This window comes from Anolis carolinensis, chromosome 5 (assembly GCF_035594765.1).
Source record: "Anolis carolinensis isolate JA03-04 chromosome 5, rAnoCar3.1.pri, whole genome shotgun sequence".
In the NCBI taxonomy this organism is placed as follows: Eukaryota; Metazoa; Chordata; class Lepidosauria; order Squamata; family Dactyloidae; genus Anolis; species Anolis carolinensis.
In genome coordinates, this window is record NC_085845.1 from 101199008 (window position 1) to 101487365 (window position 288358).

Below are 288358 nucleotides of genomic sequence, written 5' to 3' on the forward strand. Positions count from 1 at the left end.
TCTTGCTCCCGAGTTGACCTCTTAGTTGCTCTACTCTATGTCAACTCATCATCCTCTAGCATCTCCTCTTCCTCACTAGAGAATCCCTCAAACGTTTCATCCTCAGAAGGAGCCTTAAGTATTTCACAAATCCGTTTTACCTGCTGTTCCTCATCAGACACCTGTTCCCTATTGCCCCTTTTCCTCCTACTAGCAGTAGTACCGAACTGCCTTTTGGTCCAACTACAACACTGACACTGTCAGAGTAATTTACGCAGCGCAGCAGTAGTTGGATGGAGTCAGTGGAATGGAGAACAACGAGACATCAGAGACAATGGTAAAACTGAGTTGTTGTATGTCTTTCGGGCTGTGTGGCCATGTTCCAGAAGTATTCTCTCCTGACGTTTCACCCACATCTATGGCAGGCATCCTCAGAGGTTGTGAGGTATGGATAAATTAAGTAAGGAAAGCAAAGAATATATATCTGTGTATAGTCCAAGGTGTGGCAAGAGTTCTTTGTCACTGGGAGCCAGCATTAATGGTAAAACTATATACAAGTTTTACTGAAAGCGGTAATAAAGACAAACAGACTTGAAGACAATGGACACAGGACTTGACTTCTCAACAGACAGCAGAACAGAACAGAACTGATGCAATCAGTAATGCATACACACTTGTGTCTGGACACTCCCCAGCTCCAGCCACACATCAAAGTCATCACAGCTTCTTAGCAATTAACTCTTTCCAGACTATAGTACACTCTGGATGATGCAATCAGTATGCAATACATGCAAGACACAAATTCCATTTAAACACTACCAATACACAAATCCCACATTAACAGACACTCCATCAGTTCTGGACAGATGTTGTTTTTTCCTTAACGAAAGGAACCACATTATCTGCTTTGAATTGTATTAGATGAGTCTACTCTACCATATGATCCAGTTCAAAGCAGTTGATCGGAATTTTATATGGCAGTGTAGAAAGGACCTCAATTTTTGGACATTGCAAAATACAGTATTTCTGAGATATAACTTTGCAAAATAGCTGTACAGTTCTGGCACGTGTTTGTAATACATCGGACAATGGTCAATTTGTGGGATTTAGTAGGAACTCTGATTTGAGGCACATGATTTAGTTACAAGGGCATTGCATAATATTAACTTTTGTTGTGAAATGGATTACTCTGGCACAGGTTTGGAGCAAATCAGGCAGTGTTGAGTGTGGGAAGTCCCTTCCACACAGCTGAATAAAATCCCACATTAACTGCTTTGAACTGGAATATATGTCAGTGATGACTCAGTGCTCTTCTACAAAGCCCTATATCCCAGAATATCAAGGCAGAAAATCTCACAATATCTGCTTTGAACTGGGTTATCTGAGTCCACATTCAGTCCACCCGTGATATTCTGGGATATATGTCAGTGTAGAAGGGCCCTCTATCTCAGCAGCTCACCTTGTAAGTAGGAAGAAGCAGGAGGGAAGAGGAAATGATATGAGAGAGAGGAAGGCAGCTGGAATAGATGGGTCAGTTGATAGGACTGCAACAGTGAAGTCCGATCTTACAAATATTGATCAAGAAAAATCATATAATATTTAATTGGATAAATGCAAGAATAACGAGAAATTCCTTTGTCCTCTTATATCTGCCATGATGCAGGCCCAAATGAATTCTGTTGTTTAGTTACCTTTTGCATGCAACAAACACATCCATCATTGTAAGCTGCTGCTAAGTCTCTTTATAGTTACACCTGCTTCTCCCCTCCCCAGTTGCTATAGTGACTTCACACTGGAAGCTCTTGAGACAAGATCCCAAATGATGAAGAGCATACGATCTTCCTCAACATCTCGTCTTGTCAGACCCATTTTGCTCAGCTTCTTGTAGATTGTGTGTGGACTCTTTTTTTCTTTTTACTTACACAAAAGATCACCTAAAAGTTGGGAATAGTCTTCTATAGGATTTTCATAGCTAATAGGTTTTCCTGGATTCCTGGCTGGATCAGCAACTAGAAACTAGGCGACATTGGTCTCTGTGTACTGCGTATTTGTTATTTTGCAAGGACAGATTGGAAACCCGAACCTAAATATTTTTATATTGTCAGAGATGGATGCAGAGAATTTGCATAGACTGCCTGTGAGTATATCATGAAAATGATAAAATGAGGACATGCTGCAGTATATCCAAGACTTATAGATAAATTGTATAGTTCTGTACTTATAGAATAACAATTCTGCTATAGACAGATATATAATAACATTTAAGGAGATGTTTATGAATTTCCTTGATTTATATAAATAATTTTGCATTCCTAGTCATGGTAAGGGATAGTAATTATTATAGAGCCCTGATGGTCTACACTACCATATAAAATCCAGATTATCTGCTTTGAACTTGATCATATGACAGTGTAGACCAGGGGTCCCCAAACTAAGGCCCAGGGGCTGGATGCGGCCCTCCAAGGTCATTTACCTGGCCCCCGCCCTCAGTTTTATAATATAATATGTTTGTATTAGTTTTAATAATGTATTGTATATACATATAATATTGATAATATTATGTTATACAATATAATACTAATAATAATACCATATAATAATATTAATTATATGTTATATATTACAAAACATATAATAGTATAGTGGTATAGTTCAATATAGAATTATATAATGCTAATATTGTGCTATGCTAATAATATAATATATTGTATTTACATATAGCTGCTCTGAGTCCCCTTCAGGGTGAGAAGGGTAGGATATAAATGTAGTAAATAAATGCAGTAAATAAATAATTAATTTTAGACTTAGGCTCGGCAAAAGTCTGAAATGACTTGAAGTCACACAACAACAACAACAATCCTAATTAACCTGACTATTTCATTGGCCAGTAGCAGGCCCACACTTTCCATTGAAATCCTGATAGGTTTATGTTGGTTAAAATTGTTTTCATTTTTAAATATTGTATTGTTCTTTCGTTGTTGTTGTTTCACTACAAATAAGACATGTGCAGTATGCATAGGAATTTGTATTTTTTTTTTCAAATGATAATTGGGCCCCTCAACAGTCTGAAGGATTGTGGACTGGCCCTCTGCTTCAAAAGTTTAAGGACCCCAGGTGTAGACTCATATAATCATGTTCAAAACAGATAATGTGATTATCTGCTTTTATATGGCCCCTTATACACTGCCATATAATCCACATTATGAAAGTGGATAATCCACATTTTCTGCTTTGAACTGGATTATATGAGTCTGCACTGTCATATAATCCAGTTCAAAGCAGATATGGATTTTATATGGCAGTGTAGAAGGGGCCTTAGACTGGATCTACAGTGCCCTATATTCCAGGATGTGATCCCAGATTATCTGGCAGTGTAGACTCATATAATCCAGTTCAAAGCAGATAATCTGGGATCACATCCTGGAATATAGGGCAACGTATATCCAGCCTTAATTTGCAGCCATAAGGGTTATCATGAGGAAATTTCTTGCTTTCTATAACAAATGGCTATTATGCATCAAGGCAGAGTAAGATGTGAATGATATGTAATCATCATTGCGTATCACTACAATAGATGTTGCACATTTAAATAAGTTTCATTTTAGTGCTAATAATCTAGCATAATAATAGCTGTTCAAACATAGAGATAGATTCCTGCTCCTGTTGGGTCTATGGATCGTAATAAAATTGTTGTTGTTGATTCCTGCCCCAAAAAATTGCAATGGGTTGCAACAAAGGAATCTTAAAAACACATAGCAATCCTATTGACACTTAATTGAGAGAAAGCCATATTAAATACATTAGGAATTATTTTGAGTAAATGTGGACAAAAGACAGCTGTATCACCTGCATGTTCTTTGAAGGAATCGTTTTACCATACATATGTTTATATTGTGACACATTAAGGCCTGGAAATATTTTAGCCAAAATATCAAAGCTAAAACTGTGTAATGTACAGGCGATCTTTTCATCCCTTTTCCCTGTTGTAGGACACGGCTCTACAAGGGCCAGAAAAATAGTACAGGTCAATAACTGGCTCAGAAAATGGTGTCAGGAGGAGCATTTTGGCTTCCTCAACCATGGCCTACTCTTCCAGAAGGATGACATACTGGCAAGTGATGGGATACATCTCACACAAGTAGGAAAACACTTTTTTGCACACAGACTCACAAACTCATCAGGCGCACTTTAAACTAGATCCACTGGGGGAGGGGAACAACAGCCTTGCGAACAGTATTTTACCCATGACCACAGGGAACCACCAAAAGGCTAAACAGAGGGCTGCACGAACACAGCAAGGACCAGGTACTGAGAGGACAACAATCCCAAATAAACAGCTCAGAGGAAGATCACAGGGGCTTACATGTCTTTACACTAATGCACAGAGCATGGAGAATAAGTAAGACGAACTCCAACTTTTAGCACAACATCACACTTATGATGTCATAGGCATCACTGAAACCTGGTGGGATGACTCCTATCACTGGAATGTAGCCATTGAGGGCTATAACCTCTTTCACAGAAATAGAACAAAGGGCAGAGGAGGGGGAGTAGCTTTATATGTCAAAAGCAGAAGAAATGCAAGACTGCAATCCGGGAAACCAGCTTGAAAACATCTGGATAAGAATCAAGGGAACTGGGACTCAAAAAGATCTTCTTGTGGATGTCTACTACAGACCTCAGAACCAGGATGAAGGACTTGATGAAGCCTTCTGTTAACAGTTGACCAAAGAGGCACAAAGAAGAGATATAGTAGTCATGGGCGATTTCAACTATTTCAATATCTGTGGAACACCAACTCAGCCAAGAGTACAAAGTCCAACAAATTCCTCACTTGCCTTGCAGACAATTTTATGATCCAGAAGGTAGAAGAGGCAACGAGGGGATAGGCTATTCTTGATCTCATTTTAACAAATGTGGAAGACCTGATCAATGCAGTCAAAGTGGTCAGATCCTTAGGGGCAAGTCACCATGTGCTCCTGCAGTTTGTCATACAAAGGAAGGCTGAAACTAAGACAAGTCAAACACGCATTCTGGACTTTAAGAGAGCTGACTTCCAAAAAATGAAGTTAAATATTAAAATACATTCAAAACTACACTTAAAAACTACATCCCTCTAAAGTTTATTGTAATTATGCCTTGTACCAAAAATGTCTACTTTCTCTGTCTTAATGTGTTACCCTGTATACGACTTATAGCTTGTCAACAAATTCTTGTAGCTTTTATTTTTATAAATGTAAAAAAATATGAAAGTATATCACTTTCATTCCATGGTACTCAATGTCAGTGGCCCATAAGTCTGGGTCTAATTTAATGTGGCCCATACATACTGTCAAAAGATCTGATTATTTCAGACGTCTGATAGCTTTGTTAAGAACCTGGAGTATAACTGTTAGGGGTATATTATGATCTTCCATTTCAAATTCTTATTTATACCACTGTTTCCCAAAGGCTTTATGGGAAAAGCAAAAGGGTGGAAATGACTTGAATGCCTGCTTGTGAGTGCTTGGAAACATTTGATAGCATTGACTAGACATTGACTTGATCTAGTAAAAGTTCTTATGTGGGACAGTAGGAGTTGCTTTCTTTTTCAGCACAAGGCTTCATTCTGTATCATCTTAGAATATTTGCCTAAGTTGCTTTCATTACTACACTTGTTCTGTGCTTATAGAATTGCCCTGTACAATACTACTTAATCTTAACCTCATTTGCCACATTCAGGCATTTACAACATGCATACGTTGTACATGCCATCTCTCTCCTTTGACTTATGGGGACAGGAAATTACTGAGCCCTTCTGTTCACTTTGTCTCAGGATATTTTTTCTAATATGTATCTCCCAACATTCTTCCAGGTTATCAACAATTATATGGATGGAGCGCAAGTTGGAGCCACTGAAAGAACTGTACCAGGAATGATGCATTTCCGAGACAGCAAAAGAAAAGTGGATTACGTTTTAGCTTACCACTACCGAAAACGAATCTCACACGTTGGGGATGGTTCCCCAGGCCTCTTACACAGACCTCCGTCTTTGGCTATCATTTCTAATGGGGAAACAGCCAAAACACAACCTGAACAACAACAGCAACGTAACCCAAATGTCCCCTGTCCAGATAGTGAAATTGTTGATTTGGGTCCACTGGATGTATTGGAGGAAACAAAGTGGGAACAAAGGAACCAGTTTGAGTCTAACCTGGTGGAAGCTGGACTGGAGATAGAAAAAGATGTGGAGGTAAGAGATCAAGGCATCTCTATAGGTCATGTTGGGTTCTGTCTAATAAGCAATGATCTCATTTAATAATGAGGGAAAGTGCATACATTCAAAGATTCTTGCATGATGTGCCACCATTGAAGTAACTACTTAAGTACTCCATAGCCATGCAAAATCACCCCCCGCCCCAAAAAAAAGTGTTGGTATCCTTTTGTCCCATATGGCATTCACACAGAGCACAATGCTCATCGTCTGTTAGGTACACTCACTCAATAACAATAATGTAGGGAGAAACAAGGTGTGGGTTATCTCAACTGTACAGTTTTAGTAACAAGAGAGGACAGCCTGAAGATTGGGGGAGAAGGATCGGGGAGGTTACATATATTGTTTTCCTCCCATCCTTATGCCAGGAGGACAACCTGAGGATGACCCGGGCCCTGCCCCACTCCCTCCTGGCCCTGCCCTCTCACAGGCCCTCTCCCTTCCAGGCCCATTGCACCCAGTGCATGTTCAGCCATCCTCCCTCCCAGCCCAACCCTCTTGTTCAGGCCCCCAATGCATCCCCAAGGCAAAAGTGTTTCTCCATGCCTGTACCAGAGCATAAGAGCAGTCAAAGAGTACTGTCCTTCACTAGAGGTCTTTAAACAGATGTTGGATGGTCATCTTTCAGGGCTATTTTTATTATGTACTAGCTTGGAGACCTGTCAGTGCCCAGGTCATTTGAGAATGGTATTATTTGTCTTTCAATGTTATGTATTCTGTTTGGAGTGGGTGAACTACAATTCCCAGAATTGTGGGTCAATCCTCCCCAAACCCAGTATGAAAAGTTGGCAATTTTGAGGCCTGTGTACCAAGTGTAGTCCAGATCTGTCATTGGCTGGTCATCGCCTGGGTGGAGTACTCTCTGGATGGGGGTGAATGACTACAACTCCCAGAGTCCCGGGATAATTGCCCCAAAACATCTGTCAGTATCCACAGCAGGCAATGTTCCATCTGTGTGCCAAGTTTGGTCCAGATCCGTCATTGGCTGGGTTCAGTGGTCTTTGGATGCAGGTGAACTTCAACTCCCAAAATAAAGGCCCATTCCCAAAAACACCTGCAGTATGTTCAGTTGGTCATGAGGATTCTCTGTGCGAAGTGTGGTCCTGGTCCATTGTCGGTGGGGTTCACTGTTTCTCTGGATGTAGGTGAACTATAACTCCCTTTCCCCCAAACTTGTCCAATATGTTCTATTGGTTATGGGGGCTCTGTGTGCCAAGTTTGTTCCTGGTATATCATCGGTGGGGTTCAGAATGCTCATTCATTGCAGGTGAACTATAAATCCCAGTAGTTACGACTTCCAAATGTCCAGGGTAATTGTCCTCCAAACCCCCCAGTATTGAAATTGGGCATATCAGATATGCATGGCAAGTTTAGTCCAGACCCATCATTGTTTGGGTTCATAGTGTTCTGGGTGTAGGTGAACTATAACTCCTCTAAATTCCCCAATAGGAGTCACAGTGCTCTGACTTGGTTCAGGGTGAACTACAACTTCCACCATGTGGCGTCAATCCCCCAAACTCCTCCAGTAAATGTAGTTGGAGCTTAGTGTTGCTCTGTTTGTTATGCAGAGAGATTTGAAAGGAAAGGGCAGTAGGCGGGGTCATGCAAACTCCACAGAAATTGAGAACCCTAGGATGCCTGTCTGTGAGGAAGGGCAGTAGGCGGGGTCATGCAAATTTCACAGCAATGGAGAACCCTGGGGTGCCTGCCTGTGGTGGAAAAAAAAGCAAAATCTAGGATGAAATGGTCCCCAAATGAAAGCATTCCTTGGGTGGTAGGCCATAGTACTTGGGAAGGACATTGGCAGGGTTTGGCCTACATGTTCATGGTGCTCGCTGTAACCGCAATGTCAGTGCAAAGGAGTGACTTGCTGGTTTCTCTCGAGTGGGAAATGTAGCCTGTTTGTGGAGGCCGGAGGCTGTCTGTGTGAGCGGATAGCTGTGCCACATACACACATATGGGTTTTCACTTTTATTATGGATTTAGATTTAGATTTAGATAGATTAGATACTTGCATGCCAGAAGTTTGAATCCAATAGCCCTTGTGGTCCCTTCCAACTCTGATTCCAGATGAGAAAATATCTGGAAATTAAATATGAAGAGACTTAGGCAGGTGGGTAAGTTTAGCTTGGAAAATATATGTAACCCATATTTATGCTGCTCAGAGACTAGAAGACAAACCAATGTATCCATATTAGAAGAAAATATTAGAAAAAAAGACATTTCACTCAAACATAGGAAAGGTCTTTGCTGTAAGAAGTGTTTAAACGTGGGGACAATGGTGCTGTCCATCTCTGTGGGGACAAGGGTGCTGTCCATCTCTGGAAGTCGTTGTCACCATAAGCTCCCAGGTACTGACACAGAGCACATGGCCAAAAGGGAGGACAAGATGCTGGAAGGGCATATGAACCGGCCATAAAGATCAATTGCGCTGATGTGTGGCAATGGGGACTCTGGTATCAGAGGTTTTGAGTGATTTATGACCATGTAGGTAAAGCCCTATATATATGGACTGTACTATGAGTCTCCTGTATTCTGGACAATAAAGATGTATTGCATCTTCAGGCCCTGTATGTATCCTTTCAAGAGAAGACTAAATCCATAGCAACACACCTGAAGCAAAGGACCCTTACAGTCTTTAAACATAGTTTGCATGGTCATATTTTATGGAGACTTTGTGTATTTCTGCATGGCCTGGAGTGGACTTGATGGTCCCTATGGTCCCTTCCACCTCTACAATTTCATGAAATGGAATAGGGATGGTTGAGTAGCATACCCTATGAAGATGTTAAAATGTGTGGAAGAGATGAACTGCAGGAAAATGAATACTATACACCTTCCTTACATGACACTGATTTGTTTCATAATAATTAGAAAAAAATAGGACTTTAACCCCCTTTCAACTGAATATTGCTACCTTACATTTTTCAGAAAAAAAGCCAAGGACTGAGTTTTGTCCGGATACATGCACCATGGAATGTACTTAGCCGGGAAGCAGAGTTTCTTAAAATAAAAATGCCCACTAAAAAGGTAAGAAAGACTAAAATCCACCCCCACCCCCCACCCCCAAAAAACTTGTTAAATTTTTTGATTTGGAAGGTGATTGTTTCTGATCTCTGTATCTATCTGGGAGAACTGTAATTGGAAAGAAGCAGCTTGGGAGCCAGAGAGATAGATTGAGAAAGGTTCCCATACCCCTTCTCTGTGCTTTAGATATATTCTTTTTTATTTGGGAGTTGGCAAAACCAATGTTTTCACAGAACAGGTTACTATTATGCTGATTTGACCATTCTCCTTTCTTGTGATTCTCATTTCAATTAATGTGTCCTTATCAGGAATTTGAAAAATTGAAAGTGTTATTTCCTGTTTAATTGTGCGGTACGGTAGAGTCTCACTTATCCAACATTCTGGATTATCCAACGCATTTTTGTAGTCAATGTTTTCAATACATTGTGATATTTTGGTGCTAAATTCGTAAATACAGTAATTACTACATAGTATTACTGCGTACTGAACTACTTTTTCTGTCAAATTTGTTGTTGAACATGATGTTTTGGTGCTTAATTTGTAAAATCATAACCTAATTTGATGTTTAATAGGCTTTTCCTTAATCCCTCCTTATTATCCAACATATTCACTTATCCAACGTTCTGCCGGCCCGTTTATGTTGGATAAGTGAGACTCTACTGTACTTACTTTGAAATTAATTGTTAAACTTCATTTTTGTGGCTGCCGCAAACTATGTTGAATTGGTTGAGACTCTGTGAGATATTCATTGAAAAACTACAGCACAATGTGCTGTAGGATGTCCCGCAAAAACAAAGGTTTTGCAGTTTAATTAATCTTTTCCATGTTTTTATAGTAGAACCAATTAGGAAATGACATGTATAACCCAGGAACAAAAAATCGTGTTACATAGTGTAATCAATGTTCTTTGTGGTTTGGTTTCAAGCAATGTTGGGCCACTCAGAGCTGTAAACCTAGTAGAAATAAATGACAATGGGCCCCTGGTATCCACTGGTATTTCATTCCAGGAAACACCTCCTTCCCTGTGGAGACCTAAATGATCAAATTCCACTATATATAGTTGTGGATATGGAAGTCCAACTGTATTTGGAATTAGAATTTTATCCTAGGTTTGGAGACCTGGGGCTGAAAATATGAAAATAAGTAAAATTCAGCGTATGAACTCTTTATTGGATTTTTGGTTGTATGTATATGAAATGTAAATCAAGTGTTTCTGCTGTTTTGCAAGTGTGTGTTTCAGCAATGAAACAGTTAACAGCAGGCCAGTTTGACTGACAGCCTGCTGTGACCTATGAGACATGATTTCCGGCCTTGGAAGTCTGATCTCTGTATCAGACTTCCTTCGGACTAAGGAATGTGTTTTCTTATCTCTGTTGAGCTGTGTGTGCAGAGCCAAGAGGCAAAGGGAAAATGCCAGCTTCTAGCAATGGACTTTGCTATTATGTAAATATATCTTTGTAAATATTAAATAAGTATTTGAACTTCAGACTGCAGATGTCTGTGAGTCTGTACTGCTACTCAGAACGAGAGCAGCAGTCTGACATTGAAGAGGAATTGGTGAAGGGCAGAAGTTCACCAATTCATCAGGGTGCTGGTCCGGAGCATGATTGATCGATGGTGTTTGAAGAAACCCACCCATCACGCACCCTGACCCCTAGCTCATCTTGACACTCTTCCCATTTCATCCAATTTATGCTAGAACTTAGGAAACAGAATTGGAAACGCAAATGCATAAAGGGCGAATGCTGGTAGAGTCTGGGAGTGCATCTATACAGGGCATTTACCATGGAGCTGGGCTCGAGTGGTGGCATGCTGAATTGGTCCCAAGGGTGGCTACTAGGCTTGCTCAAATAATTCGTTTTCCCCGTTAACCGTTATTAATTCGTTATTTTCGTTTGTTTTGAAGCAATTTTGAAGCATTGGTTGTCCACACGTCTGGATATCGCGATTTCGAATCGCGAGAGGCCGTTTTTCGTTATGTCGTCGTTTTTTTCGTTAGGAAAAAAAAGCTTTTGCAAATCACCCAAACTCCCACCATTCAGGCCCTTTCCTTTTGCCCCTCAGCAAAAGGGGCATCACGGGCTCAGCCAATGGGAGGGGGCGAGGGGGAAGGAGGCCGAGGAGGAGGAGGAAGACAGAGGGGGGAAATGGCCGCCGCCGCCGCCTCGCCTCAGCTCAGGCCTGGTGTCTCTCTGTGAGGCGGGAAGGCGGCGGATGGAGCCGGGAATGGAGAGACCGAGAGAGACAGAGAGGGGCCCGGCGGTGAGGTTTTGACGTCTGTGTGAAGCTAGGCAAGTGGGGTTTATATATCTGTGGAAGGTCCAGGGTGGGAGAAAGAACTCTTGTCTGTGGGAGGCAAGTGTGAATGTTGCAATTGGTCACCTTGATTAGCATTGAATAGCCTTGCAGCTTCAAAGCCTGGCTGCTTCCTACCTGGGGGAATCCTTTGTTGGGAGGTATTAGCTGGCCCTGATTGTTTCCTGTCTGGAATTCCCATTTTCTGGGTGTTGTTCTTTTACTGTCCTGATTTTAGCTTTTCTGTAGCTAAAAATGCATATAAAATTGATTCTATAGGGAGGATAAATGATTGGATTTCAACTCCTACAGCTTAGCTTTCTCTGCCAATAATGGTACCATATCAAACTAAACCTCCCAAGATTCTGTAGCAGTGAGCCATCTTGGATATTGTAAGGGATTTATTATTATGATTATGATTATTATTATTATTATTATTATTATTAGACCTTGCTCCCAGGAAGGTGCCTTCGCTGTGGCTCCCAACTTATCTATCTATCTACCTTTCCACATATTCTCCACATTGTGTGTATGTGTATGTATATTATATATACATGAGCCCCGATGGCGAAGTGTGTTAAAGCACTGAGCTGCTGAACTTGCAGACCGAAAGGTCCCAGGTTCAAATCCCGGGAGCAGAGTGAGTGCCCGCTGTTAGCTCCAGCTTCTGCCAACCTAGCAGCTTGAAAACATGCCAATGTGAGTAGACCAATAGGTACCGCTCTGGCGGGAAGGTAATGGCACTCCATGTAGTCATGCCGGCCACATGACCTTGGAGGTGTCTATGGACAACACTGGCTCTTGGGCTTAGAAATGGAGATGAGCACCAACCCCCAGAGTCAGACATGACTGAACTTAACGTCAAGGGATACCTTTACCTTTACCTATATATACACACACACACACACACACACACACATTATGCAGGGACTATATACACAGTATATATCACACACACACCAATTTAACAAAGTTTCAGCCACAAAAACAAAGTTTCTGAAGTAGAACAATGACTTTCACAGTAAAGACAACCCAATTTAACAGGAAATAAGACTTTCAAACCAGGAACAGATTTCTGCAATTATTAAAAAATGGTTTATTTTAAAAGCTATGAAAATTCGCCAAAAATCAGAGGATAAGGGAAACGTTCCAAATTTTGGTGAGCTATCAGTGTTAAATGTGTTCTACCACTGTACCAAGTTGGAAGAAGATCACTCAAAAAATGAGGGTGGGAGAGTCCTGTAAAGTCCTCTCCCTCTGTGCTGTTTTTGGGAATTGCGCATGCGCGTCCGCCATTAACGAATTAATTTAGAAAATAATGAATTTTCGTTAATTTTGAATTTTTTGGGGGGCCAAATTCGGAAATACCATCAGAAACGAAAAGCTGCCCCCCTCTAGTTTTGAAACGAGTTTAGAATCAAATTTTTCGTGGATCGATCAAGCCTAGTGGCTACACTGCCCACCTCTATCCAACTGTAGTGGGTTCAGCTCTGCTGGATGGCCACCTTTACCAGTATGATGTTGTCATCATTGTAGCTGAGGCAGGAGCGGCCCTAGGTTTTTTTTAGTATGTAAGCAAACCAAGGGCCGTGCCCCCCCCCCAACTTACCGGCGGCGGCGGTGACCATTGGGTCGCTCGCCGCGGAACAAGGAAGTACTTGGTATTCTCGTGATATTTCGTGAGATCTTGCAAAATCTTGCGAGAATACCAAGTACTTCCTTGTTACGTGGCGAGCGACCCAATGGTTGCCGCCGCCGCTGCCACTGCTGCTGCCGCCTCCACTTCGAGTGCACCCAGCAAGGGCTGCGCCCGAAGCGGTGGTTTCATGGGCCTCTATAAAGAACCGGGCCAGAACTGAGGCCACAAGGCTCCAACAGCCTCTTGCCATTCCTGGGTGCTGTTACTGATGTAAGCAACTGTGCCCACACAACTTGGAAAAGGCACATTCCCTCCAAGTTGTGTTGGTGCCTTTGCTATAGCAATGATGACATTATACAGATAAGTGCCACTGTGTTTTCTCTGTGCCACAAAGCATGGGGAAAGTGGGGTGATGGCACTGGCCCATGTGAACATAGGGACCAGCCTCAAATCATAGCCTCCCCACACTGTTCACACTATTCTGGAGATTTGGGGCACAACCATGTTAAGTGCCAATGCCTCACGTTGATGGTGAGATGGCCCTTACATCATATAAATCTCACAAAGCTGATGCTCACCCACTTGGAGGGTATAGTGCCTTTTGTTGCCTTTGGTTGCATTTTGTGATGCATATGCACGTCGGAAAGTTGGATAATAATTTGCTCTTGCTTTGATCTGAGGATGGAGTCTATGTAGTGTGATCATATTACTAGTTTGCTTCTTTTTACCCAGATTCTAGAAATTCTACCTGGCCTTGATCTGAAACATTAATTGGGAAACAAAGTAAATGTTAGCCTTTCTGGAAGCAAAACACAAAGATGTAATGTTTTCAGAGAAACAAGCCTGTTATGATTCTACTGCTAATGTTTAGCCAGTTAGTGAAGACTCCCAGAGAGGGTTTTAAGTCAGCCCAGAAAGATATGAATCTCACTTCACTGGACTACAGTAGACCCTTCAATTAAAATTGTACCAAATTTCAATTTGTTTGTCTATACTCAAGTTGGGGGCCCCTGGTGGCAGAGTGTGTTAAAGCGCTGAGCTGCTGAACTTGCGGACCAAAAGGTCCCAGGTTCAAATCCTGGAAGCAGAATGAGCGCCCGTTGTTAGCCCCAGCTCCTGCCTACCTAGCAGTTCGAAAACATGCAAATGTGGGTAGATCAATAGGTACCACTCCAGCAGGAATGTAACAGCGCTTCATGCAGTCATGACCTTGGGGGGTCTACGGACAACGCCAGCTCTTCGGCTTAGAAATGAAGATGAGCACCAACCCCCGGAGTCGGTCACGACTGGACTTAACGTCAGGGGAAACCTTTACCTTTACCTTTTATACTCAAGTTGAAGAAGAGTCTTCTTTTTGTGGACTATTGAGACCTTTGACATTCCAAGTGATACACTTTAGTTCCATATTTATTTATTTATTAAAAAAAGGCCTGCACCCTTATTGGCAGCAATAAGGGTTCAAAATTAAAATAGGCGAAACTTCTTCAGGCCGTAGATGGGTTTTTTGCACTTCATTTTCCAAAAAATGATATAATTAATGAATAAACTATTGTGCAAATAAACCATATTATAAAAAGGGGACATTTCATTAATATTAATTAATTAGACTTATTATGTAAAATTTTTATTTATTATGAAATCACATTAGTATAGACTAAAACTTTGCTAATTAACTACATAAAACAGTAAGAAAACTTGAAAATACATTTAAGCTTGTATCGCTGATAATGCTATCAATTTCTATTTTTAATAATCACCATTAGAAAATACATACCCGGACAATGTTGTGTATAAAAGATAGTTATTAATAAATGGTTGCTTTGAGTAAGTTACACTCTGTCAGCCTTGAGTCACATACTCTGCCTTAAAGAAAGGTGCAGATAATTTTTTTCTTTTGTCAGAACTATTGGCTGACATAGCAATAAAACCATTTCTATTCAATTGTCTTTTATACATGTTTCAATCAGCAAGCCTGTAAGGCACAGGCTTAATCTGATAGTCCCTCTACATATACAGGAAAGCATCATGCTATTTGAGTCACATTTTCAAGCACTCATTCACAGTCTTTATGAATAAACATAACTGCAAGTGAGATGTAACTGTGAAGACCATTTGACCAGATTAATATCTGCATATGTGGAAGTGAAATAAAGTTGTGTTCTTGCCCCCATTCTGTACGACATGGTGAAGTCAATTTCAGAAAGCAATTCTCATTGGCAGGGAGAACAATATCTGATTTACTGTATCATTATCATGTGTAATTCTAAGATGGTTTCTAAGAGCCCTGGATGGTCATTGTAACACTGAACAGCTTGCAGTTAATTATGACAAGTAATGTAAACATCACAGGCAGATCAATGGATACCAACTGAACACATTAAACTTTATAAATATTTAGGTGTTATTTTCCAGTCCACTGGTTCCTGGAAAGCCCAAATGTCTTATGTCAAAGCAAATGCACAGCAGAGTTACAATTCACGTATCTCATTTTTTATGGTAAAGGAGGCCAGCATGTATCCTCAGCAGCCAAAGTTTTTAATGCTAAGATTTTTCCACAAATGTTATATGGCACATAAGTGTGTGCATTTAGCAGCAGGTGGGTTGTGTTGTCAAAGGCTTTCATGGCCGGGATCACGGGGTTGTTGTATGTCTTTCGGGCTGTGTGGCCATGTTCCAGAAGTATTCTCTCCTGACGTTTCACCCACATCTATGGCAGGCATCCTCTGAGGTTGTGAGGCATGGAAAGGAAAAAATATATATCTGTGGAGAGTCCAGGGTCTGACAAGAGTCTTTTGTCAGTTGGAAGCTAGCATTAATGTTTCAGTTAATCACCCTAATTAGCATTGGAAAGGTTTGTCTCTTGCCTGGAAGGCATCCTTTGTTCAATCATTAGCCGTCCTTGGGGCTCCTCTGTCCTCAGAGTGTTGCTTCCCATCTACTGTTTTGATTTTAGAGTTTTTTTAATACTACTAGCCAGATTTTGTTCATTTTAATGGTTTCCTCCTTTCTGTTGAAGTTGTCCACATGCTTGTGGATTTCAATGGCTTCTCTGTGTAGTCTGACATGATAGTTGTTGGAGTGGTCCAGCATTTCTGTGTTCTCAAATAATATACTGTGTCCAGGTTGGTTCATCAAGTGCTCTGCTATGGCTGATTTCTCTGGTTGAATTAGTTTGCAGTGCCTTTCATGTTCTTTGACTCATGTTTGGGCGCTGCGTTTGGTGGTCCCTATGTAGACTTGTCCACAGCTGCATGGTATCCGGTAGACTCCTGCAGAGGAGAGAGGATCCCTCTTGTCCTTCGCTGACCGTAGCATTTGTTGGATTTTCTTTGTGGGTCTGTAGATAGTTTGTAGGTTGTACTTCTTCATCAGTTTACCTATGCGGTCAGTGGTTCCCTTGATGTATGGTAAGAACACCCTTCCTCTGGGTGGATCTTTGTCTTGACTCTCATGGCTTGTTCTTGGCCTCACAGCTCTTCTGATGTCTGTGGTGGAGTCTCCATTGGCCTGTAGAGCCCAGTTTAGGTGGTTTAGTTCACCTTGGAGGAGGTGAGGTTCGCAGATTCTTTGTGCACCGTCTGTCAGGGCTTTGATTGTGCTTCTTTTTTGACTTGGGTGATGGTTGGAGTTTTTATGAAGGTATCTATCTGTGTGTGTAGGTTTTCTGTAAACTGTGTGGCCCAATTGTTGATTGGGTTTGCAGATGACCAGAACATCTAGAAATGGCAGTTTTCCTTCCTTTTCTTTTTCCATGGTGAATCGGATGTTTGGATGGATGCTGTTAAGGTGGCCCAGGAACTTGCTGAGTTCTTCCTCTCCATAGCTCCAAATTGTGAAGGTGTCATCTACGTATCTGAACCAAACAGTTGGCTTTTTTGGTGCTGTTTCTAGGGCTTGTTTTTCAAAGTGTTCCATATAGAAATTTGCTACTACTGGGCTGAGAGGGCTCCCCATGGCCACACCATCTTTCTGTTCATAGAATCCATTGTCCCACTGAAAGTAGCTAGTGGTGAGGCAATGGTGAAACAGGGCTGTGATGTCTTCTGGGAAGTTTTGTTTGATTAGCAGGTGGGTTCTTCTTCCTGCAGAGTCCCTAAGTAATGTAATCATCCCAAAATACAGGAAAGTGTTCGCCCTTAGCTAAATTCAACGTGCTCACTTGTGAAATACTGGAGGAAATATATAACAGACCATCTAGTGAATGCCCGTGTCCTTGTGTGGCTGAGGTGATAGAAACTATGGGACCTGTTTTATTGTACTGCTCTTTCTATTGAGTTCTTCGGCAACACTTTATTAACTCAATTTTATGAAGTATACCAGAGAGAGCTGATAGGTTTTATATTGATTATCTTTTGGCTGAACAGTGTCTTAAAATTAAAAGTGGCTAGTTTTTGTGTTGCAGAAATAGCTTGCCAGCGCACCATGTCATCACAATCTTAAAAGATTATCAGCTTTCCTCGCTGCTATTCAGTTGTACAATTGCTTAATTCTGTGTTTTGACTCTCACACTCATTTTTGTTTCCTGGCTTTTTTGAAGGTTGTATTTTGATGTCTCAACTTGTGTTTCACTTATCTTTTGCTGGCTGTTTGTTTTGATGCTGGTCATTGATCACAATACAATTTGCTTTTGGATACAGTATATACTCGAGTATAAGCCAACCCGAATATAAGCCGAGGCACCTAATTTTACCACAAAAAAACTGGAAAAACATTGACTCCAGTATAAGCCGAGGGTGGTGAATTTCAGAAATAAAAATAGATACCAATAAAATTACATTAATGGAGGCACCAGTAGGTTAAATGTTTTTGAATATTTACATAAAGCTCAAATTTAAAATAAGACTGTCCAACTCTGATCCAATCATTATTCTCATCTTCTTCAATGTAAATGCCTTTATGTATCCTTTTAATAATAATAGAGTAAAATAATACATGTAATAATAATAATAATAATAATAATAATAATAATAATAATAATAATAATAAAGGAAAATAATGCATGTAAGAATAAATAGAGTAAAATAATAAATGCAATAATAATAATAATAATAAGATCAGAGTGAAATAATAAATGTAATAGTAGCAACAATAATAGAGAAAAATAATTAATGTAATAATACCAATATAATAGAGAAAAATAATAAATGTACCATATATTCTCGAGTATAAGCTGACCCAAATATAAGCCAACCAGGACCCTCACCCGAGTATAAGCTGAGGGGGGCTTTTTCAGTCTTAAAAAAAATGGCTGAAAAACAAGGCTTATACTCGGGTATATACAGTATTTACTGCCATGCAGAGAGAAGGCATTAGAGCGAGAACCTTGGATGCTGTTTTTCTTTTGGTTTATCTATGCAAGAAAGTTGTGCTTTTGAGAGGTCACCTTAATGTATGCTCATTTTAATTCTCCAGACATATAAAATAAAAGAAGATGGAGGAATTCTCAAGAAGATGTCTGAAATCTGGGACCAATTTACAAAACCTTTACAGCCCAAAGTGCCACGGAGAAACAATACAAGGATGAAGAATTTATCCTACCCCTTTTCCAGAGAAAAAATGTATTTGTAAGTACCTAACAAAGTTTGCCATGTTTCTATTGGGACATGTCTATTCAATACAGTTAGAAGATAGCTTTTCAGTGCAGTGTTTATATGATGCACACTGTGAATGTGTGCAGCAACGCACATTGAGGACTTTAAATCAGGATAAGTTAAGCTGGGGGATACTCTGGAATAGAGCCCATAATGTGTATCAGCATGCCTAAGGACCTCATCACATTAGTAATATTTAGCATCCTATAATGCTTGCAGCTCTCTGGGAGGACGTAGCCCTGCCGGATGTTCTCATTGAAAAGAATCAGGCTAGTTGGGGGGAAGCCGGGCTACAACACTTCCCACCATGGGATGAGTAAATGGAAGATGCGGGTGATGTGGGGCGTGGAATGATGGGTTCCCCCACTCCACACCAGATTTGCCATGATGTATCCTGATCCCCCCCCCCCCCCCTGCTATCGCCTGTAAATTGGGCTTCAATGTGATGAGGTCCTAAGTATAACCCACATTGCAGGGCAAAACCAATTATGGAATGGGAGCTCTGGTAATCCACACATGTGCATTGCAGTGAGGGAGTGGGGGAGGTGAAATAAAAAACTTCCATGTCCATGAAGCTGCAGATACAGCAGATCCTGAAATGAGTTTGAGACCAACCTTTGTGGTATAAATAATAATAATAATAATAATAATAATAATAATAATAATAAGAAGAAGAAGAAGAAGACCTGGCTCTGGCTCACAAATGGGACACTGAAGAAAGAGACAGAAGGCCTGATCCTTGCAGCCCAGGAGCAAGTCATCAGAACAATGCAATTAAGGTCAAGGTCGATAAATCAGTTGATGACCCAAAATGCAGACTCTGCAAGGAAACCGACGAAACCATTGATCATATACTCAGCTGCTGTAAGAAAATCGCACAGACAGACTACAAACAGAGGCACAACTATGTGGCCCAAATGATTCATTGGAACTTATGCCTCAAGTACCACCTCCCTGCAGTAAAGAACTGGTGGGATCACAAACCTGCAAAAGTATTGGAAAATGAGCACGCAAAGATACTGTGGGACTTCCGAATCCAGACTGACAAAGTTCTGGAACACAACACACCAGACATCACAGTTGTGGAAAAGAAAAAGGTTTGGATCATTGATGTCGCCATCCTAGGTGACCGTCGCATTGACGAAAAACAACAGGAAAAACTCAGCCTCTATCAGGACCTCAAGAGTGAACTTCAAAGACTCTGGCAGAAACCAGTGCAGGTGGTCCCGGTGGTGATGGGCACATTGGGTGCCATGCCAAAAGATCTCAGCTGGCATTTGGAAACAATAGGCATTGACAAAATTACGATCTGCCAACTGCATAAGGCCACCCTACTGGGATCAGCGCGCATCATCCGAAAATACATCACACAGCCCTAGACACTTGGGAAGTGTTCGACTTGTGATTTTGTGATACGAAATCCAGCATATCTATCTTGTTTGCTGTGTCATAACAACAACAACAAAAACTTTACTTGTATTCTGCCCTATCTCCCAGAGGGGACCCAGGGTGGATTCCAACATACAATGGCAAACATTCAATGTCTCCATAAAACAAACAAATACTGACATAAAGTCCCAGAGAAACCCCACGTATGCAAATAACATTAAAAACCTAACATCAAATTAAAACCTAACATCAGTAAATTAAATCTAACATCAATAAATTAAACTGGACCTAGTCAAACAAAATAATATGATAGCATAAAATCTAAGTAAACATCCACATTAATTTACAACAGCCAACTAGAGTTCACAAAACAGTGTGGGTTGATTGTGTAGTCAAACGATATAAACACCATCCAGGCCTTGAAACGGTTCCTTCTTGACTAGTTCCACAGAAAACTAAATGATCAATGTAAATATTCCCCAGAAATATAAATTAATGAGGAATGCTGTGATGGTTTAGCAACATGAATGCCAAGCCACCAAGACCTGTTTCTCAAATAGCAGTGATAGATCCAACAGCTCTCTCAACCTACAAATCTGTATTTTAGGAGTGGAATCTGCTGGGAGAAACTGAACAGCATTTAACTGAGCAGATGAAATATAAAGACTGGACTGAGACTCAGTTTATGAGCAATTTTCCTGATCATTATCCTAGCCAAGCACTGATTTACAACCTCAACTGTCTTACCTGTATTAGATTTTAAAAAGAAGACAGTCATCTGTGTATTGTGATATCATCATCCACATATGCAGATAGCCCCAATGATTTCGTGTAGATGTTAAAAGCATAAACTCACTATAAAATATTCCAAGAGAAATTACAAAACACAATTGCAAAAAGCAGAGAATTAATTCCATAACACCACATTCTGGAACTAGTCATGTACATAGGAGCAGAACCAGTGCAGTACAATGCCCACCAAATTCTAAATTAAGTTTGTCTTTCCAACGGAATACTATGGCTTTGGTGTTCATAAAAACCACTGGATGATCCAGTAGAAAGAAGCACACTTTGCACAGGCAGGCCACCATAAGTCAGGAATTACTTGAAGGAAAACAACAACAGCAACAACAACAGCAGCAGCAATAACACTCCAAGAGGCTACAAATCTGATTGGATTAATGGGGGGATAAGAAGACCATTTAAGCCTTTCTTCTGCAGTTGCTGACATATCTAAAATTGCCTTCCTCTAATGTGGAGGATGTGTATCTTTTCAGCTGCAAGCAGAAGAGCAGCTGGAGAAGATTTTTATTTTGCAGAGATTGGGAAGGAGAAACCAGAGGAGAAAGAATCAAGCCTTCTCTCTTCCTAAACTGTTCTTCCTATCAAACCTGCAGTCTCTTTTGTAAATACTGGGAGACTGTTAACACATATCTGTCTGTCCTTCAGTCTTTAGAGGGGAAAAAACACAAAGGTTAATAGGCCCACTTGGAGTAGTCCTGGCCAGTTGACTATCAAGGAAGTCCTATTAAAATATCTGCAGGGGAAAAGCCTAGCACAGCTTTAATGCTTGATGCAATCAGCCCAGTTAACTCCTTAGCCCTGGTGTTTTCATCCTAATGAAGTTTCAAAAATAATCCATGTAAAGTACATTGTGGTGGCCTGATTGCTAAATATTGCTTGAGTATTTATAACTCTGGTCCGCTTATCTTAGTCCATGAGTGGTCTTAACTGGTCCAGCATCTTTCACTAATGAAAAGATCACTCAGGGTCTTTTCCAAGGTCAGACAAGAAACAAGATTAAGATGGATCAAGAAATTCTGTTTAATTCAAGAGTGCCTAGGACTCTTCAAGGGAAACTAGGAAGAAAATGTTATTAATTTGCCTGTGTGATTATGCCTGCATCTATACCAGGCAAAATAATCTGGGTAAAGTCCAGAGTTGTATGCTCTGGATATTCCTGAGCTATATCATGGAAACATCACACGTACTAGCAAAGAAATGCCCTGAAAGTGTTTTGCAGTTCAGATGGTGTTATGATTGAGCCTCATGGCTCTGTTACTGACAGACGTGGGCGTAAGACTCCTCGAGAGTCAGATACTCTCGAGGAGCGAGAAAGAAAAAGACTGCGAGACATTTTTGCAGCACCGTCTGACGAAGAGTCTTTTGAGGGGTTTACGGAGAGAATGGAAGAGGGGCTGGTTACCTCGGAGGAGGATGAGATGGATTGGACTCGGGTAAGGGAGGAATTGGGTGCCACTGGTCATGATGGGATAGAAGATGAATGGGGACTTTCAGGATTAGACCCATGGCTTAGCTGGAGGGATGGGACGGGATCCACAGCTGGAGATGCTGTGGGGCGTAGTCAGAGGTGTTCCAGCTCTGATGAGGAAAGTGATGAGGAAACGCCCGGGTTAAGGAGGACAGCTGACAGTGATGAGGATTTGTAACTGGCATAAAATGGGGCTTGGGAGCAATTGCAAATTGCGTTGGGCAAGGTAATCTGGACAAACGCTTGGGATCTGTGTGGGACGCTTTCCTGAAGACTGGTGTGTTTTCCTGTGCTGAGACCTTGACCTTCCGTCGTCTTCTTGACTGACGCCATCTCCTGCTTTGAAAACTCGGATTGAACTGACCACGGCTTGCCTTCCCCCTTCTGGACTTGGAAACTACAAACGTCTACTTCTGGCTTTGAACCACGGAAAGGAACTGGGTCTACTCTTCTGCTACAATCCTTGGCTGATCTGTTCGTGTTGGAAATCCTGTCTGCTGTGTGTGTGGGAGCGACGCAAGTTCCTCTAAGCACAGTGTTGGCAGCAGAGAGGAATCTGCTGCCAATTAGTTGCATTCTTTTGTATCTTTTGTTCCTCGGCTTTTGTTTTGTTTACCCTCAGGCTGAAGCAAGCAGTTTGTTTTTACCCGGATTAAACTTCAGTTTAATCCGGTTTATCTTTTGTACGTTTTTCCCTTGTCCTTTTTTTGCTCCTAAAGGCTAAAATTGCCTGGCCCTTGTGTTTTACGGGCATTTTTTGAGTTCTGTAATTAAATAAACTCTGTTATCTTGAACTTTGTGGCGTTCTGTCCTTGACAGATTGCCCAACGCCATTAAAAAGTTTATTGCAGCAATAAACCCGTCAGGAAGACGATGGATGAGTTAAGAGCCAAATTTGACCAATTACAAACGGCTTTTACCGTTAGCCAAGCTGCTCATGCTGTGAAAGGACATGTTTTGACTCCTGAACGCTTTGATGGGACCAGGTGCAAGCTGCTAACCTTTTTGGCACAAGTGGAGCTTTATTTTTCCCAGCTCAGTGCTCATGCTTTTCCTACAGACACTAGCAAGGTGGCATTTATTTTGAGTTTGTTGACCGGTCCCGCAGGACAATGGGCCACTAATTTAATTTTGGGAAATGACCCAGTCAAAGACAATTTGGATAATTTCAAAAAGTTATTAATTGACACTTTTGGGGATCCTCTCCGCACGGAGAATGCTGGGTGGGCTCTGTATCGGTTGAAACAGGGAAAGGGGACTGTTTTGGATTACTTAAATAAGTTTAACTTGTATCGCCACCAGCTGGATTGGGGGGAAAATGCATTCATGCTTTTATTTACTGCCGGGTTAAGTGATATGCTCCAGGATGAATTAGCACGCTTGGAGCCGGCTGAAAATTGGGATGCCTTAGTAGCTAAGGTGCTGCGTTTAGACGCAAGGTTCGAGGCTCGTAGACACTCGAAAGCAATGTGTGCGCCACCCATGCATATTACCAGGGCACCTGTGGTGATGGGGGAAGAGCCTATGGAGCTTGGGGTCTTTAAAAAGCTGTCTACAGAGGAAAAGAGCCGTAGGAGGCAGCTGGGTTTGTGTTTGTACTGTGGGAATGTGGGGCATTTTGCCAAAACCTGTAATGTGAAACCTTCCCAGCTTTCGGGAAAAGGCCAGCCCTAGTGCGACGTGAGTCCAACGCACTAGGGCTCCTCAAGCAGTCAACTGAGGGGAGGAAGCATGTTTTCATACCCATTACATTATCTGTTGGGGGAAGGGAACTTGTTTCTACTTTGGCACTGCTGGACTCAGGGGCTACGGTCTCTTATGTAGATATTGAGTTTGCTAGGAAGCATGGCATTCCTAGAGTGCGCAAAGCATGCGACGTGTGGGTGGAAGGAGCAGATGGGAGACTGCTGGAGACTGGGGTGGTTAACCATGAAACCTCAGCAGTAATGTGGGAGGTGCAGGGAGTAACGGGAACGTTTGTGTGGGATATTACGAGCTTGCCTAGATATGACGTGATCCTGGGGATGGATTGGCTAGCTGTAGTAAATCCACAAGTAGATTGGGCGACACGTAAAGTAACCTTAAAGAGGCAGGACGGTTGCATTCTGAATGTTACTCAATCTGATATGGAGGGAGTGCCTGCTGAGTATGGGGAGTTCTCTGATGTGTTTTGTAAAAGAGAAGCGGACAAATTACCACCGCACAGGCCATATGATTGCGCCATCAAGTTAGCAGAAGGTGCGAAATTGCCAGCAGGAAGGCTGTATGCCTTGACTGTACCGGAAAGGCAAGCTTTGCGGGAGTTTCTAGATGAAAATTTAGCCAAGGGGTTTATTCGCCCATCTAGTTCACCAACTGCGGCACCAGTATTTTTTGTAGCCAAAAAGACTGGGGAACTTAGGCTGGTCTGCGACTATCGGATCCTAAACAAATACACCATTCGGGATAGGTACCCGCTACCTTTAATCTCGGAATTATTATCAAGGGTGCAAGGGGCTAAGGTCTTTACCAAGCTTGACCTGCGGGGGGCATATAACTTAATCCGTATACGGGAAGGGGATGAATGGAAGACGGCATTTAACACGTGTTTCGGATGCCACGAGTTCCGAGTCATGCCTTTCGGACTTTGCAATGCTCCTGCGGTCTTCCAGAGGTTCATGAACGATGTGTTCAGGGACCTAATTGACCAATTTTTAGTGATTTATTTGGATGATATCTTGATTTTTTCTAAGGACGAGAAAGAACATCGTCAACATGTCAAGCAGGTTCTGCACCGTCTGCGGGCTAATGGGCTTTTCGCCAAGGCTTCCAAGTGCGTCTTTCATGTGCCTGAAGTGGAGTTCCTAGGTCATGTAGTGTCAGGTAGGGAACTTAAAATGGACCCACATAAGGTTGACGCCGTCAACTCATGGCAGGAGCTTAAGACTAAGAAGGATGTACAAAGGTTCTTAGGTTTCGCTAACTACTACCGGGAGTTTATTCCGAACTTTGCAAAGCTCACGGTACCTTTGACGCAGCTCCTGCGTAAGAAACAGCCATTTGTGTGGGGGCGGGAAGCTCACGATGCGTTTCTACAACTTAAGTCTAGTTTTCAATCGGATAACATACTAACACATCCTGATGTTGACAAACCGTTCGTGGTAGAAGCGGACGCTTCTAGCTACGCGTTGGGGGCTGTATTGTCTCAGAAGGATTCCTCAGGGACCTTGCGTCCCTGTGGATTTTACTCGCAGCAACTAACACCCTTCGAGCAGAACTATACCATATGGGAGAAGGAGTTGTTGGCGATTAAGGTGGCGTTTGAGGTGTGGCGGCACTGGCTTGAAGGGGCACGGCACCAGATCGTGGTCAGATCTGATCACAAGAACTTAGAGCACTTGCAAACAGCAAAGAAGTTAAACCAGCGTCAAATCCGATGGGCTTTGTTTTTCTCCAGGTTTAACTTCAAGGTGCAGTCCGTGGAGGGGAAGGCAAACTTGCGGGCCGATGCTTTATCCCGCAAGCCGGAGTTTAAGACCAATGAGCAGGTAGTATGTCAGACCATCTTGCCTACTGCCTCTCTATGTGTTGTAGATAATGAGCTCGGGTTACATGACCAGATCCTTGAGGCTCAGAGGGATGATGTGTGGACTCAGGAACAACTGATGTTGCTATCAGCAGGTAACCGTACAATACTGCCGCATCTACAGGATCAAGACGGAGTATTGGTACGCAGGGGGCAGGTTTACGTACCAGTGGGGGCCCTCAGGTTGGAGGTGATTAGAGCCCACCATGACGAACCCATGGCTGGGCACTTTGGCAGGTTCAAGACCGTACAGCTTATCACCAGGAGCTACTGGTGGCCAAAGATGCGGCAAGACATTTTGCGCTTTTGTGACAGCTGCGCTGTTTGCCAGCAGAGTAAGACGCCTGTTGGGCGCCCTAGAGGGTTTGTGATGAACCATGGGCCTTGTAGTCCTGCTCAGGACATTGTAATCCCTGATGAAGATGAAAACTTGGGTTTTTTACCTTCCCAGTCTGAACTGGATTCCTCTCAGCCAGATCTTTCCCAGGCAGATCTGGAAACCTTGCACCTGCAAGAAAGTTGTGCCCCAGAAGTATGTCAAACAACCCCAGAGCCTACTTCTCCCGTGTTCTTGCGCCGGGAGTTTTGTAAACAACAGAGAAGTTTGGATTCAGCTTCGCGCAGGAGTGCGAGGATAGCAGCTAAGAATGTTGCCAATTAACATTGGTTCTCGTGAGAATCTTTAAGGAGTTTAACATCTGGTCTCAGAGTTTAGCTTTCGTTTCTGATTCCCAGAGAACCGCTTTGGTGAGAAAGTTGGACTCTATATAGGTGTTTTGCCCGCGTAGCAACTTCGCGGAGTCAATTCGTCAGCCTACGGAGCGAGTTGTGTCTGGACAGCGCGCTCCGATTCAAGCCTCGCTTCAGCTCAAGCCTTGCCTTGCTATCCAGCCTTCGCCTTGCTTCCCAGCCTTTGTTTACCTACGGACTTTGCCTTGTTTCCCAGGACTAATCCTTGCCTTGTTTCACGGATTTTACCAAGTTATTCCACGGACCTTGTTCTTGTTCTTAGTTACCTTGTTCCACGTTCAAGCCTTGTTTCAAGTATCAAGTTATTTCCTAGCCACGCTCAAGTTTTATGGACTAAGGACCTTGTCATCTCCCCTCACTTTGCTTGGCAAAGTGAGTGTTTCGGTTATTGGATTACAACTTTGGACCTTAATATTTCTTATTGGACATTGCTTTTTTGGACTAATTCTGACCTTTCCTGAAGGGTCTAATTCTGGACTATTTTCTATACTTGTTTTTATTAACTTTATATATTCCTTCAATAAAGATATTAGTTAGATTCTGGCCTCTGTGTATGGTTATTGGTGCCTCTGCCGCCTGGGTCGTGACAGTTTGACTCCGCCACCCATAAGCACCAACTAACCGAGGCCAGGATGTCTACCGGAGCCGCGCCGGCTGGACAGCCGCTCAGCTACACCATCAGCAAGGACGAAGTGGACCGCATCCGTGACAGACTCAACGCGCAGGATGGAGAAATAAAAGGGTTGAGGGAGCGCGGAGTTCGCCTCCCGGCCATGGCGTTGCCTACCAAGTTTTCTGGAGAAGCTGCTAAGGTTCATGTTTTCCGCCGCCAATGTCAAGCTTATCTAGAGGCCCGTGATGCCGAGTTTCCCCAAGAAGACATCAAGGTGGCGTGGGTCTACAGTCTTCTAGACGGACCAGCGGCTAGCTGGGCGACGGCCCTGTTTGATCAAGCCTCCCCCCACCTAAGTTCAGCACAACGCTTCTTGGATCACCTTAAGGAGACCTGGGGAATCGAGGACAATTTGGAGGCAGCCGGTCACAAACTCCGGCGCCTCCTTCAAGGAGACAGACCCATGTCTCAGTACATAGCCGAGTTCCGCGTGCTGGCCCACAACACCGGCTGGAACGATGTAGCCCTCAGAGGACAATTTCGGGAGGGTCTCAACATTGAAATGCTGGAAGAAATCTCCAAGGTGGATCCTCCCCAGACCCTCGAGGCACTCATTGATCAATGTTTACGGGCTGAAGTCATGATTGCCAACAGGAAACAATGGGTTCGAGGCCAGGGCGGTAGAGCCGGGGCAAAACCCCCCGCTCCCGCCAGTGTTCAGCCACGTCCGGTGTGGAGACCCCCGCCGCCAACCCCATACCCCAGAGGAGGCGAGGAGGTGCCGATGCAGTTGGGCAATGTGCGTCCCAGACTAGATGCCGCCGAGAAGGCCCGTCGTCAACGCTTGAACCTCTGCTGGTACTGCGGGAACGGGGGCCACTTCGCCAGAGAGTGCCCAGCCAAAGGGAAGCCTGCCGCCCGTCTTGCGGCGGCGTCCTCCACGGAGTCGAAGGCGTCTGAGCCGACTGGCACACAGCCGGCGGGGGAAGCCAACGACCGGGTGTAGAGAGGCTCGCCAACCCGGTCAAAAAATCCATCCAAGAGCCGCCAACCGGGGTCCTGTTCCTTCTCGTGGTCACATTATGGTCAGCAAAAAGGGGACCCGTCATGATCCACGCCATGATAGACTCTGGAGCTACCAACAATTTCATCGATAGAGAGTATGCCGACTCTCTGGGATTACAATATCATGATTTCAAGAATGCCCGTGTGGTGCAAGCCATAGACGGCCGTCCCCTCAAGACGGGCCCCGTAAGCCAGTGGTCGGAACCCACCAGGATGTGGATAAGGGAACATATGGAAGAGATTTCCTTCTTTGTTACCGAGGTTCCCCATTTCCCTGTGATTTTGGGAATTCCATGGCTGACACTCCACGACCCTAACATCTCCTGGTCCAACAGAGAACTGCAGTTTGCTTCACCGTACTGCCAAAACCATTGCCTCGTAGCCAAGGTATGCCATGCCACAGACTCCGAGCCCATCATCACCTTGCCAAAGAAGTACTCCGAGTATTGGGATGTATTCAATGAGAAAGAAGCCGAAAAATTACCCCCACATAGACCTTATGACTGTGCCATTGACTTGGTGGAGGGGGCCCCGATCCCGCGAGGGCATCTCTACTCCCTGACTGAACCAGAGCAAGAAGCTCTCAGGGAATTCTTAGAGACAAACCTTCGCAAGGGGTTCATCAGACCCTCTCAATCCCCAGCCGCCTCCCCAGTGATGTTTGTAAAGAAGAAGTCAGGGGAATTACGCTTGGTGGTGGACTACAGAGCATTGAACAATATCACCAAGCGGAACAGCTATCCCCTGCCCTTAATCTCGGATCTACTGGACCGACTTCGAGGAGCCAAGGTCTACACCAAGCTGGATCTTCGGGGGGCTTATAATCTAGTTCGCATCAGAGAAGGGGACGAGTGGAAGACCGCCTTCCAGACCAAATTCGGATTATTCGAGTCCCGAGTTATGAATTTCGGTTTATGCGGAGCTCCCGCAACGTTCCAGCATTTTGTCAACGATATTTTTCAGGACTATCTAGACAGATTCTTGATAATCTACCTGGACGATTTTTTGGTGTTTTCCAGATCACAATCAGAACATGAGAACCACGTCAAAATGGTGTTGCAACGACTGCGGGATCATGGACTTTATGCCAAGCTAGAAAAATGCGCTTTTGATCTACAAGAGGTAGATTTCCTTGGCTACCGCATCTCGCCTCTAGGGCTTTCCATGGATCCAGCCAAAGTTTCAGCAGTATTGGAATGGCGGGCGCCAACTAACAAGAAAGAGGTGCAGCGTTTCTTGGGGTTCGCGAACTACTACCGCAAGTTCATTCCAGATTTTGCCCGCTGGTCCGACCCCATCACTAGCTGCATCCGTGGAAAGCAGCCTTTCCGCTGGACTGATCAAGCAGAGAAAGGGTTCCAGCAACTGAAGAAACTATTCACCTCCCAGCCAATTCTACAGCACCCAAATCCTGGAACCCCTTTTGTGGTGCAAGCGGACGCCTCTGATGTGGCAATTGGGGCTGTACTCTTACAACCGGTGGGAGATCACCTCCACCCCTGTGCCTTTTATTCTCGTCAACTAACCACACCAGAGAGGAATTACACCATTTGGGAAAAAGAACTACTGGCCATAAAGGCAGCCTTTGAAACTTGGAGACATTGGCTAGAAGGGGCCAAATTCCCCATTGAAGTCCACACTGATCATCGTAATCTAGAACATCTAAGAACTGCCCGCAAACTAAATCAGAGGCAGCAACGTTGGGCTTTATTCTTTGAACGTTTCAACTTCCAGATTCATTATGTGACCCCAGCTCAAACCAAGCAAGCAGACGCCCTGTCACGTAAACCGGAATACGCTGCAGGACGCAAGGAGACCTTTGAATCCCAACTGCTACAACCTGAGAACTTTGCCACGCTCACAGTGGGGAACACCAAATCCAGTCCCATTGGTTCAACTTCCCCTACTCCAGGACCCATCTGTGCTCAAGAAATCAGGGCTAGTCAGCAAGCAGATGCCTGGGCGCAGGACCAACTTCGCCAAGGTCTGCATTTTCCCTTTTCGCTTAAAGATGGGCTGCTCTGCTATAGAAATCATGTTTATATCCCACCCGGACCGGGCAGGGAAAAAGCGCTTCGTCTGTGTCATGACTGCAAACCAGCAGGACACTTCGGACTATTTAAAACCATGCATTTGATCCTAAGAGATTTTTGGTGGCCCAAGATCCGCAAGGATGTGGAAAAATATGTCAACACCTGCCCAGTATGCCAGCGCTCCAAGATACGAAGGGAGAAGCCCTCAGGGCTTTTGCACCCCCTTCCTACCCCATCTCGCCCATGGGAAATAATTTCCGCGGATTTCATCACTGACCTACCACCTTCCTGTGGATTCACCACGATCTTAGTGGTGGTGGACCTATTCACCAAGTTAGCCCATTTCATTCCCTGCGAAGGCCTCCCCACGGCCAAAGAAACTGCGGATCTATTTCTTCAGCATGTTTTCAGACTACATGGATTGCCCAAGAGTTTAGTCACAGACCGTGGATCTCAATTCACCTCTCGTTTTTGGAAGGCACTACAAAAACTACTGGGCATAGACTCTCGCTTATCTTCAGCTCATCATCCCCAAACAGATGGGCAAACGGAGCGCACCAATGCCACTTTGGAGCAGTATCTTCGCTGTTATGTAAACTACCAACAGGACAATTGGGCTTCTCTGTTACCACTGTCTGAGTTTGCCTACAATAATGGAGTTCAAGCTTCTACAAAAGAAACGCCGTTCTTTGCAAACTACGGTTTCCATCCACGTTTCTTTCCCCCTGTCATTGAAACTTCAGAAGTTCCCGCAGCAGAGGATTGGCTGCAGGAACTCACAGCGGTGCAACAACTTTTGCTCCAGCAACTGGACCAAGCCAAGGAGGATTATAAACGCCACGCTGACAAACACCGCCAGCCGGGCCCCGAAATCAAGGTAGGAGATCGGGTTTTCCTGTCCACTCGCTTTCTGCCCTCCCACCGCCCATGCCGGAAGTTAGATGCCCGCTTCATTGGCCCCTATCCAGTGGTGGCGCAATTAAACCCCGTGACTTTCAAACTCCAACTTCCGCGTTCAATGCGCATTCACCCAGTGTTTCACCGTTCCCTGCTCCTTCCGGCGGATGGTGTGCGTCCTGATACAGACCAACCGGCCCCCCCTCCTGTTTTGATGAATGGGGAGGAGGAGTTCGAGGTTGAGGACATTTTGGATTCTCGCTTTCATCGCCGCCGCCTACAATATCTCATTGACTGGGTGGGTTTTGGGCCTGAGGAACGCTCTTGGGAAGACGCCTCCACAGTCCATGCTCCTGATCTAACCCGTCGCTTCCATCTGACCTATCCCACCAAACCGCGACCTCGCGCCTCGGGGAGAGGACCCCAGTTTGGGAGGGGCCCTGAGGAGGGGGATAGTGTGATGAACCATGGGCCTTGTAGTCCTGCTCAGGACATTGTAATCCCTGATGAAGATGAAAACTTGGGTTTTTTACCTTCCCAGTCTGAACTGGATTCCTCTCAGCCAGATCTTTCCCAGGCAGATCTGGAAACCTTGCACCTGCAAGAAAGTTGTGCCCCAGAAGTATGTCAAACAACCCCAGAGCCTACTTCTCCCGTGTTCTTGCGCCGGGAGTTTTGTAAACAACAGAGAAGTTTGGATTCAGCTTCGCGCAGGAGTGCGAGGATAGCAGCTAAGAATGTTGCCAATTAACATTGGTTCTCGTGAGAATCTTTAAGGAGTTTAACATCTGGTCTCAGAGTTTAGCTTTCGTTTCTGATTCCCAGAGAACCGCTTTGGTGAGAAAGTTGGACTCTATATAGGTGTTTTGCCCGCGTAGCAACTTCGCGGAGTCAATTCGTCAGCCTACGGAGCGAGTTGTGTCTGGACAGCGCGCTCCGATTCAAGCCTCGCTTCAGCTCAAGCCTTGCCTTGCTATCCAGCCTTCGCCTTGCTTCCCAGCCTTTGTTTACCTACGGACTTTGCCTTGTTTCCCAGGACTAATCCTTGCCTTGTTTCACGGATTTTACCAAGTTATTCCACGGACCTTGTTCTTGTTCTTAGTTACCTTGTTCCACGTTCAAGCCTTGTTTCAAGTATCAAGTTATTTCCTAGCCACGCTCAAGTTTTATGGACTAAGGACCTTGTCATCTCCCCTCACTTTGCTTGGCAAAGTGAGTGTTTCGGTTATTGGATTACAACTTTGGACCTTAATATTTCTTATTGGACATTGCTTTTTTGGACTAATTCTGACCTTTCCTGAAGGGTCTAATTCTGGACTATTTTCTATACTTGTTTTTATTAACTTTATATATTCCTTCAATAAAGATATTAGTTAGATTCTGGCCTCTGTGTATGGTTATTGGTGCCTCTGCCGCCTGGGTCGTGACAGGGTTGTTGTCGTCTCTACCTGTTCCAGAGAGGCCATGGCAAATCATTTCTATGGATTTTATTTCGGATTTACCTAAGTCTGGGGGTTATACTTGTATTTGGGTGGTGGTGGATTTATTTAGCAAACTGGCTCATTTTATTCCTTGTTCAACCATTCCGGCGGTCCCTACGTTGGCCTTACTATTTACTAAGCACATCTATCGTTTGCACGGAGCACCTGAGGTGATTATTTCAGATAGAGCTCCGCAATTTGTGTCACGCTTTTGGAAATACTTCCATGAGTGCTTAGGGACTAAGTTAAACGTTTCTTCAGCTTTTCATCCACAAACGGATGGACAGTCTGAACGGGTTAATGGGCTCTTAGAGCAGTACTTGCGTTGTTTTTGCTTGGATCAACCCACGGCTTGGGTGAAGTGGTTACCGGTGGCTGAGTTCGCTTACAACAATGCGGTGCACGCGTCTAGTCAGCATACGCCATTTGAGCTAACTTATGGTTTTCACCCACGGGGAGGTGTGGCGCCGTCGACCAATGTGGTCTCTTCGGACCCTGTGTACCGCTCTTCGGAAATGGCTGCATTGCATGATGTTGCCCGTCGCTTACTGTTGGAAGCTAAGGCAACGCAAAAGACTCAGGCTGACCGCCACAGGCAGGCAGGGGAGGAGTTGGAAGAAGGGGATTTGGTGTGGTTATCTTCCAAACATATTAAACAGGCTGGGGGAAAGTTTGCGCCTAGGTATTTGGGTCCCTTTCCTATCGTTAAAAAGATTTCTTCCGTTGCGTTTCGTTTGCGTTTACCGTCTAGTTTAAAGGTCCATCCAGTCTTCCATCGTTCGCTGTTGAAACTAGATACCTCTAGTCGTCGTGGTGCTATAGCGGAGGGTATTACTGCCACTTCTCCGCCATCGGGGGAGGAGGCCTTTGTGAGAGGGGATAGTGTTATGATTGAGCCTCATGGCTCTGTTACTGACAGACGTGGGCGTAAGACTCCTCGAGAGTCAGATACTCTCGAGGAGCGAGAAAGAAAAAGACTGCGAGACATTTTTGCAGCACCGTCTGACGAAGAGTCTTTTGAGGGGTTTACGGAGAGAATGGAAGAGGGGCTGGTTACCTCGGAGGAGGATGAGATGGATTGGACTCGGGTAAGGGAGGAATTGGGTGCCACTGGTCATGATGGGATAGAAGATGAATGGGGACTTTCAGGATTAGACCCATGGCTTAGCTGGAGGGATGGGACGGGATCCACAGCTGGAGATGCTGTGGGGCGTAGTCAGAGGTGTTCCAGCTCTGATGAGGAAAGTGATGAGGAAACGCCCGGGTTAAGGAGGACAGCTGACAGTGATGAGGATTTGTAACTGGCATAAAATGGGGCTTGGGAGCAATTGCAAATTGCGTTGGGCAAGGTAATCTGGACAAACGCTTGGGATCTGTGTGGGACGCTTTCCTGAAGACTGGTGTGTTTTCCTGTGCTGAGACCTTGACCTTCCGTCGTCTTCTTGACGGACGCCATCTCCTGCTTTGAAAACTCGGATTGAACTGACCACGGCTTGCCTTCCCCCTTCTGGACTTGGAAACTACAAACGTCTACTTCTGGCTTTGAACCACGGAAAGGAACTGGGTCTACTCTTCTGCTACAATCCTTGGCTGATCTGTTCGTGTTGGAAATCCTGTCTGCTGTGTGTGTGGGAGTGACGCAAGTTCCTCTAAGCACAGTGTTGGCAGCAGAGAGGAATCTGCTGCCAATTAGTTGCATTCTTTTGTATCTTTTGTTCCTCGGCTTTTGTTTTGTTTACCCTCAGGCTGAAGCAAGCAGTTTGTTTTTACCCGGATTAAACTTCAGTTTAATCCGGTTTATCTTTTGTACGTTTTTCCCTTGTCCCTTTTTTGCTCCTAAAGGCTAAAATTGCCTGGCCCTTGTGTTTTACGGGCATTTTTTGAGTTCTGTAATTAAATAAACTCTGTTATCTTGAACTTTGTGGCGTTCTGTCCTTGACAGATGGTCAGCCGGGGCAACAGCACATCAACATTGTGCCCTGTTCTACTGGGGACTACCACCACCATGGTTTCACAGACCAGAAGCAATTCCCTGGCAATGCTGCTTCTGGTAATGTCACGATGGTGTGCTCAGCCATTTGATCCATGAGAAGCATAGTCCTTCCTCCTTGATCAAATGGCCAAGCACCTCATTGGGACCTCATTAGAATTCACCAGCAAGTCTCTGCTTTAAGCTGGCAAATTAATAGTGGGTTTTTGATGTATTGCCACTCAATTGCCCTCATACCAACCTGATCCAGCTGTCCGTCATCGTCTTCTCACCCGTTCAGTCATTTTCGACTCTTCGTGACCTCATGGACCAGTCCACACCAGAGCTCCCTGTTGGCCGTCCCCGCCCCCAGTTCCATCAAGGTCAACCCAGTCACTTCAAGGATACCGTCCATCCATCTCGCCCTTAGCCGTCCTCTCTTCCTTTTTCCTTCCATTTTCCCCAGCATCATGATCTTCTCCAAGCTTTTCTGTCTTCTCATGATGTGGCCAAAATACTTCAACTTTGCCTCTAATATCCTTCCCTCCAGTGAGCAGCCTGGCATTATTTCCTGGAGGATGGACTGGTTGGATCTTCTTGTGGTCCAAGGCACTCTCAGGATTTTCCTCCAGAACCAGAGTTCAAAAGCGTCTATCTTCCTTCTCTCAGCCTTCCTTATGCTCCAGCTCTCGCATCCATAGGTTACTATGGGGAATACCATTGTTTTGACTATGCAGACCTTCGTTGTCAGTGTGATGCCTCTGCTTTTCAGTATTTTTTCGAGTTTGGCCATTGCTCTCCTCCCAAGAAGTAAACGTCTTCTGATTTCCTGGCTGCAGTCTGCATCTGCAGTGATCTTTGCACCTAGAAATATAAAGTCTGTCACTGCCTCCACGTTTTCTCCCGCTATTTGCCAGTTGTCAATCGGTCTGGTTGCCATGATTTTGGATTTCTTGACGTTTAACTGCAGCCCAGCTTTTGCACTTTCTTCTTTCACCTTGGTGATAAGGCTCCTCAGCTCTTCCTCACTTTCAGCCATCAGAGTGGTATCATCTGCATACCTAAGGTTGTTAATGTTTCTTCCAGAAATTTTAACTCCAGCCTTGGATTCGTCAAGACCCGCATGTCGCATGATGTGCTCTGCGTACAAGTTGAATAGGGAGGACGATAGTATACAGCCCTGCCGCACTCCTTTTCCAATCTTGAACCAGTCTGTTGTTCCGTGGTCTGTTCTTACTGTGGCTACTTGGTCTTTATACAGATTTCTCAGGAGACAGACAAGGTGACTTAGTATCCCCATACCACCAAGTACATGCCACAGTTTGTTATGGTCCACATAGTCGAAGGCTTTAGAGTAGTCAATAAAGCAGAAGTAGACCAGCTGTCCACACATCAAAATTGCTTTGGGTCACTGTAATTTCCTGGAAGCCCTGAGTCCCTTCGGGTGAGAAGGGTGGGATATAAATGTGAGAAATAAATAAATAAGTAAATATCACAAATCTTCTTACCTCTGAATAAAGGCTAGAATAGACAACAATTGTGCTTTGGGACTGATCACCTGAATTGATCACAGTGGGCTTGAGGTGGACACAGGTTTGTTTCCTTGTTGCAAACAAAAAATAAGTTACATTTCTGGAGCTATGTTTGCTTTCTTCAATAGCCAAGTCCGTATGTGTAAATTTTTCTTCTTCCTTGCCTCCACAGGCTTAGTCAGAGGATCCCTAGAGGGCCAAGTATATCTCTCTATGTGTATTTTGGGGACATTTGAAAAAGGATATGCATTTTTGAATGCTTCTCCTCATTGAGTAAAGTATTATCAAAGCTATAATTTGCACACATTTGAAATGTGGACATTTTTCTACACACAATTATTTTTGAAGTAACTTGTGTTAGGATTCTAGAGAGCAACTTGGGTTTTTTTTTTTCCATCTATAACAAACCAGAGGCACAGTGAGGGAAAGAACAAGAGCATTTCAGTTCATATCCAAGTCTCATACATTGATACATTTTTCTGGGAAAATTTTCAGACAAAAAAATTATAATAAAAAGAACAGACCAGACATAAAGATTTGGTTTAATAAAATTCTGGAGATCATGAACACAGACAAACTTACATATTTATTATCAAACACTCAAGGTAAACCCAAAAAACAAACAGATTGGGAATTAGTTAAAATGATCTAATAACAGAATTGTAAACTAATAATATAGGGACATACTAGACAAAGAAATGCGATCAAATAACTGTCCTAGATTAAGCACCAAATGAAAAGGAAACTCTATAGCAGATAAAAAGGAGAGGAAATTTAAAGGTTATTGCAGATACCAAAGGAATATTATACATAACAACACATGTTAGATGGAAGTCAATTTTATTTATATGTGACAAATGTAAGTAACTATGTGATGTTCAGTTCCTTTTTTTTCTTTTTGTTCTGTTTTTTTTTTTCTTGGTTCGTTGTTGCTGTTGCAGGTATAGGTTTCGGGGCCCTTCCTATTGTTACCTTTTAAAAAAAAGTTTGATGTATGCTTCCTCCTCCCTATATTTAAAGTTTGTGTCTGGGTCAATGGTCACCTTTACCTTACCCTTCTTTCTTTTTCCCCTCACTATGAATAAATGATGTTGTGCTTCACATTCTGTGATAAAAGTTTTCAATAAAAAAATATTTTAAAAAATTATAAGATACAAGCTACTAGTTTTACTTAGGAACATTTCTCTGAACATCCATTATTTTATTTATACAAGGTGTCTTTTGTCAGAATTTTTAAAGCAGGTTTATTGGTTGTTGATTCAAGAGGATTCTGAAGCAAAGTAGTCAGATAATTCTGTTAATTACGTTTGATCTTGTCTCAATGGTTTTCAAGGTACAACATTTCGGACAAAGACACCTTTTTTGACAATGCAACCCGCAGTCGAATAGTAAGTACATATTGATGGTCTGACTGTTTAAAGACTTCACTGTGTTTAATTTCCATCTCCATGACAAAGATCATGAAATTTTACAAGGTAACATGAGCAAAAGAACCCTTATTTTCAATCTACATTTCATGTGATCTTAAATGAATCTATTGCACTTTATCTATTTAAAATGTGTAACTCATAATGTGCACCTTGCTTATCCGCTATGCAACCTCATTATTTTTAATTCGCTATTTTAATACCGTGTTGTGTTTTTTTGGCTGCTGTGTATATATTATTATTGGTTTTTATTATTGTTCTTTGATGTTTCATATTATATTTTTTCATTGTTTTGTATCTGATTTTGCTGTGAGCCGCCCCGAGTCCCCTTCGGGGGAGATGGAGGCGGGATATAAATAAACTTATTATTATTATTATTATTATTATTATTATTATTATTATTATTATTATTATATGTAAAGATTTATATGGAATTTAATTTATATAAGGGAAATATTTATATGGAATCTGAATGCACCCATGTAAATTTTCTGTTCAAGAGTTTTAGCACTAGAAGACCCATCTCTGAAGGGATATTCTTCAGAGAAGAGGAAGGCACCAGCGCTGTTCAGGGAGTCAGTTGCCCTGTCTACCACCACCATTTCCCTTCCTAGTCAGTCAAAAAGGCATTTCACCACCCCACTCAAAGATGGGAATGGTTCCTTGTTTGATGTTTCATGCACTAGAACTTCACACTCGTTTTGTTTGCTTTTCTGTATTGTTGCATTGGAATGCTTGTTTAAATTGGAGTTTTACTGTGGGTCCCATTCTGTCCCTAAACATCTCCTGTAGAATTCCCACCAATATTTTTAGGGCTTTCATTTTTGCTATCGCTGAGGTGTCATCTCTAACCACCAGAGGATTTAGTTTAAAACTCTCTTGATCAGACATGCCATGCTACTACCAAAGACATTCTTCCTAAACTTCATGAGGTGCAGTCTATCTGTAGCCAGAAGTCCCCATGACATTGGTTCCAGAAGCCAAACTTCTGTTGAGGCCTGTGAAGCCTCGGCCTCTGAGGATAAGGTTGAGGAATTTTTTGTGTGAGCCTGTTACTTCTGCAGGGGAAAGTGTTTTTTGAGATATTTTGGATAGATCAGTTCTCAAGGAAACAGACCATGTTTCTCATGAGAATCTCCCAGGGAGTGACTGTGAAAGGACTGTGATGGAGACCAGAGGGTATTGCATAGATGGGAGGGTGTGAAGCAGAGACAGTTTTGTTGTTCTCAGAGACTGAAAGATAAACAAAAGGAGCCCAGGTGTAGGCATAAATTACTGGAGTGGTCCAAAGAAGAGGAAACAGTAAAAAATTGTATGATTAAGTGGGCAGAAAATCTACGAAGACCAATAACTCTAGCAGAATGGGAATCTATTTGGACTAAAAAAACTAAAATACACATATGCAATGGACCTGAAGGAGAATTGGCTAAAAATGTTCCACCGCTGGTACATTACACCAAAGAAATTAAACCAAATGTATACGAATACTCAAAAAAAATTGTTGGAAATGTTAAGAACAGGAGGGAAGTTATTTCCATATGTGGTGGACATGCAAAGAAACTAAAAAATATTGGGAGAAGGTCCATAAAATTTGTCAACAAATACTTAAAACAAATTTCCCTAGAAAAGCGGAGTATTATTTATTGGGTATAACGGACCGGGATATTCATTTAGATTCCAATGATGATATCCTATTTACATACTTAACTACAGCCGCTAGAATAAGTTTTGCCAAAAGATGGAAGCAAAAGGAAATACCGAATTTGGAAGAATGGCTACAGAAAGTGAGAGAGATAAAGGATATGGATAAACTAACTTTTTATTAAAGAAAAATACGGGGACTCCGATAAGATATACAGACTGGACCAAAGTAGAAGAATTCGAAAGAAAAAGAAGCTGAAGGATACTAGTTAAAGAATAGAAGGACGAATTTTTTTTGTACCTCCCTTCGTAAGTTTTTTTGTAAAATAAAGAATCAATGGCTAAGCCAATATAAAGGACAACATTCTTTTTTAGTGTTTGTCCTTACTACTACAGAAAAATAGGCTGATTCAATACCTTTTTTTTGTATCACCCTCTTTCGTTTATATAGAATGGGAAATACAAAGGCAAAGATGGAAGTAATTTTTATCATTTTTATTTATTTTTGCTTTTTTTCTTGCTTTTTTTCTCTTTTTTCTTCTCTCCTTCCTTTTCTTCACTTTCTGTCAAAAATCATTGGTCTCACTCTTTCGTTGTTACTTAATTATTAGATATACCAATAAAAATTTATTTTTTAAAAAAGGAGCCCAGGTGTAGGAAAGAATTATGTTTAAGTAAGAGAGAGATCTCTTAAAAAATCTGAGGCTTTGTTCGGTGTGGAGATCAATGTTGGAATTTCATTTATCAAATTGCCTGTCTATGAAGCTCTGAGTCAGGAGTTTTGGTCCTTAGTTTTTGGATCTTGTTTTCCTGCTAAAGTACATGTCTCCTGTTTGGATTAGAAATCATGTTTCAAGTTTTCAAGTCTTTGGATTATAGTCACATTAAGTTTTCAAGTCTTTGGAATTATAGTCATGTATTGAATGCCACCACTTTGAGATTACAATTTCTTGTTCTACCTTCTGTTATTTTTGGATTCATATCTAGAGTTTTTATTTGCCTTTTGTCAAGCTTTTGATATATAGCTCATGGATATATGTAGATACTGTTTTTGCAATCTGGCCTTTGATGTTACTTTCTTGCATGCTTAGTTTGCTTATTTTAAATGACTTTTAGAAAATTGATCGCACTATTTGAAAGCTGTTACTTTTTATATACTCACCATGTGCCAAAAGGTGGATTCGATGGGAGGAGGTTCCAGTTTGGAGGTGTTTTTACTCATTTGTTTGCATCTTTTCAACATTTTCCTGTCCTATAATACGTAGCATATAAAGGTACTGAAGGCAGAGGACATGCTAGGGCTATCCTCCTCTTTGTTGAATCAATGTGTGGTTGTCAGAGCTGACTTGATGGTAAGGCAGAACAAGTTGCCTAACAACTATCTTGCTCTGAAGAACAAAACAGACATAAGGAGGGGCTGCTCCAATTTAACATGCTCCAAGAAGATCTCTATCTAAGGACTGAGAGGAGAAGCACTTCAAATTTTTAGAAGACATCAAATTAGCCAGGATGCCTAATGTCCTTGAGAGTAAGGCAAGGGTTTAAAATGACTGTGGCAAATAGGTGACGTGGACCAAAACTAATAAATTAATTTCACTGAGGATAAATTACTGCTTAAGAGGTTGGTGGATCTCTATTACTTATGTTAATTTTATCACCTTTCTTTTAAATGTAGGTACATGACATTTTGAAGCGCACGTATAGTACGAAAGCAAAAAACAGCATGGGTAAGAATAAATTTGCTTTTTAAATAGACACTTTGTTTGAGAGATTTTGGTATACATACATTTAAGTTAAATATATCAGATGTATCTAAAAGCACAGATTTATCCAGCTAAGTGTTTTCAAACCACCCTATATATATATAAGGGTAATGAAATTTCGGCCTAGGACAAAACAACAAAACTACACATCCCAGAAACACTAAACTTGGCAGCACAACCCCTCATCCATGCCTCTACGTTTATACAACAAAAAGAAAAGAAAAATAAAGTCCTAATTAGAGGGAGAGGAATAATTGTTTTTATCCAATTGCTACCAGTTAGAAGGCTAAGCTCCGCCCACTTGGTCTCCTAGCAATCCACTCAGCCCAGGGGACAGGCAGAGTTAGGCCTCACTTAGGCCTCTTCCACACTGAGAAGGAAGTGAAGCAGTGTGTATTACCAAAGTCATTATTATTACTATCATTACTAAAAGGTCGCAGGTTTGAATTGAGGGAGCGGAGAGAGCTCCCACTGTTAGCCCCAGCTTCTGCCAACCCTAAAGTTCAAAAACATGCAAATAAGAGTAGATGAATAGGTACTGCTCTGGCGTAAAGGTAACGGCGCTCCATGTGGTCATGCCACATGACCTTGGAGGAGTCTAAGGACAACGCCAGCTCTTTGGCTTAGAAATGGAGATGAGCACCAACCCCCAGAGTCAGACATGACTGGACTTAATGTAAGGGGAAAACCTTTACCCTTTTCCTTAACTACCACCAATTCCTCAATACTTTATTTCCCATACCACCATACTTCGCCACAGCAACGTGTGGCCGGGCACAGCTAGTATTATACTATATGCCTCCGTCAGACAAATGAATGCATTTTCTGGTTTTATTATTTTTATTTAATTTTGTTTTCAGGTAGATTATTGGTAATTGCTATCACTATTGAAGCAGAACGAGATACACATTGTTTTATTAATGGGACCTGTATATATAAAATTCCAAAATATATTAATATTTCCTTACGTTACACAGTAAGTTAGTGTACAACCTTGGGTAATATGAAATGTACTGGAGAACATTTACTTAGTAACTTGCAAACAATATTAACAATAAAAAGTCAAACTTGACCTTCTTAGTTCTGTCACTAAATAAGCAGAATCCAAACGAAGATTCTGTAGTTCCCAGGAAAGAAGAAAAAAGTCCAAACTATACATGAAAACCCCCATAATTATGGTAATCTGAAAGAATAAATTCAGTAATAAGAAAAATATAGGGACTGCAACGTTATATATGCTCATTTGATTAGCCTGAAATATAAACCTGTCTGATGAGTATGATTTTTCATTCTGAATCTAAATATTGAAATGTCAGATTGAGGGAAATGAAAGCAATCTGAATCCATTGCTCCATGTTTTAGTCTCTAGAGCAGCAGAAAACAAGCTTCATGCTCTTCAACATGACATCTTTTAAAATATTTAAATATGGATATCATGTGTCCTCTTAACATAAGATTTCTAAAAGCTAAACATACACCTAAGTTGTTCCGCATAGGGCTTGGCTTCCAGAACTAATTAGAAAAAATATCCAGAAAGAACTTGAGTGTTGATCTTGTCTTTCTTCCAGCGGCACATACAAAGAAATGGACTAAAACAGTACTATCCCAGTCCTATTTATCAGAACAATTTAGTTCAGATTGGAATGAGTGGTCTAGAGGGTAGCTATACTATTATCAAAATTTTGTAATATTCCAATAATTGAATATTTGAAAGACACAGAAGGATGACATATATCTGCAAAGGGTAAAATAAAAAGATGAATTGTCACACTAGGATTGTACTTCTTAGGAGATGAAAACCAAGGCAATTTTATGGAAGAAATGTTCAGAAGATTTCACCTCTCTTTCTGTCCCTGTGATATTTTGAAAAATGTGGCTTCTTATGGAAACAAGGATTGGTGATAAAACTTCAGTAGAGATACCTTTTCCCCCATGATAATAACTCTTCAGGAGTGAATTTCCCTTCAGAGGAGTAGATTTCTCTTACTTCATATTGTCTCACCTCCTTTCTTAACTATGAGTTGTAACTTTAGACTGCCTGTAATTATATCTTTAAAATATATTATGTATTAGAGGGCAGAATTAGAGGCGAGTGGGTTTATTTGAAGCAGAGGGAGAAACTTGTCGCATTAGAGATATTAAATTACTATACACTGTGAATAAAATCAATTAGAAAATAGTTTAAAAAAATATTTGTTTGTTTCTCCTTAGGTATTAACACACTAATAGCAAACAATGTATATGAAGCTGCCTATCCGCTTCATGATGTAAGTCTCTGTTTTTTAGTCTTCGTTCATGTAAAAAATTAAAACATCTAGTTGTCATATCTATATATCTATATCGTCCTGTTTTGTCTTTCAAGAACAGCCTTAAGACACTGTGGTAAGTAAATGAAACCTGCTTTACTTCAGCAAAACATAAAGTACAGTACACTCGGTTAAATAATGCAAAAGAAAACCAGGAAGTCTTACTTCAGACAAAGAAACAGGCATAAATCCAGATGCAGACTTGGAGCAGGCACACAGAGAGTGAAAGTATTAGAGTCAGTTTGTTACCAGCAAGAGCTGGCTGTACCTGCTTCAGCTTTTATTTATTTATTTATTTACAGTATTTATATTCCGCCCTTCTCACCCTGAAGGGGACTCAGGGAGGATCACATTACACATATAAGGCAAACATTCAATGCCTTTAACATAGAACAAAGACAAGACAAACATAGGCTGGCCTCGAACCCATGACCTTTTTGTCAGAGTAATTTGTTACAGCAGGCTGCAGCTGGCTGGCTGCTCACCAGCCTGCCCCACAGCCCTGGGTCCCCACACAGCTGCTAGGGCAGTTCCTAATTACTCAGCTGCATTTCTGGCAGCTAATCTAGCTGAACGACATCTCTGCTCTGTTTCCCTTCGCCTCTCCTAGAATGAGGGTACTAGCAAAGTCTCCTCCTCAAATCCCAACTCGCCATCAGATTCATGAACACTTTCCTGCTCCCCTTCCTCTTCTGAAGAAGAGGAATCCCTAACATATATCTTTATCTATATCTATATCTATCTATATCCATAATAAAAATGAAAACCCGTATCTCAAGGTGATGCTACAGGCTCATCCAGACAGGCCCATATCCTAGCACCTGTCTGAGTTTTTACCAGAGGCATCCAAATGATGCCTCTGGTAAAAACAAATTAATTCAGAATAAACCAGGGTTTTCCTGGTTTGTTCCAAATTAAATACCTGATTTGATCCAGATTAAGGTCTTACCATGTGTAGGCCTTGTGTGGATTGAGCCTCGGAATTGCATCATTATATTCCACCCAAAGATGGCTGGATTCAGCCCTGAAACTGGAATCTGTATTTTGATGGAAGCCAGGAATTCATTTGCAATGTTGGAGCTAGGTGCCAATGGCACCCATTCGTAGAGGAGTCTGATTTTGCTGTGTAACAAACAGTACTGGTTACATCCTGTTTGGATTACTATAATGTACTGCTTAGGGGACTGCTTTTGAAAAGTGCTCAGAAGTTTCAGTTGGTGCAGAGAGCTGTAGCCAATTTGATAGCTAGGGCTGGCAACAGGGAACACACAATTCCCTTGCTGCTGCTGCTCCCCGATTGCTAGTCTGTTTCCAGGCACATTTTAAATTGCTGTTTATGATTTATACAGCTCTATACAACTTGGATCCAAACTATCTAAATGACCCTTGTTTGAGCTCTGAAATGTTCAGGAACCATGTGAAATATTTATTACTGACTATTTAATTAAAATAATGTATTTTGATACTTAATATACTAGAAATATATCTTATCATTCATTAGGGGTTCTTCACCTGTTTTTTCTACAATATTTTTCACCTTTTCTTGCCATCTTTTTAGGGTGAATATGAAGATGAAAACAAAGAAATGAATGATAGAAAGGTAAGTAATTTAAAATCTGCTTTGCTGGGGGCTAGGTTTATATACCTTGACCTGTTCATTGCAGATGGCTCTTTACAACACTTTCTTTATATTTCCTTCAATATCTGCTAATCTGAGGGATATTATGAGGGTTGAATGAAAAGTAATGCATCCACCTTCGTAATTCCTGAACAGATGGCAGTACTGATATGCGGCAGGTACTGGCTTGTTCAGTAGACTCTCCTCTACAGTTCCATTTGGCAGGAAGCCTTAGCATTGAATGGTTGTGTTGTTAAACTGTGAAGTATGGAACCCTGTGCAGACGGTCGGTCAATGTGACTTAAGCAACGTGCAGTCATTGAATTCTTGACAGCAGAAGGTGTCACCCAAAAGGAGATTCATCAGAGAATGCAAGCTGTTTATGGTGACTGTGCTGATATGAGTACTGTGCGTCATTGGGCGAGTAGGTTTAAAGATGTTGAACATCTGATTCGCATGACAAAGAGTTGGACATCCTATGACAGCAACCACTGAGTTTCACAAGCAAAAGGTTGACAGATTAATTCAGGACGATCATCGTATCAGAGAGAAATTTTAAGCATAATCGGCATTTCACAAGAACGTGTGGGTCACATTATTGCTTTGCTTGGCTATTGGAAGATCTGTGCATGATGGGCACCCAGGATGCTGACCCCTAAAATGAAAGCGCCTGAGACTTCACTTCACTTTATTTCTTAATTAGTCGCTCTCCACCAGAGTGCTCAGAGCGACTTACAATTTAAAATATCATTCCACAATATAAAAACATTCAACAGTGACTATTTGGCAAATTAGATCTGATTTACTTAAATGCACAACCAAACAGCCAAGTCTTGAGCGCTTTTACAAAAGGTCGCAGCTCCGACATTGCTCTAATAAATGGAGGCAATGAGTTCCACAGAATTGGAGCATAGGTCGAAAAGGCTCTACGCCTTGTAGCTTCCAGGTGTACCTCCCTAGGGCCCAGTACATATAGGAGATTTTCCTGGGAGGATCGAGGTGACCACTGATGGAAAAAAGGAATGAGGCAGTCCCTAAGATATAATGGTCCTTGGCCATTTCGAGCTCTAAATGTCAGGATCAGTATCTTGTAAGAAATCCGATGTTCTATTGGTAGCCAATGCAATTGTTTCAGAATCGGTGTAATATGGGATCTTACAGATGATCCCGCTAGCAGCCTGGCTGCCGCATTTTGGACCATTCAGATCTTCTGGGTTTTTATCTTCGGAAGGCCAGCGTATAAAGCATTACAATAATCCAACCTAGTGGTGACTGTTGCATGGATTACCGTTGCCAATGCATCGTTGTCGAGTCAGGTGGCACTCATCCTATATCTGTGCATTTCATTTTTTTCTACCTAAGTGTAGTCTCCAACATTTCTCCTTGTTGAAATTCATTTTGTTAGTTTTGGCCCAGCTCTCAAAATCTGTTAAAGTCATTTTGAATTCTGATCCTGTCTTCTGGAATATTAGCTATCCTTCCCAAATTGGGGCACACCCAGGCAGTCCCTTAAAAGTGGGAGGTCGTGTTTTTTCACATGGGGCATCCAAACGACGGCCCATGTAAATGCGACTGCATTCGGCACAAAGCAGGAAAACCCTGTTTTGCGACAAGGTAGTTTGTTAGCAGGAAAAACGTGGGTCTTCTTGAGGGGGCTGTTCGCACAGCCCTCTCATGTGAGAGAGATCTAACGCCCTCCCCAAACTCCCTAGAAAACCATTTAAAAAATAAAATAACTTCCCCTGCCTCTATTAAAATGTTGCTGTAACACTCCTGGGCAGTGCGAACACTGGGAACCAACACAGAAGCCAATAACAATATAATATCTTTATTAAAGCAAATAAAGTTCCAAGCAAAAATAAGCAGAAAATATAGGCAAGCTTTTGACCTTCCAGTAAAGATCAAATTTAGTCCAATAATTGAAAGTCTTATGTCCAGTATTAGAGTCCAAAATCCAATAACCGAAACACACTCTAACTCTGCCGGAGTATAGAGTGGGGAAAAGGAGCAAGGTTCCACTGAAAAGCTTTCCGAAGCAAGTCCAACACAAGCATTCAGGGCAAGGCTACGACTGGTCGTAATGGAATGAAACGCAATCCAAACTAGGCAAGAAAGGGGTGCAACGCCCGGTCTACTCGAGGGTAAGTGCACCGTCAGGCCGCTTGGAGCTCAGGAACAAGAGACGATGATGCTTCCCAGTCAGAAGTTAAGTTGACACCGCGCAGAAGGTTTTCAGCGCAAAACTTTTATTGAAGTTCATAAGCTCCCCCAGAGCAGGTGCTCGACTCCCCAATTCTTCCCAAGAGAACTAGGCTTAGCCACCATTGCTTCGCTCCGCTAATCTGGCGCTTCTTTCCAAACTTTGCTTCTGAGAATGGTCTGTTTTTAGAAAAGCCCTTCGATCAAACAGTAAACCATCCGGAGAACCCGGGAGAGCTGGCACTGTCTCAAGGGCATCTGTAATTGGCCCTGGCATGGAAATGTCAACAGGAGACATCTGGAAAGGAATTGAATCTTGCTGACTTGGGAAAAAACCCAAGTCTTCTTCAGTTTGTTCAGCAATGGCTGCGGGGTCAGGGGCCAAAGGTGCCTGAGACATCACAGTTGCCAGAGCCCTCCTGGCTCATAGGAATGATGAACCAGGAAAGGGGGGGGGAGATTGCTCCTGCCCCCTTCTCCTGGTGCATCATTTCTCCGTGTCAGAAGAGCTCCAGTAGCACTTTAATGGCGGCTGGGTAAGATACTTTGTTTTTTAAATGCTTTTTAAAGGGGTTTTGAGAAGGGTGGGGGCTGTCTCCCTGTTCCCCTGAAAAGTTCTGGGAGATCCCAGCAGCAACCGTGTTTTTAAAATGATTGCTCTTGGGTTAAAGGGCTGTGTAGAACTGCCCTTGATGCCATACGAAAACTTAAGTATGTCCTCTAAAGATTCATCCAACTCATTAATAAAGATGTTAAATAGCACAGGGCCCAGGATAGAACCTTCTTTATGGTACCCAACTAGTTCACTTCTTTCCAAGATGAAGAAGAACCATTGATGAGCACCCTTTGTGTTTGGTTACTCAGCCAATTACAAATCCACCTAACAGTAGTCTTGTCTAGCCCACATTTTACTAGTTTGTTTGCAAGACGACTATGTGGGACCTTATTAAAGCTTTACTGAAATCAAGATACTCTGCATTCATTGCATCTCCCAAGCTTGTAACTCAATTGAAAAAAAAAAGAGGTTTCCATGGCCACATAAGGATTTGAACCTTGGTCTCCTAGTGCTCCAGCCTAACACTGTACTACAGCACACTGCTTCATACTAACTAATTATGTACAACGATTGGCACAGTCTGAAAGAAGTCGGGATTTTGTAAAATCCCAATCCCTTTGAAATGGCTGTTTCCTTTCTTTTTCTTTTAAAGAAAGATTTCATATTTGTTTTTGTTACAAGCAAACTAATCTAAAACAGAATAAGCAACATTCAAATAAAAAGAGAGAGAAAGAAGAGAAAAATAACTATGCATGTTGTGTAATATAAATGTATAACAAACTTAACTGGACCAAAACTATAGCACATTGTTACTAGATTATTACAATATACTTAACCTAACAGATTGCTAAGATACAAAAGGCTTCTGACCCCCCCCCCCCCCAAACTATAATGAAAAAAGAAAAACCAATTACAGTAGAGTCTCACTTATCCAAGCTAAACGGGCTGGCAGAACCTTGGATAAGCAAATATCTTGGATAATAAGGAGGGATTAAGGAAAAGCCCATTAAATATCAAATTAGCTTATGATTTTACAAATTAAGCACCAAAACATCATGTTATACAACAACTTTGACAGAAAAAGTAGTTCAATGGGCAGTAATGTTATGTTGTAATTACTGTATTTACGAATTTAGCACCAAAATATCATGATATATTGAAAACATGACTACAAAAATGCCTTGGATAATCCAGAACCTAGGATAAGCGAGTCTTGGATAAGTGAGACACTACTGTAATAGAAAATGCATTAATTATCTTTAACAATCTAGCAAAATTCAACCACTATTTCTAGTTAACCATAACCATAGATGGTTCCCAGTCATACAGAAGGTTTTCAGTTGGTTTGTCTCTTAAAATCCTTATCAACTCGAGAAAATTGGCCCCTTAACAAGCCATTCTTCTATTTTTGGTACTTCAGTTCATTACCAGGTTTGGGCAAACAATATTCTTGTGACAGTTTTTATATATCAAAATTTCTAGGGTCAGAGGAATTACATCTGTTATCATATCATTTTATTTTAGAATTGTATCATTGATTGTCAGAAAGATTGAAGCAATCGGCCTGTTTTTGGAAGCTAATAATAATAATAATAATAATAATTTTATTTTTATATCCCGCCCCATCTCCCCAAGGGGACTCGGGGCGGCTTACATGGGGCTCTCTTAATGCTCACAAATGTGGAAGCCTGCAAGTCATTCAAGAACAGATTTTTGGATGTTGACTTTCATAATCTAACTCTAGTAGCAAAAACAACTTGTTCCCCTACTACATCATTGATTCCATGCGATTGTGGAGTCATGGCAGCATATCTTTACATTTTGATTAATCCCACCCAGAGGAGAGCCTTGCCTATTGCAAGATTTAATGAGTTGCCATCACTCTTTTGGATGAAATATATAGAACCAAGAGCACCTTGCTTAAGTGTGTACGTATTGTATGTTTTACATGTTTTGATATGGTCAAAGTGACTAATCAATAAAGAATTGTTGTTGTTATATATATATATATCTAAAGTTGAACACTCCAAAAGGGTTTGTTCTTGTGACTTGATCTCTGTTGAAACACATCATCATCTTTTGTTTGTTTGTCCCAAATATGATAATATACAGATGAAATACAGGAATTCCATTTTAGAGTGTTCTCAGTGGCAAGGGTGTTATGAAATTCCATATCTTCTGACCATCCAAAATAAGTAACCTCATTGGCCATAATCTTGGAAGATGTCTGGAGAACAAGGGAAGTTTCATCAGACTAGAGAAGGGAAAATGTTGTCCCTAACTCTTTTTTTTTTTAAAGGGGAAAAGAGGACCCAAACAGTCAGCCTGACATAAATACCAGGAAATGTTTTAGAGTAGAGCACGGAATACACAGTCTGTAAACATTTAGAAAGGAATGCTATGATCACTAAATGTCAACATGGGTTTCTCAAAAACAAGTCATGCCAGACTAATTTTAACTTTATATCTCTCTTTTATAGAGCTACAAACTTGGTAGATGAGGGGAGTGCTGGGGATGTTAATCTTAGCCTAATAGCTTCCACTTCCTTGGAAATCCACCAAGATCCTTTCTCATCTTGACAACCCCAACATTGAATTGAAACAGGATTTGAATTACATGATCATCATTCTTATATAACGCTAAGTTTAAAAGTCATTTTCTCCAGCCTCTTTGTCTATATCTCTCTTATCATGTTTAAATAGCTCTCTGAGCTGTACATAAGCAAATCAGTTAATATCTCTGTCACCTTAAAAAGCATCTCTATTCATTTAAGCTCCTAACTATCTTGTTCCAAATACAGAAAATCCTTGTAATATCGCGATTTCTGAGTTTTGACCAGAATTCAACTCTTGTTCCACTGTTTTGAGGACAGACTGCTGGGTGGAAAACGTTACCACTGCTCCTGCTCCTGCTCCTGCTCCTGCTCCTTTACATGTCCTGCTTGCAGTGATGTATACCTTCTGACATTAAATATCACTTTATTATTGTGTTGAGAAGTCCAGGTGATAGGTCACTGATCTTTTCTGCTCAGATCCACCACCACTGCTGCTTTCTTGGATAAATGGCTTCCTGGCACAGCTATACTAGGAAAGTCACTTGCTAAGAGCAGGGTACCCAATCTGGATATCACCAGGGCTATCTTCTCATTATTGATTACATGCTTGGGCACATCATTCTGATATCAAAGGAAATGACTTCCCCAGTGAGGCTTTGCTGCCAAGCAATTTAGGGGAGAAGGAGAAATTAAAATGGTGCTTACCTGAATGTATGATGTGGACAACAATACAATTTTAATGTGGTATATCACAGGAAGGTGTGGTTCTAACAGGATGCAGTCAGGGCATCCCATTTGCCACCGAAATCGCCACACATCATGGTAAATCCAATGGTGTCCGGCCCGGGGGGGGGGGGGGCACAAAGAATCTGTCGCCCATGCCCCGCATTGCCCGGCTTCCTCCTTACCTTATCCTTATACAAGGGGAAGCATTTGTTGCCCGGCTTCCCACCAGTGATCTTATTTATTTATTTATTTACAGCATTTATATTCCGCCCTTCTCACCCCGAAGGGGACTCAGGGCGGATCACATTACACATATAGGCAAACATTCAATGCCTTTTAACATAGAACAAAGACAAACAAACATAGGCTCTGAGCGGCCTTGAACTCATGACCTCCTGGTCAGAGTGATTCATTGCAGTTAATTGCAGCTGGCTTGCTCTCCCACCTGCGCCACAGCCCGAGCCCAATACAATCTTTGTGCAATACAGAAAGTCTCCGTGTTGCTGCTCTTCGTATAGTTTGGTTTACCGAACCTTGATTATCTTGTCCGCTTCCGGATATGTTCCACTTCTTAGTATCTTTTTGGAACTGTATTGACCCTTTTACCATAGAGCCCCACCAGAAGTAGCTGTGCATCATGGGATGGGAGCCAGTGGGTTCCGTAGCAAAAGAGAAGGGGAATCAGCATATGCCACCAAATTCAACCCTGTCTGTCAAGGTCTTAAGTCTTCTCTTCTCCAGCCATAATATATCCATCTCACAATACGGCAACCTCTCTGTATAGTTTGGTTTCCCGAACCTTGTCCGCTTCCGGATATGTTCCACTTCTTAGTATCTTTTTTGAACTGTTATTGAGCAGAATTAGCAGTATTCCACCTGACAAAACCAGACCATTCTGACCAAAGCAGAATGGAGTGTGTGTGTTACTTCATTTGACTTCACCGTGCTTCACGCAATCGAAAATTCCATTGACTTTTTTGGCCACTCATCACACTGGTGATTCATGTTTAGTTTGTGATCTACTAACATATGTGGGACCTTTTTAACTTTTTAAAGCAAAATGTCTCCTGTCTTATAGTTATGTATTTCAATTTTTCAACCTTACATTTATTCCTACTGAAATTTATTTTGTTAGTTTTGGCCTAGCATGTGAATGTCTGTTTTTCTATTCATATTTGCTGAGCTCAAAAGACTGAGACATCAGCTATATTGAAAGTTAATAGCTTCAGCCCCAACCAATTTGGTGACTCTGTAGAAGTAGATCTTGTGCTCAAGGAGAGCACAAAGCCAAAAACAGACAACAAATAGCCCTCGAGATTCCAAACTGTACAGAGCCAGTCAATGCTGACCCTCAAAATGCAAGTTGATCTTTTTCTCTCTCCACATGGTGTCATGAGTAGGAAGTAGACCTTGGATTGGGATTACCCAAAACCTGAAGCAAAAGTACCAACCACCATACTGGCTCTCTGCAGATGTCTAACTGCCTTGAATCAGGCCACTATTACATGTAGCCAGATTATTATTTTTTTTACATATCCAGGTTGCTCTATGATGTGGAGACTATCAAGTACTCTTTTCCTTATACAACCATAAAATAGGAAATTACCACAATTAACACCCTGTCCATCCCTCTACCATGTAGGGCTATATAGCCAAACCAATCCTGCCAGATGATTATCCAGCTGTTACTCCTAAAATACTGTTTCCAGTTCTGGGTACCAAAATTGAAGAATGATGTTGACAAGTTGGAATGTGTCCAGAGGAGGGTGACCAAAATGATCAAGGATCTGGAAGCCATGCCCTGTGAAGAGTTGTTTAAAGAAGCTGGGGAAGAGGAGGTTATGAGGGGACATGATAGCTATGCTTAAATATCGTATCGAGGGGGGAGCACACTTATTTTCTGTTGCTGTGGGGACAATCATGTGGAGCAATGGATTCAAACTCTAGGAAATGATATTCCATCTGAATATTAGGAAGACATTCCTGGCTGTAAGAGCTGTTTGGCAATGGAATATGCTGGAGTCTTTTTATTTATTTATTTACTTACTTACTTACTACATTTATATGCTGCTCTTCTCACCCCGAAGGGGACTCAAAGCGGATTACAAATCTAATGTACATACAATATATTATTAGCATAGCACAATATAAGCATTAAATTACTATATTGTACTATATAATTTTATGGTAATATTATTAGTAATATTACATTTAATATATAATATACTAGCTTTGCCCGGCCACCCGTTGCTGTGGCTTATGGGAATCCTTTATTGGCCAGGTGGAATAGCAGTGAATAGCCTTGCAGTCTCAAAGCCTGGCTGTTTTCTGGAGTAGCTGGAGCTTTTTGTTGTATGAACGTAGAGGCATGGATGAGGTGTTGTGCTGCCAAGTTTAGTGTTTCTGGGATGTGTAGTTTTGTTGTTTTGTCCTAGGCCAAAATTGCATTACCCTTTTATATAGAGAGATAATTAATATTATATTGTATTATTAATTAGTATAATATTGTATTACATTATAATATTATTATCAATATTATAAGTACATACAATATATTGTATATTTATAAATTATTGTATATTATATATATGTATATAAAATTAGCATAGCATGTTGCTATGGCACAGGAGACAAGATGGAACTATTTTCCTGGCTCTCTTGAGATGTTTATACATAGAAAATGGAGTGCCTTCTGTTGGGAGTTCCTTGATTGTGTATGGCAGAATGGGCTTGGACTGGATGGTCCTTGTGGTCTCTTCCAACTCTATGATTCTGCAATTCTATAGATAATGATACATGAAATTGAGTACATTCATGATTGCAGTTCTGTGCTCAAAGCAGTAGCACACACGTGGGCTCCTCTTGAAACTCTGTTGGACCTGTCAGCAAACATTTCTTCATTGTCAATATCTAGTAGGATGAAAGTATTTTTTTAGTATAAAATAGTAAAGTACTTTGCAGACCTCAGGATGGGAGTGAGTAGACTGTACAGCTTGGGGACAGTGGGATGTATAGTCACAGAGCTCACAGCCTTTAGATTTTTAACAAAGTGATAGTCATTCAATGTTAGTTTTTGGACAGGGAGTATAGGCGAATTAGAAGCTGATTCTCGCTCTCTCAGCAGCCCATATTTCAAAAACTTCTCAATCAGCACCTTTAGCATGCTTTCGGCCTCTAGCTGCAATGGATACTATGGACCTATTCACACGGCCCTTTGCCACAAAGCAGAGCAGCAAAACAGGGCAAAAATGCCCCATGTGAAGAGGTGGTAAGTCACACTATGTGGTGTACTTCCAGGTTTGAGATGTACTTTGCTCTTCCTGGCATCTCCCTAATCCATACTCATGACACAACTCCAAGGAATCTGCCTGGTTCTGGTAGAGCCATCATCATATAGTCTACATATTCTGGTAGGAGGGTCATTCCAATTCTAGATGGGCCGAAATTCTAGATGGGCATGTAGTTTACATGATAGATCTCTTCCTAGAAAGGAAGTGGCCATTTTGACATATACAGAAAGCAGCCCACTCCTCCTTCCTTTCATTCTATTTTTGCTACATCTTTATTGGTATATGCTATATAAGAGATTTCAATTAAATCCGAAATCATGGCATCAGCCCCATCAACCTTTTGTAGTTTCCTGAGAATGTCTGATGCCATCTGTCCAAAAAAACCAAATTCAGCAGTTTCATGTTTTTAAGGCTCTCTGCATTCAGGTCAGTAAACCATCGGAAAGTTATATTATTGTTCCAAAAATGAAGTTGGGACCTCATTGGTCCCTTGTCAGATTTCATACATCTTATTTGAATTACGCTATTTGGACACCCCGGTTCTTTGTTCGTCTAGCACAATGGTTCTCAACCTGTGGGCCCCCAGATGTTTTGGCCTTCATTTTATTTTCCTCCTTCCCTTTCTTTTCTTCCTTCTTTTACGTTCCTTCATTCCCTCTTCACTTCCTTCCCTTTCCCTGCCTTCTTTCTTTCCTCCTTTCCTCTCTCCTTTTCTTCTTTCTCTTCCTTCCCATCAACTTTTCTTCATTTCTTAATCCCTCTTTCTTTCTTTCACTCTAGTTTCTTCCTTCCATTTTTCCGTCTATCTTTTCCTCCTCTTTCCTCCCTTATTCCTCCTTCTGTCTTTCTTTTCCTCCTTCCTTTCCTTCCTTCTTTTACTTTCCTACCTTCCCTCCCTCCTTCCTTCCTCGCCTTTCCATTCCTTTCCTTCCTTTTATTTTTTATCATCTTCCTTCCTTATTCCTCTCTCTTTCCTTCCTCTTCCCCTTCCTTCCTTCCCTCTTAATAATATAATAATTTTATTTTTGTATCCCACCTCCGGGGCCCCTGGTGGCACAGTGTGTTAAAGCGCTGAGCTGCTGAACTTGCGGACCAAAAGGTCCCAGGTTCAAATCCCGGGAGCAGAATGAGCGCCCGCTGTTAGCCCCAGCTCCTGCCAACCTAGCAGTTCGAAAACATGCAAATGTGAGTAGATCAATAGGTACCACTCCGGCAGGTATGTAACGGCACTCCATGCAGTCATGCCGGCCACATGACCTTGGAGGTGTCTACGGACAATGCCGGCTCTTCGGCTTAGAAATGGAGATGAGCACCAATCCCCAGAGTCGGTCATGACTGGACTTAACGTCAGGGGAAAACCTTGGCCTTCAACTCCCAGAAATTCTAACAGCTGGTAAACTAGCTGGGATTTCTGGGAGTTGTAGACCAAAACCTGGGGGCCCACAGGATGAAAACCACTGTTCTAGAGACAGTGGGATGTTCTGGAGATCCCAAGGATCCCCGGGTCTCCAGAGTGAAGGAGGCAGTGGAGGATAAGTGGGATAAGAGGAGGAGGAGGCAGCCACCAACCCTCTTTTATATCTTACAACATCTTACCCTGTTTTTACATTTGTTATTCTCCACATTTGGCACTTTCACATGTGGCAAACCCACAGGAGAATAGGAGTGTTTTGCCACAAACATATAAATGCACCACATAATACATTTCCAGAATACTTTCCAGTTCAGCAACAAAGCAATTAGTTGTACAATCATGTTGCAATCAAGAGAACCATTTAGAGGCCAAACAAACCCATGTTCCAAACTGTATAACAGGCAAGCAACATTACATAAGTGTACCATTTGTTCCTTTGTCCATTACATCACCTACATATAGCCCAAAGGTATGTATTTCAACACCTTGCTCTGCCTTTCTTCCAGTGTGCACCCTTTCTTCGTTTTTTGGAAATTAACTGAAATTACACAACGCATTTTTGTAGTCAATGTTTTCAATACATCGTGATATTTTGGTGCTAAATTCGTAAATACAGTAATTACTACATAGCATTACTGTGTATTGAACTACTTTTTCTGTCAAATTTGTTGTATAACATGATGCTTTGGAGCTTAATTTGTAAAATCGTAACCTAATTTGATGTTTAATAGGCTTTTCCTTAATCCCTCCTTATTATCCAACATATTCGCTTATCCAACATTCTGCCGGCCCATTTATGTTGGATAAGTGAGACTCTACTGTATTTCTAAATACATTACAACTGTACCCCCCGGTTTCACTTCTGATACGATAAATATTACCTATTCTTAGCTGCATTTCCCTTACTGTATCCTCTGTTCCATCATCCTGAAGTTGAGCACTCTTAAGCAAAGAAGGTGTTGAATACCGTGTTTCCCCGAAAATAAGACAGTGAATTATACAGTAGAGTCTCACTAATCCAAGCCTCGCTTATCCAAGCCTCTGGATAATCCAAGCCATTTTTGTAGTCAATGTTTCCAATATATCGTGATATTTTGGTGCTAAATTCATAAATACAGTAATTACAACATAACATTACTACGCATTGAACTACTTTTTCTGTCAAATTTGTTGTATAACATGAAGTTTTGGTGCTTAATTTGTAAAATCATAACCTAATTTGATGTTTAATAGGCTTTTCCTTGATCAGTCTTTATAATCCTAGATATTCGCTTATCCAAGCTTCTGCCAGCCCGTTTAGCTTGGATTAGTGACACTCTACTGTATTAATTTTTGCTCCCAAAGATGCTCTAGGTCTTATTTTCAGGGGATGTCTTATTTTTCCATGAAGAAGAATTCACATTTATTGTTGAAAAAAAATGAACATTTATTATATACTGCACAGTAGTTGTCATCACAAACCAGCATAACCAGACAAACTGTGAATCCTATCAAGAATTTCTTATTACTACCATTATTTCAATGTACAACAATCTATGGCACGTACATTTACCAATCCTGCATGCTCTGGTGTTCTGTTCAGCGAACATGCTTCCAAACAAAAACTTTGCTAGGTCTTACTTTTGGGGGAGGCCTTATATTTAGTAATTCAGCAAAACCTCTACTAGGTCTTATTTTCTGGGGATGTCTTATTTTAAGGGAAACAGGGTAGTTCTGCCTTTTCTCTGTCCCCTGTCAGAATTTAACCATGTAGCGGCCCTAAAATGTTCTTGTTTTTCCCTTTGTTACAGACTTAGCAAAAAAAAAGCTCTTTTAATTGCATTTAACCTATCTAGCAAGCCTGAGTTCATTCTGTGCTTTGGCTTTTTCTCTCTCCCTACATATGCCTCCTATATGAAGCTGTGCCTCTAATATCTAGCTTTTCAAAACCTCCCATCCATCATGAACACATTTCTTTTTTTAGTATTTCTGACGAAGGGATTTCCCCACCCACATGTTTACTGAAATCAGTCATCTTGAAGTCTAAATCTGACTTTGCTTAACATTCTCTTTCTGCTGTGTAACAAACATCACAGCTACATCACTGATATTAGAGCACACATCTGGGCATATGTGCACACGGCAAGCTATTTAGGTACATCTCATAATACTTCTTTATTGAATTATTATTTTTTAATTAGCATAGTAACCCTGTATTTGAAGGTGTGTGTTTTACTAGGGTAATAAGCATAAATATACCAAAGTTCAGACACTTTTCAGTGGCCTTGTTGTATCAGCTCTCAATTCAGAGTAAAGCTGGTGTTATCATTCTGCCACATTCCATCCCTGTCAGACTAGACACAATCCAGGGACACAGAGCAAATTCCTTTTATGTGGGGTATATAAGAGGCCAAATTGGGGAGGGGGGCAGTCCTTTTGCTTAAGTTAGCATTCCTAATCAAGAACACACATTCCAGTTCCTCCCAGTTTGCCCTCTCACACCCTTTGTTTAAAACCCCCCCCCCCCAAAGAAATTGACTTCTCCAAACACTCTGTGGCAGCTGTTGAACAGCTTTACCCATTAGGATTTTTTTCCTAATGCATAGGTGCAATTTCTTTTCCTGATATTTGAATCCTGAATCATTATTTCTAACTGACTCAGGTAGGTTGGTGAAAGTCTGTAAGGTTCCTTAAAATAATAAGTGTTCAAATATCTTCTATATATATAAAAGAGTGATGGCATCAGGGCAGTGGACAAAACAACAAAACTACAGTCCCCCCAACCTCGAAATTTGACAACACAACCCATCATCCACAGCCCTAGGTTGATACAACAAAAAGAAAAGAAAAATAAAGTCCTAATTAGAGGGAAAGGAATAATTGTTTTTATCCAACTGCTGCCAGTTAGAGGGCTAATCTCTACCCACTTGGTCTCCTAGCAACCGACTCAACCCAGGGGACAGGCAGAGTTAGGCCTCACTTAGGCCTCTTCCACATATTATCTAATTTGCACTGGATTATATGGCAGTGTAGACTCAAGGCCCTTCCACACAGCTATATAACCCATTTATAATCTTATATTATCTGCTTTACACTGGATTATCTTGACTCCACACTACCATATAATCCACTTCAGTGTGCATTTTATACAGCTGTGAAGAAGGGGCCTCATATAATCCAGCAAGGCCATTACATCCTAATCATTTTTCCTATTTGCAGCATTCATACTTGCCTCCAACAGACAAAAAAAACCAATCAGAAATATTGTATATTCACAACCTTTAGGAAATAATATCTCCTGATGGCGCAGCGTCTTAAAGCGCTGAACTGCTGAACTTCTGGACTGAAAGGTTTGAATTGGGGGAGCGGAGAGAGCCCCCACTGTTAGCCCCAGCTTCTGCCAACCCAGAAGTTCAAAAACATGCAAATGTGAGTGCATCAATAGGTACTGCTCGCTGGCTCTTCGGCTTAGAAATGGAGATGAGCACCAACCCTTAGAGTCAGACATGACTGGACTTAATGTCAGGGGAAAACGTTTACCCTTTACCTTAACTACCACCAATTCCTCAATACTTTATTTCCCATACCACCATACTTCACCACAGCAACACGTGGCCGGTCACAGCTAGTGTAAATATATTTGAAATACATTAACTCTGATTAAACACATGGCACGCAATCCAGCGAGTTCCCCAACATGATTCATGACAGCTAAAAAAATTGTGGCTGACTGTTTTCCTAAAATGAGTTTAACACAGAGCTTGGCCACTAAGTGGTGCTAAAAATCTATGAATGAATAAAATGTAGTCGAAGATGCAGAAGGCATAGCTTGAATAAATGGGCATCCTTATTATCGGCAAAGAGTGGCATAGTGTATGTTTAACTAAAGGTAGCTAAAACTTTCTTTTGGCAGAAAGACATACTACTTAAGAAGACTGAATGCCTGGAAAAATATTCATCTACAAGTTGGGCTGCCCTTCTTTTTATCCTGCCCATTTAGGTCCTCTTATGAAGTGTTAAGTATTAAAAACATAAAAGGGTCTTTCCAGAAATACTGCACTGATTGGTCACATATGTTTCTGTTGCACAGCCGTAAGACATGACTGTAGGATTTCTCCGTCTAAGATCATCTGTTTTCTATCTGAAGCTGAATAGTTTCAGTGTTTAATTTCCTGAAATGCCCTCATCAGATTTAAAGGAAAGGGAGACATTTTTAAAGCTGTTTTCTTCTTCCAGTCCTTTTGATGGTATCGCCTTTACGTATGCAGCTTTCATTCCCTTGCTAGCAATGTGTGGCCTCCAGACAAAGGTGGATTGAGACTGTCTGGATTGTATTTCCTAATAAGGAAGTTCTATTGATTAAGATTTATGTACCAGCTCATAAAGCCAAAGGTAATCCCAATTAACCCTCTTCAGGCTTTTGTTGCACAAAAGGATCCCATTAAACAAATAATTTGTGGTATGCCTGAAAAGTAGCATCCTGTATAGCACAAATGCTCTTAAAGTCTGTTACAAGCAATGGAATCTAACTGCTCCAAATTACAATGTTATATTTACTTACCTGAAAGAAAACCATTGAATTCAGTGTGATTTACTTCAGACCCAAATGCCCTAAAAACTATGCATGATTAGCATGGGGTACTTGGGTGGAGATCACCAATGAATACCAGGTGCTGCGGACTGTATTTCAGAGTAAGGAACTGCTAAAACCATCTCTAAGGATTTCTTAAGAAAACTATACAATTCATACTTAAGAAAACTATAAAATTTGTTATAAATTGACAAGTGACTTGAAGGCATATACATACATTGTCATACTCTGGCAAAACAAAATGAGAAGATGATAAATGTTAGAATTATGTGCAGATGTATTTTGCTCTGGCAACTATACTGACATAGGTATCTTTCCTCCCTTTTGTGTTCATTAAACTCTTTGGTCAGGTGATAGTTTTCAGTCCTTGCACACATACGTACACAAAACTGCCCCTACCCACAACCAACCAACCAACCAACCAAGAAAGAAAGAAAGAAAGACCACTTCTGAATCTCTCTCTCCATTCCTCCCATCACCCATTGGAACCCGTTGGAAGCATAGTGGTACCTGCTGGTCTGGCTGGGGGAAACCAAACCTACTCTGCTTTCAAGAAGGTCTGGAGCACAAAACTTAGCATTCAAAAAGAGAAAAACATATGGATGGGAAATTGTGTCATAAATCACCCCCTGGACAACTTAAAGGAAGAGATTGCTAAGAAGCTTCAGCTCTTGATAGTCAAACTCTCTCTGAATCTGGGGAAATAGGGGCTGAGACAGTGGGGGAGCCTGCCCTCTAGCTGGAGTTTCCAGAGGCTGAAGACCACATAACCCCACCCTTTGTTGAGTGAGGGAGAATGAAACATCAAGCCCAACATACCGACTAAGTAATGAATGCTGAAATAAGTACCTGTGGCCTTTAAGGAGCTGGCTATAAATATTCTGGTTGATCTCTATCAGGCGTCTTCTACACTGCCATATATCACAGGATCTAATTCCAGATTATATGATTTAAACTGGATTATATGAGTCTTTACTGCCAGATAACCTGGGATAAGCAGATAATATGGGATCAGATCCTGGGATATAGAGACAGTGTGGAAGAGGCCTTTGTCTTAGTGCTGGCAACTGTTTCATCTGTTTGCCTGACCATACTCTCTCACATTCCTGTTTTGTCTTGATCTTGGATTGCTTAATTTTGGACTACTATGCTTACTTCCTAATGGCTGATATCCCTGGATATCAGACCCAGTGATATGACTTCTGGATCAGTTCTCGGCTACCCTTGTGCTTCTCCCTGCATCTTGCCCAGATAACTCATGATTGACCCATAATAGATTGACCCGTTGACAGTTCCTTTACACCAACTACCTGCTTCCTTGCACATTTGTTGACTCATATTTAGGACAGATTGGCAAAGTATGTTTTTAGGTTTCTGTGAGGGCTTTTGTTTGTTTTTGCTCTCTCTGATCATTATAGTATAGGAGAGCGAAACTGCTGATGAATCACTGACTTTCATGTGGAGATAGCCAATAGTTCTATATACAGTAGAGTCTCACTTATCCAAGCTAAACGGGCTGACAGAAGCTTGGATAAGCGAATATCTTGAATAATAAGGAGGGATTAAGGAAAAGCCTATTAAACGTCAAATTAGGTTATGATTTTACAAATTAAGCATCAAAACATCATGTTATACAACAAATTTGACAGAAAAAGTAGTTCAATACGCAGTAATGCTATGTAGTAATTACTGTATTTACGAACTTAGCACCAAAATATCATGATATATTGAAAACATTGACTGCAAAAATGGCTTGGATTATCCAGAGGCTTGGATAAGTGAGGCTTGGATAAGTGAGACTCTACTGTAACTGCTTGCTCAATCTTTATAGCTTAGTCTCTGAGGAGACACTGTGTTCGGAAGGATATCCAAATTGTTGTTTTGACTTGTTGGCTTGCATGAGAGCTTTTATTTGTTTTTGTCCATATGCTGTGTTTGAACACATGATGTACTGTGGTGGGGATTCGGTCAGCTTGGGTTTGGATCAACAATCACACAATCACAACAACCCCTCTAAGTAGGCACATAATTTACAACTTCTAGTTACTGTATCTGCAATGCTGTTCATGGGTGGAATGTTCCAAGGCAAGCAGATCAACACAGCCAAACATCAGCAGAGTCTTTTAACAGCAACTTGGCAATTAGCAGAATGAAATATGGTGCAACTCTTGAACCTGATCTCTTAATGAAACACTGGAACATCCAGTTTCATCCAAAAATACTTTGAAGGCTTTATTTCAGCTTGTTGCATTTTATAGCTATTTACAGACTTCATCAGGATACTCACAAACATGGCAAAGGATCACCATAACACATAGCTCAAGATGGCATGAGCTTGTCCGTCTTAGAGGTCAACATGGTGACAGGTCCTTCTTCTTGAAGGCATCATGGTGAGAGAGGAGAAGAAGAGAAGGGGTCGAGCACTTGTCATCCACTCTCTATATACACACACTGGCTTCCCATCATGCCCAGGGGAGCCTCCGGTGGCCTAGGGGATAAAAGCCTCATGACATGAAGGTTGGATTGCTGACCTGAAAGCTGCCAGGTTAAAATCCCACCCGGGGAGAGTGCGGATGAGCTCCCTCTATCAGCTCCAGCTCCATGTGATGGAGCCTCCGGTGGCCAAGGGGATAAAAGCCTCTTGACTTGAAGGTTGGATTGCTGACCTGAAAGCTGCCAGGTTAAAATCCCACCCGGGGAGAGTGCGGATGAGCTCCCTCTATCAGCTCCAGCTCCATGCGGGGACATGAGAGAAGCCTCCCACAAGGATGGTAAAACATCAAAAACATCCGGGCGTCCCCTGGGCAACATCCTTGCAGGCGGCCAATTCTCTCACTCCAGAAGCAACTCCGGTTGCTCCTAACACGGGAAAAAAAAATCATGCCCAGGGACAAAAGCAAATGATGCAAACCTTGTCATTCCTGTCACATGGCCATGACTCAGCTTCTTTAGTGAATCCCATTTGTTACACATTACCACTTACTTAATCCACTTACAGTGGATTTCATTGACCACATGTTCAGGAGAAGAATTTTTCACACACACAGTAAAACACATGGAGTTGCATACAATGCATTTCTAACTAACACAATATGATCTGACTGACAGGTTTTACTATGTTAGGAGAGGAGCTAATATCCACTAGCTCTGACTGCTGCCTCAGTCTTTGAAACTGAGAACCAGTAGTGCATGCCCATTCTGAAAGTGAAAAAAATAACTGTAGGGATGGATGCAGAAGAATATGTCATCTGCTGCAATGTGTGTGCAATGTTTGTTTACTTCAAAGAAAACATCAGTGGTTACACTGCGACAAACATGAACTGGTGGCTCTCTTGGAAGAGGTTAACACATTGTATCAATTTTTAGTGCATAAGAAAACAGAAGGACCTCCTGGAAGAACAGAGGGAACAAACAAGAAGAAAATGCTAATGAAAAAGAAGAAGGCACTACCACTGAGAGAACTCCCTAGAGAAGTCACTGTTGGAAGCAGATCATGCTCAATGGATTTGGGACCATTCCAACCAAGCAATCACTTCTCACATCTTATTGAGGACAACAGTGGCAAATAGATGCAAACAGGAAAACAGCTACAACACATATTGTTTGGCAAGGGAGCAGCTGACCAACATCAGCAAGAAGAACAATTCTGATGATCAGGGAGGCATTGTTCAGGAGTACAGAGGAACTTGTGTGCTAGTCAGACAACATGAACATGAAAATGATTGTCTTGTTACTGAGAACAGTTTGGCAATAGAAACAATTGTCCAACAAGGTGATGGGATCTCCTTCTATAGATGTCTTCAAAAAGAGGCTGGACAACTATCTGCTGAGAATGCTGTAGCTGAAGGTCATTGAGCAGGGGGTTAGACCTAATAGTCCATAGGTGTTAGCTGGCCCTGGTTATTTCTTTTCTGGAATTTCCCTGTTTTCAAAGTGTTGCTCTTTATTTACTGGCTTGTTGTGTGTTTTCCGGGCTGTATGGTCATGTTCCAGAAGTATTCACTCCTGACGTTTTGCCCACATCTATGACAGGCATCCTCAGAAGTTTTGTTGCTCTTTATTTACTATCCTGAGTTCAGAGATTATATTGTTCTGTATTATTATACCACAGCAAACATTATATATTATACTAGCTGTGCCCAGCAACGCGTTGCTGTGGCAAAGTATGGTGGTATGGGAAATAAAGTATTGAGGAATTGGTGGTAGTTAAGGTAAAGGGTAAAGGGTTATATAGCTGTGTGGAAGGGCCTTGAGTCTACACTGCCATATAATCCAGTTAAAATCAGATAATCTGTATTTTATAGGCAGTGTGGAAGAGGCCTAAGTGAGGCCTAACTCTGCCTATCCCCTGGGCTGAGTGGGTTGCTAGGAGACCAAGTGGGTGGAGCTTATTTTATTTATTTATTTATTTACAGCATTTATATTCCGCCCTTCTCACCCTGAAGGGGACTCAGGGCGGATCACATTACATATATAGGCAAACATTCAATGCCTTTTAACATGGAACAAAGACAAGACAAACATAGGCTCCGAGTGGGCCTCGAACTCATGACCTCCTGGTCAGAGTGATTCATTGCAGCTGGTTGCAGCTGGCTGCAGCTGGCTTGCTCTCCAGCTTGCGCCACAGCCCAGGCCTACTAACCTTAATAAAAACCTTTCATTTTGTTTCATTATTGTACTTACATTCTTACATATTTGTACATCTAGAATTATTTCTAGCACAGTAAACTAGCAATCTGTTGGATTATGGCTGTATGTGTATGAAATGTAAATCAAGTGTTTTCTGCTGTTGTGCAAGAGTGTGTGTTTCAGCAATGAAACAGTTAACAGTAGGCTAGTTTTGACTGACAGCCTGTTGTGACTTCTGTTGACCTATCAGGCATGATTTCCGGTTTTGGAGGTCGGAACTTCCTTCGGACTGAGGAATGTGTTTTCTTATCTCTGTGTGTGTTGAGCTGTGCTTGCCGAGGCAAGAGGCTACAGAAGAATGCCAGCTCAAAGCGATGGCTTTTTCTATGCTTTGTAAATATGTTTGTAGATATTGAAATAAATGTTTGGACTTCAGACTACAGATGTGTTTGAGTCTGACATTTGAACAGAGGAATTGGTGTGGCAGCCGATTCATCAATTCATCAGGGTGCTGGAGAAGATGATCGATGGTGTTTGAAGAAACCCACCCAGCACGCACCCTGACCTCCCCAGCTGACACAATCAAACCCAGCGAAAAACATTCTGGAAGACAAAACTTAGCGGGGGAGGGGGGGGGAATCTAGATCATGCTTCATCTGAATGCAGACCCCATCTTAGTTTGAAAGGAAGGAATTGGCTCATTTTTCTTTCTGGGACAGGTATCTTCTTTCCAAAACTTGCTGCATCTTTATTCCAGATATTTGAGACATGCTGCGCTTATTTGTCTTGGTAACCTTTTGTGTTTTACACCGTACTTTGGAGTTAAGGGTTGTCATTTGGTGGGAAAGCTGGGCACTTGAGCAAATGTGATGAACCTCAATTCTGGCTCCAATTAATTCCTGATAACTTGCTGACTTCATTTAGTCATCACGTCTACATTATTATTTGTTTTTTCCTCAGTTGCTGTATCAAGAATGGGCAAGATATGGAGTGTTTTACAAGTTTCAGCCTGTTGACCTCATAAGGTAACAAACAAATTATTAAAGCTCTGTTGAAAATTCCGGGCTGATTTGGAGGTGGGAAAAGTTTTCCATCACAGAGAGCCATGAAAATCAATGTTATGCATCCATTCTGTTTTCAAAACTATTGCTTACTTTTCTCCAAAATCTTATTTAATAGTGTTTGAGATTTTGGTTACATACTTTATATAAATATTTAAGTGGGAGTCAAAGGGAGTAATTGAGGCTAAAGGCCTATGCAGCATGGTGCTGCGCCATTTAATATTGCACCTCTTTTTTCTATTTATTTATTTATTTATTTATTTCCATCATTTCTATCCCACCCTTCTCACCCGAGGAGACTCAGGGTGGCTTACAGATCTGGCAGAATTCAATGCCAATACACCACAGTACAATAAAATAAAACAATAAAACAGTTAAAAGCAGTTAAGCAAAATAACAATATACAAAATACAAAATTTAAAACAATATAAAGTTCTTGAACCATTCATCCACAAAACCTTGTACATAAACCTTAATCCAGACCAAGTCGAAGCCAGCAGAACTTATTCTTGCTCACACAGCCAGGTCTTCCTTTCTGAAACCCAAAAGAGATGGGTCCCTAGGGAGGAAATTCCACAGCCGAGGAGCTACCACTGAGAAAGCCCTATCTCTCATCCCCACCAGCCACGCTTGCATTAGCAAGAATTTTTCATCTTTGCTTGGCTTTGAGTCCCTTCAGAGATATAGAGCAATCTACAAATAAATAATATCTGTCCCTTGAACACAGATTAGATCACATTTAAGAAAATGGAAAGACATCTTTCTTTTCTTAGGTGAATTTATTCCTCTTACATTTCAATGTCAAAAATATATAATCCATGTTGTGCCCAGAGGCCACCATGACATGAAGAATGGGAGAAAATGCTAAGTATCATTTCATGTCCCTGAGCCGCCCAAGTCTGGGAAACATGGAATGGCAATGTAAACAGTTACAGCTAGTTCATATCTCAAAACTGGCCAACTGTATGCATGGGACCAAAGTTGAGGGATTCTATGGAATTTGTAGTATTCTGCAACTTTGGTTAACACAGATCAAGATTACATTAAGATGGCCTTGTCCTGTGTTTCCCTGTATCAGCTCCATGTAGCATTTGTCTGCTGTGGAGTTGATTTAGGACTCTTAGTGGTAAGTAGATGTGTTCTTGGTTCTTTACTTATCTTTTCCTGGGCAAATTTATTTGCTTTACTACTCTAAAATCAAACCTGTATAATGTATCCAGTTTCTATGCAAGAGGTCAGCTAGGGCTTCAGCAGCTGTATTATACATGCCTTCATTCTGCTTCTCTGCTTTCTTTCAAATCAAAGGCATCTGTCTTTCTCTCCATGAACACTAGCAAACCCATGGTACCCAAATATTTTTGTAAACCCCTGAACAACTTTATTTTGTGTGTTTGTGTGTGTGTTGCACCCCAAGGCAGAGTGAGCACTGGAAACCACACAGAGACCAATAATCATACAATATCTTTATTAAAACAATAATAAATTCAGGAATGAATAAGTGGAAAGGATGAGAGAGGAATAGTCCTTTATAAAAAGGTATGAATTAGTCCAAAGAATTGAAGAGAAATGTCCAATATTATTGTCCAAAGTCCAGAAACCGAAACACACTCAAAACTGTTGGAAAGTTCTTGAGCAGGGAAAACAACAAGGAAGCAAGAGTGAATAACAAGGTCCAAAGTCACTAGGAAGTCTTTGATATCAAGGCAGGAACGAGACGAAGCTAAAACCAATCTTGATTCAGGAACAAGGCAAGGAAGTGAATGTACTCCGGTTCTAATCAGGAGTCGCGGCTTGGCTTGGCTTGGCCGTCAGGAGCAAGAAACTTGGCTTGGTGAAATCAGGAGACTAGAGTTGGTGAACTGTTCTCAGGAAATCGCTACGTTGACACCGCAAAGTGTTTGCAGTGCAAGACACTTTTATGGAACGAAGATCAGATCCCAACCAAGGGAAACCAAACTCCCCAAAGGTTCCCAAGGGAATCTTCTTATCCACAATCCCCTCGCAATGCCAAGCGGTTACTCCTTCGAAGTCCTTGTTTTTCTGATCTCTGGCGATGCAGAAACTCCCTTCGGTTGAAGGGCACGTTCTCTGGGGAACACTGGACATCTGGTTCAGCCATGGGAGTAACATCTCCAGTATCTCGCCCAATTAAGGAAGCATCTGAACTATCAACAGCCGGCAGCTGTAACTGAAAGGAGCTCTGCGGACTAGGCAAAAGGTCAGAATAAGCTTCATCCTGGTCAAAGTTCATTTCTGAATCAGGCTCAGAAACCAAAGGTGGCTGGGGTATGACAGTGTGTGTGTGTGCATGTGTTTTAAATTTGCATATTCAGGCATCCAAATCTTTTTCATTGCCAATTTCTCTGTGGATTTTTTCTGATTTCTGATTTTTGCTCTACTGTCTCTAATTCTGCATTCATCTCTATAGACATTTAACTCAACAATTGCTTGATGTCCTTGAGTTCATCTTTAAAATCCTATCAAATTTTAATTATTAATTCCTTCTTCAGATTAGGTCTTGTTTGGTTAATTGCCAAACTCCTAGAATTCATATATTATATTTGTTTCAGCTGTTCTTTTTTTAATCATGTTAGAAGTGAATTGAGAATATACTGCAAGTCGCTTCTGGTGTGAGAGAATTGGCTATCTACAGAGATGTTGCCCAGGGGATGCTCAGATGTGTTACCATCCTGTGGGAGGCTTCTCTCATGTCCTCGCATGGGAAGCTGTGGCTGACAGACGGGAGCTCACCCCATCTATCGGATTTGAACTGTTGACCTTCAGGTCTTCAGGTCAGCAGTTCAGCCAATGCAAGGGTTTAACAACTGTGCCACTGCGGCTCCTTCAGCAGTTCTAAAATCATTTGATTTGAACCAATTCCCTTAGAAGCCTGGACAACTGATGCTCTTTTACACAGCAATAAAAAAATCAGTGTAATTGGCACATGATGCTACTGTTCTCCTCAGTATTCCACTCACTATTCTGTGAACCAGAATATTTTTCTCAGTTCACTTGGTGTGATAGTTTATATACAGTTCAAGCAGAGTGTTACTTCGTCTTTCCCACACTTCTGCATGTGACCTTCATCTTAAGTAAGCTAAAAAACCTTTAAATGTATTTAAGTAGTTCAAAATTATTTTCCATTTTTAATAAGTCTTCAAAGGAAATGTTTCTGTGTTCTGCAGCACTCCCACTTGTATTTTAAAAAGGCCTTTTCAAAGTATTATTACCTTAAGCACTGCCCCTTACTCTTAAAGGACATTTGAAATGATTCACCCTCTTTTTACTATAGAAGTCTAGATGTCAAAGCTAATTACTCTACTTGCTGGATAGCTTCTTAAACTCATTTTTTTCTTATTTTGCAGAGTTAAATAGCTCTGTCCTTATAATATTGTCTTCAATGGCTGTGACATTGTAGAGCTTGATGTTGCTTGCACAGTTTCTTCCGCTCAACTCACAGTCTAGCAATTTATATCACTCAGCTGCTAGGAGCAGAATCCAGACACTTGAGCTCAATTGTCTCAGCCTCCCATACAAGGGAAGCAATATTTGCCAGTCAGATGATCCCTTGACTTAGTTAATGCTATGGTCAGTGCCTGTCCTTTAACAGAGCGATTAAAATGTGACCCATGCTGCTACGACAATCAAGCAGTACCATTTAATGTTGCATCTTGACATTTCTTTCTTCCTCCAATGACTCACCTGACATTTTTTTAAATCTGAAGAAATGCATCAGATTTTTGTTCATTTGCCTTGTTTGTGAAGTGGGTTGTAATCTTATACTTGGGTATATCTAAGCCCCTTTCACCCTTCCTAGTCTTGATTTGAGATGGACTTCCAGCTGTGCATCCTCATGTGCATAGTTCTGTTCTGCCAAATGTTGTTCTGCTTTACAATTTTTCTTCCTTACTTTCTCACAAACAAATCTTTTTAAAAAAAAACCTTTAGTGTTTTAGCATTACTGCTATAAACTACTGTGTGGTATTTTCTGTGGTGCCAAATAATATGTCTATAATAATTTATAGCAGTAGTGCTGTAGTGCTGAAATACTAGAGGTTTTTAAAATAATTGTCTGCAAAATGATGACCTGTTTCCCATATCGTGAAAGAAGAAAAGTGAAGCGGACAGTAGATTCCAAAAGCATGAAAAAATGAACATCTCCAAGCCAAGTCATAAGGCATTACTCCAAACTGAAATTATTAATATGTCCACATGTAGATTTTGGAATTTAGAATGTATCAAAATGAATCCAGACAATGAACATGCTACATTCACTTAAGGAGTAAAAAGGTACTTGTAGATGGGAACTATTAGGAAATATATATATAAAAAATTAAAATGTCATTAAATCTAAAAATAATTATGGTAAGAAATGAAAGTTGCTACATCCCAATACATTTAGGTAGTCTGGATGAGTCCAGAGTTTGGAAACTACAGTAGAGTCTCACTTATCCAAGCTAAACGGGCAGGCAGAATGTTGGATAAGCGAATATGTTGGATAATAAAGAGGGATTAAGGAAAAGCCTATTAAACATCAAATTAGGTTATGATTTTACAAATTAAGCACCAAAACATCGTGTTAGACAACAAATTTGGCAGAAAAAGTAGTTCAATACGCAGTAATGCTATGTCATAATTACAGTATTTACGAATTTAGCACTAAAATATCACGATGTATTGAAAACATTGACTACAAAAATGCATTGGATAATCCAGAATGTTGGATAAGCGAGTGTTGGATAAGTGAGACTCTACTGTATTAAAAGGATTATTGAAAAAATTAGAAGTTTTCCTGATTATAAAAATGCTTGCTTGTTCATTAAAGATGGTTGGGAGGTTTTCAAAAGAGAAATACTCAAGGTGCAAATGTAAACAATGCCAACAAAGGAAAAAAAAACAGGACAAGTGCGAAGAAGCCAGAATGGATGTCCAAAGAACTTCTAACCAGGCTAAGACTCAAAAAAGACATGCACAAGAAGTGGAAAAGTGGAGAAATCACCAAAGAAGAATTCAAATGAATAGCCAACTCCTGTAGGTTGCTTATGTCGGTAGAAAAAGGAAGAACAAGGAGGTGATAGAGCCTCTGTGAGGAGAAGATGGGGTAGTGCTGACAGGGGACAGGGAAAAAGCAGAACTACTTAATGCCTCCTTTGCCTCGGTCTTCTCACAAAAAGAAAGCTGTCTTGAACCTCAGCAACATGGAATGGATGAAGGATTAGGGGAAATCCAACCCCAAATAGAGAAACAAATTGTCCAGGAATACCTGGCCACTCTAAATAAATTCAAGTCCCCAGGGCCAGATCAGCTACACCCAAGAGTATTGAAGAAACTAGCGGAAGTTATTTCAGAACCACTGGCAATCATCTTTGAGAGCTCTTGGAGAACGGGAGAAGTCCCAGCAGATTGGAGGAGGGCGAATGTGGTCCCTATCTTCAAGAAGGGAAAAAAGGATGACCCAAACAATTACCATCTGGTCAACCTCACGTCAATACCAGGCAAGATTATGAAAAGATCATTAAGGAAGTGGTCTGTGAACATTTAGGAACAAATGTGGTCATCACTAATAGTCAACACGGATTTACCAAAAACAAGTCATGCCAAACTAATCTGATCTCTTTTTTTGATAGAGTTACAAATTGGGTTGATACAGGGAATGCCGTGAATGTAGCATACCTGGATTTCAGTAAGGCCTTTGACAAAGTCCCCAACGACCTAGCAAACAAACTAGTAAAATGTGGGCTAGACAAAACTACAGTTAGGTGGATCTGTAATTGGCTAAGCGAACAATCCCAAAGGGTGCTCACCAATGCGTTGTCTTCATCTTGGAACGAAGTGACAAATGGAGTGCTGCAGGGTTCTGTCCTGGGCCCGGTTCTGTTCAACATCTTTATTAATGACTTTTAAAAAAGGTTAGAAGGCACGATCATCAAGTTTGCAGATGACACCAAACTGGGAGGGACAGCTAACACTCCAGAAGACAGAAGCAGAATTCGAAACGATCTTAACAGAATAGAGAAATGGGCCGAAACTAACAAAATGAAGTTCAACAGGGACAAATGCAAGATACTTCACTTCGGCAGAAAAAATGGAATGCAAAGATACAGAATGGGGGATGCAACAGATCCATGAAAATAGCACAGAAACCATTGAGAGGGATTGCCATCTGATTATTATTATTATTATTATTATTATTATTATTATTATTATTATGTTCATGCTTATTTATATCCCGCTTTTTCTCTCCACAAGGAGACTTTATCCTGATTGATAAGATAAAATACAGAAGAAAACAAGGACACACTGGTCTTATTTTCTTCAGAGATGTGAAATCAATATATTATTATAATGATAAAACCATCTCCCTCATCTATCTTTCACCTAATTCACTTTTTATTAAAATGTACATGCTAAGAAGCTTGTGTTTGCTAAGATGTCTATTCTTCCACTCAGTTTTTGTTCTTTAATGCTGGTTCAGTTAATTATAAATATTTGTACTTTTTTACATTTCTATTCCCTTTTATTTCCCTGACTACATCCTTCCACTCCAAATGTGTATATAAATAACTGCCAAGGCAAATTCTCCATGCATCAAATGAAGCAGGATACATTTTGCAAAAACTTGTCAAATGAAATGAGCTACTGTATAAATTTGTGTATAAGTAAAAACAAATTGACAAAAATGAATCCAGACGATATAAGCTGACTGTCATGTGTCTGCATGACAATGTGATAATAGAGGCAGGTTTCTTTCCTTGTTCTCCCCTACTTTTTCTTCAGACCTTTTTCTTTTTCTTCTTCACATGATTTTTCTTCATTTATATTCCTTTCCCTAGCCATATTTGTATACATGTAGCCATTTTAAGATCAGCCATGCAGTCTACTCCCCATCCCATTGCAACCCCTCCAATAAAGAGATTATTTCCTTCACTTTAGCTCTTCTTAAATATATTTCATTTATGCATTTTAAAAGGAGAGGGAAATAATCAGCTGGTATAATAAAATACTGGAGATAATGATTATGGACACACTGACATATTTACTAGCAAATAATAATGGCAGACCAAAAAAAGCAAACAAATTGGGAACAAATTAAAAGTTACTTTAAAAAAGATAATGTCAAGATATTGATCTAAATCCCTGGAGAATCATATAAATATTTTAATGGGGGGGGGGGGGGAGAGAGAGAAAATGGTAACTGGGCTACCAGTACATGATAACCCTAGGAAGCTTAAATATGTAAAGACGGTCAACTTTTATGTTCACACAAGGGGTTTGGGGTTATGTTTGTGTTACTGTTTACAATGTGATATATATACATATATATAACCATGTTTATATATAGACACATATATATATATTAACATCCTTGTGTATCCATTCATAGGACATCTTAGGCAATCCGTTATTTTTTTTAATACATATATCTATCTATATACACATATATCTATATATATAAAAGGGTAATGAAATTTCAGCCTAGGACAAAATAACAAAACTACACATCTCAGAAACACTAAACTTGGCAGCACAACCCCTCATCCATGCCTCTACGTTCATACAAAAAAAGCTCCAGCTACTCCAGAAAACGGACAGGCTTTGAGACTGCAAGGCTATCCACTGCTATTCCATCTGGCCAACAAAGGATTCCCATAAGCCACAGCAATGCGTGGCCGGGCAAAGCTAGTAGATATATATTATCCTTCCTTTCTCTCTCTCTCTCTCTCTCTCTTTCTGATTATTATTATTATTATTATTATTATTATATCTTTATAATAATACTATCTGCTCCCCTCTCCTTTCCCCTCTCCTTTTTTTTTATGTCATGTGGGTTGGCACCACTTCTGTTTGGTCGTCATACAATATGTAGTCTTGTCTGTCTCATTGTCACTATATCTGTGTGTCACAATGGTAGAAAAGCACTAATAAAGACATTAACAATATATTTGTTTGTTACATGTCTTAACTTTGATCCTGATGTATCTGTGGGTCAAACCAAAATTTACAATTTGGACCCAAATACTACCCTCAATTTATACCTGAGGTCAAGCATATGCCAGCTTACTTGTCCGAACATATCTCCCTCTATGAACTATCTCGGAGTGTAAGATCATCTGGAGAGGCCCTGCTCTCGGCTCCGCCTTCTTCACAGGCGTTATTGGCAGAGACGAGAAACAGAGCCTTCTCGGTGGTGGCCCCTCAGCTATGGAACTCCCTCCCCAAAGAGATTAGATCAGCTCCCTCCTTCCTGAGATTCCGCAAAAAAGTGAAGATGTGGCTCTTTGGCCAAGCCTTCGAAAATCTAGTGCAATAATTAGATACGAAAGATGTGTAATTTGACCTATGGAATGGCCCCGGACTACGACTATGGATCATGTTATTTTAACTTGTTGTATGGATTCAAATGCTTTAATTGTTTTAATGGTGCAGTTTATTTTTATTGTACTATGTTTTTAAAGGCATTGCCTATGTTGTGAAGCCGCCTTGAGTCCCCTCCAGGGTTGAGAAAGGCAGGATAAAAGAACCGTAAATAAATGAATATGTGGTAATATTAAGAGACCTTATCTACTTTGGGACAGATAATAAATCTTGTAGTTTTTGCTGCAAGCGGTTAAAACAGTCACCTCCTTGAAAGGTATTTGAAATACATACTGAGTGTGTCAGATGTGTTTCCCACTCATACCTTCCTTTTACTTCTCTTCAACATAAGTCCTATTGGCATCTTCATCCATGTAGCTGCTGCTTTATTTCTTTGATAGAATTTATACTGTAAAGATAAATGGTGTTCCTCTCTTATACATATTAAATTTAGTATAATGGGACATATGTATGAGCAACCAGTTCAAACGACTATATCATGTGCCCAAAACAAATAGAGAGATTGGCCGAAACTAACAAAATGAAGTTCAACAGGGACAAATGCAAGATAGGCAACTCCAGGCATTCTTGGTAGATACAGATTTTCTAGATCCGGCACAGTCTGGCTTCAGGCCGGGGCATGGTACTGAGACAGCCTTGGTCACCTTAGTCGATGATCTACGCTGGGAACTGGACAGGGGGAGTGTGTCCTTGCTGGTTCTGCTGGACCTCTCAGTGACCTTCGATATCGTTGACCACGGTGTCCTTCTGGGATGCCTTGCTGGAATGGGGCTTGGAGGTACTGTCTTGCAGTGGCTCCGGTCCTTTCTGGAGGGTCGTTCCCAGATGGTGTCACTGGGGGACACCTGCTCAGCCCCACAACCATTGTTTTGTGGGGTCCCACAGGGTTCAATACTGTCCCTCATGTTGTTTAACATCTACATGAAGCCGCTGGGAGAGATCATCCGGAGTTTCGGGATACACAGATGATGTCCAGCTCTGTCACTCCTTCCCACCTGTCACCAAGGAGGCTGTTCAGGTCCTGAACCGGTGTCTGGCCGCTGTGTCGGACTGGATGAGGGCGAACAAATTGAAATTGAATCCAGACAAGATGGAGGTCGTCCTAGTCAGTCGTAGGGCCAAACAGGGTATAGGGTTACAGCCTGTGTTGGACGGGGTCGCACTCCCCCTGAAGACACAGGTTCGCAGTCTGGGTGTTCTCCTGGACTCATTGCTGACCCTGTAACCCCAGGTCTCAGTGGTGGCCAGAGGAGCATTTGCACAACTAAGACTGCGCCCGTACCTTGGGAAGTCTGACTGGCCACGGTGGTCCACGCTCTGGTTACATCCCGCTTGGATTACTGTAATGTGCTCTACATGGGGCTGCCTTTGAAGACAGCCCGGAAGCTTCCATTAGTACAATGAGCGGCAGCCAGGCTAATAACTGGAGCGGCATACAGGGAGCACACCACTCCTCTGCTATGTCAGCTCCACTGGCTGCCAATATGCTACCGAGCCCAATTCAAAGTGCAGGTCTTGGCCTCCAAAGCCCTAAACGGTTCTGGTCCAACTTACCTGTCCTAACGTATCTCCTCCTCTGAACCTATGAGAACCTTAAGATCATCTGGGGAGGCCCTGCTCTCGGTCCCACCTGTCTCACAAGTGTGGCTGGTGGGGACGAGAGACAGGGCCTTCTCAGTGGTGGCTCCTCGGCTGTGGAATTCCCTCCCTAGTGATATCGGCAGGATCCATCCCTTTTGAGTTTTTAGGAAAAATGTGAAGACCTGGCTTTGTGAGCAAGCGTTTAATGAGTTGAGTTCTGTTGGCTTCAACACGGTCTGGATTAGGGTTTACGTACAAGGTTTTGTGGATGAATGGTTTAAGTAATTTGCATTGCATTGTTTTAAATTTATTTATTGTATAATGCTAATCTGTTTAACTGTTTTAATTGTCCATGTTTTAATCCTTTGTATTGTATATTGACATCAAATTCTGCTGGATTGTGAGCCGCCCTGAGTCCCTTCGGGTGAGAAAGGCGGGATAGAAATGATGCAAATAAATAAATACTTCTCTTCGGCAGAAAAAAATGGAATGCAAAGATACAGAATGTGGGATGCCTGGCTCAACAGCAGTATGTGTGAAAAAGATCTTGGAGTCCTTGTGGACAACAAGTTAAACATGAGCCAACAATGTGATGCGGCAGCTAAAAAAGCCAATGGGATTTTGGGCTGCATCAAAAGGAGTATAGCGTCTAGATCCAGGGAAATCATGCTCCCCCTCTATTCTGTGTTAGTCAGGCTACACCTGGAATACTGTGTCCAATTCTGGGCACCGCAGTTGAAGAGAAATGTTGACAAGCTGGAACATGTCCAGAGGAGGGTGACTAAAATTATCAAGGGTCTGGAGAACAAGCCCTATGAGGAGCAGCTTAAAGAGCTGGGCATGTTTAGCCTGCAGAAGAGAAGGCTGAGAGGAGACATGATAGCCATGTATAAATATGTGAGGGGAAGTCATAGGGAGGAGGGAGCAAGCTTGTTTTCTGCTACCCTGGAGACTAGGATGCAGAACAATGGCTTTAATCTACAGGAAAGGAGATTCCACCTGAACATCAGGAAGAACTTCCTCACTGTGAGGGCTGTTCGGTAGTGGAACTTTCTGCCCCGGAGTGTGGCAGAAGCTCCTTCTTTGGAGGCTTTTAAGCAGAGGCTGGATGGCCATCTGTCAGGGGTGCTTTGAATGCGATTTCCTGCTTCTTGGCAGGGGGTTGGACTGGATGGCCCATCAGGTCTCTTCCAACTCTATTATTATTTGATTCTATGATTCTATGTGGAGTCTATAAAAAGCCTTCTTCAATTATCTTCTAAATATTGTTCCTTCTTCAAGAATCTTCTATGTATCTCACATAGCTTTTAACTTCTATATTGCTCTTTTTAAACTGTTTAGTTTGGATGATGTTAGCCACCTTAAGTCCCCATGGGGAGAAAGGCAGGGTATAAGTAATGATAATAATAATAACAATAATAACAATAATAATAATAGCTTATTGCTATAATGAGAACCTATCCTCTTCCAAATAAGTAATAATTTTTGCCACTTTATGAAACCATGATTGAAAATAACAGAATAAAAGAAAATGAATGATAGCATATAGATGGACATAATATAGAAAGCAAAATAATATTTTCTTGCTAAGTGATGCAGGCCACTTTAAATGGCACAGTATCACAATCATGGGAGTCCCCTCTGTGAAATGGCATTCATTTCAAAATCACTTCTATGTGCAGATGACATTAAAATGTGCCAGCCTCTGTCAGTTAAGACAAAATTCAGACAAACAAATAAAGAATTGAGGATTGCACCCTGGGTCACTCCAATTCGTACACTTTCTCGTCTTCTGCTCTTGGGGTGGGAAGCAATGTTTCCTAAGGGATCAGTAGACGAGGCTACTCCAGGCAAGTGAGAAAAGAGGACATAGGAAAGAATGAGTCTTATGATGGTGGCGACAGCACTTTCTTTTCTGACCCTGCATCCTGGCTAATTGCCAGAAAACTTTTATCTACTCAGTAGGGCTGTGCAAAATTATTGGTAGTCCTCGTAAGTCAGATCAAATTAGTTCAATTCGTACTTATGATGTGATATCCGACACATGGACATGGCGCGTGCCAAGAACCTAAGAATCAAAACTTATCCAATACTTTTCATTTGAATTTTGCAAACCTCGGAAGATTCCCAAAGTCAGTTTCATTTTCAGTGCAAGCAAGCAAAGCAAAGCCAAAAAGACTGCTATTCCTCTTTAAATTAATGGCCTCTTACAATTAGGAAAAGGAAGCAGCAGGGAGAAAGCACAGATTTCTGGGAAATGTAGTTTGGGAAGGCAAGGAGCCCTATGCCAGAGAATTCAAAAGGCCCATCCTAAACTACAATTCCCAGAATTCTGCTCAGCATCAGAGAACGAGAAAGCACAGATTTCTGGGAAATGTAGTTTGGGAAGGCAAGGAGACCTATTCCAGAGAATTCAAAAGGCCCACCCTAAACTACAATTCCCAGAATTCGGCTCAGCATCAGAAAGCCCCAACAAGGATAAGGGAGAGATTTGTCCCTCCGTAGCAGCAGCAAGCTAGAGTTCCAATAAATTGTTGAATCTACAAAGAGGACTGACTGATACTTTTAGTAAATAAATCTCTGTGCTGGGCTGGGAAGAAATCTCTAAATGGAAGTTCTATTGGTTAATATGAGAGATATTCAGTGAGATAACTGTTGTGGCTTTTTAAAAATAGTTTTTGTCAAAACTTTAAAAAAAATCCTCAAATCAGTAGATGTATGAATATTTCTGAAAGTTGGGTTGTTGTATAGAAAATTCAAGGATATAGCCCTTGTAGTTGTTATTTTAAAAAAATGTTTATAAAAACCTTAAAAATTTCCCAAAACTCTGTGGATAAGTGAAATGTTCTGAAACTTGATGGGCTAACAATGGTAAATGTGTTCTACTATGGTAATAAATTTCACCCCAGCTGTAAAAATGAGGGAGAAAGGAACCCCTGAATCACTTGCACAATTACTGTAACGAAAAAAATAACAAAATTTTGTTACTCTCGTTATAGTAATGAAATCTTCGCTAACGATACTCTAGAAACTTTAGAAATGAAATGCTAGTGCCCCCTAATTTTGTAAAGAGTTTTGAAATATATTTTTCATCGATCGACCAGTAAAAATGGCATGGACCGGACAATGTTCTTTGTAAATTACTTGATACTTGATGAAAATAGTGTATAGCAATCCTATGACTAATTTTTTGGATTTTATTTTATGTTTTCTTTAGGAAGTATTTCGGAGAAAAAATTGGAATGTATTTTGCCTGGCTGGGCCTGTATACAGAGTTTCTCATTCCATCTTCTATAGTTGGAATCATAGTGTTCTTATACGGATGTGTAACCATTGAAAGTGACATTCCTAGGTAAGATGGATATATATATATAGATATATAATATATATACACACACACACACACGCACACACATACATACATACTATGATATCCAAAATTAGGATATATTGTATTTGTGTCTCTAAGCATTGTGAACATATGGATTTGCAGACATAGAAGCTTTACAGAATCTATACATAATTTTAAAAAACACCAGTTGAAAGGTAATGATTTTTTTTTTTACTTTTCTGGTTCCCTTACCCTTTGATGGTGCATTTCCTTCATTCCTATTTCCTCCTCATTAAGTGCTTCTCCTAAAAAGAGACAGGCTAGGCCCTTACATTTGCCACTCCACTTAAAGGGAATGGTTTCTTTTTAAATAAAAATTAAGGTTACTTACTTTGACCCTGAACAAGCTGACCCAGGTTTCTTGGGTTGATTTTTTTGGTTAAAATTTCTAGACTTATAAGAATATATTAGGTCGGCAGTTCAAATCCGGGGAGCAGGGTGAGCTCCTGCTGTTCAAAATCCAAATTTATTTAATGCTTAGACCATAGGTCTTTCGCATGCAAGACAAACAAACAAATACACAAAAGCCAGACCATCAAATACAATATAAAACATGCCATTAAAACCCTATATAAATCATTAAAACATTAAAATGCTGCAAATATCAATCTCAGGATATGCTCTTCAAATACTACATATGTCATGGATTAGCACCAACATAATTAAAAAGCCCCAGCTTATGCCAACCTAGCTGTTCAAAAACATGCAAATGTGAGTAGATCAATAAGTACTGCTCCGGTGGGGAGGTAACGGTGCTCTATGCAGTCATGCCAGCCACATGATCTTGGAGGTGTCTACGGAGAACGCCGGCTCTTTGGTTTAGAAATGGAGATGAGCACTAACCCCCAGAGTTGGACACAACTAGACTTAATGTCAGTGGAAACCCTTTACCTTTACTTATCAAATTTCTATGAATAGCACTGTTACTGTGTATTGTTTTAAACAACTTAAGGATGATCTACAAAGATCAATGGTAGAGCACATGTTTTGCTTTTGCCTTCTACCTGTCTGGGTCCTGATTTGGCCTTCTGGAGGAGCTGGAGCACTTCGGGCGTTCGAACCCACAATTTAATGGAGCCGAAATCACACAACAGAGTTGTTTGAGCATTAAACTATAACTCTACAGACCAGGGTTCCAATCCCCATTTGGCCATGAAAACCCACTTGGGCAAGTCATACTTTCTCAGCGTCAAAAGAGGGCAAAGGCAAACCACCTCTGATCAAGTGTTCTAAAGAAAACCCCGTGATAGGATCAATTTAGGATCACCATAAGTCTGAAACAACTTGAAGGCACACAACTGCTGCTACTACTACTACTACTACTACTACTACTACTACATTTTTAGCATATCAAACACTTCAAATATTTGATCCACTGAAGAAGGGAGAAAAGCACAATAGAAAGGGAGGATGAGAGAGAAAGAGAGAAAATGAAGAAAACTGGGGGAGTGCAAAAAGTTTTCCACTTATATATCTGAGACCTAGCACTGTGTGAGAATAAATATGCTAAAGGATTACAAAACAATTCAGTAGGCTTTATTTCTGTGTAAATCTAATTGGAGTGGCATCAGTTAGGGTTTTTGTCTTGGAAGTAATTTCTCTAATTTTCACACTTACACACACACACCCAAAGTATGTGACTCAGTACTTCAGGGGTGAGTGGAACACCAGTGTGCACAAATAATACTTAAGGCTCATTTTAAATATTCCTTCATGTAGAACTCAGAAAAATTTCTGGGAAAAGATAAATTACTTGGACTCACTCCCTTGAGAGATCAGGATAGCCCTATTCCTACTTGTGTTTTGTCAACAAGTAAAACATTTCTCTGCCTTCAAACATGTATAAACTGCTAAAAGTTGAGTTTTACAAAAGAGTGTGACTGGTGGGAGTAAAGCTTTAACACATTTTAACATTTTAATGTTAATGGTTTAAATATTATAAATTGTTTAATTATTTTTTAAGTTTATATTTAATTTCCACATATTTGCATTGTTTTATGAGCATTGTTCTGTATTTATTAATACTAAACCCAAGTCCCTATATGAGGAGAAAAGTGAGAAAATAATAATAATAATAATAATAATAATAATAATAATTTATTCCGATATTATTGGTTTTTCTCTACATAGTAAGGAGATGTGTGACCATCACAATACCTTTATCATGTGCCCGCTCTGTGACAAGATCTGTGACTACTGGAACCTTAGCACAGCTTGTGCTACAGCACAGGCCAGTCATTTATTTGACAATCCTGCTACAGTCTTCTTCTCCATTTTCATGGCTCTCTGGGGTAAGTTTTACTTTCAATTTCAATATAACCAAATAAAAACTAAAAATGGAAAGGGAAGGGATTAATGGGTGGGCATTCTGGTAGTGATGAGTCTAATTGTGTTTAGAATTCTGATAGCTGAATTAGCTGTCAATGCCCTTCTGGCAGGTCATTCCACACTCTTTGGGTGGCAAATGGAAAGGTCCTTTAGGTACCAGGTGCCAGATGGGTTTTGGTTGGTTGGTTGGTTGGTTGGTTGGAGTCCCCCAGAGGACCTAAGTGTATGGGGCAGAGTATATGGGAGAAGGCAATTCTGTAGGTAACCTGGACCCAAACCATGCAGTTTTAAAGGTTATAATCAGCACTTTGTCCTTTCCCAGAAGTAGCAGACAGTGAAGTGACTTCAGTAGTCCATTCTGCTACTGGACCTGAGTTCTAACTTGTTTCGGGTTCAATCTATCTTCAAGACTGAACCCCCTTCTATGAACTGGTGCAGGCATTGAGATCTGTTGAGGAGCCCCTTCTCTTGGTTCCACCACCATCTCAAGTACAATTCATAGAATCATAGAATCGTAGAGTTGTAAGAGACCTCGTGGGCCATCCAGTCCAACCCCCTGCAAGAAGCAGGAAAATCTAATTCAAAGCACCCCCTACAGGTGGCCATCCAGCCTCTGCTTACAAGCCTCCAAAGAAGGAGCCTCCACCACGGCCCGGGGGAGAGAGTTCCACTGTCGAACAGCTCTCACAGTGAGGAAGTTCTTCCTGATGTTCAGGTGGAATCTCCTTTCCTGTAGTTTGAAGCCATTGTTCCGCGTCCTAGTCTGCAGGGCAGCAGCAAACAAGCTTGCTCCCTCCTCCCTATGACTTCCCCTCACATATTTGTACATGGCTATCATGTCTCCTCTCAGCCTTCTCCTCTTGGTTGGTGGGGATGAGAGAGAGGGCCTTCACGGTGGTGGCTCCCCAGATCTAGCATACCCTCCCTAAAGAAATTAGATTAGACCCCACTCTTCAAGCCTTTCAAGTGAGTTTTAAAAACATGGCTCTTTGACCCTGTATAATCTATGGTCAGCTCAATGATCCATCGATTGTGTCACTCCGCACCTTGAATTGTTACTGCAGATAGCCAGCTTTATTCACAGGTTCTACTGCATTTTAAGAAATTTTATAATTTTTACCATTTTTACAATTTTACTAGCTGGGATTTTATGTGCAATGTTGTTTTTATACTCATTTCACTGTTTTTATACTTATGTCACTTATGTATCATTTTTATGTAGCACTTGGAGTGCTTCAAGGAGATGCTGGCGGGGTATAAATAAAGGTTATTATTATTTTATTAACTGTCCTCTCCTGACAAAAGGTGCTGACTCCCTCAGGCCTTGTATTTGCTGGTCTCCTCACCTAATAGTTGGAGCATTCTGGCAGAGGTTGCTAAGTAACATATTGCTGGTAGCCCTGAGGCTACACTTGTTAAGCAATAAGAAGAAAAATCTCCTGGAGTCTTCTTAATTAATCTCCTGAGCAAGAATACTGGTGTGGGTTGCCATTACCTTCCTCAGGGATCGTATTTAGTCTGACCTCTCTGCCATGACCTTCCTTTCACGGTTTCGCTCATGGCATCATTGAGGTGCTCAAGCTCCAGCACCACGACAAGGCAACAATCCTTTGCCGGAGGACTTTGATTATACATCTCTGATGGAGGCTCTGGTGAAGGCTCCTTCTTTGGAAGCTTTTAAACAGAGGCTGGATGGCCATCTGTCGGGGGTGCTTTGAATGCGATTTCCTGCTTCTTGGCAGGGGGTTGGACTGGATGGCCCATGAGGTCTCTTCCAACTCTACTATTCTATGATTCTATGATTAGCTGATTCTGGAGACAAATAGTTGTGATGGATTTTTGCTAGGAGGGCTTGCTTGTGGGTTTTCCAGGTATATCTGGTATTGCAAAGAATAGCAGTTGTATATAAACAAAATCAAAAATATTGTTAAAATAGACATGAGATGGTAGCAGAAATGAAATCAGCATCCTCAGACTCCATAACAAATGGCACGTGAGCCTCTGTCTAAAATGGGGTATTCTCTCTATTGGCATTGTTGGTCAGTGTTCATGGAAGAAACTCAACATATATCAGTAGAGGCCCCTTTAGACTGATAATGACAATAATGTTGGTCATGGTGGGTGGATTTCTTGCATTTTCTTCATGCACTTTAGTACGCATAGGTACAAACTGTCTGAATAAGGCTTATGTTGTGACTGTTTAGATTTTAATATATCAGTATTTAGTAATAATTGTGTTCTGATTAATTTGAATATGAAGTCTTGTTGGAAAATAAATTATTATTTACTATTACTACTGTTATTATTCAGCTACAATGTTTCTTGAACAGTGGAAGCGTTTACAGATGAGGCTAAGTTACTTCTGGGATCTAACTGGTTTAGAAGAAGAAGAAGTAAGTTTTATTTAAACAACTTCATTTTCTGCTATTTGTGAAAAACCAAATCTGTTATTAAATAATAGTAAGGGGCAATCTGCTGAAGACTATGTTTAGTTGGAATCTCTTTTCCTTTAGTTTGTGAATCTATTGCTCCATGTCTTGGGCGCCATTTACACTGACCATTTTATGCAGCTTCAAGCTAGCTTGAAAATGTGGTATCTAAAGACAGAAATGCCTAAACACCTCAGGAGGGTATTTACCAGAGCTCATTTTGAGCAGCTGGATATGATGGTCAAACACGGAAGGTTTAATCAAGTTCCATACAACGAACGATTTTGTATTTGTGGAGCATCAGAGGTAGAGGATATCGCACATGTACTGTTCGGCTGTGAATTGTATAAGAAAGAGAGAGACCAATGCCTCAGACCATACATTATTCACAAAACACACATATTAAAATTTCATTTTTGTTGGCCGGTCAGAATCCTAAAATAACACACAAAACAGCCCTTTTCCTATTCAAAGCAACAAAGCTGAGAATTGCATATTTGGAATCAATTGGGGTAAACTGTGGAGGTGATGCAGATATTTGACCTGAACGGGATCTTGTTAACAGCTTGTTTATTTTAACTATTTTTGTACCACAGGTTGTATGTTGTATGTATGTCTATGTGTTAAATGTTTTGATACGGCCGATGGGCTAATCAATAAAACGTGATTTGATTTGGTGGCTAGATGATGCAAACACACAAGCAAAGTTGGGGAATAGAGCCCTTAACGTGCATCAGCACGCTTTAGTGTAAACCATATTATACAGTAAAATCAACTCCATAGAAAGCAGACTGTTGTGTGGGCGAGTCAAAAAATGAAGCCACATTCACCACAGCTACCAAGCCATGGATATTGTGGATCCTTGAACTAGTTGAAGACCAATGTCTGCAGTGTATTTAATTATTATTAACACCTTGAACTGGTTCCAGAATTACCAAGCTAATCATTCCAACACTGAACCGACTTTCTTCTATGCCCGTTTGAAACTGACCTAATTGATTAATGTAGATGTGCCCTTAGTCTCTGGAGCAACAGAAAACAGGTTTACATCTTCATCAATATGTTGATGCATCCAGTAATTAACTTCTAGTTTCATTTCTCTTGCAACCTCATCACACTCACTAAATTTAGCGTCCTAGGATGCTTCTAGCCTGCTTTGGGGAGAGAGCCTCATACTGGCCATCACACAATGTCATGTGATATCCAGTGGAGACCCCATCCCCAACCAGGGTAGAAGCATCATTGGACACTTCCCTCACAACACGGGAGATTTCCTGTGCTGTGCTGGCTTCAATGGAGGTGGCATGGATCATCCCCAGAAGGGCGACACTTCCCAAGTGTGATGGGGGAAGCATCACCAAAAGGGAGCTGCGCGCGGGGTGATGGATTCACCCTGCTGCTCCTCTCTTTCCTCCATGAAGCCAGGCAAAGGAGGACGCTTCGCCTAGCCTTGGTGATAAGGTCATTAGTCTCTGTGGCCCTGGTAACTTTACTGACATTTTAACTTATAAAATTTAAACTTGACTTCTCCATTGGGTGGCAGTATTTTCCTCCAAAATAAATTTGAAAATAATTGTAACTGCTATTATGCATGTGGCTACTAGGTGATATCCAGAGCAGGTCCAAGGTAATTTTCAAGTATAGACGAACAGAAATTTTGGTGCCCCCTCCCCAAAAAACCAATAACTGAAAAATAAAAGCATTGGATAAGCGAAAATGTTGGATAATAAGGAGGAATTAAGGAAACGCCTAAATAAAGAACAACACTCAGGGGAAATCCAGACAGGAAGCAATCAGGGACAGCTAACACCTCCCAAAAAAAGATTCTCCCAGGCAAGAGGAAGCCAGGCCTTGAAGCCACAGGGCCATTAAATGCTAATCAAGGTGATTAATTACAACATCCACACCTGCCTCCCAACAGACAAGAGCTCCTTCTCCCACCCTAGACATTATTCCACAGACAAATAAACCTCACTTGCCTTGCTTCCAACAGACGGCTTCCAGAAAGCCTGCCCGACCCACCGGAAGGGCCGATGTGGGCTCCAGAAGGCCCGCCCAGCCCACCGGAAGGGCCGACGCGGGCTCCAGAAGGCCCGCCTGGCCCACTGGAAGGGCCGCGGTGGGCTCCGGAGTGCCCAACACGGGCTCCAGAAGGCCCACCTGGTCCACCGGAAGGGCTGATGTGGGCTTCCGGAGGCTGCGCTGGGCCTTCCAGAGCCCGCGTCGGGCACTCTGGAGCCCGCGTCGGCCCTTCCGGTGGGCCGGGCGGCCCGAAGAAGGCCCGCAAGGCCCAAAGAAGGAGGCGGGGGGTGCTGTCATCTTTCCGGGGCCCTCACTGCACCCCCGGAATGATTGCGCCACAGGCGACCGCTTAAATGGCCTTGCCGGTGGACCGCCTATGGTGATATCACTTTCCAAACCAAATCTACCCAGTTCATAAACACCTTCACTATAGTTAGCAAGTAGCACAGAGCCCCCAGATGGCGTAGTGGAATATGTGACTTGAAGGCTGGGTTGCTGACCTGAAAGCTGCCAGGTTCGTGTGGATGAGCTCCCTCTATCAGCTCCAGCTCCAAGTGGGGACATGAGAGAAGCCTCCCACAAGGATAGTAAAAACATCAAAACATACGGGCGTCCCCTGGGCAACGTCCTTGCAGATGGCCAATTCTCTCACTCCAGAAGCGACTCAAGTTGCTCCTGACACGAAAAAAAAGCAAGTAGCATTATCTAATTCTTGAGTTGCCGCTGAGCCATTTTCTCATGGTATGAAAAGTTTCTTTTTTCTACCAGTTCTTTTTCTTTCACATCCTATTAATGTTAAATATCCTTAATTTCCTCATTCATTTCCCAGTATTTTTTAAAGACAGAATCCAGAGCAAACTATTTAATGCGAGAGGCATCTAATACCCTGTGGCTCTTGCTCCTCCCTCAATGATAGCACTGTCTCCCCACACTGTTATCGTTCTGCATCCATAATGGTTTCAGTGGCTGTTCTAATATCTCACACAGAATTACATTGTATTATATAACTAAAATGTAAAAAAAAGGAGGAAAAGGCTTCATAGACATGACTTTAAAACTGAATAGAAATATAGTATTGAATAAATGTCTGTGCATATGTAATGTTTTATTTCTGTTTACTTTTAGTTATGTTTTATATATATACAGTAGAGTCTCACTTATCCAACATTCACTTATCCAACATTCTGGATTATTCAACGCATTTTTGTAGTCAATGTTTTCAATGCATTGTGATATTTTGGTGCTAAATTCGTAAATTCAGTTATTACTACATAACATTACTGCGTATTGAACTACTTTTTCTGTCAAATATGTTGTATAACATGATGTTTTGGTGCTTAAGTTGTAAAATCATAACCTATTTTGATGTTTAATAGACTTTTTCTTAATCTCTCCTTATTATCCAACATATTTGCTTATCCAATGTTCTGCCAGCCCGTTTATGTTGGATAAGTGAGACTCTACTGTATGTGTGTGTGTGTGTGTGTGTGTGTGTGTGTGTGTATATATATATATATATCTCCACTCAAAAATATTTAAGTACAAAAATAAAATACAATAAGACAAACAACAAATTGCAGAATAAAATTGGCAACAGAAAAACATTAAATGCATATCTTTGAAATAGTTAGCTTGCCACTGAAACCTAGAGTGCAATATGTCTGCTACTGCTAGTCGGGCAATGAAAACCCTGAAAAGATTTCCCAAAGCATACACAAAGATTTCAATGGTGTTGCAAAAAGGCCTGTATGAAAGGGTGTGGTATTAATGAATTGGCAACAACTAGTTTTCTTTCACAGCATTAGAAAAAATACTACAATTTTGGCACTTTTGGGAACACCACTTGCACTTTGTATGTATGGCTGTATTGTGCGAAGGAAGGTTAATCATGCTCGTGACTGTCTTCTCCAGCCTTTCACTTAATCACTAAAGTGCTCACTGATCTTGGAGTTACATAATTGATAAAAGTTTGAAGTTTTCATCATTGATATGAGAAAATCCTTTACTTGGAACAATATTTTAAATAGCTCTGGTTGAAGAAAGTTAAATATCCATGTAAGGAGAACAGATGCATACATAAATATGGATAGGCTGTACCTCTAGAGATGATTCTGCCAGACAGTTATTGAAAATCATGTGAACCAAAACTAAAAACAAGATAATGAGTCCAAATAGAAACCGAGTATTCCCACCATTTCTGTAATTTTCAGCTCAGGCAAAAGTGAGAGCGATTGTATATGATACAGACCCTTGCCCTTTCTGGCTCATAAAAGCAGATAGAGGGCAACTAGCCAAATGATTAAGGAAAGTGTTGTCTTTTTTAGAATATTATAGCAATAATTCAGATTGCAACAAGGCAAAGTTCCATCCTTCCTAAAAGTGGCTGTGAAGATTTTACTGGGTGGGAGATGACACTTTGATGACACCACACTCTATTTCTCCATCTTATTCCAAGGAAGCTGTCTCAGTATGGAGGGGACAAAATTTGTAGCTTAACTATACTCTTGGACTGTGGATAAAAATCAATTTAGAGTGAAGGCTTTATTAAAAATCCAAATTTTAACTTAACATGGAAATGCTTTTAATGTTGCCGCCAATCAGGCCTTTGGGGGGACAGAATTCCACAACAGGGGGGCAACCACATAAAAGGTACTATCCCATTGTCCTATAACAATGGATTTTCCTTTTTAATGGGACAAAGAAGGGGACCCCTCTAATAGATTTCCGATATCACAACAGCATTTAGAGAAAGAGCACTATCTAAAGTATCAAGGTTCCAAGCTATTTAGGGCTTTAATAATGTCTTGATGTATAGACTAATTCTTTGCGAGTACTAAGAATGACATTTTTCTGACATTTTAAATTTGTTTTAGGAATATCCGAGACCAGAATATGAAACCAAACTACTACGAAAGAAGTCAAGAACTGAAAAAAGCAAAATAATAAGTCAAGATGAGGTAGGGCCATCTTGTTACCCTCTTTCATAGAATAAGCATGTTGAATTTTTAGAAGAGCTGCCAATGTTCATAGAATCATAGAAACATTGGAATCATAGAACTGGAGGAGACCAACTGGACATGTTTGAGCTCAGAGCTTTCCAAACATTTGATGTTGGTGACACACTTTTTTAGCCATACATCATTTCACAACAAAGTAATTCATTTTTACTACTAAAACAAAGTTTAAATAAACCCCTCATAAGCTATATGGAGGCATACATAATTTGCAATAATGAAATGTATAATCATACAACATGATTTATTTATATATTTTAAAAGATATGATTTATAGATTATTTCAAACAGACTCAGAGGGTTTCTCACTATGTTCACGTGACACACCTACTAATGTGTCACAACACCTAGTTTGAAAAGCTCTGTTCTAGCTTGTTAATATCATTTTTGAATTGTAGTGTCAAGAACTGGACAAAGTATTCCAGGTGAAGTCTGACCAAAGCAGAATAGAGTGGGACTATTACTTTCTTTGATATAGACACTATATTCCTATGGATGCTGCCTAGAATTGAATTGTGTACCTGCTGCATCACACTGAAGACTCATGTTCAGCTTGGGCCATTTTCATGTTCACTAAGGGCCCTTTCACACAGCTATATAACCCAGAATATCAAAGCAGAAAATCCCACAATATCAGCTTTGAACTGGCTTAGCTGAGTCCGCACTGCAATATATTCCAGTTTAAAGCAGAAAATGTGGGTTTTTATTCAGCTGTGTGGAAGGGGCCATAGACTCCTCGATCACTTTCATATGCACTGTTTTCAAACCAGATGTCACCCATCCTATGTCTGTCCATTTTTTCCTATGTTTGAAATTCATTGTTAATTTTAATCCAGCTATCTAAGCATTAGCCATCCCTCCCAAATTGGTGTTCTTTGCAAATTTGATTAATATGCCCTCTATTCCATCAGCCAACTAATTGATAAAGATGTTAATAGCACTGGGCTCAGGACAAAACCCTGTGCCATCCCACTGGTCAATTTTCTCCATGATGAAGACAAACCATTGGTAAGCACCCTTGGGTTCCATCAGTTAACCAATTCCCAGACCACCTAACAGTAGCATTGTCTAGCCCACATTTTACTGGCTTCTTTGTAAAAATAACATAGGGAGGTTGTCAAAAGCCTTGCTGAAATTGAGGTATGTTTTATCCACTGTTATGTTTTATTCTCTCTACCAAGCATGTAACTCTGTCAAAAAAAGAGATAAGGTTCATCTGGCATGGCTTGTTCTTGAGAAAGCTATGGTTGAATATTAGCAAGGATGGCATTCCTGTTAATGAGTTTAGCTGCTGTTTAATTATGTAGAACTATTAGCCAATGAGACATATTCTATATGCTGGAGCTAAGAATCGAGCCATTTTTGAAACTTTATATTTGATTTGATTGTTTTACTGTGATACTAAAGCTAGATTACCATTTGAGAAATCTAGATTCAGGGTTGTGCTCAGTCATGTAGAAACCTCACTCTCAGAAATGACTGTGTGTGGATGCCATGACAACTATGGTACTATCCCAGGTAGTATCTGGACCCATTCATGCTTTTGGACACACTCTGGACACACTTCTGTATTGGATTGGGTTATGAGGACCTTGGTGCAGACATACGTCTCTTAGTTCAGTTGTCATGGAGAGAACATCAACATAAAGTGATGGTTTGCCCTAAATGGTTTGGTTCCAAGGCTCGCCATCTCCCATAAAATCTCACCCTTAGGACACTTTATTCCTCTGGGGCAGTGGTTCCCAAACTATTTGGCCTACTGCCCCCTTTCCAGAAAAAATATTACTCAACGCCCCCTGGAAAGGGGGCGTGGCTTAGAGGGGTGGGCGTGGCTCCTGCTCAAGAAGAGCCTCAGGAGGCTGAGCCTCTCCCCTAGTCCAAGATGCAGGGCTGGGAGGGGGAGGTGGGCGGGGCCATAAATGGGCAGCCAGGACTGCGATGGGCGGAGTTACGAGCTCTGAGGCAGGGCTGAGCTTCTATCCCTGTTCTGTGGTGCCTGCCAGGACACAGGGGGCAGGGCCTCTTCCCATGTGCCTGACGGGGCTGAACCTCTATACTCCGCCCCCATGTTCTAACAAGCACCTCAGGGGAGGTATCTCATGCTCTTGGGAAGGGGCCTTGCCCCTGCCCCAGCCCTGCCCTTTAGTTCTAAAAGGCCTCTTAGGAGAGGTATAGAGGCTCAGCCCTGTCTCGGGCTCTTGGAAGGAGGCCCTGCCCCCTTCCCTAGCTCTGCCCTCTGTGTCCCAACAAGCGCCTCAGGAGAAGTATAGATTCTCAGCCTTGTCTCGGGCTCTTGGGAAGAAGCCCGGCCCCTCCCCTGACCCTGCCCTGTGTCCTAATAGGTGCCATCACCGCCCCCCTGGATCTCTGCAGCACCTACCAGGGGGCGGTAGCGCCCACTTTGGGAATCACTTCTCTGGGGGATACATTCTCCAACCAACCAGAACCCAAATGACAGTGGTCACCCAGAGGACCTTTTCATCTGCTTCCCATAGACTTTGGAATTACCTGCTAGAAGAGCTCAAATAGTCCACAGATGGCTGTTTGAAGGCCACAGTCTTGTTGCTTAAACAAAGCATTTGGCAAGCTTCACTAGAAGCTAAATATTTCAGACCTCAATCTCAAGATTTTCTCCTTGCATCCCCCACTTTACCTGATCTAGTTGAAGGTTTTCAAAGATCACATTCAGGAAAAGTACCAGAAACATGTCACCAACCAAGACAGTCCCATATATGCTATATCATAAAGTACAGTAGAGTCTCACTTATCAAACATAAAAAGTTGGATAAGCGAATATGTTGGATAATAAGGCGAGATTAAGAAAAAGCCTATTAAACATCAAAATAGGTTATGATTTTACAAATTAAGCACCAAAACATCATGTTATACAACAAATTTGACAGAAAAAGTAGTTCAGTATGCAGTTATGCTATGTAGTAATTACTGTATTTACAAATTTAGCACTGAAATATCACGATATATTGAAAACATTGACTATAAAAATGCATTGGATAATCCAGAACGTTGGATAAGCAAGTGTTGGATAAGTGAGACTCTACTGTAGTTCACAATATGTAATGAATTGTAAAGTCATAGTGCTGTATGTTATAACTGCTTTTGAGTAATGGTAATGCATTTGGTACCAGAGCTGAATATAGATTTTTTTTTTCCTATGCTGGGTTTTGCCTATAAAAGGCAAGGAAGCTGCAAGTAAACAGAGTGTAGACTGTAATATTAGCTTTTCTATTACTCGGACTGTCACGGTGTATTAATACATCCACACTGGAATAACAGTCTCCATTAGCATTAAAGATTGTCATGCATGCAGAAATTTTGGAACACCGTATTTTGGATAAGCTTATATTCTACAAAAGGTATGTTTTGTCCTTTTGCCCAGTTAGGAAAAACAATTTAACAATATCCATATTTATTAGAAATTCATTTTGCACACTGCTAGAAGGACAGACTTGTACAGCCATTAAACATTTTAATTAGACATTACTCAGATGAAAAATGTTTATTTGGGCTTGCTCAGCTGGGTAGTTCCCATGTGAAGGTTAATTAAAATAACAAGTGAAGGCTGGTTCCCTGGTTCACCCATAATTAGCTCAGCTGTTCACAGTTTTCTTGGAAAAAAGATTTGGGAGGATTATAGAATGGTCTTTGAGAATACTTACGGTGTACTTTCAGGAGTTCCTACTCAGGCCTTCTTGCTAGCTCTCTTCTCCTGGGGTGATGTCGGGTGAGAATGGAGGCTAATAATGGAGTCAGCTACAGAGCAATAGCAGAGGTTTTGTTTGCCTCCATCTTAAATCTTCAGCATTCATGGGGATTTTCAGGAACATTGGTAGGACCCTTCCCCACATCCTGTAAAACCCAGAAGTAACCGAGTTAAGAGGGGGGATGGCTAAACATCATTTAGCCAAAGTGAAGAAGAGTTTGGGTTAAGAGCTAAAAAGCATGTGTTAAAAAGGTGGGCTTATCACTCAGTTCAGCCTGAAAAAAATGCACCTTTGCATTACTGTAGTCATGCAAAACATATGCTTTCCTTCCCACCATGTGCATTTTTCAGAAGCTCGAAACAGCTGATCAGCTGATCAGGCCATTAAACAGACACACAGGTGGTTCAAAGGAAGCACAAATGGAAAGCAAGTAGAACTCTCAGAAACTCCTTATTTTATAATCTTAAACAGAGGTTGATTTAAGAATTAGGGAAGAGGTCTGATAGAAGTTTTTTTAAAAAAAATCCATTATGCGCTGGACCTCATATGCACACATACAAATCTGCTTGTGTTTATATTAAGATATGTGTACATATAAGATCCAGCACATAATGGAGGAATAAAAAAAAACAACAACTTTCCAACGTTCTAACACAAAGAAGTGCAATTGTGAGGTATGGAAAGTGCAGTGGTGAGTCTGGAAGAGGGAGGGCCTATTTGAAATAGAGCAGCTTGGCCACCTTCAGGCCCATGGCCTCCTCCCCGGCCATCTGGGCCATCAAAGAGACCTCCTTGCTGATGTCCGCAGAGAGCTCGGCCACCTCCCAAAAGGCCCTGAGCAGCTCTTGGGCCACTTCCTGGGCCACTATCTGCAATTCCTAGGTCGGCTTCTGGACGTTGGCGTTGGTTCTGCTGGGCTCCTTGAGGGCTTCAGCGAAGAGTTGCTTGTTTTCCAAAAGGGCTGCTTCCCGATCGGCACGTAGGCCTCCTTCACGGGCAGCGTGTGACGCGTGGCATCCAGGGCAGTGGCAAAAGGCTGGTATTCCTCCTGGAAGCGGAGGCCTTGCTCCTCGATGGGTCCCAGGGCTTCCAGCTGTGTGTCCAAGGCCTTGCCGAGCTGCTTCTGCCTCTCCTTCTCTGCCAACAAGCCTTCCTTATGCAGGGCTTCTCTCTGGAGCCGGTCTCTCTCCGCCAAGAGCACTGCCAGCTTTGCCTCGCCTTCCTGCTCCAAACGGACCAGGTTCTTCTCCATCTGAACAGCCACAAAGATCAAGAGCAGCGACTGAGAATCCTGGATCTGAATCAAGGTGTCGACCAGGGCTTGCTTCGTCTTGCTGGAGGTTTGCTTCATCTTGCTGGAGGTTTGCTTTGTCTTCTTGGAGGTTTGCTTCATCTTCTTGGAGGTTTGCTTCGTCTTCTTGGAGGTTTGCTTCTCCTTGGCGGAGGTTTGCTTCTTGCTGGCCTCTGAGGCTGGTGCTATACCTTTAATGGCTGACATTTACAGAGCCAGAGGGACACACTCACTCCACTTATGCTTTTTAATATTTGTCCCTTGATCAGAGCAAGATAACTTTCCTAATATTGTCAGCAGATAACAGAACTTTTCTTTGCAAAACTACAGGTGGATGAGGCCCTAGGGCAGGGGTCCCCAAACTAAGGCCCGGGGGCCGGATGCGGCCCATCAAAGCCATTTATCCGGCCCCCATGGCACAAGGGCAGAAGGGGGTTAGACTAAATGACCCAAGGGGTCTCTTCTTCTCTTACAACCCTTATTATTATTATTATATTGTATGACACAGCAAAAAAGATAGATATGCTGGATTTCGTATCACAAAATCACATTATTATTATTATTATTATTATTATTATTATTATTATTATTATTATTAACATTGAGACTGGGTGGCCATCTGTCAGGGGTGCTTTGCTAGTGCTTTTGATGCACAAAGGCAGAAGGGGTTTGGACTCTGGCCCAAAGGGTCTCTTCCAACCCTTCTTCTTCTTCTTCTTCTTCTTCTTCTTCTTCTTATTATTATTATTATTATTATTATTATTATTATTATTATTAACATTGAGGCTGGGTGGCCATCTGTCAGGGGTGCTTTGCTTGTGCTTTCGGTGCACAGAGGCAGAAAGGGATTGGACTCAATGGCCGAAAGGGTCTCTTCCGACACTCTTTTTTGTTGTTGTTGTTGTTGTTGTTGTTGTTGTTGTTGTTGTTGTTGTTATTATTATTATTGCTTGGTGGCCAACTATAGTCCGGCCCTCCAATGGTCCGAAGGATCGTGAACCGGCCCCCTGTTTAAAAAGTTTGGGGACCCCTGCCCTAGGGTTTTGGTTTTTTGTTTTTTTTTACTTCCAATGACAGCAGACAGCTGAGTGATTCCCTGAAAACAGAAGTCTTAGTGCACAGAAGGGAAACCTGTTTCTTAGCTCATCCCTTGCTAGCATATCACACAGTGGCTGTCATTTTGTTAGTGACTTTTACATATATAAGTTAATTTTAAGCTTATATATGTTTATTTTTGGTTTCCGTGGTGGTTGATATTTCCTTCTTCCCCACAACATCAATTACCCGCCCCTCTCACTTAGTATAGAACAGCTAAAAAACCCAGTCATGGCCATTCATGCCTAAAGGAGAGCCAAAAAGTATTATTTGTTTTAAATTGATTTTCTAACCACCCTGAGATATTCAGGTATAAGATGGGATATTAATATTTTAATTGAATAAATCAATCATAAATTCTACAAAATATAAATGTTTCTTAAGACCACTGAGTACAGGACAGACTCTCCTGCTTTGATCTGGAGTCTCTAGTCAGGCCATCCAAACAGCTTTCGCAGTGCTTGGCAGGGCACCGTTATGGTGAAGGAAAATTATTTCTCCCATTTTATAGACATTCTTATAAGCACAATATCTACTTCAAAGTCCTGAGTATCCAGATCTGTACCTTAGGACCTCTTCACATTGAAGTCTTTGATGCAAGGGATGGGGGGGGGGGGGGGGCAGAGGAGCAAATCATGAGGCAGCGGGGTGAATCCGTCACCTGGTACCCTGCATCACACACATCATCTTGTGTTATCCCTATGATTTGTAACCTGAACATGGGTAGTCTCCCGAGTTCAGGTTCCCCTCTCCTACAACACTTTCTATGATCTCAGCCTGCTAGTTTTCGACAACTATTTTATCTCTTAATAAGGTTTTAGAGGTTTTAAATTTTATCTCGTTGAAATTCATATTACATGATTATGTTTGGTAGGATTGTCTAGTTATTTTTGGTTTAAATTTCTATTTGGTATTAAGTTTATAGAAATGACCGTTCTATTTTCTGCAATGTAATTTGCTAAATGTTTCTTTCCTGGTATTGAATGTTTGCCTTGTTGTTGTTGTTGTTGTTGTTGTTGTTATTATTGTATGACACAGCAAACAAGATAGATATGCTGGATTTCGTATCACAAAATCACAAGTTGAACACTTCCCAAGTGTCTAGGACTGTGTGTATTTTCGGATGATGCGCGCAGATCCCAGTAGGGTGGCCTTTTTCAGTTGGCAGATAGTAATTTTGTCAATGCCTATTGTTTCCAAATGTTGGCTGAGATCTTTTGGCACGGCACCCAATGTGCCGATCACCACCGGGACCACCTGCACTGGTTTCTGCCAGAGTCTTTGAAGTTCAATCTTGAGGTCCTGATAGCGGCTGAGTTTTTCCTGTTGTTTTTCGTCAATGGGATGGCAACATCAATGATCCAAACCATTTTCTTTTCCACAACTGTGATGTCTGGTGTGTTGTGTTCCAGAACTTTGTCAGTCTGGATTCGGAAGTTCCACAGTATCTTTGCTTGCTCATTTTCCAATACTTTTGCAGGTTTGTGATCCCACCAGTTCTGTACTGCTGGGAGGTGGTACTTGAGGCATAGTTTCCAATGAATCATTTGGGCCACGTAGTTGTGCCTCTGTTTGTAGTTTGTCTGTGCGATTTTCTTACAGCAGCTGAGGATATGATCAATGGTTTCGTCAGCTTCCTTGCACAGTCTGCATTTTGGGTCATCAGCTGATTTCTCGATCCTGGCCTTAATTGCATTTTTCTGATGGCTTGCTCCTGAGCTGCAAGGATCAGGCCTTCTGTCTCCTTCAGTGTCCCATTTGTGAGCCAGAGCCAGGTCTTCTCCTTATCAGCTTTTCCTTCAATTTTGTCAAGGAACTTTCCATGCAATGTTTTGTTGTGCCAGCTGTCAACTCTAGTTTGTAGTGCGGTTTTCTTGTACTGGTTTTTTGTCTGCTGTGCTTTGAGGAGTTTCTGATTTTTGACTTCAATCAAAACAGGTTCTTCACTTTGCTTTACATATTCTGCCAGGGCATGTTCTTCTTCTTTGACTGCTTGTTTTACTTGTAAGAGTCCTCTGCCCCCTAATCTTCTAGGCAGATATAGCTGGTCAACATCACTGCGAGGGTGCAGTGAATGATGAATGGTCATGAGTTTTCTTGTTTTTCTATCCAAATTGTCCAGTTCCGCCTGTGTCCAATTTATAATGCCAGTAGTATATCTTATGACAGGTATGGCCCAGGTGTTTATGACATTGATGGTGTTGCCTCCATTGAGCTTGCTTTTGAGAATTTTTCTGACCCTTTGTGTGTATTCTTTGCTGATCACAGTTTTCACATGTTCATGCTTGATATTGTCCAGCTGTAATATGCCCAGATATTTATTATTATTCCTCAACGTAGCCAGCAAGGAGCTCTGCTAGAAGTAGATGTGCATCATGGGATGAGATCCGGTGAGCTCCATGTCATAGAACAGGGAATTTAGATAATGTGATGAGATCCTTAGATAGGTTACATGGGATAGGTCACATTATTTTGCCTGTGTGGATTCAGCATCAATGGAAATATGGAGTTCCCACATCTAAACCAAATGCTTTTACCACCATCCCAAAATAGTTATGGTAGATGATGCAAGCAGAATATCTCACATAGTCTGTATAAATAAAAGGGATGAGTATGGCTCGTACTTTATGTGAAATGTAAAGACAAGTAATTACCTATAAATTGGAGAAGTGTGTGGTGCCTTTGTGGCCACAGGCCACCCCAAATACTTAGCATCTATTGCATGTGCATTGTTTTCATATTTATTCAGTTTTATAAAGGTGTTGTACTAGTTTTCCCACAAAGGATTATGTTGTAGTTATTACAGTGTTTCATCTATTATAAAACATATTGCATTTTGACATCAAGGCAATAGTAATGTGGTGATGCATTAAATATTTTATCAGTTATACTGAAAGGAGAAAATAATCTAAGCAGATGGAAACAAATACTAATGCCCTAAAGGTATTTCAAATATTGTTGTTGCTAAATTTGAAGAATAGAAACATGAATGCCTGAAGGAAAGCAGAAGAGTAAACACAATAATTATAATTGCAGGCACTTGTAAAGAGGTGGTGGCAAATTCTTTAGAATATGATCACTTAAAAGATTTTAGAGAATATTCCACATTGTAATGGTGTGGTTTTGAGAGAGGTGGTGATTAAGGATATGATTTGTCAAAAACAATAAATTTATTGGATTGTTGTGAATTTCCAGCTGTATGGCCATGTTCCAGAAGTATTCTCTCCTGACATTACGCCCACATCTATGGCAGGCATCCTCAGAGCTTGTGTGGTATGGCTATACAGCCTGGAATATGCACAACAACTCAGTGATTCTGGCCGTGAAAGCCTTCGACAATAAATCTATTCTTTTGAAAATAAGTATTATTCTTTTTAAAATAAGCATAATACAGTAGAGTCTCACTTATCCAACACTCACCTATCCAATGTTCTGGATTATCCAATGCATTTTTGTAGTCAATGTTTTCAAGACATCGTGATATTTTGGTGCTAATTTGTTATATAACATGATGTTTTGGTGCTTAATTTGTAAAATCATAACCTAATTTGATGTTTAATTGGCTTTTCCTTAATCCCTCCTTATTATCCAACATATTCGCTTATCCAACATTCTGCTGGCCCGTTTAGGTTGGATAAGTGAGACTCTATGCTACTATAAACAATGTATCTGCATTTATATTCTTCCAATATGGAATTCATGATTCACAGGGGTTTCTTCAGCAAGGAATACACAGAGGAAAGGAATTTATTAAACAATTAATACATTTCACCATGTATTTTCGCAAAAATACAGCTTATTCAAAAATACGTTTTAAGACATAAATTGCAACAAAATTCCATTCATCTCAATGTGTTTGATTACACTTCAGGCTCGTAATTCATTGATTTCTCCCAATGTGGCTCAGCTTTTTCTTTCTTTTAACTAGAAAGAGGACAGGGGAAAAATGAGCTCCATTTTATGTGATACTTTGTCCAATTCCCACTGGACTTATATGCTTTTAAACTTTTTTAATCCAATGCTTTATACAAGAGTTTGTTTTTTTAAAAAACATTCTCCAGTGTTATCAGCTTGAATATGTATTTTGTTTAAATTTCTGTACAGTCCTTGTAAGAGTGTGAGGAGTTTGGGGGGAACTGCCCTTAGGGAAAAGAAAACATGCACTCTTGATTCAATGGAGAGATATGTGAGCCAGGGCTCAAGAGACTTTGATAACAATTTGCTGAGTAATTGTAAGAGAGATTTTGACCCAAACGACAAAGGGGCTGCTTTTGCCATGCAAGTCAAACCTTTTGCCATTCCTTTTACAGAGGAATAGGAGCAGTCTGCACCTTGCCAACCAACCCCGGAGGACAAAAAGACAAACCCTACATAGCCAATGTTTGTTTGTTTTTTGGCTTGCAAATTAATAAGTAGTCCTCCAGCAAGGACAACAGTATCAGAGTTTTGGAACAATTATTAAGTGCTCAGCAACAATTTCAAGTACCTGAACTGATTTAGTAGTTGGCAGCTAGGTACAATATATTGCTAGAACTCACCCAAAAGACCATGCCTATGTTCCACACCCCTTCACCTACTAAAATGAATTAGATGAGTAAAGTTGATAATCCCAAGGCCTTTATACTTTTGAACATATGGCCTCTGCTACCGACTGGTCTTAATCACAGTGGACTCTCATATTGACTCCATGTTTTGTCAGACCAGCCCAAGAGGTGGGTGATTTCTTGGCACCAGCTAAGGCTGCAAATTATGAGAAGGTCAAGGAGGCGATTTTGAATTTTGAATGCCTATCATTTTCAAATGAAATGCAATATTGACCTGGATTGCATCCAAGGGCTGTGGCTCAAAAATTAAGAGCTAATGGACTGCAGTGACTTAGCCTAGCTATAAGAGTACTTATGTAATGTGTTATTTGTTTATCTGTTTCATTTGGGGTTATGATGTTTTGTTTTTGTGTTATGTAATTTCTGTTGTTTTAACCATTGTTTGTTGCTTTGAGACCCATTGTTTTAACCATTGTTCACAAGTGTGTTGTTTTTGTCAGAGTTTTTTATCATTTCTTAAGTGAAAATGGGTAAGTGATTGTAAGGATCATGACCAAACACTGTATAGCCAGCAGCAATCAAACCACTTGTTGGAGATGGAGTGCTAAGAAAAGAGACTGAGTATATCATGTTACTTGAGGTTGGTTGCTGAGGAGGAGTTTGGAGTTGCTGGAGCTGATTTGTTGGAGTCTGGGATTGCTGAAGGAAGGTTGGAGTTGTTGAAGGTGTATTGTTCACAAGAAAGCTGCAACGTCTGGAGAACAAGAATGTGGCAAGTTATCTGAACTGCAGTTTTAAAAGATAATTGACAGCTTCAAATTTATTCTATACAATGAAACAAAAAGCGGTATTTTTGCCAATTTTCCATGTTTTTCATACAAAATAAGTTACAAACTTACCCATCCAGGATTCTCCTTGTCATCATTTCTCAACACTTGAGGAAATCCACTTTCTACAATTCTCAAATACAGCCAGTCCCTGAGTTATGAACAAGGTAGGATCTGTAGGTTTTTTATTAAGTTAAATTCGTATGTAAGTCATACACATGCACACATACATACATACATTAGCTTTAGATAGCACAGGGAAGGGTTTGCAGGCCCTGTGGTGTTTGTTTTGCTGCCTGTGCCCCTGTTCAGAAGATTTCACCTCACTTTCTGTCCCTGTGAGAATTGGATTTTGAAAAATGTGGCTTGTTGTGGAAACAACTATAGTGTTCCCCCACTACTTTGTGGTTTGCTTTTCATGGATTTGCTGTTTCACGGGTTTTCTCGGATGCTTATGGGACATGGCCACACAGTCTGCCCTCCCTCACAGGCACAAAAGGGCCCTGGCTGAGGCACGCGGCCTGTCCTGTCCTCCTCAGCCACCCACAGGCAGAGCCACTAGGCCCACCTTGCACCTCATTGCCTCAGCGAACAGCCCACAAGCCTCTCCGGGACTTGCGAAGGGGAGAAAGGCCACCTAATTACTAAAATAATTTATAAATATTAAAATAAATATAGCGTCCCTACTTTGCGGATTTTCACTTTTTGCGGGTTGTCCTGGAACATAACCCCCACGATAAGTGAGGGAACAATATATTGATTATGAACCTTCAGTGGATGCACCGTTTCTCCATGATAATTCTTTCAGAGAGAATTTCCCTTCTGAGGGGTAGGTTTCTTTCACTTCCTGTTGTCTCATCCCTGTTCTTAACTATGAGTCAATTTGTAAGTTGGATGTTTGTAACTCAGGGAATGCCTGTGTTTTGAAGATGCTCATAGCATTGAGGCACAAATATTATTATTACTATTATTATTATTACTTTTATTATGACACAGCAAACAAGATAGATATGCTGGATTTCGTATCACAAAATCACAAGTCGAACACTTCCCAAGTGTCTAGGACTGTGTGATGTATTTTCAGATGATGCGCGCAGATCCCAGTAGGGTAGCCTTTTGCAGTTGGCAGATCGTAATTTTGTCAATGTCTATTGTTTCCAAATGCCGGCTGAGATCTTTTGGCACGGCACCCAGTGTGCCCATCACCACCGGGACCACCTGCACTGGTTTCTGCCAGAGTCTTTGAAGTTCAATCTTGAGGTCCTGATAGCGGCTGAGTTTTTCCTGTTGTTTTTCGTCAATGCGACTGTCACCTGGGATGGAGACATCAATGATCCAAACTTTTTTCTTTTCCACAACTGTGATGTCTGGTATGTTGTGTTCCAGAACTTTGTGAGTCTGGATTCGGAAGTCCCATAGTATCTTTGCGTGCTCATTTTCCGATACTTTTGCAGGTTTGTGATCCCACCAGTTCTTTGCTGCTGGGAGGTGGTACTTGAGGCATAAGTTCCAATGAATCATTTGGGCCACATAGTTGTGCCTCTGTTTGTAGTCTGTCTGTGCAATTTTCTTACAGCAGCTGAGGATATGATCAATGGTTTCGTCAGTTTCCTTGCACAGTCTGCATTTTGGGTCATCAGCTGATTTTTCGATCTTGGCCTTAATTGCATTTGTTCTGATGGCTTGCTCCTGGGCTGCAAGGATCAGGCCTTCTGTCTCCTTCTTCAGGGTCCCATTCATGAGCCATAGCCAGGTCTTCTCCTTATCAACTTTTCCTTCAATTTTGTCAAGGAACTTTCCATGCAATGTTTTGTTGTGCCAGCTGTCAGCTCTAGTTTGTAATGCAGTTTTCTTGTACTGATTCTTTGTCTGCTGTGTTTTGAGGAGTTTCTGATTTTTGACATCAATCAAAGCAGGTTCTTCACTTTGCTTTACTTATTATTATTATTATTATTATTATTATTATTATTATTATTATTATTATTATGCCCCATAAGTAGACGTGAACTTGCTGTCTTGCATTTGCATGTTGAAATATCAAAAGAATTCCATAATGCCTACACTGCATTACTGAAAACTGACACATTTTCCAAAGCCAATTAATGATATATGTCTCTTGTTAAAACATTTAATAGCATCTAGATTTAATTGCACCCATTTTAATTTCATTTTTCACCACTATTTCCTAATGACACTGATACACATTGTTCATTTTATGCATTGGGAAGAATATGTTTTATACAGAACGTAAAAGCTCTTATGGAATGCAAAGGTATTTCTTAATTGGACTATATATCATGATGATCTTGGTAAAATAGACTGACAAAAATGTGGTGTTGTAACCAGTTAGGAAAGCATAGGAAGAGAAGGCAGATTTGAAAACATACCTACAAAAGGAATGCACATTAAGACTAAATGCACATTTATTTTATACTGGGTATTATTCTTTCATTAATAAGGCTTTTATCACACAATAAATAACTTCCAATGATATCAGGATAAGTGTCTTCGGTTGACACTTATCACATGATGCCACCCCCTCTTCTATTGTCCTTCCACCAGAGGTCATTTGGAATGTGTTTCTTTTTATTAACACAAAAAATTCACTAATGATGTACTTTTACATTCTTTTGTTAGGAAAAAAAATCCAAATGTCGTGCCCCCAACCACCCAAGGCTTGTCAGTAAAGCTAAAAACTTCCATAGAATCTTAGAATTAGAAGAGTCTACAAGAGCCATCCAGTTTAACACCTTGCCATGCAGGAACATACAATCAAAGCATTCCTGACATTCATTTATCCAACCTCTGTTTGAAAGCCTCCACAGAAGTAGATTTTATCAAACTCTACTGGTGAACAGATTTTACCATCCGGAAGTTCTGATTTGCTTGAATCATTGAAGTATTATTCATTTCTTTCATTTCTGCTGTTACTTCTTTTTTCATCAATCTCAATTCACCCAAAATGTGGGTTAATCCAATTAAATCAGATTACCGGTCTGTTATTGTTCTCATCTTGAATGGTTAGGTTTTTATAGCTAAACACAAGCTGTCAGTAGAATATACTTCCTTCCTTTCTTCAGTAGTTCGGATTGTTATTTATAAGTCACTAAGTTCCCCTAGAAAAGGGGGACATTAAATTCTACAAAGTTCAAATATTTATTTCCAGTATCTTTGTTCTGGGAAATTTATTTTGTTTTGGCTTTAATGACAAAGAATACTTTAACCCAGGCATGTAGCCTGTGTCCATCGGGACATCACTATCTAAACATTTTGTTAATGAAAGTAAATAAATAACATTTATTATTTAAACTGTTATGTTTATTCATATCATGATCTGATCACTATGCTCAATATATCCCATATACATGGGGGTATTGGGATAATGATACAAAAGTTTTGCTCGGGTAAATCCTCTCTCAGTCAGACTCAGTCCCCCCCCCCCCCCCCCCCCCGGCATCAAAATCCTGGCTATGGGCCTGCTTTAACACATTAATGAGTATATACAATTCTAATGCAATTTAAAATTTTAACGACTGTAATGTAACTTCAAGTTTAGATTTGGAACTGAAATTGCCCTGATCATGCTTATGGAGGCAATTTTTGATGAATGAGAGATGCTACTGTCAGCTTCTCAGGGCTCTTTAGTGTCACAAACTGAACTGGGGGTACAACTTGCAGTATTAAGTAAATTTGAGAAATCTTGCTGGGGAATGGTTTTTCCTTCTTATGGGCTTTAAGTAGCTGGTATCTCTTTGAATGAGAGAATGACGTGTGTTAGACTATGACTAATGAGCTATCTGGATTGAGCCAGATGGATGGCCCTTGGGTATTTTCGTCTCCCTTCTGAATGGGGAGCTGGGTTGTAGTAATGAGTTTTTGAATTATTATAGATGAAATTTACTATGTCTCTGAATGATCAACTAGCATCTTCCCTGTCCACCTCCCGCAAAGCCTTAAAAACATGGATGTTCTGATGTGCATTTGAGTAAGTGGTTCCATCAGTCACTCCTGTTTACAATGGTATGAGATATTGCACTTAACATTGTTCCTACCCTTCGGCTCAGTGATTACTGAGATAGTCCCCTGTCCCTTGTTCTGATTGTCCTTATATACCTCAGGAACCCTCATCCAGAGTCTATACTTTTATCCTCTGCATGTCCTATTATTATTATTATTATTATTATTATTATTATTATTATTATTGCCTTGTTTTAACTGACTGTTGTTGATGTTTTTATATATTTACTAGCTGTGCCCGGCCACGCGTTGCTGTGGCAAAGTGGTGGTGGTATTGGTTAAAAATTGTTGTGTAATTTTTATTTGACGTTATTTGCATTTTTTAATTAATTTTATTGTAAGTTATATTTTTATTTATTATATTTTATTATTTTCTTGTATTATTTTTAGTTATTTTCTGTTATTATAGTATTTTATTGTATTAATTTTTTAGTGTTTTTATTATTTTTTATTGGGTTGCTAGGAGACCAAGTTGGAGGAGCTTAGCCTTCTAACTGGCAGCAATTGGATAAAAGCAATTATTCCTCTCTCTCTAATTAGGACTTTATTTTTCTTTTCTTTTTGTTGTATCAACCTAGAGGCGTGGATAATGGGTTGTGTTGTCAAATTTCGAGGTTGGGGGGCCTGTAGTTTTGTTGTTTTGTGGGTCGCCGTGATGCCATCACTCTTTTATATATATAGAATTATGTTTTAATTTTTACTGGTTGTATTTTAATCTGTTGTTGTCTGAGCTAGTCCCCATGTGAGTCGCCCCGAGTCCCTTCGGGGAGATGGAGGGCAGGATACAAAAATAAAGTTATTATACAGTAGAGTCTCACTTATCCAACATAAACGGGCCGGCAGAATGTTGGATAAGCAAATATGTTGGATAATAAGGAGGGATTAAGGAAAAGCCTATTAAACATCAAATTAGGTTATGATTTTACAAATTAAGCACCAAAACATCATGTTATACAACAAATTTGACAGAAAAAGTAGTTCAATACACAGTAATGCTATGTAGTAATTACTGTATTTACAATTTAGCACCAAAATATCATGAAGTATTGAAAACATTGACTACAAAAATGCGTTGGATAATTCAGAATGTTGGATAAGCGAGTGTTACATAAATGAGCCTCTACTGTATTAGCTTACAGGCAATATTTTGAATGATTGTACTAGGTGTTTGGCAGCTAGCTGAAAAGGAAATCCCCGTGTCCCACTTGTGACCTGTGCCCATTATCATGTTTATAAAAAGGGAAAAAAATGGTAAGGCTTCTAATGTCAGACAAGGGCATTGGGAGATCATCTATCTGAGCCCAATTTCCAGGGTCTCAGACTTTTGGATTTGTGTTTTTTGATGACAACTCTACCCCATCCCACTCCTGGCGCTCAGCCATAGAACACAATAGAATAAAAATTTTAGTTCTAAAGAAACTTTATACATAATTATTCATGAAATTATTTAGGTTTACTTTGAATGATTCTCAGTTTATTTTGATACCCGAATCAGATAATTCAGTAAGTTCCTTCCATGGCAATAAAAAATCACAGTACATGAAATAAATAACAATGTTTGTCTTTTCAGCCCAGAATTATCTACCTGAGATACTGCTAGCTTATAAGGAGTTTTAGGTTTTTATCAATTTCATTTTACTTCACTAACTGGCAACCTGCATCAGTGTTCCTCTTTGAATCACCCTATGCCATTGGTCTGGCAGAAGGCTCCAAAGTTCACTTTCCCATCACAGTTTGTCATTCTTGCATTTTTCTTGAATTAGAAGCAGACAATGTGAATCCTTAATGCTATGTTGTCACTCCTGGGGATCCCAGGAGTGCCAAAACTGGTTCCCCATAGTGGTGATAGCTGCTCTTCAAAAAAGGAGCTGTTATATGGCATCATACAGGGTAGCATTCTAACCCTAATGCTTTTTAACATTTACATGAATCTGCTGGGAGGGATCATGGGGTGGAGTGCTATCTGATGACACCTACATATATTTATCCATGCCTTCAAAAACAGCTTTAGCTAAGGATAGCATGTCTCCTCTTAATGAATACTTGGAGGAGGCAATGGTATGAATGAGGAAAAACAAATTGAAACTGAATCTAGACAAGACAGAGGCACTTACCATTAAGGGTCCTAACCTGGGGGTTACCCCCCCCCCGAAAGACTGTAATGACAGCTTGGGAGTGCTCCTGGGTCCATCTCTCCAAGTGTTAGGTAGATGCAACTGTCTGGAGTGCTTGCTACCAGCTTCAGCTGATACACCAGCTGTGCCCCTTCCGAGAGTTAGGGCACCTAAAGTTGGTAGGGCATGCACTGGTAGCCTCAAGGTAGGACTTCTCCAATGTGCTTTACATTGGCCTGCCCCTGTTCCAAGTTTTAAAACTTCAGTTTGTTCAAAACACAGCAGCCAGACTACTTTGTGCTGGTAAAGCTCTGACTTTATTTTCTTGCTGCTAATGTTTGCAATCATAGGACAGGCCGCCTGTCAATCATCATTAAGTTTGGTTCTGCCCCTTGTTCAGGGCTCTGGGAGGGAAGGAGACATTTTTCAGTTAGTCTCACTTAGGAAGCTAAGCTATAGGACATAGACCAGCTCGTCCTATAGAAAAGCTTCACATCTCAAGCACATCCAGGGATATAGAACATCCGAGAAACCAGAAACAGAAATTCCAGGGGAAAAGTCCCAAAAGCTCTGGCTGAGAGCTTACAGCCTCTCAGCCTCACAGCTCCTGAGGGAAACAGCCCTAAGTTTCTAAAGACTCAAAGAGAGAACAGCATCACAGATCCACGGAACCCCAGCTGAAACATCTGCAAGCCTTGGTTGGTAGGTCCACTCGATACCCAGATGCATTTGGAATCGGTAGTGGGTCCCACATCAGCTAGGCCCATTTTGATAGCCTGGGAGAGGTTATAAGAGGGTTTTCACAGTTATCCAAAGTCAATTGGATGAGAACGGGAGTCAATTGGAGAACGGGAGAAGTCCCAGCAGATTGGAGGAGGGCGAATGTGGTCCCTATCTTCAAGAAGGGAAAAAAGAACGACCCAAACAATTACCGTCCGGTCAGCCTCACATCAATACCAGGCAAAATTCTGGAAAAGATCATTAAGGAAGTGGTCTGCGAACACTTAGAAACAAATGCGGTCATTGCTAATAGTCAACACGGATTTACCAAAAACAAGTCATGCCAGACTAATCTGATCTCTTTTTTCGATAGAGTTACGAGTTGGGTCGATACAGGGAATGCTGTGGATGTAGCATACCTGGATTTCAGTAAGGCCTTCGACAAAGTCCCCCACGACCTTCTGGCAAACAAACTAGTAAAATGTGGGCTAGACAAAACTACGGTTAGGTGGATCTGTAATTGGCTAAGCGAACGAACCCAAAGGGTGCTCACCAATGCGTCGTCTTCATCATGGAAAGAAGTGACAAGTGGAGTGCCGCAGGGCTCCGTCCTGGGCCCGGTTCTGTTCAACATCTTTATTAACGACTTAGACGAAGGGTTAGAAGGCACGATCATCAAGTTTGCAGATGACACAAAACTGGGAGGGATAGCTAACACTCCAGAAGAAAGGAGCAGAATTCAAAACGATCTTGACAGACTAGAGAGATGGGCCAAAACTAACAAAATGAAGTTCAACAGGGACAAATGCAAGATACTTCACTTCGGCAGAAAAAATGGAAATCAAAGATACAGAATGGGGGACGCCTGGCTTGACAGCAGTGTGTGCGAAAAAGACCTTGGAGTCCTCGTGGACAACAAGTTAAACATGAGCCAACAATGTGATGCGGCTGCTAAAAAAGCCAATGGGATTCTGGCCTGCATCAATAGGGGAATAGCGTCTAGATCCAGGGAAGTTATGCTCCCCCTCTATTCTGCCTTGGTCAGACCACACCTGGAATACTGTGTCCAATTTTGGGCACCACAGTTGAAGGGAGATGTTGACAAGCTGGAAAGCGTCCAGAGGAGGGCAACTAAAATGATTAAGGGTCTGGAGAACAAGCCCTATGAGGAGCGGCTTAAAGAGCTGGGCATGTTTAGCCTGCAGAAGAGAAGGCTGAGAGGAGACATGATAGCCATGTACAAATACGTGAAGGGAAGTCATAGGGAGGAGGGAGCAAGATTGTTTTCTGCTGCCCTGCAGACTAGGACACGGAACAATGGCTTCAAACTACAGGAAAGGAGATTCCACCTGAACATCAGGAAGAACTTCCTCACTGTGAGGGCTGTTCGACAGTGGAACTCTCTCCCCGGGGCCGTGGTGGAGGCTCCTTCTTTGGAGGCTTTTAAGCAGAGGCTGGATGGCCATCTGTCGGGGGTGCTTTGAATGCGATTTCCTGCTTCTTAGCAGGGGGTTGGACTGGATGGCCCATGTGGTCTCTTCCAACTCTACTATTCTATGATTCTATGATTCTAATTGCCTGTCCCCTGGGGACAGGACTGAAAGGGCCAACAGTTTATTAAGGAAACTTGGAAGTGTTATTTGACTCCTTGAAGATTTATTATTTGTTCATCAATAAAGACTTTGTTATCACATTAAAGACCCAAAGGACTATCCTTGTTCAGGAAAATTCTCAACAACCTCTCTTTCGAAGCGCCCTGGCTTCCCGCTGGGCATAAAGTATACGTCCTATACAAAGACAATAGTTACAGGCCCAGCGCGTGACAGAACAACTTACATGAACATCTATGAGTGAACACATATCACCCATACTAAAGTCACATCACTGGTTGCCAGTTAGTTTCTGAGCAAAGTACAACGTGTTGGTTTTGACTTTTAAAGGCCTATATGATTTGGGTCCAGCTTACCTACAATATTGCCTTCTCCTGTACAATCTGCCATGGACACTGAGGTCCTCTGAGGGGCAGCTAGGCTACTGCAACCAGCCAGAACTCAACTGGTGACCGTCACCCAGTGAAATGACCTGCCAGAAGAGCTTGTGATGTACATTGATACTCTTAGGATCTCTTCTCCACCTCTTTTCCTTCCCCTTTTACCTCCCAAGATTTAGGCAAGCTTAGATTAGCTTCCCACTTAACTTTCCTGAATCTAGGAGGAAATTTCTACAATAAAGCTTACTACTTTTGGGCTGGGGAGTGACTGGATACTCATGCCAATTTGCAACCAACACAAGTAGGCAAGAGGATCAGATTCATTCCAGGTTGAAATTGATAATGAGGTTCATTCCAGGTTGAGGCAGATTAGCCTGGAGCATCATTTAGAAGCCCAAGGCTAATCTGTTTTCTATGCTGTGTAGATGGGGCCTGAGTTCTTGATGTGTTTGCTCCTTAAACCAGATCTCTACTGCACCTAATAGTAGTTGCACACTCCCCCATTCCTTCCCTGTAATTTTTATTTATTTATCATGTCAGAAGCGAACCTGTGATTCCCTGTGATAAACTTTCACCATTTAATGTTCAATGGCTAAAGTATCTTACTTTAGCTTTGCCCAATTTTTGTCCCCATCTTACATTTTTATTTCACTTCCTCACTTACTCTTTCTCTCTTTTCTTTCCCAGTCCTATTTTTTTCTTTAATTTGTAAACCATACTTTAAAATACAATAAGGATTTTAAAAGAAGGATGATTTCAACCATTCCCATGCATCAAATATAAAACTGGTTGCATCTCAGCTTATGCAAATTCAACTAGGAAATGGATTTTTGTGTTCTTTTGCCACATCAGAGATCACAACATGTGAGAAAGGGATATGGTAAAAGTCAGAGGTTTTTTTTTTTCTGAGTGAAGCTATTTTTTGTTTCTGCACAGAGGGGGGCTTTCACGGATTGCTATATTTGGAAGCACACTGCTCTTGGCACCATGCAGAGCTTTTCTCTATCCCCCCCCCCCCCCCTATATATATGGATCTTGCAGGAAAAAAGGCTTCTTCCTAACAGGCTTCATGGCTTTTACGATTTTATGATAAAAGGCAGTCACAAATTTCCAACTCACAATCTTGTTTCTATAAATTTGATCCCTAGTCTTCAAATTGGTGGTGTGCTCCATTCATATTACACAGAATATGATATGAAGATGTAAAAAATTAATGTCCTCCCTACTTTATTTTGAATTAATGCCTAATTTTCCATTTATATACTGTGGTTGTTTGAGAGATTCCACATAAGCAAAAGAAAACTGTTAATATGAGATGTTGTAGCCAATAGCACTGTCCTGTCACCAAAAGAGGCATATAAGGGAGGCCCCAAGAAAATAATTTGGTGACATTATTCATAAAAGTACGATTCATTTTAATTCTTCATCTGCTAAACCATTTAATATATGCAACAGAAATGAATTACCGGTACCTAAAATAAATGGCAAACAAGAAAAACCAAACATTTTCAACTTTGTTCCTTTTCCCTTGTCCCCCCCCCCCCAGAAAGCTTTTTTTTAATGCAATTAAAGATATATGCAAAATTGATTTTAAAGAGTTTGGTTTGCATGCATGGAAGTCATATGAATTCATACTTATTCATTGTTCCACATATTAAATTTCCAGATATTGAATATTTGCCTAATGGATTTTCCTTTTGATATCAATATGCTGCCTGAAAATATCCAGTACAGTTTGTATGCTGTAAGAAACATAGTCTGGATTTGTAGTTTGGGGTTGGGGGCAGCAACCTTTGGCAGAAAAGGCTAGCAATCTTGTAAGACTAGAACTCTCAGGACTGAGCTCTGACAGTTAAAATAGTGTTGAACTATACCGATTGTCTTATTTATTTGTCGTGTCAGAAGCAAACTGAGGGTACAAGTTGTAATGTATTAGAAAACATAAACAAAGTTTAAAAACTTGGCATTATACTAAATGTCCTTTGACCAGTATCTACCCACTTGGATTGCATCTGGTGTTGCTATAAGAAGGTCCTTCATTGTGCATGTGGCAGGGCTCAGGATGCATTGTAATAGGTGGTCTGTGGTTTGCTCTTCTCCCCACTAACATGTCGTGGACTCCACATTATAGCCCCATTTCTTTTTATATATATAGTAGAGTCTCACTTATCCAAGCCTCGCTTATCCAACACATTTTTGTAGTTAATGTTTTCAATATATCGTGATATTTTGGTGCTAAATTCGTAAATACAGTAATTACAACATAATATTACTGCGTATTGAACTAATTTTTCTGTCAAATTTGTTGTATAACATGATGTTTTGGTGCTTAATTTGTAAAATCATAACCTAATTTGATATTTAATAGGCTTTTCCTTAATCCCTCCTTATTATCCAAGATATTTGTTTATCCAAGGTTCTGCCGGCCTGTTTAGCTTGGATAAGTGAGACTCTACTGTATATAAATTTTTATTGGTTTTCAAAAAGGGAGTACATAGTAAAATTTAGGGGGAAATTGTGGGGTATGTGAGGGAGGGTCTAAGAAATGTATTTTATGTATTTGTATAGTCTATTCCATATGTATTTTAATAGTCTATTCCAGTGTGTTTTGTAGATCCATATTCCAAGGTTTCCCTATAGAATCTCCTTATTCGCCTTCAAGTAGTCTTTCAAATGTGTCCAGTCTATTTTCTTTATTGGTTTCCCTTTATTTTCTTTTAACAAATAAGTTAATCTGTCCATTTCGTAAATTTCATAAATTTTATCCAACCATTGTTCCTTGGTTGGGGTCTCTTTTTGTTTCCATTGTTTAGCAAAAGTAATTCTAGCTGCTGTGTTTATATAAAAGGTAAAGATTTCCCCTGACTTTAAGTCCAGTCATGTCTGACTCTGGGGGTTGGTGCTCATCTCCATTTCTAAGCCAAAAAGCCGGCGTTGTCCGTAGACACCTCCAAGGTCATGTGGCCGGCATGACTGCATGGAGGGCCGTTACCTTCCCGCCAGAGCGGTACCTATTGATCTACTCACATTGGCATGTTTTCAAACTGCTAGGTTGACAGAAGCTGGAGCTAACAGCGACCACTCATGCCGCTCCCAGGGTTTGAACCTGGGACCTTTTGATCCACAAGTTCAGCAGCTCAGTGCTTTAACACACTTCGGTCTCCATGTCTGTCAATCCAAGCAGGTAGTATTCTGGTTTAAATGGGAACGTATTTTCAAGTATTTTTTTGAGTTTCTGAGTGTATTACTTTCCAAAATTTGGTAGTTTCTTTGCATGACCACCACATGTGGTAAAATGAGCCAATCTAATTTTTACATTTCCAGCAGGTATTTTGGGATTCTTTATACATGATTCCTAATTTTTTCGGAGTTATATACCACCTATGGAACATTTTCATCCAATTCTCTCTTAGGTCCATCGCATATGTACAGTAGAGTCTCACTTATCCAACATAAACGGGCCGGCAGAATGTTGAATACGCGAATATGTTGGATAATAAGGAGGGATTAAGGAAAAGCCTATTAAACATCAAATTAGGTTATGATTTTACAAATTAAGCACCAAAACATCATGTTATAAAATAAATTTGACAGAAAAAGTAGTTCAATACGCAGTAATGCTATGTAGTAATTACTGTATTTACAAATTTAGCAGAAAAATATCATGATATATTGAAAACATTGACTACAAAAATGCGTTGGATAATCCAGAACGTTGGATAAGTGAGTGTTGGATAAATGAGACTCTACTGTATATCTTAATTTCTTCCCCCACATTTGCTCCCATTCCTCTAATTTGATTGATCGTCCAAAATTCCTTGCCCATTTAATCATGCATTTTTAATCTCTTCTGTTTCAGTTGACCATTCCAAAAGTTTGTTGTAGATTCTAGTAATTTCCTTTTTCTCATTCTGTAAGAGCTTGTCCCAGAAATTTTCTGTCACATTAAATCCAATTTTCTTATCTTTCATGAATTATTCTTTTATTTGGGAGTATTGGAACCATGAGAGGTTTTTGCTTTATCTCGAGTTGGCTCTTTAATTGGAATTGACGTTTATTTTTCGCAAAATTTCTTTATACCTAGGACAATTTGACCATCCTAAAACTTTACAATGATTTGCCTCAAGGGGTGATATCCACATTGGAGTCTTTTCGTAGAAGTATGTTTTGTATTTTTCCCGTATCTTTATTAGGGAGCGCAGTCTGTTCAGTGCCTTCCAGGTCACCCAATCTTCTGTGTGTCCAGAAGGGAGTCTCTCATCTGGAGTCAGCCGCTGATTGAGGTTCTGGGTTTTAGCCTGCCACTTTTGGACTCTTGCTTTCTGGGGTGTTCCTGAGAGTATCTCTGTAGAATTTTAGAAAACTATTTCTTGATTTAAGGCATTGACGTGCTAGCTGATATCCTAACAGGGGATGGGCTGAAGATGTCACTGCCTTGGTCCTTTCATTGATGGCTGCTACTTCTCAGCGGATGTCAGGTGATGCAATGTTGGCCAAACAGTATAACTTCTCCAGTGGTGTAGGGCATAGACAGAGCCATAGCCACTGTTTTAACATGGTGAGATTTAGTCTACATTGGGCATGCATATTCAGCAGGAGAGTAGCAAAGCTCAAGGGCAGATGTCTTCCCTGTGTCTCATTGTTCTCCCCAGGTTGTCTTAACGGGGCTGTATATCTGTGCTATTAATTTTAAAATATTAGGCTAAGTCAACAGGCCTAAAGATCACTCCAAACCATATGCTCGGACAAACATGTTCCTGTTATTGAAACCCTGGGACCCCAAGGAGGACCCTATGGTCTCAGTAGCCAATTCCAAGGTGACCTTTCACCCGGAAACCTAATTTGAGCAAACCTCCATAGATGGCTTTTAGGCTAGACATCAAAGTTTCACAAACTTTGTGAAACTTTAGGCAGTAGGCATGATCCCCTAACAATTCCTCCATACACCTAACAATGGAGCTAAAGCAAAGGTCACAGAAGTTACTCAACACTCTCCTTTGTCCTGTTCTTAGGGCCCCTTCTACACAGCTGAATAAAATCCCACATAATCTGCTTTGAGCTGGGATATATGGCAGTGTGGACTCAGATGTTCCAGTTCAAAGTAAATATTTTGGATTATTCTGCCTTGATATTATGGGTTATACGGCTGTGTGGAAGGGCCTTGAGATAGCATTCAGGCTGGCCAAGCCTCATTGTTACCTATTGTTTCATTAGCAGAGACCATCACCTATAAAGCCCTAAACGGTTTAGGACCCACCTACCTCGTGACCGTATCTCCTATCATAAACCTGCCCGATCCCTTTGATCGTCAGGGGAGGCTCTCCTGTCGCCACTGCCGATATCTCAGGCCCGCCTTGTGGGAACAAGGGAGAGGGCCTTCTCTGCTGTGGCCCCCCGATTGTGGAACTCACTGCCCGGTGAGATTAGGCAAGCCCCCACATTAGCAGCCTTTAAGAAAGACCTGAAAACTCTGTGGTTTTTACTCCTACTTCCTTTCTCACCCCGAGTTTTAACCTAGTGTTCTTGTGGCCCGCCCTTGGTTTTATTGTTCTTTTGATCTTGTTTAATGTAGTGTACATTTTCTTTTATTGTGTTGTTTAATGTGTTATGATTTGTTGTTCTATTATATTGTGTTATATTGTATTGTTCTGGGCATGGCCCCATGTAAGCTGCCCCGAGTCCCCGTTGGGGAGATGGTGGCGGGGTATAAATAAAGTTTATTGTTGTTGTTGTTGTTGTTATTATTATTATTATTATTATTATTATTATTATTATTATTATTATTATTATTGTCCTCTCCAGGCTGGGGAAACTACCATCATTAGCATCCACTACCTCAAACTCACCCAAATTCTTTCCTTCACACACCTCACAAGAGGCAGAACAAGCAACGGCCACAAAATATCAAACTGAGCAAGGAAAATGTATTAAATTTCCCTCAAAACCCGGAGACCAATCAACAACAATGGCAGACAGTGCATCACAGCCAATCAGCCTGCGGATCCTAGCCTGACACAATCTGGACTAATCGACACTCAAGAGAGAGATATTAATAGGACTTTGACAGCAATTTGAAGCAAGTCCTTTGTTTCAAATTGCTGTCAAGGTCCTATAAATATTTCTGTATGTTAGCACTGAGGGATGCCAGTTCTTTGGAGTTCTGTCTCTGCTGACATTCTCTTTGGCCATTGAGAATAAAGCCTCTGATTTTGCTTCAACCTGTCTGTGTCTCAACTGGCCTTTTGGAAAGCTTGACACACCGGGCCCTGAACCTGCAATTCAGCGAATCTGAAATCACATAACATAACAGTCTGTCATATTGTGTTGTCGAAAGCTTTCATGGCCGGGATCACAGGGTTGTTGTATGTCTTTCGGACTGTGTGGCCATGTTCCAGAAGTATTCTCTCCTGACGATTCACCCACTTCTATGGCAGGCATCCTCAGAGGTTGTGAGGTATGGAATAAACTAGGTAAGGAAAGGAAAGAATATATATCTGTGGAGAGTCCAGGGTGTGGCAAGAGTCCTTTGTCACTGGGAAGCCAGCATTAATGTTGCACTTAATCACCCTAATTAGCATTGGAAAGGGTTTGTCTCTTGCCTGGGGGGCATCCTTTGTTCAGTCATTAGCTGCCCTCTGTCCTCAGAGTGTTGGTTCTCATCTACTGTTTTGATTTTAGAGTTTTTTAATACTGGTAGCCAGATTTTGTTCATTTTCATGGTTTCCTCCTTTCTGTTGAAGTTGTCCACATGCTTGTGGATTTCAATGGCTTCTCTGTGTAGTCTGACATGATAGTTGTTGGAGTGGTCCAGCATTTCTGTGTTCTCAAATAATATACTGTGTCCAGGCTGGTTCATCAAGTGCTCTGCTATGGCTGATTTCTCTGGTTGAATTAGTCTGCAGTGCCTTTCATGTTCTTTGACTCTTGTTTGGGCGCTGCGTTTGGTGGTCCCTATGTATACTTGTCCATAGCTGCATGGTATCCGGTAGACTCCTGCAGAGGAGAGAGGATCCCTCTTGTCCTTCGCTGACCATAGCATTTGTTGGATTTTCTTGTGGGTCTGTAGATAGTTTGTAGGTTGTGCTTCTTCATCAGTTTGCCTATGCGGTCAGTGGTTCCCTTGATGTATGGTAAGAACACCTTTCCTCTGGGTGGATCTGTCATATTCTTCATTTTCTTAATATAAAACTTTTAATTTCCTCTTTTGTTGTTTACCCACAAGTAATTGTTATTTAGGAGCTGACTCCTTATGAACATAGAGGTTTCATTTAGCTATCACAACTAGCAGTCATTGATTGCGCTACTTTCATCGCAAATATTTATCCAATCCAGTTGTAATGCCCACAGAATGCTGTACCAAAGCAACTTTAGATGCCCTATGTGACTCTGGGAAAGACTGGGGTTAAAACGTCAGCCTTCTTTTTCTGTAAAAGTGTAATTGTACTTTTTACAGTGTGCCTATACATGTATTTAACTGTTTAATCTGGAATTGTTTTGAATTTTAATTGTATTCTGCCCTGAGATCTCAAAATAGTTGTTAAAAATTCAATTACACATAAGCAAGCACATCCAACTATGGACACCATAGACAAAAGGTTAGTGGCTTTATCTTGTTATACTTTCTGAATCAGCACAGAGAAATCTGCAGGAAGAAGCTTTTAATTCAGAAGATGAAAAAATGACTATTAGGCAGATTGATGAGCATGTATATAAGGAGATGTTGAAGAACTATGTTCTCTCCTCTATTAACATTTTGCTGATGCTATGCTTTTTTCTGTGTCAAGCATTAAGTAGAGGGCATATCTTTTTATTAATGAAAATGTTATCAAACTATAGCCATAGATGTGCTTCTGCTATTGCTAGACAATGACATCATAGTTCTATAGTGCTCATTTCTTGACAGCCAAGTTTCTGATGAAATACTGGATGGTGCTTAAGATCTTCAGCAAAGGTTACTCGATAGGTTAATTGTTGCTCTTGGCTACATTTTATACTAAGTTCTAATGATAAAGAAAAATGAAATAGGAACATTTAAATGGATGCTATTAACCCAGGCCTTATGATATACAGGTTAAATTAAGCGGTACTGCTAGAAGAAAAACACTTATCAGAACAAAAGGAAGAATACTTATCAGGACAGAAAATAATGTAGACTTCAACATGTCATACAATTGGCTCTGATAACATTCTGCAGGCAGAATGTAGTGTATGATTTCAGTCAGTTTGGGAGTATATTCAAAGAAAGAAATGTAAGATATATTTATCACAAAATCTGGATAATACCTATGGCTGCTGTCTGGGCACTGCCTCTATAGCAGTTTAGCACAAATTGTGAACCATTAAAATTGTGAACCATTTGGCCATGTATTCTAATTTATCTTGTTTTTGACAAGGTCATGTTTGTGTGCACTTGTGTGTATATTGTACATTTAGCAGTTCTAGAAAAAGATAAAAACTCAGGGATTATAATCCTCTAATAAGTTGCCATCTATTACTGCTGCCAGGTTTGCTATATAACTGGATTAGCCAGATACTATTCTATATGAATTCTATCAAGTACTTGGTGGGATCATTATTGGGTCTGGATTCTAAGCTTCCTTCCTTTTTAATGTAAGCATCTAGCTCACCCAAAACAAAGAGAAACTACAAAAATAAAGATTTCCTGAAGAAAATGTTGCAGCTCAGCAAGCATCAGATTTTCCTGATGATGGGTCAAAGAATGAGGAGGATGTTGGATTTCAAAGTGAGGAGTCTGTGAGTGATTAGAGAGAGTTGCAGGCAGATAAAACCAATGATGTGGACCCCTGTTCTTGTTCCCAGGAAACAGGGGAAAGTGAAAGTTTCAGTTCCCTTGAGAAAAGGCCTTGGGCTGATGGGGAGTGTTCTCAAGAAATTAGATTAGACCTGAGAATGCAAGGACTGAAAAATAGATGAACAAGATATTGTCAGAGAATCCAAGATAAGACCTTGAATGCCAGGAGAGTTCAGCATGATCTCATGGTTACCTGGATGGGTTTAAATTAAGGGGTTTGGGCTTCAAGCCTCTCAGAGGGGACAACGTTGCCAGAAGGGATGGCCCTCATGTCTTGGCTCTCAAGTTCTGGATTCAAGTTTCCTGCTCTGGTTCATTCCTTTGTTTCCTGGAAGGGTTTACCTTGGAAAAGTTCCTGTTTTCATGTTAATGGATTTATGCTTGCCGAACTGCTGACTTTATATCTTGACTTTATATTCCTTGGCATTTTTGGATTACTGCTATTGTATATTTTCTATTGTACTGACCATTTTGATTTTGCCCTTTTGCCCTTTTTATCAGCTTTCTTTAATAAACATCTTAAGATAGAATTACTGGACTTTGGTGTGATGCTGGGTGAAAAGTTGTATCAGTGCTAGAGTGCAATAAACAAGCTTCAAACTGCATCATATGTCAGTGAAAATGGGGCCATCTACACTGCCACATAATGTGACGGGAAACACATTGGCCTGGGGCATCCAAATAATTCTCCAGGCTAATTCATTTTAACATAGAATAAACCTGTTTATCTAGGCTTATTCTAGTTTAGCAAAATACCTGCCAAGGTCCTGATCTTCCTGGATCTTTGCAGGAATCAGGGTATGTGGATGCTGCCTCCTGGTATCTCATCTGCCATCCCAGAAGACATTTCCACAACTGTCTTTCCACTGGGCTCAGGCAGCCTGGGGAAGTGGGACAGCAGTATCAGCCTCCCCTCCTTGTCTTCCACTTCACCCCTCAAAAGAAGAACAACAGCCTCCTTACCAAGGCAGGAAGTCTGCCTTAGCTTCTAAATCAGTGGTTCTCAACCTGCGGTCCCCAGATGTTTTTGGCCGTCAACTCACAGAAATCCTAACAGCTGGTAAACTGGCTGGGATTTCTGGGAGTTGTAGGCCAAAAACATCTGGGGACCCCAGGTTGAGAACCACTGTTCTAAATGATGCCAGGGGGTCTTGGAAAGTGAAGGACATAGCAATTATAATAGGATTTCCAGGGGGGGGGGGAATCCATAGGCCTTTTGAAAGCTGCACTGGGTTTTCCCAAGTGGAAAGAAAATGAGGATGGGTTGATAGATAATCAAGATAGAAATTGTATTTATGGAGAAATAGAGATAGTCGCTTGTTTTGAAATTGTGTGTGTGTTACACAAAGGAAACTCATTCAAACTTTGTAGATCATAGTAAGCTGTTGCAGGAAAAAATGAAAAAGAGCTTTGTGCCATCTTAAGAAGTAACAATTTCTATTTAACATTGTCTTTCATTGATGGCACTGTTCCAGACTGTGCCACTACCTGCTATGGAATTGAGGTGCAGTGCCCACCAGATTCACCAGGCATACAAGACTAGCTTGGAGAGATGTAACAAACCATAAAAAATTACCCTTTTGTCCCCATTCCAGCCAAATCATCTGAATCCCAGGAGTTGGCCAAGTATGCCAACGTTTGAGGAAGCTAGGACACTAAATTCAGTAGATGCATCAAAGTAGATGAGAATGATACCATAAGTCATAGAAATTACTCAGCAATCACTTTCTACTGCCCATTGTAGACAAAATATCGATATTCTGGAAAAGGACCCACAACCCCAACATTCTAGATAACCACACTTACTAAATTTAGCAGGTGGAGAACTAATACAACAAATCGGAGAGGAAAATGATAGTACCTGTTCAGAGCCAAACATCAGTATTCAAGAACATGTCTCAGAATGCCAACCATGTCCAGATGACTTCATGTCAATTTATTTGTGTGTATGTATAGCATAACTCCCTAGAAAGTTGGGATTTTGGGTCATTTTCCAGAATACAGATGTACTCCTGGATGTTCGAGAAGATGGCATCTGTGGAATTATTGTGGTTATTTTTGGTATCTATTCCACCTAGTCTTATGCAGCCAGTGAATATATATTTTGATAGTAGATATATCTGGGGAATTCTACATGAATGTGATAATATAGAAGCTGACACTAAACATGGACAGGTCATAGCAGCCCTACTAGTGGCCTAAAGAATTGGTGATTGTTCACTATCAGGGATATCAGAAAAATGGGCAGATGACCGGGAGACTAAAAGGACCCAAACCAGTGCAGTAAGATAGCTAATGTAACCTATGTTACACCCAATTCCACTGCAAACCTAATTTTTATTTTTATTTGGGGGGGGGGGGGGGGGTAAAGTACACATTTTAAAAACTCAGTCCTTTCCAAAAAATAAACTTGAGGATTTTTTAAAAATTACCTTAAAGCTCTCAGACATCAAAAAGAAGTGTTTTCACTTTAGTGTTTCAATAGTGCTGTGATTGAAGTATGGGCACATTATTCAGCCTGTGGTGGTTCAGCCCTGGTTATTTGGCAAAGTCATTGAATGAGACATTGGCACAGTTATTTGGCCGATTTACAATTGCCACTTTCTTCTTACTAATTAAAGTGAATTTGGTGTTCATGTTCTGAGCTATTTTCCAACACTAGAGATATCATTAATCAATAAATCAATCATCAATCTATTACCTTGGTCTCGCAGACTAACAGGTGTTACTTGCTGGAGTTTTAGCCATTCAGGAAGACAAGCTCCAAGAAATATCAAACAGCACAGAATAAATCATTGTCAAGACTGGAAACCTTTTAGCTTGTCATATAATAAAGCTGAAAGTTTGGGAAACATCTTGCAGATTTTCTCATTCTCCCTGAAATCATACACTTTTCCTAGCTCACATCCCCCTCCTCTTTCCCTCACAGGCCTCCCACAGAAATAGTCAGGCAAAGTTTCATTTTAGACCCAACTTCCATGCCATAAGCAAAACACAGCAGCAAATGTGTTCCAAATCCTCATGGTTAGCACTGGTTCTTTTCCATGCTCTTTTAACCACTCGTCAGGTTCCATAGCCTTGTTGGACTTTGCTGATTAGAGAGGTCTACTTGGGGTGGATTGTTCCTTTGCTTAGTCAGGTTTGAAGGAACTTCCAGGGAACCAAAAAAGTGGGATGTGGGTGCTCTCTCATCTTGAAATCCCTGGAGCTAAATACAACCACATGTTCCAGGCCTTTGCCTAAACATAAGATATTGGCAACTGGCCAGAAATTATGCAACATGATGGCATCCAGGGAGGGATTTTTTAACAAAAAATTACAAAAAGGACTGCCTTTTTGAATGCATATCACAACTTTGCCACACAGAAGGCATTTCTTACTTCCTTTATCCACTTCCACTGCCTCTTCCATTCCGTTGTGAGTCAAGAAGGGGGGGGGGCAGAACCCATGAGGCGGCTTTCACTTTTCCAAGCATCCTTTCCATATCCTCATGCTATACAAATAAACAGTGTTCACTGGACAAACAAGGGCTAGAAATTCATGTCTACTAGATCTTGTATGGGCATCTTGTCAAAACAGATCTGAGCAAAATTTTAAATATTGTTCATTCTGTGATTGTTAGATCTCAAAAGATTTTATGTGGAAAAGCAGGTATTCCTAACAATGTTTGATTTTCTTAAACTGTTTGTTTAACAAAGTCAAATTTAACCTCTTTCATTTATCTGTCTCTCATAATTCAAACATCAAGCAATCAAAGTACAAGGAAATGAAAATTGGTTAAATTAGAAAAATACATTTGATATCAGATTAATATAGTATTTCACATTTATATAAAACCATAGAACTGATTTTAAAGGACTTGCCCTAGCTGCCAAGATGACTGTGCTCTTAATTAAAATTTCTGGTGGTAACTTTTAAAGCAGGGGTCCCCAAACTAAGGCCCGGGGGCCGGATGCGGCCCTCCGAGGTCATTTACCTGGCCCCCGCCCTCAGTTTTATAATATAATATATTGGATATACATATAATATTGATAATAATATTATAATGTAATACAGTATAACACTAATAATAATGCCATATAATAATATTAGTTATATATTCTATGTTACATATAATATTATTAATAATATTACAGTATAGTGGTATAGTTCAATAAAGTAATATATAATGCTAATATTGTGCTATGCTAATAATATAATATATTGTATGTACGCATAATTTGTAAGCCACTCTGAGTCCCCTTTGGGGTGAGAAGGGTGTGATACAAATGTAGTAAATAAATGCAGTAAATAAATAAATAATAAATAAATACATTTTAGACTTAGGCTCGCCCAAAGTCTGAAATGACTTGAAGGCACACAACAACAACAACAACCACCCTAATTAACTTGACTATCTCATTGGCCAGAAGCAGGAGCACATGGGAACACTGAAATCCTGATAAATGTATGTTGGTTAAAATTATTTTTATTTTCAAATATTGTATTGTTCTTTCATTGTTGTTGTTGTTGTTTTTGCACTACAAATAAGACATGTGCAGTGTGCATCGGAATTTATTTGTATTTTTTTTTTCAAATGATAATCTGGCCCCTCAACAGTCTGAAGGATTGTGGACCGGCCCTCGGATTAAAAAGTTTGAGGACCCCTGTTTTAAAGTATTAAATGGCTTAGAGCCATGATCCTTGAAATAACACCTGTTTGAAGATTGAGATATATGTCGAGGTGGTTGCACCCCACCAAGGGGTGATATAGTGGAGCAGTGTAGGAGAAAGTATTTTCTGTGGTGGTGGTTGTTTCCTGATTCTAGAATACTCACAGATGTACAGATAATATGTAAGGAAAACATGTTTTCTTTATATCTTATTTAATAACTCAAATGAGCTCAACTGAAATATAATAATATGTATAAACCATGAATCTATATATTTATGGAGATTCCCGGTGGCTCAATGGGTTAAACCCTTATGCCGGCAGGGCTGCTGATTTGAAGGTTGGGTTTCTGACCTGAAGGTTGCTGGTTCGAATCCGGGGAGAGCACGGATGAGCTCCCTCTGTCAGCTCCAGCTCCTCGTGTGGGGACATGAGAGAAGCCTCCCACAAAGATGGTAAAAACATCAAGCATCCGGGCGTCCCCCGGGCAACGTCCTTGCCCAATTCTTTCACACCAGAAGCGACTTGTAGTTTCTCAAGTCGTTCCTGACATGAAAAAATCTATATATTTGACTGTAATAATACACAATATTCACAACAACCCTGGAGACTTTCTTATGAAAGAAGAAATAAAAAGAGACATAGAACACCATAGGTGAAAGGGAGAGAATAACATAAGCCCTAAAGAACAATTGCATGCAAAGTGTCTTGATACAAAAAAGAGGACATAAGAAACTACATGCCAATATGACCATTAGACAATGATTGTTACTTTTTTACCTCTATCTTAGATAAAGGAATTAAGTAGACTTTACAAGAAATTATATGTGGAGAATATATCAAGGATCTAATTGACTCAGAAAGATGCAGCAGGAAGCAAGCAATCTTGATATTGCTGGATGCTGAAAAGGTGTTTGATAATTTAAATTGGAATGCCATGTTTGCAATAATAGAAAAAATGAACTTTGACACCACATAGTGTTTTGAAAAGATGGACCCAGTTTAAAATTGCTATATCTCTGCAACCATGAATAACCCATAAATGAAACTCTTAACACTTGAAAGGCTGAAGCATAGAGTTTCAAATGATTATCTCTTGATGCCATTCCCAGTGCACAAACAAGATGGTGGCCCAGGATATTCTCTCAAAGAAGCTAGTAAAATGTGAGCTAGACAATGCTAATGTTAGGTAGATTGGTAATCAGTTGATTGATCGAGCCAAATGCTTCTTCTTCATCCTGAAGAGAAGTGGATTGGGAATTGGTGAACTGGCTAAATCCAAAGGCTGCATACCAGTGGCTTCGCATCATGGAGAGGAGTGACCAGTATGGTGCCACACAGTTAAGCCCTGGGCCCAGTGCTATTCAACATTTTTATTAATGACTTGGATGATAGAATAGGGGACATATTTATCAAATTTGCAGGTGACATCCAATTGGGAGAAATAGGAACCCAAAATTACCTGATTCAAAAGTGTTGTTGACGGCTTTCATGGCCAGGATCACAGGGTTGTTGTATGTTTTCTGGGCTGTATGGCCATGTTCCAGAATTATTCTCTCCTGACGTTTCGCCCACATCTATGGCAGGCATCCTCTGAGGATGGTTAATAAAGATATGTATTTCTTTTATGAAGGTTGCGTAGTATTTTTAGAGTTGTAATCCAATTTCCTTTGGTTCCTCAAATTTGGTTTCCATGTTGAGTTGTAATCATGGGTATCGTCCTTTGTAATTATTTTCATTTAAGTGCAGAAGCTAATACTTCGAAACTTGAAAGGGGCCAGGCTGTGGCGCAGGCTGCTTAGTAGCCAACTTCAATAAATCACTATGACCAAGAGGCCAGTGAGCACCTGACAATTAAAATAAAAAACAGCCCTGATCGTTGTTGACCTAAGCAACCCGAAGGACAGTTGAATCTGTCAAGTAGGAAAATTTAGGGACCGCTTATGCGGGGAGGCTAATTTAACTGATGTACAACACCAGATGAGGAAGTACTCCATCAAAAAAGACTCGTCGGCACAGTGGATGATGAAGCAGCAGCTCCTCCTGTGGCTGGAATCGAGCATACCCTCACAAAGCCAGAAGCTAGCTAGACATAACTAGCACTTTAGCCCAGTTTCCTACAGCTCTTATCCATGATTTTATATTGTCATGACCGGGCTTGGCCCCATGTAAGTCGCCCCGAGTCCCTTCGGGGAGATGGGGCAGAGTATAAGAATAAAATTATTATTATTATTATTATTATTATTATTATTATTATTATTATTATTATTAGCTGGGAAGTTAAATAGCCTCTGTGTCTGTCTGTCTCTGTGTTGTTTGTCCAATGACATTGAATGTTTGCCATAGATATGTACATTGTGATCCACCCTGAGTCCTCTTCGGGGTGAGAAGGGTGGAATATAAATACTGTAAATAAATACATAAGACATAGCAATATCAAATTGTATTACCATGTTGTTTATTTAAACTCGTATCAAATCACTTCTTTTTTATTTTAAAGTAGAACAATTTCATAAAATATTTCCTTGATTTTCAATATTTAGCATTGCATATTATAATTATCACTCTTATCATTATGTTTTACACCAGGATGAAAAAGAGAAACTGACTTGGAAAGATCGCACCCCTGGTTATCTGGTGAACTTTGCATCTATCTTATTTATGGTAATTTTGTTTACATAGTTTATTTTCCTTGATATACATTGGTTTTCATAAGTTACCTTTTAGTGCATGCATTTTCACACTGAATTAGCGTTTTGAGAGGCAAGTGTTTTTTTTTATTAACGTAACCTTTTTTTTCAAGTGAAGTATGGACAAAAAATAAATAGAAACATTTTTCTGGTAATTTTCTACTAAAGTCCAAGACAGCTATATTTCTCAAATATACGTAGGTAGGAACATGAATATTAAGGTCTTTTTAAAGGTCTTTTAAAGGTCTTTTAAAACTACTGATTGTGTGCCCCAACAACTGTGGAGGAAATAAAAAATGCAATTGATAGATTACATGTGGACAGATCATTCCCCCCCTCCCCACCAAATTGTAGATGATCTAATCCCTCAACTACATGGTTTGCACAGTTGTATATTATTAGGAAAGAACATTCTAAAATCATGGAATAGAACAAAAATGGTATTTATACTTAAACCAGGGGTGGATCCCCATTCACATCAGCTTATTAAAATATTACTATATCAGGTTCAAAAATATTTACATCAATTATGGCCCAAAGATTACATAAATCCATAGTGATATATATTCATCCAGACCAAACCCAATTTGTGCCACGCAGGATAGCATTAAATATAATCCATAAGAATCCAATAACCACAATATTGCTAAATGCAATGAAAACCTTTGACTGCATTGAATACAGACCTTTTAAAATAAATAAATGTGAGAGATAGGTTTGTAGCACCTATAATACACAATTATAACACAATTATGGTACAGTTATATGAAAATGCAAATGCTACAGTTAGTGTATACCATGTACAATTTCCGATATCGGGAGTAACTCAACAAGAGTTTCCCTGCTATTTTATTTGCTGTAGCAATAAAACTATTAGGAAAACTAATAAGGACAACTATTGAAATTCATAGCATAAAAGTTAAAATATTGAAAATAATGTAAATTGTTTGCAGATTATTATTATTTTACTTTTTATCAAACCTCAAATAATGTTTAGGACAACTGCTATTAATTTTGGAAAAGTTTTAGTGATATACAGAATTCAAAATAAATAATAATAAAATAAACTTTATTTTTATATCCCGCCCCATCTCCCCGAAGGGACTCGGGACGGCTCACAACAGGGACAAGCCCGAAACAACGACACAACGTATTTGACAAAAACTTAAAACATTTCAACGATACACAAAATAAAACAATGGACAATACATTAAAATCCAAGCAGATAAAATCAGAATAATTAAAAGCAAAATAAATTGCAATAAATGAAAATATTAACGATAAACATGTCCAAGGAATACCAATTAAATTTATAAAGAATGTCCAATTTATCAATTAACTTTTCAGGATTTAAATATGTAGGAATTTTATTATCAAAAACATAGTACACCTGGTATAAAGCAACTATAAGTCAAAGCCAATAAAGTATACCAGCATTATCACCCCTCTGTCCATCCCTAGAACACTCCTGATTCAAACAGGAAGATATGATCAATTAAAGGAACAGAAAGAAAGAGTGTTTGTTTTCAAAGGACAAACCTATACATTCTGACCAAGTTAAAATCAAATTGGAGCTAATATATCCATCATTGCTGCTGTTAATGCAAATAAATGCATTAAAACTGTGTAGAGCACAGGCCCGACTTGTATTTTAACATATATGTAAAATTGCCTTTTTATGTTTAATGTTTTAACTGTTTACTAATATTAGATCTATTAGTAAACATATCCTAAATGTTTAATTTATATATTTAATCTTCTATTTTTGTTATTTTTGAGTTGTTCTATAAGTACACCTGATGTTGATTTTATTGTTCATGATTTGATCAGTTTGTTATGTTTTCACATGTATGGTTGGCATTGAATTTTGCCATTATGTTGTAAACCGCTTTGAGTCCCCCCAGGGGTGAGAAAAGCGGTATATAAATGCAGTAAGTAAATAAATGAATGAATGAATAGTGGTTCTCATCTCAATACTGCCCAGTGTAGATATGGCCACAGTTCACTTGTATATTGCTGCTTACTGCAGTTCTTCATGTGCTGGTCATTCCAACCATCCAAGATGCACTAGCCCCCCACCCACCCACCCACCCACCCACCCAAGTCAGTCCACCAACTTTTCTTCTTTGATAGATACAGAATAGAATGGATTTCCTCTGCTGCTTCTGAACACTGGTTCCAGCAGAGAGGGAGAATGCCAGAAATTAGTTAAATAAACATGAAGAGTTTGCAAGTTGAAACAACTTGACTGGAGTTGATTAAGCTTTGCAAATTGCAGGAAGCTACACAAACAGTCAAAATAACAAGCTAAATGCATATAGCTAAAAGAAAGTTCTCATCTTGCACGATTTCTACCCCCACCCCACCTCCACCCTGCAATGTTGTAGTCCCTGGGGCCTGCTTAGATGACTGGCAACTTTAGCACTAATATATTTGATTTTCTGCTCTAAGAACCGTTTGATAACGTTGTAAGCTGCATAATAAAGAGAAGGAGGTAAATATTGGAGACAACAGTGCTCGATTATGTACCTAATCTTGCAGTGCTCAACAATGACATACCCTGTTTCCCCTAAAATAAGACATCCCCCAAAAATAAGACCTAGTAGAAGTTTTGCTGAATTGCTAAATATAAGGCCTCCCCCAAAAGTAAGACCTAGCAAAGTTTTTGCTTGTAAGCATGCCCGCCGAACAAAACACCAGAGCATGCAGGATTGGTAAATGTACGTACCATAGAGTGTTGTACATGGAAATAATGGTAGGAACAAGAAATTCTTGATAGGATTCACAATTTGTCTGGTTATGCTGGTTTGTGATGACAACTATTGTACAGTATATAATAAATGTTCATTTTTTTGTTCAACAATAAATGTGAATTTTTCTTCATGGAAAACTAAGACATCCCCTGAAAATAAGACCTAGCGCATCTTTGGGAGCAAAAATTAATATAGGACACTGTCTTATTTTCGGGGAAACACGGTAGGATATAAATTCCCATGCTATGCTTGCTTGTAGGAATTCCTAAATGTATGTAGAGAAAAAGAATCGAGTCTTTCTGCTCGAATTGGGTGTTTCTTTGCTACTGAGTAGGGAAATAATTAAGCTGCACCTGATTTTTCAAAATGAAAATTTCCCCTTGCTCTTTAACAGCACTCATTCCATTATTTACCAACTTATGAATGGCATTTTAAGGAATATTGCATGTATACATCTGTTGTTTTTTTCCCCCCAGATTTCACTGACATTTTCGTTAGTCTTTGGTGTAATTGTGTACCGGATAACTACAGCAGCAGCACTGTCAATGAGTCCCAATGAATCAACCAGGTCAAACGTCCGTGTGACAGTGACAGCAACTGCTGTCATCATTAACCTCGTTGTGATTCTTATCCTAGATGAAATTTATGGAATGGTTGCCAAATGGTTGACAGAAATGGGTAATGTTGTTTCACCTTAACACATCCTTTTGATTCTTCTGATAGTGTATAAATAATAGCTCTTTTTTCCTGCAAAACATTATGTAGTGAGTAACATAGTGATCATTTAGTAGTGTTCATTCTTCATTTGGGGATTTTGCAACTGTGGGTTCCTCATTAAGAATTTTAAGTACAGTAGAGTCTCACTTATCCAACATAAACGGGCCAGCAGAATGTTGGATAAGCGAATATGTTGGATAATAAGGAGGCATTAAGGAAAAGCCTATTAAACATCAAATTAGGTTATGATTTTAAAAATTAAGCACCAAAACATCATGTTAGACAATAAATTTGGCAGAAAAAGTAGTTCAATACGCAGTAATGCTATGTAGTAATTACTGTATTTATGAATTTAGCACCAAAATATCACGATATATTGAAAACATTGACTACAAAAATGCGTTGGATAATCCAGAACGTTGGATAAGCGAGTGTTGGATAAGTGAGACTCTACTGTAATTCTATTGGTTTTCCCTTGCATGTACATATCATATGGATGTATGCTAAATCAGTGACTCTCGACCTTTGGTCCTCCAGATAGTTTTAAACTTCAAATCTTTGATGATTGACCATGAGCTTCAGTGAGTTGAAATGCAAAACATCTGGAGGATGGGGAGATTAAAAATTAGAACCACTGTTGTAGTTCGCACAATCTTTTTTTGGTCAGAAAGTTGTGAAAATCTGTTGATTTTTTTTTCAATTTTTGACCAACATTTTTGTTTCAGTTCATTTACTTGTGTTTGTAAAGTTTCAACCCTTACATACCTTGGCATGGAAATTCATGTGCATTTTATATGTTTTTAATATGCATTTTTTACATTGACTAAAGAATATTTGTGAGTACATGTTTCAGTTTATAGTTAAAATATACATATGGCTTTACAGGCCTTGCTGATACGCAAATGGGGCTAGAAAACTGTTCGGTTGACAGTCTCGGGGGACATACAATGGATATTTCCATCTGCAACTGCAAACACAATAAATTGTAGAACTGTCTATTTTTACAGCCACTCTGTATTTATCATTTGTAGCAACCTTTAAAGACATAAAATGCAGTAGTGCTGCCGGAAATAAATACACAGCAAATAACAGATAAAAAGCGCAAAGTTGCAATAATGCTGTTGTCAATAATTCATGTTATTATAATTATACAGTATGGTTAAGAAATAATTTAATTGCCAAGAAAACCTGGGACAGCATACCATTGATTAATATCTTCGTTCTTTTAAAATTCAGTAATAGGGTCACCATAATATTCTAGTTCTCGTTCGTAACAATGACAATTCATGAACATGATGGAAACACAAAGTAAAGGGAATTCTATCAGTAGACACAGCATAAGGTTTTGATGTTTTGCATAGTTTTTTTCTCATGACTCCTTCTGGCTCTATACAGAGATTATTTTTACATTTTTGTACACCTGCCTCAAAAATATGAGATAATTTTGATCTTGGAAACTGTCCAAAGATGTACATGGAGCCAAGTCTGTGAAAAAGACACCTGCCCCGTTGCACACAAGAGAAGCAACTTTTATCATCTCATAGGAGATTGCAGTGACCCATTTGAGAAATTTCGAGAGAAAAAGAGAGACATTACTAGGATGGCAACAGACAGCTGGTATAAATTGGCATTGCTTCTCACAGAAGTAAAAGTGAAACTTGGACTCCTTCTGCACTGCCAAATAATATCCAGGTTATCTGTTTTGAACTGTATTATATGGCAGTGTATATAATCCAGTTCAAATCAGATAATGTGGATTATCTGCTTTAATAATCTGGATTATATGGCAGTGTAGAAGGGGTCTTCCTGGCATTCCTTTGGTTAATACAAGATAGCATTCCTGAATTAGAATGTGGCTTTTCTACATTCAAGATACTTATTGTTTGCAAAAGAACACATCCTTGAAAGTAGTTAATTTGTTAGGATTTACCAACTCATTTCTCTTTCTCTTCTCTTTATGGCAGAGGTACCAAAGACAGAAAAAGCTTTTGAGGAGAGGTTAATTTTAAAGGCTTTCCTGTTGAAATTTGTTAATTCCTATGCACCAATTTTTTATGTGGCCTTTTTTAAAGGAAGGTAGGTTGAGTGTGATTTCTTTCCATGTTGTAATATTTTGGCACAGATAAGGCATGTTTTCTGCATTCCACCAGTAGTTAGGAAAAATCTTGATGATAATTTAAGTCAAGTGGGTGTCAATGTATGGTGACCCTATGAATGATAGATCTCCAAGAATCAATAGTATCATGGAGCTGGGTGGGTCATCATAGGTCACTTTTTTTTCGTGTCAGGAGCAACCGGAGTTGCTTCTGGAGTGAGAAAATTGGCCGTCTGCAAGGACGTTGCCCAGGGGACGCCCGGATGTTTCGATGTTTTACCATCCTTGTGGCAGGCTTCTCTCATGTCCCCGCATGGAGCTGAAGCTGATAGAGGGAGCTCATCCACGCTCTCCCCGGGTGGGATTCGAACCTGGCAGCTTTCAGATCAGCAACCCAACCTTCAAGTCATGAGGCTTTTATCCCCTAGGCCACCAGAGGCTCCTATCATAGGTCACTGACTTCAACATTACTGCAGACACCACAGATAGAGGGTCGCCATTAGGCATCAGGCCAGCCTCTTCTTGGAGATACAGTGTTCCCACACTACTTCGCGGTTCACTTTTTGTGTATTCGCTGTTTCGCGGCTTTTCAATCAACTCTAAAAGACTATTATAAATAATAAAAAATTACAAATTACAACCTAAGGAAGGGAGGAAGGAGAAGCCAAAGGGAGAGAAAAGGAGCCCAAGTGGCAACGGGAGAAGGAGGTGATTTATCAACACACGATTGGTTGATAAAGACTTAAAATAGTGTATAACAACTAAAATAATGTATAAATATTAAAATAAATATAGTGTCCCTACTTCGCGGATTTTTACTTATTGCGGGTGATCCTGGAACCTAACTCCAGCAATAAGTGAGGGAACACTGTATCCCAAAATTGCTTCCAATTCTGAATGGCTCTTACTGTCATTCTAATTTTTGATTTGTTAGCAGAGTATACCCACAGCTTGGAAAGTGTGAGGTGGTGCTTAAGGAGCCAAGTGTACCAGTAGCTAAAGTTTAAAGTAACATTTATTAAGATCGGGGTAAATTGTAGGGATGATACAGAAACATGATGTATATATTCAGTTTTATCATATTTATTTACTGTATTTTTATAAGTGTTTTATTCAACTTACTATATGGATTGTAATCATGTTTTATCAAGCCTTTTTGTTTGGTTTGGTACTGTGATATGGCCCAAGGACTAATCAATAAATTTACTCAACATTAAGAGAACTCCATTACTGATGACGAAAAAGAAGTTACTGATCCTAGCTAAGCCTGACTATATTCTAGGGAAACAAAGAAGAGCTGAAAGTTCCAGGCAGGACAAATAACCATAGAACAGTGGTTCTCAGTCCCCAGGTGTTTTGGCCTACAACTTCCAGAAATCCCAGCCAGTTTACCAGTTGTTAGGATTTCTGGGAGTTGAAGGCCAAAACATCTGGGGACCCACAGGTTGAGAACTACTGTCATAGAAAGAGAGAGGAATCTTCCTTTACCGCTATCTACTAATCTTCCCATCACCACTATGAGGCACTATTACTTTTGCAGAGCGTTGTTGAACTCAAACACAATTGAAATCTATCTTCCTATAACATAAAAAACATGAAACCTAATCTCTGGGGAGTTGCAAATAAACCTGTACCCTTCTCTCTGTTATAGCCCATGATGTATTTCAAGAGTACAATCATGCCACCTCTCAGTCTTCTCTTCAGCAAGCTGAACAGGTCCAGCTCACTCAACATTTCCTCAAATGTCTATCCAACCATTTCCTGAACCTGCTCCAACTTGTCTATATTATTTCTAAAACATAGTGCCTATAACTGAGTAGTACTCTATGTGGGGCTTCATAGTGCAGAATATAGTGGAACCGTGACTTTCCTTGACCTGAAATTACAACTCTGTTAATGCAAGCTAAAATACTATATGAGACCCAGCATGGTGTAGTGATTTGCTCACTGGCTATGATTCTAGAAACCAGGGCTCAAATCCCTACTCAGCCCTGGAAGTTCACTGAGTGACCTTGGACAAGTCACACTCTTTCAACCTCTGTGAAATACCGTATATACTCGAGTATAAGCTGACCCGGATATAAGCCAAGGCACCTAATTTTACCACAAAAAAACTGGGAAAACAGTGACTCCAGTATAAGCCGAAAGTGGTAAATTTCAGAAATAAAAACAGATACCAATAAAATTACATTAATTGAAGCATCCGTAGGTTAAATTTCTTTCTTTCTTTCTTTCTTTCTTTCTTTCTTTCTTTCTTTCTTTCTTTATTACATTTATATCTCGCTCTTCTCACCCCGGAGGGGACTTGGAGCGGCTGAATTTTTGAATATTTACATAAAGCTCAAATTTAAGATAAGATTGTCCAACTCTGATTAAATCATTATTCTCATCTTCTTCAATGTAAATGTGCTTATGTATCCTTTTAATAATAATAGAGTAAAATAATACATGTAATAATAATAATAATAATCATCATCATAAATACAGGAAAATAATACATGTAGTAATAGGTAAAGGTTTCCCCTGACGTTAAGTCCAATCGTGTCCGACTCTGGGGGTTTGTGCTCATCTCCATTTCTAAGCCGAAGAGCCGGTGTTGTCCATAGACACCTCCAAGGTCATGTGGCCGGCATGACTGCATGGAGCGCCATTACCTTCCCGCCTGAGCGGTACCTATTGATCTACTCACATCTGCATGTTTTCGAACTGCTAGGTTGGCAGAAGCTAGAGCTAACGGCGGGCGCTCACTCCGCTCCCAGGATTTGAACCTGCGACCTTTTGGTCTGCAAGTTCAGCAGCTCAGTGCTTTAACACACTTTGCCACCGGGACAAAGTACAGTAGTCTCACTTATCCAAGCTAAACGGGCAGGCAGAAGCTCGGATAAGCGAATATGTTGGATAATAAGGAGGGATTAAGGAAAAGCCTATTAAACATCAAATTAGGTTATGATTTTACAAATTAAGCACCAAAACATCATGTTATACAACAAATTTGACAGAAAAAGTAGTTCAATACGCAGTAATGTTATGTTGTAAATACTGTATTTACGAATTTAGCACCAAAATATCACGATATATTGAAAACATTGACTGCAAAAATGGCTTGGATTATCCAGAAGCTTGGATAAGCGAGGCTTGGATAAGTGAGACTCTACTGTAGTAATAAATAGAGTAAAATAATAAATATGAAAATAATAAGATCAGAGTGAAATAATAAATGTAATAATAATAATAATAATAATAATAATAATAGAGTAAAATAAATGTAATAGTAGCAACAATAATAGAGAAAAATAATAAATGTAGTAATCCCAATAATAATGGAGAAAAATAATAAATGAACCATATATTCTTGAGTATAAGCTGACCCAAATATAAGCCAACCAGGACCCTCACCCGAGTATAAGCCGAGGGGGGCTTTTTCAATCTTTAAAAAAGGGCTGAAAAACAAGGCTTATACTCGAGTATATACAGTATTTACTGCCATGCAGAGAGAAGGCATTAGAACTAGAACCTTGGATGCTGTTTTTCTTTTGGTTTATCTATGCAAGAAAGTTGTGCTCATACTTGAGTTATACAATAAATCTTGCCAAAAAACTTCATGATAGGGTCACCATAAGTCGGAAATGACTTCAAGGTGCACAGCAGGAACCACATTATTTTCCATCTTTGCTTAAGCATCTCTTGGATGGGCCATGTTTAAGCTATGTTCACAAGATCATTTCCCATGTACTACTGCTAAGCAAAAGTATCTTCATCTTATTCCTGTGCATTTGTTTTTTATGATGTAAATGTAGGATTTTGCATTTTTATTTCTTGAATTTCATTGTATTAGTCTCAACCCATTTTTTTCTAGTTTAATAATAATAATAATAATCATAATAATTCTTTATTTATATCCCACTTTTTTCCCTTATGGGACCCGAAGCGGCTTACAACATATTAAAATCACATAATCAACAATCAAAGTGCATCGCAATATAATAGGCATAAGAGAATAAACAAATTAAGAAAAAAACAACTACAGTATACATTCAAGTTCATGAGGCATCATTGTTTAGCAAGGTCTTTGTGAATTCTGTTTCTATCTTTCAACATATTAGCTACTTGTTCTTGTTTTGTATCAACTACAAACTAAACAAGAATTCCCTCTACTCAATCATCTAAGCCAACGCTTCTTAAACCTAGGGTTGCAGCTTCATTTGGGTCCTATAACTAAATCTGAGGGTTGTGATCCTTTGTTTGAAGGGCTTTGATTGGTTGTTGGAAGAGGCCCCAAAGGCCATCCAGTCCAACCCTATTTCTGCCATGCAGGAACACCGAGTCAAAGCTCTCCCAACAAATGTTCATCCAGGCTCTGAATCCTAGAATCCTAGAGTTGGAGGAGACCCCAAAGTCCAACCTCATTTCTTCCAGCTGTGTAAGTCTATGATTCTATGAGACCCAGATGGGAATATGAGGTAGGTGGGTATGGGTTCATTTCAGGCCACTCTGCAAACTAGGACCTTTGAAGTTGGAAGTATATGGAGCCTTTAATAAAGGATAAAAGTGTATGTTTAGTACTGTTCCCTTTCCACATGGCATCAAGAATTAGCTGCAGTGCCGTTGCCATTGCCTCTAAGAGATCCTTCACCAGTTTCACCACACACTATTGCTTCTGTCTAGTAGTTTCCCTCTTCTACCTGTTTTTCTCAATCCCAGGGGATTATCTCTTTTCCTCTGCTGATGCAGCCATTGCTTCCCCAAAGAAAATAAATTCATTTTAGTCTGGTTTTCCTACTTTGATATCCTCCCTAAATGGCCACATCAGAATTCTAAATGCCTGCTCAGATTTATCTCTTGATGTATTTCTCTCAGTTTCTTTGCATTGTGGTGTACTTCTAAATGAGGAAATATAGTGATATAATAGGCTAAATCCCAATTAAAATAGACCCATTGAATGAATGGGATTCAGGAAGGAAATAATTGATTTTACTCTAATTTAGGTTACCAGCATGATCCAGACCAAGATAATGGCTTTATAGATCATATTTAACATCTGCTCCCACAAAATAAATGCTTTATTTATATGAATTGATTTTTTCTGATACTGATTTAATCAGCATATTAAATCTGTATCACTTGTATGTTACTTTCAGATTTGTGGGTCGACCTGGGAAATATGTGTATGTATTTGCTGGTTACCGAATGGAAGAGGTAAGTCCCCAAACATAAACCATCACTTTGGCAAATTTTAGACATGCTAGTACTGAAAGAGGTACATCATATATCTGTTGTTATACCTTTCCATCTAATGGCTAATAATCTGTATGCCCCACCTACCAAAAACCCAGAAATAGGGTCAGAGGTCACAACCTCTTAGGATGCCTGCCATAGATGTGGGCGAAACGTCAGGAGAGAATACTTCTGGAACATGGCCATACTGCCCGGAAAACACAGAACAACCCTGTCATCCTGGCCATGAAACCCAGAAATAATTCTCTGTCTAACTCAAAGACTATCCAGGTGGAATATATTAAAAATAATTAACCATTTTGTTATAGGTTTGTTGATATATATATAATTATGCCATGACACTCCAGGGCACAATGGGAGCTGTAGTTCTTTTGAAGCCCAACCAACTTTGGTTGGACTTCAGTGGACTTCTCTTGTTCACCCCCTGGGTTATTATACTGATCGCTTGTTGCTTCCATTCCACTTCAGTGTGCTCCGGGAGGCTGCCTAATGGAACTCTGCATTCAACTGAGCATTATAATGTTGGGAAAACAGCTGATCCAAAACAATGTTTTTGAAATCGGAGTCCCGTATGTATCATACTTTTATTTCTCTAATGTATCACAGGCTGGTTTTAATATGCTGAAATCTATGGAAATATTAGACCGTAATAAAATGCTGGAATTTTATTTTCCCTAATGAATTGTCCATATCTGAATTTAAATTTTTTCCTTACATCAAAAAAGAAAAGGATACAACAATTTTAGGAAACCGAATAAAATATAAGTGGCTGAGATCTTGCACAGTTAAGCACAGTTTAAGAATTCCTCATGCGATACTGTCACCACCCCTATGAGTCACACTTTTCTAGCAGTAGCCCCCCTCCGTGGCTATGACTTCCTCCACTGAATTCTCCAGAGAACTCTAATGGATTTTGGCAGAAGATATCTCTGGTGTGCATCTGATTCTCCTCCCCCAATTCTCCACCAGCAATGGAATGACCATGAAAGGAGCTATTGCAGAAAGATAGTGAGCCCTGGTGGGGAATTAGGTGTTGTTGATAGAGAAGAAGAATACCACCCTCAACAACAACAACAACAACAACAACAACAACAACAACAACACATACCCTAGTATAGGGTGGAGTTATGCTTACATGTATCAGTGCTGAGCAGTCCATCTTTTTTGCCACTATTGTACTTCCACAGTATTGTCAATCCAAGTAGCCAATTAAGTAAGCATGGTGGACTACCATCAATTTCTGTAGGAGAAACTCTTGTCTTTCATTCCTTATCTGCCTGAAGACGATAGGAATGTGGCTTCTCTTTTCCCAAAGGAAGCTCGCAGGCTTACAGCACAGCAGTTTAAAGCTCTGTTGTGCCCTGGTAGCCTAAAAACAGCAGAGATATTGGAGCTCCTTCAAATGCTTCCTATCACGCCGGCGCCATCTTGCCTCATCCCTATATCAGAGCTTTCCAAACTGTGTTTCGCGACACACTAATGTAGTCACATGGTTCAAGGGGAGTATTTGTGATTTCCATGTCACTCATTCCCAAATAACAGTTCAGCCTTTTGCCCTGATGTTGGTTTACATACCTATGTGGAGGTTGGGCATGTATCAGATGACCATATCTGCTAGACAGCAGTACATGTGAAAAAGATCTTGGAGTCCTTGTGGACAACAAGTTAAACATGAGCCAGCAATGTGATGCGGCTGCTAAGAAAGCCAACGGGATTTTGGCCTGCATCAATAGGGGTATAGCGTCTAGATCCAGGGAAGTCATGCTACCCCTCTATTCTGCCTTGGTCAGACCACACCTGGAATACAGCATCCAATTCTGGGCACCGCAGTTGAAGGGAGATGTTGACAAGCTGGAATGTGTCCAGAGGAGGGCAACTAAAATGATCAAAGGTCTGGAGAACAAGCCCTATGAGGAGCGGCTTAACGAACTGGGCATGTTTAACCTGTTTGGCACAAGTCTGCCCATGCGAAGCAAGTGGACATAGCACTAAATGAAACATGCAGAATAATCACGAGATGCCTTAAACCTACACCTGTTGATAAACTCTACAAGCTAGCTGGCATTGCCCCTCCTGACGTGCGACGGGAAGTTGCTGCTAACTGCGAGAGAAAAAAGGTCGAACATTGTGAAAGCCACCCACTGCATGACTATCAGCCTCCTCCCACCAGACTCAAATCAAGGAAGGGCTTCATGAGAACCACCACTCCTCTTGATGTTCCTCCAGCAGCAGCAAGGGTGTCTCTCTGGGCAGCTAAACCTGGCAATTCTAACTGGATGGACCCCCATGAGGGTCTTCCTCCAGGGGCAAACCAAGAATGGGCAACTTGGAAGTCCCTGAACAGACTCAGAAGTGGAGTGGGCAGATCTAAAGACAACTTGGCGAGGTGGCACTACCTGGAGGAATCCTCCACCTTGTGTGACTGTGGAGCAGAACAAACAACTCCGCATATGTATGCTTGCCCACAATGTCCTGCCTCATGCACGGAGGAGGTGTTGTTTAAAGCTTCGGACAATGCGGTTGCTGTTGCCCGTTTCTGGTCTAAAACTATTTAGTTGTTTGTGATTTCCTCTAATTTTTTTTTCATCATTTTTAAATGTATTTGTTATGCAATGCTTTTGACATGAAATAAATAAATAACCTGCAGAAGAGAAGGCTAAGAGGAGACATGATAGCCATGTACAAATATGTGAGGGGAAGTCATAGGGAGGAGGGAGCAAGCTTGTTTTCTGCTGCCCTGGAGACTAGGATGCGGAACAACAGCATCAAACTACAGGAAAGGAGATTCCACCTGAACATCAGGAAGAACTTCCTCACTGTGAGGGCTGTTCGGCAGTGGAACTCTCTGCCCCGGACTGTGGTGGAGGCTCCTTCTTTGGAGGCTTTTAAACAGAGGCTGGATGGCCATCTGTTGGGGGTGCTTTGAATGCGATTTCCTGCTTCTTGGCAGGGGGTTGGACTAGATGGCCCATGAGGTCTCTTCCAACTCTGCTATTCTATGATTCTATGATTCTATATCCATGAGTTCTTATTGGCTTCTAGGAAGGACTCAGCAAGATTGCCATATGCTATAAACTGGAAACATTTCCAGTCATATACTTATTCTCTTAATATCCCTTAATCTCCAGCAGATAAGCAGATTATTATCTCATTTCTATTTTATCTGAAGGATTCATCAGGTATCATGGCATGACCCCCACACCCCGCATTGCCTGACTTACCTGGGACCCCATCCACAGACGGAAGCGTCACTGCCCAACTTCCTTCCATTGCTCCTAAGGCAACATATGAAGCTTTTGGTGCTGCCGTGGTGGCCTGTGCCACTTGCTATCCCCTTTCAGCATGAAACCTGGCCAGAAGTCTTTGTGTGTCATCTAATGGGCTCCGTGTTAAAAGTGAAGAGCAAGCAGTATATGATGGGCAAATTAGCCCGTCTGATGAGGTGATATAAATCTGAGTCAAAGGAAAGCCCTGCCCCTTTCCCTATTGAAGATAACAGAGCAAGAACCTAAAGGTCCATGGCAGAAGCCATTTAAGAGCCAGCCTTTGATGTGTCTGGGTTGTTGTGAGATTTTTGTTTGATGTTCCAGTAGCATTCTCTCTAAGGATGGCAAGCATCCTCCGAGGTTTGTTCAGAGGTCTGTTGGAAATTAGGCAAGTGGGGTGTATATATATATTTGTGGAGTGTCCAGGGTGGGAGAGAGATCTTTTGTCTGCAGATGAAATGTTAGGAGAGAATGCTACTGGAACATGGCCATACAGCATGAAAAATTCACAGCAACCCAGTAATTCCAGCCATGAAATCCTTCGACAACACTTTGTGGTATCTGTTGCTAGAAACAATTGTCTGTAGACAATTATAGTGTTCCTCTGGAATTGCTTGTGACTTTAACTTTGGAATGCCTGATGAACCTTGCTTTGATCCAGAACCCAGACTGGTTCAATCATGCTTGTGCAAGTGAATTCTTACAGGCCAGGATGTTCTTTAAGCTTTGTTGATGTATGGCTTCTCCCTTGGCTGCAGTTGTCTCAAAAGCATGGAGCTAATTGTCTTCTCCCTCACAAGATGTGACACCTAAGCCGGTACCTAGCAGATTGTCCAATTAGCAAAGCAACATGAGCAAGGAGAGAAAAAAAGTTTATTTCTGCAGCAGAAATTAGGTGGACACACGAAGTACAAAGTGAGATCCAGAAACAATTTCCAACTAGTTTTTCTCTCCTTAGCATACAGAATAATTTAATGGTTTGGATCAAAGCACATCCTCTTAGTTCAAAACACACCCTCTTCTTTCTGTCATACATCAATAACACCAAATTATCTCAAAAATGGCTGTCTTTGTTCTGTCTAGCATATCACAACAGATAATATCAGTGTATGCGAAATTCAATCAACAGGAACCATTTGGGTTGCTTACAGTCATAGAGTCTGTTACTTTAAACAAGGAATTTTAATTAACACGTGTAGATCAGAGGGACAAAACTGAGACAGAGGAAGCTTTCTTTCTCACCTATAACAATATAAGTGGAGTTTGGGTTTGTCTATGCAATCTTCTTGCTTCAAGGGAATGGAAATTTCACTGAGAGTTTATTCTTTTTAGTTATTGTAGTTCTAACTGCTGAAAATGTTGGCAAAACACAGACCTATTTTATTGGAATACCAGCCGTGAAATAAAGAGGCCAGATACAAGGTCTTGGATGAAATAAGGGCCATTTTATTGACTTATACCTATGAATTTATTTAATTCTAGTACATTGGCTAAGCTGGATGGGAGCGGGCAGCAACCTGATGTGGGCCTTAGTCAAGGGACAGATGTCACCTTGTGACCACCTCCTCACATTATCCTTGGATCAAACACCCGACCCTAAGCACAATCCAAGTCCATGGATTGTTCACCCAGCCAGTGTTTTACTGGCCCACCTAGGGGCACACCCTCACAATTTCCAGGACTTTATAAGAGAGAGGAAGCACCCAGCCTAAGGCCAAGAGCAGCCTCTTCACGGCCCCTCAAGCCCCAAACCCTAGATAGGCTATTCCAAAGGCCCCACTCTTTACCTCCAAAGGGAGGGGATGCCATAGTGTACACCAACTCTAATTCTCTCCCCCTCTCTCGTAGTCCCTTTCCCCCACCTAGCCAGATATAATGGCTTTGACAGAAAACTCCCCAGGTCACTGTTTTAGCATAAAATGGAAGTCATATGGTATTTGCAATATCAAAATCTTTCCCATCAATAATCCCAGGTCATTCCCTCCCAGATGGGTGGCCAACACATCTAGAGGAGGCCCCACATGCTCCTCAAACAGCAGAAGCAGCAATCCATTTCACCAGAAGCCTCTTCTCTCTGTTATGGTAATCTCTGAGTGGTTAGACTCAATTTAACCCTCTCTGGGGGAGATTCCACAAAAAATCAGCAGAGTAGCAAAAGCAAAGCTTTCAAATGCAGCAGTTACTTACACGGGGCGAGCAAAGAGAAGCCTTTGACCATTTAGGATTGCAATAGACTGCAGAGTCTCAATAAAAGTTCAAAAAGTATTTATTCAGGTAAAAAGAACTCAATTATAGATAGAAAGGCTTGGGAGCTGTCTAGTCTGCTCTAGACTGGTTTCTAAGGAAAAATAAGAAAGGAAAAATAACAAACATCTAAATAGTTACATCTTGCCAGGAGAGATGGCAGGACGTGTTGTTAGCTTGAAAACAAAGGGAGAAGAGAGAGCCAAAATGGTTCCAACCTCATGGTCCAGTTTATTGGGGCCAAGACATTCTTACCAATGGGAAGTTAATGTCCCTAAAGATTCACATTTCTACTAACTTCAAAGTAAGGGATGTGACGTAAACAGGATAGGGTGAAACACAGTAAAGCTTGTCTAGGCATGCTTTGGAAACAAGGAAAGGATTCCCTAAATCTAACTCTATCATCTATCTAACTACATCTAGACTTGAGTAGTCCAGGATGATTCCCAACACTCTCCAGCTATTCCACAATGGAAACTTAGCTCAATCCTAGTTAAGTGCACATACAGATGCCTCAGACCTTCCCCTCTACCCTGTCAAGTGGACCATGCTGTGTCCACAGATTAAGACCCTCTGTCTTATCATACTGAGAACTAACAACAATAAAGAATGTTAGTTGCCTCTGCAATTACAGTAGAGTCTCACTTATCCAACACTCGCTTATCCAATGTTCTGGAGTATCCAACGCATTTTTGTAGTCAATGTTTTCAATATGTCGTGATGTTTTGGTGCTAAATTTGTAAACACAGTAATTACTACTTAGCATTACTGCATATTGAACTACTTTTTCTGCCAAATTGGTTGTATAACATGATGTTTTGGTGCTTAATTTGTAAAATCATAACCTAATTTGATGTTTAACAGGCTTCTCCTTAATCTCTCCTTATTATCCAACATATTCGCTTATCCAACGTTCTGCCGGCCTGTTTATGTTGAATAAGTGAGACTCTACTGTAATGAGAATAAAACCCGAGTAAAGGTTGAAGAAGCTGGGCATGGTCAGGTTGGTGAAGACAAGGCTGAGTGGTCACATGACTGCACTCTTTCAACACCTCAAGAGTTGTCACAGAGAGGAGGAGTCAGCCCAGTTCTTTGCTGACCCAGAGGATAAAACCAGATCTAATGGTTTTACATTCAGAGAAGTAGATTTTTAAAGAACATTAGATGAAACTCTTGGCAGTAACAGCATTTCAGTAATGGAACCAATTGCCTAGAGAGGTGGTGATGTCTTCTCAGCATATCTTCAAAAGAAAGCTGGACCGCTCACTGATGGGGATGCATTAGCTGGGGATCCTGCACTGAACAATTGGCTTGAACGTAATGGTCCCCGAGGCTACTTCCATTTCTATAATTTTATGATTCTATGATTCTGTGTGTGCACAATAACATTCAAAGTCATTTTTATATGTGTGTGAACAGACAAATGACTGCAGATAGGCACTCCATGCAGTCATGCCAACCACATGACCTTGGAGACGTCTATGGACAATGCCGACTCTTAGTGTTGGAAATGGAGATGAGCACCAACCCCCAGAGTCTGACACAACTAGACTTAATGTCAAAGGGAAACCTTTACCTTTACTAATTTAAAATTTCTTGAAATCTGCAGTATAGATAAGCTGAGCTCTCTGATGGTTCAAAGAGTAAAGTGAAAGTTCTGTAGCAATGAGATTTTTTTCCCCCCAAAAGCATGTAATTTTCCAATCATATTAATTGCCTTTTCTTTTAATTCCACAGTAAATTAAAGAAACTGTTTCGTAAACTGAAGGATGAGAGATCTGGTACAAAACAAAGTGATCTGAATCTTTCTAAGCGACCTCAGCAATGGGAACTGGACTATGTCTTGGAACCTTTCACTGGGCTGACTCCAGAATATATGGAGATGAGTAAGGTCTTTCAATATCCTTTCCATATGCTGGGACCAAACTGATATTTTTCTCAAAAGCTATGAATACTTTTTTTGGTAAAGCATATGTTAATAGATCATTGAGTTTTACTATTGGAGAATGAATGCCAGAATTTTTTAAATTACTACTAGTATGCATAAAGACCCAGATGATTATAGTAATAAGGAACTTGCTCTGTTTAAGCAACTTTGTGCAGTACATTTTGTGGCTTAGCTAGGATTTTCCTGCAACTTTAAAAAATGTATTGTTTCCATTGTAATCCATGCTGCGGTGCGCATTGGCAGTGTGTATTTTATGGCCACCACAGTTTCAAGTCGTCTCAAAGTCGCATTATACTGTCAGTATAGATGGGATCTTAGAGATAAAATTTTGCTTTTTGTTACACCCTGATAACTGCAACCTCTTCACGGCCTCCCTGAGCTGCGGTTAGTTGTCCTCAGCCAGATCTGCCCAATGCCTCTTCTAATGGTTTCTTTCTTAGCATCAAACATTATTGTAGGCTTCTTTACCTGCCAGATAAATCTGGAGATTTCTTTCTGGCATTGAATGAAAAGTATTCCATTTTTATTATAGGGATTCTTTGAAAGTGGAACAGAAGTTTTGGCAACACATTTGTTTTTACCACTGCAGTTATTCCCATAAAAGATCAATTTAACTTTTCCATTTTTCCAAGTCTCTTTTTTTTTTACATTTTTTATTTATAACAAAAAATGAGAAAAGAAAGTTAATACGGAAAAAGGAATATTAAAGAATTAGAAAGAATGGCAATAAAGTATATATTTACTTACAACTCTCCTTAACCTGATTATACAAATGAAATATTTTTTAAAAAAATTAAAAGTGCAACTTATGCATTTTGCTTACTCAGACTATTCAATTTATCAAAATCTGCAGTGGGTACTCTGGTTGTCTCTATGAAAAGCCATGGTTATAGGCTTAGGGAACTGAGTATGTTTAACTTGATAAGAACTGTTATGGATTATGCTGCCTCAGATATGGAAGAATCTCCTTCTCTGATAAGCATAAGGATATCTTGGGCAAGATCTCCTAGACAGAAATACTAAACAAAAAGATGGATGGGGTTTCTTAAAAGGAAGATAGTAAAGATACATTTGCAAGCAATTTCAATGAAAAAGGTTGAAAACACCTGAGGTAAGGTGAAGACATATGCTGCAAATCAACAAAAATCAACAAAATAGTATTACATTCTGAGGAAGATGAAAGGATAGAATAATTTAACTATCAGAGAATACAGCAAAATGGATGACAGAGAGAAAGCCATGTATCCTACAATGTTTTTGCCTTGGTATTTTCATAAAAGGAAAAGACCAAGTGGTGAAAACAGAACAAGAGATTGCAGCCCAAAACAGGGGGGCATGGTGGCAAAGTGGGTTAAACCACCAGCTACAGAAGATCTTGCTGATTGGACGGTTGGCGGTTCAAGCCACAGCTGAGCTCCCGCCGTCAACTCTAGCTTGTGTTTACAGCAATGTGAGTAAATAAATAGGTACCGCTTTCGTGGGGAGATAAAGGGTGCCCTTGAAAACATGCCGGCAATTCAATCCATGGACAACAGGCTCCTTGGCGTGGAAAAATGAAATGAAACAACAGCACCTCCTCATGGCCGAGTCGAGCACAGCCTCCAGATGCCGGAGATGAAAAAGAGGGAAGCCTTAGCTCTGTTTATGTACTGTTTGTCTTTGCTGTCTATTGTATAACGGCATTGAATGTTTGCCATATATGTACCCTGCAATCCGTTCTGAGTCCCCTCAGGGAGATAGAGCATAATACCCTGTTTCCCCTAAAATAAGACATCCTCAGAAAATAAGACCTAATAGAGGTTTTGCTGAATTGTTAAATATAAGGCCTCCCCCGAAAGTAAGACCTAGCAAAGTTTTTGTTTGGGAGCATACCCGCCAAACAGAACACCAGAGCCTGCAGGATCGGTAAATGTACGTACCATAAAATGTTGTACATGGAAATATTTGTAGTAACAAGAAATTCTTCATAGGATTCACAGTTTGTCTGGTTATGCTAGTTTATGATGACAACTACTGTACAGTATATAATAAATGTTCATTTTTTTTGTTCAACAATAAATGTGAATTCTTCTTCATGGAGAAAAAAGACATCCCCTGAAAATAAGACCTAGAGCATCTTTTGGAGCAAAAATTAATATAAGACACTGTCTTATTTTCGGGGAAACACGGTATAAATAAAGTATATCATCATCATCATCATCATCATCATCATCATTAAAAGATAGTAGGAACACTGTACAAAACCCTGGACATATTCCAGATTGTCAAGATCCAATAGTATTACAATAAAGACAAAAAGAATGGCTTCTCAGATAAATACACAATATGGGACAATATATTAATCACTGAGAAGAAAGTAATTACAAAAATGTATAAAATCTTGCTACAATGGGCCACAGAATTGGAACAAGTTAAGGACTGCATGACAAAATGATCAATCTACCTGAAACATCCGATAAAAATGGAAGATTGGGAGAAGATGTGGAATTATAAATTGAAACTTACTTATTCTTACGATCTCCAAGAAAATTGGTATAAGATGATGTACCAGTGGTACTTAACTCCTGAAAAATTGGCAAAGTGTTACAAAAATATAAAAGACCAATGTTGGAAGTATGATAAACAGGTGGGCACTTTTTACCACATGTGGTGGGGATGCAAAATCGCAAAAGACTATTGGAAAACAATTCATGGAACAATACAAAAACATTTTAAAAACAACTTTCAGATGAAACCGGGATATTTTTAATTAGTTATGACAGATATGAACTTTGATAAGAACCAAGAAATCCTGTTTAATTACTTTGCAACAGCAGCAAGAATCGTGTATGCAAAAAAATGGAAGAAATGGAAGAGATGCCAACCAAGGAAGAATTTATATTAATAATCATGGATATAAAGAATATGGACAATTTAACTTGCCACTTGAAGAATCATTATAGTAAACCAAAAGAAAGAACAGATTGGACTTTACTGACTAACTTTATCAAACAAGAAAATATTTTCACAACAACATAGAGAAAGAGAGTTAATAAACTATACAACATAAAGAAAACTTTGTTACCCTGAAGAAAAGTCAGGAAGTACAACCAACTTTTAATTTTTATTTTTCATCACTATTTCTATTTTTATTACCTTTTTCTTTTTCTTTTTTTTCTTTCTCTTAAGTTTTTGCTCTATATATATATATATATTCTCTTACATTTGGTTTTCTCCTTTTGCTTTTTTCCTCTCATTTCCTACCTTTCTTATACACGATATTGTTCTCATCTTTTTTATGTATAAGCACATTCAATAAAAATATTTTAAAAAAGATATTTCTTAAGCAAAAGAGCACTATATCTAGAATGAAGTCCTATCAATTTGATGCCCACTTTTGTGATGAATTTCTGCATTTGCTGGGAGTTAGCCTAGGTGGCCATGTGCTCACTTCCAATTGTCTGCTACATCCCCATCACACAAGGAAACCATCATGCATACTACCCTCATTTTAAAAAGGTATAATTGTAAATACCAGAAGCACAAATATATTTTGTAGCAAATATAATTGCACTAGAATCCAGAACTGGAGATTCTGGCCATGGCATTAGTGTGAAATTGCCTTTACCTCTGCACTCAGCACAACCCCTTAAAATTTCATCCCCACTCCCCACTATTCCAACCTGAGTCCAACAACCTCCCCAGGCTGCATTTCCAACTTAACCCAGCACTTCCAGCATCCTGCCTGGATCTATTAATGGTGATCCTTGTGTCACAGGTTAGTTTGGTAACTTCAGTGCATACAGAAAGGGACTAGTAAGTAGGGATGTGTGATTCATAAAACAAATTATTCAGAAGTCATTATAAAACTGTGGGGCACTGGCATTTCGTTGCTAAAGTATAGTTAGTGATAAATTTGTTACTGTAATGAGAGTAATAAAATTTTATTACTATTTTGTTACAGTAATTGCACATAACTTACTATCATTGGGGAAACTTTCTCCCTCATTTTTAAAGCTATTGGGGTGAAATTTTCTACAGTCGTAGAAGATATTTATCACTTTTAGCCCATCAATTTTCAGAACATTTCATTAATCCACGTATTTTGGGGGAATTTTCAAAGGTTTTATAAACAACATTTTTAAAAACCAAAACTACAAGAGCTATCTCCTTGAATTTTTATACAATGACAGGAAATAACAGGAGATCATTCCTCCCAACTTTGAGAAATATTCAGACATCTACTGATTTTAAAGATTTTTTAAAAGTTTGACAAAAACATTTTTAAACCACAACAGCTATCTCATTGAATGTCTCTCATATTAACCAACAGAAATCAATATTAACCAATTCTGCATTTTCATAGAATCCTTGAGTTGGAAGGAACCCCCAATGATCTAGTCCATCCCCTTCTTCCGGGTAGAAGAGCACCATCAAAACTCTACGGACAGATGGCCATCTAGCTTCTAAACTAATTAATATGCTTCCCCTATAGTATGGAGGTCATCCAGCAGTCTACCACAGGCTTGGATCTGGCAACATGGGAAGCCTTCCGTGTTGACAGCTCCATGGGGAGAAGTCGCAAGCACTACATGCGCTCCTCGCTGCCCCCATGTGATCACCAGCAGGCTGGCAATGTGAGACGGAGCGAGGTGAGGGTCTCCATGCCTCACCCTTAAGAGGAGCACCACTACCAGATGTCTCCAGCTGCCGCCAGCCATCTGATGAGGTCCTTAGGCTCAGAGCATTTGTGGACCACACCAAATCCTTGGGAGGTCTGCATCCAGCTCCTGGGCCGCATGTTGTGCAGGTCTGATCTACACTGTCTTTACTGCCTTTTATGGTCAGAAGACTTCTACTTCTGCTTTATTGAGTATTCTAAAGCCTTCGACTGTGTGGATCATAATAAACTATGGCATGTTCTTGGTGGCATGGGGATACCAAGTCACCTTGTCTGTCTCCTGAGAAATCTGTATAAAGACCAAGTAGCCACAGTAAGAACAGATCACGGAACAACAGACTAGTTCAGGATTGGGAAAGGAGTACGGCAGAGCTTCATACTTTCACCCTCCCTATTCAACTTGTAAGCAGAACACATCATGCGACATGCGGGGCTTGAGGAATCCAAGGCCGGAGTTAAAATTGCTGGAAGAAACAATAACAACCTTAGGTATGCAGATGATACCACTCTGATGGCCGAAAGCGAGGAAGAGCTGAGGAGCCTTATCACCAAGGTGAAAGACGAAAGTGCAAAAGCTGGGTTGTAGTTAAACATCAAGAAAACCAAGATCATGGCAACTACACCTATTGATAACTGGCAAATAGAAGGAGAAAACGTGGAGGCAGTGACAGACTTTATATTTCTAGGCGTGTAGATCACTGCAGATGCAGACTGCAGCCAGGAAATCAGAAGACGTTTACTTCTTGGGAGGAGAGCAATGGCCAACCTCGATAAAATAGAGAAGAGCAGAGACATCACACTGGCAACCAAGGTCCGCATAGTCAAAGCAATAGTATTCCCCATAGTAACCTATGGATGCGAGAGCTGGACCATAAGGAAGGCTGAGAGAAGGAAGATAAACGCTTTTGAACTCTGGTTCTGTAGGAAAATCCTGAGAGTGCCTTGAACTGCAAGAAGATCCAACCAGTCCATCTTCCAGGAAATAATGCCGGACTGCTCACTGGACGGAAGGATATTAGAGGCAAAGCTGAAGTATTTTGGCCACATCATGAGGAGACAGGAAAGCTTGGAAAAGATCACGATGCTAGGGAAAATGGAAGGAAAAAGGAAGAGAGGCCGACCAAGGGCAAGATGGATGGATGGTATCCTTGAAATGACTGGTTTGACCTTGAAGGAACTGGGGGCGGTGACAGCCGACAGGGAGCTCTGGCGTGGACGGGTCCATGCGGTCACGAAGAGTCGGAGACAACTAAACAACTGAGCAGCATGGTCAGTGTAGACTTATATACTGCAGTTCAATGTGGCATTTCATTTTGTATAATCAATATCTGGAATAAAATAGCACATTTTTCCTACCAAGAAACCAAAGTTAAGAATAGTAAAATAACAATTTGTATGTCATAAGCCACACAATGCAGTTTAACATTGCATCATATGGGACCCTAACCACTTAGGTGTGAAATGTGGCTCTGAACTGACATTAAAATGCCAGTTCCAAGCTGCATGGAGGCCACACAAGGCTGGCCGAAGCTACCTCCATGGCAGGATGCCAGGCCAACAATTCAGCCATGCCAAAATCAGTTTGGCAAGTTCCCCACCCAGCCAGCACCCACATCCCTGCCCCCAAATGAGTGGAGTGAGCCCCTCCTTTCCTCCAAAGTTCCTTTGCTGCCTTAATGAGGAAAATTAAAAAGTACAGATAAGGCAGTGCTGGTAAGAAAGGATTTTTTATCCTTGGATGGAGAAAATGGTGGTGCCGGGAGGGGGGCAGGAAGGCAGTGCCATTCCACCTTCCTGGGCTGCCTGAGCCTGGAGAGTACAGTATGGCTGTGGGAATGCTATGCTGGATCCCACAACCCAGGATGGTAATCCCCTCTGTCCCAAGGATTCAGGATTTATTTATTTATTATTTATTTACTTCACTTGTACACTGCTTTTCTCACCCTGATGGGTGACTCAAAGCAGTTTCCAAACATATTATGACAAAATTCAATGCCTACACAAAAATAATAAAATACAACTATCGACTAAATCATAAAAACACAATAACATTAACTTTAAAACATAGAGTTAAAACATATTAAGTTAAACATTAAAATCACAAACCTTTCCAAGTGCTCAGGATCAAGCCGGATAAAGTCTCTTACCCTGGGTTCAATCACATAAGTCTGTGTACATTGTATGGATGCACCAGGCTAATGTGATTGCTACACTGCATTATATGGGCCCCGTTAAGGGAAGACTCATATATTTCAGTTCAACGCAGTTAAACTACATAATATGGTCAGTATAAATTGGACCGTAGATCTTGTGTGGATTAAAACATTTAGGCTGAACAATACTACAGGGCAAAATATAATCACTTTAATAGGTAAAGGTAAAGATTTCCCCTGCTGCAAATCCAAATCTAAAGGTAAAGGTTCCCTGATGTTAAATCCAGTCATGTCTGACTCTGGGGGTTGGTGCTCATCTCCATTTCTAAGCCGAAGAGCCGGCGTTGTCCGTAGACACCTCCAATTTCATGTGGGCTGGCATGACTGCATTACCTTCCCGCCGGAGCGGTACCTATTAGGCTTGATCGATCCACGAAAAATTTGATTCTAAACTCGTTTCAAAACTAGAGGGGGCAGCGTTTCGTTTCTGAAGGTATTTCCGAATTTTGCCCCCCAAAAAATTTGAAATTAACGAAAATTTGTTATTTTCAAAATTAATTCGTTAATGGCGGACGCACATGCGCAATTCCCAAAAACAGCACAGAGGGAGAGGACTTTACAGGACTCTCCCACCCTCATTTTTTGAGTGATCTTCTTCAAACTTGGTACAGTGGTAGAACACATTTAACACTGATAGCTGACCAAAATTTGGAACGTTTCCCTTATCCTCTGATTTTTGGAGAATTTTCATAGCTTTTATAATAAACCATTTTTTAATAATTGCAGAAATCTGTTCCTGGTTTGAAAGTCTTATTTCCTGTTAAATTGGGTTGTCTTTACTGTGAAAGTCATTGTTCTACTTCAGAAACTTTGTTTTTGTGGCTGAAACTTTGTTAAATTGGTGTGTGTGTGATATATACTGTGTATATATATATATAGTCCCTGCATATGTGTGTGTGTGTGTGTGTGTGTGTGTATAGGTAAAGGTAAAGGTATCCCTTGACGTTAAGTTCAGTCATGTCTGACTCTGGGGGTTGGTGCTCATCTCCATTTCTAAGCCCAAGAGCCAGTGTTGTCCATAGACACCTCCAAGGTCATGTGGCCGGCATGACTACATGGAGTGCCATTACCTTCCCAGAAACACCCAGAAAATGGGAATTCCAGACAGGAAACAATCAGGGCCAGCTAATACCTCCCAACAAAGGATTCCCCCAGGTAGGAAGCAGCCAGGCTTTGAAGCTGCAAGGCTATTCAATGCTAATCAAGGTGACCAATTGCAACATTCACACTTGCCTCCCACAGACAAGAGTTCTTTCTCCCACCCTGGACCTTCCACAGATATATAAACCCCACTTGCCTAGCTTCGCACAGACGTCAAAACCTCTATGTCTGCCACAGATGTGGGTGAAACGTCAGGAGAGAATGCTTCTGGCACATGGCCATAGAGCCCGGAATACATACCACAACAGTGTGATCCCGGCCATGAAAGCTTTCGACAACACAACCACAGTATCCATTCAAGTTCATGTAGCGTGGTATGGAGAGACCTGTATTGGGGGGAGGGAGGGTGCGAATCTGGGCCCCTGGGAGTCGTAGTCCTCCCTCCCTCCCTCCCCGGGAGCAGCCGAGGACGGGCCTGGCCCACACCCCCTCGCATCCCGGGCCTCTTCCTCCTCACCGCCGGGCCCCTCTCTGTCTCTCTCGGTCTCTCCAGGCCTGAGCTGAGGCGAGGCGGCGGCGGCGGCGGCCATTTCCCCCCTCCGTCTTCCTCCTCCTCCTCGGCCTCCTTCCCCCTCGCCCCCTCCCATTGGCTGAGCCCGTGACGCCCCTTTTGCTGAGGGGCAAAAGGAAAGGGCCTGAATGGTGGGAGTTTGGGTGATTTCCAAAAGCTTTTTTTTCCTAACAAAAAAAACGACGAAATAAGAAAAAACGGCCTCTTGCGATTCGAAACCGCGATATCCAGACGTGTGGACAATCAAGGCCGTATATTGCTTCAAAACAAACGAAAATAACGAATTAATAACGGGTAACGGGGAAATCGAATTATTTGAGCAAGCCTAGTACCTATTGATCTTCTCACATTGGCATGTTTTCGAACTGCTAGGTTGGCAGAAGCTGGAGCTAACAGTAGGCTCTCATTCTGCTCCCGGGATTTGAACTTGGGACCTTTCGGTCTGCAAGTTCAGCAGCTCAGTGCTTTAACACACTTCGCCACCAGGGCTCAATCACTTTAATACCATGAGTAAAATTCCTAGTGAGATAAAAATCTATGAACTATAGTAGAATAATAAGATTATCTTATCTTCAGATTTTATAAGCTTTAAGACATTTTGCTTTGGCTGAACTTTGTTTACATTTGTCATCATGGGAACACTATTCCCCAGAGACTGTACAAGGCCAATGCTCATACTATCGTTGCAGCTTCCTACCAAGCAGCAGCAAGGATTGGTTGGCGCTTCCTCTGCGAACACTAAAATAAAACAGACAGACTTAAAAATAGTGAACCTAAGCACTGTATGCACAAAATCTTTGCCCTGGGAATGTGTTTACAGGGCAAGATTGAAATTCCTGTAATAAATAAAACGAATAAATATGCTGAAGGCAAAGACTCTTATCCTCCAAGCAATCTCGTATGGCATTTTCCAGAAGTGATCTTCCTCTTAAATTGCTATGAAAATATTCATGCCCTAATTTTTGTTCTGTGTAGTCTGAATGAGCATGAAAAAGAGTATATAGTACTGTACTAGAAACCCTTTGAAATGCCAAAATAACAGAATTAATTCTTTTTCCTTCTGGAGACAGTAAAAACAATTGCATCTATATAAACAGGAGTAGAATTAATTCAGGGTCTCTAAGATTTCTGGGATTAATTTTGGAGATTGGCACAACTAAAGAGAGAGCCACATTTTTCTGTAATCTCCATATTGGCTCAGAATTTGAAAGTGCACTTTTAAGACATCACGTGGAGGCTACTGAGAACTGTATGAGAAACCAGGCATTGAATTTTTAGAGGTTTTTTCCCTCATATGAAAATTAATTTCTACACATTCTCTAAGGTGAAGGTAAAGGTTTCCCCTGACGTTAAGTCCAGTCGTGACCGACTCTGGGGGTTTCTGCTCATCTCCATTTCTAAGCCAAAGAGCCAGCATTGTCCATAGACACCTCCAAGGTCATGTGGCCAGCATGACTGCATGGAGCACCCTTACCTTCCCACTGGAGCAGTACCTATTGATCTACTCACATTGGCATGTTTTCGAACTGCTAGGTTGGCAGGAGCTGGGGCTAACAGTGGGCGCTCATTCCACTCCCAAGATTTGAACCTGGCACCTTTCGGTCCACAAGTTCAGCAGCTCAGTGCTTTAATACACTTCGCCACCGGGGCTCCACATATAACATACAGCAAGTAAAAAAAATACTTAAGTATAAAACACGTCACATAAAATTATAACAACAGTCCCTGTCAACACATAAAATCAAAATAATACAATTTAAAAACATCAGTAGATAAAACTAGCTGCCATCGATTCACAAAGTGCCAAGTGTCATAAATGCTAGGATGGAATTATTTGAGCATCCAGTTTTCTCTAATTCATTCAGTTAATTATGAAGTGATGGAGCAAATAGAATCAAAGAATCATAGAGTTGGAAGAGACCACAAAGGTAATCTAGTCCAACACCCTGCCATGTGGAAACACACAATCAAAGCACTCCCAACGGATGGCCATCGCACCTCTGCTTATATATTTCCAGAGAAGGTGATTCCACCATACTCAGAGGCAGCATATTCCACTGCTGAACATCTCTTCCTTTCGAGAAGTTACTCCTAAAGTTTAGGTGGAATCTCTTTTCCTGCAATTTGAACCCATTGCTTTGTGTTTTAGGTTCTAGAGCAGCAGAAGACAAGTTTGCCCCTTCTCAATGTGATATCCTTTCAAATATTTAAACATGGGTATTATGTCCCCTCTCAGCCTTCTTTTATCCAATCTAAACATAATCAGCTCCTTAAGCCATTCCTCATAGATCTTGGCTTCCAAACATTTGATGATTTTGGTCACTCTTTTCTGGACACGTTCCAGCTTGTCAATATTTTTTTTAATTGTGGTGCTCAGAACTGGACACAGTATTTTAGGTGAGGTCTGACTATTACTTCCCTCAATGTAGACAATGTAGTTCTAATGATGCAGTCTAGAATGGCATTGGCTTTTATAGAATCTTGAGTCCCCAACATGGACAACTTGTTGAGATAGATCTAAACGTCAATGGTTATGGTAAATGACACCAAGGGATCTAGGACGATCAACAGAATAGGGCAACCAAGGCAGTATCAATGTATATACACACACACACACACACACACACACACACACACACACACACACTGTACTGTGTATTCCATTATTTCAATTTTTATTAAATATGTGGGAACATATATGATTATTTTTAAAACTATAAACTTTTTAGTCTTCACCAAACAATCTGAGGAGCATTTTTTTGTCTTCTAGTTATACAGTTTGGCTTCGTCACACTCTTTGTTGCTTCCTTTCCTCTGGCCCCAGTGTTTGCCTTGCTCAATAATGTCATTGAAATTCGGCTTGATGCCAAAAAGTTTGTCAGTGAACTAAGAAGACCTGATACAGTAAGAGCAAAAGATATAGGTATGTTTTTTTTAATTTAAATTTTACTTTGAATAATAATAAGAGTTAATTTATGGAAAAAGAAAAAAATGATAGTCAAAATTTGGTTAGCTCTCAGGACTGGATTAGAAATGAGATATTTCATCTTCTCTTACAGGGATTTGGTTTAACGTTTTGAGTGGCATTGGAAAATTTTCAGTTATAATTAATGTAAGTATGGGATTTGTGCTTATTTATGCAATAAAAATAACACATTTCATTCAGTCAGGCCAATCTGATTTAAACTGTCAAGAGTTTCATTTCTTGGTTTTATATGGAATGCAAACCTAACTACATAATTTGCGTAAAATTGTTGCGTTCATGTTGTATATAAAGAGTGTCCTAGCTAAAACTAAATATTGTTGATTGTATACTGGGCTTGGGCCTGAATCGATTGGAATGAAAATGATTTGTAGTGTTCAGTGGGCCATTTTATATAATCTCTGAAAACAGAATGGGGAGAAAAGAGCCGAAAAACCAAGTAAAACAGATTAAGGGAGCCAGTTTTTATCGGTTCTGGAGAGGAAGGAGTTAGGTCTGCAATATATCTGAGACAGGGATCTGTCCCGTCTTTATTCTCTCACCAGAAGAAGCAGCGTCCTCTATTTCTTCTTGGAAGGTTCCCTTCTCCTCCAGAGAGGAAGCTGGGAACTCGCTTTCCCAGCAGCACTTGCATAGGGCAGGCATTGAAAAGTTCCTCTCGGAGCATGATGGGAGTTGAAGTTTCTCTGTGTGTTTATCAGCCAATAAAAAGTCTGGTTGTGTCCATGCTCTGAGAATGGACACAACCAGTGACTACAGTTCCCAGAACCTCTCTTGCCGTTTGTCTTATTTTTAAAAAAATGGTATGGTAAAAATTTAAAATAATTCTAAAAAATTAGTAGATTGGTGAATTGTTTTGAAACTTGGCAGTTGTAAATGGGGTCTAAAACTGGTTTCATGCAGATAGGCCTTAAAATGGCTGGGGATTGTGCCTTTGTAGTCAATGGGTCTGATCTTTGCCGAATGAAACTCCTCCCTATTCGAGTAACTTCTTGGTAAACAGAATAAGAGGTCAGCCAACAATGGACCCCAAAATGGCATGCCTTTTGGCCAAACTGCACACCTCTATTGTATACATAACCCTGATATTTTCGCCATATTTGTGTATTGCCTTTAAACTGTTAAGCTATTTATTATTTATTAATTATTTACAGTATTTATATTCCGCCCTTCTCAACCCGAAGGGGACTCAGGGCGGATCACATTATACACACATAAGGCAAACATTCAATGCACATAAACACATCAAACAGAGACCGAGACAGACAGACGCAGAGGCAATTTAACCTCCTGAGGGGATGTTCAATTCTGGCCACAGGGGGGGAGCAGCTGCTTCATCATCCACTCTGATGGCACTTCCTCATTCCAGGTCATAAATTAGTTAAACTTACCTCCCCACTTTTTTATATAAGTGGTACCTTATTTCCTACTTGATAGATGCAACTATCTTTCGGGTTGCTAGGTCAGCAACGAGCAGGGGCTATTTTTTATTTTTAATTGACGGGTGCTCACCCTGCCACGGGCTGGCCTAGAACTCATGACCTCATGGGCAGAGTGATTTATTGCAGCTGCGCAGCAGCCTGCGCCACAGCCCGGCCCCCCGCCACAGCCCGGCCCGGCTATGGGCCTTATTTCACAATTTGTTTATCAGCCTTTTATGGTTGCAGTCCAGCAGTCCATGGTTCAATGTGATAGACTGAGATATCAAAAATAGGCACTATGATGCATGCTCTCAAAAAATATAAAAGCTACCAAACAGGAAGAATAAGGACGGAGGGAGGAGAATGAAGCATATAGGAGATGAAGGAGACTTGGTAGTCTCCTCTGTTTCTCTCAAAGAACAGCAAGAAATATAGCAGTGGTTAAACCAGTGGTTCTCAACCTGTGAGCAGTGGGCTGTGAAAACGAAAATCTGGTCTGCGAACTTCGTCTTTATTTATTTATTTATTTTTGTATTTTATTTCCACTCCTTTCTGCAGAGCTGACCATTGCATTGGATAGACCACAACAGCTCTAGATTATCACATATTGTTTTCTGTGGGCAAGCAGATGGCAACTACTGGATGGCATATGTTCTGTATCAGAAACTAGAGCTGATATGGTCTATCCAATGCAATTTTCTGAATCAGCACCCCAAATAACCAAATCTAAAGTTGACCAAAAACTGATTCGTAACCCTTTCGGTACTAATGTTGGAGAGTGGTCCCTGGTCAAAGTGGTCCCTGTTTAAGTGGTCCCTGGTCAAAAAATGGTTGGGAACCACTGGGTTAAATGAACAAGGAAGCCACCCCTAAAAAGAAAAATCCCTACCTCTGGTATAAGGAATAGACAGCTGGAAGACAGCTGCTGAGCTGGGAGAAAAGCAGCATGGGCACTTGCACATGTCACCTTGCACTTTATTTGAAATAACTGAAACAGATAAAATATATGCTAAGGATAAATGTATTGGATTTCAGTTCTGTTCAGTGGCCCAGAGTTCATCCTTCTATTAGTGTTCCCACTTGCTTCACTGATTAACCCTCCCTTTATAATAAAGAATTATATATACATCTTAAATAATGGTAATACAACACCATACAAGATCTATTTTTAAAAAGCCATAAACAAATACCAGACCCGTTCACCCACCAGCTATTCAAACAACTACTTTTATTAAACAGATGCAATACTTAGCTTTGTAAGGGGAGGATTTGTGATGGCAGGAATAGTCTTCCAAATAGCTCTGGAAGCAAAAATGTTTAAAGGTTCAGCTGGCACTGCCTTCATGTTGCTTATTTACCAAGGAATGGCTGGAAATCTATTCGGCCTAACTCTTATCATCATCCATGAAGTGACTCCAAAGGTGTGACAGACATTTGTAAGTTAATGTGTGTTTTGTTTTTGTTTTTTTCTCCCAGGCATTTGTCATTTCTGTCACCTCTGATTTCATTCCACGCCTTGTCTATCAATATGCATACAGCTTTAATGGAACTATGCATGGCTTCATCAATCACACCCTCTCATACTTCAATATTAGTGATTTTAAGACTGGAACACAGCCAGAAAACTCGCAGTTTCATCAGGAAGTTTCCTTTTGCAGGTGAAACAGCATTACCAACCATTGACTGATTAATATCATGCACACATACACACATGCCCTGGCTATCTCCCAGGTTGAAATCCAAAACAGCTTCTACTTCTGCTTTTATTGTAGGGTACCATTTGGTTGTACTGATCCATTTAGTTTTCATGGCAAGAATACTGGGGTGGGTTGCCATTACCTTCCCCAGGGATCTTCACCAGATGGTCAACACCGAAATCAGATTGACTACATCCTTTGCAGCCAACATGGCGGACATCCATCCAGTCAGTGAAAACAAGACCTGGAGCTGACTGTAGTTCAGATCACGAACTTCTTATCGCACAATTTAGAATCAGACTAAAGAGAATGGGGAAAATACACAGACCAATTAGATATGATCTCACAAATATTCCTAGTAAATATGCAGTGGAGGTGAAGAATAGATTTCAGAGACTAGATTTAATAAATAGAGTCCCAGAAGAACTATGGACAGAAGTTCACAACATTGTTCAGGCGGCGGCAACAAAGTACATCCCAAAGAAAAAGAAAATCAAGAAGGCAAGATGGTTGTCTGCTGAGACACTGGAAGTAGCCCAAGAAAGAAGGAAGGAAGGCGATAGGAAACAGTGATAGGGGGAGATATGCCCAATTAAATGCACAATTCCAGAGGTTAGCTAGAAGAGACAATGAACTATTTTTAAACAAGCAATGCATGGAAGTGGAAGAAGACAATAGAATAGGAAGGATAAGAGACCTCTTCCAGAAAATCAGAAACATCAGAGGTAAATTTCAGACAAAAATGGGCATGATCAAAAACAAAGATGGCAAGGACCTAACAGAAGCTGAAGATCAAGAGAAGGTGGCGAGAATATACAGAAGATCTGTATAGGAAGGATAATAATATAGAGGATAGTTTTGAGGGTGTGGTAAGTGAATTAGAACCAGACATCCTGAGGAGTGAGGTTGAGTGGGCCATAAAAAGCATTGCTAATAACAAGGCAGCAGGAGACGACGGGATTCCAGCTGAGTTGTTTAAAATCTTGAAAGATGATGCTGTGAAGGTGATGCATGCCATATGCCAGCAAATATGGAAAACACAAGAATAGCCATCAGATTGGAAAAAATCAATTTATATCCCCGTACCAAAAAAGGGAAACGCTAAAGAATGCTCAAACTTCCGTACAGTGGCACTTATTTCACATGCCAGTAAGGTAATGCTCAAGATCCTGCAAGGCAGACTCCAGCAATACATGAAGTGAGAGTTGTCAGATGTACAAGCTGGGTTTAGAAAAGGCAGAGAAACGAGATACCAAATTGCCAATATCTGCTGGATAATGGAGGAAGCTAGGGAGTTTCAGAAAAACATCTATTTCTGCTTTATTGATTATTCTAAAGCCTTCAACTGTGTGGATCATACTAAACTGTGACATGTTCTTGGTGGTATGGGGATACCAAGTCACCTTGTCTGTCTCCTGAGAAATCTGTATAAAGACCAAATAGCCACAGTAAGAACAGACCACGGAACAACAGACTGGTTCAAGATTGGGAAAGGAGTACGACAGGGCTGTATACTTTCATCCTCCCTATTCAACTTGTACACAGAACACATCATGCTTCGTGCTTCATGCGGGGCTTGAGGAATCCAAGGCTGGAGTTAAAATTGTTGGAAGAAACATTAACAACCTTAGGTATGCAGATGATACCGCTCTGATGGCCGAAAGTGAGGAGGAGCTGAGGAGCCTTATCACCAAGGTGAAAGAAGAAAGTGCAAAAACTGGGTTGCAGTTAAACATCCAGAAAACCAAGATTATGGCAACCAGACTGATTGATAACTGGCAAATAGAAGGAGAAAACGTGGAGGCAGTGACAGACTTTAGGTGCGAAGATCACTGCAGATGCAGACTGCAGCCAGGAAATCAGAAGACATTTACTTCTTGGGAGGAGAGCAATGGCCAACCTCGATAAAATAGTGAAAAACAGAGACATCACATTGGCAACGAAGGTCCGCATAGTTAAAGCAATGGTATTCTTTGTAGTAACCTATGGATGTGAGAGCTGGACCATAAGGAAGGCTGAGCGAAGGAAGATAGATGCTTTTGAACTTTGGTGCTGGAGGAAAATCCTGTGAGTGCCTTGGACTGCAAGAAGATCTAACCAGTCCATAGTCCAGGAAATAATGTCCGGCTGCTCACTCGAGGGAAGAATATTAGAGGCAAAGATGAAGTATTTTGGCCACATCTTGAGAAGACAGGAAAGCTTGGAGAAGATCATGATGTTGGGGGAAATGGAAGGAAAAAGGAAGAGACGCCGACCAAGGGCAAGATGGATGGATGTTATCCTTGAAGTGACTGGCTTGACCTAATGTTTAGGTGGGATCAGGGCCGGCCGGAGATATTTTTTTATGTAAAGCGGGGGTGCTGAAAAGCGCCCCCGCCACCGGCGCCCTGGCCCCGCCCAGCGTGCCCTGGCCCCGCCTCCCACGCTGCGTGGGAGGCGGGGCCAGGGCGAATAGTGAGGGGGCGGGGCCAGAGTTGGCCCCGCCCCCCGTGCCCTGGCCCCGCCTCCCACGCAGCGTGGGAGGCGGGGCCAGGGCACGCTGGGCGGGGGGGCGGCGTCAGAGCTGGCCCCGCCTCCCACGTTACCCCCGCTCGCCCGTCTGGCCTTGTGTAGCAGGCCAGACTTAGCGGAGGTTTCTCCAGGCCGCGATTGCGGCCTGGAGGAACCTCCGCTAAGTCTGGCCTGCTACACAAGGCCAGACGGGCGAGCGGGGGTAACGTGGGAGGCGGGGCCAGCTCTGACGCCGCTCCCCCCCCCCCCGCCCAGCGTGCCTTGGCCCTGCCTCCCACGCAGCGTGGGAGGCGGGGCCAGGGCACGCTGGGCGGGGGGGGCGGCGTCAGAGCTGGCCCCGCCTCCCACGTTACCCCCGCTCGCCCGTCTGGCCTTGTGTAGCAGGCCAGACTTAGCGGAGGTTCCTCCAGGCCGCAATCGCGGCCTGGAGAAACCTCCGCTGAGTCTGGCCTGCTACAAAAGGCCAGACGGGCGAGCGGGAGTAGCGTGGGAGGCGGGGCCAGCTCTGACGCCGCTCCCCCCCCCCCCGCCCAGCGTGCCTTGGCCCCGCCTCCCACGCTGCGTGGGAGGCAGGGCCAAGGCACGCTGGGCGGGGGGGGGGAGCGGCGTCAGAGCTGGCCCCGCCTCCCACGCTACTCCCGCTCGCCCGTCTGGCCTTTTCTAGCAGGCCAGACGGGCCAGGGCGCACTGGGCGGGAGGCGGGGCACCGTCAGGGCGGTGCCCCGCCTCCCGCCCAGCCTGACGGCGCCCCCCCGGGCCTGCGCCCGAGGCGGCGGCGTCAGCTGCCGCATGAGTGGGGCCGGCCCTGGGTGGGATCCCCTGCAATCTGAACCCATTGCTCCAAGTCCTAGTTTCTTTATATATACAGTAGAGTCTCACTTATCCAACGTAAACAAGCCGGCAGAATGTTGGATAAGCGAATATGTTGGATAATAAGGCGAGATTAAGGAAAAGCCTATTAAACATCAAATTAGGTTATGATTTTACAAATTAAGTACCAAAACATCATGTATACAACAAATTTGACAGAAAAAGTAGTTCAATACGCAGTAATGCTATGTAGTAATTACTGTATTTACGAATTCAGCACCAAAATATCACGATGTATTGAAAATATTGACTACAAAAATGCGTTGGATAATCCAGAACATTGGATAAGCGAGTGTTGGATAAGTGAGACTCTAATATATTTCATATATTGGCTTTCTACGACAGATATATCCAATTTATAGAATCATAGAGTTAGAAAAGATCACAAGGGCCATCCAGTCCAACCCTATTTTGACATGCAGGAACATACAATCCAAGCACTGCCAAAAGATGGCCATCCAGACTCTGCTTAAAACTCTACTCCTAGACATCATATTTCACTGTCAAACAGCTATTACTGTCAGGAGGTTCTTTATAATGTTTTATTGTCATGTCTTTTGCTGCAATCTGAATCACTTGCTCCAAGTTCTAGGCCGTAGTCTCTTTAAATATACATAATATATTGCCTTTCTAGGACAGAAATATTATATTTCTTCTTTAACTCTTTAGAAACAAATAGAAGATATATATTTATTTTAACAACATGCTACTGATTTGAATTTGTAACTGTAGTCAATCAAAATATTTAACCCACCAATGTAACCTGAAAAGCACTGCAATCCTACAAAATGTTGATGTAATTGTTAAATGTTAAATTTTATGGACAGTATTAAAAATTCTGTGTCTTTAAACAATCTTGAAGGACGGTCCCCAAAACCTACTTTTGTCAGAAATAAATTACTCCAATGACATAACTGACAGAGAACTGTCTAATAAGGTATTTATAGATCTGTGCAGAGTAGATGCTGCTATCAAATGTATAATTTTACAGTGATTTTATTTTACAGGTTCAAGGATTATAGGGAACCACCATGGTCTGAAAACCAATATGAATTTTCCAAGCAGTACTGGTCTGTTCTTGCTGCCCGTTTGGCATTTGTCATTATTTTTCAGGTATTTTTATATTTTATTTTATTTTATTGCTGCATAAAATATAAGTATTGCTGCCTGCAACATGAAGTATGTATAAATTCTCATGTTACTACTGAACCTGAAAACTTTGTGGTAGATTATCTGTTCTACTGGGGGAGGGGGGGGGAGAGAGCATTGAAAAATTCTGGTAATCTATTTAGTCACCAGTATATTGATGTATGAAATATTAAAAGGTTTTAAAATGAGTGCGTTTCCTGTTTTTAGGCTTCCAGCAAAATCCCTACTTTGGTGTCAAATTTCACCATAATTCTGTTACTATCAGGCCCATTTTGAACATCCATATTCTCCAACTGTGAGAAATGGCTCTAGCATAAGTCTGGTCAGCTGTGCAACCATCTGAAGCATCCAGTAAAAGTGTTGGTTATAGGCCAACTTGCTTTATGTCCTTTTTTGGAGTTGCAGAATTACTTCCTAGTGTAATTTCTATCCTCCAAGAAGCTTTAAAGAAGTTAACTCATACAAGCACTATGAGACATGAAGCTAGATTCATTTTCCTTTGTGTATATACACACACAAACACACACACACACACACACAGGTGGATCAAAACGTTTTGCCTCCAGTGTCATATAAACATTATAAATGAACATATAACAGCAGAAGTTGCTACAGACCACAGCCTGAATTAACCTCTACACAAAACTACCATTCGACATAGTCACCATCATTCTGTACACATTTCCACCATTGTTTAACCCAGGTATCAAAACCATTTTGGAAAAATTCAGGGTCTTGCTTTGTGACCCATGACTTAAAAGCTGTTTTAATGTCATTCAGGTCATTGAATCTGAAACCACGTAGGTCATCTTTCAGAGGTCCAAACAGGTAAAAGTCAGTAAGGGCCAAATAAGGGCTGTAGGGTGGATGAGGCACGCACCCTACAGCCTACGTTGTTTCAGATTCTGCTGTTATATATTCATTCATAACTTTTTTTTATGACACAAGAGGCAAAATGTTTTGATTCAACCGTGTGTGTGTGTGTGTGTGTACACACAATATTAGCTGTGCCCGGCCATGCATCACTGTGGCGTTGTCCTCAGTGGGTTTTTGTTTGTGGAGGCAAGTATGAATGTTGAAATTAGTCATCTTGATTAGCATTGAATGGGTTTGCAGCTTCAAAGCATGGTTGTTTCCTCCCTGGGGGAATCCTTTGTTGGAAGGTGTTAGCTGGCTCTAGTTGTTTCCTGTTTGGGATACCCTTATTTTCAGAGTGTTGTTCTTTATCTACTGTCTAGATTATAGTTTTTTTTAATGCTGGCTGCCAGGTTTTCTTCATTTTTATGGTTCCCAGGAACCTGATGATGATGATGATGATGATGATGATGATGATGATGATGATGATGATGATGGTGAAGGAAAAGCTGACAAGGAGAAGACCCTGAAGAAGGAGACAGAAGACCTGATCCTTGTAGCCCAGGAGCATGCCATCAGAACAAATGCAATTAAGGCCAAGATCGAAAAATCAGCTGATGACCCAAAATGCAGACTGTGCAAGGAAGCTGATGAAACCATTGATCATATCCTCAGCTACTGTAAGAAAATCACACAGATAGACTACAAACAGAGGCACAACTATGTGGCCCAAATGATTCATTGGAACTTATGCCTCAAGTACCACCTGCCAGGAGTAAAGAACTGGTGGGATCACAAACCTGAAAAAGTATTGGAAAATGAACACGCAAAGATACTGTGGGACTTCTGAATCCAGACTGACAAAGTTCTGGAACACAACACACCAGACATCACAGTTGTGGAAAAGAAAAAGGTTTGGATCATTGATGTTGCCATCCAGATGACAATCGCATTGACGAAAAACAACAGGAAAAACTCAGCCGCTATCAGGACCTCAAAAGTGAACTTCAAAGACTCTGGCAGAAACCAGTACAGGTGGTCCCGGTGGTGATCGGCACATTGGGTGCCGTGCCAAAAAATCTCAGCCAGCATTTGGAAACAATAGACATTGACAAAATTATGATCTGCCAACTGCAAAAGGCCACCTTACTGGGATCTGCGCGCATCATCCGAAAATACATCACACAGTCCTAGACACTTGGGAAGTGTTCGACTTGTGATTTTGTGATACGAAATGTCTATCTTGTTTGCTGTGTCATAATAAAATAATAATAATAATAACTCTCAGGGGGAATCCTTTATTGGAACGTGTTAGCTGGCTCTGGTTGTTTTCTGTCTGGAATATGTCTAGCTGTGCTCGACCACGCATTGGTGTGGCATAGTCTGTTGTTATGGAAACGTATGTAATGAGAAGCAGCCTGTGTTTGAAGCTGCAAGGCTGTTCAGTGCTATTCAAGGTGAGCAACAGAGGATCCCCGTAGGTAGGCAGGAGCCATGCAAGTGCGGTTTATGTATCTGTGGAATAATATCCAGGGAGGGAGAAAGAACTCTCGCCTGCCTGAGGCAAGTGTGTATGTTGTGATTGGCCAACTTGATTAGCGTGTAATAGCCTTGTAGTTTCAAAGCCTTGCTGTTTCCTCCCTGGGGGTATCCTTTGTTGGGAGGTGTTAGCTGGCTTTGGTTGTTTCTTGTCTGGTATTCCCCTGTTTTCAGAGTGTTGCTCTTTATTTACTGTCCTGGTTGGAGAGTTTTGTAATGCTGGGAGCCAGGTTTTGTTCATTTTCATGGTTCACCGCAATAATGATGATGATGATGATGATGATGATGACTCTGAGGTGGGAGGTATCCAGAGAAAGAGGTCACCTAAAAGGATGAATAATCCCTCTGAGGAGCATCTTAAAGTGCTGGGTCTGTTTACCTGCCGAAGAGAAGTTTGAAAGGAGACATGAGAGCCATGTATAAATACCGTCCGCTGCTCTCCAGGGTGAGGGGAGGTCTTTGAGTCTGTGTTGCTCTGGCTTGGGTGTGGGTTGTTTGTGGAGCCATCTCCAACCTGGAGAGAGCATGGATGAGCTTTCTCTGTCAGCTCCAGCTCCATGCGAGAACATGAGAGAAGCCTCCCAAAAGGATGGTAAAACATCAGAACATACGGGCATCCCCTTGGCAATGCCCTTGCAGACGGCCAATTCTCTCACATCAGAAGCGACTTGCAGTTTCTCAAGTCGCTCCTTACACCAAAAAAAAAAAATATTACAATTGTGTTTTTGTTTCTCGAATTTAAGCATAATTTTTATGTGTACACAATGTTTAACCTAATATTTGAATAGTGTCTTGTTCTACAAAGAGATTCCAGGTTTTTTTTCATATTCCTCCACAGTTCCTTGTGGACTTTTGATACACAGAAATCAATCTTATTCTTCTGGACGTTTTCAGTTGTAAACATTCTCTGGCTATGTGCAATCTTAGGACAGTGTTTGTGTACATTTGGAAATGTGTGCATTCTTCTGTGCATATTTATAATGAATGATTATTGCCATATCACATATCCCTTAATCCTGAAATATTTCTGGTTTTCTAAAGAAAGAATATCTATTCAAACCTCTGTATGTGCACACACTTGTCTTGTTCCCAACCTAAAATTAGCACAACTGAAGTCACAATACTTTTCACTCTAGCCCCTTGTTTCATTAATAAAGTGGGAATTAAGAAATAATCTAATGATAAATAATAAAAATAGGATCACCATAATATCAGATAGTAATGCTGCCTTTTGCAGTTTTGTTCCCGTGCCTATGGCAATTGTACCTGTTTTAGTTTTTCCATTCTGGGGGCAATTTTGGATAGCTGCCCAGTACATATTTTCCCCACAAATATGTCTCCAGCCTCATCCTTATTTGGCTATTTCCCAGAGGGCTGTCATCACTTTTCTTGCCTCATGTTTCCTGCCTTTAAAAGAAAAGAAAAAATACTGTGGAAATTGTGCTAGTGTAACATTCTTTCAACACACTCCAATGGGCTTTCTTCCCACTGTAGTGTAGCAGAATATGACTTTTTGAAAAAGAAACTGATAGCAGTCCTACTGAGCTACTTTGACACTATACCATTATACAGAATTTTTTAAAAAGGAACAATCAAGGAGACAGTGGGACGGTCATTTGTGTGTCCAATTCTTCTACCAGTTTTAGCAAACATAAACTGAAAATGAAAGCAAGACCAACCTTGGATTTCTACACATAGTATACATTAGAGTTGTGCATTCGGGGTAAACCTTGACCTGTTTCGTGTCCTGGATTTGGGTGGGGGCCCTGATCTGTTTTTTGGGAGCTCTGGAAGATCCACTTTCTATTGGACCATTATGGGGGGGGGGGCTTCCCACCCAGGCTCCCCTCCCTGGCACGCACTTTAAAGAGGCTTTTTATCTGTTGTTTCAATTCTGGAAGAGGCGCTTGGCTGCAGGCACTGGCAGGCATGCGCACTTTCCAGGCCTGCCTGCATGCCACACATGCACTCTCCTTGGAAAGAGAGTGAGTGTGTATGTGGCATGCAGGCACAGAAAGTGTACACGCCTGCAGCCAAGCACTTCTTACTATAGAGTAAGAGACGCTTGGCTGCAGGCAGGCCAATGTGGAATGTGGAAGCCGATTACGCCTCCACGTTGGGCGCCATGGTCCCAGTGGCGCTGTCGAGCCCCTGGGAGGTGGGGGCGGACCTGGCCCCGCCTCCTGTGCCGCGCGCCCTGGCCTCGCCTACCGCACTGCGCGGGAAGCGGGGCCAGGGCACGCAGCACGAGAGACGGGGCCAGGGCACGTAGCGTGGGAGGCGGGGCCAGGGCGCGAATGTCCAGCCAGCCTGGCTGGGCCTTCGCCACAGCCTGGAAGGACATTCCCGCCGCGGCTGCTGGATGGGCCAGGCCAGATGGTGGCCCCACCTCCCCTGGCCCCACCTCCCACACCATGCGCCCTGGCCCCGCCTCTGGCACAGCATGAGAGGCGGAGCCAGGGCGTGCCGCGCGGCCTGGCCCAGCCACCAGCTGGCCCAGCTAGCAGCCGGCCTGGCCCAGCCAACAGCCGCAGCAGGAAAGTCCTTCCAGGCTGTGGCAAATGCCCAGCCAGGCTGGCTGGACATTCCCGCCCTGGCACCGCCTCCCGCGCTGTGAGCCCAGGCCCCGCCTCTTGCGCTGCACGGGAGGCGGGGGCCAGGGCAGGAATGTCCACAGCGGGAATGTCCAGCCAGCCTGGAAGGACTTTCCCACCGTGGCTGCTGGCTGGGCCAGGCCGGCTAGTGGCTGGGCCAGGCTGTGCCGCCCACCCTGGTCCCGCCTCCCGCGCCACGCACCCAGGCCCCGTCTCCTTGGTGGCGCAAAACAAAGTTTGCCTACAACTTTAAATTACCTTGGGCCGGTTCTGGCTGCAGGTACTGGGGGGCGCAAAACAAAGTTTGCCTACAACTTTAAATTACCTTGGGCCAGTTCTGGCTGCAGGTACTGGTGGGCATGGGCACTTTTTGGGCCTGCATGCCACACATGCACTTTCTTTCCTGCTTGGCTGCAGACAAAAGTAGGCTTGGAGCCAGGATCAGCTCCAGCTTACTTTCATGTCAAGATGATTTTCATTCAGGGAGGGGGCTTCCTATTTCGTGCTCCTGAAGAAATGAAAGAAATGGTACACATGTCCAAAACAACCCCACCTGATCCCTACATTGGGATAATTAGAATCCTTTCAGATACTTAAAGATAGCAATCATCAGTGCTTGTTACTATCTTCACCTAGTACACCAGCTGCACCTCTTCCTAGAATCTGAAGCCCTAAAGATAGTGATGCATACACTGGTAATCTCAAGGTTGGACTTCTGCAATGTGCTGTATGCTGGGCTACATCCATACCCAGTTCAGAAACTCCAGTTAGTTCAACTGGAGTTTCTGAACTTGGAAGCCTGATCAGGTAGCCAGATTGATCATAGTAACATCTAGGAATGAGCATATTACATCTACTTTAAAATTACTGAACTGGCTGCTGATTAGTTTCTGGGCAAATTACAAATGCCCTGACACTGGGTAGAATTCTTTGAGCACCAGGTTTTCTTGAATTAGGAGGGACTGGAACAAGTCAAATCATAGAATCATAGAGCTGGAAGAGCTCACAAGATCCCTGCTATGCAGGGACACACAGCCACTGCTTAAAAACCTCCAGAGAAGGAGATTCCACCACACTCCAAGACAGCTGATTCCACTTCCAGCTGAAAGTTCTTCCTAATGATTAGGTGGAATCTTTCCTGTAATTTGAATCCTTTGCTCAGTGTCCTGGCTCGGTAATGGTGAACCTTTTAGAAGCTGAGTGCCCAAACTGCAACCCAAACCCACTTATTTATCTCAAAGTGCCAAGAATTTAATCTGAATACTGAGGTTTTAGTTTAGAAAAAAACAACTCATACTTCTGATTATTATTATTATTATTATTATTATTATTATTATTATTAATTATTAATTATTTTATTGTATGACAGAGCAAACAAGATAGATATGCTGGATTTTGTATCACAAAATCACAAGTCGAACACTTCCCAAGTGTCTAGGACTGTATGATGTATTTTCGGATGATGCGCGCAGATCCCAGCAGGGTGGCCTTTTGCAGTTGGCAGATCATGATTTTGTCAATGTCTATTGTTTCCAAATGCCGGCTGAGATCTTTTGGCACAGCACTCAATGTGCCCATCACCACCGGGACCACCTGCACTGGTTTCTGCCAGAGTCTTTGAAGTTCAATCTTGAGGTCCTGATAGCGGCTGAGTTTTTCCTGTTGTTTTTCGTCAATGCGACTGTCACCTGGGATGGCGACATCAATGATCCAAACCTTGTTCTTTTCCACAACTGTGATGTCTGGTGTGTTGTGTTCCAGAACTTTGTCAGTCTGGATTCGGAAGTCCCACAGTATCTTTGCGTGCTCATTTTCCAATACTTTTGCAGGTTTGCGATCTCACCAGTTCTTTACTGCTGGGAGGTGGTACTTGAGGCATAAGTTCCAATGAATCATTTGGGCCAACTAGTTGTGCCTCTGTTTGTAGTTTGTCTGTGCGATTTTCTTACAGCAGCTGAGGATATGATCAATGGTTTCGTCAGCTTCCTTGCAGAGTCTGCATTTTGGGTCATCAGGTGATTTTTCGATCTTGGCCTTAATTGCATTTGTTCTGATGGCTTGCTCCTGGGCTGCAAGGATCAGGCCTTCTGTCTCCTTCAGGGTCCCATTCGTGAGCCATAGCCAGGTCTTCTCCTTATCAGCTTTTCCTTCAATTTTGTCAAGGAACTTTCCATGCAATGTTTTGTTGTGCTAGCTGTCAGCTCTAATTTGTAGTGTGGTTATCTTGTACTGATTCTTTGTCTTCTGTGCTTTGAGGAGTTTCTGATTTTTGACTTCAATCAAAGCAGGTTCTTCACTTTGCTTTACATATTCTGCCAGGGCATGCTCTTCTTCTTTGACTGCTTTATTATTTGATACACAACATGATTAGTACACAGCAAACAAGATCACTATGCTGGCTTTTGTATTGGATCACATGTCGGACACTTCGCAAGTGTCTAGGACTATGTGATGTATCAGTGAATAATGCATGCAGATCCAAGTAGGGTGGCATTTTGCAGTTGACAGATTGTGATTTTGTCAGTACTGATTGTTTTCAAGTGCAGGCCAAGGTTATCTACTTTAACTGCCTTGGTTCAATGCTATGAATTCACGGTGGCTGTATTATGGCAAGGTCTTGAGCCTTCTCTGCCAAAGTATGTGGATGCCTCACCAAACTACAAATTCCAGGATTGTATAGCATTGAGCTGTTACAACTAAATTACAGATTACATCTCTCAAATAGGCACTCCAGATTCCTCTGAAGTAGCTTCCCCTTTGGTTTTGGCTTAGCACTAAGTTTACAGGATTACACAAATCTAATGTGGACCCTAATTTTGGCAAGGTAATTTAGCCCCCAAAAAGGTGAGCATTAGATTTGAGTAAATACGGTATTGAAACATGGATATAATTTCCCCTCTCAGCCTTTTCTTCTCCAAGCAAAACATATCCAGCTCCCTCAACCATTCCGCATAGAGCATGGTTTTCCAGATCTTTTATCATTTTGGCCACTCTTCTCTAGACACATTCTGGCTTGTCAACATCCTTCTTGAATGTGGTGCCCAGAACTGCACACAGTATTATTCCAGGTGAGGTCTGAACAAAACAGAATATAATGGTATTATTTAGTCACCTGGTTTAGACACTATATTCTTATTGATGCACCAGTGTTGTTTCTCTTTGCATTATTTTTTTATCCAAAGACTCTCAACCTCTCAGCATGTGCTACGTCGTGTCCTTGACATGCAGTCCTACTCATACTTCATTCCTGTTTGGTCTATATTTTTGGAAAAGATTATACCTTTTCATTACTAAGTTCCAACAATGAGACTAATCCCACCAGGTTTCACTGAGGATTATTAAATTATATTTGCCTTCCTGAAATTTATATTGCACACTAGTTAAAAAAACCCCTCAGAACAATGACTTAATCTGAGAAACATTATTTTTGATGGTAATCCCTGCCTCCCACCCACTTCATCCCTGCCAGGGAAAAACAGAACAGCAGTAACACCATGCAATACATCCCTTGCTTGCTAATGATAAGCCTATCTCCATTCCATTAAAAATGTTTCAAGTGCAAATGACTTTAGTTGCATTAAACTCGGGTGAATTTACTTCTCAAAAGACATTTATAGGTTGGCACTTTGAATGATCCAGAACTTTGCGAAGTTACTAATGAAGAGACAGTACAACACATTCAGAAAATCTAGTTCTCTCAGTTGGACTTGACTGAAGATCTAATTCAACAGCTTTAATCCTTAGATTTAGAGCATATCATTTATCAGGAATGAACATGTTTCTTTGAGATCATGAATAGTTCGGCATTGGGCTGTGGCGCAGGCTGGAGAGCAGCTGCAATGAATCACTGCAATGAATCACTCTGACCAGGAGGTCATGAGTTCGAGGCCCGCTCGGAGCCTATGTTTGTCTTGTCTTTGTTCTATGTTAAAAAGGCATTGAATGTTTGCCTATATGTGTAATGTGATCCGCCCTGAGTCCCCTTCAGGGTGAGAAGGGTGGAATATAAATGCTGTAAATAATAAAATAAATAAATAAATAAATTTCTAGTCGAAGTGAACAATAAATGGCCCAGGCACATCAGTTGTCTAATTCAATAAAGGAAGTTTGATATGATTCCCATACTAAAATTCTAAAATTCCTGAATAATAATTAACAAAAGCTTAACAGAAATTGGTGAAAATCCATTTCTGACCCCGTGATCAGTGGGAGGAGGAAGAACGCAAATGTGGGGTGGGGGTGAGAGAAACCTAAGTTACTTCAAGAAATAGTTTGGATGCAAAACCCAGGGATATACAAGCAAAATCAAAACAAAAAAGAATTAAAAATACTTTCAGAAACTTTTCCATTTCTAGATTAGCCTTTATTGGGTAACAACTGATAAGATTTCTGACTAACATTTCTCTTGATATTTTGACTATCTGTAGATTATTTCACAAAAGGAAATTTTGGGAGAAATGTTTCAGGAATATGGAGGTTTTTTAATATAGTAGAGTCTCACTTACCCAACATAAACAGGCCGGCAGAACGTTGGATAAGCAAATATGTTGGATAATAAGGAGGGATTAAGGAAAAGCCTATTAAACATCAAATTAGGTTCTGATTTTACAAATTAAGCACCAAAACATCATGTTATACAACAAATTTAACAGAAAAAGTAGTTCAATACGAAATAATGCTATGTAGTAATTACTGTATTTACGAATTTAGTACCAAAATATCACAATTTATTGAAAACATCGACTACAAAAATGTGTTGGATAATCCAGAACGTTGGATAAGCGAGTGTTGGATAAGTGAGACTCTACTGTAATGTTAGCAGTGTTAATGTCAACGCACTTGATAACGTGTTATTTTGACAACCATCTTTCACCTTCTTCTATATTAATTCATTTGTTTATTTCATGACAGAACCTGGTAATGTTCCTTAGCATCCTCGTCGACTGGATGATCCCAGATATTCCCAAGGATATCAGCGAACAGATCAAGAAGGAGAAGAGTGTGCTGGTTGACTTCTTCTTGAAGGAAGAACATGAGAAACTGAAACTGATAGAAAACTTTATAAGGCAAGACAAGCAAAATAGGGGTGACAGAAAAGAAAGGAGAAATCGGGCTGCCAGTTTTTGCCAGTTCAGGCACAATAAGCGAGGCAGTTCTACATCTTCTAGTTCGCAGCATACAGATGTGTGATCCCAAAAGGGTATATTTACTGCAGATGAATGATTGACTCCCTCTCTACAGAGAACACTGAGAACTGCAGCACCATAAGTGGGGCTTAACTTTATGTGCCATTACTCTCATCTTGCTGCAATTCCTAGTATTCTGTCAGGAAGGAGGTCATGAGCATTAAACTAGTATAAAGCAGAATATCCATCTATCTATTAGGATTGGGGGGATTTGACTGCTGAATCCCCGTAAATGAGCCTGGCAGCCAAAGCCTTAGCTGATACGGATCAGAGTAGCCAGACCTTTTTGGCTAATGGCGGCTAATGGAGCTGAGTGGCCTTCTATCTGAGGCAGAGGTTGCATGTGGGCTGGGCAGCCTCGCAAATCAGGCAGCTCTTCCCCTTTTTTCTTCCCTGACAGTCTCCTCCATCCCTTCCCGAAGCCCCCCACTCAGTGCCCACTTGAGTTAAGTGGGAATTCGCTTTCCCTGCAGCACTTTGTGCAGCGTGGGCATTGAAGGAGCCTCTGTGCTCCCTCATGGGGCATGATGAGAGTTGTGGTTTCTTTCTCTCTGTACTTCTCACTTTCTTTTTCAATAAGAGGCCTGGTTGACTGTATCCATTCTCTTCCCCTCTCGTGGCATGCCCTTAGGACTTGAATTCCCAGAAACTCCTCTTGTGGTTTTTTAATAATAATAATAATGATAATAATAATAATAATGATAATAATAATAATAATAATAACTCAGCCGCTATCAGGACATCAAGATTGAACTTCAAAGACTCTGGCAGAAACCAGTGCAGGTGGTCCCGGTGGTAATTGGCACATTGGGTGCCGTGCCAAAAGATCTCAGCCGGCATTTGGAAACAATAGACATTGACAAAATTATGATCTGCCAACTGCAAAAGGCCACCCTACTGGGATCTGCACGCATCATCCGAAAATACATCACACAGTCCTAGACACTTGGGAAGTGTTCGACTTGTGATTTTGTGATATGAAATCCAGCATATCTATCTTGTTTGCTGTGTCATAATAAAATAATAATAATAATAATACAGTAGAGTCTCACTTATCCAACATAAACGGGCCGGCAGAACGTTGGATAAGCGAATATGTTGGATAATAAGGAGAGATTAAGGAGAAGCCTATTAAACATCAAATTAGGTTATGATTTTACAAATTAAGCACCAAGACATCATGTTATACAACATATCTGGCAGAAAAAGTAGTTCAATACGCAGTAATGCTACGTAGTAATTACTGTATTTACTAATTTCGCACCAAAATATGATATATTGAAAACATTTACTACAAAAATGCGTTGGATAATCCAGAATGTTGGATAAGCGAGTGTTGGATAAGTGAGACTCTACTGTAATAATTTTATTTTTATACCCCGCCCCATCTCCCCGAAGGGACTCGGGGCGGCTTACATGGGGCCATCAACAATATAAAAACAGAGCAATAAAACAGATCCATCAACAATAAAAACAAGTCATAAAAATCACATAGAAAATATACTGATAAAATCTTGGCTAGATCCAAAGAAACTGGGCCGAAAGTGCAAGTTATGTCGGTATCATCAGGGAGGGGTGGCTACCCAAATAGACATAGCCATTAAAGTGCTGGGGAAGGCATACACAAGGGACTATTGCTGGATAGGCAACAGGTCGATCCTACTATGGAGATCAGTTGCCAAAAGCCTGTTGGAAGAGCCAAGTTTTCAGGCTTTTCCGAAAGGAGAGGAGGGTAGGGGCCTGCCTGATCTCCCTGGGGAGCGAGTTCCAAAGCCGGGGGGCCACAACAGAGAAGGCCTTCTCCCTCATCCCCACCAAGCCCATTTTTAAATGTTATGGTAAAAACTTATAAAAATTCCAAAAAAAAAGTCAATGGATTGGTGAAACATCCTGAAACTTAGCAGGCTTGCAGTCACAAATGTGGCCTACAACTGAGTCAAGTTTCAAATGATGGAGAAATGAGCCCCATTGGCCCCAATGGACCGAATCTTACTGGAACGAAAACAGGTACCCCACCTCCACCCCCTGCCTCCCAATTTCAGGAACTTCATGGTAAACAGAACAAGGGGGCAGCCAAAAATGGGACCAAAAATGGCATGGATCTTTGCCGAGTCACACACTCTTACTACAGCAGAGTCTCACTTATCCAAGCTAAACGGGCCGGCAGAAGCTTGGATAAGCGAATATCTTGGATAATAAGGAGGGATTAAGGAAAAGCCTATTAAACATCAAATTAGGTTATGATTTTACAAATTAAGCACCAAATTTGACAGAAAAAGCAGTTCAATACGCAGTAATGTTATGTTGTAATTACAGTAGAGTCTCACTTATCCAACATAAACGGGTCGGCAGAATGTTGGATAAGCAAATATGTTGGATAATAAGGAGGCATTAAGGAAAAGCCTATTAAACATCAAATTAGGTTATGATTTTACAAATTAAGCACCAAAATATCATGTTTTACAACAAATTTGGCAGAAAAAGCAGTTCAATACGCAGTAATGTTATGTTGTAATTACTGTATTTATGAGTCTAGCACCAAAATATCACGATATATTGAAAACATTGACTACAAAAATGGCTTGGATAATCCAGAAACTTGGATAAGCAAGGCTTGGATAAGTAAAACTCTACTGTATCTATCTATCTATCTATCTATCTATCTATCTATCTATCTATCTATGTATCTATCTATCTATCTATCTATCTATCTATCTATCTATCTATCTAATAATAATAATAATAATAATAATAATAATAATAATAATAATAATACAGTAGAGTCTCACTTATCCAACAGTCGCTTATCCAATGTTCTGGATTATCCAACGCATTTTTGTATACAATGTTTTCAATATATCATAATATTTCAGTACTAAATACATAAATACAGTAATTACTATCTAGCATTACCATGTATTGAACTACATTTTCTGTCAAATTTGTTGTATAACATGATGTTTTGGTGCTTAATTTGTAAAATCATAACCTAATTTGATGTTTAATAGGCTTTTCCTTAATCCCTCCTTATTATCCAACATATTCACTTATCCAACGTTCTGCCGGCCCGTTTATGTTGGATAAGTGAGACTCTACTGTAATAATAATAAATTAAAGTTTAACCCACCCTCTCTCTCCGAAGGGACTCTAACTATCTATCTTAGTATAGATATGCCTTAAAACAAAAAACTGTCTTCAAGACATATATGGAAAGTTTGTATATCTGTAGTGTGAGTTATTTTTGAAGGAGGATTGTGGAAATGTGTAACAGAAGCAAAATGGTTATCAATCTACTCAAAGAGATTGTACTAATTTTTAGTAACACTAGCTTTTACCGCTAGCTTTTACCTGAAAATGTACTCATGCAATGTAGACAACACAGTCCTACACACCACATTTGGTGTTCTTTTAGGTACTATGGGATTCTTGAGTATTCTTGCTGAAACAAATTAACAAGGCAGTTCTACACAGACACTATAATGCAGTTTGAAGTCAGCTTAAGGGCAGGGTGTCCACAAAATGCATATCCCCCCCCCCCCCAAATGTGCGTTGTGGTGTGGATCAAGCCAGAAACAGTGCGTTTTTAAAAAAAACTCACCAGAAAGTCAGGAACAAGCCAGATAATGTCCTGCAGCTCATCAAAGAGTATATCCCATGTAGGGCTCTAAACTGGGGTGATCCCAAACTGACAAGAATATGTACATCAGCACATCTCAATGGGCTGGTTAAGAAAAAAAAAGGCCCTGCATTTTCCAATATCTTACCCTGTTTCCCCGAAAATAAGACCTAGTAGAAATTTTGCTGAATTGCTAAATATAAGGCCTCCCCCAAAAGTAAGACCTAGCAAAGTTTGTGTTTGGAAGCATGCCCAATGAACAGAACACCAGAGCATGCAAGATCGGTAAATGTACGTACCAGAGTGTTGTACATGGAAATAATGATAGTAACAAGAAAGTCTTGATAGGATTCACAATTTGTCTGGTTATGCTGGTTTATGATGACCACTACTGTACAGTATATAAAAAATGTGAATTCTTCTTCATGGAAAAATAAGACATCCCCTAAAAATAAGATCTAGCACATCTTTGGGAGCAAAAATTAATATAAGACACTGTCTTATTTTCAGGGAAACACAGTAGTTATAAAAACTGCAGTTTCTGGTTCAGTTTCTATTTGAAATCAGCAGATATTGTGGCCGTCATTCCAGCCTCAAATCTGTTCCTGAGATGTTTTCTTGTAGGTGTTGCACAACTAAACTATTTTGTTTTCATAAAGCAGTTTATTTTAATCCACTTCTGAACTGGAGTATAGTGTCTGTGTAGAACCACCCACAGACTCTCTAGGATATACTTGCGTTTCACCCATTATTTTACCTGATTGAATACATTTATCGGATGAAATCCAAAATCTAATTTTGCTCCCCTGCTTTTGCCAGTAGTGTAACATGGAACAGTAAAACAGATAAAGCCTTCCCATAACTTTATCTCTGTGTCAGAAAAAAAACTTTGTTGCTAACTCTATGAGTTTAACGAGCAAGACTGGCTCGCCTAGGTTATTCTCTGGTGAGTCCGAAATACAAAGCTGGTAGTTTTAAAAACAGTTCAATATATTTAGAGTATTTAAAGTGGTTAATATGTTCCTTGGAGACTGGTGTAAATTCTAATTATCTCTGGGGACTAGACACTGTGTGGTCCAAGCAAGATGGCCTCGTCCCCTTGGACAAGTCACCAGTGCCACCAGTCTACACTTGCCAGAATTTTGGTGCAAAAATGTTATTAAAACTGCTAGAAAACCTTTATTATTAAATGTTGGCATGCCCACAGAACATTAAAGTAATATGTGTTGTGCACTAAAGATTGACAATTTGTTTATTTATATGGAAAAGATCACAGTGCGTTAAAGCGCTGAGCTGCTGAACTTGCGGACCAAAAGGTGCCAGGTTCAAATCCCGGGAGCGGAATGAGCGCCCGCTGTTAGCCCCAGCTCCTGCCAACCTAGCAGTTCGAAAACATGCCAATGTGAGTAGATCAATAGGTACCGCTCCGGCGGGAAGGTAATGGCGCTCCATGCAGTCATGCAGGCCACATGACCTTGGAGGTGTCTACGGACAACGCCGGCTCTTCGGCTTAGAAATGGAGATGAGCACCAACCCCCAGAGTCGGTCACGACTGGATTTAACGTCAGGGGTAAACCTTTACCTTTATCTATGGAAAAGGGGGTTCTTGCTGCATTGAGAATGCCATCCTTCTAATATTTGCCATTGAAAATGAGGTAATGAAGTTAGATGGATTAGCAGCACCAGAACTTTGCTTGGAGCCCATGTCTCTGCCTCCCCTACTTCTGTTGCTCTTCCATATTTTTAATGTACTTTCCAGTGCAGGCACATGTCTTTTTTTCTTTTTCCTTAGAATGTATATACACCACTGCCATTAGAAATGAAATAACATCCAAAGCCTAAAAGATGGAATTTATTTATTTTTGGTCAAAATGTATACAAATGACAGGACACAGGTCAACTCTCAACCACTCTTCAGACATAAAAAGAAAGGCTAGTATTTGTTGAATGACAGTTTTTAGAATGACAAAGTATTTGTGTGCAAATACATTGTGCTTGGAAACGAATTTAGGGCACAAAAAGACCATGGAATAAAACATAATGAAACTATTAAAGCTACTCGGGACAGATGGAGAATGCCTTTTATGCCTTTTCATGTCCTAATGGTTTAACTGGAAGAGATTTAAGAATATGATTTTAAGCAGTACAATTTTTAAGGGGCTTTACTTTGGCTGGGTAACACGTATTCCTTGCTGTACATTTATAGTAATTAAGATATTACTATGTGTGTATTTTATTGAGAGAATCACTGCTTAGGTAATGGTCAAAATGTATCATACTGCTGTTCTCTTTGAATAAATATTTAAAAACTCTCTCAACAAGTTATGCCTCATTCAGTGTTTCTCATCATTACAGTAATTATATCCATTGAATGAAACAAGAATGCTCACTGTTTCCTACCCCACCCAAAACTTTCCAATGCTTGTTTGAACAAAAAAAAATCCATTTTACTTAGGTGAATGAAATTACAGAGGTGCGTGTGACTGGGATAAGCCAGCATTCTTTTTTAAAAATTCATTTTTATTGAGAAATAATTAAAAAAACAAATAAGGTATATATAAGGATAGGATAGAGTAGAATATTTGTTTCCTTATACAATAAAAGTGGGGGAATATATCAGTTAAAGATAGTAGGAATAGAGAAGTAATAATGTAAGCACAGGGTAAGTATTAAAGGAAGAAGGAGGGAGAGATAGAGAAAAAATAAAGAACAAAAAAAGGCTTTAATTTTCATGTTACTTCCACTTCACTAGAAGTGGCTTGTCCTGTGTCTTTAAACACCGTCCATTTACACACACACACACACACACACACACACACACACACACACACACACATATATATATATATATATATATATATATATATATATATATATATATATTCTGAGCCAGAATGAAGAAGTGGGCAGGAAGACATCATTCCACCATGTCTCCTATATCATCAGGTGGGAGACTTCCCATTTTCAAAATCCATTTTTCAGTAGTTATTGCTTCTTTTGCAGCATTCTTGATCATATGGAAATTTGCATTGAGAAGGACATGGTTACATTTTTAAAAAAAAGAATACTCCTGGTAAACATTCATAAGTTCAGAGGTAGAGGTGGCTGAAGTTCCATCTACACCAGTGGTTCCGAACCTTTTTTTGACCAGGGACCACTTGATCAGGGACCACTTTGACTAGGGACCACACTCCAACATTATTACCAAATCAATTACGAAACAGTTTTTGGTTAACTTTAGATTCAGTTTGGTTATTTGGAGTGCTGATTCAGAAAATGGCGTTGGATAGACCACATCAGCTCCAGTTCCTGATACAGAACATATGCCACCCAGGAGTCACCATCTGCTTGCCCACAGAAAACCAGAGCTGATGTGGTCTATCCAATACAATTTTCTAAATCAGCACCCCAAATAACCCCAGGAACAGGTCTAAAAAACAAAGACACCAAGGCGCCCCCACTTCCAGGCGCCACATGGAATGGCTGTGCTCAGGGGGAGGAAGGAGGAGAAGAAGCAGCAGTCAGGAGACTTGTTGTTGAGCCTTTTGTGGGTAGACAGTCTCTCTTCTCCTCTCCTGACATCCCCATTGCCTCGGCACTATAAGACGGTTTCACGAGACCAGTTGCTCTCATTGCAATGGTGTTGTAACAGTGAGGCAGCAGACCATATTTTAATTCTTGGGGACCATTGGTGGTCCACAGGGCACAGGTTGGGAACCACTGATCTACACTGAACATTTAACGCAGCTTCAAGATGACCTGTAACTGCAGAAGCTGCAAAATATACACTGCAGCGTAGGTTAAAAGAGTTAAAGCTCAATAAAGTAAGTTGCAGGAATGTCCAAGATAATCCCTTTAATGTGCTGCAGCACATTATTTCACAATATATTTCAGATCCTAGGATGAATTCAGCTCTACAGAATGTGAGGCACATTATAAACAGCAGCCTTCCCTGAAGCACTTTGTAGAATTCAGAACGTGGGCCTAGCAGGGGGCTAACTGACCCCATGGGATGAGTAATTTATTATCCCACTGCTGTCACTTTCTTGTTTTTACATCTCCTTTGCCTCTGGAGCAATGATGCACATCTTTCCAGGAAATGGTTGGAAATCTAATCACCTGCGCAGCCAAACCAGTTCCTCCCCAACAAGTGTTGACATGCCTTAGGAGACAGAGCAATGTATTCAAACTGTGTCTATGACTGTGTGATGTATTTTCGGATGATGCTTGCAGATCCCAGTAGGGTGGCCTTTATTATTATTATTATTATTATTATTATTATTATTATTATTATTATTATTATTATTATGCAAGGGAAACAAATGGTAGAAGAAGAGAAACATACACTAGCAGATTATGTGAAAAACATTCAAGAACCAACATTAATAAAAGTCAATAGTAGAAAACTGCTTAAAGTGCAAAAAAACAAAGAGTGAATACCATAAAAATACAATGCAGAGCAGAAGAGAAAACTGGCAAAAGAAGACTCTCCATGGATAGTTCCTGGGGAAAAAACAAGAGCAAAATTGACAAGGAAAAAATGTGGATATGGCTCACAAGTGGAACTTTGAAAAAGGATGGAGGGCCTGATTCTTGCAGCCCAAGAACAAGCATTTAGAACAAATGCTATTGAAGCCAGAATGAAAAAGTCGACTACAGATTCCAAGTGTTGACTCTGCAAGGAAGCAGACAAAACAATGGATCACATCTTCAGCTGCTGCAAAAAGATTGTGTAGATGGACTACAAGCAGAGGGATAATACCGTTGCTCAGATGATCCATTGGAACTTGTGCCACAAATAGCACCTGCCTATGACAAAGAACTGATGGGATCACAAGCCTGAAAAAGTTACAGAAAATGAACACGTCAAACTACTCTAGGACTTCCAAATTCAGACTGACTGTTGCACCCCAAAGCAGCACGAGCACTCGAAAACCAGACAAGAGCCAATATAACACACTATATCTTTATTAAAGCAATTATATATCCAAAGGAAATTAGGTATAGAGTCTGAGTAAGGAATAGTTCTTTTTAGAAAGTCAATGATGGTTCCAAATGGGTAAAGGGAAAGGTCCGAGATTATAATCCACAATGAGAACTCGATAGCTCTCCAAAGAAATCAAAGTGTCCATGAGTTGAAACAGAGAAACAAGGCTGGCAGAAACAGAGTTCAATCCACTGAAAATACTTCGTAGCAATCAAGGCAGCAAGGTTGTCAAGACTGAGGAAAAACTTGAAACAGGAACAAAGAATCAACTGGAGTAAAGTCAAGGTCTACTCGAGAGTCGCAGCATGGCACATCCCGACTGGAACTGGATAAACTTGGCTTGGTAACAAACAAGAGCTGGAGATGGAGAACCTCTCTCAAGGAAGAGCTACATTGACACCGCAAGAAAATCTACTCAGCGAAACACTTTTAACGGATTCCGAACTGTTCACAATTTAGGGAATACAAACTCCCAAAACTTTCCCATGAGAACACTAACAATTATTCCATCTAATTGTCAGTCTCTGGCTCCAACGGACCCCTTGTTTTGCACTTCTCTCCCTGGCTACAAAATCTCTACAATTAAAACCCCCGTTCCCAGGCGTCTCTGCAACATCTGGCTCTGTCTGCGAGGGAGGAATAGAAGAATCTTCCCCAATTAGCAAGTCTCCAGAGCCAATATCTTCGGGCACCTGCAGCTGCAAAGGCCCCTCCGTGGAGGGTGAAATGTCAGTATAATCCTCAGCATTATCTGTGTCAAAGTGCAAGTCCTGAAACACTGCAGGCCCTGCAGACCATCTGTCAGCTGCAAAAGGCCACCCTACTCGAATCTGCACACATTATTCGCCGATACATCACATAGTCCTAAACTTGGGAAATGTCCAACGTGTGAACCAATACAAAATCCAGCAGAGTGATCTTGTTTGCTGTGTACTAATCTTGTTGTTTATCAAATAATAATAATATTTCTTCAATCCTTCATGAACCCTCTTTGATGACATCATGGCCCCTCGGGGGTCCATGAACCAGGTTGAGAACCACTGCTGCTATCTCCTCTTTGGTGTAAATGTATCCAAAGAGGAGATAGAAGGAAAGTATGTTTTTCACCCCACACTTGAAGTCTTGTAGCATTCTCAATTTCTTTTAAAAAAATATAACTAAAGCAATGAGATTTGGTAACAGTGGGTAAATTAAAGACAATTGATGGCTTTGAAGTTATATTCATAACAATTACCAATTGTTTGGAGCATAAAACTATGATTAATTATATAGATGTTATTTTACTTGCTCTGTTTATACAACATATTATTTATTCATAAATGTATTATAGCCCACCCAAACGTTCCACATGTTCCAGGACAAGGCAGGGAAGGGTAGGCTGAAACAAATCCCACTCCTTACTATGGAGGAAGAGTCTCTATATTTTCATATTGACATAACACTCTCTAGAAAGTCACAAGCTCTGCATCCATTCTCTAAATGCCTCCACCCCCACCAGAGGCTTTGATTCCAGCTCAGATTCCAGTAGAGGCGGAATTTTCTCTGCCGTCTATGTGGAACATCCTGTCTGAAGTTTATATCTGGTGAAGAAATTATCAACAAAAGAGACACAGTTGATAAGGCCTTGGATAGTATTTGGCAGAAATCTGTCATAAAATGGGAAATCAAGGTAGAGTTCAATGTTCCTGCTTGGGTGAAAGCATCCCAGAGAAGTAACAAGTTTTAATTATGTTGAAACTTAAAGTGTATGTCCAGGCATTCCTATTTTTAAATAAAAGAATCCCTATATTGTGTAGGAACGGATTGGATGGGCTTTTATATTTAAAGTTCAGTTTCAGATTGGTTTTACACTGTCCTATATATCCCAGGATCTGATCCCAGATTATCCGCTTGAATTGGGATATATATATATATATACTGTGGGACCTATCTCAGTTTTATCTAAAGTGTCCAAATGATGCCTCACATAAAACTGAATTAATTCAGAGAAAACTGGGATTCCTTTTTCAAATCTTTTTCATAGTTTATTCTATTATTTCTGTCCATTGAAATCCCTGCCAAGAAGACTGAAGTGAAATAAGAAAATTAGAGTGAAACTAAATTAGTATATCATACAATTTACATTAGACCGGCTGCTCAATTTCTGCTAAAGGGATAAATGAAACGTTAGGAAAAGTAAACTACCACATCTGTGGTAATTTTATTTGCAGAATGATGAGGGTGATGAATACACAAGGAGCACTTAGTTCAGAAGCGTTATTATTCTCTATCTTTCTGTATTTGTTATGTTACAGTCATTAAGCATTTGGCAGGCCATCTCTGGATGTTTTGAACTTTTGGCTGGTCTAAATGAAGACAGAATCTTAAAACATGCATATTATTTGTTTCAATGAGGAAGACTGTCAATTACTTATCTCTTCTGCACAGTTCCTCAATACAGTAGAGTCTCACTTATCCAACATAAATGGGCCGGCAGAATGTTGGATAAGCGAATATGTTGGATAATACGGAGGGATTAAGGAAAAGCCTATTAAACATCAAATTAGGTTATGATTTTACAAATTAAGCACCAAAACATCATGTTATACAATAAATTTGACAGAAAACGTAGTACAATACATGATAATGCTATGTAGTAATTACTGTATTTACGAATTTAGTACCAAAATATCATGATGTATTGAAAACATTGTCTACAAAAATCCGTTGGATAATCCAGAATGTTGGATAAGCGACTGTTAGATAAGTGAGACTCTACTGTATATTGCTTCCAACTTCTTATTTTGTCCTGAATGTGAATGTGTTTCCCTCTTGGTTGCTGGGGATGCTATAACTGGATTTCTTGCATTGAGCGAGGATTGGATTCAGTGGCATATGGGACTCTTTCCAACTATTTTTTTTTAACTTAACTCATTGTGAACAGTCAAAAAAGAGAATAAAATATATGGGATACATTAAAAGTAACGAGAACATTGGTGACTTTTGCTTTTTAGCATGTGAACATGGACTTTACATGACCTGTACAAAGATTTATTGAGGATTCTGGATGAATGGATTCTAATCTTGGACATGCTTAAAATTTTATATAATGTGATTTTATTTTGCAATGGTATCTGTTTTATATGAATTGTTGTTTTGTAGATTGTTTTATATGAATTGTTGTTTTTATATTGTTTTTAGGCATTGCATTTTTGCCTATTTATTGTAAGCCGCTTTGAGTCCCCTTGGGGAGAAAGGCGGGGTAAAAGTGATGTAAATAAATAAAATAAATAAATCTATTTTAAAATTTGAGTCCAAAATTCCTGTACAATGGGGCAGTCAATCCATATATGTAGATGAGTAACATTTAACACTTTAGGATAATCCCTTTACCATTCTAGTTAATTTTACAGGGATTAAGTGCCACTTATAGATCATTTTAAGATCATTTTCTTTGGCCATACAAGGGCAAAGAGCTCCAGATATGAAACCAATTGCTGTCTGGGGCTGGATCTACGTTGCCCTGTAAGCCAAGATCTGATCCCAGATAATCTGTTTATCCCAGATTATCTGGAAGTATAGACTCAGTTAGCACCCTTTTACACAGGTCAAAATCCCGAGACCTGAGATTTTATATTCCAGTTCCTCTCTGGATTGAGGCCCCACACAAGCCCCAAACCCCAGGATGCATGCTGAGTTAGTGGCTACATGGTAGTGGTTACCAGAGGTTGGCCTAGGAAGACATCTTCCCGCATTTCCTCCCCGAAATTTACTGGAGGAACTTGGCTGCAATCTCAGGCCTCTCGGAGAAGACTTCCGATGCATCAACAGTAAATTGTAGGGGGAAAATCTAGAGCTAGGAGGGGATGCCATCCCGCTCCTTTGGGTTCTTAGAATCCGAAGAACTGGAATAGCAATGCTGATTGAGTCCCAGGATCACACAAGGCAGTCTCAGGAGTCAATCCCCACAGGCCCAGCACCTGGAAAGATCTGGACCTTACAGTCATATCCAGATCTTTCCAAGTGTTTTATTAATCTGAACTAAATTGGATTTAATCCGGGTTAACCTGAGGTGTTGTTTGGACACTTCAGGTTAACCTGCAACCCATTATGGGTTTTGGGCCTGTCTAGAAGGACCCTCGGGCTGTATCTAAACTTCTCTTTATCCCAGGATCTGATCCCAGATTATTTTCTTATCCTACTGCCTTATCACGTTAGATCATGAATCCACTTAAAATCTGGTTTCTGCCTCCTGCAGATCTCTGGGGTTTGTAGTTTGGTGAGGCCCAGGACCTGTCTGCTTGAGCTGTTTAAAGTCCCCTTCCTAAAGTGTCTGTAATCCAAATTCTAGTGTGATAAGTGGCTAGATTATCTGGCAGTGTAGTTTTATATAATCCAGTTCAAAGAAGATAATCTAGAATCAAATCCTGGGATATAATGCAGTATAGATCCAGTCCAAGATTTGTAATACTGAATCTTTCCCCATACATTTTCACATTATTGTAAATTGAGTTTATTAACCACTTGTAAATTTTGTCCATAGAAGTTTGAGAGGTATATCTGTTTCAATACATAGTAGTCACCTTTTGGACTGGCTGTGATTTATCTGTTTTACTATACACAATGCACCTCATGTTGTCACTTAGGCTGGCTCTAGGCTGCCATATAATCCAATACCCCATATTATCTGCTTTAAACTGGATTCTATGAGTCTACACTGCCCTAATCCATTTCAAATCAGATAATTTGGGCTCAGAAACTGGATTATATGTCAGTGTAGATGAGGCCTGAGCAGAGCCGGCCCTAGGTATTTTTCAAGTGTAGGCGAACAGAATTTTGTCGCCTCCCCCCCCCCCCCCCAGCAAACCAATCACTGAAAAATAAAAGCGTTGGATAAGTGAAAATGTTGGATAATAAGGAGGGATTAAGGAACAGCCTATTAAACATCAAATTACATTAAGATTTTACAAATTAAGTACCAAAACATCATGTTTTACAACAAATCAACAGAAAAAGCAGTCTCGACTGTGCCCCTGTATGTTTTGCACCCCAAGCGACCGCTTAATTTGCCTCATTGTTGGACCGGCTCTGGGCCTGAGATATTTCTTTGATTAAAAAACCTACTTGGTCCTCATATATTATAGTTTTTCTAAAATAGCAACAAAAATTATAGCCATTATTATCAGGATCTGTGCAGTCTGACCATCTGTCAGCATCTGTGCAGTCTGATTGTTTTATTCCCAAACAAAACCTCTCTCCTCCTGCTCATTGGTTCATTGATCATGCATCCAATTCTTTGTTCTCAAACCTATCTATCATAAAACAACAACACAAAATCGAAGCATTCTCAAAATATGACCATCCAGCTTCTCCTTAAAAACCCCCAAAGAAGGAGACACAGTCACACTCTGCGGCAGCATATTCCTCTGCAGAACAAGTCTTACCATAAAAAAGTTTTCCTAATGTTTGAGTAGAATATCTTTATTTTTTGCAATTTGAATCCATTTTCTGTGTTCTAGTCTCTAGAACAGGGGTCCCCAAACTAAGGCCCGGGGGCCGGATGCGGCCCTCTGAGGTCATTTACCTGGCCCCCGCCCTCAGTTTTATGATATAATATATTGTATATACATATAATATTGATAATATTATAATGTAATACAATATAACACTAATAATAATACCATATAATAATATTAATTATCTATTCTATATTACATATAATATTACTAATAATATTACAGTATAGTGGTATAGTTCAATATAGTAATATATAATGCTAATATTGTGCTATGCTAATAATATAATATATTGTATGTACATATAATTTGTAAGCCACTCTGAGTCCCCTTTGGGGTGAGAAGGGTGTGATACAAATGTAGTAAATAAATGCAGTAAATAAATAATAAATAAATTTTAGACTTAGGCTCACCCAAAGTCTGAAATGACTTGAAGGCACACAACCACAACCACAACAACAACAACAACAACAACAACCCTAATTAACTTGACTATCTCATTGGCCAGAAGCAGGACCACACTTCCCATTGAAATCCTGATAAATGTATGTTGGTTAAAATTGTTTTTATTTTTAAATATTGTATTGTTCTTTCATTGTTCTTCTTGTTATTGTTGTTTTTGCACTACAAATAAGACATATGCAGTGTGCATTGGAATTTGTTTGCATTTTTTTCAAATGATAATCCGGCCCCTCAACAGTCTGAAGGATTGTGGACTTAAAAAGTTTGAGGAGCTCTGCTCTAGAACAGCAGAAAAGTATCCTGCTCTCTCTTCAATGGTAAATTCTTTCAAATATTTAACCATGGCTATCATGTCTCCTCCAGCTTTCTTTTCTCCAAACTATACATTTCTAGCTTTCTAAGATCCTCCTCATAGGGTATGACTTCCAAACCTTTGATCGTTTTGGTTGTTGTTCTCTGGACACATTCCAACTTGTCAACATCCTTCTTGAATGATGGCACCATGAACTAGACACATTATTATAAGTGAAGTCTGACCCAGGTAGAATAGAGTGGTACCATTACTTCCATCTGATTTTGCTCATATTGATAAAGCCTAGAATCATGTCAAACTATTGACTCATGTTCAGTCTACCAAGACTCGTAGATCCCTTTTACATATACTGTTTTCACCATCCTACATCTTTGCATTTCATTTCTATGGCCTAGGCTCCAGACTTCTGAGATTCTGAACTCTCATAGTTGCACAATTCTCTGGTGAAAACGGGGGCAATGAATGGGTTGGGAGGAGTCATGTCCCAGCAGCAGTAAGCTAAAAGCACTTTCAGCTTTCTCAAAGTGCTTTTAGAATGGATTGGTGCAATAAGGACAGTAGCTATCCAGGTGTGCTCCACTGCAAGATGGATTTGCAATGCCAGAGCCTTAATGATAATGTCCTTGTTAGCAGAGGGAAATTAGATTTGGCAGCTCAGTGGGCATGAGAGGGGCATTAAAGGAGCAAAGCTTATCAGTAAACAATAGATGGGAACCAACACTCTGAGGGCAGAGGACAGCTAATGACTGAACAAAGGATGCCCCCAGGCAAGAGACAAAACCTTTCCAATGCTAATTAGGGTGATTAACTGAAACATTAATGCTGGCTTCCCAGTGACAAAGGACTCTTGCCACACCCTGGACTCTACACAGATATATATTCTTTCCTTTCCTTACTTAGTTTATCCATACCTCACAACCTTTGAGGATGCGTGCCACAGATGTGGGCGAAACGTCAGGAGAGAATACTTCTGGAACATGGCCACACAGCCCGAAAGACATACAACAACCCTCTTATCAGTAATCCTTTCAGCAAACTCCATTATCTGATAGAAAATTGGGACCTATTCTTGTCTGCCTACATCCTAAGGAGTTTAAGAGAAGTCCAGGGATGGAAACAGAATGAGAAGGTTGTGGGGAAAAAGTCTGAGAATATCAGTGTACATCACACAGTGGGGCAGAATAGATTAATATGAGAGGGGAAAGTTTCAGGTTACCCTAACCCTGTCCGCAATTTTCCCATTGCCACTGTGTGGCACTCTTGCGTTCTTTTTGTGCAGAGCATTGTTATATTCCAACAGTCCTAACTCTACCATAGCCAGACGTAACATTTATTTAAAGCACGCTGAGACCTCTGAAGGATTGCATGATATCAATGTCATCATTTTGCATCTGGCTGTGGGGGAGTTAGCCAGATGCTTCCCTTATTCTGTCTGCTTATTATAATGACCATGCAAGGCAGCTTCAGAGACTTTTTAGTAAATGTGCAGGGGTGTGTATAGGGGATGGAGGTATGAAGGGAATAACAACGTCTGCAGTGCCGGAAAAAGGATATAAGGAAGCCTAAGGAAAACTGAGGGGCCCCGGTGGCAAAGTGTGTTAAAGCACTGAGCTGCTGAACTTTCAGACCGAGAGGCCACAGGTTCAAACCCCAGGAGCGGAATGAGCGCCCGCTGTTAGCTCCAGCTTCTGCCAACCTAGCAGTTCGAAAACATGCCAATGTGAGTAGATCAATAGGTACCGCTCCAGCGGGAAGGTAACTGCACTCCATGCAGTCATGCCGGCCACATGACCTTGGAGGTGTCTACGGACAACGCTGGCTCTTTGGCTTAGAAATGGAGATGAGCACCAACCCCCAGAGTCAGACATGACTGGACTTAATGTCAGGGGAAACCTTTACCTTTACCTTAAGGAAAACTGTCCCTAGTGAAAGTCTAACCATTATGTATGCACACCAGTGCCATGGCTAAAACGAATAAAAAGAGGAGGTTCCCACATTTTGGGAAAAATAGCAATTTGCCTTCTGTCTACTCCAGGCACCAGATTGAAACTATGCCAAACTTGAGCATAGTTGTTGCTAACTACCATCAACTTGATTATGATTTATGGACATCTTAAGAATGTGGGACTTCCAAGTCATAGTTATAAATACTCAGGCTTCAATCCTGTGGCATCCTAGATGGCAGAGAAATGTTTTTTCTCATAGCCACAGTGGTTCTCTGATCTTGGATGTGATCTTGGACAATCTGATGGCATTCTCCACTGTCCAAACATCTTCATGGATGATTCAGTCTTTTGTTTTTGTTGTTTATTCGTTCAGTTGCTTTTGACTCTTCGTGACCCCATGGACCAGCCCACGCTAGACTTCCTGTCGGCCACAGCCACACCCAGCTCTTTCAAGGTCAAGCCAGTCACTTCAAGGGTACAATCCATCCATCATGCCCTTGGTCGGCCCCTCTTCCTTTCTCCTTCCATTTTCCCCAGTATCATTGTCTTCTCCAAGCTTTCCTGTCTTCACGTTATGTGGCCAAAATACTTCAACTTTGCCTCAAATATCTTTCCCTCCAGTGAGCAGTCGGGCATTATTTCCTGGAGGATGGACTGGTTGGATCTTCTTACGGTTCTTACGATCCAGAATTTTCCTCCATCACCACAGTTCAAAAGCGACTATCTTTCTTTGCGAAGTCTTTCTTATGGTCCAGTTCTTGCATCCATAGATTACTATGGGTAATATCATTTGCTGATTCAGACCTTTATGGGTGTTTTTTTAAAAAAATCTGGGGTTAATTGGCATCCCATGCCTTAACTCACATTAACCTGTGTATGTCATGTGGATGCACCAAGCTAATGCGTTTCCTACATTGCATTAAATTGCAATGTAGATGCAGCCCTGTGCACAGACCACATGCAAAAAGGCCATCCCCTGAAAAATGAAAGGAAAAGAAACAAATTAGAATACAATCCTTTGCACCCCAAGTTTAGCACATGGGAGTAGGAACAAATGAGGGTTTGATCCAAAAGCCAGAAAGCACAGGTCTAGAAATGGGGTTTAAATGCAGATTTATTTAATTTTTTTTCATGTCAGGAGCAACCGGAGTAGCTTCTGGAGTGAGAGAATTGGCCGTCTGCAAGGACGTTGCCCAGGGGATGCCCGGATGTTTTTGATGTTTTTACCATCCTTGTGGGAGGCTTCTCTCATGTCCCCGTATGGAGCTGGAGCTGATAGAGGGAGCTCATCCACACTCTCCCCGGGTGGGATTCGAACCTGGCAGTCTTCAGGTCAGCAACCCAACCTTCAAGTCACAGCTTTTATCCCCTAGGCCACCGGAGGCCTAGATTACATTCTTTCTCTGGTTTTGCAATTAGAAGAATATTTGATATTTGCTATGTCTGAGGCAGTAACTCTCTAAAAGAAATGAAGGGGGCAAGCAATCAGGGGAATCCAGCAACTGGTTTCCCCTTTCCTTCATTGCTATATTCCCGATCTCTGTTGGTTTCCCCACTTTCCTTTGCTGCCTTGCTCTGGTTGTCCATGGAGTCTGTGGTTTCTTTAAGGATTTTTTTTGTCTAAAATTGATACTCCAAAAGGGAGTAGGGTGCCTATTGGAATCGAAAAGTCCTTTTTTCAAAAATCAAAACTCAAAGAAGGGTTTTTTCTGCATCCCAGAATTGATGCTGTCTTAGATTTGGTGAAATATTGTAGATTCTATATTCTTCTGGTCCACATAATTTATTTGATGTTAATATTTGAATAGCTCAGTGTAATTAACTTAGGCGAAATTTGTTTTAAAATGATAATCTTCTGAAAAAATATTGTATGCATGCTTTATTGTTAAAAGAATAACATTTAATTCAGTGTTTTGAAAGGAACGTATGTTTTTAAAATTTGACAATTAACTATTTTCATTTTACAAAAAGCTTGGTTAGTATTTTTAATTTAAAAGAACCGTGAAATCTGATTTTTTTCATGTCAGAAGCGACTTGAGAAACTGCAAGTCGCTTCTGATGTGAGAGAATTGGCCGTCTGCAAGGATGTTGCCCAGTGGACGCCTGGATGTTTTGACGTTTTACCATCCTTGTGGAAGGCTTCTCGCATGTCCCTGCATGGAGCTGGAGCTGATAGAGGGAGCTCATCCACACTCTCCCCAGGTTGAACCAGCAACCTTCAGGTCAGCATCCCAACCTTCAAGTCATCAGTCCTGCTAGCGCATGAGTAAGAATCATGATGACATGAATAAAAGGAATAGCCCCTCTTTAAATATTCCAACTTTTTCCATAATTCTAATAAAACAAAAAAGAGACTTCAAATTGCAGAGCATCACTTACCACAACCCTCTATAGATGTTGTTGTATTCTGGTCACCTCCAGACATCTTCTTTGAAAGTCCTTAAGTTCTGAAAAGTACTATAAAGAAATGTGTCCTGTTTCTATGAGTCAATTAATCACTGTCTCAGGTTTCAGGGTTGTTGTATGTTTTCCGGGCTGTATGGCCATGTTCCAGAAGTATTCTCTCTTGACGTTTCACCCACATCTATGGCAGGCATCCTCAGAGGTTGTGAGGTACTTTCCAACTCTATGGTTTTATTATTCTGTGAAATCTGATTGGGGGGCTTTTAACTGAGTTACACTGGTTTGAGAGACAGGAGGACACCATGTACAGACCTACCCCTTTTTCAACACTTTCTTTTTTGGTAGCCTTTCTTTTTTTGGTAATCTTTCTAAAGCATTATCCAGACCGAATATTCAAAATGTGGTCTTCTCCTTTTACTATGAGTCAAGTTAAAGGTATTATATATTTTTTTTAATCAAAAAAGTGGTTTGGTGACTGCAGCTAATTTAGTACAGTAATGAAATCAGATTGCATGAAAAAAATACTGGGGAAGACAGCTGGGAGTGGTACTCAACTGAACCCAGAAGTTCTCTGTAAAGTTTGGAAGAAGCTTTGAAAAGAAGCAAGTAGAAAGTTCTGTCTTCTTGTGCTGAGCAGCAGGTGGAGGGGGGGGGGAGAAAAATGCAACAAGAAAGAAAGTGGGGTGCATAGTAGGTGCTGTACACCAACATTTTTGTTCCCTGTGGTTTGGCAAGAAATAGGACAATTGAGGTGAGAGGAAAGGATTGATTGCAGGAGGGGGTAACCACTTATTGACACCTCATCTGTGTCTCCACCTGATGTTGCTTCAAAACACCTGTTGTAAGAATAGCAATTAAGAGTAACCATTAGCTAACATAATAAATATAAATAAATCAGATTGCAAAACTGAAAGCATTACAACATAAACGTCAAAATAGTCTTTGTTTAGTTCACTTTCCCTCCCTTCTACTCTTCCTTTGATCCCCCCTCGACACAAATGTACAAATTCTTTCAACAAAATTCAATAGCAGCAGCCAGAGGCAGATTTTTGAGACAGCATGTAAGAACAGGTTTTGAATGTGGGTCTTTCAGCTCTTTGGGTTTGTTATATACAATAGCAACAGGCAGAGAGAAATATCAAATAGGAAGACAACAGATAGAATAAAAGGAGAACCCAGATATTTAAATTCCTAGCTGTCTCTGCTATACAAACATTGCCTGACCTCTGTACAGACATGTTTAAAACTCTTGCTGTTATGGCTACTAAAATGAAATCATTGCACTTTTGGTAAGCCCTATTATGAAAGTGTAACTCTTAGACTGAGATGTGTAGCAACATTGCTATACCAACATTCACTGATGCTCTTGAAACCTTTTAAGCCTTATTCAAAATTCCTCAGATATTTCCCATCTTTTGCCATCAGATTTTCCCTCTGGGGGAATTCAGTGTAAATGGACATAGTGAACAATGGCTATGCCCAACCAAGGGGTGGAATTCCTGACCATCTGCAAAACTTACATAAGACTGTATCCCATCCTGCCTGACCTCTTCCACGGACAGCAGGTAGCATAATAGATGGCAGAAAAAGACAATATACTCTCATCCACATCTCGTTTTCTCTAGTTTGTCTTACACAATTTTGGTTATGATTTTTGACTTTAGTGAAAAGATGATAGGAGGCACTTCACTGATACTTTAAATATTAGAAGGGGAAAGGTTATGGGTGGAACTTCTTAATAAGGGGACTGCAGCCAGAAAGAAATAGTGAATGATTGGTGCTCAGTTTTGACACAGACTTCCGTGACTTTCATTTATTCAGAAGCATGAAACAGAAAGCCCCCCTCCCCACACAAAATTCGGCTTGACACGAAAGCCTGCTTTTGTGTGGAGCCGAAATTTCATGCGTGCACACTTCTTCTTTCTCTTCCTCCCTCCCTCCCTCCCTCCCTCCCTCGCACCCACAATGTCCTGCATTCACTCACAGGAGTCATGGCAGAGGCAGTCCAACCGCCAGGTGAGATAGGCTTTTGCCTGTGGTGCCATTGTCCCGGGGGCGCTGTCGAGGCCCCGAGAGGATGGCGCCATCCCCACCTCCTTCTCCTCCTTTCTGGGCCTTCCTGCAGGGGGTGGGGCCTTGTGGGGGGTGGGGCCTCACGGGGCGGGGCTGTGGGGGGTAGGGCCAGTCTGTGCGACTTGGCAGCTCGCTGTGAAGCATTTGCTCGGTTCTTTGCAGACGAAGTCGCTTTGATCCGCTCTGGTTTGGACACCATATTAACGGCAGTCTCCGAGGATGTAACAAATGCACCTGCTTATCCTATTTTGATGGATTCATTTCAATTGGTTCAGCCTGAGGATGTGGACAAGGTGCTTGGAGAGGTGAGGGCTACCACATGCATCCTAGACCCCTGCCCATCCTGGCTGGTGAGAGAAGCCAGAGGGGGATTGGCCGAGTGGGTGAAGGTGGTGGTGAATGCCTCCCTTCGGGAAGGCATTGTTTGAGTGAGCCTTAAATTGGCTGTGATCAAACCGCTGTTGAAGAAGCCATCACTGGATCACACTCAATTGGACAGTTATCGGCCTATTTCCAATCTCCCCTTTTTGGGCAAGGTCGTGGAACGTGTGGTGGCCGCACAACTCCAGGCATTCTTGGTAGATACTATTTTCTAGATGCGGCGCAGTCTGGCTTCAGGCCGGGGCATGGTACCGAGACAGCCTTGGTCCCCTTAGTCGATGATATACGCCGGGAGCTGGACGGGGGGGGGGGGGGGGTGTCCCTGCTGGTTCTGCTGGATCCCTCAGCGGCCTTCAATACCGTTGATCACAGTATCCTTCTGGGGTGTCTTACTGGAATGGGACTTGGAGGTTTTACAGTAGCTCCGATCCTTTCTGGAGGGTCTTTCCCAGATGGTGTTACTGGGGGACACCTGCTCGGCCTCACAACCATTGACTTGTGGGGTCCCCCAGGGTTCAGTACTGTCCCCCATGTTGTTCAACATATACATGAAGCCGCTGGGAGAGATCATCAGGAGTTTCGGGGTGCGGTGTCATCTGTACGCAGATGATATCCAGCTCTGTCACTCCTTCCCACCTGTCACTAAGGAGACTGTTCAGGTCCTGAACCGGTGTCTGGCCGCTGTGTCGGACTGGATGAGGGCGAACAAATTGAAATTGAATCCAGATAAGACAGAGGTCCTCCTGGTCAGTCATAAGGCCAAACAGGGTATAGGGTTACAGACTGTGTTGGACAGGGTCGCACTCCCTGAAGACACAGGTCTGCAGTCTGGGTGTTCTCCTGGACTCATCGCTCAGCCTGGAACCCCAGGTCTCAGTGGTGGCCAGGGGAGCATTTGCACAACTAAGGCTTGTGCGCCAGCTGCACCCGTACCTTGGAAAGTCTGACTTGGCCATGGTGGTCCATGCTCTGGTTACATCCCATTTGGATTACTGCAACGCACTCTACGTGGGGCTGCTTTTGAAGATGCCCGGAAGCTCCAACTAGTACAACGGGCGGCAGCCAGATTAATAACCGGAGCGGCTTACAGGGAGCGTACTACCCCCTTGTTAAGCTAGCTCCACTGGCTGCCAATATGCTACCGAGCCCAATTCAAAGTGCTGGTTTTGACCTACAAAGCCCTAAACGGTTCTGGCCCATCTTACCTGTCCGAACGGATCTCCCCCATGAGCCTTCTAGAACTCTTAGATCATCAGGGGAGGCCCTGCCCTCGGTCCCACTAGCCTCGCAGGTACGGCTGTTGGGAACGAGGGACAGAGCCTTCTTGGTGGTGGCTCCTCAGCTGTGGAACACCCTCCCCAGCAACATACGGCAGATGGCTTCAGGAAACATGAACATAAGGCTTCAGGAAAGCCTTAAAGACATGGTTGTGCATGCAAGCTTTTAATGAATGAGAACATGAACTTCACATGACCTGTACCAAGACTTATGCTGAGGATTCTGGATGAATTTTAATCTTGGATATGTTCAAAATTTTATATAATGTGATTTTATTTTGTAATAGTATCTGTTTTTATATGAATTGTTGTTTTGTACACTGTTTTTAGGCATTGAATTTTTGCCTATTTGTTATAAGCCGCCTTGAGTCCCCCTGGGGAGAAAGGCGGGGTAAAAATAATTTAAATAAATAAATAAAACATGACACACAAATGTTTTGCCCATTGGATGGCAGGTAGCCAGCTAGTAAGCCAATCAAAGGGGAAATCAACCCCTGCAGTATTGTATCATTTGTTGTAAACTTACCAATTCATCTTCAATAGTTTTGTTTAGATTGTGAAATCTCACATTATTTTCAAATCATTTTACAGAACCCTCAACTGTGGTACCCCATGTGTTTTCTAGACATCCTTCCTCATGTACTGGTTTCCACAAAGTCTTATAATCACAAGCACTTGCTGATTCATGCATATGCATCACTTGAATCTGAGCAATAATTTTCTATAGTCACCCCACCCATTGTTTTTTACAAACATCTTGTTGTTACCATCTCCAGAGTTGATTCCGTGCAAACTCAGTTGTCATTATAGCACAGGGGCCTCTAGCTCTTAGAATAAAATTGATTAAGAATAATTTACCCCTTTCCCTTTCTGTTATTTCTATCTTATCATTTTTTTCTCCCTCTCTAGTGGTGAAGGAGCGAAGCTGAAAAGTAGCAAGCCCTTAATCTAAAGTTCGAGACCAGAATCCAGACTCATATCCTGCAGAAAATTGTGCTTACTGGAGTAACCAACCTTCCCATATTTCATGGGAAGTTCTATATTTCATATTTGGGGTCTTCCTGGCTCTGGCATTCTCTGCTATTTGTCCCCTATATTTATAAGAGTATGTAGAGACAGGGAAGGAGAGAGAAAGAGGAAAGGAAAAGAGAAGAAGGGGAAGAAGAAGAGAGAAGAGAAATTCACCATGTTCCCACAAACATTTCATCCATAACACTGTCATTGTTTTGATAACTGAAGGTTAATTCCAAGAATATTTCCTGGAGTGACACCGCACTGTTAAAATGTACAAAATATAGTACAACTACATTTCCCTTACATTCAGGGCTGAATATTGGTCACTCTAGTGCTTACAGAACATCCATGCCTCCTTTGGGTTTGCCTCAAAAATTAGGCTTGCTCTATACTGTCATATATGATCCCAGATCAAAACAGATAATCTGGGATCAGAAACTGGATTACATAATAGCGTAGATGGGGCCAGACAAATTTCCACTTATAGGAATTTTGTGCATTTCAGGATTATGTTCGAAGCTGCTATGTTAACTATTTCAAAGTGGATTCTAGGATTGTCTGTAGACTGTTTTTAGAAGTGTCAAAATTGTTTTGACACTTCTAAAAAAAACTTTGTATTGTTTTCATTGGTTTATTATTTGTTCATTGTCTCGGGCATCCTTGTGGGCTGGGATACAATACAGAATGCTTTCCTTAATGAATAATAAATAAATAAACTCAAATTCCACCCCCAAAGTTAACTTCACAGATTCAAAAAGCAGGTTTGACCACTGAATTTACTAGAAGAGATGTTCTCCTAATCATGCCTGCAGGGGATCTTTAACATGAAAATCCCCCTAACAGTGGTATAATCCCTTAAAACAACGGTGACTCTTTATTTATATAACCAAATAACAGGATTAACAAGTTCAAAATCAGGAACTAGTAAAACCTGGTGAAGAAAACCAAACAAAGCAACTGCAAATATTAGTTTACTAGGAGATCTCCTTTTTTGCAGATCTTCATAAGCAATTGACGATTTCTAGTTATCGTCCCTCCCCCAGTACTGTATGCTTATTGTTTTCTAATTTGGCTCAATACAACTTCATGATATAGATTAGACAGAATGTGAATTAAGAAAATATAGCGGACACAATGTGCGATGATTCACTGGTGTGGGCAGGGCCTTTTGGATTCTCTGACATAGGGCTCCTTGCCTTCCCAAACTACATTTCCCAGAATTTTGTGATTTCTCAGTGCTTTCCTCTCCTAATTGTGAGAGGCTATTCATTAAAATAGGAAAGACAGCCTTTTGGGTTTGCTTTGCTTCCTTGTGCTGAAAATAAAACTGACTTTGGGAGTTTTCTGAGGTTTACAAATTTCAAATAAAAAGTATTGGATAGGTTTCGATTCTTAAGTTTTTGGCGTGGGCCATAACTGTGTGTCGGATATCACATTGTAAATACAAATTTACGGTGACTAACAAAAAAATTGCACACCCTTATTAATGGACACTACAAAAAACCAACAGAGAAACAATTAAAAATCACTAAGCTGCCTCCTCCCCCACAACCACCCAACTCAAAAATAATAAAGAGATTAAAAGTTGATTTTCCACAATTCAAACAAAAGACATCAATGTAAAGCTGTAATAAACTAAGCATTACCACTTAACAAAAGTTTAAACTTGGGCTTAAAATTCAAGCAATAAAACTCAGTCTTCAACTTCTGCAACTTTTACCGTTTTGAGTTTCACATTTCCAATACACATTGCTGCCCTCCTAGAAATTTTTATCTGTACATATCTTTATTTTAAAATCCTTTAAATCAAGATGTTATATATCTTTAAATTCATTCAGATTCCATCCTAAAGCTCCAACTCAATAGTATCAGCCATTTTAACCATACATTCTTAGAATTGTTATTCTTTCATCTATGATTAAAGTAACATTTTATACATTTACCAAATCAAATGTTCATCATCCAAACACAGTTTGATCTCATATTCAGAATTTTTCTTTTACAAAATCATCCAACTTATTTTTTTTCCAACAAGTATTTATAAATAAAAATACATACATAATTTTTATTGATTAACCCTTAAGGCCATATCACCATACCGAACCAAACAGCAAAGCTAACAAGTGTTTATGATACCAATGATAGCCCTTTGAAGTCCTCTTACTTGTTAATTCTATATTGATAACACAGAACAAAATAAAACTTTATTTTTGCATTATAAATGAAAACACACTTTTATAGATCAGCTTTTTATGCTAAAACCGAATATGTATTCAGTTTTATGGCAGCACAATTGGTTTATGAATACTACCATCCCTCAGGTTTGATAGATTTTATGTATATTTCAGAGATGTGCTGGGAACAGTCAAACAAAAAATCTTCTCTATTGTATATTTCACTGATATCATGAATATATATAATCACTTTAATAAGATTGTATACAATTAGACCACTACTACAAAATTAACCATCAAAATAGTTGTAAATATGGTTTTCGTTTGTGTAATTTATCTGGTCCATCATTATATGACATCCAACAGTAATCATGCTTTCATTCCAGAAACCTTGGTAACTTTTTTCCATTAGTGGGATGTCTTGGTGGAATAATTTGCCTTGCTCGTCACTCACTGCGCCAAATTTTTTGGGAAAGAAATTAAGGTGTGACTGTAAAAAATGCATACAACATCCTATTTTCTGAACGGCATCAAGCATCTTTTGAACGCCAGCTTTGTAAATGGAAAATTGTGATTGCCCAGAAAGTTTGACAAGCCCATGTGAAAGTCTGCCAAGCTTCTCTTTCATCACCATTGAGACTCTTTGAAGTTTGTACCCAGCAAAACCACCCAAATTTGGGGCCCAATGAAGATTCATTCCTTCAATTTTTTTGCACTGATCTTTGAATATTTGTTTACCAAGTACTGAAATCCTGCAGAATTAGCTTTTCCCATTGCTTTCACAAAGTTCTTCATTAAGCAAAGCTTAATGCAGAGAGGTGACAAGAATATATTTGCTATTATCAGCAAATGTATCAAATTCGATTTCATCTTCAAAAGACTGAAGTCCACCCAATGGAGGCACTGGAACTGGTAATGAGGCATCATGAGAAACTGGGAAAATCACAGGGGAAAGCCTGAACCCTCACCAGAATTCAGGCATCCCCGTGTTGGGAAGTGCAACACTCACCACAATTGCTCCAACGTGTAATCAGTAGGCTTGAGCAATCCATGAAAAAAATGTTTCTAAACTCGCTTCAAAAGTAGGGGGTGCTGGCGCTTCATTTCTGAAACTACTTCCGAAATTTGGCCCAATTTTTTTTCAAAACTTAAGAATATTCGGAATATTCAAAATTAATTCGTTAATGGTGGATGCGCATGTGCATTGGCCAAAAACAGCAGGTGGGGACTTTACAGGACTCTTCCGCCCTCATTTTTTGAGCTATCCTCTTCAAACTTAGTACAGCAGTAGAACACAGTTAACACTGCTAGCTCACAAAAATTCAAGACATTTCCCTTATCCTCTGATTTTTGGCAAATTTTCGTATCTTTTATAATAAAACCATTTTTAATAATTGCAGAAATCTGTTCCTGGTTTGAAAGTCTTATTTCCAGTTTCATTGGGTTGTCTTTACTTTGAAAGTCATTGTTCTACTACAGAAACTTTGTTTTTGTGGCTGAAACTTTGTTAAATTGGTGGACAGTGTCCCAGGAAACCATATGTGCTATAGCACCATGTCCCTTGTGCAAAGACAAAGTTCAGATTATATGCAGTGGGGATATATATTATCATCCTTCCCCTCCTCCTCTTCTTCCTCCTCCTCCTTTTGGAGGAGGTTTGCACAGCTTTGGAGAACTTTTGTGCAAAAGAGGGAGAGAAAGGGAAGCCAAGGGAAACTTCTTCTCCTTTTCCCCCTCCTCCTCCTTCCTTCCTCCTTTATCTCAGATTATATGCATTGGGTGCTCATATAATCCAGTTTAAATCAGATAATCTGGAATCAGATCCTGGGATATAAGGCAGTGTAGATCTTCAACACTCTATACCAAGATCTGATCCCAGATTATCTGCTTTGAATTGGATTATATGTCCACACTGCCAGACAATCTGGGATAAGATAATCTAGGAGTGAATTTCTTCTGATGGGGCTTAGCCTGCTTCTAACCAGGAGGGGAGGGAACTTGCTCAGGACTGGGACTTATGTCACATACACACAAATATAGAGCAAATGTTAAAAGGAAAAAAACATAGATTTGAAATGCAACCTTTTCTCTTCCCAGAATGAGACTATTAATATTATATATATACGAGGGTTATCCAGAAAGTTCATTACGTTTTGGAATTAAAAATAAACAAAGTATAGAAGAAAACATTTACCATATTCAGTTGAAAGCCAGACCCAAATACCAGTTATCACCATAGTCCCCATTGAAATCTAGGCAGTTATCATAGCGATAAAAGTGTTTGGAAAGCCCTCCTCCCCCAAACATTCCTGCCTGGCTTGCGTCCTGAACCCGGCTGGCTTCCCTCTCCTCAGCTGCGCATGTGTTGCGCTCAGCTTTCCCCACGATCTTCCTGGATTGCTGCGACTGGCCACAGGGAGGCAAGGCAAGCCCAGGCTAGTCTGCATCTCCCTCAAACCAAGTTTGGGTGATTTGAAAATGCACTTGCTTTGCTTCCGACAAACATCCGACTCCATTAGAAAAATAGGCTATCGCGGTTCGATATTGCGGGATATAAACAACTGGATAACCCGCTTCAAAAGTTGCTTCGAAAGCTACAAAACAAACAAATTAGATCCGACATACATAGGAATCGAATTTTTTTCCCAACCCTAGTAATCAGTAGTGGGAAGGCTCTTACTTCTTCCTTCGTCCCTCTTCAATCCCACTAGCGCCATTTTCCTTTTAGCTGGCAGCAATGGGAAAGGATAGGGGTTGGTATTTGGGGCCTGTTCAGTGGTGACTTCAGCATGAATGGACAGTGTGGATGTTCTCCTGCCACAGTGGCAACATGGGGTATTCCTACTGGAGCACAATGAGGGGTGGAAGTGGCATTTTGCATGACACTTCCACCCCACGTTTTATAGCTGTATTAAAGGTTATTCTGGGGTAAAACTCTGATACATCTCAGCCAATTCTGCCTAAGGGCTCTTCTACACATGCTGCAGAATCCGGAAGCTATCAGCCAACGGAAAAAAAAAATCTCAAAGCAAGCGGATATGATGGGATTTCTGCTGAAATCTTTAGAGGGTGGACCTGAGCTGATGCAACAACTCTACCATCTCATTGTAGGTGACTGAAAAAGTCGCAGCAGACTTCTAGAATGCCACCGTCATCACCCTTTATGAAAAAAGGGGAATGAACAGACTGTGAAAACTATTGAGGTATCTCCCTTATAACCTCTGCTGGGAAAATCCTCGCAAGAATCCTTGCAAACCACCTTCTACCTGTCTCAGAAGACTCAAAATCCCAGAATGGCTTCTGCCCCTCCAGAGGAACAGTGGATATGATCTGCACTGCACAACAGCTCCAAGAAAAATGCAGGAACAAAATCAACCTCTATTCATGGCATTCACTAACCTTGCAAAGTCATTTGACACAGTGAATCACAGTGCTCTCTGGACCATCCTACAAAAAATGGGATGCCCTGACAAATTTGTGAACATCCTGCAGCTCCTCCAGGATGGCAACAGTCTTGGACAGCAATGGCTCCCGAAGTGACCCATTTAAGATGGAATCAGATAAGGGCTGTGTTATTGCCCCAACCTTATTTTCCATCTTCATTGCTATACTTCATCTTGTTGATGGGAAGCTTCCCACCGGAGTGGAAATTATCTATCAGACAGATGGCAAGCTATTTAACCTCAGCAGACTGAAAGCTAAAACCAAGCCCACAACATATGTTATAGAACTCCAATATGCCAATGATAACATTCAGCATTCAGAAGACCTACAAGCCACTCTAAACACCTTTGCAGAAGCATACGAGAAGTTCAGCCTCTCACTGAACATTGAGAAAACCAAAGTGCTCTTCCAACAGTCACCAGCCAATTTCTCTGCAATGCCAGAAATACAGCTTAATGGTGTACTGTTAGAAAATGCTGGCCATTTCCGCTATCTTGGCAGCCACCTCTCCACAAAAGTCAACATTGAGAATAAAATACAACACCGCCTGAGCTCTGCGAGTGCAGCATTTTTCTAAATGAAGCAGAGTGTGTTTGAGAACCAAGACATCAGTAGGGATACCAAGTTGCTTGTTTATAAATCTATTGCCCTCCCAACCCTGTTATACGCCTGCAAAACATGGACTGTCTACAGATGTCACACTGGAACGATTCCATCAGTGTTGCCTCCGAAAAATCCTGCAAATCTTTTGGGAAGACAGATGGGCCAATGTCAGTGTGCTAGAAGAAGCAGAGATCATTAGCGCTGAAGCGATGCTTCTACGCCATCAACTCTGCTGGACTGGCCATGTTGTTCGAATGCCGGATCATCGTCTCCCAAAGCAGTTACTATATTCCCAACTCAAGAATAGAAAATGAAATGCTGGTGGACAGGAAAAGAGATTTAAAGATAGGCTTAAAGCTAACCTTAAAAACTGTGGTATAGACACCAAGAACTGGGAAGCACTGGCCCTTGAGTGCTCTAGTTGGAGGTGAGCTGTTACCAGTAGTGCTGTGGAATTTGAAGAGGCACGAATGGAGGGCAAAAGGGAGAAACGTGCCAAGAGGAAGGGGTGTCAAGCCAAACCTGACCGGGATCGTCTTCCACCTGGAAACTGATGTCCTCATTGTGGAAGAACATGCGGGTCAAGAATAGGGCTCTGCAATCACCTACGTATCAACCACCAAGACACTACACTTGGAAGGCCATCATACTCGGAAAACGAGGGAGCACCTAAGTAAGTTTTAACTGCATTTTAGTTTAAATTATACTATGAGCCCCTTAGTCCAACACTGAGACAAATACAAGCATGCCAACATACAGATTCCCACTCAATTTAATAAGCAAAGCATAAGCTCTGCCACTGATCTTTACAAATCATGTTTCTTGATAGAGAGTGGAGGAGCAGAGGCTGTGCAGTGTTTCAGCTACATAGAAGAATTTGCATGTGTTCAGAGGCAAACATTTCTGAGGAAGAATTCTGTTTATTTTGTGTGATGACTTACCTTCTAGAGTCAGAACTTTCTGCGCTCATTTTCCACCAGATTTTCTTTTAACCTAAATATGATAATCTCAACTGAAGGAGACACTATGCCCAAATAGTATTGAGGCACTGGCTTTGTTAAAAGAGTGAAGAGATTTCACAAGAATCTGTCAACATTGGTCACACTGGTGAGAAATCTTTCAAAGCCCCCCCCCCCCAAGGAAACTGAGCCCTTGGTGGCATAGTGGGCTAAAGACTTGTGACTTGAAGGTTGGGTTGCTGACCTGAAGGCTGCCAGGTTCGAATCCCACCCGGGGAGAGCGCGGATGAGCTCCCTCTTTCAGCTCCAGCTCCATGCGGGGACATGAGAGAAGCTTCCCATAAAGATGATAAAAACATCAAAACATCCGGGTGTCCCTGGACAACATTCTTGCAGATGGCCAATTCTCTCACACCAGGAGCGGTTCAGGTTGCTCCTGACACGAGGAAAAAAAAACCCTTGCTCATTTGAATCCTTTAAAAATGTAGGGTGTTCTCTCCAGTCATTGGGATTTTATAAAGTAAAAAAATTGAGTGCTTGTAAGGTGTTTTCCGGGCTATATTGCCATGTTCTAGAAATATTTTCTCCTGACGTTTCGCCCACATCTATGGCATAGATACCTCACAACTGCCATAGATACCTCACAACTTCTGAGGATGCCTACCATAGATGTGGGCGAAACGTCAGGAGAGAATACTTCTAGAACATGTCCATACAGCCCGGAAAACATACAACAACCCTGTGATCCCGGCCATTAAAGCCTTCGACAACGCTTGTAAGGTGCTTTGACAGATTTAGATGTTTATTGTAAGTGCTGTTTTATTTAATTTTGTACAGTTAACAAAGCCTCCGATAGTCAAGTTGTTGGGAATAGCTGGAGAAGCAATTTTATTTGCTCTCCATTTATCTCTATTTTGTTGTTCACATTTGCACAGTAAGGTGTTCTGGAGGAGGAGGATGCTTAACTGGTTTTTTAGAATCTGGCACAAATGGCTACCGTATATTTGTTTGAATATTGGCTGTATACCTGTCAGCTGCAAATGTGTACAAATGAATACAGCATGACTTCTAATTACAGCATAATTTTTATCCTGTATTCTTACTTCTAATTACTGTGATGGCATGAAACCAATAGAGATATAGATAAACAGTAATGACTCACCTTTCAATAACTATTCAATGAGTCTACTCTAATTGGGATTAACTAATAAGCCTCAATATTGTTTTTGTTATGTACTTTCAAGCCAACTCCAGTTTATGTGAATCCAATCATAGGATTTTCTTGGCAAGATTTATTTAGAGAAGGTTTGGCATTTGCTTCTAACATTTCTTCTAATCCTCGTCCAAAGTCATCAGCTAGAATTCCATGGCCAAGTAGGAATTGAAACTCTGGTTTCCCAGAGTCTGAGTCTTAGACTCAAACCCCTTCTTCACCTTGCAATCTCTCAGGCCTTAACATGCTCTTTCTAAACAGTAGAGACAAAAGGGGTTTGAGATCAAGTGTAGTATCTGTTCTTATCTATTCAATATACATTCTATTTCTCTTTTTCTGGGGTGCAGCCATAGTCTGAGGAACAGGAGGTCTCTCCTGAAATAGTAAGGAATCGATACCAGGACCAGAGTTCCAGTGCTTTTTCCATTAACAGTATTTGAACATTTTTAACCGGTCTGACTCTAATGTCTTTTCCAGAAATATACAGTCTCTTCTGTCCTTGAAATCTAGAGCATTTAAAATCAGAATAGGACTTCACCTCTATAATACAGAAAGAAAAGATCATTACAAAATTGATTTTTAAAGTACTCTTTTAAAAAAGGAAGTTTATATTTTGTATATTATACTAATGATATAGATTGCTGCTTTGACATATTTTTCTTAGCCCTCTAAGAAAAAGAAACTGGCAACTTTAAAAAGGGTTACAAAGACATTTTTTAAAAAGACTTACACTGAAGCTTATTAGCAGTGGTTCTGGAATAGTAACCTGTAGGAATGGGGAACCACCTTAGAACTGCCAAACTGGCCCAGCATCCAAATTATGGTATGAAGGTTCCACAATTATACATAGACACACAGGAGAGTGAAAACAACTTACTTGATCCAATTTCTTTTAACAGCTTTACTCAGCGGTCAATGGATTGACAATACTGAATGGAAAATACTGACTACACAAAGATTTTACAGGCAGTTTATGAAAAGCTGGGGAAAAAACAGAAGTCAAAAGCAGTAATGAGAAATGTTGCTGCCAGTGGGAAACATTCATACTTTATGGTTATTTATGAAAGCATATTATCTATCTATCATCTATCTATATCTATATCTGTCTCTCTCTCTCTATAGATATATATATATTTATATATCTATATACCTTGTAGTTTGCTGGATTTTAATAAATAAGGACAACTTATAATATATAAAACAATAGAAACATTTATGCTACATGCATATCACATAATTTAGACATAATAAGTTATATGGCAGAAAAATGTAGATCTATGTTCGTCCAATTTTCCGGGACAATGCACATACACAAGAGGTGTCTATTCTTATCCATCTCCAGGCTACAAGTTTGTTGTTTTCTGAAGTCAATGCTCGCACAAATGTTTGGGATGTTTTGCACTGTGAGTTCCAATGCTTATCATCTATACCACGGCAACCACTTTTGGCAGGTTTTGCTTGTTTACACTTTGTTTCATAAAAATATTGTTTCACTGGGGAAGTGCCCATTTTGATTTCTCCCAGCACAGTTACCTGGTGTCCTCTAATGTCAATAGCTGAAGATTTGTCTGTCACCCATCTGCTTTCACTGTCACACACAGAATACTCCCCACGGTGGCTCTTAGTTTCTGCAAACCTCCTCCTTCGAGATGTTCGATTCATCACCCCAGAGCTACCAACATATTCTTCCATAAGATACAATGGTGGGGGTTCCAATGGAGTATTGTCACTCAAAAGGACCCTGGGGGAGCTGTAGTGCTTCTGCTGCCTCAATAATTCTGTTTCCATTGAAATAACTGTCTGGAAATCCAATTTCATATTTTCATTGACATCTATATCTGGTTCAATAATGTCTATTTTCTTCATTGTGTTTTGCACATTATTTTTTATATCTTCCATTTGCTTTGATGCCTTGTTTTTCAAAATGTCAGCTTGAATAAGTTTTATAATAAGGGAATTTAGTGACTCTTCTGGTAAACTCCTTTGATCCATGTTGGTGGATTGGATGCCACGGAGATAAGCAAGAAATATTACATAAAAAAAGATGGACATCACCTTGTTCACGTGTAAGATCTGAAAAAGAATTAAGAGTTAACTTAGAGACAACAAAATCATCTGACAAATTGAATCACATGTATAGTTTTGATTGCTTTTTCTTTTAGGTGCAATGTCAGACGTCCATTATATAGGAAAGGGATTCTTAAAATTCACATTATTCTATGGAACTATCTCATACAAAGTCACCAGCCCATCAGGTTCAACATTTCCTCACTGGGATGAAAATATTTCTTCAAGTCTCAGATTTGAATTACTTTCCAGGCTCGCTTTCCTCATATCCCCATAACGGAAAGTGCCAGAGATAAACCAGGAACACTGGGCAATTTTTGATGAACTATCCAGCAAATGCCAGTTGTATCTTAAAAAGAGTAAACGTTTTGGCTAGGAACTGGTAATGTTTAAAACAAGAAGACATGCTTCAGATCCCAGAACACAGATTATTTATACTTCGTTCAATCAATCAATCTTGTTCAGTAAATTTAAAGTATGTTGGTGAACCACAGAATGAAATATAAGGAGATCTTTGTTCAATTTTCCCCTTTGTTCAATTTTCTTCAAATAATTGTTGGAGAGACAATGTTTTCAGAGGTATTACCATATCCAATTGCATCATATATGTAAACTTAATGAATTTGCACATCTGATGAAGTGGCTTATCTATCAATAAACATTTTGAATGATCACCCTCAAAAGGTGAAACTTCTTCCTGACTGTTTAACAGTAGTTCCTCACTCTGTAATGGGGGGGGGGGGGGGTACTTAACTCTTTGTCAATGTACAGTCTTCCTATTTTTTGGCAAACAATGTTTTTAACATGTTTTTAATTATGTGACAAAACAGGCTCTTCTGTGTCCAGATCAGACCTACACAACATACAACCCACAGGTCACATATGGTCCCTGATAGGATTCCATGTGGTCTGCGACCTACCAGGCCACTGCCCTGCGAGGCTGTGAAGTCAAACCATGGACTATGGAGGAGCTTTGGCTGCCCTTTCCATTTCCCCCAAGTGTGAAACTCCTGAAGTGTTGAGAAGGTGCCTCCCTTTGTCATCTCCTTTCTGCCTCCCCACTCCCACCCCCCACTATTTTTCTGCCTTCACAAGATGGGAGGTGGGGAAAGAAGTCACCCTTGGAAGGAAAGTGAAGGAAAGTGTCCCTTCCAAGGCAGCACAAGAAAGAGGAAGAAAGGTACTTTGTGCACCAAAAGGTTCAAAAGGAACTTACTACTCAGTGCTGCCCACATCAGTCGAGATGAAGATAGGGGGGGTGGTTATGTGAGGAGGAGGATCATAACAGGATCTGGTTGCACAGTGAGGTGAGAGTCTGCCTTCTGCACAGTTCTGGTGACTTTCTGTATCCAGCTGTAATGTTGAGAGGCTGGGAGCTCACATATACTAATTTACATCATACTACATCTGTGACTCCCTTTGGGCACACATATTTCAATTTAGAGCCTACAGAGGTCAGAACTAATCTGGAAAATTGTCAGGTAAAATGTAACTGCAGGAAGTTGGGGGACAGGTTTTGGGTACAGATGACCAATTAAAGAACTACTTATTAGTAAGAAACCTGTCCTTCTTTGTGGTCTGTGTCCATCACACAGAGAATTAGCAAGCTTACCTCTTGAAGTTGGGGCAGGTGCCTCATCACACTAGAGAAGAGAAAATTCTCAGTCATTTGATATCTGTTCAGATTTGAACATCCAGACAGAAGTGAAGGGCAAAATATTTGTTGCAACCAGACCCAAGCAGAGACTCTGGGACACAAGGGCCACATAGGAAGTGATCAAACACTATTTGAGTGGTTTTACATAATATGATCAGTTTATAGCAATACAAAATTGCAACAGTAATCCACTTAGCAAAAAACAAAACAAAACACGGTAACAAGAATGGAGGCTGCATCTTGGATCGTTGTAGCATGTGGTCACACACACAAAAACTTCACTTGTGTTTCAGAAAGTGTTTATAGTTTTGATATTTGTCCAAGATACACCCTCAAATGATATAGACAGAAATGCTTAAAAAGTTTCAACAATTTAGTTGAAAGAAGAGACATCACTGAACATAAAGATCATGTCAGGTAGGAATAGCCTTTATCTCTGTAGCATCACATGTGGTAGGATCATTCTGAGGGCACAAAGCTTTCAATTTAGTAGGTTAACTGACAGACAGCAAAAATTTGTTCAAAGACTAAATTCAAAGAGTCATCATCAATGCCTACCCCTCAAATTGAAGGGATGTCTTAAGTGCAATACTTTAGAGTTCTGTCCCGGGCCAACATTCTTCAATATTTTTATTATTGACTTAGATGACGAGTTAAAGGGAACCCTGAGCAAATCTGCAGATGATACAAAACTGGGGTGCATAGGTAACCTTTTAAAAAATAGGGACAAAATTGAAACTTGAGCTGAAACGAACAAAATAAAATTCAGTAGAGACAAATTCAAAAATCTAAATTTAGGTCATAAAAGCTAAACACGTACAGTATGGGAGACACTTGACTTTCCAACAGTATATGTGGAAAGAACATTAAGATTGTAATTTATTTATTAACTTGAACAGGACCCAGTGGTGTCATGCTATAGCAATGAACGCAAATAGTATATCAGCCTGCATTTATAGAACTTTTGTTTCCAAGACATGGGAAGTAATAATTCTACTATATTCTGCCCTAGTCAAGCCTCATCTGGAGTATGTATTCAGTTGAGGGTGCTCATTTTAGGGCAGATGTAGACAAATGGTTCAAAAAAGGGCAATAAGGATGCTAAGTGGTGTGAGAAACAAAATGTATGAGGAAAGGTTATGGGAGTTCGAGATGTTAAGGAGAAGAGTGTGAATTTACATGATAGCACTCTTTACATTTCTAAATGGCTGTCACAGAAAGGAGGGTGCAAGTCTAATGGTTTTAAGTGTCAGGTAGGTAGAAATATCAATTCAACATTAGGTAGAATTTCTTGACATTAAGAGCAATTTGACAATGGAACCAATTGCATAAAGAGGTGATGGCCACCTTCAAAACGAGGCTGGACAGTTATCCGCTGGGAATGCTGAGACTGAAGATCCTGCACTGAGTGGGGTGCTGGAGTAAATGGCCTATGGGTCCCCTTCCAATTCGATGAACAATACAAGATTCCGTGACCAGTCATGGCCAAACTGAAATAGTTTAGATGTCAACTACCACAATATGGAGAAGTTCTAGTAGTAACCTAGTGCTAAAGCTTTCTGATGACTTTAAACTACTAGGAGAAAGCATAAAGAACTACTCAACAAGTGAAAAAATGCAGAGGTGTTTTGCACAGTACACCTTCACTTAATGGGTAACACATTCCCTTGTCTACAGTAATAAAGGGAACTGAAGAATAACCTAGATGACACATATTAAATGTACTAATTTGGCATAGCACATTTAATGAAAGATTTAATCTAGTAAATCTAATCTAGTAAAGTAAGTCCCATCCGTGGGAGAAATATTAATTTTAATAATAATAATAATAATAATAATAATAATAATAATAATAATAATAGCAACAGTGTAATCCTTAGGCGTAGTTGATTTTTGAATAGCATATACAAAGTTAGCACTGGAAGACTGTGAGTGGATCTACACCATGGAATTAATGCAGTTTGTCACCACTTTAAATGCTAAAGAATCACGGGGTTATATTTTGGCATTTGATAGAGAGGGCAAAAGGCTTCACTCCATCCTGGCCAGGCAATGACTTGGTTCACAATCCCTGCAGCAGGGTTTCCATTTCCTACCCTTAGATCTTCAGGAGGACAACACTGGCAGCAGGTCATTTTAGTTTTGTCAATTGAAATATATATATTTTTATTCACAAAATGATATAAACACAGGTTCCGCTGTGTCAAAACACAATCAACAAGCATTTGAAGCAAGAAACAATCTGACTATAATTAAAGCTATTACAAAACAGCTAATGAAATATTACAAAACTAAATGAACACAGTACATACATATAAAGCAACCAAAGGGGAAAATAAGTAAGATCCTATTAAGTGAATGCAAAGGTGCCTTTTTCTAATCCAGTTTAATAGAAAGAAGTGCAAGATAACAAGAAATATGACAATATATTACAGTTGCAAACAAAATATTTTCAACAGAAAATGCAAAACATGTATAGCTACAAAGATTGGAGTTCAGGAAAGCTACGGAAATGAAACAAGAAATTAGAGGTGCTGAGAACACTTATTGAAGACAGTAAATCATTTTGAGTGGTGAGAACAGAAATAGGAAAGAATTCAAAGTTCAAAGAGTTCAATTTCTAAACTAAGATGGACTTTAAATTGTAAATTTGGTGAAAAGTAGGGTAAAGAAATGCATGTGAAGGCAAAAAAAAAAAAATATCTGTCTGAAACTTACCTGGGGGGATATAGGGGCAGGTGTCATGGTTGGTATCTATCTGGAAATGTTGACCCAGAGCGTGGCTTCTGCAAAAAAAAAAAAAAGGCATCAGGATTTCAAATTCAATGCAATTTAGAAAAGGAATTAAAATAATTGTCAATATTGTAGTGTCCTTTTAGAAATACATAGTGTGATTATATTTCAAATACAGTACAGTCTCGCTTATCCAACCTTCGCTTATCCAATGTTCTGGATTATCCAACGCAGTCTGCCTTTTAGTAGTCAAGTGTTTTTGTAGTCAATGTTTTCAATACATTGTGATGTTTTGGTGCTAAATTCGTAAATACAGTAATTACTACATAATGTTACCATGTGTTTAACTGCTTTTCCTGTTGATTTGTTGTAAAACATGATGTTTGGATGCTTAAATTGTAAAATCATAACGTAATTTGATATTTAATAGGCTTTTCCTTAATCCCTCCTTATTATCCAACATTTTCGCTTATCCAACGTTCTGCTGGCCTATTTATGTTGGATAAGCGACTCTCCTGTACTGTGATTCTGGCCACTGCACTTTAAAAGATTGTTGTAGAGAAGAAAATGAAGCAGGAAAGACTGGCCAAAATAATCAAAGAACTGTGGAAACTCACCTACAAGGACAGATTGCTGTTGAGACTCTGTGTGTGTGCCACATCACAGGTCAATTTATAGCAACAACATGACTTTCAACAAGTCTTCCTAGGAAAGGAATACAGTGGAATCTCTAGTTAAGAGCATCCCAACTTAAGGGCATTTTGAGTTAAGAGCTGTTGCTCGGCCCAGGTTTTGCTTTGATATAAAAGCAGTATTTTGAGTTAAGAGCTAGAATGAGAGGGAGTGCTAGTGCAAGAGGGAACGGCGCAAAAGGGAGTGCTAGCGCTACAGTACAGGGCTTTAGGGCTTCAAGGAAGCAGCCTTTGTTCCTCGTGCTCTTGTCCGCTTTGGGAGATTGCTACCTGCTTCACTTGTGTCTTTGGGTTAGTAGATTTTGTGTGGTTTTGATTTCTGGTATGTTTGACTTCATGAAGAGAGAGAGGGGGAGAGAGCAAGAAAGGGAGGGAGGCTGGAATGAGTACAGTATGAAAGAAATGCTTCTGCCTCTTCACTTTGTGCTTCCTTGCCACAACTTTGTGCTTCTACCATTGTGCCACAACCCTGTGGGTATAGCAACACAGGTGAAAACGAGTTACTTTAACCCGTTTTTGCCTACATTAAATTGCTATCTGGAAGCGCCCTAAGGCTCCTTCTACACTGTCAAATAAAATCCAGATTATCTGCTTTGACTGGATTATATGGCAGTGTAGAAAGGCCCTAAGGCTTATCATTTGCCATTTATCTCTAGGATAAAGACAAACCATTGGTGAGCATTCTTTGATTTCAATCATTCAGCTAGTTGAAAACCAACTAACAATAGCCCACATTTTACCAGCTTATCTGCAGGGGTATCAGGCATTATATTACCTTGTCAAAAGCATTGTTGGAATCAAGATATACTACATCCAAAGCATTCCACTCTCATGATCTATAGGCTTGCTATATAAAATATAACAGGAGAATATTTATTCTATATTAGGCTCCTCTAAATATGGCAAAATGTACCAGGATGTTGTCGTATTTGATGCTGTGGTTTTCGGGTGTCCTTTAAAATATCCAAATGATGTTTCTGTTGCACTAGACAGAAGTATAGCAGAGACAAATTGACTTCTACAGAAATTCACAAGAGTGGAAGAGCACCAACAAGATTGTTCTGTCCTTCAGAAAACTTTGAGGGAAGAAACCGCCACCTGCGGGAAATTCCAGTCCAGTCTTGAACTGGGGAAAATCACTCTTTTGCAGATTCAATAAAGCCCTATAAAGCTTTATTCGATAAAACTGTTTTAGGGGGAAAAGAGTTCTAAGGTTGTTCTCAAAATCTAGTTTCTGACTTTGATGTCCGGACGTGGGATATATCATGGAAGCATGCAAGTCTATGAAGAATAACCTGCCCACATCTGGTCTGCTGCCAAGCAGCTCCAAGCAGTGCCAAATGTCTGTTTTTAATGAAGAAATTGATCATTTACCTTGTGATAAGCTTTTTAACTGATGTCTAATTATTCTCACTTCTGCGTCTGCATTTTTCTACTTGTTTGATGTTAAAAAAATAACAAGCTGAGTTTTAAAGGAACATAAGTCAACAAAGTTGAATTTGCAAGCCACTGTAAATGGCAACTCCCACATTATCATCTAAGAACTCCAAAATAGTTCAGTAAAGGCTATTAAAACTTGGAAGATTGGACAACTACATTATTAACAAAGAATTAAAGACTGTTTGCTTTACACTGTTTACCTCATAACAGTAAGCCTATGAGACTAACAAGAAGTAAATATTTGAACTCAGAAAGAATGTACACTGCAGGGCCGAAATGTGTTCAAGCAAAATTGTTGTGAGAAAATCCCTGATATTTTAGACCAACTGGTGACACAGGCTCTTTCTACACTGCCATAGAATCCAAGTAAAAGCAGATAGTCTAGATTTTATATAACAGTGTAGAAGGGGCAAATGGCTTTTAAAGAACAGAGAGTGTTTGTGGATCAACAAGAAACAATTGAACTAATCCCCTTTTGATGAATTAAAGATAAGAAAAGACTTTATAACTGATATGAAAAAGATATGTAACTCTTTGAAAAAGTTGAAAGGTTTCAAAGCAGTCTTAACCATTTGTTTCAAAGAAAAGCCACACTCATGCAGCTGGTACTTTATTTGTTAATCAACAGTAGAAACAACCTACACATTATATTCATTGTCAGAACTGAGCAATTTCAACAGCACCAGTTTTATAAAAGGTTCTGCATGCAAAATTCCCATTCAGGAAACAAAAAACACTTGAATTTGTTCATTAATCATGCTCTTAGCCCATTGTTCTAATGTTTATTGGAAAGATTAGGGGGTGGGATAAATTGGCTAACAGTAAGAGGAATTTGGGAACAAATCAAAAAGGAAGAAAGTAATAAGGGAGAAAATATAATACCCAATATGTTAAAAGAGAGACTTGGTGGCAATAAAGGATTAAATAAAATATATGTATAGAATAATGGAAAACAAGTGGGAAAAGGAAGGGGACCTAGGAAAAGAAGAGATAGAAAATATAATCAATTGTTTAAATAAAATAAAAATAGAAAAATATAAGGAATTAGAACTGAAAATAATTACGAAATAGTATAGAACACCAATTCAGCTGGCACATATGATTCAGGGATTAAATCCCAAATGTTGGCATTGTGAGAGTCAGGAAGCATGGTTCTCACATCTATGGTGGGAATTTGAAGAGATACAAAAATTCTGAAACCAAATCCTAAACTGGTTGAATTACATACTAAAACAAAATTTGAGATAAATATGCAAATTTTGCTAATAGGGATATATGGGGATTAAAGAATTAAGGACCAAGAGCAAGAATTAATGATGATAATGTTCAGAACAGCACACACAGTAATAGCATGGGAGTGGAAAGATAAAAGAAATGGACACTTGTAAAATGGTATGAATATATATGGTATCAAATGCAACTGGATATTATGGACATTATAAGAAGCAAAAAATCATGATCAGAAAAACAGAAGAAAATTTAAGAAATATGGACTCCAGTTAGAAGATCACTACGGACTGTTAAACCAGATGATGAAAGCTGGAAAAAAATTGGATAGAATCAAAAGAAGGCTCATGTAACAAGAAAAAAAAGTTTAAGTTGTCAACAGGGAAGGGTATGTGTGGGGAGGGAGAAGGGAACGGAAAAGGATGGTTATGTATATAAAATAATAATAATTGATAAAAATTCCCTTTGGGGGAGGAAAAAAGAAACATTGTAAATAAATAATAACAAGTAAAAGTACATTTTGCATAAAAAAATTAATCATGCTCTTAGCCCATTGTTCTAATATTTGTCTATTATTAAAAAAAATAATTTGTCCTAAGTATAAACAGTCTTTTATTGCTTCCTGGATTGTCCTAGCCAAATGTTTTGGACAGTTTCCTCTAAACCTTGTCTGTTTCTATATAGCTTATACACGACAGTTTTATGTCCCATGTTGACATGAGTTATGACATTGGGAAGCTAGTTCAGATAAGCCAGAAATCTGTTAAACCTAAATTCAAGGTTCAGGATCAGATAGAAATGGCAGAGGAACAAATGCACAAACAGGAGGAATTTTTAGAAGTACTAGCACAAGATTTTAGGAAGAAAGAGAAATTTCATGGGAGTTTGAGGCCTTCCAGAAAAGTAGGAGGAAGTCATTCATATCAGAAGGTCTAAAACCCTGGCTTATTTCCTGAATGTTATAAAGGTTTCAGTTGAGAGGTTGATAATATTTATTGACTGGATTCTTATAAGGCTAAAGAGAAAAACCTGCCCAGAGTCATAGTAGATAACTTCACAACGTGGCTGATCCATGATTGATTCTACAGCAACTGAACACATTGAGGATGAGATATAGGAACCTTCTACACAGGCTCATAACCCATGATGGGTCACAGGTTTACCTGATGCATCTAAACAACATCTTAGGTAAACCCGAATTTCCCAGTTTACTCTGAATTAATTTGAAACCTGGAAAGATCCAGATCTTAATGTAAGGCACAGATCTTTCCAGGTGTGGTCTGGTGGAGACTGGCTCACAGGACCGTGTTCTGCGATCCTGGGAGCCAATCCCCACTGGCATCCTGGTTCTTCAGGGTTGTCATCCCCAGCGTCCCCTCACAGCTCCCCATTTTGTCCAAAAACTTCCCCTCTCCTCCCCCCATCCTCCCAAAGCATCATTTGGATGTGTCTGAAGCTGTCAAGGAACCTGCACATGAAGCCAGTGATTTTTTTGGGTAAAACGAGGAGCTGGGGAGCTGGTTACATGCCCTCCTGGGTCAACCTCTGTTTGACTCACCCCCCCCCCCCCCAGATGGTATGACTGGATGATATCAATGAAGGTGGCTAAGGTCATCTTTAAAGTGCTGAGACCAAGTCCTAAGAAAAATGTCTTAAGGTATATTTATGTCTGAGCAGTTGTCCTTGACAGTAAGATTAGATATAACAGTCCTAAGTAATACATGAGGATAAATTTTGGTTTGTATTTGCAGGAATATCTTCATGCTGACAATGGAATCTTCATCACTTAAAATCTTCTTTAAAAAATGATGGATCACTGTCTCTTTGAGCTGCATGTCTTCATTTTCTGAATTGAGTAGGAAGTGGAGGAATTCCAAATCTATAAAGTTCTTGACTTATGGGTCTCCTCTTCAACTCTGTATTTCTGTGATACAGTAGAAAGTTCTCTTCTGTATATGATGTTTAAATTAATGGAAACTATATCTTATTAAATCAGACTTATTTATATTTTCCTCCCAGGCCATCTTTATGTGTAAAGAAATTACACTGTACACTGTATGGTTCCTGGAGCTACATGCAACATTTAGGGGATATTTCTTCACATAATGGATTTTGTTGCTATTGTTGCTAATATATGAAAAATCTGTTAAGTTACTACCATCTTAAGATCAAAACCACAGTATCTTTACTCAAAATGTAAATTGTAAGTAAGAAAAGTTGCATTTTTCTGGTTATAACATTATTCAGGTGCAACTCAAGACCTTTCTTTTCTTTGTCCTCCTTTAAAACTCTCAACTAGTAGCAGAACATCCAAACTGAAAATTGGCAGCTGATCAAGGAGTATCTGCACAGATGGTAAGCCTGGAGTGAGACAATATTAAGAGAATGGAAGAGGCTTTAGTCTTTGGCAGAAAACTGAGAATCAACCTAAAACATGGTACATCTGGAGAATCATTATTCTGTGTTAAAATATTAAAAGGAAAAGAATAAATTGTGGAGCGAGCCAACCAGATCTCTGAGGGCTCAAACCTTTGCATATGCACATTTTTATTAAAGTTAAATATATATATATTGGGTGGGGAACGGATATGAACCTGAAAAGGGAAATGGCATTCAAAAAGTATCTCCAAATGTATAAGAGACAGGGAAGCAGAGAAAGTGGACACATTTTTCTGATACATCAGATGTGATGGAATCTTTCAGTTATCAATACAGAAGGGTATTATTCATAATCAGAGGAAAGCTGTCTGACATCTTAATACAGTAGAGTCTCACTTATCCAACGTTCTGGATTATCCAACACATTTTTGTAGTCAATGTTTTCAATATATCATGATATTTTAGTGCTAAATTCGTAAATACAGTAATTACTACATAGCATTAATGTGTAATGAACTACTTTTTCTGTCAAATTTGTTGTATAAAGTTCTGATGTGAGTAATATCCCATGAGAGAGAGTTGTGTTTTACCTGATTCATGGAAACATTGAATTGAGTATTGAATGAATTTGTACAACATAGCAGCACTGAATTAATAAGAGGGAGGCCATGTGTTCATTGTCTGGACACTGCTTTTCCTTGCAAATTGGTGCAAGTATGATATGATCTGAAGGCAAGGAAGCATGAGAGGAGATCAGATACCCCTTTTCCCACAAATCTGCTTCCCATATCCCAACAGCTGCTTCCTCATCTCCATCCCAGGTTCAAAACTCATGTAGCAACAAATGCAAATGGGATTAATTTACAAAAGAACATCAGTAAGCAGGAATAGGTCAAATGCCATCCTCCCATTTGTTGATCCTCTATATAAAATCACACCTGTCACACTGTTCAAAGTAGGGGCCCTACTTTCAAGAAAATCATTCAGGAAGACCATGTTGTTCCAACTTGCTTCTGCATATTTGTGACGGATTTATATTTAATTGTTTATGTTTAAAGCTTACTTTTTGGCAAGGAGCTCTTAAATTTTATTTCTATAGATATCAAAGCCTTTGAATTGGAATTTCTATATGACATTGCCAATGAAATTCAAATATGCTAGAGAGACATTATTTAAGTCGGTTCAAGAACCTATTTTTAAAAGCCCACACACAGCAAGATGCCAAAAGTGCCACTTAAAGAGTGTCCAAAGTAGTCGTCACCCTTTTGCCATTCTACACCCACTTTTAAATCCACTATAAATATAGAAAGCCATTTAATTTGTAAAAAACAATTTACCCCCATCACTTGTCTTTTAAATATTTAAAACAGGTTTGGACAGTTTTCAGTCAAGAATGCAACAGTAGCATTGTGCATTACAGATCCAAGCAGAGCAGAGCAGAGTACATTGCTTCCAGATCTCAGACTCTATAATCCTATGGTTCCATCGTTTACAGTTGTACAAAACATAGAATTTGGGCAATTATAGCTTTTCTCACATTTGCATCAAGCAAATGTTCCCAAATCAACATTCTTTAAAAAGCTGATGTAGTGATTATCAGTGATGGCAGGTGATTTCCATGGGTACATTGACATTGATGATTTGGGTTGGTGTAGATGTGAATTAATCCAAAGCTTTGCTTGTTTATAATGGTATTTTAATTATTATTTAATAATTAATTATTAAGGGGTGCTTTACTAGTGCTTTTGGTGCACAAAGGCAGAAGGAGGTTGGACTAAATGGCCCAAGGAGTCTCTTCCAACCCTCTTTATTATTTTTATTATGATTATGATTAACATTGAGGCTGTATTTATTCCTGTTTTGTTTTTTACTTCAAAATAAGATATGTGCAGTGTGCACTGCATAGGAATTTGTTCATAGTTTTTTTTTAAAAAACTATAGTCCGGCCCTCCAACGGTCTGAGGGACCGTGAACTGGCCCCCTGTTTAAAAAGTTTGAGGACACCTGATCTACGGTATACTGAGAGAAAACTAAAACCATGGCACCAGGTTTTGGGCTTTCCCCCAACTTTAGGGCAGTGAGGACAGTTGGGCTGGTTTCCAACTGGAATAAACTGCAATCATCTTGACTGTCACCTACGTTCTCCAGGCTTGGAGAGCACCTCCCATTTTTCCTCCTCATTGAAATTGAAATTAAAACTTTACCTTCAACATCTGACATTTAAGAAACTCACATCAACCTTGAATTCCCTTCTGTTTTAGTATTCCTGATGAAGGGATTATATCCAGTATTTTCTTACATTTGCTGAGATAAGCTTTTATAAAGTCCAAAATGCATGTCTGATAGCATTTGACTTCCCTTTCAATTGTATAACAATTCCAGGAGAACATGGTCACTTCAATGTATGCATCCCACCACTTCCATGATACTAACCAGATCATCACTATTAGTTAGGATCAGATCTAAAATAGCTATTTCCTGTTTGTCTCTTTCACCTTGTGGAGAATGGAATTTTTTGAAATGTAAGTGAGGAATTTGTTGGAGCTTATATTTTTGGCAGCATTTGATTCCCAACAAATATCAGTATAGTTGAAATTTCCCTTTCCTACTAGATCTCTCCTTTTTGAGTATTTGGTCATCTGCTCCTGGAAGGCCCCAGTCACTGTTATTTCTGTTCCTCTTTGTTTTTGCCCAGATACTCTCATCCTGGCTCTCTTCACAGATGTAAATATCCTTAACATATGTTACTCCTTTTGCATTTGGTCAATTTCTCCAAAATAGGTCATATTACATTCCAGTCATGAGATTCATCTCACCGGCTTCACACCTGGTGTCATAGAATCATAGAATCATAGAGTCATAGAATAGTAGAGTTGGAAGAGACCTCAAGGGCCATCTAGTCCAACCCCCCGCTAAGAAGCAGGAAATCGCATTCAAAGCACCCCCGACAGATGGCCATCCAGCCTCTGCTTAAAAGCCTCCAAAGAAGGAGCCTCCACCACGGCCCGGGGGAGAGAGTTCCACTGCCGAACAGCCCTCACAGTGAGGAAGTTCTTCCTGATGTTCAGGTGGAATCTCCTTTCCTGTAGTTTGAAGCCATTGTTCCGTGTCCTAGTCTGCAGGGCAGCAGAAAATAAGCTTGCTCCCTTCTCCCTATGACTTCCCCTCACATATTTGTACATGGCTATCATGTCTCCTCTCAGCCTTCTCTTCTGCAGGCTAAACATGCCCAGCTCTTTAAGCCTCTCCTCATAGGGCTTGTTCTCCAGACCCTTAATCATTTTAGTTGCCCTCCTCTGGACGCTTTCCAGCTTGTCAGCATCTCCCTTCATCTGCGGTGCCCAAAACTGGACACAGTATTCCAGGTGTGGTCTGACCAAGGCAGAATAGAGGGGGAGCATGACTTCCCTGGATCTAGACGTTATTCCCCTATTGATGCAGGCCAGAATCCCATTGGCTTTTTTAGCTGCCGCATCACATTGTAGGCTCATGTTTAACTTGTTGTCCACGAGGACTCCAAGATCTTTTTCGCACACACTGCTGTCAAGCCAGGCGTCCCCCATTCTGTATCTTTGATTTCCATTTTTTCTGCCGAAGTGAAGTATCTTGCATTTGTCCCTGTTGAACTTCATTTTGTGAGTTTCGGCCCATCTCTCTAGTCTGTCAAGATCGTTTTGAATTCTGCTCCTGTCTTCTGGAGTGTTAGCTATCCCTCCGAGTTTGGTGTCATCTGCAAACTTGATGATCGTGCCTTCTAACCCTTCGTCTAAGTCGTTAATAAAGATGTTGAACAGAACCGGGCCCAGGACGGAGCCCTGCGGCACTCCACTTGTCACTTCTTTCCATGATGAAGACGACGCATTGGTGAGCACCCTTTGGTGTCATTGTATCACACCTGCTTTGTTAATTGTTCAAGTTCATTTTGTTTATTTCCTATGCTGTGTGCAGTAGTATAAAGATATATATATATATATATAAAAATTTGTTTAAAAGCGATGCAATGATTTTGGGTTGGAAAGATTGGCCGTTTACAAGAAACGTTGCCCAGGGGACGCCCAACTGGATTTACTCAATCTTGGAGGAGGCTCTTTCCGTATCCCCTGGGCTCATGCACAGAGGAGGAGTTGTTTAAAGCCACGGACAATGCGGTCGCTGTTGCCCACTTTTGGTCTAAAACTTGTGATTTCCTTTACTTTATCACTTTTAAACTTATTTATTATGCAATGCTTTTGACACAAAATAAATAAAGATATATAAAGCCATCAGTCATTCCCCATGACTTCTTATTTAATGCTTTTTGCCTCTCAACGTTGCGGTTTGTTACTATTTGCCCAATTCTCTATTATCGCCAACATTTGACGAACTCCTGTCCTTAAGAATATTGTCTCCCACTTGTAACTCAGTTTAAAGTCCCCTGATGAGGTTTGTGAGACTCTTAGCAAAAGTGCTCCTACCAACTACTGTGAGGTCCAAACCATCACTTGCCATAGGTCCATCTTCATGAAACCACAAACCATTCAAGAAGCCAGACCTTTCCTAGTGTTACAATTTGTAAAGCCATTTGTTCACTTCCACTATTCTCTCTTTTGGGTTGTGTCCAACTGGGAGGAGAGATGAAAAACCACCTGGGCATCAAGTCCTTCAACTATCCAGAACCTCATAATCCCTAGAGATATCTTGAAGGCTATGCCTTGCAGTGCCACTGGTTCTAATGTGTACAAAGTAAATAGTAACAGTGGGTTTGACAAGTCTTATCAACTCCTTTGTTACATCATGGATTTTTGTCCCAGATGAACAGCACTCCTCTTAATTGATCTTGTCAGGTCCAGATACCATTACTTCTGTTCCATTCCCCTCAGCAGGGAGTCTCAACAACCACCAAACATCTCCTCTGAGAATTGGCAGGAGCCAGTCCATCTGCTGAGTCTACCAGTCTAAACATTCTCTGAGTAGTGACAGTTACTCTCTGATAAAGTAGTTCCAAACTCCCAGAATCCATGGCCCTTCTACTTTTGTGTGTCACATTCCTCCAATTCTCTACCTCCTATGTTTCTAAGTATTGGTGACATTTTTTGTGTGTTCCTCATCCAGGACAGTCTACCACACTCTGTCCTCAGACCCCTTAATAATATGAAGAGTACACACGCAGGCATCAGGTTGCTGAATTTTCTCTTGCAACAGGGTAACCAACTAGAACTTGCTGTACATATAGCTACCTCTGGCAAAAACACAAAACATATGCCAGCTGGAAGAGGTTATTTATTTATTGTGTCAGAAGTGAACCGAGGGTACAAGTTGCAACGTATTTGAAAGCACAAAGTTTAAAAAACTTGCCATTATACTAAATTTCCTTTGACCAGTAGCTGGCCATTTGGAGTGCCTCTGATGTTGTTGTTAGAAGGTTCTCCATTGTGCATGTGGCAGGGCTCAGACTGCATTGTAATAAGTGGTCTGTGGTTTGCTCTTCTCCACACTCGCATGTCGTGGACTCCACTTTGTAGTTCCATTTCTTAAGGTTAGCTCTGCATCTCGTGGTGCCAGAGCTCAGTCTGTTCAGTGCCCAGTCTTCTGTGTGCCCAGGAGGGAGTCCCTCAGCCATGGCTTGAGGTTCTGGGTTTTAGCCTGCCATTTTGGGACTTTAACTTGCTGAGGTGTTCCTATATCTCTGTAGATCTTAGAAAACTCTTTCTTGATTTAAGGCGTTGGCATGCTGGATGATATCCCAACAGGCCTTGGTCCTTTCATTGCTGGCTGCTACTTCCCGGCGGATATCAGGTGGTGCAATGCTGGACAAACAGTATAATTTCTCCAGTGATGTGGTGCATAGACATCCTGTGATAATGCAGCATGTCTCATTAAGAGCCACATCCATTGTTTTAATGTGGTAAGATGTGTTCCACACTGGGCATGCGTATTCAGCAGCAGAGTAGCAAAGTGCAAGGGCAGATGTCATCACTGTGTCTGGTTGTGTTCCCCAGCTTGTGCCAGTCAGCTTTCATATGATTTTATTTCTAGCACCAACTTTTTGCTTGGTAACTCCCAAGCATTTTGGTGGTCTGCAATGCTCCAGTAGGATTCCTTCCCAGGTAATCCTCAGAGCTTGAGATTCTTGTCTGTTCTTAAGAAAGGGGTGAAAGCAGCAATTCCCTAATCATACCTATTCAGTAGTCTAACCACCTCATCAGACGGTTGGCAGCAGGAGGCGGCCATGAGGCATGGGAAATCTAGTGCCCCATGCCTCGCATCCCCCACCTTACCGGAAGGGCAATCACATGGGGGGAACCGTGGAGCACGCGTGGTGCGCTCAACTTGCCCCCATAGGTTGGGCAACACGGGAAGCCTCCCTTCTTGCCAGGTCAGTGGCGGAAACCCCCTCTGCACCCACAAAGCCAGCACATTGTCATTTGATATGAGCCGCCCGGCTCTGTGGGTGACCAGGGCTAGATTGGCATTTGCCACCAAAACTAGCCTGATATGATGAGGTCGTTAAACACGTACTCAAACAGAACTGCAGGTTTCCCCTCAAAGATCCCCTGCTTGCCAGCATGCTGTAGTGGTTTGAGCATTGGGTTATAACTCTGAAGATCAGAGTTTGATCCCAATTTGAGCTTGGAAATCCACTAGACAAATCTTGGATAAGTCATACACTCTCAGGCCCACCTGCTGAAAGGTTCACCTTGTTACCTTAAGTTGGAAATGATTTGAAGGCAAACAACAACAACAACAACACTTACAAAATGTCTGTTGGCTTTGCCTGTTATCAGAGTTCCTGTTCAACGCTTATTGCTATGATTGGCCCTTAGGGATCAAGATTGAAAAACTAAGCCCCCATTCCACACAGTAGTATAAAATCCACATTGAACTAGATTATGTGGCATTGTAGACTCAGATAATCCAGTTCAAATCTGATACTGTGGATTATCTGCCTTGATATTCAGGGTTATATGGCTGTGTGAAAGAGCCCTCAGGCTGATCTACACTGCCCTATATCCCAAGATTTGATCAGACCGATATAAAGCAATGTAGATCCAGCCTGGGACAACAATTATACAGAGCTAATGGTTGCTAACGCTTCCTCTAAGCAACTCTTTGATTCAGAAGCCTTATCGTCTTAGACAATGAGCTCAGGGAGAGCACATGGCCCAAAACAAACAAAAGCCCCCAGAAGCCTTTTAAAAAACAGTCAACGATAACCTCCCCTCCCCCTAAATACATGACTCACCTGCTCTCTCTCCAAAGACCTTTCAGAAAATTGGAATTCACCCAAACTCAGGCTAAGTAACAGTAGCCTTTTGGATTTAAGACGAAAATCAACATATTCCACCAAAAAGCAAAGTGCATGATCGAACCAGTCGTCCTGAATTGGGGTGGTTCTCAGTGTGGCCATGCTTCCACACTTTGTTCATCACTAGGAGCAGACCCCTTTTGATCTTTGGTATGTGGGACTGTGAAGGAGGAATGCAAAAGCCTGATTTTATCAGGCTTCTTTTTCAATCTCCTATGTCCAGATCTCTGGAGGGGCACCAGCACAATTGCCCACCTAGTTCAAATGAGGGGTATAGAGCAAGTAAGGTTTTTGGGGTCCTATTAAGGTTTTTTTATGGTGCAAAGGAAAAATAAGGACATGAGAGTTGTTCTGAACCTTTGTACAGGAAATACCTCAGGGCGCTTCCATACAGCACCAAATTGCGGGTTTTCCACAAGGGACAAAAAACCCAGTCCGCACACAGACCTGTTGGTCCTGGGATTTCTGCCTGTGATGTCCAGACTGCTTCGTTATGGGATTTTGAAGCCCGCAAAATGGCCACTGCGAGACATCCACCAAAAATTTTGGCATTAAAAAAAACTTTAAATGCATAGATGCGAAGATGCGCATTGTTCATATGAGTTTTGTTCGTGGGTCATACATATCTGTTGCTTATTGCTTTTATCCTGAAAAGATGGCAAACGTTGACTAGAGGGTGAAAACCTATCCTGGCAAGAGAAACTTCGCCCTCCACACGTTTAATTAAGTTTGTGGCACACAAACAAAGTTTGTGGAGTAGGACTGCTACTTTCAAAGTCAGGACTACTCTATTAAACAGAAACTGACACTTTCAAGCCAGGATCAGAACTTTATCATTATTATTATCATTCAGAGGCTGCATGGACATCTGTCCAGACATGTTTGGTCATGTACTTTTGCCTGGGAACAAAGGGGGAATGTTTCTGGGTTATACATGTCTGTTTCTCATTACTTTTATCATAAAAACACGGGAAAAGTTGATTACATGGCAAAATCAACTGCTGCCATGTTTTTAGGATACAACCAATCAGGAATGGACATGTATAACCTGGAAACAAACCAACATAAAAAAATCCATTTTTTTCCAAGTGAGGGACATAAAGAGATTTGAATACCCACATTTCCGGCCAGAATCAGGCTATTTCTGCAACTAAAAATCTTTGTAGTGATTTCTCCCATGTTTTCAGGGGACGTTATTTAGCCATCCGCCTTTTTGAACTGGGAGCTCCTGAGATAAAGGTACTATGTGGATGGGCCCTCAGATTTCCCAATTTGTAAGGATATTTCCAATACAGAACCCTTCCCTTCAGTCTGGAGGTGTCCTGTTAGGTTTGGTAGCCTTGCTGGTAAATGAGGATGCATGGGGTGCATGTGTATCCACATTGTGATGAACAGCTGGTCCACTCACCTTTCCCGAGGAAGGACAAAAAGAGTATGTGAGTCACCATGGATTGTCTAGCATTTCATGGTTTTGCCATCAACCAAGAAAAGAGCCATTTAGCACTTGGGTGCCATCACAGACACCATTCTGTGCAAAGTCATCTTTGGTAGGGTATTGCTGAACTCGTCAACTTGAGAATTGATTGATGTTTCATGTTGCTGGGGTTGATGGTGGCATGTATAGATTCAGTTCATTGTGTCAAATATCATATGAGAGAGTTGCAATGGTTCCTTCTACCCTTTCAGAACCTATCAAGAAACATTTATCGAGACTATAATTTCCACCAAACAGTAAGGTGTTTTTGGTTTGGCAGCAATCCAAGGTTGTCATGGTGGGAATGCCCACCTGGGAGCCCTGGAGAATTGTGATAATCAATGATTTCAATCTGAGGGGATTATTTCACCTTCAATTATTGATTATCAAGCCACAGCTGAATTCTCTGGTTGGTTGATTGGGGAGGAGAATCTGAACCAGAGGGAGTGGGCTGTGAACTCCCTGGTGTTTCACAGAGTGTTCTAAATTTTTGGTATCTCCATGAATGAATCTCTTTGCATCTCTAAAGAATCATAAGCTACCTCAATTCATATCAAGATTTTTGGATGAAGGTGACATTAGCCTTTGATGCTTGAGAAGATTACTTGGCCAGGGATATTATGTTATATCATTCCTTCAAGTTGCACTGCTTTCCAGAATGTTGGGGGGAGAGGGGATAATCGAGGAAACAGAGGTGATTCTGATAGTGTCCCAATGTGTTCTATGGTTGTTACTTCCAGAGATAGAGTCAAGTCTTCTGAACCTGCATGCTGACTACCAAATTAGCCAGATTTTCAATATCAAGGATGTCCTCTGCAGTGGTTACAGTTAAAAACGCTTAGAGATTGAGATAGAAAGGTTAATGGCAGAAGATGATGAGGATGTTATTCATTTTGTTGGCAAGAGACTTTATGAATCCACTAGGATGGCTTTTCGTAGGTGATGTAGGTATAAAAAGATGTGGATTCTTCAGTGGAGTCTTATTATCTTGGCCCTTCTGTATGCATTGGGCTTCTATACTGAAAGGGAAAAAGGTCAAGTCACTTATATCCTATCCTCACGTCCAAAGTTTGTTAAAAGGAATTACACTGACTCGCCTGGGGATGGTTCCTTCTTGGAATTGGCATAATGGTGCTTCTTGTTGACGATTCCTTTCAGATAAGCGAGTCTAAAGTTTCATATTTTAAGGTGTTGTTTTTAGCAGCAATTATGTCTGCTTTCAGGGTCTCTAAACATAGTTCTTTGTGTGTAAGGAGTTGTGTTTTTTAGAGAGAACTAAAGATTTCTGCAAATTAGAGCCTTTTTTCCGTCAGGAGGTTACTAAAGGATTGTTCATTGGTTGAGGCCTTACATTGAATTAGCCCATGTTCACAGTTCCTAGACAATTCCTGATGGGGAAACCATTTTTATATTAGTAATTCTCAAGCTTCCTCGCTTCCCCTCAGGAGCACTTGGAAACTGTATCAGAAAAGTCACAACAGACCACTGTTGTTGTTTTTTGGGTGGTTCTACCAATCAAGGCATGCTGTTTTCAATCAATGCAGATATATAATTGCCTTTAAAATTTGTGCAAATCCTTGTACAGCTTTAGCCAGGTTCACCATTGACCTTGCTTCTAGAATTAGATTTCAGGGTGGCAAATAAAAAAAAAATCTAATTTTATTCATAATTGTGCCAGAATCAAAACAGGCCATGGTTCCATTGTTAGAAAATATAAACCAAACTGCAAGGCCAAGTATACACCCACTTTTCCAGTCTTCCTGCAGACCACTTAAATGGAGTCCAAGGACTAGTGCTAAGAACCTTCTGTGGGAAAATGTAAAATAGCTACTATCTGTGCTCACCAGCATAAACAGATCACTAAGAAATTGGTCGAAGCTTGAAAATGAATCCTTCGGTTAGTCTTGCTAAGGTTTGAGATACCCTGTGGCAGGGATGGGGAAAATTTGGCCCTTCAGATGTTATATGACAACTCTCCGCATCCCTTACCATTGGCTATGGGGCTGAAGGGTGTTGTAGTTCAGCAGCAGCTGAGGGAGCCATATGTTTCACTATTGTTTAGCCTGAGAATGTCAGCCAGACAGTCAACAATGCTGGCACCTAATCCACTGCTGAATTTTTGAATTAGACAAATGTTATTAAAAGTAGAAGGGTGGTTATATAATACTATCCAAAGGCAGTAGAATAATAAGGGCTAAAATCAACAGGCAATGAGTATAAGCTTAGTAGAAAAGTTTCAGTAGCTATTGTGTATGTCGTATGTACACATTAATGTAGGTATGTTTTAGGCTAGTGTGTTTGCTTGATATAGCTTTGTTGTATATTGTAGTGGCTAGTTAAGACAGCTGCTTCATTTTAGCGATCTATATTATAAAATTGCTTTTTTGTACTATTACTGCTGTTTTACTATGTTTTCTTTATTTCTCAATAAAAATTAGGCAGGAAAACACTGCTGGCACCTATCGCTCGATATATTTTTTTGCTTGTTGAGACTTTCCCTGCAGAAGGGTAATAATAATAATAATACTTTATTTTCTATCCCACCACCATCTCCGCGAAGGGACTCTGGGCAGCTAACATGGGGCCAAGCCCAAAACAAAAACAAAATATGACAGCTAAAACCAATATAAGTAAGTAAAAACAATATCAACATAACATTCAAATATAATAGACAAATTAAAATCACAAAATACAAAAACAGCATAATGACCAAATAGGGAAGGTAGTAAAAACAACAACACCATCAATTGATAAAATGGGGCAATCAGGTCAAAAGTGTGTGATTTCAAGAACATTAATAAAGTGCCTAGACAAGTGTCGATCATTTCCTGAGATAAACTGGGGTAGGATAGAGAGGAGGGAAAATAAAGTGCGCAGAAGCAGTATGTCCATGCACATTTGAAAAAACATGTTTTTAGCTGTTTAATAAAGGCAGACAGGGTTGGGGCCAGTATTATCTCCCTAAGGAAGGGAATTCCAGAGCCGAGGAGCCTCCACAGAGAAGGCCCTCTCCCTCAATCCAACAAGCCGAGCCTGTGATAATGGAGGGAATGAGAGGAGAGCCTCCCCAGAAGATCAAAGAGATCGTGTAGGCTCATAGGGGGAAAGGTGGTCGCGAAGGTAGACGGGTCCCGAACTGTTCAGGGCTTTTTAGGTGATTACCTGCACCTTGAATTGGGACCGGAAAGTGAACGACAGCCAATAGAGCTCCTTAAACAGAGGGGTTGACTGCTCCCTGTAAGTTGCTCTGGTTAGCAGTCTGGCTGCTGAACGTTTGACTAATTATAGTTTCCAGGCCATCTTCAAGGGCAGCCCCAAGTAAAGTGAATTGCAGTAATCCATCCTGGAGGTAACTAAGGCATAGACCATCATAGCCAAGTCCGACTTCACGAGGTACGGTCGCAGTTGGCGCACAAGTCTTAGTTGTGCAAAGCCCCTCCCGGCCACCGCCAACACCTGAGCATCAAGCATCAGCGTTGAATCCAGGACCCCCAAACTGTGGTAGATACTGTGTTTAAACTCAGATCCACACTAGTAAAAAAAATACACCCACCTATTGGAACACATGCTATACTGTACCCAAGTTACAAACATCCAACTTACAAATGACTCATAGTTACAAACGGGAGTGAGATAACAAGAAGTGAGAAAAATCTTCCACTAGGAAGGAAAATTCACTCCTGAAAGAGTTATCATGGAGGAAGGGTTTCTCAACTGAAGTTTACTGATCAGTCCTTGTTTCCACAACAAGTCAATTTTCCAAAGTCCAATTATCACAGAGACAGAAAGTGAGGTGAAATCTTTTGAACAGGAGCACAGACAGCAAAACAAACATCACAGAGGTGTTAACCCTTCCTTATGCTGTCCAAAGCTGACTTAGATACATAAGAACAAACCTGCAGAACCATCATTTCCACATTGTCTCCAAATTCTAACATAAGCTCCAGAGATGAGCACATCTTCCTGAAAGTCTCTCTCCACCCCAAGAGATGCTTCCAACAGCTGATTGGCGGTCCCCGGGCATTTCCGCCCAGCAGGGAAGGAATCCCCAGCCACAACATCAGAGCCAGCGCCAATCACCGAGCAAACCAGTTTGAGCCTGCCGATGGCCAATCAGGAGCAGACGCACTCAGCCAATCAGGAATAGGAGAGGGAATTTCAAAACGTGACAAAGTTATGTCACATAATGCTTATGTTTGCACATTTTGACATCTGTCACGGTGCATAGCATCCAATCTGCAGACTGAATAAAGCCTCTGTTGTTTGCCTTCAACTGGTGGGCCCTAGTCTCTTCCTGGAACTTTAGCAGTTAGTGGACCTTGCCAGGCACAGGCCCTCCTTTTCCGCAGTCCTTAGAAATCAATTTTGGCTTTACATGGGCTAGGGGAGGAAGCACATGGAGCTCATTTTCTTCCAGTACAGGGGAACTAGAGGACAGTGGTCATGGGGAGGTGACTCTAATACTAAAACTGCAATGTGAAACTGCTACAAGGTGGTTCAGATGCAGGCCAGAGGTGTGGTGACAGAGGGCAAATAAGAGTTTTGCCCCCAACATGTCTAGCATTACAGCAAGTTAAAACTTCATTTGATCATGTAAAAATAGTTTAGCCATTCAGTGGAAAGAAACAGTCAAAGTTACTAAGGAAATGGTAACAGAGAACATATGAGAGCTCCTTCCATGCCCCTGAGCATGGAAGGCTTGGAGGATGGTCATAAAGATCCAGATTCTATATTGCAGTGACATGCACCTCTGCGGGGCATGGTGAAACAAAGAAGACTGAATCTGGCTGCTAAATTGCACCAACCTGTAGAAGCTGTTTAAACCAACTCAAGACACCATGCTGGAGCCAGCATAGTGTCTTCAGTTAGTTTAAACAGCTGATTTTAAAGTAGACATGTAACTGATATTAATGTTTGTGTATATTTATAGTTATTTTATGTCCTGGCATGAAGTGCTTGCTGTATGTATGCTGTCCTCTGCCTTGAGTCCCCTTCAGGGTGAGAAGGGTGGAATATAAATGTTTAAAATAAATAAATAATGTCTATCTATCTATCTATCTATCTATCTATCTATCTATCTATCTATCTATCTATCTGGATTTGAATCAAACTTGGCACATATACACAATATGACCAACTTTAACTACAGGTGGGTTTTTGGGGGGGATTGATCCTGAATGATGGGAGCTATAGTTCACCCACTTCTAGAGACCACTGTAAATTCCACCAACAATGGTCTTGGACCACACCTGGCACACATACCCAACATGATCAACTTTAAATACTAGCAGGGTTTGGGAGGCAATGATATAGGATCATAGAATCATAGAATAATAGTGTTGGAAGAGTCCACATGGGCCATCTAGTCCAACCCCTTGCCATGGAGGAAAAGCACAATCAAAGTAGCCCTCACAGATGGTCATCCAGCCTGTTTAAAAGCCTCCAAGGAAGGAGCTTTCACCACTCTCCAAGGCAGAGAGTTGTACTGCTGAACAGATCTTACAGTCAAGTTGCTTCTAATGTTCAGGTGGAATCTGCTTTCCTGTAATTTGAACCCATTGCCGAGTCCTAGTTTCCAAGGCAGCAGAAAAACAAGCCTGCTCCCTCTTCCTTATGGCATCCTTTCACATATTTATAAATGGTTATTATGTCTCCTCACCACCTTCTCTTCTTCAGGCTAAACAAATCCAGCTCTTTAAGCCCCTCCTCATAGGGCATGGTCTCCTGACCTTTGATCATTTTAGTTGCCCTCCTATGGACACCTGCCAGCTTACCAAAATCTCTTTTAAGTTGTGTACCCAGAATTGGACACAGTATTTCAGCAGAGGCTTGAGCAAAGCAGAATGACTTCCTTGATCTAGACACTATACTTCCTTGTAAGATATAGTTCACCCATATTTGAAGAGCACAATAAAGCCCACTGATTATGGATTTGGACCAAACTTGGTACACATATTCATTATAACCATTTAACTACTGGTGGGTCAATGGGGAGATAGGGACCCTGGATGATGGGAGTTGTAGTTTACCCACCTCCAAACATGGAACATAAATCCATCATGACCAACTTTACATAATGGTAGGTTTGGAGGGGGGATTGATCCTAGATAATTAGAGTTGTAGTTCTCCCACATGTAGAAAGTACGGTGAACCCCACCGATGATATATCTGGACCAAACTGGGCACACATACCCACAAAGACCAACTTTATATACCAGTGAATTTGAAGGAAAATTGACCCTAGACAAAGGGAATTGTAGTTCCACATGTATATGTCTTCACCCATATGCTAAGAGCACTGCAAACTCCATTAACAATTAATCTGGATAAAATTTGGTACAAATACCTATCATGACCAAATTTAACTACTGGTGGGTTTGGAGGGAATTGACTGTGACACACATCATCGGTGTGCCAAATTACATAAATCACCAACTATGGATGCATATTAAGGGCTTTCTTTTGTGTGCTTTTGTGGGTATTTGTTGTTGAGCCAACACAGTTTGAGGGATATTTTATGTTGTACTTTTGAAAAATGCCATAAAAGATTATTCAAAAATCTGATTTCCATACAATTTTCAGTCCATTTCGATTTTGCAAACTGTTCTGCCTGCAATATTTGATATAATCTTAAAGTTATTCAACTGTTTCATTTTTTTCATTCTCTAAATGTATTTCAAAGTTAAATTTAAATTCTTAAGAGATTTTCTGTTCTACTTAATTTATTAAGAAAGGAAACTATCTCTACTGATTGTAACCAAGTAGCATCTATTGGTCTATGTTTAATTTTAAGTAAGTCTAATTGTTTAGGCTTATCTTTTAAAAATAAATCCTTTATTTATATTTCTTTATCTCTTCATCCTTTATGGTAAATTAATTGTATTTATCTTTCTAACAGAACAGAGAATACTTTTTAAAAGAGACATAAAAGTGATGATGCTAGGATTTTAAAAATATTTAAACCATATTATGACATCTTGTCTGTAAATAGATTATTTATTTTATTACACTAATTTATATGAAAATATATCTATATCATATTTTTCTGATATCTGTTTTTATTTGTAGCTAAGCTACTGAGGAATCAGAATTTATGTAATTAACTATTTACACAAGCTGAAATTTTGCATATTATAGCTCTTGATAAAGGTATTCTAATAACTGACATGCTTTATAAATTTCAAGGCTTTTTACCCGCTATAAAATTTCTCCAATGTTTTTGGCCATTTTTAAGGGTTTGTTTTATGTATTAACTAGCTTGGGGACCCGGGGGTGCCCGGGTTATTTGAGAATGGTATTATTTGTATTTCAATGTTATGGATTCTGTTTGGGGTGGGTGAACTACAATTCCCAGAATCGTGGCTGAATCCTCCCCAAACTCTGCCAGTATGAAAGGCCATTTTGGGGCCTTTGTACCAAGTGTGGTCCAGATGTGTCGTAGGCTGGTCATCGCCTGGCTGTAGTACTGTCTGGATGGGGGTGAATGAGTACAACTGCCAGAGTACCAGGGCAATTGCCCCAAAACATCTGTCAGTATCCACAGCAGGCAATGTTCAGTCTGTGTGCCAAGTTTGGTCCAGATCTGTCATTGGCTGGGTTTAGTGGTGTTTGGATACAACTCTCAAAATAAAGGCCCACTCCCAAAAACACCTGCAGTATGTTCAGTTGGTCATGAGGCTTCTCTGTGCGTAGTGTGGTCCTGGTGCATTGTCGGTGGGGGTCACTGTTTCTCTGGATGTAGGTGAACTTCCCATTTCCCCAAAGTTCTCCAATATGTTGTATTGGTTATGGGGGCTCTGTGTGGCAAGTTTGGTCCTGGTCCATCATCGGTGGGGTTCGGAGTGCTCATTCATTACAGGTGAACTATAAATCCCAGTACCTACGACTCCCAAATGTCCAGGGCAATTGCCCTCCAAACCGGCCAGTATTCAAATCTGGGCATATCGGGTCTGCATGGCAAGTTTGGTCCAGACCCATCATTGTTTGGGTTCATAGTGTTCTGGGTGTAGGTGAACTATAACTCCTGTAAATTCCCCAATAGGAGTCACAGTGCTCTGACTTGGTGTGGGGTGAACTACAACTTCCACCATGTGGCGTCAATGCCCCAAACTCCTCCAGTAAATGTAGTTGAAGCTCAGTTTTGCTTTGTTTGTTATGCAGACAGATTTGAAAGGAAAGGGCAGTGGGGGAGGGGTCATGCAAATTTCACAGAAATGGAGAACCTTGGGATGCCTGCCTGTGGTATAAGGGCAGTAGGCGGGGTCATGCAAATTCCACAGAAATGGAGAACCCTGGGATGGCTGCCTGTGGTGGAAGAAAAAGCAAAATGTAGGATGAAATGGTCCCCAAATGAAAGCATTCCTTGGGTGGTGGGCCGAAATGTTTGGGAAGGACATTGGCAGGGTTTGGCCTACATGTTCATGGTGCTCGCTGTAACCGCAATGTCAGTGCAAAGGAGTGACTTGCTGATTTCTCCGGAGTGGGAAGTGTAGCCTGTTTGTGGAGGGTGGAGGCTGTCTGTGTGAACTGACACCCATTCCACATACACACATACGGGTTTTCACTTTTATTATGGTTTTAGATTTAGATTAAGATAATGGGATAGATTGGAATAGAAATTTAAAATGGTAAAGTATGTGACTTAGCTGTATTAAAACTACTTAATAGAGAAAACTGAAGCTGACCAGTCTTTTGATTGATATGTCCAAAATCGGCTTAAAATATCTGTATGTTAGAGGTAGAAAGAAATTCTTAATAACGAAAACACCTCAATACTGAAAATCAGGAGAGCTAATTGATAATTGACATGATAGTTTTTTTTTAATTTAATGTGGTTTTGCTATATTCCTTTTATATATAATATTTTGATCTTTTCATAATGTATATGGAGCTCTGTAAACTCATAAAATTATTTAGTGTCTTTATTGATACCCAGTACTCAGTCTTGCTATGTTCCTCTAGGCAATGGAAAGGTTTAAAAGATGATTCCATTTACATTTTGACTATAGCTGTAAAATTTTTGTATATGTTTTTTAATGGTTGAAACAAATGTGTTTCCCATGTTCATTTTTAAAAGAAGAGCAATCAAGAAAGTGTGCTCCAGATGGTCAAAAGTTTTTAAGATATGTAGTGATATTATTGCAGCTGGATATTTGTTATTTATTTAAATATACTACATTTAATACTTTCCTTTTTGCATTTTGTAAAGTTCTGCCTGGAATTAAACCAGATCTTTGTGAAATAACTAAAGTATTTTTGATTCTGATTAATAACATGTTGCTTACCTATAACTGTGATTCTTCAAGTTGTCATCTGTACCCTCACACAAATAGGTTTGCAGTTGTACAGAAACCCCATTTGGAAAATTCTAGAACTCAGTAGCTTCGCAGAAAACCCCTGCTCCCACGCACCTACAACACAAGTCCCAACCACCAAGCTACTTCTCTCTCAGTTTCCAACTACAGGCAGCCCCCAAGCTACAAACAAGATGGGTTCTGTAAATGTAACTCTAACCATACACATAAATATACATATACATACACATACACACACACACACACATACATATATACATATATGCATGCTTTGAGTAGCATAGAGAAAGATTAACACACGTCTGATGTTTGTTTTGCTGTCTGTGCCGCTGTTCAGAAGATTTCACCTCACTTTCTGTCCCTGTGATAATTGGATTTTGAAAACATTGGCTTGTAGGGGAAACCAGGATTAATTATAAATCTTCACTAGCTACACCTTTCCCCATGATAAGTCTTTCAGGAGAGAACTTCCCTTCCTAGGGGTAGATTTTTCTCACTTCCTGTTGTCTTACCCCCGTTCTTAATGAGGAATCGTTTGTAAGTCTGATGTTTGTAATTCGGGCACTGCCTGTACATCAAATACAAAAATGACAGGAATATGAAAGAGGAGAGAGGTAGAGCAGGTTTATATGAGGACACAGATTAGCACGGATAACCATCTCCACCCTACAAATCCATCTGCCACAAGGCAAAGTGCCTTAAAAATTAGGCATCAATGATATCATACACCTGTATATTTGTCCAGAACGGTTAATACTACCAGACCACATTGTTGGAGAGGTTGAAAAGCCATTGGTTGATAACTACATATGTGGTTAGAATTTCCCAATGCATTAGATTTCTGGAATGTTGTCCTACAACAAATTTACTGTATTACACATCAAACTATGTATTTTTGTCCTTCTTTCCTTCTACTTTCAGTGTATGTTAAAAACACATGAAATTAATTGCTTTCTTTACTGCAGCTATCCAAATGGAAATAGTAAATTCTGGAAATCAAGAGGACTTACTCTGAACAACTGCAGAAATGAATCTGGAAGACACAGCTAATGGAAAACTTTCCTACACAACAAAATGATGCAATGGCCAAGTGAGATGCAACATGTTCATGAGGATTGGTTTGTCTTTACTGAATATGTGAATGAACATCCATGGCGGCAGCAGCATCCTCCACCTGTCCAGAAAGTATTCTGGAAGGACACTCTACACTACAATGATTCTTTATTCACTAAAGGTTTCTTAGAAAAGACTACAGACTTTATTCAAATAAGGGGTTTTTGGACATAAAACATTCTATCCTTCTAGACCAATGTTTACTTCTAATCTTTACTTTTTTAATGGAAAACTGCTTCTGTTAAGTACATAAATGCTACAAACATGAATTGTACATAATCTAGCAAAGCATTCAGTAAAAATAAAGTTTTTAAATATATATGAATGAAAGACGGTTGATGGAACTAGGCATGTTCAATTTAGGGAACACAGCCACAAAATGTGACTGGAACTGGCATAAATAATGCCGGTTCTGAGTGGCAGAGAGGCCACACCACTCGGCCTTAAGTGCTTCCTTGACACTAGAACCAGTCCAAAAGACAAGCTACGCCGAAGCAGGTTCAGCAGGGCTAGACATTGGCTGGCATCCCTATTCTCTGGCTTTATTTCTTCCATTCCTGCAAAAACCTACAGAGAAGTGCCCTTGACCATCCCTGCAGTCTCTGTACTTCCTGATTCAGCATCATTCTGGCAGCGATGGAGAGGTGTGAGCTCCCACCTCCTCAAAAACTCCATCGCTGTCAAAATGATGCTGAATCATGCCTACCATCCTACCTTCCTGGGTGCTTGAGCCCACACAGCGAAAAATGTCTGTGGGGAGAAGCAGTGCAGTACAATAGGAGAGAAACTGTGTTCTGAAAATTATTTGTTGGCTACTGGGATATATTTATTGGCTATTAGATATGTTTTGAGAAAAATCTTATTATTTAATTGTATTGAAGGATTTAAAAAAATAAATTAAAAGAATCAAGATAAGAATTATAGAACAGAAACATAAAAAGTGACAAGAAAATAAAATAGAAAGCAATATAGAAAAGAAGAAAGAGAAAATAGAAAGAAACGTAGTTGACTTCCAATTTATTTATTTATTATTTATTTACAGTATTTATATTCCGCCCTTCTCACCCCGAAGGGGACTCAGGGTGGGTCACATTATACACACATAGGGCAAACATTCGATGCCCATAAACACATCAAACATAGACCGAGACAGACAGACGCAGAGGCAATTTAACCTTCTCCTGAGGGGACGTTTGATTCTGGCCACAGGGGGGAGCAGCTGCTTCATCATCCACTCTGACGGCACTTCCTCGTTCCAGGTCGTAAATTAGTTAAACTTGCCTCCCCACTTTTTTTTATAAGTGGTATCTTATTTCCTACTTGATAGATGCAACTATCTTTCGGGTTGCCAGGTCAGCAACAAGCAGGGGCTATTTTTTATTTTTAATTGACGGGTGCTCACCCCACCACGGGCTGGCCTCGAACTCATGGCCTCATGGTCAGAGTGATTTATTGCAGCTGCTCAACAGCCTGCGCCACAGTCCAACCCTTCATTCAGCTACAAACCCTTTTTTCTTGAGCAAGAACACTTTTCAAATTAGTCATCAAAACTTAAAATTGGTAAATCTTTGCTGTTAGATATTTTTGGTTGGGATATATATATATATATATATATATATATATATATATATATATATATATATATATCTCAGTCATCTGCATTTACTCAGAAGTAGGCTTCAATGTGAAATATATGAAGCTATGATTGGCTTATGAGCGTTATGGGAAAGCTGGGATTTGACCTCATCTATAATGAGCATTGGGCAGAGGGAGCGAATGTGAACACCAAGTTTGTACAGCGACCACAAATCTGAAACAAACCAGAGTGCAATTAAGGAATTTAGATGTTACAATAATGTATTATACAATATTACATTGTTAAACCTGCTGGGTGCACAAATATGCATGTGCACGCCCACACAACCCAGCATATAGTACATACACTTTTGTGGTTTTTCTTTTCTTAGACTTTCCTGTTTTCCAAGTTTTTCTTACTTAAAATAGTGATTTTCTATGTTCTTCTTCATTAATTAATTTTGCCCTCTTCTTGCCTAGTCAGATACTTTAGACCACATTCTGATGACACTCAGTCACATCGGAGTTTTCATCTGTGAATATTCTGGTATATATCCCTAGAGATTTTAGACGCTGTTCTATAGTAGATTTCTTCTGCTTAAAATGGTTTTTGATTACTATCATCTGTATTAACATTTTCTAAATGGGTAATGCTTTGAAACAACATTTATAAATCAGACTTTTTCAATTAGTCCAAACTATAAATGTTTATTTAAATGTACAATTATGCTGGTTTTTAATGTATATTTTAATTTTATTTTTAATTTTGAAAGACTTTTAAATTTGATGTAAACTGTTTTTCTGATGTATATGTTTGTATTGTAAGCCGCCCTGAGTCCCCTGATGGGTGAGAAGGGCGGGGTAGAAATGATGTAATAAATAAATAATATAAATAATATAAATCCCATAAGAGACTAAATACTTGACAATCACCAGATCCCATCTTATCTTGGAAGCTTGGAAGAGGTGTGTGTGTGTGTGTGTGTGTCAGGAGCGACTTGAGAAACTCCAAGTCATTTCTGATGTGAGAGAATTGGCCGTCTGCAAGGACGTTGCCCAAGGGACGCTTGGATACAGGAGGCTTCACTCATGCCCCTGCATGGGAAGCTGGAGTTGACAGATGGGAGTTCACCCCATTCCCTGGATTCGAACCACCGACCTTTTGGTCAGCAGTCCTGCTGGCACAAGGGTTTAACCCAATGCGCCATCGGTGGCTCCTCAGCTAAGCAGTCAGCCCTGCTAAGTACTTGAATTGGAAACCATCAATGCAAACAAGGTTCAGAGAAAAGAAGGGCTAAACCACCTCCAAAGTGTTCCTTGCTTAAGAGAACCCTGTGAAATTAGTGGGGTTCCCATATGTTGACAAGTGCACATGAACACATACATAATTCCCCCAGTTAAATCATTCATTCCATAAATAGGTGTGTCTCGCTGTATTTAGAGTAGATTTATTTCATATGACAGCCTGACTAAATAGTTCACATTGTAATTGACAAGATATTCTACAACAGGTAACCTTAGCAACAGAAACTGCAAGGGGCACTCTCAATTTCTTAATTAAATGAACACAAGACAATTCTAGAAAAAGTTCCAGATAAGTGCTTGGAATTAAAAATACCATAGAGATAAGAGATATAAGTATAACTACCTGCTTAGCAATTATTTTCTGTATTACTACATAATCAGGGGATACACTGACAAATTTGGAAAATTAAATCTAGCACCTGAAATATTTAACTGTAATCAATGTGTATTATGTAATATTTTCAAGAAAATCCCAAGGAACCAGTATGCCCAAATACCAAGTAAGCTTTGGACATCAACAAAATTGCCAACATGCAAACAACACAGATTAAGTATCAGTCCCAAAAAGGCTCACCCTCAGATTGCCACACAGTGTGGGACTTTTGTTATTTTGGATTTCCTCATATCCAATGAAAGAAGAAAATGATCACAAAACAGGATGGACTTTTTCATGATTATATAAACCATGTTTTTCTATTTTCTAGCCCTTGATCTCCAGAGTTTGGAGATACCAAGAAAAAGGTGACATCCAAGTTTACAGATATTATGGCAAGAGGGTTGAGATGCATATTTGTGACTGTTTAACAGTGAATGTTTGTCCTATTTTCCCATGATGTTGTTGCACACCAATGGCATTGCTGGCTTTTCCCCGTTGTTCGGTTGCTTTGTTCCACCATCGACAGTGATATAAGTAATACGTGCTGATGCCACACAAAATCATAGAGTTGGAAGAGACCACAAGAATCATCCAGTCCAACCTTCTGTCATGAGGGAACACAGAATCAAAGCACCCCTGACAGATGGTCATCCAGCTTCTGCTTCAAAACCTCCAGAAAAGGCGACTACCACACTCCAACGCTGCATATTCTACTATCGAACACCCCTTACAGTTCTTCCTAATGTTTAGGTGGAATTTCAAAGAACAGGAAAATATCAAAATCTTGTTTATAAAGGCCAACCATACTTTATGATAAAGGATTTTGAAGTGTTGTGCCAGCCCCATATTTTCCAGTTTTACCTGGCCAGAAATTTTGAACCAGATTATACCTTTGCGTCTCTTGCAAAACAGGAAAAAGTACAGCTTCAGGGCACCTTGTTATGCTAATTAATGTATATTTATCTAGCTCTACATAAAAAGTTGACTTAGAAATGTTAATGTTTTTCTCTTTGCTAAGTAGTTCCAACCTGTGCAACACTTCCAACCTGTGTCACTATTTCACCCAGTTTAGAAGGTTCCAAAATGCCAATCTTGCTGTTCAACAGATTTCAACAGGAATTTGTAACAGAGAAGTAAAAAACAGAAAGCTAAAAATATTTTTAATATGGGAAGAAGTAAAAAAAAATCCCCAAGAACAAATCCGGACAGATGATAGCAACAATATATTTTAAAAAAAAACAGCAAAAAGACCGCATAAGACCACTTTAGCTTCCATATTTCTAACCAGATTGCCATACATCTTCAAATAATCAAAACAATGCCACTGGATCACTGCAAACCTTGCAGCTCTTTTTCTAGAACTTGCTCTAAGAGAAAATTGCATACATTTGCTTGCATAGCCAAAGAAATGATCTCAAACCTTCTCTGCTGCTCTTGAAATGTGTCTGAGTCCTGAATCGGAGCCCAGTAATTATCATTAAAAGTACATTTGATTTAAATTCCTTGGCATGGAGAGCAGTGCTTAAAGAACATAACTTTTGAGGATTGAACCCTTCTTTAGACTTGCATTTATCCAAGAAAGTAACAATATCAAGAAGTTAGAACTTTTTCTTTTTTTAAAAAGATACACAACTTACAAAAAGAAAAGCATTCAATTAAATACTATTAAAGAAAAAAATCAGTTTAACAGTAGAATTCAATAACTTGAAAGAGAATTTCTATAAAATGATGTACCTGTGGTATAAGACACGTGAAAAGCTCTCTAAGATCTATAAAAAGAGCTCCAATATTTGCTGGAAATGTATACAAGTGGGGTTGTCGATGGCTTTCATGGCCGGGATCACAGGGTTGTTGTAAGTTTTCCGGGCTGTATGGCCATGCTCCAGAAGCATTCTCTCTTGAGGTTTCGCCCACATCTATGGCAGGCATCTACAGAGGTTGTGAGGTATAACAAGTGGGGTCCTTCTATCATATGTGGTGGACATGTAAACATGTCAAGAAATATTGAATTCAAATACACACAGTGATCCAGAAAATTTTAGGGGGAAGCGTCCAGCTAAAACCAGAGACTTTTCTACTGATAAAAATAACCAAGATAGACTATGGCAATATATAACCATAGCAACCAGACTACTATACGCGCAGAAATGGAAGAGTACAACAATATCAACAATGGAGGAATGGATGATAAAAATGATGGATCTGGCTGAAATTGACAAATTAATGTGCACTGCCTACTAAAGAAGGGACATTGAAAACCTTTTTAAAAGAATGGAAATCTTTTATTCACTTTTTGCATGAAGAGAAGGACTTGCCAATTCTGAGTTTTGAAGAATAAATTAAAGGGGTTTTTTTTGGCTGATGTTGTAATATGAAAAAGATTTAATACAGAGAGGTCTAGAGGGTGACGCCTATGATATAAGCTTTATTTTGGACCAGATTGGGATAAACCGGAGGTCACCTATCTCCCCTCCCTCCTTTTTATTTCCTTTCCTCTATTTTTCTTTTTCCCTCCCTCCCCCCTTTTATTTTAAAAGAAAAGGATGTATTAAAAGAGAGGGTGCAGAGAAAAGCAATGTTACATGGAAACTAAATGTGTATAACTGTGAGCTCCTATGGAAACTAAGTGTAAGCAAGATATTGTAAAGCTGAACCAATAAAAACATTGTTAAAATAGTAGAATTCAATACCAAGCATGCTTATATGCCCACACTGAATTATAACTCAGCCAATCCTGTTTGGTAAACAAACTCAGCCATTAGTCATAATGTTTCTAAAATTAAGTTCCTCGAGGCATGGAACATGCCTGTTTGTATATAAGTAACAATAGGATTAGCAATAGAATTAGCTCCCAGGGTATAGGAATGCTGCCTGTATGTACAGAACTCAACTGTATTGATTTCCTCTCCCCCAACACTCTTGAATATTGCAGACCCCACTGTGCAGCTACATTTTAGCAGCCTTCACACTTTTAGTAGTCAATGATAGTGTCATATAAGAAGGAGAGCTCATCCCAATTTTACATTAATGCATTGTGTAAACTTCCATAGTAATAGATTATTTCAACTGCCTAGGTATCTTAAACTCTTTCGAAATGACAATCCTTAATGCGTCTTCTCAAATATGAATTTAAGAGAATACTCTTAACATCATAATAAACTACAAAGGATTGCAGCATGGATATTTCAATCACAACTTTTTTGGGGTACAAAATGGACAGAATGAGTCATGTAGAAATATTAATGGGAAAAAGAACTAATTAAGAGTAAATTTATCAATGTTTACGCTGACTGAAAGTTATTACTAACTAGTCCCAATATTCTAATTTTAAGAGCATTTTTATAAAATCGTAGAATATATAATGACAGAGCGTATATTTTGGGAATATGTAGTCTTAAATTCACTAGCACTTTCAAAGGGTTGGAATTCAATTAGGCAATCACAGAAATAGTTCAATCTTTAAAAAGCCCAGAGTGCACAAGTGTTCAGAGGATGCATGGCCACCGATTATCTATAATGATACTTTGACTGGTATGTTGGTTGGGGGAAATGATTTCACATTGGGACCTTCTAGAATTCTAAAGGCAATTTCTTGTGGTAACCCCCTCCCCACTCCCCAATGGTATATATGTTGCGGTTGCCACCAAAACCTCAGTTCCACAGCTGCCAGTGCAGCAGTCATTATCATTTGGAGGTGGAATGACTCAAAGTGAGGAGAATGAGTTGGGAGATATCACAGATGATCATTTGGAGAAACACAGTTAAAATAAGAAAATTGTACTTCTTCATTGTCTCTTTGAATCACACAAATTGGTGACTAGCTACAAACCATATGTGGCAAAAGTCATGCCACACACAAAAAAGTACAGCTCTTTCAAAAGCAGTGTCCCTCCATGATCTTCAGTTTGCATGGTAGCGTGATGCAAATGTCAAGGGAGATAGCCATGTCATAGCTATACAACTGCAGTAAAGAGGAACTCCTTCCATAAAGGCTGCTGATGCCACCAATGCTTTGATAGAATACGATCTAAGACGTCACGGAAGCCATCTCACATAAGTTCATAAGAAACTCTGATGGTAGCTTCTATTCACTTATACAATATCTGGGTTGACACAGGAGTGCCACATTTGTTAGCTAAGTAGCACAGGAACAATTTCAGAGAATTTCACTACAGAGAGGTTATGTTGATATAGATAGCAAGGGCTCTTCTGATATCTAAACAATGAAGTGCCTTCTCCATGTTCATAGAAGGGTTCTAGAAGAACGCAGAGAGGTTAATATATTGATTGGTTTGGAAAGCCAACACAACTTTTGGCAGAGAGGAAGGTGGGGCCTGAGGATGACTTCATTACTATGGAAGCACAGGTAAGGTTCATCAACACACAAAACACATTTCGGTTCTATTCCTGTATTTTTTCCAATATGGGAATCTATGATATAGCTCCCATCTCTGATCCTGTAAAATGCTTTTGAGCTGCTTTCAATACCAATCTACACCCAATAAAGCAAGCTGCAGCAAGTCAGCAACTAAGGTGTTACCAAGCCCTAGCATTCCTCTCTCTTGACTCATCTACTAAAAGCATTTGGCTGCAAAGTGCTGAAAACTATTAACCCCACTATTTCTCTACAAGACAATTCCTTTTTTCAAAGGCCCCTAAAGATAGGTTCTCCCTAAACCAAAGTTAATTGTTTTCAAATGTATTACAATCATGTGTGCTCCAGGTGTCACAGTTACAAACTAAGAATAATATTCCATTGTTGTTAGCACATCAACATCCTCATTTTACATCTTTATCTCATGGTGTATGCCACTGTCTTCCCCCTCTCACATTACGGTTGACATCAATTGTTGATGGTCAATGATGTATCAATGCATGTTCTTTCTATGTCCATTATCTATTCGAAAAATTATTTTCCTAAAAAATAACACAAGTATTTTTAAGTAGCCAACAAGATATCAGGAAAAAAAATGGAAAATGCAAGATTTCTCTGCTTGAACCTGACGAATATCGGTTTTTGCTAATGAAAACACTTTGTGCTTAATAAAGTTAAATAATAAAATAGAACAACTATTACTTTGGCAATAGTCATTATTCGAAGCAGAATTGATTTGAGTCATCTGCATCAAATTCAGGGTAACTTAAGTGTTCAACTTCATTGTGCGTATTTGGTGAGAATATGTGAGAATATTCTTGCGGCTGATGATCTTTATTTTTAATACACAAATATTGACCTAACTATGAAAGTAATAATGGTGTTTTGGATTTTATCACAGATTTCTTGCTACATTCGCATGCAAGGCAAAAACACATTTTAATATATTTTGTATAGATAGTAATGTGAAATGGACACTGAGCGGAGTGGGGTGTGTGGAATGAAAGTGGCCTGACTTTTCTATGCTCTAGTTAACTGTACACTCTCACCACTCCTTTCTATCAGTGGGCTTCCCCCCCCCCCTTCGTTGTCACCAGCTGACTGCTGTGTACATTCTAATTTTAATTTTAAAAACATGTATGTCACAATATATGTATATTTATATACTGCATATGAGGCCCCTAGAACAATAAGAAATGCAAAAACATCACTGTTAATAACTCATTCTCCAATTGCCCCCTCCCTCCCCAAATCAAATTACCCGCTGTGGGGCGTGTGTCCAATGTTGGGAACCAGGGATTTAGATTATGCCTGTATCAGTTTTGTACTAGAAGTCTTAGTGATTTCAAGAGTACCTTTTGCCACCTATACCTGGATAGAAACAAGATGGCTACAGTGGTCCATGCTCTGGTAACAAATTAAATTGAGTGATGTAATAAATATCTAGGGTTCATTATCAAGCAATTGAAAATGTGACTGATGAACGTTAACAGGTCCAGTCAGGTAGGACCATCTCAGACTGGCTAGAGGTCTATCTGAATCTGGATCAATTATGAAGGCTGTGAGGAAATATAATTTCAGGGTTCCTTCTCATGGAAACATCTCTGGAATTCTTAGAAATGGCAAAAAATGTCAAGAGGGGCAAGTGTTTGTCAAAAAAAAAAAAGAATATGTGTGTTTGCAAGGATGTTAAAATGAATATAGATTATGCTATTTTTTTAAACATGTCACTAAATATATAGTTCCAAGAAATCTGTACATTCAACAGTTTACTTTCAACAGACTCCCTAAGAAGATTGTCAGTTGATGGGGGCAGAAAACTAGTCTAACCTGTTCCTTCACTTGAAAAGGCAGTTTGATTTGGAAGAGCTGGCGAGTGCTGAAGGCAGAAGAAGCAAAAATGGTGAAGGAACTGGCACTTTTTTGTCTACCAGGGAAATAGTTAAGAATTGCTGTGACCTTCATTTTATTGAGGCATAGATTTGGGGAAGTACTGTAGATGTGTTTACACTTGCAACAAGCAAAATAATGTGTCAAGAGCTAACAACTATCATGGGTCCGATATACATTGTATCTGTGATTTGAGTGACTATGTGGTTAAGAAAAGGATACTTGGGATCACAGCATTGAGAGTCCATGGATACTAACTAAAATCATACATTATTTATCATATATTTATTATTTCCTGATTTTACTAGATTACAAGAATGGCAATGGCAGTGAAATCCTTGATTAATGTTTTCCATAGAACATTACACCTGACCATTGATTGGCAGCTCTGGGACACATGTGATATACTGCCAGGATATTAACAATAATAAAATTTTAGTATTCAAAAGGGCCATATAGTCTAATCTCCTGCCATGTAGGTATATGTAACTAAAGCACCCCTGAAAGATACCTAAAGATGTGTTCACCATGGCAATACCTTTCTGCAGTGGTGAGAATGGAATGCTCCTGTGGGACAAGAGGCTATTTCGATAGTAGCAATGGTGCTAATAGGGTATATCATGCCAAACAGACTTTTGCAAACTAGTGGGGTCTGTGTGTGTGTTTTCATGTCAGGAGCGATTTGAGAAAGTCGCTTCTGGTGTGAGAGAATTGGCGGTCTGCAAGGATGTTGCCCAGGGAATGCCTGGATGTTTTGAAGTTTTACCATTCTTGTGGGAGGCTCCTTTCATGTCCCCATATGGAGAGCTGGGCTGACAGAGGGAGCTCATCCACGCTCTCCCCAGATTCAAACTGGCAACCTTCAGTTCAGCAACCCAACCTTCTAGTCAGTAGTCCTGCTGGCACAAGGGTTTAACCCTTTGTGCCACCAGGAGCTCCATGTGTGTATGTGTGATACTGGAGAAGGATTTCTCAAAGATAATGGCAGTGGCACCATACCTATTTATTTATTTATTTATTTATTTATTTATTTACAACATTTATACCCCACCCTTCTCACCCGAGGGGACTCAGGGCGGCTTACAAAAATACCTAACACTTGTCAATACTACGCAGAAGGAGGTATGGTAAATACCTTTTCAATGTCTTTTACCATTAAAACCCTGTGATTAGACAATAAAAATGAAACCACAGCTACGGCCAGAAGATGAGCTCTTGGGTCAGAAGGCAGTCAATGAGCTACTGGGAAAGAGCAGAAGACAAGTATGAGCAGCGTTGTGGATAATGATGCAGATGGATTCAAGCCTAAAGGACATCATCACCTGTTGCGATGCTGAAAGGCAAAAAGGAAAGGCCAGAGCTGCACAACACATATTATATGAACATGCAATGTAAGAAGCTTGAATCAGGGGAAGCTAGGCGTAGTTAAACATGAAAAGGAACATTATCTGAAACTGTGGATATGACAAAGGAATTTGTTACATCCTTCAGGGCAACTCTGTGGTAACTTCCAAAGAAAGCATACTATAAAGTATGGACAAAGGACAAAGCAAATTCCTAGAGAGATAGTTTTTCCTTGGCATGGGTAAATGAAACTGCAGGTAGGGGTTTCATGGTTAAAGGGGTCTTGTTGTACTATGAGTAAACTAAAAGTGGAAACGAATGGAACCTATTGAGATAGATAATTGCAGTGTTCTCCCTTAGGAATGAAAAATCTAATATGAAATGGGGTGGAATTAATAGAGGAGAAATTTAGCAAAAGCAGTTCAAGAGTATAATGCAAAGCCTGAGCAAATAAATACCAATAAGACTTCAGGTAAAACCCATAATGGCAACAATAATCCAAGCTTATGCTCCTCTTAGAGGCAGAAGAAGAAACTGAATGATTTTATACCACAGTACAAGAAGAAATTGATCATGCACACAAAACTGAACTTGTTAATTCCAGGGAATTGAAATGTAAAAGTACAAAACAAAGCAGAATCAAAGACTGTATGAAAATTTGACCTCGGATCAAGAAATAAAGCAGAAGGACTGCATTTTGCAAAACCAACAGTTCTTTGCAACCAAAGAGGCCACTGTGTATACATGGCCAACACAGAAATAAAATAGACTACATAATTGGAATCAGAAGATCGAGAAGCTGCAATTCTCTACAAAAACAAAAAACTGATAGTGGCACAGACCATGAACTGCTAATAACAAACATTAGAGTAAAACTAAAAAAAGAAAATCAAACAAATCATTTTGCCATAATACAAACAGAAGAGCATCCTTATAGAACTTTAAAGACATAAAAAAACAGATTAATTCAATGATCTTAACCAGTAAACCTAATTATGTGGGAGCCAACTCTGGACTGGATCCAGGTACATTGTCAGGGAAGAATGCAAGAAGACACTGCAGTCAAAAAGAAAGAGAAGCTCAAATCAGTGACAAATGAAAGTCTTCATGCAGACAAAAAGCAAAAGTAAAAGGTATGATGTAGGGTCAAAATCCTAAATATGACTGTTCAGCAACTTGCGTACAGGTACAACGAGAACCACAATAATCAATGTGGAGTAGTAGAAGATGCCATCAAAACAGAGCAAGACACCTCATCCATGAAATCCAAAGGAAATTTAAAACAAGAGCAAAGGTACTTCCTGACCAGCAAGCAAACACAATACATGGTGGAATACAAATAAAAAAGATGATGAAAACAATATACTGAATACTGTAGAAAAGAGGTGAAAGAATGACATTAATTCAATTATTTTCGTGTCAGGAGACTCGAGAAACTGAAAATATTCTATGGTAAAGTCCTGGCTCAGATTCTGTATGATGCTGCTGTCTAGGGATGGGATGACTCTGGTGGCTAAATTGGAGGCCCTTCAGACTACATTTCTCAAGAAACTGTTAATATTTACACGTGGCACCCCTACAGCTCTGGTTTGAGCAGAGTTTGGTTTGTCTTTGATTAGATCTTACATTCATTCCATTTTATGTATTTAAACTACTGTAGAGCTTCTGTTAAGGCCTTCCCCAAGTTATGTTTTCAACAGCTGCAAAGTTTGGAATCGAGGCATCAAAAGTTGCTTCAGTCGTTTCCTACTCTTCTTCACAATTTTTTTATCTTGAATTCAAAAGAGAAGCTTCATGGAAACATTTTTAACCAACTGGATAGACAAGCTATTAACAATTCAATGTTTTTCAATGTTTTTTCTATAAAATTGACAATTGGCTGTTTACCTGGTAAAGCTCACATTTACAAAACATAAGCAAGTTTTTATAGCTTTTCCTCTTCAAACAACGATATATCTGTAGGCAAAATTCTCATACCCATCTGGTCATCCATTTGGATTTCTGTGGGGCCCCAGAAATTTGGGTATTTGTGCCCTCTCCCAAAATCTGTGGATGCTGCTGACTGTCAAATGCATGGATACAGAATCTATGGGTACAGATGGCTGACAGTAACATACCATCGATTGTGTATTTACTCCAAAATAAATTGAGAATCCATCTAAGGCAATCGTTCTAAGTTCATGTATTGCATCTTCTGCATTAAATATTTATGAACACATCATATGCATAATATTATGAGTTATATTTCTTTTTACTCCTCTCATAATAACACTTTGATTTGTCAGGTTTGATTTGCTATAGCTCAGAGATCACCACAGACTCTGAACCTTACCAAAATAGGGAATGTTAGAGATTATTCAATAATTATCCAAAATAGTGGGATGTTGTTTTACAGAGGACTTATTTAGTAATGGTTTTATAACCCCCCCCCCCCCTTTGGGCAAACTTGGACTCCGACTTGTTTTAGCAATGCATTAACCACTTCCTCTACCTACTCAGATAATCTCCTTCTAGTTTTTTGTTTGTTTTTTAACTAAGAAGGGCCAGGATCTATGAAATATGTGGTAACTCTCATCTCTCCAAGAATCCTGCTTATACCCTTGAGTTGCAGATACAGTAGAGTCTCACTTATCCAACATAAACCGGCTGGCAGAACGTTGGATAAGCGAATATGTTGGATAATAAGGAGAGATTAAGGAGAAGCCTATTAAACATCAAATTAGGTCATGATTTTACAAATTAAGCACCAGAACATCATGTCTAACAATAAATTTGACAGAAAAAGTAGTTCAATATGCAGTAATGCTATGTAGTAATTACTGTATTTACGAATTTAGCACCAAAATATCATGATGTATTGAAAATATTGACTCCAAAAATGCGTTGGATAATCCAGAATGTTGGATAAGCGAGTGTTGGATAAGTGAGACTCTACTGTAGTATCTATTGTCAATGGACCAAAGTTATATCCACTTGAATCAATACAAAGTATAGCATTGAAGTCAGAGTGGATCCAAGTAATTTTCTCTACATAATGCTGGGCAAGTTGTTTGCAGCCAGTTATCAAGTAGTCTGGATTTTCTTCTTTTGGGCTGTGTACAAGACCCCTAATCACTTGAAACAGTATGGCTGGACAGCTTCCTGCAGATCTAACAGAAAAGAAATTGCCTTTGCAGTATTTGGCTCCCTCTACACTGACTCTTTAATGCAGATTCAAACCAATAATCAAGAAAGTAGTTTCACTGCAAACAATTACATACGTACAGTAGAGTCTCACTTATCCAACACTCGCTTATCCAACGTTCTGCATTATCCAACGCATTTTTGTAGACAATGTTTTCAATACATCAAGATATTTTGGTACTAAATTCATAAATACAGTAATTACTACATAGCATTACCATGTATTGAACTACCTTTTCTGTCAAATTTGTTGTATAACATGATGTTTTGGTGCTTAATTTATAAAATCATAACCTAATTTGATGTTTAATAGGCTTTTCCTTAATCCCTCCTTATTATCCAACATATTCGTTTATCCAAAGTTCTGCCGGCCCATTTATGTTGGATAAGTGAGACTCTACTGTATATGGGAAATCAACCAGATAATGATTACATAAACCACAGAACACTGATGCACATTAAGGGCTTTCTTTTATGCTCTTTTGTGGGAGTTTGTTGGTTGGCAACTGAAGTTTAAAGCTAGCTTAGAATTGTATTACATGGTCAGTATAGATCATAGCATTTTATCATTGAATCATAGGATCATAGAGTTGGAAGAAACCACATGGCTATTCAGTCCAACTCCCTGCTATACAGAAAACTACAATTAAAGCACTCCCATCAGATGGCCATGCAGAATCTGATTAAAACCCTCCAGAGGAGATTCCACCGCACTCTGAGACAGCGAATTCCACTGCTGAACAGCTCTTACCATCAGGAACTTCTTCCTAATATTTAGGTGGGATCTCTTTTCTTGCAATTTGAATCCATTGGTCCATGTTTTGAGGTGCCTTGTTTTGAGAGTCTTTTGGGATTTCCAGACTGTGCCCCTTTTGCAGGTTATTAACCTGCATCCCTTCCTTCGTGGCCTGGAAATATCCTCACTCCACCCTCTGCATCATCTTTGTGTATCTCCACAACAGATCATTTTGAGTATCTCTAACAACAGATAGCTTGATTTATAAGTCATATTGACATCACATCATCTTTCCTTGGAATTCATGTTTGCATAATTGCTTTTCCTTCTCTTCAGTTTTCCTCATAAAGCCATATGAAACAAGTCAAACTGGTTCTTCAAAAAGTAACTGGACTGCTTTCTTCATCAACTTGACATCAACTTTAGCAACTCTCAGTAATGTGGGGAGGTAAAATAAGATAACAAGAATCAATAGCATGACTCTCTACCACTAGGGTGTTTCTAAATTAATATCAACATATCTGGTTTTAAAATGGTTTGGCTTTTACCAAACTTCATTTATAAGTTAGTCTCACAGAACCGAATATATAAGCCCCACATTCCAAGGGCTCCTTGCTCTATTCCAGGAACTGCAAGTCCCTGAATGCTCTAGATAATTTAAGGTATACGCCTTACCAGATCCACTTTCCCTTCCTAAAAACATGCTCCTTGCCCCATATGTGCAGCCAACAACTTTTTTTCAGTAGGTTTTTTTTTAACAAGGGCTGGGTTTTCGTTTTTGTTGTTGCTGTTTTGCATTAGTTTTGGTTAACATATGACCTCTCTCCATAATTAGTTCCATCCCATTAAATCGCTAGAACACTAAAAACAGGTTTCCATGCCACAATGTGAAGCTCCATTCTAATGGTAGAATTTTTGGACAAATGGGAAAAATGTATAAGACTGACTATTTTGTTGTGGGTGTGATCTGTTCTCTGGATGTCTCCTAAATCCATGGACTTCTATGGAACTTTAAACCCCCCCCTCCCGATCCTGTTAAATTCTGTTGGAAGCATTCTGCTATGTTAAATATTGGTAATTCTATCTAGCACATATCAGTATTAGGTACAACCAATACAATTTACATTTCAGGGATCACTGCCAAACATCAATCCGTTTTCCTCATTTTCTGAATGACTATTAGCCAGATGTAAAGCTTTGACATATAGAAATTTATTGGAATAATAATAATGATGATGATAAAACTTTATTTTACCCCACCAACATTTCCCAGAGGGACTCAGGGCAACTTACAAAGCGCTCAAAGCTGCAAATGAACAAAATACAAAAATTGCAGAAACAATAACATAAAACAATAACAGCCAACATAAATATTGCACTTCACAAAACCCCTTGGTTAAAATCAGTAAAATACAGCAATAGCTGCAGGTATAAAACAACAATAATCAGTATCAGTCATGTAAAGTTCTTAGTAATCTATGAATCCTTGCATATATTAACTAAAGGAATCTAAATAAGGTTGAAGGCTTTTTGAAAAAACCATGTCTTCAATTGTGTACAGAAGGCTTGAAGAGTGGGGGGTAGCCTGATCTCCCTCGAGAGGGCATTCAAAAGACAGGGGGCCACCACCAAGAAGGCCCTCTCTCTCCTCCCCACTAACTGCACTTGAGATGGAGGCGGGACCGAGAGGAGGGCCTCCCTGATACATCTTAGTGCCCATGCCGGTTCGTAGAAAGAGATGCAGTCTCAAATAGGTTGAGTTCTTTTTTTAAATAGTGATCCCTTAGCACATGTGTGACTACTCTTCCTTCATTATCTTCAAAATAGTTAAGACTCCTTGTTTTTCAGAAGAATCTGAATAGCTTATTTCAACCATATAATCTACTTTGAATTTCTCTGCAAGAAAGGGTAAAAAGGACAGTTGCATCACAGACAGCATCCCATAGCAGTTTCCAAACTGGTACCAATTCTGAATATGAAATATTGATCTGCCTTTTCCTTAGGCATTGTCCCTCCCAATAAATACTGGTTTGGGGTGTATGTTTGTTTACAGTTATCATTTTAAAAAGAGTTCACTTTCAGGTAGAGTGTGACTCTTTTATGAATTCTTTCTCTACCTGCCAAAATATTGCCATTAGAACTGGTACAAAAAGGGGCTGAATTTTTTCTTTTCTTTATTTATTCTTTCTCCCAACCCATTTACATATTTGAAATCATGTGTTTGCCAAACTGTCTTCATAATACAAACTGTCTCTTAATCCAATGACACATTTCCACACATATATTAGTAGTTAAAATTCTATCTGAACCCAAGCTTATGCTGTTTTGATTTAGAGAGCAGGAAACAACTTCTATGATAAAATATCCCTCCATATAAAGTGAGTGTGTGCATCAGAAACCTAGCTGGAATTCCTTAATTAAAATATTAATCCAATGGTTCTAATTCTACCCTGAGTCTATAGCAAACAGGCTTGCAGCAACATAACCTGTACAGTGTTCCCTCACTACTTCGCGGTTCGTTTTTTGCGGATTCACTGTTTTGCGGTTTTTCAACAAATTCTAAAATAATATTATAAATCATAAAAAATTATAATTGACAGCGTAAGGAAGGGAGGAAGGAGAAGCCGAAGGGAGATGAAAAGGAGCCCAAGCAGCAACAAGAGGAAGAGGCGATTTATCAACATAAGATTGGTTGATAAAATAGTGTACAACTACTAAAATAATGTATAAATATATAGCGTCTTTACTTCGCGGATTTTCACTTATTGCGGGTGGTCCTGGAACCTAACCCCCGCGATAAGTGAGGGAACACTGTATTTACAGAAAGACTGATTTCGCTGACAAATCTGACCATTACAGTCCTAAAACTTCTAGTATATTACTAAAAAAGCAAAGAAACAAATAATTTGTAAAACCTATTGCATTCCAGTAACTAATTATTTTGTAAAATAGTATCGCAGTACTGTATTAATACTGTGTAAAGCATGTTAAGTGTGAATGTGTGACAGACCTTCTTATGGATGTCAGATGTTTTGTATGTCACTGCACTATCCATATACCAGGGGTAGATAATATTTCCTCACCCCAGGACTGAATTACGCATTCAGAAGAGCCTCAGGGTCTATGATGCAGCACTGGATGAAATAAAAATATACATGAAAATTCAAATCAAACGGGACATGGTTAATCTTGCAAATTTAAATATTTGCTCATCAAGCTTATAAAATACAGATCAGTTAATAAGTAACCCTACCAAACATCTTTCATCCCTGTAAAGCAGAGCTCAATTCTTCATATAATGTTTTAATTCACATTAACACAATGAAATTATCATTCCCTATCCCTTACATAACAATTATGTGCCCATGTCTATGTAACTTTATATGAATTGTCCACATATGATAAATATTCAGAATGTTCTTGAGCAGTATTATTACTTTTTACAAGTATATACCAACACAGGCATCATCGTTCCCAGATAAAATATAAATTAAAAGAAATTATATGCACAAAAGAAGAACCATTCAGAAATAGTTTGTTGTTGTTACATAAGGTAAAGGTAAAGGTCTCCCCTGATGTTAAGTCCAGTCATGTCTGACTCTGGGGGTTGGTGCTCATCTCCATTTCTAAGCAGAAGAGCCGGCGTTGTCCGTAGACACCTCCAAGGTCATGTGGCCGGCATGACTGCAGGGAACGCCGTTACCTTCCCACCGGAGCGGTACCTATTGATCTACTCACATTGGCATGTTTTCAAACTGCTAGGTTGGCAGGAGCTGGAGCTAACAGCGGGCGTTCATTCCGCTCCCGGGATTTGAACCTGGGACCTTTTGGTCTGCAAGTTCAGCAGCTCAGCGCTTTAACACACTGTGCCACCAGGGGCCCCATGTTCACCATTACCTTCCTCATTTTACTTCATCAAACATTAGTCAGCTATCATAAGGCACAATGAAGCAGCTCATCTCAGGCCCCTTCTACACTGTCATATAATCAAGGTTATCAAGGCAGATAATCCACATTATCCTCCTGGGGGATTTTAATGTGAGAGTTGGACAAGACTTCGACCTGTGGCCAGAGGGACCATAGGAAAAGATGGAGTTGGAAACAGCAACCCAAATGGCATCCTACTTCTCACCAAATGAGCAGAACACAATTTTGTCATCACCAACATGCTCTTCCGCCAGAAAAACAAACTCAAGACATCATGAAAGCACCACCGGTCAAAGCACTGGCACCTCTTAGACTATGTAATTATACACCACAATCAAGAGGCATAACAGGCACTGATGACTGCTGGACAGACCACAGGTAATTTGATCCACAATGGCCATCAAGATCACCCCCAAATGCAGACTCCAAGAAAGAAAGATAAGACCATTCAAGAGCCCTCCAAATTAACTCTTCTCCAATCAACATTCAAAGATCATCTACCCATAGAACACCCTGAAAATGTTGAGGAACATTGGAATAAACTGAAAACCTCTATCATCACAGTCTGTGAAAAAACCATTGGATACCAAACTAAGAAACACCAAACTGGTTTGATGAAAATGATTCTGAAATACAACAGGTAATGGATAAGAAAAGGAAAGCTTTCCAAATATGGCAGAGAAACAACATCTGTGCTGCTAAGAAAATGATCTACGCTAGTGTAAAAGCTGAGGTCCAAAGAAACCAGAAAACTCAAAAACATCTGGTGGATAAAAAAGGCTGAAGAAATCCAACACTTTGCAGATGTTCATAGTGTATGGGGATTCTTTAAAGCCAAAAAGGTCATATATGGCCCAACAAATCATGGCATACACCCTTTATGTTCATCAGATGGAACCAAAAAATTAATTGCACTACATTGGAAAGAGCACTATCAGAATCTCCTTAACTGCAGCTCAAACATGGCCAAAGAGGTTCTCTTGCAAGTCCTGCAACCGAAGTTGCAGCACAGCCTAGTTTGGAGGAAGTCAGCAAAGCTATCAGCCAACTAAAAAATAACAAAGCCAGCGGACCTGATGGGATCCCTGTTGAAATCTTTAAAGAGGGTGGACCTGAGCAGACACAACAACTCCACCAGTGGGTGACCGAGAAAATCCCAGCAGATTTCAAGGATGCCACTACCATCACGCTTTTCAAAAACGAGGAAAGAACAGACTGAGGAAACCACTGAGGTAGCTCCCTTCTAACCCCCACTGGGAAAATCATCACAATAATCCTTGCAAAGCACCTTTTATTTCAAAAGACATCCTCCCAGAATGGCTACTGCCCCTCCAGAGGAACAGTGGATATGATCTTCATTGTATGGCAGATCCAAAAAAAATTCAGCGAACAAAATCACCTTTGTACATGGCATTCATTGACCTTGCAAAGGCTTGCAAAAGTGTAAGCTGCTCTGAGTCCCCCTCGGGGTAAGATAAAACAAGATAAAAATATAGTAAATAAATAAGTAAAATAAATTCAACACATTGAATCGCAGTGCTCTCTGGACAATCCTCCAAAAAGTTGGATGCCCTGACAAATTCATGAATATCCTGCGGCTCTTCCAAAATTATATGATGGCAACAGTCTTAGACAACAATGGCTCCCAAAGTGACCCATTTAAGGTGGAGTCAGGTGTCAAACAGGGATGTGTTATTGCCCCAACCTTATTCTCCATCTTCATAGCTATGATACCACACCTTGTTGGTAGGAAGCTTCCTACCGGTGTGGAAATAATCTATCGGACAGATGGCAAACTACTTAAACTCAGCAGACTGAAAGCCAAAACCAAGGTCACCCACAATGTCTGTTATAGATCTCCAATATGCTGATGATGATGTAGGTTTGTTCTCATTTGGAAGAAGACCTACAAGCCACTCAAAGCATCTTTGCAGAAGGATATGAAAAGCTTGGCCTCTCACTGCACATCAAGAAAATCAAAGTGCTCTTTTAGCAGGCACCTGCCAATCCTTCTGCAGTGCCAGAAATAGTTTAATGGTGTAATGTTAGAAAATGTTGCCCATTTCTGCTTCCTTGGCAGCCACCTATCCACAAAAATTAATATTGACACTGTTATACAACACTGCCTGAGCTCTGCGAGTGCAGCATTTTTTCGAATGAAACGGAGAATGCTTGAGGATTAGGACATTCATAGGGATACCAAGATGTTTGTTTATAAAGCTATTGTCCTTCCAACCCTGCTATACGCCTGTGTAACGTGAACCATCTACAGACTCCACTAGACTGTTATCAACTCCACTAGACTGGCCATGTTGTCCGAATGTCTGATCACCGTCTCCCAAAGAAGTTACTATACTCCAACTCAAAGACAGGAAACGGAATGCTGGTGAACAGGAAAAGAGATTTAAAGATGGGCTTAAAGCTAACCTTAAAAATTGTGGCATAGACACAGAGAACTGAGAAGCCCTGGTCCTTGAGCTTTCTAACTGGAGATGAGCTGTTACCAACAGTGTTGTGGAATTCAAAAAAGCACAAATGGAAGACAAAAGGGAGAAACGTGTCAAGAGGATTGTACATCAAGTCAACCCTTGTCAGGACCCCGTTCCATCTAGAAATAGATATCCTCACTGTAAAAGAACATGCGGCTAAAGAATAGGTCTCTACAGAAACTACGGACCCACCGCCAAAACCCTACACTGGAGGACAATCATACTTGGCCATGAGGTATCATCTATGATGATGACTTTTCCCCAACCACACATTTATATGGGGGGGGGGGGGGGGATAATAAAAGGTCCACTTAGACCCCTTCTATACTGCCATATAATCCAGATTATCAATGCAGATAATCCAAATTGAATTGGTTATATAAATCTACGCTGTCATATAATCCAATTCAAAGCAGATAATTCAAAGCAGATAATCTAGGACCCAACTAGGGTCCTTATCTGCAAGAGATAATTCAACTGAATCATTGTTTAAATGCACATATTCTTCACATAACCAAGGGGCAACTGAGGACACAATTACAACTGAAGACTTAATAAGCAAGCAGAGGTGTTGAAATCTGTGCTTGAATTTCAGTTGTAGAAGAGTAATAGAAATCATGTCAAGTACAATTACATATATGTTATCTAACTTGATAAGTAACAAAAGTAATGTAATTAACATTAGAGGAATTAGAACTTGAAGGCAAATAATATTTTAAGCTGGAAGGTTGAGAAGCCAAGCCTTGTTTTGTTTTGTGTGTTATTTTTTATGTTGTTTATATAGTATAGGATTCATCAGTTGTAAACTTTATCTGTGTTTTTCCTTACTAAAAAGGTTTTTTGTGGTTTGTGTTTATGCTTGTATTCAATAATGTCTCTTTTAAAAAAAACAAAACCTAAGTTTCTTTTATAAAGAAAGAGGTGGTGGTGTTAGGAAGAGGAACTGATTGAGGAATTTGGTGAGTTAGAACGATATGAGCATAGCTGTAGGCAAGAAAAATGACCGGAGTTTACAACAGAATTTGTCTATATGGGAGAAGAGGAAATGTGGACAAATGGAAACATTTAGAATAATACAACACAGATTTCAGACAAGATCAGACATAATTTATTTCATGAAGTATTGTACCAAACCACTTCATATTCAACTGATGGACAGCTATAAAAAAACTGAAAACAATTAAAAGCAATGAGGTACCAAAACATAGAAGGAAAACTATTTTGGTGTGGGGAGTATACCACAACCACCTAGAGTTGTAAGAGTCAGTCCTTGTTGTTCGTTTTTAATTAAGTTATTGGGGGCCCCAATGGCACATATTTAAAACCTACAGATGGCATTCATCGGAGAAAGTCTGCAGATAATAGGGCAAAAACAATAATAGAAACAACAATACTAAAAAAAAAAGATCAAGGAAGATTTTTAGAGTGGTTCTAAAATCCCAGACATTTCAGTCCAAAAAATTCTAAGTAAGCACATATGAGAGAAATCAATGTAAAAGGGAAGAATTAAATAGGCAGGAGAAATCTGTGGATCAAGAGAACAAAAAAGAAGTCACGAACATATTCCAGTAAAAAATGTCACACATTGATTAGTTATGTGGAAGTGAGAAATATAAAACTCAGAGCCAAATAATACATTATATGGAAGACTGGCAACATGTGACTCATAGGTTTTATGCAGGCTAGGTATAACCAAGTTGACTAAACGTATCCACTTTGATTTCACTGCATTTCATAACAGTAAGAGGCATTCAAGAATAGAATCAAGAAATTAGGGTGATAGATTCTGTTACAATTTATTATGTATGTATTCATGGTTTTTGTAATTTTATTTAGACTAAAATCTATACTTTTAAAAAAGCATATTGTACTCCAGAGATATTATTAATATCCATTCATAATCATTAAACCAATCACTCAATGGATAAATACAGGTCCGTGTCACAACAGTCTCCAGCTATAACACTGGTAGGCTCTTGCCTACAATGACATCTAACAGGATGGTGGGACAATGAGGGAAAGGTGAGGATGAGAGAAAGAATCACATGCACATCTCCCAACTGCCTTTCCCAATTGGGAGGGGATGGTAAAAGCCATCCTGTGTCCCCAGGACACCAGATACAGGATGACAGCGAAAACAGTTACCCAGGTTCAAAGTCAGGGGATATTCCAAATTCTGGAAGAGAATTCAGATAGATAACACAAGTCAAGCTTTGCCACGCATTACCCTGAATAAGCTCCGTGCAATGTTTGGTCACTACAAATCTGATTCAGGGCACTTTCTCATTAAGTGGTAAGTGTAGATGATGTGCCCTAAAACGGGCTTAAAATGAACATTGTATGTCAGATTAAACCATGTTTAAAATATCCGACCACAGACTTAAGCGTATTCAGATACAACATAATTGTCAACTATCTTTGTATATTTAGGACTTGTTGACTCTAGCAAGAGTGATGCACACCTTGCTCCCTTTGAATTGTGGCTGTTCTCTGGAATACCTTTAAAATGCAGTAGAATAACACCATAAGGTTGGGATATCTACAGCAACTTCATTATGCCACAGGTAGTGGCAGCAAGAGGATAACAGCACATAGCCTTTAGCTGTGAAGAAAATAAGACACTGAAGAAAAATAGATTGCTCCATTATATGATATTTTCTCTGCCTTCCTTTATCATCACTGCATAACTTTGAAAAGTATCAGCCACTAGCATAATATTCTAGTCTAATCTTATCTTATTTATATGAGAATAAATGTAATTGAACACTATGTGTGTCTTAAATCTGGACAGATAATATTGTCTATGAAATAGGATGTTCTGAGGCTGCAGACTTTTCAGCATTTAATTTGAGAAAAAGTGAAGTTTACTTTTGGACAAGCATGTGTAAGACTAATCAACACTGGGGATAGAAAGGAACTGGTCCTACACTGATCCTGCCTAGGAAACATCAGGGTAAGTATGAGTAAAGCATGGATTATAGGAAAGAAAGTAAGGAGGCTGGAGTTTGGGTTCTGGATATTTAAAGCTGCTTCAGGAGGCAATTCTGGTAGGACATGTGAATTCTCTTGCCCCCTAAAAGAGCAGCAAACATTGCCTTTGAGACTGGGAATTTGGATGAGGTATCAATTTGAAAATTGCAGCTATATTTGCCCTGTAAGCAATGGGAAGAGGTGAGGTGTGTTGTCCAGAATATGACATTTTAGGATAGCAAACACTGTGTTGTTGGCAATGATTAAAGAGTTCCTTCTGGGTCAAGATAATCCTTCTTAAAAGGAGAAATGTTGAAAATGCTGGGAAGGAGGATGATCCCGCAAAAGCAAGTTCCAGTGTGGGAAAATGTGCTACAGTACTTATCTCCGGCTAGGATTAAAGAAATGTCACAAACGGCTGAAGTTCACCTAGAAAGGGCCACTCTACACTCTATACAAAACAAATAACTTTTGCATTTTTTTTTCTTTCTGAGAATTGGAAGAAGAAGCTAGTTAAGGACACAGGGGTTTCCTTTTCTCCAAGACAATGGGCAAGAGAGCAAGATATCAACATGTCTTTTTAAAGAAGATGACTCTATTCCTGAGGCACTTTTTGCCTTGTTTTTGTGTGGGGGATGTGTGACATCCAATCTGTGTATTCTAAATGCATGCCAGTGGCAACACACTGTTCCTAAACTTGTCATTTCTAATTTCTGTAACAACAACTAGAGGACAAGCCACACCCAAACCCAGCAGATAACCAAATATAACAATGAGGAAATCTACTGAATTAACATGGATTTCAGTTCAATTAAATGTTCGTTGTTAAGAAGTTGAATTTCAGTGTTAGTCCAAGGTCAGAGGAAGAGAGGAAAAACAGAATTAGTTTGGTCTGCCTACTGTTGACTTAGAGTTCACCTTCCAACAGATACCCTGTCCTGTCAATCCTGATGGGCAACAATGGGCATTGGTTAAATCATGCTTGGTAGTAACAAATACTTCTCAGACACTTTTGTAGAACACAATGTCATTCCAACAAGGGATGCCACCAGGAACCTCATCATATTAGCCACCAGAATCATCACAGATCATGGCGAATCTGGTGATGCCCGTGGGGGGGGGGGGGGGAACCCGTTTCCGCATGTCCTGCCTGACTTACCAGAAACCCCATCACACAGGGGGAAGTGTCCACTGTCTAGCTCCCCCCCCCCCATTGTTTCCAATGCAACACGGGAAGCCTCCTATGTTCCTGCAGCAGCATACGCCAGTTCCACTTTAGTTTAGCCATGGAGCCCCGCCAAAAGTAGCTGTACATCATGGGATGATAGCCAGTTGGCTTCATGGCTAAACTAAAACTAAACCGGTGTATACCACCAAAAACAGCCCCATCTGATGAGGTCATAAGTCAGAACTACCAATGTCCATTCTAAAGATAGTGGTAACGCATATTTTTCTGCTTTTGAAAGCATGTTCCTAGGTCAGAGAATATATATCTAGTCTGTTTCTACAACGCTTTAAAATGCATGTTTCTAATCCAAAATCTCCTTCTGGCTTAAAGCCATGCCTGCCCAGTAACACTAAATGCTAAACCCAGTTGTTATACTCAAGCCAAGTTAAATAATTGCTGAACTAATTGAATTGGCTTAAGTGTTTTTTTGCCAAATTCAAACAGATTCTTACTGAGTCTGAACTCACACTGCCCTATATCCCAGGATCTGATCCCAGATTACCTGTTTTAAACTGGATTATATAAATTTACACTGCTAGATAATATGAGATAAACAGATAATCTGGGATCAGATCCTAGGATATAGGGCAGTATACCTCCAACCTGAGACTAGCAACTAGATTAAGGCTCAATCCTCCGTATCTTCAGTTTGTAGTAAAAGAAAAACTGTTGAGCTTGCTCCCAATTCCCAATCCTAATTTCTGATAACAATCTAATCATGTTTAATATCTCAAAAATCTTACCTAGCTGCCATGTTCCCAGCTGTTCACTACTAAGCCTGGATGACACCTTTTCAAGCTGCAGTTGCCATCTCCAACCTTTCGCCATTCCCATATCTTCCTGCTTTCTGCTAACTATTGAATGGTGGTCAGCCTAACTGTATTTCCTCATCAGTACAAACTGAGTGAGAATCAGTTGAAAGAATCATCAAACATCTCTGAGCTTGTTCCATGTCAGGCTATAAGTGCCAAGTTTTGTGAATGTCAACTCCCACTTCCTATTCCATGGAAATAATGACACATCCCAACATTCTGCTGCCTACCCTATTTTTCTTTGAGAGATGAAGAGATACTTGACGTGTTACTTGGGAAAGCACACAAATAGGAAACTCTTTGCTCACATGCAATGTGAAGCGCAACAGAGGATTGTGCTCTAAAAATCTGTCCCTGGTTCCATAACACTATGTAACAAAATTTGAAAAAGGTTCTGTTCCTGGTTTGAAAGTGTTATTTCCTGTTTAATTGTGTGGCACTTATTTTAAAAGTAGGTGTTATGCTCCAGATACTTCGTTTTTGTGGCTGCCACAAACTATTTTGAGTTTGTTTAGACTTTATGAGATATTCATTGAAAAACTATAGCAAAATGTGCTGCAGGATGTCCCAAAAAACAAAGTTTTTGCAGTTTAATAAACTTTCCCATGTTTTTATAATAGAACCAATTAGGACATGACATTTATATCCCAGGAACAAAGACCGTATTACAAAGTGTAATGGGTGTGCTACGCTGAATGGAGTTGTTGTGACAATGCCTTTGTGTCACGGGGGTTATATTTTTAACTTTCTTGTGACAAATACCCTCCATTTTCTTCCAGGCAAGCTGCTTCCCAGCTGCTGAGGCTGGAGGCAAGCGAAAGGGAGGGGGTGAGGGAGGTCCTCTGTCTTGCTGGGGTCCCCATCAGTTTGGTGCTCTCACAAGGGTCCTTGAGAGGGATGGGGGAGGGCTGGATCTACACTGCCATACAATGCCCTTTCAAAAAGCAGGTTCACTGCATTGAACTACACGATATGAGTCTACACTGTCACACAATCCCCTTCAATGCAGTTAATCTGCATTCGGAAATGGCATTACAGGCAATCCCTGAGTTACAAACATCTGATTTACAAATGACTCATAGTTAAGAACGGGTGAGACAACAGGAAGTGAGAGAAATCTGCCCCCAGGAAGGGAAATTCACTCCTGAAAGAGTTATTATGGGGAAAAGGTGTCTCCACTTTATCACCAATCCTTGCTTCCACAACAAGCCATATTTTTCAAAATCCAGTTATCACAGGAGCAGAAAGTTAGGTGAAATCTTCTGAACGGGGGACAGGCAGCAAAACAAACGCTACAGGGGTGTTAACCCTTCCCTATGCACTCTCACTCTCTCTCTATGTATATATAGTTGGAGTTACACCTAAATACTCTCTCCTTCTCTCTTTCCCTTTCTCTCTCTATATAGCTGGGGTTACACTTAGGAATATACCTGTTCACCCTTACATACAAACTCAACTGAAGAACAAACCTGCAGAACCTATCTTGTTCATAGCTTGGGAGGCTGCCTCTATATGGTAGCACTGATCCAGGAGGTGAATGTCTACCCTGCACAAGCCCTTTTTAAGGCACCTTGATCTCTTTCCTGACCATCCATCTCTGAGCAACTGCGCCACAAACTCCAAGAAGGCGGCTTTCAGACTTGGATGCCCCGCAGTTTCTTTCCACTTCCCAAGCTCCCACCAACACAGACATACAATGCAGTCTGCAACTATGACACACTATATGGTCAGTGTGTGAGGCCCCTTCTACACTGCCATATAAAATGCAGATTATCTGCTTTGCATTAGTTTATGGCCCCTTCCACACAGCTGTGATAAAATCCACACTGAACAGAATTATATGGCAGTGTGTACTCAAATAATCCACTTCAAAGCAGATATAGTGGATTGATATTCTGGGTTATATGGCTGAGTGGAAGGGCCCCAAATTGCAATGCAGATTCATATAATCCAGTTCAAAGCAGATATTATGGATTACTGCCTTGGTAAAATAAATTATACAGCAGTGTAGAAGAGGCATGAACCTCCACTGACCATCCAATACAGTTTAAGGGTTGGAGAGGGGCCAAGAGAAGCACGATCTTTCTGAGTCTCCCAATACTTCAGAATCTCCCCCTCTCTTTCCATGGAGCATAAAGGAATCTTGAAGTTTGGATCAAGAAGGGGAGCAGTCCCCCTCCCTCTCATTCTTGGGAAATGGGGTTTTGCAGGGACTGTTTCCTTCACAAAAGGGGCTTGAGGTCTGCCCTCCCCTCTGAAAAGAATGCCTGGGTTCCCCCACCTCATTCCTGAGGCTCAATTGCACTTTGGGCGGACTTTTGTTTTCTTTTCGCAAAGAGGCAAGAAGGGAAGGGGAGGGGGGTCCTCGGAGACCCAGAGGAGGAGGAGGAGGAAAGAGGAAGAAGGAGCTCCCAAGCCACGAAGGTGGCAAGGCTGAAGAATGGGCCCTTCCAGACAGGCCCTATATTCCAGGATCTGATTCCAGGGTTTTCTGTTGATCCCAGATTATCTGGCAGCACGGACTCAAGAGCCCTTCCACACAGCCATAAAACCCATGCACAATGTCTGCCTTGAACTGGATTATCTGAGTCCACATTGCCATATAATCCAGTTCGATGTGGATGTTATACAGCTGTGTGGAAGGGGCCTCGTATAATCCAGTTTAAAGCAGAAAACCTGGCATCAGGGCCTTCCACACAGCCATATAACCCAGAATATCAAGGCAGATAGCGCACATTATCTACAGTAGAGTCTCACTTATCCAACATTCGCTTATCCAATGTTCTGGATTATCCAATGCATTTTTGTAGTCAATATTTTCAATACACTGTGATATTTTGGTGCTAAATTCGTAAATACAGTAATTACTACATAGCATTAATGCATACTGAACTACTTTTTCTGCCAGATTTGTTGTATAACATGATGTTTTGGTGCTTAATTTGTAAAATCATAACCTAATTTGATGTTGAATAGGCTTCTCCTTATCTCTCCTTGTTATCCAACGTATTCGTTTATCCAGCGTTCTGCTGGCCCTTTTATGTTGGATAAGTGAGACTCTACTGTACTTTGAACTGGAAAATATGGCAGTGTTGATTCCGGGCCCTTCCACACTGCCATATAACCCAGAATATCAAGGAAGAAAATTCCACACTATAACAACAACAAAAACAACAATAAAAACTTTATTTATATCCCGCCACCATCTCCCAGAGGGACTCGGGGCGGCTCACAAAACACTCAAGGCGTGACACAAAATGTAAAATACTACAAGTATAGAACAAAACATAGGCAATGAACAGTCAACACATCATAAATTCACAGGTAAAAACAATAAAATAAGCAACTGTTGAAGATAAAACAGCAATATCTGCTTTCCAACTGTGTTTTCTGAGCCCACCCTGCCATTTATTCCAGTTCAAAGCAGAAACTGTGGGATTTCTGGGTGGAAGGGGCCTCAGATAATCCAGTTCAAAGCAGATACTGTGGAATTTGCTGCCTTGATATTCTGGGTTATATGGCTGTGGAAGGGCCCTGAGTCCACACTGCCATATAATCCAGTTCAAAGCAGATACTGTGGAATTTGCTGCCTTGATATTCTGGGTTATATGGCTGTGGAAGGGCCCTGAGTCCACACTGCCATATAATCCAGTTCAAAGCAAAAAATGTGGGAGTTTATTGAGCTGTGTGGAAAGGGCCTGAAGGGGTCCAAAGAGGGGTCCTGCTGAAACAGGAGGCGTTTCCGAAGGCACTTCTCTCTTTCGACCTGTTTGGCGGGAACCTGGAGGCAGCTTTCGAGGCTCTTAAAAGCAGGGTCTGTGGAAAGTCGCGCCGCCAAAAAGCCATGCCTTCCCTCCCTTCCCCCTTCGCCGCCCGAAAGGAGCCCAAACCAAACCAGGGCTGAGCGTCCCGCCGACCAAAACAACAACAAAGCAAACCCCCTTCCCGCTCTGTTTTGCTCTCACCTCGCTCGAAGCGACCATGGCATTCGTGGGCCCGTCTGCGAGGCAGCCGACATGAAGAGAACGGGGCAGGAGTGCGCGGTCCGCTCCTCGGCGCACGCGGTTCGGCTGCTGCTGGTGGTGCTGCTTCTCCGCCGGCGGGAGAGGCAGAGGCAGAGGTCCCAGGGCTGCGATCGCGGGGAGGCGCCTTCCGGCTCTGAGCCCCGCGAGCCCGCATCGGCTCCAGGCGCCGCCGCCCGCTCTCCCGCTCCGCCAGATGGCCCGGGACGTTAACCCCTTGGGCGCCGCAGTCCCGGCCGCGCGCGGGCCTCAGTCGGCAGCCGGGGAGAAACGAAGGACACTCTCCGAGAACCACGGGCGTGTTGGGGCCAACGTCCTCTCAAGCGGGCATCAGCCCGCCTCTCTCAAAGCCGAACTGAGTTGCACATCTCCCACTCACAAAGCCTGAGTTACACTTACAAATGACTTAGTTAAGAACAGGAGTGAGACAACAGTAAGTGAGAGAAATCTACCTCTAGGGCAGGCATGGGCAAACTTGGCCCCTCCGGGGTTTTGGACTACAACTCCCACAATTCCTAACAGCCGGTAGGCTGTTAGGAATTGTGGGAGTTGTAGTCCAAAACACCCGGAGGGGCCAAGTTTGCCCATGCCTGTCCTAGGGGCCCTTCCACACACCCACATAACCCAGAATATAAAGGCACATGATCCACAATATCTGCTTTGAACTGAGTTCTCTCACAGAGGAATAAAATCCCACATTTTCTGATTCGAACTGAGATATATGGCAGTGTGGACTCAGATAACCCAGTTCAAAGCAGATATTGTGGGATTTTCTGCCTTGAATCTGGGTTATAGGGCTGTATGGAAGGGCCCTGAGTTTATACCCTGTTTCCCCTAAAATAAGACATCCCCAGAAAATAAGACCTAGTAGAGGTTTTGCTGAACTGCTAAATATAAAGCCTCCCCCGAAAGTAAGACCTAGAACCGTTTTTGTTTGGAAGCATGCCCAATGAACAGAACACCAGAGCATGCAGGATCGGTAAATGTACATACCATAGATTGTTGTACATGGAAATAATGGTAGTAACAAGGAATTCTTGATAGGATTCACAGTTTATCTGGTTATGCTGGTTTGTGATGACAACTACTGTACAGGATATAATAAATGTTCGTTTTTTTTGTTCATCAATAAATGTGAATTCTTCTTCATGGAAAAGTAAGACATCCCCAGAAAATAAGACCTAGAGCATCTTTGGGAGCAAAACTTAATATAAGACGCTGTGGGCCCTTCCACACAGCCCTATATCCCAGAATATCAAGGCAGAAAATCCCACAATATCTGCTTTGAACTGGGTTATCTAAGTCCATAAGGGCCCCCGGTGGTGAAGTGCGTTAAAGCGCTGAGCTGCTGAACTTGCAGACCGAAAGGTCCCAGGTTCAAATCCCGGGAGCGGAATGAGTGTCCGCTGTTAGCTCCAGCTCCTGCCAACCTAGCAGTTTGAAAACATGCCAATGTGAGTACATCAATAGGTACCTCTCCGACGGGAATGTAATGGCGCTCCATGCAGTCATGCCGGCCACATGACCTTGGAGGTGTCTACAGACAATGCCGACTCTTCGGCTTAGAAATGGAGATGAGCACCAACCCCCAGAGTCAGACATGACTGGACTTAACGTCAGGGGAAACCTTTACCTTTACCTATCTAAATCCATACACAGATAATGTGGGATTTTCTGCCTTGATATTCTGAGATATAGAGCTGTGTGGAAGGATGCTGAGGCAACAAGACACAAGAGAATTCAATCCCTAGGAAGGGGAATTGACTCCTGGAAGAGTTATTATCATGGGGAAAAGGTGCCTCCACTAAAGCTTTCTCACCAGTCCTTGTTTCCACAACAAGCCAAATTGTTCCAAATTCTCACGGGGACAGAAAATGAAGTGACATCTTCTAAACAGAGGCATGAAGTGACATCTAAACAGAGGCAACACAAACACCACAGAGGTATTAACCCTTCCCTATGCTGTGCAAATGGAGCCCCCGATCGTACAGCAGGTTAAACTGCTGAGCTGCTGAATTTGCTGACCAAAAGGTCAGAGCTTCGAATCCAGGAAGCGGAGTGAGCTCCCGCTGTCAGCTCCAGCTCCTGCCAACCTAGCAGTTCAAAAACATGCAAATGTGAGTAGATCAATAGGTACCGCTCCGGCAGGAATGTAACGGCGCGCCATGCAGTCATGCCGGCCACATGACCTTGGAGGTGTCTACGGACAACACCGGCTCTTCGACTTAGAAATGGCGATGAGCACCAACCCCCAGAGTCAGACATGACTGGACTTAACGTCAGGGGAAACCTTTACCTTACTATACTATCCAAAGCTAATACACACAGATGGAGTTACACTTCAAAAATGTGCATGTTCCAACTTACACACAAATTCAACTTAACAAACCTAGGGCCCTTCCACACAGTCATATAACCCAGAATATCAAGGCAGATAATCCACAATATCTGCTTTGAACCAGGTTATCTGAGTCCACACTGTCATATAATCCAGTTTCATGTGGATTTTATAGAGCTGTGTGGATGGGGCTGAAAGCACACAGCATCTGTTAACTTCTAGCAGAGAAGGGGAATTGTAAACTTTTTGTTGTTGTTATTATTATCTATACCTCAAAAGACTGAAAGCAGTGTACAGTGAAACCAATATAATACAATTTAAAATCTAAACACATAAAAACATTCAAATGGAATTTTAAATGCCAGGCTTGAGAACAGTCCATGTAAAAAAGGTCTTGGAGTCTAGTGGACACCAAGTTGAACGTGAGCCAACAGTGTGATTCAGCATCTTAAAAAGCCAATGGGATTTTGGGCTGCATCAAAAGGATTATAGTGTCTAGATCAAGGAAAGTCATGGTGTCTCTCCATTCTGCTTTGGTCAGACTTCACCACTTCTGGACTCCACAATTGAAGAGAGATATTGACAAACTGAAACACATCAAGAGGAGGGAAACTAAATGATCAAAAGTCTGGAAACCATGAATCTCTATGAGGAGAAGCTTAAAGAACTGGATGTGTTTAGCCTGCAGAAGAGAAAGTTGAGAGGAGATATGCCATGTATAAATATGTTTTTGTTTTGTTTTGTGTCACGAGCGACTTGAGAAACTGCAAGTTGCTTCTGGTGTGAGAGAACTGGCCATCTGCAAAGACATTGCCTAAGGGACTCCCAGATGTTTTACCATCCTGTGGGAAGCTTCTCTCATGTCCACACATGAGAAGCTGGAGCTGACAGACGGGAACTCACCCCACTCCCCAGATTCAAAGCGCCAACCTTTCAGTCAGCAATCTTGCCGGCTCAAGGGTTTAACCCATTGTGTCACCTGGGGCTCCACACTTTAGTAAAAATATGTGAAAAATAAGGAAGAGGAAGCAGACTTGTTTTCTGCTGCCCTGGAGACTCGGATTTGGAGCAATGGGTTCAAATTCAGGAAAAGAGATTCCACCTGAACATTAGGAAGAACTTCCTGACTCTAAGAACTGTTCAACAGTGCAACTCTGCCTTGGAATGTAGAGTTCCTTCTTTGAAGACCTTTAAACAAGAGTCTGGATGGCCATCTGTCAGAGGTGCTTTGATTGTGCTTTTCCTGCATGGTAGTGGGTTGAACCTGATGGCCCATGTGGTCTCTTCCAACTCTATGATGCTATGAATTAAATATTAATGGTATTAAAAATAAACAGGTAAACCGATTGAAATCCATTTATAGCTAAAACCACAGCATTCTCTGACTTGATCTTCAAAACCTCCTGCCTGAATAAAAAGGTTTTCACCTGCCTCAGAAAGGATAGCAGGGGAGGAGCCATTCTGGCTTCCCTGGGCAACCACCAAGAAAGTCAGCTCCTTTCAGTTTAAATACATGTATTAATTGTGTCTTTTTCACAAAATTATATCAGTAACAACCTGTTCGAGAGTGGGTGAATCTAACTCATTTTTTGTACGTAAACATTACACAACCCAACCAAAAAAAAAAAAACAAAACACATTTCTGGGGTTATTTGGGCATTGTTTCAGAAAATTTCATGAATAAATCACATCACATCTAGTTCCTTCAACATGGTTCTCATGGTTTCCTAAGGGCAAGCAGATGGAAACTGGTAGATGGCATAAGTTCTGTATCTGAACACTGGAGCTGATAGGGCGGAAACCAGTGCCATTTTTGGAATCAGCAGGTCAGATATACCCAGAAACAGGTCTAACATCTGAGGCACCAAAATGCATCTTGGCCAGTGTTATTAGAAGAAAGTTTGAGGACTATCTCAACACTGGCAGATACTGAAAACCAGTTTCCGAACTTTTTTTCCTCTTAACAGATTCCACTAGTTCACCTATTAGGGTGATGATAATTTGAATGATATCTCCTTAACGTTCTACCTGAATTTACTTGCCTAAGTCATACTGTTGATAGTGAGTCCACTTTCCTGAATTCAAACAGAACAAGAAGATCCAGTTAGAACTAACATCTTGAAGTTGTGGATAAAGACTTATACAGGACACCCTTTCCAACACAACAGTTGCTGGTAGAGAAAGTCCACTCAGTGTATGTATTCCTGCAGTGTACAGTAGAGTCTCACTTATCCAAGCTAAACGGGCCAGCAGAAGCTTGGATAAGCGAATATCTTGGATAATAAGGAGGGATTAAGGAAAAGCATGTTAAACATCAAATTAGGCTATGATTTTACAAATTAAGCACCAAAACATACAACAAATTTGACAGAAAAAGTAGGTCAATACGCAGTAATGTTATATTGTAATTACTGTATTTATGAATTTAGCACCAAAATATCACGATATATTGAAAACATTGACTACAAAAATGGCTTGGATAATCCAGAGGTTTGGATAAGCGAGGCTTGGATAAGTGAGACTCTACTGTACTTTGTTTCCTTCTTTCATCCAGCAAATGTTATCAATTTGTCTACAGTTTGTACTGTAACTTCCCCAGAACAGAGATCGGTGTTTGGTTTATCATTATTCATACACTGCATGCTATTAATATAATAATAGATTGTCTAAACATTATGTCGAACATCTTGAGGATCCGAAGTTGCCATACGAAATTTCAACCAATGGTCCATTTAGTGAAGTGTTGTTAGCTCTCCTATGATTCTCCAGATTTTTAATCCTAGCTGGAAATCAAGGGAAATTAAATCTGGGACACAGCATTGATCTCACCTACCATTCCTGCATGATATCATAATGTTGGCCTGTTTCACAAGCATAGCAATGAAACAGTTCTTTCCAGAAGTTCTTTTTCATTTTATAGTTAAGGACTAGTCATAGCAGAGACATATGCATTCTGACATTTAAGAGACAGAAACCAGGACACATGTGGCCAAGCAGCATCAAATTGTGGTTAAGATGGCAAAAGTTATTGAAGAGGAAGAACAAGCTAAGAGAGGCTACAGCCCTTCACTTTTGCCTGAGGTTACTGAGAAGGGCAAGAGTCTGCCCTCCTCTTCGGCCCTGCTAATAGTCACTATAGTGGGGAGCAACTGAAGCAAAATGAGAGCAAAGTGGGAAACTGTGAGGAGGATAGAGCAATTCCACATTATAAAATTGGGCGACAGAGAACCATTCCAACTGCCAAATTGGGGAAATTGAAAGATATGCACACAGGACTTGAATAATGCTTTATCTATCTTATATTCGACAACTGGGTCACCCTGATTCCCACCGGGTTATATTCCTGTGGAGAAGGAACTACGATCCACCCATAACAAATTTACATAAAGCACATTGAAATGAACCCATCATCCATTTAATTATCTCCACCATCTATGGAGAACCACCATGCCCGTCTGCACCTCCCCCCCTTACAAACATATCAAATATTTATGCCATATGGCAATGCAAAACTTCTTTTCATTTGCCAGTAATTTTGAAAACATTTGGAAACTCACTGGGAAATATTTGAAAGGATGCTATCACCAGCCTTCTTTTACACTTATATAATTAAAAATGAATGATAACATTTGGACCTTCATCAAATTTCTGACATGCTCACATTATCAATAAGCACAAATATGACATATCTTTTTCAGGTATACATATACATGGAACATGTTTATATTTAATATATTTAACCATTTAGCATATAGAATCACTTATTAATTTCATTCCATTAAAAAAATGAAAAGTAGCTTTCCAAAGTATATACATTATACCTGCCTTATCATCATGATTTCACTGCTTGGATCAACTTTCACATTGGAATGACCAGGAAATTTTCTTTTGCTGAAGCTCTTTTACAGTATTTTCTTCCAGTCTGTAAAGTAATTCATCCCTTTAGCATTTCGCATCTTCCATCAAGAGAGGAACAAAAAACCCTCTTATAATAAAAATATAATATTTCCAATAGTTTCATTCTGTATTTGCTCTTCTATAGTGAAGGCGGCAATTTTTCAGAGCTGCTGCCTTCACTCTAGAGAAAGAAATCTTGTCCTTACAGATTCAGATTCTCATTCCACAACAGCTAAAGGGTTAACAATTTGACATGCATGCACAGCCTGGGAAACTGCAATCACCAATGCGCTCTCCTCTCCAAGTTTAAGCAAAGGGAATAGGCAAAATCTCCCAATCCAATTAGCCTACAGAGTTGCTTCACTGCATTTGCTAAAATGAAAAACAACCAGCAACTTGAGTTGCTCTCAACTACAAAGGTTCCTGCCATTCTCTACTTTTGCCTCTGACCTCCTGTAATGAACATGCCTTGTAATTTAATACACAGCACCTAATCTTTCCAGATACACAGGCATGTGGTGGAGAACTATTTTAGCAATGCTGAAAAAAGAAGACAACTATACAGCTTCTAGTTTTCTCAACTATAGTTGAGATTTTTTCAGTTTCCTTTGGGTTTCCTCCCCCTGCCCCCCAAGTGCATATCTTTCTAAAAATTCTGCAAAGACTACAACCTCCTCCATATTTGAAAAGTATTTTGAACTGTTTCTGGACCCTTTAGATGCCTTTAACTATGACCCACAATGTACTAAAGCCCAAACAAATGCAATGATGGAGGTCACTATGTTAAAAAAAAATTGCACTGCTCATCCAAATCTCTCCCAGCTGTCCTCTTCCTCCTTCAACTTTATGGCAAAGATTTTTTTAACAGTTCAGATACTGCCATCTACAGTCAAACTTCCCAATAGCCTGCGGAACTGAAACAGCCAAGGAATAGAACCAGGGCTAGGGGATATGTGGACACGAGAAAGGGGAACACTTATGCAGATTGCATGTCAAGTGCAAGCACACATTGACCAGTATTCCGTTATGCACATATGTAGGTGTAAGCACAAAAAGAAGTATCCTTCCCCTAGGCCAGTGGTTCTCAACCTGTGGGTCCCCAGATGTTTTGTCCTTCAACTCCCAGAAATCATAACAGCTGGTAAACTGGCTGGGATTTCTGGGAGTTGTAGGCTAAAACACCCAGGGACCCACAGGTTGAGAACCACTGCCCTAGGCATCAATCACCTCAGGACTCAACAAGACCCTGGAGGCTGGCGGTTGTGGTTCTGTCTCTGTCCTGAATAATTGTTGCTGCTCTTTAGAGCTGGGGGCAGAAATGTCTCCCCTTTATGCTCAAAAGCAGCTGAAATTAGCCTTGATGTGCAAATAGTGGACAGGTACAGACAGAACTACACCCCAGCAAACAAGCCGAGAAGAAAGCCTCCACTGCTCCTGTAAGTATTCTGACAGAGATGTATAGTCTGTCAGCCTGATGGCCACAATGGCCTTGTTTTCATAAATCTTCAATAAGTAACCATCATTAATAACCACCATCATTGAAGAGGATAAAGTACAATTTTGATGATACAACTGGAATAGTCTAGTAATGAAACATCACGACACTAGGAGTCTGTTCTCCTGTTCAGAAGATTCACCCCACTTTCTGTTCTGGATTTTGAAATTTTTGGCTTGCTGTGGAAACAAGAATAGGTAATAAAGCTTCAGTAGAGACACATTTTTTCCATGGGTACTCTTACAGGAGTAGATTTTCCTTTCTAGGTGTATATTTAATCTCACTTCATGTTGTCTTACCTCCATTTATAACTAGGAGCCGTCTATAAGTCAGATATTTGTAACTCGGGACTGCCTGTATATAGTGGCATAGCATGGAAGTTTCGCAATGATGAAATTAGATATGTGCACTGTACATGTGAAAAAAATGGCTGGTCTAGAATAAAACTGTCAATTTAGGTTGATCTCCTTAGCCCCAATACAGTGGGATGGTGGGAGAAAAATAAAAATATAGAGAAGATGAGATGAGAAAGAAAGGCCAGTTACTTTAGCAGATGCCTTTTGCAATAGCGCCATATTGTGGTTGAAATATTACATTAACATTGAAATGATTTAGATGTGCATGCTCAAGGTATAGGTTCAGAGAAGCATTTTTGTAAAACTGGCCCTGACCCAGATATATAAGAAAAACATACAAGGTGGCAATGAACTTGTTCCCTAAGAAGATAGCTCTAGAATGATTAATAAAAAGGATTTTGTTAATCTTTCCCTCTTCCATCCCCACCTCCATTTACTAATTCCTGCATAAGATAAGTGTAATGATTGTGACTAATTGGATTACTTTGCAGCCAAAGACTGTTTGTCTACTCTTCAATCACTGTTGGTTTTGAAGGCTGGTTCCTAGAAGCTTAAAAAGTAATAGATATTGTCTTGAATACTTTTAGAAATTTAAAATTGAAAATGTGAGGGAGTCAGTCACAATCTTTTTAAAATCAGGCAGGAGAGTCTGCCTCTGTGATATAAAATGATTTTAGCATAGACTGAATGATATGTTTATTTATCTAAAATATTTCAATGGTTAATTTCTACATAAGAGGAAAGAAGACAGCCTCAGGTCTGTGTGAAAACCCTAGTCCATAATATTAATAATAGTTGTGAGAACTTATTGACATTATTTACTGGTAAGTCTGTGGGTATGCACTCTTTTTTTTTTTAATTGAGTTTCCAAGTAAAATTTACAGTAAGTGTGTAAGAACACATTGGGTTCTTAGAAGAAAGTGTGCAATGAGTAAGTAGGAGGAGAAGAGAAAGAGAAGAAAAAGAAAAGGAAAAAATCGTAAGAAGAAGAGGAAAAAAAAGGAAAAAAGGAAAAAAGAAATAAAATAAAATAACCTGAAATATTATACAATTGGTCGCTTCCATCTCTTACACAGATACTTAAAGAAAAATTTCTATCCTTAATTAGTCTTTCCGTTCGCTCTACTATGGTGTCAGCCTCTTTACCTGTTGAAAGAAAATTTTGTTAACCCACCTGTACTATCATGTAAAGTGTTTGTCCACCTTTGTATCTATTGTACTATACAACTCCACATGCATGATCTCAGGCAGTAAATTCAGTGTTATCTGATGGGACCTAAACAAAGACTACCGTGCACTTTTGCATGGAACCTGATCTGAAACAAAATTTAAGGATTGTTTATGGTACCACCCAAACATTGGTTTCAAGGCAGTGCATTTCACTGGCAAACAGCTCTAATTGTCAATAAGTTTTTCTTAATCTCTTTTCCTGAAATTTGAATCCATTGCTCTATGTCCTAAGACCCTTCTACACTGATTATATAAAGCAGTTTGAAGCCAGCTTGAAGCCGCAGTGGCCACAAAACACACACCAGCAATGTGCACTGCAATATGTATATAAAGATAGTGTTGTAGTAGAGCCTGTGAGTAACATTACAAACAGTAGTATGGGTGCCAGAAGGGGAAAGGGGGTTATTCGGGAGCAGAAATCTGATGATGAGCAGCAGAGAAAGAGTATCTGGGACATACTTACAGCACCTACAGATGAAGAGTCATTTGAGGGATTCTCTGGGGATGATGGGTCAATGAGTGAGGGAGAAGAAGGAGACACCATGGATTGGACTAAGATAAGAGAAGTGCAAGCTATTTGTGAGGCACCAACAACTAGTGATACCTTTATGGGGTTCTCTGGGAGTGAAGACTGGCAATCAGGGGATCCAACTGATTCTTGGGAGGATCTAAGTCTTGACAGGTGATGGAGGGAGAGTCAAGGGAATTCACGTGAAGAGCTGAGAGCAGCTGCGGGGGATAGTGATGTGGCGGTGGTCAGTTCATTTTATGTTGATTTGTAGATAAAAGTGGGTTCAGGGATGAGGGGTCTTTGCAGAAGGCAAGGTGTTGATGTGCATTCGTGTGCTGGGTGCTGTGTATTGGGAAAGTTTCATGTAGTCTTGCTGCTGCCTGTTTTATGTTTGGCATTGGACTCTGATCTGCAGTTTGGACCTGAACCGGTTTGGCTAAAGACGCTTTAGTGGACACTGGAGCAACACTGTTTTGGATTCCTCCTGCTTCGACCTTGGACTTCGGCTGACAACGCTTCTCTTTTTGCAACTCCCTTTGTTAACCATTTGTGTACTGTGCCTTTTTGTTTTGCCTTAGAGCGCTTTGACTTGTTGCTCTTTGCATCCAGTTAATCTGGATTACATTTCTGTTTACCTTTTGGACCAGGTCTGGTTTGGATTTTTGAGTTTTGACTAGTGGAACTGCATTTAAGTATCCCTGCGTCCTTTTTCTTTTGTTTCAATAAACTCTGTTTTGAAGTCACTTTTAAGTCTGGCCCTTTAAGGCGTCTGTGATTCCAACAGATATACTATGAATTGAAAAGTTCTCAGGAATGTCCTAGTTTAGTAAAAAAAATGCTCTACAGTAGATTTCCTTTCCTTTCATAAACCTGCCCGATCTTTACGATCATCCGGGGAGGCCCTTTTAGCACCACTGTCTTTATCCCAGGCCCGCCTTGTGAGTACAAGGGAGAGGGCCTTTTCTGCTGTGGCCCCCCGATTGTGGAACTCACTACCTACTGAAATTAGGCAAGCTCCCACGCTGTTAGCTTTTAGGAAAGACTTGAAAACATGGCTCTTCCGCTGTGCCTTTGGTGAGTAACTTCTGTTATTTCTGTGTTACTCCCACCCCGAACATCTATCCTCTAGATTACCCCACTTCCATATGTCCCTGCCCGCAGTGGAGTATCCCTATGTCCCTCTCACCCCAGGTTTTATCTTTGTGTTCACGTGGCCTGCCCTTGTTTTACTGTTTTTTTGATTTCTTGATGTTGATGCATTTATTGTATTTTTAATGGTGTTATGTTATGTTGTTTTATATTTTGTTATATTGTATTGCTCTGGGCATGGCCCCATTTTAGCCGCCCCGAGTCCCCGTTGGGGAGATGGTGGCGGGGTATAAATAAAGTTTTATTATTATATTATTATTATTTCATTGTATCCCATGTCCAGGGTGAAATGCTCTGCACAAAATACAGAGCACATTGTAGACACCTGCCCCTGCTGAAGCACAGTAAAGAATCCTGAACAGGGACTGCCGAAAAATGCTCCAAGGGTATGGCTGAGCAGGAAGGGGCTAATCTACCCCCTGGGAAGGGGACATTGATTACCTCTACTGCTAGCTATCATTTTCCCTTCTTTTTCTATCCCCTATGGCTCTGGTGCACTGATGTGCATCTCTTCCTGGCACTGGGGGGAGGGGGATCCTGCAAAACAGTATGAAGCCAGGTTCCATGTTCAATGTAATCATCTTCCTGGCCTCCAACCGGTTCCAGACATAGTAGTCTGATCACCTGCACAACAAAACCAGTTCCTCCCAAACCAATTCCAAGTTCGATTATAGTGTCAGTATAAAAGTGATAACATTCCCTAGACCAGTTCACATAGGGCTTGGTTTTCAGGCCTTTGACTATTTGGCCACCTTTCCTTAGACACATTCCAGCTTGTCAATATCCTTCCTGAATTGTGATATCAGGAACTGAACTTAGTATTGTATTCTAGGTGGCCTCTTGTATTACCATATTTCCTCAGATCTAATGCTCACCTTTTTTTTTTTTGCTAAATTACATAGCCAAAAGTGAGGTGTGCATTAGATTTGATGGCTAACTCACTAGCCTCAGCCTGATAGAGGGGCACGGCTTCTCAACTGGCTTCATTTACGAGACCTTCAAAACTGAGGGGGAGGTTTTGCAGTAGTCTCACTTATCCAACACTTGCTTATCGAACGTTCTGGATTATCCAACACATTTTTGTAGTCAATGCTTTCAATACATTGTGATATTTTTGTGCTAAATTCGTAAATACAGTAATTACTACATAGCATTACTGTGTATTGAACTACTTTTTCTGTCAAATTTGTTGTATAACATGATGTTTTGGTGCTTAATTTGTAAAATCATAACCTAATGTGATGTTTAATAGGCTTTTCCTTAATCTCTCCTTGTTATCCCACACATTCGCTTATCCTACGTTCTGCCAGCCCATTTACGTTGGATAAGCGAGACTCTACTGTATTTGTAAATGAGGTCTTAATGGGGAAGCTGCCACCTGTGCATCGCGCCTGTCTAAGACGGGTAGCAGAATGACTGACAGGCAAGTGGCTCTTAGGAATTCTGGGAGTTAAGGTCCAAAACACCTGGAGGGCCCAACAAGATGGCGCAAGCCCCTAGCCAAGCTTTGAAGCTGCAAGGCCATTAAATGCTAATCAAGGTGACTAATTGCAGCATTCATACTTGCAGCACTGAGTATATTCATTGCTATTCAACCTGGCCTAGCAAGGATGCCCTATGTAGAAAGAGGCCAGGCTTTTAAGCTGCAAGACTATTCAGTGCCATTCTAGCTGGCCAAACAAGAATTCCCTACAAAGGAAATAGCCAGACTTCAAAGTGGATCTTTGATTGAGGGTGCTACTCGAGCTCACCAAACAAGGATTCCCCTAGGTATAACACAGCCAGGCATTGAAGCTGCAAGGCTATTCAGTGCAATTCAACCAGAACAACAAAGGATTAATCTTGTTAGAAGGTGGTCAGACTTTGAAGCAGAGATACTACTCTGTACTATAGAAGATGACCAACCAAAGATTCCCCTAGGTAGCAAGCAGCCAGACTTTGAAGCGGTTAGATTATTCATTGCAATTCTAGCAACCCCAAAACACCTTCCCCTAGAATGCAAGTACCCAGCCTTCCAAGCAGCAAGCCTATTCCATTGTATTCCAGCTCACCAAACAAGGATTCCCATAAGAAGAAAATGGCCAGGCTTTGAGGCTGCAAGGCTATTCACTCCTATTCTACGTAGCCAACAAATGATTCCCACCAGCCACAGCAACTCGTGGCCGGGCACAGCTGGTATACTATACATTGTATCAAGTTCAGAAAATCCAATTAGTTCAAAATACAGCAGCCAGATTGGTTACAAGATGTGAGCATATTCCACCTATACTAAAGTCACTTCACTGGTTGCCAATTAGTTTTCCAGTAAGGTAAAAAGTGTTGGTTTTTACCTTTAAAACTCTATACGGTTTGGATCCAGGTTATTTACAGGATTTCCTTCTCCCATACAATCTTCCCCTTGGAACATCAATGTCCTCCGGGGGTGACTACTTCAACCAGAACTCAACTGATTGACACCCAGAGGACCTTTTTATTGACTGACATGCCAAAAGAGATTCAACAGCTAAATCAGCTGTTGGAATTCAAGACCCAATTAAAGACCTCTCTTTTCCAGCTAATTATAAACTGTGAATTTTAACCTGCATGTTATTGTTGGTTTTGTGTATATCTTGTAATATGTATTTTAATAGTACAGTAGAGTCTCACTTATCCAACACTCGCTCATCCAACATTCTGGATTATCCAACGCATTTTTGTAGTCAATGTTTTCAATACATCATGATATTTTGGTGCTAAATTCATAAATACAGTAACTACTACATAGCATTACTGCGTATTGAACTACTTTTTCTGTCAAATTTGTTGTCTAACATGATGTTTTGGTGCTTAATTTATAAAATCATAACCTAATTTGATGTTTAATAGGCTTTTCCTTAATGCCTCCTTGTTATCCAACATATTCGCTTATCCAACATTCTGCCGGCCCGTTTATGTTGGATAAGTGAGACTCTACTGTATTGTATTTGTTTAGGCCAGTGGTTCTCAACCTGGGGTCCCCAGATGTTTTTGGCCTTTAACTCCCAGAAATCCTAACAGCTGGTAAACTGGCTGGGATTTCTGGGAGTTGTAGACCAAATACATCTGGGGACCCCAGGTTGAGAACCACTGGTTTAGATGACGTTGTACCTCGCCTTGAGCCGCAAGGAGAAACAGGTGACAAATAAATGTATCATCATCATCATCATCATCATCATCATCAAATATTACTCTGCTATTGTATCTTTTATTGAGACTAGCTGGGGCCTCTTCATGCCTCAGGCATAAGTCAGACTAGAGCAGTAGTTCCCAACCTTTGGGCTTCCAAGTTTTTTTGGACTTCAACTCCCAGAAATCCCAGCCAGTTTACCAGCTGTTAGGAACTGTGGGAACTGAAGTCCAAAACACCTGGAGGCCCAAAAGCTGGGAATCAATGAACTAGAGAAACAATTACTTGGGGTAGGATGCACATCTGCTGTATTCCATTCCCTTCAGGTACATATAGCTAGGATCTTATTTATTTCAGTGGCAACTTCAGGATTCAAGCTCATCAAGTTATGTGGTTAATCGGCTCATCCCTCCTAGCTAAGGCTTTCAAAGCACGTGCCCCGCCCTTGTGGCTAAATGCCAGTGTTTCAAACCCATCCTGTTCTGGTCCCCAACCTGCCAGCCTTTCTTACAGATACAGTAGAATCTCACTTATCCAAGCTAAACGGGCCGGCAGAACCTTGGATAAGTGAATATCTTGGATAATAAAGAGTGATTAAGGAAAAGCCTATTAAACATCAAATTATGTTATGATTTTACAAATTAAGCACCAAAACATCACGTTTTACAACAAATTTGACAGAAAAAGCAGTTCAATATGCAGTAATGTTATGTTGTAATTACTGTATTTACGAATTTAGCACCAAAATATCACGATATATTGAAAACATTGACTACAAAAATGGCTTGGATAATCCAGAAACTTGGATAAGTGAGGCTTGGATAAGTGAGACTCTACTATATTTCTCTGACTTGCTATCACACATTTCCCCAGCAGATGGCATTCTTAGCCTAAATATACAGTAGAGTCTCACTTATCCAACATAAACTGGCCGGCAGAACGTTGGATAAGTGAATATGTTGGATAATAAGGAGAGATTACGAAAAATCCTATTAAACATCAAAATAGGTTATGATTTTACAAATTAAGCACCAAAACATCATGTTATACAACAAATTTGACAGAAAAAGTAGTTCATTACACATTAATGCTATGTAGTAATTACTGTATTTATGAATTTAGCACAAAAATATCACAATGCATTGAAAACATTGACTACAAAAATGCGTTGGATAATCCAGAACGTTGGATAAGTGAGTGTTGGATAAGTGAGACTCTACTATATACAGTAGAGCCTCACTTATCCAACATTCGCTTGTCCAACGTTCTGGATTATCCAACTCAGTCTGCTTTTTAGTAGTCCATGTTTTTGTAGTCAATGTTTTCAATACATTGTGATGTTTTGGTACTAAATTCGTAAATACAGTAATTACTACATAGCATAACTGCGTATTGAACTACTTCTTCTGTCAAATTTGTTGTTAAACATGATGCTTTGGTGCTTAATTTGTAAAATCATAACTTAATTCGATGTTTAATAAGCTTTTCCTTAATCCCTCCTTATTATCCAACATATTTGCTTATCCAATGTTCTGCCAGCCCGTTTATGTAGAGACTCTACTGTATATATATTTAAATAATTTTATTAGGGATTTGCAATTGTGTTACAAGGCTAAAAGTATATTGGGGGGGGGGGGGTAAAAAAAGGATATGGGAAAAGAGTGCAGGAAAACATATCTGGGTAGGTAGGGGTAAAGGTAAGGGGAAAAGGGGAGGTAAGATTGTGAGGGTAAGAAGTCAGGGATGGGGGAAAGGTTTGGTCCTCCATTCTTTTTCCTTACGGCAAGATTAATTTTGTAATTCTATTGTATGTAGTCTGGTCCATTTTTCTTCTGTTTGACTATTTTTGACTATTTCTCAAACTTATCCCAGTTTGTTATTCTAATAGGTTTCCCTCTGTTTTCTTTCAGGAGGAAGGTTAGTTTTTCCATGTCATATATTTCTTCTACTTTACCCAGCCAGAGTTGTTTTGTTGGGATATCTTCCAATTTCCATTGCTTTGCAAATATCATCCTCGCTGAAGTAGTTATATACGTGAATAAAATATCATCATTTATATCAAAATCTGTCTCTGCGTCAGTAATTCCTAACAAATAGTATTCCGGTTTCATCGGGAATTTTTTGTTTAAGATTTTTTGTGTTTCTTCAGGGATTATTTTCCAATATTTTTTGTTTTATCACATGTCCACCATATATGGTAAAAGGATCCTTCTTAAATTTTGCATTTCCAACATTTGTTATTGGAGTTTTTATACATTAAGCCTAATTTCTTCGGAGTTATATACCAACAGTGGAACATTTTGAGCCAGTTCTCTTTTAAATCCGAGGCGTAAGTGTATTTCAATTTTTTTGTTCCACCATTTCCCATTCTGCTAATTTAATCAAACGGCCAATGTTTTTCGCCCATTTTGTCATGCAATTTTTTATTTTTTCTGTTTCCGTGGACCATTCTAGTAATTTATTATAGATCTTTGCTACTACCTTCTTTTTTGTCGATAACAGTTTGTCCCAAAAATCATCACCTTCATGAAATCCTGTTTGAGCATCTTTAGCAAATTGCTCTTTTATTTGCATGTGCTGAAACCAGGATAAGTTTTTATACAGGTATTTTATCTCTTCCTGGCTCTTTACACACTAATTCCCATTCTTTTTTGTCAAGAGTTTGTTGTATCTTGGCCATTTTGGCCATCCTAAGAGATTTCTTTGATTGGCCTCTAGTGGCGAAATCCACATAGGTGTTTTGTTATACAATTTTTTCTTATATCTTTCCCAAATTTTAATTAGCGAGAATCTGATGAAATGATTGCCTACGTTTTTTTTCAACTTTCCTTTTTTTGTACCAAAGGTACATGTGCCAACCATGTCTTAGATCGAAACCTTCCAAGGTTAGATATTCTCATTGTCTAATGTTGCCCATTCTTTCACCCATTATAAGGCACACGCTTATAAGCCTCCCCTATCTTTTAAATCTGTCATAATTTTGTATTTTATTCTCAGTTTTTTATTTCTCCATATAAATTTGGACAATTCTTTATTCCATTCATTGAACATTTTTAGGTTTCGAATTATCGGCAAGTTCTGAAATAATACACACGTTTAGGTAGTACGTTCATCTTTACCACCGCTATACGTCCCAATAGGGAGATATTTACATATTTCCAGTTTTGTAAATCCTTGTTGATTTCTTTCCACTTTTCTTGATAATTGTTTTTTAACAATTCAGCATTCCTCACTGTGATCCATATTCCCAGGTATTTTATTTTCGTTACCACTTTTATACCTGTTTTTTCTTGAAGGTCTTCTTGGTTCTTTCTTGATATGTTTTTCATTAATAGTTTAGTTTTATCTTTATTTATATAGAAGTCCGCCAATTCGCCAAATCTTTCTATTTGATTTATCCAATTCGTTATCTCAGTTCTTGGTTTTTCTATAATACATATTACATCATCCGCAAATGCTTGTAATTTAAATTCCAGATTGCGTATTTTGGTCCCTTTTGTCTGCTGGTCTTGTCTAATATTTCTTAAAAGGATCTCAAGGGCAAATATAAAAATCAGGGGTGATAGGAGACAACCTTGGCGGGCCCCTTTTCTGGCCCATTGCTCTGGCTCATTATTCTGGCCCATTGCTTGTCGTAAATAGCGCTTATAGCATTTGTAATTATTACATATTATATTTATAATCTTATATTATCTGCTTAGAACTGCATTATATGAGACCCCTTCTACACAGCTATATAAAATCCACACTGAACTGGATTATATGGCAGTGCAGACTCAAGGCCCTGTCACACAGCTATATTACTTGCGAGGGCATTGCAAATTTGATAAGGATAGCTCAAGAAATGAGGGCGGGAGAGCCCTGTAAAAGTTCCCCCCCCCCTTCGGGTTCCTTTTTTTTGGTGATTGCGCATGCACGTCCGCCATTTTAGAAACATTTAGAATCATTATGAATTTTTGGAAATATCCGAAATTTTTAGGTGAAAAAAATCGGAAATACTTTCTATATCGAAGCGCCAGCGCCCCCTACTTTAAGCGCCCCCTACTTTAGAAACGAGAATTGAAGCATTTATTTCATCGACCGGACATGCCTACTACCTACCTATAATTTCATTCCTTTGCCAAGAAAAAAAGTTTTCTATTTATATTTCTCTCTGTGCTCTAAAAAGAAAATAAATTCCTAAAAATGAGGGGACGACCATTATGAAACTTAGTGGGATAACAGTAGTAGATGTGTCCTCCAGTGTGGTTATTTTCATCCCGATAGCCCTAAAAATGATGGGAAGAGGAGCTCAGGATCCCCTCCTCCCCGTCATTGCTGCCTATGGGACAGATCTAGTTGCATTTTTCGGCTGCAGATAAAAAATAGCTATTTGTGCACCCCTTTTCAGGATGTGCGCAAAAACAGATCCGAGGGTCTTGTGAAATTTGGCCAGCAGAAACTGATTGAGGTTTAGCCGAAATGCACAAGCCTACCTCTTACTGACAAAGACACAGAACATTGTCATCATGACTTATTGTCATTGGAGCATCAACTTGCATAAAGAAGTCCAATTTCCTTTGAATGACACCCAAGCTGGCAGCCATCACTCAATGTTTCTGATTGTACATGATATTTCAACAATAAGCGGAATGATTTCTGAAGCAAAACAAACAGAAGACAGAGTTGTGGATTATCACTTCCAAGATCTTGATATGAATTTTATGAAAACTAGCTAGGTTTTACATGTTTTACTGCTTAGTATGTCTTAAATGCCACGTAGTTAAATATGATTTGAAGGGATACTCTGCCACATTGTTCAGACATCATCTGTTGCCTATTAAATTTGAACTGCTTGCATTTGAAAAATGTCAATTAATCAATATTCCTTCCTTAGCCATAGTCTGTAGGATATTTAAAAATGACCCCATTTTGGAAAGCCACCTACTATCCTTAGTAATTTAAAATCCTGTTACCCAGCCATTCTTATATCAAGAAATGCTGAATTTATCATGCTATTTCAATACAACAATTTGAAAAGAAAATGTGCATATTTTTGTTACAAAGAAAAATAAAGACCACAGATCAATAAATACAGAGCTTTTATTTATCAAGAAGTATACAGCAAGAAAATTACACACCATTCCTAAAAGCAGGATTCTTCCTATGCATAATATTTAAATGTCAGACAATAAGTCTGAGACAGTTCCATGCAATTTCCAATCATAACATCTAATATCATTTTCCAAAAAGCTCACCAGTGGGTTAGATATCTAGAGAGAGAGAGAGAGAGACGGTTATCAACTGCAATGAAATTAGGAACCCAAATCCTCATTTATAGAAAAAGGGTGAACATCAAATGAAAATACATTCTTTGTGTTTTGTTATGATCAAGGCTTATTTCAAAAAAATATTTCTCAAAAAGTACAGTAAATGGCACAGCAAGATTCCCCAGCCTCATCTAAAACTTTATCTCATGTACATTCTGTTCATTTCAAAGAAATGTGTGAGCAAAATTGCAATCAATACTGTCCCGGCTACACATAAATAAAAAACAATCACAAATAAATTCCTATATTTTGACAATACCGTTTTTCTGATAAATAATGAAATATTCTTTTAAAACTCAATATAATCTCAATCATCTACTCACAATAGACACCCCTAAGATCACCCTAGTCAGAAAAATAGCATGCAAAAATTGGGGGAAATAACTCAAATGTGATGGTAATGTGACATCTCTCTCTATGCCCATATTGCATATACATTTTTGTTTTGTCTCATCACATCCTAAAACTAACAAGAAAGGCAGCTCTTTTAGTTTGTCTAGGCAAAAACTATGTTTATATAATACTACACATTCCTGTTAGCCCCCCCACCCGTCCCCAAACATACACACACAGAGCCCACTTGGCATTCTCTGCTGCAAGAAGGAAAGTCTACTATCCACCATAGTAATGTCATTATTCCTCCAAAAGAATTGTTTCCAGTTCACATTGGACAGATCCAGAAGTGCTGCTTTTTCTCCTTCTCCTTGGAAGATAGTGCATTGCTAGCGCATTTTATATTCATTTGATACAGAAGTTTCACAAAGCTGCCCTTTAAAATCCAAGTCTATTGAGAAATCCAGATCACGCTGTAATGAAAACGTAGATGTAAGATTTAGCTAGACAGTATCTGAACTATTTTGGTGAACAATATTGGCTCACAGCAGTTAAGGCAAACAAGTACCGTATATACTCGAGTATAAGCCGACTCGAATATAAGCCGAGGCACCGAATTTTACCACGAAAAGACTGGGAAAGCATTAACTTCAGTATAAGCCGAGGATGGTAAATTTCAGAAATAAAAATAGATACCAATAAAATTACATTAACTGAGGCATCAGTAGGTTAAATGTTTTTTGAATATTTACATCAAGCTCTAATTTAAGATAAGACTGTCCAACTCTGATTAAATCATTATTCTCATCTTCTTCTATGTAAATATGCTTATGTATCCTTTTAATAATAGAGTAAAATAAGACATGTAATAATAATAATAATACAGGAAAATAATACAAGTAATAATAAATAGACTAAAATAATAAATGTAATAATAATAATAATAATAAGAAGAAGAAGAAGATCAGAGTGAAATACTAAATGTATTAACAATAATAATAAAAATAGAGTAAATAAATGTAACAGTAGCAACAATAATAGAGAAAAATAATAAATGGAATAATACCAATAATAATAGAGAAAAATAATAAATGTACCATATATTCTCGAGTATAAGCTGACCCAAATATAAGCCAACCAGGACCCTCATTCGAGTGTAAGCCGAGGGGGGCTTTTTCAGTCTTAAAAAAAGGGCTGAAAAACTAGGCTTATACTCGAGTATATACAGTAGTTGTTTCCTAGGTCCCGAAGGTCCCTTATACACAGCTGTATAAAATCCAGATTATCTGACCCTT

General features: G+C 40.3%; 3 protein-coding genes across 8 annotated transcripts in view; 1 reads left to right on the forward strand and 2 right to left on the reverse strand.

The window, feature by feature from the left end:
- Positions 1-717: 717 nt before the first annotated feature.
- On the forward strand, positions 718-174091 carry ano2 (anoctamin 2). The gene is made up of 24 exons (XM_062981994.1): positions 718-2116; positions 5834-6211; positions 9164-9262; positions 18606-18757; positions 37684-37738; positions 41094-41145; positions 43393-43448; positions 45046-45087; positions 66005-66069; positions 79280-79414; positions 81584-81744; positions 84092-84174; positions 89106-89189; positions 125619-125693; positions 128949-129150; positions 131154-131265; positions 136423-136480; positions 136988-137088; positions 143767-143915; positions 155293-155445; positions 155582-155634; positions 158403-158584; positions 163012-163117; positions 173053-174091. The coding sequence occupies exons 1-24, from the start codon at positions 2087-2089 to the stop codon at positions 173329-173331; spliced, it is 2862 nt and encodes a 953-aa protein (XP_062838064.1). The 5' UTR covers positions 718-2086; the 3' UTR covers positions 173332-174091.
- Positions 174092-206573: 32482 nt separating this feature from the next.
- ntf3 (neurotrophin 3) lies at positions 206574-274008 on the reverse strand. 6 transcript variants are annotated; one of them, XM_062981996.1, is made up of 4 exons: positions 273464-274008; positions 212130-212197; positions 209367-209397; positions 206574-207760 (listed from the first exon to the last, which is right to left on the reverse strand). In XM_062981996.1, the coding sequence occupies exons 3-4, from the start codon at positions 209391-209393 to the stop codon at positions 206963-206965; spliced, it is 825 nt and encodes a 274-aa protein (XP_062838066.1). In that variant the 5' UTR covers positions 209394-209397; positions 212130-212197; positions 273464-274008; the 3' UTR covers positions 206574-206962. The 6 variants fall into 6 exon arrangements, with proteins under 6 accessions (XP_062838066.1, XP_062838065.1, XP_008109550.1 ...); XM_062981995.1 differs by lacking the exon at positions 273464-274008 and adding an exon at positions 267244-267697; XM_008111343.3 differs by lacking the exon at positions 209367-209397.
- A 12477-nt stretch (positions 274009-286485) lies between these two features.
- prmt8 (protein arginine methyltransferase 8) overlaps positions 286486-288358 on the reverse strand; it is a 79308-nt gene continuing 77435 nt past the window's right edge. Inside the window, exon 10 of the mRNA XM_008111341.3 lies at positions 286486-287536. Within this exon, the coding sequence (XP_008109548.2) occupies positions 287453-287536 (84 nt within the window). The 3' untranslated portion in view covers positions 286486-287452. The remainder of the gene's footprint in view (positions 287537-288358) is intronic.

Coding starts and splice junctions, on each gene's coding strand:
- ano2 (XM_062981994.1), top strand. CDS start 2,087: ATGGATGCAGAGAATTTGCATAGACTGCCT. Junction 136,481..136,987: donor CTGGTTACCGAATGGAAGAG/GTAAGTCCCCAA, acceptor ATTCCACTTCAG/TGTGCTCCGGGAGGCTGCCT. Junction 158,585..163,011: donor CAGGAAGTTTCCTTTTGCAG/GTGAAACAGCAT, acceptor TTTATTTTACAG/GTTCAAGGATTATAGGGAAC.
- ntf3 (XM_008111343.3), bottom strand. CDS start 212,156: ATGACACCTGCCCCTATATCCCCCCAG. Junction 207,761..212,129: donor CTGCCCCTATATCCCCCCAG/GTAAGTTTCAGA, acceptor ATTCTTTTTCAG/ATCTTACACGTGAACAAGGT.